General features: G+C 44.4%; 2 protein-coding genes, 1 non-coding gene and 1 pseudogene across 4 annotated transcripts; 1 reads left to right on the top strand and 3 right to left on the bottom strand.

Annotated features, from left to right (window-relative positions):
• Window positions 1-61,951: 61,951 nt before the first annotated feature.
• INSC (INSC spindle orientation adaptor protein) lies at window positions 61,952-180,965 on the bottom strand. 2 transcript variants are annotated; one of them, XM_036259182.1, is made up of 13 exons: window positions 180,870-180,965; window positions 149,112-149,212; window positions 125,257-125,602; window positions 123,910-123,962; window positions 122,729-122,852; window positions 108,415-108,528; window positions 102,282-102,407; window positions 84,672-84,843; window positions 80,156-80,334; window positions 71,503-71,569; window positions 69,171-69,326; window positions 67,668-67,744; window positions 62,012-62,140 (listed from the first exon to the last, which is right to left on the bottom strand). In XM_036259182.1, the coding sequence occupies exons 1-13, from the start codon at window positions 180,963-180,965 to the stop codon at window positions 62,012-62,014; spliced, it is 1,740 nt and encodes a 579-aa protein (XP_036115075.1). The 2 variants fall into 2 exon arrangements, with proteins under 2 accessions (XP_036115076.1, XP_036115075.1); XM_036259183.1 differs by lacking the exons at window positions 102,282-102,407; window positions 180,870-180,965 and having other exon boundaries at window positions 61,952-62,140; window positions 149,112-149,228.
• On the bottom strand, window positions 119,637-119,741 carry LOC118629125. Its single transcript, XR_004959372.1, has one exon. It is a non-coding gene; the product is annotated as a U6 spliceosomal RNA (small nuclear RNA).
• A 16,787-nt stretch (window positions 180,966-197,752) lies between the features above and the next one.
• On the bottom strand, window positions 197,753-201,852 carry LOC118628898 (calcitonin gene-related peptide 2-like). The gene is given in 5 exon segments (XM_036259892.1): window positions 197,753-197,912; window positions 200,103-200,255; window positions 200,512-200,606; window positions 201,669-201,785; window positions 201,787-201,852. Coding segments are annotated over 5 exon segments (591 nt in total).
• Window positions 201,853-220,320: 18,468 nt separating this feature from the next.
• LOC118628628 lies at window positions 220,321-221,846 on the top strand (annotated as a pseudogene).
• The last annotated feature ends 66,512 nt before the right edge of the window (window positions 221,847-288,358 follow it).

Here is a 288,358-nt window from a genome sequence, read left to right as displayed (position 1 = left end):
TGGTTTTTGAGGAAACTCTAGGAAACCCAACGCAAGCACCACCTCCCTCCAAAATGTTTCCATCGGCAGCTGCCTCTACTTACCTCACCTTGCTGGGAACCCACACGATGCTAAGCACCTGCAGCTCAAGATTCTGATGCCTTCGGATGTCATCATGTGTCACACCAGTTGCTTGAAGCCCCTGGAAGAAACATTTAAGTCACTGGAGGGCCAGGCTGACATCTTTCCCCGCTCATATCCCCAGAGCACCTGGTATACAGTGAGGCACATAATGGGCAATTCCTCCTTCTGGTGAGGACTTCATCTGAAATCTAAAGAAGGGAAGGGAGGGACCACAGAAAAGATCGAGGCAGTCTCTGTGCCCCACACTCACCCTTTGTCCATGCTCCAGGGATCCCGTTAGTGAGACAGAACCTTGTCATTTGACAGCCACAGCAAAACTCACAGAGCAGCAGAGACAATGTCATCCTCAGAGCAATGTCGGATGACAAAGAGCAGAGTCAGGAGGCATCTCTGAGGCAAGTTTCATGGTCATTTTATTGACGGACTCACCAAACTAGTACATTCTTATGTGACTTCAACTGAATCTAATAATAGTCTTGTCCAAGTGTCTTACAACCGCCTGGCCACTGCCATTACCTTCATCCCCATTCTCGGGAATTCTTCTAAGTTGTCTCCCTATCTTCCTTCATGACCCCTCCCCCTTACATCCTGTCTATGGCAAAAGCAAAAAGCTCTTGAATCACCAAATTCATTTTCTTTTCTTTCTGGGCCCTTAGATAGATAACATTGTGGGCTTTGGCATTAGTTGGGGCTGTATGACTGGGCTCTGACCAATGAAATGTACACCAACATCATCATGTCACTTCCAGGGTGGCCCATAAAATCCCCCACTTGTGATCTTTCGTTCTCCTCCCATTTCACAGTGCCCATATATTGATGTTGAAAATGGGAGCGTAAAATGAAACAGCCCAGGTTCCCAAGTTAACACTTGGCAAAGAGCTGCCTGACCCTCACTGAACTGTGAAGAGAGAAAAAATAGAATGTTTATTGGATCATGTCACTGGTTTTTTGTTGGTTACAGCAGTTGGTGGCTGCTTACTCTCTCCATGATGGCAGGTAGTCAACCGCAAGCGGAGCGCCAATCGTATTATTTCCGGAAATCGCCAGAAATGTTCTATCCCACATAGGAGAGCCTTCTGGCCAGGAGCCATGACTAGTTTAGCTCTAAATCCACAGTGCTCATTACATCCCACAACCCAGGGAAGCCAACCAGTAAACCTCTCTATTTAGTAAATATTTGAAACTGCCTACTATGTATCTGATATTCTCCCTGGCACTAAGCAGACCAGGTGAACCATGCAAACTACCTGATTTACCAGCGTTTATATTCTAGTAGGGGACACAGGCCACAACATACCATCAAAAATATTTTAATTTAATTTTACATATGTGTAAGTACTATGAAGGACATAAAATGAAGCAATGGTATAGAGATCAACTTGGAATGCAGGCCTGTTGTCCATAAGTTAGTCAGAAAGAGTCTTGTCCAAGGATACAGCATTTAAACTACGACTTAAATGTATTTATCCATATATTCATTTAGCAAATAAGTTGAGCATTTAATATGTGTTACTCACTATGCAAGGAACTAAAAATTTATAGATGTTTGAGGAATGTATTAATGGATAAGCTTAACGTGAAATCCAATTCTTTAATTTGGAATTCTTTAATTTGGCATTCATGACCTGGCTTCAACTCACTTTCAACAAAGAAAGAGGATCAAGGCAGTAAGAAGGGATAAAAAGACAAGGACAAAAGGTCAGAGTCAGAGACAGAAAAGGGAAACAGGAGAGGGGACACAGAATGGGGGTAGTTTGACCCTGTGTCGTTTCTTTCTCTTCGATCTACAGCCTTTGCAGCCCCAGGCAACAGGTGCCTCCAGAGAGACCCAGAGGATTCCATCCTGGATTGTCCCATTCAACTCAGTGAGGGCACCTGGGATCCCCTTCCTAATGACCCCCTACCTGCTAGAACAGCATTCTCAGCAAAGGGTTCCCTAGGCCCTTCCTACTCTTGGGGTCCAAATGGGCCCCTTTATCTGGACCTGCATTCCCCAGGTTTCTTCTGAAGACTGGCTGCTTCTGGATCCATCTTAGGCATTCCCAGAACTCAGGCTCATGCCCACTACACAGGAAAGCTCCCAACAACCCTTTCTGAGGAAATAGAATTCAACATTACCTTAGAGAAATTCTCAATCCTCCAGACAATGTTCAGGCTATGACCTCGAAATAAGTCAAATATAGAAAGTCTGCTGATTGAAATTTTCTGTTACAATGAACACCTGACCCAGAGCTCCAGCAGGAGCTGGGTGCCAAGGGTGTTCATACCAGAGCTAGTGCCTAGTGCCAAGGGTGTTCATACCAGAGCTTTCTCTATGCCCCATGGGGTCCTGCTGGCAGTTATGGGCAGTAACTCTGGAGGATATGACTTCCAGATATCCCAGTGACACATGATCTATTTCTCAAGCAATTAAAATATCTTAAAACCACTCTTCTGTGAGAGTCTAAGCACCCTAGCCTCCTTTTTTACTCTGAGAGTTCAATATTCCTTTCGGACCATATATTGCTATTACTCTGTCCTACTCTTACTCTTCTCTGCCCAATGCCTTATGTTCTCACTGCATTAATACTCCCAGAGCAATACTAGTCTTCTCCCTCTCCTTCTTCTTTTCTCCCCTCCCCCTCCTGACTCTTGTGTTGCTTTCTTGCACTCTTTCCATTTTCCAGGTTTTAAATATGTTGCTCCTCTTCCATTCTTTATCCAGTTAATTTCTCATCTTTATGGATCTAAGTCAATATCTGTTCTTTTGAGAAATTTTATATGATCCCTCTAGATCAGGGTTTCTTAGTAGCAGCACTATTAACGTTTTGAGCCACATAACCCTTTGTTGTTATGGGAGGTGTGTCTGTATGTGATAGAATGTTAGGTAGCTCCCACAGCCTCCACCCTCAAGATGCCAGTAGTAAGCCCTCACCTCAATTGTGACACCAAACATTTCGAAATGTCCCCTGGGGAACAAAATTACCTCCATTTGAGAACCGCTGCTCTGGTTGGAGAAGGATAGTCCTTCCCAATATTCCCATAACATAGGGAGCTGCTGTGACACCCCTTCCTTATCTTAGCATTCATTATACTGAGTTGTAATGGTAATTTTCCCCTAATTTTATTGTGAAAACACGGGGTGGAGGGCGGATCTACTCCAGCACAGTGCCTATGCCTTGCACATAGCAGACCTTCAATAAATGGATGGATGGATGGATGGATGGATGGATGGATGGATGGATGGATGGACGAATGAATGAATGCACAAACCAGAGTTAGACCTTCAGGAATAGAGTCAATGCATGTCATCACCTCCCCATATTTCCCTTCTGATCTAGCCCAAGTTGACTCCATTCTTCCTGAACCAGCTTTTCTCTCTGCTGGACTGTCTGAGAAACTGAACTTCTGTTCCAGTTCAGACCCTTGTCTTCTATCAGTATCCCAATCACCAAGACAGTCAAGTTTTTTAGGGTCATTATAGGATCTACTGTCAAATTTTAGTTCATGCTTAAAACTTTGGTGAGCCCCCTTCCCAACCCCATAATGTCATAGTGCCACTCCTGAAACCTCAGTTCCTTGAAGGAGTTGCCCTGTTTTATTCACTTATTTACTTTTCTACCCACACCCAATTGCCCAGCACTGTCCCCTGTGGGTACAGATGCATGTGGGAGGTGAGCAGGGCAATATTTGCTGAGTATGTGACAAGCACATGCCACTTTAAATTCTGTGAAGATGCCCAGCACATAAAATGAATGCATGCATGCATGAATCAATCAATCAATCAATCAATCAATCAATGGGTGATTGGTTTGATGAAGCACTGTTTTAAGTTTCACATAGTGGTTTCATTTCATCTTCATGGGAAACCCATGAGTCAGGTATGATTCCCTTTGTAAATCAGATGAGAAGAAATGGAGCTCAGAGTGATCACTTGATAGTAAATTAGACAACTAAGAAATGATAGACCCAGATTCCAAAATTAGGTCCACTGAACTCTAAAATTCATGCTTTCAATCTTTAAATGTATGTCAAATGAGTTGAATTAAACTGCATTGAACCTTCCAGGACTGGTGGCAACTGATCAGTTTGACTGGATTCGAGGTCCCCAGAGACTTCAGGGACTCTTCTTCACAAAGATTGCACTGGGTTTAGAAGTGTTTGAGGGACACAGGTGGGTCATAATGAGTCTCTCTTGCAGTGTATTTTTATCTCTGCCTGCAGCTGAGCTCTCACCACCCCTATGAGAGAGGGAAGAGTGAAGAATTGGGAGCCATCCTTGAAGAGAGAAATCAACGAGCTTGATCTGTCTGAGGAAGACAAGATAGAGAGGGGTCTTGGAATGAGGTCAGAGGAGGAAGGGTTAAAGCTAAAGGGTCTGGAGAAGATGCCATTCTTGGGGGGGGGGGTTCACACCTCTGAGTTCACACCTCTGTGGAGTGGTCCCACCGAAGAAGGTTTAGGCTTGTTTTTTATTGACCCAAGAAAATAACACAGAACAAAAGACACAAGTTGAAGGTAAGTAATAATAAAGAGCTCTTTATAGTTAGCACTGAGGGAGGGTGAAGGGAAGTGGGGGTTTTGAGGGTGAGAAGGGGAAAGAGGACAGGATGAAGGGAGAGAAGAAGGGGGGGAAAAGAAGGGAGAAGGGAGGAAAGGAGGGGAGAGGGAGATAATTTGGGTGAGTCTCTATTCCATGTAACCTATTAAGCTTGACTAGAACAACTTCCTCTGATGCTGGTAGGAGCTCAACGTAGTAGCTATTATTATAGTCATGTCATTACAATTAATATTCATAGAGAGAATTTGAGCATGGGGTGGGGTTGGGCCAGCTGATCTTCAAAGTTCCTTCAAGCCCCAGGAGCCCCTGGTTCTCACTCAGAAAGCCCCCAAGTGTGATGCTTCCCTTCTTTGTAGCAATATCGCCGTCTGGCCTCCTCTGCCCTTCACTGCTATCTCTTCGATATTTCCACCTCACCAACTCAAAATATGTTCCTAACACATGACAATAGTGCAAATAGCAAAAATCAAGTCCCAAGGTTTTGTCAAACTACCTAATCATAAAATTGACAAAGTCAAATCTAGAAGATCTGCTGATTAAAATTCTCTGTTACAATGAGCACCTGACCCAGAGCTCCAGCAGGGGCGGGTGTAACACTGGCCATCCCGACTCTGCACCTCCGTGATGCTTCCAGAAATGCCTCCTGAAACCCTGGCCTTTCCTGGGCCTGCACAGTGGCTGTCCCCGCACCACCATAGACCAGCTAGGTGGTCCCAGGCTGTTTTACTCCCTTTCAAATAATCAAGGCAGGATGAAGTACAGCCACAAAGAAACCCAAGGGACAACGGTGATGCAATGTGTAAACCTTTTGAAAGGAATGGAAGTATGAGAGGATTCCCCACCCAGAGTTCAAATACAGCCAGAAGTTGTCCCAGCAGAACACCACCATGTATAACCAACTCCTCTTGCTCACATTATTTTAAGTTACTAGTTGTGCAAAAAAAAAAAAAATGCACACATTCTGTTGTAATACAGTATACTTAGTTTAAAAATATTTATTGAACACTTACTATGTGCCAGACAAATCCAGGCACATGCATGTATACCATAAACACATCACTACATAGGATTACCAGGACACATACCAATACACAAGAATATATGGACACATAGTCCACAAATGTCGACATATACATGAAAGCACACAAATATACAAGCAAACACATAGCAGTGCAATGTACTCGTGTATATAGTCAATCACACAAAATCATACATATTACATTAGAGTCTTGGTGCAAGTGACAGAAACCCAACTCACATTGGCTTTCGTTAGAAGGGAATGCATTATTAATCAAGATGAGATGGGACAAGGAAGATGGGTGCAGAGAAAGGATGCAACTGGGTCTCGGGAACAAGTGAACTCAGAACTGTGGATTTTATCAATTTTATAACCAGCTTGAGCTCTATGTCTCTCTGTGCTGGCTTCACACAAAAAGCATGTATGTGGCCACATGTGGGAACTGTGACATTTACCCAGGTATGGCAATCATGGCCACACATTTCCTGACCTCTAGGCACAGATCACAGAGATAGAAATTATGGTAAATGCATTCTGATTTCAAGATGAAAAGTCCATGGGATGGGTCAGTTGATCCCAGTGCCCATTTATTTTAGTCAGCTTAAGATAGGTTATGCTACAGTAACAACAACCCAGAAAAGCCCCAAACACTCCATGGTTTACTCCCACAAGGTTTATTTCTTACTTGTTTTACATATTTACATACATATGTGCGGCTTTGGCTCTGGGACCGAGGGTGACAAAACAGCCTTTATCTAAATAAGACAAGTCTCGTGGCAGAGGGAAAAGAGAAGAGGTAGCCAGCCATGCAAGGGTGCTTAGAACATCTGCTCAAGAGTGCCATATGTCACCTGGGCTCTCTTTCCATTGGCCAAAGGAAGTCATTCAGCCATTCTTGCCATCAATAAGGGAAAGGAGACAATAAAAGTTTTGAATAGCAATCCAATCTACCACATCATCTCATGACTGTTCATGACCAGGTGAGTGTACTAGAATGACTCATCCCTTGAAAAATAGATTGGGCAGGAAGCAGGACCAGCTACTCTGGTGGTTTTAGCAGCAATGCCCCACATGGGGATAACATCATTGTATTATGGATAAACTAATTTGCAGACATGTGCTCAGTCCAACAAACCACATGGTGTACACATGTAGATGCAGGCACACTTCTGAACCTGTAGCAGTGCTTGTGCATGCACACATACATGTACCGTGTACATGTTGGGGTCCAGTCTATCTTCATTTACATGTCAACCCACAGCCATATGCCACCCTCAAGCACACATGTACACTCCAGCTCAGCAGGGAGTGGCTGCTTCTGCTGCTGGAGAGATCAAAGGCAGCTGCGCCCTCTGCATATTTAAGGGCCCCCTGCTGCTCGCCTGTAGCTCTTAGCTGAGCCCCCTGCCTAACCAAAGCCCCACTCTGGGAAATGTAGCCTATCCCCCAACTCCACCCCAGGGGAAGAGGGTTGGAATCCAATCACTTATTTCTTCAAGCCTTTTCGGAAGGGCCCCATAACTTAGAGAAGCAGCCTGGCCCCAGAAGCTCCAGAGCCCACCGTTTTGGTCAAAATGAACAGTCCCCCTGAGACAGCCAAGCTCAGTGCCAGGGAAGGAGGACTGGCTTTGCCCATTCACTGAGAACTTGTATTTCCTCTTGGGGAACACTCATGCTGCCTACAGACTTGATGTTGGGTTTGAGTCTTTGTGGAACAAGTCCCAAACAGGGAGTGGAGACCAAGGTCACAGTCCTGGCTTTGCCATAAGCTCATTTGGGTCAGTCACCTCCCGCTCGGGGCCTCCAGAAACTGTCCCATCCAAGAATGACAGTGATTCATTAAAGTAGACTCAAAAGAAAACCTATCACCAGCCCTGATCTATTCCCAGGACTTGACTGAAGCAATACAGAAAATGAGGTCCAGAAGAGGAAGAGGTCTTCTAACCTCCCAGAGGTAAATTAGGAGGTTGAAATAAATGAACTCTCAACACCCCCACCTCTGCCCAACCTAGCATTGACCCACCCAAAAGACTCAAATGGGTTTCATTTAGTTTGCAACCTCTGATCGATTGACAAGAGCTGCAAGAAACACTGAAAAAAAAGTACAAGTAAACATACAGAAGAAAATAATTAATATTCCTAATCTCCTCACCAGAGGTAGCCATTGTTACTGCTTTAGTACATAACCTTCCAGAATTTTCCTGTATGTACTTTGTTTACATGAATTCATGCTGCAATATTATTTTTATAACCTGCCTTTTTTACTTCATGATCTTATGTTAGTCATCTACTGCATCATTTTAACTCACTGGTTAACAGTACCTTGTGTGAATGTGTCCTGTTTTATTTAGCCTATTATTGGACATTTCAGTTATTTTCAATTAAATGTCATTGTCATTAAAGAATAATGTAACTAAGTCTTTGCACATCTTTATGGCAGATAATTCTCTTAGAATACATTCCTAGAATTTGAGGGTAAAATGTCACCTACTGCAAACTGCCTTCCAGGAAAATTTACATCCATTCACAGATTCTACCAGCTTCTCCAGATCTTTGCCAATACTGGACATTTCAGTTTTAAACCTTTGCCCACTTCTTAGCACTTGTGAACATGAAAACAGAGTGATGTACCTTGGAGGGGTCTCATGGAGAACCCATGGGTCACACAGGTGTTGACTGTGACAAAGGACATGTTGATTTATTTAAGTTGACAGGTGTCAGCATCACTTAAAAAGGAGGCGCTACAACAGATCACTTGACGACACTCCACTACACAACAGCATTGCATAGACCCCGATGTCCCACGCTGCAGAGTGCTACCTGTCCAGCCAGAGAGCAGGCTCTGTGAGGGCGGGGACTACACCATATTATCTCTGCAATCTGAGAAGGCCTGGAGCAGGGCCCTACGCACAGGTAGTATCTCTGAATCAGTTGTCTTCATCTCTGTCCGTGAGGAGATCACTGAGGGTTAAGCATCCAGCCGGAGGTCCCACTAGGAAAGCAGGAAACAGAGATGCCTGACTCAGGAGAGCCGGTGTGGGGTTTGAATTCGGGGATTCTGAGCTCACGTCCTGGCTCTCCTGCTTACTTTGGGCAAATTCCTTAGCATCTCTGAATCAAATTGCCTCGTCTAGAGAAAAGGACATCATAAGGCTAGGTTAATGAATTAATGAGATCATGCAAGTGAAAAAGCCTTGCAAATAGTATGGTATTGATGCTCCTTAGACTATCCTCATAGCAAACACTTGGCGTTGTTTTATGGATGTCTCTCACCAGGGAAAAATGCAAATTCAGAATCAATTACTCCTAACTTTTCTCCTCCTTTAAAGATTCTAATAAATGATCAGGGTTGGGGTATTCAGGTAGATAGACCTGAGTTTGAATCCTGGCCACTCGCTAGCTCTGTGATCTTGGGCTAGCAACCAAAACATTCTGAATCTCAAGTCTCTTTGACACTACAATGAGAATAAAAGAAAATAATAAATCTAGGGTAAGGACCAAAGGTGATATTATATCATACCAGCCTGGAGAGATAGCAGGAATACAGAAATATGCCCTTCTCTCTAACAGCTATAAGTAGGACTCTCTGTCAATCAACCTCAGCCTTCTATCTGTCATTTTTGTTGTATAATATATCACCCCAAAGTTATTGATGTGAAATAACAGCCACGCAGTTAGCTCAGAATTCTGTGGATCAGCCACTGAGCTGGAGTCTGCTGGCCGGTCCTTCTGCTGGCCTCTGCGGGGCACATCCATGTGCCTTCAGTCAGCTGGCAGTGAGTGGCCTCACTCACATGTCTGGCAAATGGCTGAGTACCAGCAGGAGCAGAGAATGTAGCTGGGTCATGGGTCTCATCATCCAGCAGGCTACTGGGGGATGGTCCACACGATGCTAAGTGCAGATTTCCAAAAACAGCAACAGAGCAAGTCTCTGTGCAAAGTTTGCTAATGCTCCTCTGGCCAAAGCCAGACACATGGCCAATTCCAGATTCAAAAGGTGGAGAAAGAGATTCCTTGTCTGGTGGGAGGAGCTCCAATATCACATGACACAGGAGTATACATAGTGGGGTAGGAAGTATCGTGGCCATTTTTACAATTTACCTCCAAGGTAAGTGCTTCTCCCAGGGCTGTCTGCTCCCTATGGCCCAGCCACTCACACAGAAAGTAGATCTCCTCCATGCATGTCAGGAAAGTCTTCCATAACTTTCCCAGCGTTCTGGCAAATTAGTGCCAAAATAGTGCCACGATCTCCAGCCTAGAAGCCTGCGAGCAGGAGTCAGAGACAAAGGAACAAATGCTTAAATTATCTGATGAATGTCAGATACATTAAACTAATTTATGTAATAATGTAAGCACAGTGATGGGAAGGTAATGTGAGAGACATAAATTATACATTATTATTGTCAGCTCTAGCACTTATCTTAGTAGTGTGTCAAAATACATCCTGATACGTTAACATTTATAGAAATGAACAAGTGCTTGTGTTCAGGAATATAGCAGTGAGAAACTAGATGTTATTTGCGTGCATGCACCAAGCCATCGTTGTCTCTCCTGGGAATGACAAGGTAATGACAAGCAGTGCCCGGTGTGCTTAGCTTCCCCAGACAGCCCTGGGTTCTAATCCCCCTGGCCTGGGTCCCAGGGTGTGGTCAGTATGGGAAGCCAGGAAAAAGCGTGGTCTTGGGGTCAGACTGGCAACTTACTAACCCAAGTCATTTCGCCTCTCCAAACCTCAGTTTTCACATCTGTGAAGTGGGGACAATAAACCTATGGGATTCTTTGAAAGAATCCCATAAAGATAAAATAAAATTATTTTGTTATTTTTCTCATGGAGGCACCTCCTGGGTAGTGGCAAGAGGAGATATATCTCAGGCGATGTTAAACATGGGAAGGCTGTTCAGCTGATCTCAAGCACAGTTAGCAACTTCCTGACTATGGTTTGTTTATTCACCCCCATTCTATCCACGAGACACTGCCTGATGTTCCCCTGCCGCTGCTGTGTTGTGGCTAGCCTGTGATTCTCAGGCCAGACTATAGCACCAGAGTGTTAAACTAATAGCAATCTCCCAGGGTGCACAGAGGTCTGCAGGGGACTGTGGGTGGATGTTGGACACTTCCAGGGCCTGACCTCTGAGGCAGGTGAAACTCAGTGTCCGAGAGGCTCAGAAGTCTCCGGACAGCAGAGGAACCTGTAAGTAGGGCTTCTCCCACTGGAAGACAAGGCCCTGGGAGGAGAGTCCAGCCTACAGGGCCAAGCATGTGGGCAGCCATCCCCAGGAGGGATGACCCAAGGATGACAGCCCATCCCAAGGGAGCCAAGCGTGGGCCTGCAGCAAACCACAGCCGAGTCCTCAGCGTAAACATCCCCAGGAGGGAGACCGTGCACCGTCCCCAGAAGCTCACTGCGTTCAGCAAGGCTGGAGGTGAGCCAGTGTGTACCCGTTGGTCCGGACACATGGGCAGGCTGAACCTACAGCGGAGCACTGTGGGGACTGCGTCCAGAAGTGGGGCGCTAGAGAAGCAGAAGCCAGAGGTGGAGGGGGCAGCGACACCCCTGGGTATAGAGGCCAGACCCCTGGAATCTTTCCTCTTTTCCCCTTCTTTCTTTAAGACCCCACCTCATGAGCCCATTATTTTTTCCATGACTTCAACTCAGGCAAGTCCAGATCCCCTTCTAGACTTTAGTCTAGAACAGGACTTCTGAACAAGAGAGAAAAGGCCTTGCCACTGAAACCATGCCCCTTCTGGACCAGCCTCCTCCCCAGGGCTGGGAGAGGGTGAGGCAGGAGCGGAGCCGAGAGGGGACATATCAGGAGGCACCCTCTCAGAATTGGGCCAGGGCAGGCCCAGGACCTAAGAGAGAATGGCTCCTTCAGCATTGCACCCTGCTTGCCTCCCTTGCTCACCCCCGTCTGGGCCTGAGCCTCTACCCCCAAAGCCCATGTGCATGGTGGAGTTTCCAGGGCAATCCTCAAGGCCACACCATGCTCCGCCCTAGCAGGCTGCCCTGGGAAGAGGAGAGCCGCTCAGATCCCTGCCTGGACAGACACACTTTCTCTTGGTCCCCTGTGGTCCCTGAGCAGAGATACCAGTGCTTAAATCCTGCCCTGCCCCTCCCCGTCTAGGAGGTCTCTATGGCAACCCCATCACCCACAGAATGACAACCTTACCTTGGGTTCAGGCCACTGTTCCTACCAGCTTTTAGCACACTTTGTTGTGACCACTTACCGTGTGACTGCACTGGACAGCGGGGCTCTCCAGGGCAAGCAGTGCCCCATCCGGGTGCCTGGCTCAGAGACACCTGCTGCGGTGCCGGGCGCCTGCTCTGTGCACCCCACAGAAACCACCACAGGCTGAGCCCCTGCCTTCATGGAACTGACACTCCAGTTGGGAGTCACAACAAAATGCAAATTAAATACATCATGCACCACATGACAAATGTGCTAAGAAGATAAAGCGTGGCAAAGGGACAGGGAGACAGAGTGGGGGGGCTGTTTCAGATACAGTGCTCAAGGAAGGCCTCTCTGAGGAGCTGTTCTGTAAGCAGAGCTACAGGAATCAAGGGGAAGGCCATGAGAGCATCGGTGGGGAGATCATGTCCCGAGTGGGAACAGCAGTGTGAAGACCCCTGGTGGTGTGAAAGGAGCAAAGGCATGCCTTCCCTCACAGTCCCTCACACTCCCTCACACTCCCCCACACTCCTCATACTCCTCACAACCCCTCAGCCCCCTCACACCCGCTCACACACCTCACACTCCCTCACACTCCCCCACACTCCTCACAACCCCTCAGCCCCCTCACACCCGCTCACACACCTCACACTCCCTCACACTCCCCCACACTCCTCACAACCCCTCAGCCCCCTCACACCCGCTCACACACCTCACACTCCCTCACACTCCCCCACACTCCTCACAACCCCTCAGCCCCCTCACACCCGCTCACACACCTCACACTCCCTCACACTCCCCCACACTTCTCACAACCCCTCAGCCCCCTCACACCCGCTCACACACCTCACACTCCCTCACACTCCCCCACACTCCTCACAACCCCTCAGCCCCCTCACACCCGCTCACACACCTCACACTCCCTCACACTCCCCCACACTTCTCACAATCCCTCAATCACCTCACATTCCTTCATACTCCCTCACACTCCCCCCACATTTCTCACAACCCCTCAACACCCTCACACCCTTTCAACCCCCTCAACCCCCTCACATTCCCTCATAATCCCCACACTTCTCACAACCCCTCAGTCACCTCACATTCCTTCATACTCCCTCACACTCCTGACAACCCCTCAACACCCTCACACCCCCTCATACTCCTCACAACCCCTCAGCCCCCTCACACCCCCTCACCCTCCTCACACTCCTCACAACCCCTCAATCACCTCACACCCCTCCAACCACCTCAGCCTCCTCACACTCCCTCACACTCCCCCACATTTTTACAACCCTTCAAGCACCTCACACCCTTTCAACCCCCCTCACATTCCCTCACACTTCCCCACACTCCTCACAACCCCTCAATCACTTCACACCCTTTCAACCCCCTCAACCCCCTCATATTCCCTCACATGACCAGTCACTCCCTCACATTTCCTCACACTCCACACTACCAGTCACTCTCTCACACTCCCTCACACTCCTACACACTCCCACACACTCCCTCATACCCTTTCACACTCCCACACACTCCCTCACATTCTCACAAACTCTGTCACACTTCCTCACACCCCCTCACACTCCCACACACTTTCCTGCTTCAACCACATCAAAAGCAATTTTTAATCCTTGAACATTGCACCTGCTGCTCCCTCTACTTGACATGCATTTTACCCTCTTTTCTCTGCCTGGCAAACTCCCATTCATTCTTCAAAACCCATCTGAAAATCACTCACTTGTAGGCTTCCTTGACAGGCAGATAAAATTGCCTTCTTCCTCTCCTGAGTTCTCACAGTATTTTGCACATCCTCAATTACAGCAGTTTAATAAGTCTGCCTCCTTGCCCTGGCCAATTTGGCTCAGCGGTTAGAGCGTCCGCCTGCGGTCCGGAGAGACCCGGGTTCGGTTCCCGCTAAGGGCATGTACCTCGGTTGCAGTTTGTCCCCGGCCCTGGTTGGTCGTGCGGGTGGCAGCCATTCGATGTGTCCCTTTCACATCGATGTTTCCCTCTCTCTCTCTTCCTCTCTCTCCCTCCCACTCTGTCTATACAAAAAATGGAAAAGTGTCCTCGAATGAGGATAAAAAAATAAATAAATAATAATAATAAGTCTGCCTCCTCTGTAGACTATGAGCTCTCCAAGGGCAGAAACCCCGTGGCTCCAACACTGAGCCTTCTTTATAGGTATTCCTATCAATACTACCTAACTGACCTTGGTGACTGCTCCCTTGTTTCTAAGCAAATTCCATGTCTTTCTCTTCTATGGTCTGCTTTGCAGGGTGATAACAAAGGTCAGTAAAAATAGTAATAAGAGAACAGCTGGTGTGGCTCAGTGGTTGAGTATCGACCCATGCACCAAGAGGTCGCCGGTTCGATTCCAAGTCAGGGCACAGGCTCAGGCTGTGGGCCGGATCCCCAGTGGGGGACATGCAGGTGGCAGCCAATCGATGTTCTCTCTCATCAATCTCTCTCTCTCTCTCTCTCTCTCTCTCTCTCTCTCTCTCAAATCAATTAAAAATTTTTAATAAAATACAATTTAAAAAATAGTAATAAGAAATGCCTTCCTTCTACAGATGCATTTATAAGTTAATCCTGGGCCCAACTTTATAAAAACCAGGTCTCTATAGATTAATCATCTAATTCAACAAGCCAAAATAAATAAATCCTAGCACTATAATAGCAGATTCCAAAGAAAGAGCTTCACCATTCAAATGTAACCTCCTTGAGGTCAGGATACCTTTTTTTTTTTAATCATCTGTGAATTTGTCCAGCAATGCCTAGTGCCTCAGACAAAAGTCAGAGAAGTTTTTGATGAATCAGAAGTTGTGGGTCCTTCTTAGGAGAAAACTGGTAGAGAAGAGTTTCCCTTTTTTTTTTTAAATCCTCACCCGAGGTTATTTTTCTATTTATCTTCGTATACAGTAGGAGAGAGGAGAGAGAGAAAAACATCAATGTGAGAGAGACATATCAATCACTTGCCTCCTGCACAACTCTGACCAGGGTTGGGGATCAAACCGCCACCAAGGTTCCTTGACTGGAACCGAACCTGCGACTCTTCGGTCCACATGCTGACGCTCCAACTGAGGAGCCAAACCTGCCAGGGCGAGAGACTCCCTTTTGTTGAATGTATCCTGGCTGGCATGGCCAGATCAACATGTGGCATTCACTAGAGCAGGGTCAGCAAACCAGGACCCTAGGACAAGGATGGCCCCCGACTCCTGTTTCAGTAAAGTTTTATTGGACCACAGCAACTCCCACTTGTTGACCTGTTTCCTATGACTGCTTTCCATTACATGGCAGAGTTGGGCAGTTGTGACATTGACTGAATGGCAGGGCCTTCACAGAAAAAGTTTGCAGAACTGGAGAGCCACGGAATATAATGCATAGGCAAGTGCAGACTGCCGTTGAACAGACCTTACTGCTCTGCTAAGTACTTTCTCCCTGTCATTTCCTTTCCTACAATAGATAGTGCCTCCCTCGACTCAGTTTTTCTAGGCACTGTGTTGGTGTGATAATCACAGCTCCCTCACCACCTGAAGGGGCAAGAGGGTGGCGGTGCCCCCCGAAAGCAAGCTTCAGCTGGAAGTGATGCAAATCCTCTTGTCATCTGATCGACAACCCCCATGACACCCAACCAGCGATATCATTTCCCCCATCTCCTTGCAAAGCCAGGCAACTTTGCCCACCCATTTGCCATTCGACAAAGTCTTTTAAACAGATGACTTTTAATAAGTTAATCCATTCATTGTCTGGAGCTCTGAAAACTGACATAAAAGCACAATGACGCCTAATTAAACTTGTTCTGTGAAAACTAATTTGTCAAACCCAGAAGCACAGTTCATAGATAAATGCTAATATTTGAAAGTCAAATTAAAGTTGAAAAGGTTTGTAATAACAGTTAATTAACTCTTGTTTTGTTTTCCTTCACTGCAAACTGAAACCAACTGCATCGCGGGCGCCTCTTTAACATTTTGGACCACAAAGATAAAATTCAAAGCTTTGAGATAAGCCTTTGATGTTGGTATTCTCTGCAGATTCGATATTATTTTAAGTCTCTTTGTTTAAAAATTCATTTTTATTATCCCTGCATGAAATGCATGGCAATTCCCCAAATAACGAGCCATCAGTGCAATTAACATCGTCGATCGACACCAGCGTCCCGATAATTAATACAGACGCTCTGCCTCCCCAGCGAGAACTGTGAGGCTTGATTTTTCAGAGCAACTGTTCATTTACAGACTCAGCTTCAACCTAATGAAAATGGATTGTGAAACTTTAATGAACAAGACTTTGCTGTCATAATAATAAAGACTTTGAAACAACGCGGAGGCCTCCACAGCAAGTGTCTGGCGCTGTGCTTGTTGCTACGGTACATCAAACCAATTAAGCCATATGATGAATATTTACACCGGGGTTTTTTTCAACTTTATGACATAAGATAAACTTGTAAAAGTGAGCATTAATTCTGCATCAACAGTTTCTGACATTACATCCTAGCAAAAACGCACCCACCGAGCCAAAGGGCTGTGTCTGCCCACCTCTGTTTTGTCTGAATAAATGTCAACAAAGGATTAGAACATTCTGAAAATCTAATTTGCATGCACAGGTTGTCAGTACAAGTACACGGAAATACCTACCCTGAGGCACATGTGTGTGTGTGCATGTATGTGTGTGTGTGTGTATGTGTTGCTGTGGATATGTGTATGGTGGGCCTGATTTGTAGGTTTGCATATCTGTGCCTGAGTGTGTGCACACGGATCTGGAGAGGGGGGTGATAATAGGGTAACGGTGGGTAAACTCATATCTCTCTCATGTATCATATTTGTGTATACATTTATATCACTGATAATGTGTGTATGTGAGTGTCTTTATGGGTTTGTTTGAATTTGTATAACTATTTCTTGTATCCATTCAACAATATTTATTGAGCACCTATTATGTACTAGACAATGTGGAGTTACAATGGTTATAAAATTTTTAAAAGCATCTCTACTCAAGGAACAAATGTCTAGTGGGGGACTCTATACATCAATTAATATTCAATCAGAGTAAAGCATGCAAGTGCTAAAATGGGAAAAAGAGACAGTATTTTTGGTGTGCATAAAAGGAACATAGAATGTAAATGAAGAGAAATTAGTGAAGACTTCTCAGAAGAAGCGTGATGTAAGCTGAGGCCTAAAGATCAGGAGGAGTTAGCCTGCAAAGAAAGGGAGCCAGGTGACGAAAATGCACCTAGATGCCGTTGTGTGCAGACATGTACTGTGCACATGGCAGATGGATTTAGTCTAGAGTCTGTGTGGGTGCCTTTGTGTGTTCTTTGAGCAACACATGGGTACACGCACCTTTGTATACCCAGACCGCAGTGTGTAAGAATCAACGCAGCTCCTAGCAGGAGAGACTATCTCAGAACCAGACACTATCTCTCTGGATGTCAATGTTGCAAGTAGAGGGCAAAGGGCCATGACTTTGGAAGGCTTAGTGCAGCAAATCAAGCTTTCATGTACCCGTGATTGCCTGAGGTTCTTATTTACAGAGGCATAGAACTTCCCAGAGGTTAATGGAAGATAGATTTACCCTCTGATTTTGAGCACAAAGGTAGTAGCTTAGGAATTTGCAAAACAGGGATTTCCACACAATCTTCTCCTTCCACGAAGAGTGCCAGACAAGTCACCCAAACTACAGTCACTTCTGAATCTAGCTGTATCTTGGCCATATACAATTGTGCACATGTGCATGAACTCAGAAGACTAAGTCCTAATTTTAGGTTGTTTTTTAATCAAGGAGTTAGCATTGCTCTCAGAGAACCATCAGAGAGCAGTGCAAAATTCCACCATTTGTTTTCCAGCTGGAGGCTAGGTCATAACTTACACTGTATGTGTCCAGAGCACATCCAGGTACAGAGAGGAAACAATCCAGATGGGACCAGCCAAGAGCGCTGTCACAAACCCACGTACGTTATCCACGGGAGCCCTTCGGGCATTTGGAAACTCATTTTACTCACAAAATTCTTGGATGTTCTTTTTCCAGCATACAGAAGAGAAGAGGCAATTAATTCAATTTGTAGAGAAAGCTACTATTTGCAGATACATCAGCCGGAGTGAGGAGGCAGAAGTTAGTTCTGGGACCATTTAGCATGGAGGCACACAACCCTACCCACCTTTCCCAGGGTCTCTCTGAGCCGTGTTTGATGTTCATAATGACAACCCTGAGTCCCTAAAAGAAGGTTAAATCAGACTCAATTATCTCTGGTGAAAAAAGCTATCTTTATAGCTTTTATTAGAGCAAAATACTTTTTTAAAGATTTAAATGTTTAAAGGGTTAGCCCCTGGCTATCCAGAAAGTTCAACTATCCAGGTTCATGTTCACAAGCATATACTCAGCACCAACTAGGCCTTGGGCTGGATATTTCCACCAGTCATCTTATAGAATCCCTATCAAAATCCTGAGAAATAGAATTTATTAGCCCCATTTCAGAGATGAGAAAATCAAAGCAGAGAGAATTTGGGTAGTAAAGAGCAAGGATACTTTTTTTGCTTCTCACTCTTTCTACTTCTACCTCTTCTTTTAAAATATTTATTGATTTTAAAGAGAGGAAGGGAGAGGGAGAGAGAGGTAGAAACATCAATGAGAGAGAAACATCGATTAGCTGCCTCCTGCAGGCCCCCTACTAGGGACCGAGCCCATAACCCGGGCATGTGTCCTGATCGGGAATCGAATCGGGACCTCTCAGTCCATCGGATGATGCTCAGTCTACTTAGCCACACTGGTTGGCTACATCTTCTTTTAGAACAAAAAATTGCCTCATGGTTCCAAAGACCTGAGGTCTTACAGAAGATGCTTAAAATTTTCCCACACATCAATCAGCAGGCAATGTCATTGCTAATTGAGAAACTCTCAATCGTTCGCATTTTTCCAAATATTCTGACAGTGTAGTTCTGGGTTGTCCTCCTCATCAGCATCAGCAGAAATGGGGACCTCTGAAAGCAGAGCTTGAAGAAAGACGACCTGGGAATACTTAGAGTGAAGCATCAGAGGTTGCAGCCACCCCTTGGCATGCCAAAAGGGCTTGGGGAAAGGACAGTTACATTTATGCTCTCTCACTTGGTCTGCACAACCACCTTGTAAATATGTACATCTGTAATGGGCAAAGTACATAAAGGTGCATTAGAGAATGCACCAAGGCTGTGCCAGACACTGTGCAAGCTGTACAGTATCTCTACGCTGTACGATGCAGCACGTGGATAACGTGACTCCAAGGAATCTGACGTACACAGACGTTTAGCAAATTGCCCAAAGTCACAGAACTATGAATGGCAGTGCTGTCTGACTCTAAGTCCAGTGTTCTTTCCATTACTTTATGCTGCCTCTGGAGTAAGTCCTCAGGCCCCCAAAAGACTAAACCTATCACATCTAGGAAGGTCTTTCTAGTTTGGGGTTCAAGGGACAGAAAAAGGGGTTGACTGTATCTTATCACTGGCTACTAGGAATGCCTAGCTCCCTGAACGAGGTCTCTTGAGTCTTCAAGGGTGTGGGGAGAAGACCTAGTTCTGTGCTTCTGAAAAGCAAGAGAGTTTTGTCACCCAGCCTGGAGACTTAGAACAGAGACTCCCATGAAGCGACGGACCTCAAGTATCATTTTGTCTGACCTCTTTGCAGCATGCCAGAGGCCCCTGTTGAAAACTTGAGTGTATGGAGCTCGTCCCATAAACCAAAAAGTTGCAGGTTTAATTCCCAGTCGGGACACATAACTAGGTTACAGGTTTAATCCCTGGTTGGGGTATGTATGGAAGGCAACCGATTGATGTTTCTCTCTCACATTGATGTTTCTCTCTTTCTCCCTTCCTCTTTCCCTAAAATTAATAAACATGTCCTCAGGTGAGAATAAAAAAAAAGAAAGAAAGAAAAAGCTCTTAGTAGCTGTGAATTCATCTCAATGAGATACATTCTGTCTCTACGGAGAGTTCTTGTTCTACAGAATTAAACTAGAGGTAAAATATGTCTCTCTATAGGTTCCACTCACTGGCCCAACACAGGGCCCTTGTTCCACGGAACCCCATTTCCACTAAGAGGGTGGCAGCAGCGAGGCTACAGGTTTCCTCAGGATGCACACCTGGGGTCTGTTGGTGGTCTCCATTCTCCTCGATGAGCTTCCGTGGGTCTCAGACCTGCAGACCATGAGGCAATCAGAACAGCGTGAACTCGGTGATGATCTGACTGATCCTCTCTACACTGGGCTGAAGGGAGGCCATGTGCTGCTCAGACTGGAGCCTCTGCAGCCTCTGCTGGTCAGACTCTCTGAGAAGACCCTATCCCACCAGACAGCACCTCCTCTTCATTCTAAACATTGGGGTCCAGGACCTTCATGAATCACTAACTCAAGAAGCCTAAAGAACAAAGTACCTGGAAAGAAATGTCCACTGTCTATATGGTATTATCATTATTATTATTGTTGTTGTTATTATCTGGCAATAGTATCTCAGAGGGTTAGTTGGAGGGAGGAACTAAGGCTCACCAAAGACCCCACACTGTTTTTGATTAACGTAAGTTGTGCTAATAAAGAAGTCTGGATTTTAATTGCAATTCCACCATTAAAGATGAGGAGGAGGAAGAGGAGGAAGAGGAGATTTTGATGATAAGGGACACAGAGTAATCCCATTTCTACCATGCTTATAAATACCAAGTGCACTGAATTGAATGCTTACAACAACGCTGTAAAGTGGATAATTTTATTTAGCCCCATTTTACAGATGAGAAAACTGAGGCTTACAGAGGTTAAGTAACTCACCAAGGTCACATAACTGGCAATGATGGTATTAGAATCTTGGTGGTCCAAGAATCCCTGAGCCCCTACTATTAACCACTATGTGCTATTTCCTATTAGTAACTTGCTGTGTGAGTTTTGGCAAGATATTTCCCCTCCCTGGGTCTCAATTCCCCATCACCCAGGGTGTTCGCAGCTCCAGTAGCCCATAGTATTGACCTGAGAGAGATCTGGAGGTCCTGGAGAAGCTGAATCTCCCCCCCTGGGCACCCCACCCTCCACCTTCCTGCATATGAATTCCCTCCTGGCTGGGGCAGCTCTCAGGCTCATCTGAACATGCAAATCAAGATTAATTATTCAAAACTGGGCTACTTTGCATACCAATTCTATTTTCTTCTGTGTGGGAAGGTTCTCACCCCTTTTAACAGTTTAGAATAATGTGTATCAGACCTCAAAAAATGAAAACAAAAGTTAAAATAAAATTAAAAAAAAAACAGAGGATGAAGGGATAAGCTGGTTTCTTTTGCTGGTTGTCCCCCCCGGCCAGGCTGTGTTGGGCCGGGCTGGGCTGGAGCTGTGTTGGGCTGGGCTGGGCCGGGCCTGGGCTGGAGCTGTGTTGGGCTGGGCCGGGCCGGGCCGGGCTGGGCCGGGCCGGGCACCAGAAGAGCAGGGGCTCCTGCAGGCCGGACGGTCCCCCACTGATGGTGGCCAAGGGGCTCTCAAATTCCAGGGTCATGGATGGATACCTTTGAGAACCTCATGAAAGCTACGGGGTCTCTCTTCCATAAAAATTGCAAATCTACAAGATGTGGCAAACAGCTATGGAGTATTTCCTGAGAACCCGAAGTTCAGCCCTGGACCCCTGATAAAAAAGCCAGGAATGGCTCAACTCAGAAGCACTGTGGGGACAAAGGCCCATCAGGTCCTGGGCTCGGGTGTGTCCATGAGAGTTCAGGTAGATGCAGTGGCCCCCAGCCTGGTCGAGTAAAATTTACCTGAGACACCTAAAGACCCCTGTGTCCTTCACTGAGACAAAGGGGGACAAGGGCTCACCTGATTGGCTCACCTAAGAGTATGCGCTTAAAGGAAGATATCTTCAACCACACTCCTGCAGAAGATGTAAAAATGCTACTTATAGCCCTGGCCAGTTTGGCTCAGCGGTTAGAGCGTCGGCCTGCGGTCCGGAGAGACCCGGGTTCAGTTCCCGCTAAGGGCATGTACTTCGGTTGCAGTTTGTCCCCGGCCCTGGTTGGTCATGCGGGTGGCAGCCACTCGATGTGTCCCTTTCACATTGATGTTTCTCACTCTCTCTCCCTTCCTCTCTCTCCCTCCCACTCTATCTGTACAAAAAATGGAAAAATATCTTCGGGTGAGGATAAAAAAAAAAAAAATGCTACTTATAAATTATACTATTTTATACGGCCACAACTATAAGCATAATCACACAGAAACAAAGATGAGAGAAAAAAACAAAATTTTCACGGACAGTACCGTTGAGTGTGAGAATAGGTCATTTTTCTTTTAGCTGATTTTCTATATTTCTTTCCAGTTTTACGTTATGATGAAAAAAATACATGTTTACATTAAAATTTTCAAAGATGGGGTGGGGGACATGATTAGCCTTTGAGCACAGAGACAAAAAATATCTATCATGATATTTTTAAAAATAAATAAAAGTTGGGTTAACATGTAGGGATGGTTGTGATGACCTGAATGCAAGAACAGAAAAGAAAACCGGCCAGAGGAGAAACAGAATGGAGCGTGCTCAGACACAGGCAGAGAGCAGGGCCTGGCCGCCACCCCTCCCTGGAAAAGAGGGAGAAGCCACACCTGGCTCCTGACTCCCCCAGGAAACCTGGCCGAGTTTCGTGACCCAGCTTTAATCTTCCCAACGAATCCTCTCTCTGCCTACGTCGGTTTGAGTGGGCTTGGTCTCATGTAACCAAAGAACACCAAGGACAGTGTGAAGCCAAACAGAACGAGTGTGTGATTGAGTGTCTGCGACATCTGAATGAGTGTGGGTGACATCTGCGAAATTATGTGTAACATCTGCATGGGTGTGTTTGTGTAACAGGCTGAGTGTGTGTAACATCCAAGCATTTGTGACATCTTGAGAGAGTGTGTGTGTGAGATCAAAGTCCCTGTATGTAGCACTGGAATAAGTATGCATAGTTAGCTGGAGTCAATAAATGTTTAAACCTGTGACCTGTCAGTTGTAATTTCTATCAATTTTCTCTCCACAATCTGGTCCTATACTTAGCCCAAGGCTCCCATCTTTGCAAATCTCAGCTGGGGTCAGGGCAGACTTTCTCTGGACACTTCTATGCCCAGCTCCCTGTGCATCCCCTCCCTGCTCTTCAGGCCACGTCAGCTGGTTTTAAGCAAACCCTTTGGAAAACTCAAGCTCAGGGCCAAGGGGCAGCTCCCACTTACAGCAACTTTGGGTGTCATTAGGCCAAAGATAACTATTCCCGTGTCACAGATAAATAAAACTGAGGAACATCATGATGAAACACTAGTCCAGGTCATGTGGGTTAGGAGCAGCTGGGATTTGAACACAGTTCTCTTGGCTCTAGAGCTGTGTCCTTCCCAGTATGTCACACCTCTCACAACCAGACTCTGCAGATGTCATGGTCTGTTTTTCTCATCTCCAATCTGGTCTCAATTCACTTCCAGTTTCCCATCAAGAGCTCCCACATGGGCATCCATGGCAACACTGAGCCCCTGGCAGCAGGAGTGACTACAGACCCTGCTAGCTGATGGCTTTCAGCCCACTGGCACGGGGTTTGACATGGGGATGAAGAGCACCGAGCCTGCACACTGTACAGGCCCACGCCTGAGTGGTGCTGGGAAGGCAAGTCCATTCTGCTGCTTTCTAGGGATGGATTTTATTTGGAGAACTGAGGAGTAGAGATTGCTGCATGACAAAGCCCTGCTAAGAGCATTTCATCCAGGCTAACGCGGAATCCAGAGAGCTCAGGAGATGCAGCCCGGTTGCGCGTTGTAGCAGGTGTGCATGTTTCCCAAGCTCTGTCGGAAAAGTGGGGAGATTTCGGTAACATCCCTTGGGTGCCAGGAAGGCATCTGACTTGTCTGAGACCTAGAAGAAGATGTACTGTTTCTCCAGGTGCTGAGGACCATGGGGCATGTGGCATTGGGTGCTGATTTATGTGATTTCCTTCCCTGTGGGTTGAATGAGACATGTCCAGCCCACGGGACCATCTGCAGTGACCAGTAAATTGTGTGGGTAACTCCTATTGCATTAACCAAACTGTGCTTGTCTTTCCTAGAAGTGAATTCCTACAACTGGGCTCGAAATTCCCACAGGATTTGCTCTATTAAAGGGAACCCTTTGGCTCCAACCCCACCCCCACCTAGGAATCATACAGAACAAGATCCTTCCTTGACTCCTCACTGTGAATAAATCCATCAGAGCCTTTCCCGAAAGCAGGATTTTTTAGAAAGACGTGGGGAGCATAGAAGGAACCTGGATAAGGTTGGGGAGAGGTGGAGAATGTGGAAACGTAAAGACAGCAAGCTGAAAGCTTAGAAGACAGACCGTACCACCAGCTCAATGTGCAGAAGGCTGTCCACTCACGTTCAAAGTGGAGATCCTTGTGGCTGAGCACTGATGAAATTATTTCTGCATGTTGGGCACAGTTGTAAGCACTTCATGTCCATTAACTCTCTTAATCTCTTTTCTCTCCAGCTCTTGGGCTCACTCCTTTGCACTGATAAAGTAATTCATGGGCTAAAAAATTACCCAAACGACTGAGATGAATAGTGTGATAGTGAGACGGTAAGAAGAAGGAACATGGCCTGAGAGGTATCTCTTCTGTATCACTGACATTAGTCTTGAAGACATTTTCCTGCCCGTATTCTCCCTAAACTATTTTCAGTGGGTCTTTTTTATCCTGGCTGTCTTTTTCTCACTTGGCTAGGAAACCACTGAATGAAAAATGGTAGATTTCTATTAGAAATAGAAAGAGAAATCACAAGCCCTACTATTAATGAGGTGATTTAAAAATATATATATTCAATCAAGAGTAATTGGGGCTGAGCATAGTAAGTCATGGAAAATTATAAGCTCTGCCCACTCTAGGGCATGACTGACTATTAAAATCTTTTTCACACCATTGCCTACAGAAGGCAGCTGGGCACCATGCCACCAGGGATGTGGCCGTAGAATGGCCTCATTCCCTAAACAGGCTTGCAACCAGAGGACAGTCCGTCGGATTGCTGAATCAAACTTAACCCTTTTAGGCCATGCTAAGTGGATTTGTCACAAAGAACAATCAAGGGTTGACTCCTCAACAGCAAACCATGGGGCCTTATTCATTCGAAAAACATTTACTGACTACCCACTGTGCACTTCTACATCAGGTATCCCATGTTCTTTCATTCTCAGACAAATACATAGCCCGTTTTACTCACCCTGTTCATAAAGGCAGAAACTGGCCTCGAGAGAAGCCCCAGGGATCTGGCCAAGGCCCCACAGGGGATCTGGCCGAGCTGCGGTGGATGTTTTGATTCCACCTGAGCTCTTCTCAGGTCCCCACAGACACCTGGTTTGCTTGTTGGGCACCCCCCAGCCTTGGTTCGATAAGGACCAACAACCTCAGTGAACCAGAATGCCTGGCACCTGGGGTTTTCTTTAATACGCCTCCCTGTTTCATTCATAGTTCAAGAGAAACCCCTTCTGTTTCCATCGTGGTCGCTGGGAAGTGTGGAGCAAAGTCCAGACGTGTTTTCTGTGCTGGCCCATGCAGAGAGCACGGTGAGTCAGTCTTTCTAGGAAGGAACTCCTCACAGAAATGGTCTCTGTGAGCACATTCTCACTGTTCACCCAGGGGTGGCGGGAATCCCAGAATCTCTGCACGTCCAAGTTCTCTCGTCTGACTCCCTCTTCCTGCCACCCCTAACTTTATCCCTGCTGCCACCATATCAGAGATCGCGACCCCAGAATAGTCAGGGACTTGGCAGACTTAGATGTGGGCTAATCCTCGCATATATGTTGTCTTTCATACTAATAAATCCCTAATATAAGGCTGTTTATTGTGTGATACCCCACTTTTTAAAAAAGCAGAGGGAAAATAAAATCCTATTTCAGTAAAGTATTTGTTTAGCTAGAATTTACTTTGTTAAGGTGAGAAGCCATGATAAAAAAGAACTCCAAATCAAGCTTTTGTTTACAAGAGTTCTCGTCTGAAATTCACTGTCTCTTACAGTTGTGACCATGGGGCACTAATTTAGTCTCTGTGGGTATCAATTTCTTCAACCTCAGGTGGAACTAATGATACTTACCTACTTCACAAGATGGTTGTGAAGACCCAGTAATACAATGAGTATGAAAATATTTGGAACATGTAGAAGTGCCGTCAAAGTTGTGTATGTCGTGTGCTTGTGACTTGGCCCAACAGCATCCCAACCTCTGATACATGTAATTTAAGCGTGACCAGGACCATAAATGGAGTAGCATGAAAGAGTACATTGGGATTAGATTGGTGCTGGTTCAAATGCTGAACCCATCCCTTGCTAGTTGAGTGCCCTTGAACAAATTAATTATGTTTGCTGAGTCTCGGTTTTTTCATCTAAGCAGTTCTCAACCTGTGGGTCATGACCCCTTTGGAGGTCGGACGACCCTTTCACAGGGATCGCCTAAGACATAACAGTAGCAGAATTACAGTTAGGAAGTAGCAACAAAAATAATTTTATGGTTGGGGGTCACCACAACATGAGGAACTGTATTAAAGGGTCGCGGCATTAGGAAGGTTGAGAACCACTTTATTAAAGTGAAAATAGCAATACCTTTGCTACTGCGTGAGGAGAGGACTGCAGCAGTGTGCTGGGGGACGTTTAACCACCAGCTTCCCGAACTACAGGGAAGCCCTGGCTCGCGGCGTGTGCCGGGTCCTGCGGCGTAAATGCTCTCACTCCGCCGGCACTGGGTTACCAGCGCGGCACCGCTGAATGCTGCACTCGGCCTCGTACACACTTGGCTTTGAAACCCAGCCTGAGCCAGCAATGCCAGCCCACCTCGCAGATTAGACGAGTTAATGAATGGAAAGCCCCAGGACAAGTTTCCCATTACCAGGAAATCGATCTATGTACATTGATTTTCTTTTGCTTGGGCCCTGTCCTCCGAGGCTCAGAATATGAGGCAGACACTGAGGCAACTTGGGGAAGGAAGAGGAGGGTCTGGAAGGCGCATTCCTGGGGTAAGGTAAAAGGAAGGGCATCTTGGTGCTGCGTGGGGACCAGATAACTAAAGGAAGATCACTAGCAGAGAAAGGAGGGCTCCTTCCCCCAAGCCCTGGAAACAGTGAAGGCCTGGACCCTAACTGGTCATGGTATCATCCAGATGCTTTTTGGTCCACCATCACCTAGGTAACTGGGGCAATGTGGGATTAGCTGCCTGGCAACAATGCCCACCTCTCTACTCCCGTATACACCCATGTGCCTGACCTCCAAGGTCATTGTCTCCCTTCAGGCCACATGTCTCTCTACTACATCCCCAGCCCCTGGGTAAGTCAAGCCCCTGGCTTATTTGACCAGAGGACACCTGCCCGGAAAACCACGGTCAGCCTGCTCTCGTGGAAGAAAAGCACCAAAGGCAAAGAGCCCAGGTCAGGAGTCAGGAGCCTTCGAGTCTAGTCTTAGCTCCACACAGGACCAGCTGCTGTGGGACCTTGGGCAGGTTGCTCGACTTCTCTGAGGTTTGGGGTTTTTATCTCCCAGAGAGTTCCCTCTCATCTGTGCAATGGGGGTTTTCTTTCATCTGCAAAATGGAGACGGGGAGGTTATGATACCTTCTGGGCCAACACACAGAGCGGTCCCGGGCTCCACATGTGTGGAGAGTCCCCTGCCGCACATCAAGCGCAAGGGGAAGGAGGGGACGCTTCCAGTCACCAGCAGTCCTGGCGGCGGAGGCTTCCAGCCTCTCCGGACTTCCCCAGCGCTCACCTGAGGCCTGGCACCAAGAAACCGAGACAAGTGAGGCCGAAACTCTTCCAGGACAAAGCAGGTGACACTCTTGCGGATTCGGAAGAGTTGCGCCCCTGCCCTTAGCCATCGAAGAGCCTAGTACAGGCAGCCGGCGTCCTGCCCGGCAGCTCTCTCCCGGAAGAAAACTGCTCTGGGAAGTGAGCAGTGCTCAGGTTGGACTTGATTAGGGACCAATTTGGGACTGTTAGCCGAGCCTCCAGTATCGTCTCCGCCAATTACTGGCCCAGCCTGGCCCGCAGCTCGCTGATCCCTTCCAAGTTGGACACTTTCACTTCCAGCAGAAGTCTCCCTGCACCTGAGGCAAGAGACCAGGGTGGCTGTGGCCCATTAAAAAGATGGAGAGAGAAATAACTCACTCAGTAAGGTAATGGTGTGGGTGGGGATCGAGCTGGAGCTTTAATTAAAAAAAAAAGTTCTCAATAAACAGTCGTATGCCTTGCGCGTAATAAGTATGGGAATTTATAAACTCTCCCCAGCTACGGGGCTCTGATGACTATTAAACTTCACATCTGGCAGAGGAATTTAGGCCTTATGGGCGAACTGTGCTATTCCACCTCTGCCAAGGCAAACAGGTTGGCAACCCAGGAGGGAGTCCAGGGAAACTGTACTGAGACCCCCCCCTTCCCCACCTTTCAAGAGCTCCTGGGGTCAGGCTATCCCCCCAAACAGCACTGGCTCTTAGTTAGACCAGTATCAGCCAAAAGACTCCTTCCGGCTCCTTTGCTGGCCCTGCGGGAACCTGGCACTCACTTCTGCCTCCCTCCAGGCAAAGCTTTGCTTGCAGGAATGCAAGGGAGAAGGGTCAAATCTCCGAATAATGTGTTACCTCTTCCCCAGGGGCTGGTGTTGCCTTGTATATTTAACAGCCCTCACTTGTCAGCATGGCAGTCAAAGCCCCCCACCAGCTGGCCCTTCTTACCTAATTTCTTGACACTCTGCTTCCCGTCTAGCCCTCTGTGCACTCTTCATGCACTGTCTTGCTTTGGGCTTCGCTGCTCCCTCTGCCTCGGTGCCCGTTCCCTTATATTCTAGCCCAAAGTAAAACAGTTGTCAAGTGCACGAACTCCAAGGCCCACCTCGAGTTTGAATCCCAGCTCACCAGTTATTTGGCTTTGAGCAATTTAACCTGTTAATACCTCCGACTTCTTCACAATAAATTGGAAGTTATGATACCTACATCATAGGTTACTGTGAGGATTAAATGAGTATAGTCTGTGCACATGTAGTGTGTATGTGTGCATTATATTTGGCACACATTATATAGCTATCTGTTGTTATTATCCTTTACTATAAATGTCAGCAAACAAGCGAAATCCATCTTGTTTTCTTTTCCTTTTTTTGCTAAATCTTACTTGTTTTCATAAACACAGATTTATAACTGGAGCACAGCCACACCCATTGTTTGTTATTATCTGTGACCGCTTCCCTGTTACAATGGTAAAGCTGAGCCGTTGTGACAGAGGCTGTACAGCCCCCAAAGCCTAAACCATTTACTATCTGCCTCTTCACGGAACAGTTGTATTGACCCCTACTTGAAGAGTCAGTTAAAGATGTTGATTTTGACATCCCCAACCCCAAGCTGAACTAGGCATCATTCTTTCTGTCCCCATGACCGCTTCCCATTCTTTCCCTTTTGCGCACTCATCATGGCACTGCAGTGGTCTGCTGGAATGTCTGCTTTCTCCATTGGACCATGAGCCTCCAAGGGGAGGAACCACGTTTCCTCCATTGGACCATGAGCCTCCAAGGGAAGGAACCACGTTTCTCCACTGGACTGTGAGCCTCCAAGGGAAGGAACCACGTTTCCTTCATTGGACCATGAGCCTCCAAGGGAAGGAACCACATTTTCTCCATTTGTTTTTCTCCCATAGTTCATAGCAAATAAATTATAAATAACAGATGAACTAGGAAGGGATCATAGTTGACCCCTGAACCACAAAGACTCACATATAAACCTATAAGCTGGCCATGTGCCCGTTAGGGATGGGGCAGACCCAGATCTGAGTGGCAGCTCCTGTGGCATTTACAGGACACTCCTCAACCTTGCCTGATTCTTGTCTGTTCTTCCCAAGACGGGGCCATTTCAGATTGAAATGACATCAAAAATATGAGTTAGTGGGGGAGAAGAAAGAATAACCTGTTATCCACACACACACACACACACACACACACACACTTTTATTATTATTAGTTCAGTGTTTCAAAGTCTCACTTGTCCATCATCTTTCCCTGGCCTTAGAGCCATGCTCAGAGGCGGCTCACCGAGCTCTTCACGTGAGGCCGTGGGTGGTGATGAGGCGAGAATGGGGATGGGGATCCAAGAAACACAACAAGGAATAACATTCCCAAGTCATAGGGAGGCTGAGCAAATAGAACGGTGGCCAAGTCCGAAGTTTCTCTAGAACTATCTACCTAGCCTTTAGACAAAAAAAGAAGGACATCTAAGCTGGAAGATAAAAGTAGCAGAAGAAAGGATGCTATAACCCTTATGAACACCGAATGTCACATTCATGGAAACAGGAGCTAGTAACTCACAGTCTTGAGATAAATGACTGTCTTGGTAGCAGGTATGAAAAGTCCTCCATGTGCCACAGAAGGAAGGGGGAGGTTTAGGGATGGGCAGGTGAACAGGCGCAGATGGGAAAGGAACCCCCGTCCCTGCCTTCAGGGAGTCCACCATCTAGTGAGAGGTTAAAACCAGTAGGACTGTAATTATCCTTGTAAACCTGAGTGAAAACCCAACCAACAATGTGCACAATGAACCCCAGAGACTAAATCAGTTCCTATTACTGTGAAATCTCAGTTTAACCAAAGATTCCCAGCCAGTGACGCACTGACTGTAAGCAATATTTGAAACAATAAAACCTCCTGTAACAGGGAAAGAATTCAAAGAAGCCCTTGGGGTCTTTGTAAAAAGGCTTGGCCTATATAAACACTTGCTGTGTAATTGAGTACCCAAGAACACCGGGCAAAGGAGGAGGTGGCATGTAACTTTGACAAAGTTACCAAGAGGACCCAAGGCAGCCGAATCCCAGAACTGGGAGACAAACGCCAGCTCAGCATTTTCTGAGTGTGTTCTTGAGATGCTTCTAGATATTTCACTTCAGAATTAAGCAAGTATCTTTATAGTAGAACCTTTAACATGTTTTTGTGTATCATGGCTCTAAGAATGGGATAGCATATATGGCGTCTCTGAAGTATCTTACATGTATTTGATCAGGAAACATATTTTCTATAGAGTATCACCCAGTTCTCATGTCCTGCAGAGCACAATTAGGAACATGATAAAGGTATTGGTAATATTGTGAGCACTTTGAGGAAAGTGTGACTTGCCTTTTTGGTATTGCCAGTGCCCAGGTCAGAAACTGGCACAGAGTGCTTAGAAAATGTTAGTGGAATGACACTTACCTCGAGTAAGAAGCTGACATCCTGAGCTTAAATCACAGTACACAATAGCCTCAGTCCTGTAGAGACTTTCCATAGCACAGAGAAGGTAGAGAGAAGTTCAATGAGGACACGTCCCCAGTCTCCAGACTCCAAGTAAACTCAATTCCATCTGACATTAGCAGGTATCCCTGGCTGCCAACATCTCAGAGAATATGTTAGAGAAGTACCCGACCTGATATAAATACATTTCTAATCTCATGAACAAAATTCTGCAACACCTTTGCTGTGCCCTTACATACACTATGAAAATTCCTGAAAGTTATAGAAATAATTCTATTGGCTACATTAATTTCCTCTTGAAATATCTCAACATATCAACTCAAAATTAAGCCTCAGAATCCTGCAGTTGCATTTAAATATGTTAATAATCACAGGTAAACAAACCCAAGGCTGAAACTGTCTACAAAAGATAGAGGGCAACTTGTAGGATAAATAAATATAGGCAAATACAACCTTAGAAACATGCAGAAAATTTACAAAGACCCATTACTCACAAAAAAGAAAAACATTGAATCAAATGAGAGAGTTATCTAGTAAATGGTTAAAAAACTTGACAGAAATTCCTTTGATCGTATTATTTTGATTTGATTAGTTGTACTATTTTTACATCTTTGGTAAACAGAGTTTAATTATACTTTTTCTGCAGAAAAACTACAAAACTGCTTGTGGCAAAGAACAAAATGTAGAAGGAAGATTTAAAAAACATTTTAGTCCGGCCGGTGTGGCTCAGTGGTTGAGCGTCGACCCAGGCACCAAGAGGTCACTGGTTTGATTCCTCGTCAGGACCCATTCCCAGGTTATGGGCCAGTCCCGGGGGTGGCTTGCAGGAGGCGGCCAATCGATGTTCTCTCTCATCGATGTTTCTATCTCTTCTCTCCCTCTCATTCTTCTCTCTCTAATATCAATAAAGAGAAAAAAATAAAATAAAATAAAAAACATTTTAAAAATGACGACTCTCCCTCCATCTCCTCCTTGTCTTCTAGTGGCATTAGTTTGCTAGGGCTGCCACAACACAACACCCGAGATGCGCTGACTTAAACAACAGAAACTTACTTTCTCATAAGTCAAATCAGAGTGTCGGCAGGTTGGTTTCTCCTTGGCTTGTAGATGTCTATCTTCTTCCTGTGTTTTCAAGGGGACTTCCCTCTGTCTCCACCTGTGTCCAATTTTTCTCTTCTTATAAGGATAGCAGTCATATCGAATTAGGGCCCACCCCAGCGACCTCATTTTAACTTAATTACCTCCTTGAAAACCTCGCTGCAAATGTGGTCACATTCTACAAGAGTGGGGGTTAAGGTTTCAACATATGAATTTGGGGAGTACACAATTAAGCGCAGTCGACACTAATCTTCTCTTCCTCCACTTTTGAAAGAAGAGACTATCGCTGCCTTAAAGTTTTCCTCTTAAAAATTTCCATTTCTGCTCCCTAACTCTGTCACTCAGATCAAATTATCAAATTACAAATGTGTCTACTGATTTTTATCTCCTAGATTTCTCCCTCATTTCTCTTCCTGAATTCCTCATCATCCTTCACCGGGAGTCTGGCAGCAACGTTTTCCTCGACTCCTCCCAACATCCAGAAGCCAGAGTGACATTTCCACCTAGAAGCATTGTAGCTGCTTCTCTGCATTTTTGTTTGTTTGTTTGTTTGTTTTTTCTGGATATGTAAAATATCTAAAATTCTAAGACTTATCCAAAGGAAAGAATCAGAAAACGTTACAAGTATGTACTTGCAAAGGTTTTTGTTACAGAATTGTTTACAAAGGAGAAAATTGAAAATCGTCCAAATCCCCAATAAGGGAAGACTAGATCAATGAGATTTAGGTGTGCTTCTGTGCAATAAAATACCGTGTGGTCATGAGAAGGGTGATAATGAACAAAACGCCTGTCCTCTATTCATATTTTTAAAAAAAGCTAAACAGGTAAAGGTGTATATAATATGGTCTTATTTAAAATATAGATGGATGAAAGATGAATAGATTGAGAGATGAAAGAAAGAAAGAAAGAAAGAAAGAAAGAAAGAAAGAAAGAAAGAAAGAAAGAAAGAAAGAAAGATTTCTGGACAGACATAGATCAAATTTTTACCAGTGGTTATCTTTGGTGGTATCACAAGTGTTTTTGTGTTGTTGTTGTTTTTAATTATCTGTATTCCCTAATTCTTCAAAAAATAAATATATATTGGTCATGTAAGAAATAAAGTTTAAAAAGCAAAACTCTGCTAATTCCCTCTTTTTCACAGATACAAGTTTAAGCTTCTTATCTTGATATCCAAAGATCGTAACCCTGCAACTGGACTACATTTCCAGGTGCACCTCCTGTTACCCCAGCTTGCCACCCCCCCCCTTCTCCACTCCATCACTTCCTCCTCTTCAAGCATGTGACGCTATCTCCTATCTCTCTGCCATTTGGTATGTTTTTCTCTCCAATGAATTGCCTTCCCCCACACTTTTTGACTGACAAACTCCTATTCATCCTTCAAATCGCATATCAAATATCACCTACTTCCTATAACATGATTGCTTCTCTTCTGGATCCCCACAGTTCTTGTTTATGTTTCTATCACAGTATGTACCTTCTTCCATCTTGATCATTGTTCATGTTCCTTTCACTACTGTGTAGGAATGTCAAAGATGTATCAGGGTCTTCGGAGCTAAGCACCCATGAGAAGTTGGCCCCCAGTGCTGATGTAGTATCCTTGTTGTAACAGAGTGGGGGGACTAAAGGAAGTCTTTAGAACCCAGATTCAGTCCCTTCCTTAGGGAAAACTTTTCCTGCCCACCTCTAATCTGCCTCAGGCTAGATCGGGTCCCCATATTCTTTGTTCCCTCCACTGATTGCTTTGTTCCCTCGGGGCAGGATCCATGCAAGCTCACTGTGCTTCCCATTAATCCCCAGAGCTCATCACTGTAGGCAAGCAGATATTTCCTGAATAAGTAAGGAAAGTGCCCAGCCTAGTGCCTGGCCCACAGTAGCCTCTAGGCAATGTGTTCTCCTCCGCTGGCCTTCCCCTGGTATTATGACTTCTGAATAGCCTGTTCTCTGTTCTGTGCCTAAGAAATGTCCACCCTCTACAGGACACCCTAGAGGAAGCTGCACTGCTGTTCTTTTTCAGAATGAGTTTGAAATATTTCCAACAGAGATGGTCTTTTGAGCCTGGAAGAAACTCTGGCTCATGCTTCATAATGGTCTCTGACATTTCTCTGAGTTTTCTTTATGGCTTTTCCAGGAAGGATCCCATTTAGAACCATTAAGAAAAATGTGGACAAGGATATTTGCACTTCAAAAAAAAAAAGAAGAAGAAGAACCAGAAAGAAATATAATAAAATGCTAACCAGGGCTTTCTCAGGGTGGTGAGACAGTGAGAGATCTCTTTCTCCATACTTTTCTGTAACTTTTAGATCATCTATATTGAACATGCATTGTGTTTATAATAATAAAACAACATTGTTTTAAGGGAAACAATAGTCCTGGTGTGTCTGCAGTGACACATGAGTAGAACTCAAGTTGCATTTCATCGTTGATAAACACAGATATAATCCCACGCTTTGGGAGTAGTCCCTTATTGGACAGCCAAGTGGGAGGCGGAGGGAGAGCAAATGACCTTGGCCAATCTTCTCAGACTCCGGGCTACCTGCGTGTCTGGAGACAGGGCGGAAAGCTGGGCCAAATAAGCCAGGTATGGTCCCTCCGCCCAAGAAAGCTCCATGGGTCTCACGGAGGAGAAGGACATAGAGCCTCCAGGCACAGAGACAGGTCTCAGAGCCTCTGCAAATATTCAACACTTTTCCTGGCCTCCACTCCCAGCTTGTTTTATTCGGTTCTGTTCTGTTTTGCCAGACTAAACCCCTCACTGGGGTCTACTGTTCTCCTAGGACCTATTTCCATCACTCTGGTCACCTTCGTTTGGGGCAGTTCCCAATATTAACTATCTCTCTTAAAATTTGCCTCCAGACCTGTCTTGACTGTGGGAAGCTGTATTAGGGACATCACCTCCCTTGCTTGGAGCACTGCACGAGAGAGGTCATCTGGAACCCATCTGCTTGGTTCAAACCCCAGGTCTGTCACTAAGTGTGACAGCGACCAAGCTCTCTGACATCCCCGTACCTCAGATACAATGGTGAAATTACAGTGCAAACCTCAGAGTAGCTGGGAAGGGTGTACAGCATTTTGAACAGTGCCTGTTACGAGGAGGGTACCGCAAGGATTAGCTGTTATTACCGTGACCAAAACGGCACTGCTTTTCATTTGGGTTTTTCTGGTTTGTTTTGTGGGGAGAGAGGAGTTGGCTGCTAACACTGTCCACTGACTGATGTTGAGAGGGAAGTCCAGCCCCCTCAGGTTTTGGACTTTCCCCGTATCGGAATTGGGTGATTTTTGAACCTAGAGGCAAAAATTTGAATTTGCCTTCTTCCCAAAGAAATGTCAGAGAGCAAATGAGAGGGGGCGCCGAGAAAGGGTAATGACAGAGAGAGACGATGACAGAAGAGATGGAAACTGCGAGGCTGGCATCAGGAATACGGGTCTGGAAAAAGCTGTTCATTTTCCAGCCGCTTTTCCTCTCTCTCTCTCTCTCTTTTTTTTTTTTTGGTTCTTTCCTCTGTTTCATTTGTGTTCATACTCCCCCCTCTTGTGGCTCATCAGAAAACTACAGATGCTCCCAGCCTGTCTGTGGATTTCAGAAGTGGTGAACACCAAAGTCTGGCAGCTCTGGCCAAGGTCGCTGGGCCACACTCAGAGAGGGGTGGTGGCCAGGCTGTGTGGGGACCACAGCATCACCTGCTTCTTACCCAAGGGCCACAGAAGAGAAAGAACCTGCTGTTCTCTTGCATCATTTAGGGGGTGGGGTGGGGGAGGCTCCAGGAAAGAGTGCCAGTTCCTCTCAGGAATGCCCCCCAAAGGCTGTTTTGGAGAGAAGGCACACTCATGTGGGGACAGAGCAGTAGGAGAGAAAAATATACAAACAATCCCAGTGGAGAACTGCCTCCTTCATTGCCCCTCCGTACCCTGCTCCAAACTGTCTCCTGTAACCTACACGAGGTGCCCATCATGCAAGAACTAGCGTAAATGTCACCCTCGCATGATATGTCTTCCAAATCCTGCCCAGACCTTTAAGCCCAGTAGAAGTGTTTTCTCCCTCCCTACAGCGCCGTATTGAGGGCTCTAATGTGGCACTGCGGCAGTTATGTGTCCTTGTCTTCCCATTCCATGTGACAGTGATGGGGACAAAAAAGAGGCTGGGTTTCACTTGTCTTCAAAGACCCAGCCTCCAGCATAGGGAACACTGCCTAGGAGGTGCTTAGGTGACAGTCAGCGAATGCTCTTTGGTCATGCACTTGGATGTGGCCTCACCCGTAAGCAGAGTGTCTCCATCCCGTGGCAGAGGGGCCTGTGAGCTGGGTCTGAGGGTACAGTAGTCTCAGAGCACATTTGTTTCTTTCCATGAGGACTTCCCAGAGAGAGGCAGTTCTAGCTACCTATGGCTCCATTTCAAATGTATGGCCCACCTGCATTCGAGTATTTCAATGATCTCCGCAACTTATTTGCAAATGATTCAGAAGAAAAGAATGGGAGGGAGGGAAAGAGGAGTCAGGAGAAGGAGGAAGAGATGAAGATGAAGAAGAGAAGGAGAAGAGAAAGAAGGAGAGGCACAGAACAGAGAAGATAGCAAATGTCACAGCTGGTGGCTAGTGCAGGGTATACAGACAATTACAGTACCTTTCTTCCCATTTTTCTGTAGTTTTGAAATTTTTCAAAACAAAAAGAAGGGAAGCACACAAAGGTCTTTAAAATGTTTTGCAAGTTTAAAAGCAAAGTAAATGGCAGAGTAAGAAATAAAATCAAGACATAAGAATTACTGTCTCTCAAGCTAGGCACCATGAATGGGCTTTAGGTATTACACACCTCAGGAAATTTAAGTACAAATTCTATGTTAGTGCATTTTTCTAGGGAGAAAGTTTGTATCTTTCCTCAGAATCTCAAGGAGTTTGTAACTCCTCATGACCCTCAAAAAAAAATGTTCAAAGAGTAACCTAAAGGGACCCGAACACCTCTCCAAAGAGGATATACAAATGGCTAAGAGACATATGAAGAAATGCTCAACATCACTAATCATCAGAGAGATGCAAATTAAAACAACAATGAGGTATCACCTCACACCTGTCAGAATGGCCGCCATCAATAAATCATCAAACAACAAGTGTTGGCGAGGGTGTGGAGAAAAGGGGACTCTAATACACTGCTGGTGGGAATGCAGACTGGTGCAGCCACTGTGGAAAACAATATGGTGTTACCTCAAAAAATGAAAAACTGAACTTCCATTTGACCTATTGATCTTGCTTCTAGGAATATACCCAAGAAGCCTGAAACACCAATCAGAAAGAATATATGTACCCCCATGTTCGCAGCAGCACTATTTACAATAGCTAAGATCTGGAAACAGCTCAAGTGTCCATCAGTAGAAGAATGGATAAAAAAGCAGTGGTACATATACACAATGGAGTACTATGCAGCTATAAGAAAGAAAGATCTCTTATCCTTTGAGACTACATAGAGGGACCTGGCAAGTATCATCCTAAGTGAAACAAGCCAAACAGAGAAAGACAAGTATCATATGATCTCACTTATTTGTACAATATAATGAACATAACAGTCTGAGGAATGGGGTGGTCCCAGAGACGTGGAAGTGGGGTACAGACTGACAATCCCCAGAAGAGGGGGTGGTGGGGGAGAGATAAACCACAGAGCTTATATGCATACATGCATGAACAATGGACATGGACAACAAAGCTGGGGACAGGGCAGGGAGGGAGGGGGAGGGGGGAATCAGTGGGGGGGAAAAGGAGAAATATCTGTAACAAAAATTAATTAATAAAAAAAATAAATAATAAAGGGACCCGAGAGAATCACTATTCCCAGACACAGGAGAATCAGCCCCCATAGAATGACAGACTGAAGTCATCACATTTCAGAAACAAGAAACACCTCAGAGCACGGAGACCAGCCTCTACGCCCAGATAGGGAAACTACGTCCAAAGAAAGGTCAGTGAGTTCGACCCCAACAAATTTAACATGTTTCACTGGCTCATAACTGATGGCCCATAATGCTCCCCTTATGCCATGGGGATTTTTTTTTCCCTGAGAAAAGCCATCCAGAAAAACATTACCAGACAATGGCCATTTGTCGGCCCTCCTAGACAAGGACGTGCACCTTTGTTCTGAACCAGATGACCGCATTCTAACAGGGCTGATTGCAGAGGAAGCTTTGTCGAGGGGGTTATGGGCGTCTCAGTGGGACCTGGGCCACTCTCCGCTGTAGGGCGGAAGGAGCGGGCCACTAACTAAGATTGATTGATGGCGCAGCGCTGGCAGGCCAAACACAATGCAGGGACGGCCAAGTTGGGGAACAAAATTAGTTTGCAAGATTAGAACATATTAACACAAGTCAGACAACTGTCATGTCACAGCTCTTCGCCGTAATGCTGATTGACAGGCAAGCATTTCTGATTCTGATGGCCACGGAGGCGAGGCGTCTGCAATCTGTCTCGCATGACATCCACCGGCTGGCAAATCCCCCCTGCTGGAGAAGTCAGCTTTTCTTAGAAAACTCTGTCCCCTGGGTCTTGTTTGGCAGGCCTCCAGGCCAAAGGTGTGGGGTTAGGGTTCGAGAAGGCAGGGAGCATGAGGCAGCTGTCAAGAATTTCAGCTCAAGAGGAAGGTAGGCCACCTGAGCTCAACGCAACAAGTACTTCTGGGTCACTGGCAGGCCTGGAACAAGGATGGGGATGACAGGGAGACGCAAGAGGCACCCTAACCCCTGCCTTAAGGAATGTTCAGCTTCACTGTGGAGCCCAGACCTCGCTTGCGGCCAAGTTCAATAATGATGCAAAGCAGGGCAGAAGCAGCGAGCTGGGCCCAGGCCAGGCCCATCCAGCTGGTTCTAGTGCGTGCCCGCTCTCTCTTCTCTGGACCTAGCCAGAGGTCAGAAGTTCAGCATATCCATTTCTGTTACTATTCTAAATTCAAAGAATTTGGATACATTTATGGTGACTTCCACCACGCCTTAGGTGGTGCTTTTTCTTTATTTTATTACATTATTTGAATTTTTTAATATGGGCCTTCTAAAATGACTTTATTAAATACTGAGTAAACACAGAAGAACATATATAAAATATGTACATGAGTCCACGTAGCTGGGTTACACTGTAGTGACAAACAACCCTACAATGCCAGTGGCCTAGCACAACAAGCGTGGATTTCTTACCTCTGCAAAACCCACTGTTGATCCAGACGCCGCTCTGGAGTAAGTCTTGATGGGAATGAAACTCAGTGGTCCAGGCTGCTTTGATCTTGTGTCTCCTTCATCTCAACATGAAGTCATGGAAGAAAGGGAGTCAGCTGGAGGTCGCACACCAACCTTCCGCTTTGGTACACAAATATCTCTCTCTGTGTGTGAGCAAACACCTTTGTCCTCATCAGCCAACTTAGGAACAATGTTATATGTGCCTCGCATGCCCTTCTCAGATGCCAGCCCTTTCCTTCCCCCTCAGAGGTAACTGTCATCCTGAATTTTGTATATATTATGTTCTTGTTTTCCTTTATAGTCTTACCACCTATGATTATATCCTTAAACAACCTAGTTTTCAATTATGCACCTTTGAAACTTTGCATAAATGGAGGCAGGTATTTTGCAACTTGACTTCTTTGGCTCAACATTATTTTACTAATATTTATTCCTTTCTCTGCACACTTGGAGTTCATTCATTTTTCACTGTTTTATAGATTTCCACTAAAGGAATATAACAAATTATGTATCCGTTGTATTGTTGAATGGACATTTAAGTTGTCTCCGGTTTGGGATTTATAGAGAGTGCTGCTATAGACACTCGTGTACTTGTCTCCTGATAGTCTTGGGCAAAACATTCTCTACAAAAAGCTATCCAAGATGAAATGCCTGAGATGCCAGTAGGAATGATGAAAGTAAATCTAAACAAAGTTTAACTATATGAAATAATATAATAATATTTTATGGGTTAAAAAATAATAAGAATAGCCCTGGCCGCGAGCTCAGTGGTTAGAGCATCAACCAAGCACAGAGGTCATAGGTTTGATTCCCGGTCAAGCACACATATCTGGGTTGCAGTTTCGATCCCCGGCCCCATTTGGGGCTCATGTGGGAGGCAACCAATCGCTGTGTCCCTCTCAGATCTATATTTCTCTCTCTCTTCCTCTCTTTCTCTCTTCCTCTCTCTTTCTCTTTCTCTCTCCCCCCTTCCACTCTCTCTGAAAATCAATAAAAAAAAATATCCTTGGGTGAGGATTAACAACAACAAAAATTAAAATTAAAAATAAATAAATAAGGATAAATGTACTAACAACATTAACAACCTTCTGGCAAGAACTGGTTGAAGTTCAGGTCCTTGTCATGTTTGGGAGGGTAGTAAACACAGGGTTCACTTTTTCACTTTGACATCTCACTGATGCATATACATTTCTAGGGTAACCCCTAAACAAAGAGAAATAAATAAAGCTGAAAAATATAAAAAGGGGGAAAATACTCAATTCCAAAAAAGGGGTAGAGGGGTTGGCAAGAAGAAAGAGAAAAAGAAAGGAAAGGTAAAATACATCGAAAACACAAAATAAGGTGATAAAAATGAATAGTTACAACAGATGTAAATAAACCAGGTCTTTTTAAACACAAATATTGTCAGACTTAATTTTTTAAAAAAAATCAAACACTGTCTCTGACCAGGAGGTGCCATCAACAGCTGCACAGGTCCCCACACAGGGCTCTCTGGAACTGAGGTAGGACCCTACATGGAATATATACCCTCAGGCTGTGGGTTAAAGGCTCTAAGGATAGAGTTTGTATTAATGCTATCTTGATTTTTTTTTTTTTTAATGATTGCGACCTTTCTATGTTTGTATCTGGACTAGAATAGTTTCAGCACTTACTTTTTCTTTAAGTGTTAGCTCAAAGTCAGCTCTCAAATCATCTGTTTTGGATGTGATTTATATAGTTTTCTCCTGGAAGCAGTAAGGAAACATCATGCTCAGATGAACCAAGATGGATGTTCAAATGGAAGTTGGAGTTAAGCAGACCTGCTGTTAAACTTGCTAGGGATTGTGAGAAAAAGGAAGAATCAGATACCAAAGCCTTTCAGCCTGAGCACCTGGAACAATGATTTGTCACCGTCTATGATGAAGGTGACTACGGAGCACAGGAAAACACTCTTGGATATGAAAAAGCATCCAGGCCATGTGAAATAAAGACTTTCATCTCATGAAAGCATATATATATATATATATATATATATATATATATATATATATATATATCTTTAGTGAAAGATTTCGAAAAAATGAAAAAAAAATATGAAAATCCAGATCACCCTTCTTGAAGAAGACCTCAAGATTGATTAATTATACAAAAATAGCCATAATGATTTGCAAAAATATATGCATATAGACAGTCAACAATTTGGCCGTGGGGAATTTGAGGATAACTTGGCCCAAGGACACAGTGTAGGATAACCTTAAGGTGCACAATTTAGCTATGCTAACATGAACAGTGGCCCCCAGGAACTGTGCAATGTGGCCCTGCTTTAACCAGTCTAATTCTACGTGGAAGAGGTGTGGGGATAGACAGAAGAGTGAAACTCTGCAGGTGGTCCTTGTAAGGAAAAGCTTCCTTGGTGAAAGTGAACTGTCGTGTACTGGAACTTGCCATAGAATCAAGTCTGGGGTTGGCAGAGGAAGCCAATCCAATCCATAATGAGGAACCAGTGCTTTCTGATTCCTGGAAAAACCATAAATCTTAGCTATATAGGCAGAACTTGGATTCCCATGGTGCTAAACAATGAAGACTTGAACAAAAGAGAAAGAGAAGGTGTCATGTGGATGCGATTCAAAAGATGGTCTATTTTATCCATTGGAAACACTTCTTTTCACAGTAGGATCTTCCTCACCAATGCTAATGAAGGAACGTACACGAGAGGTTTGAAGAAGAAAAACAAAATCCTCAAGACACCAGGATTCCAAACAGCTACGGATGGAAAAACGAAGCATCACCTCACAGCTGAGAAAGAAGAAAAAGGCCGTCAGAGAATTGAGAAGCCAAAAGCATTAGGCTGCAAAGGTCTAAATGCAGTTGGGAGACTTTGACCATTGGATGACAGATTAGAAAAAGAAACATTAGTGCCTCAGATGAAGACTCTGAGCATGTAGGAAAAGCCATGAAGTCTCATAAGTGTGGCTAATTGAATATTCAATAGGTTACTTTAATATATAATAGACAAAGATTTAATCAAGGTACCCATTCCTAAAGGATGAGTAGTTGCTAATGTTTGAGCACCTGGAAGGGAAAAGCATTACTATATTGATATAATAATAACTGCAAATGAAGTAGCTATACCTTTGAAGACAAAATTGTTGACATACTGAGTAGAGAATCATTGTTTCACAAGCAGTGACTGTTAGTTAATTGGGATATTTTATCACAAGGAATTCAGATTCAAATGAATGCAAAAATGTAAAAATTGCAGATTACCCTGCATTGCTCTATGATTAACAGATGTTACATTTTCTGTACCAATTTGAAGTTAGTAATATAGGTATTTAGGGTAATTCTCACTTTCAAATAGCATTTTTTCCCCAAGAAACTAAAGCTGTAGGAAAAACCACCACAGGGTATGTGCCATCCATATAATCATACATTTCAGTTTCTGTGACCACTGCTCAGAGGGTTCGGTTGACGTCCCAAGACAGTTCCAAAAACACTGTGACGGAGTATAGAAAGGTCCTATTTCATAATGAGTCATTCTCAAACTGCCCATTTACTGTGTGTGCTGGGCATCCCATTGCTCACTAATCATGGCACCTCTGACAGTGGACTCTTACACCAAAAGGATGTGAATATAAGTTGGACATGGGGTTTTTATATTGTCTGCAATAGCAACCAAGGTAAGTAGGAAATAGTACTATAATGGTCATTTTCTAGGCCTTAGTTCCACTCATTTCTGAAACCTTCTACTTCACTCACTCCTTATAAAATGTAATGATCCATTCCTTACAGATTATAGAGACAACTCTAATTAAAGACATGTAACAATAAATGATCTGAAAATTGCTAACAGACCCCTGTGAAGGCCAGTGCAGTTCCTGAAGCATCTGTAAAAGTTTCTGCTCTATGTCTGTTCCTGACATTTGAATCTTGAATAATGTGCAAAGGAGTTCTTTGAGATTATATCATGTCATTCATTGCTTGAATTCTATTCTGGCCAAAAGTGAACACAAATATGACATATTCCTCCAATCTGTCATTTAAAATGTGGGTCAAGAAATGATCTGGAAAATCAAGACTGCCTTTACTCCTTCCCAAGGAACATCTAAAGTATATGATTTCACAGACACCTTTGTCTATATCAATGCCATTGTCCACATACCTTATTTGGCATACTCCCTGTGAATGAGCATTGTATCTCTCATTGAAGCAGGAGCATCTCTAAACTTTTGTTCTAATATATATGTTCCCCAAATAAAAGCTAGACACAGGCTTCCTTTTATTTTAATGAAGACTTTAAAAATAATTCTTTTATCTAGACTCTATCTAGTCTTATCTAGGTGTAGTCTCATTAATGAGGAATGATCAATATTCTTTTTAAGAGCACTTACCCTACAGTATTCCAAAATTGCATATCATTGATGTAAAAACTATGAAGTCTCCCTCTTCTCTTGATTGGAAAAATAAATCCACACACTATGTGGATCTTCTCTTGGCTAATGGAGATATCCAAACTATCCCCTAAGCATCTTACTTTGATGAAAGCCCTGATGATGTCTCTTTGATGAACAGTTGGCAGGATGTTGCTTTTGGCCTTGGTTCAGTCTCATACATGGAAAAGCTGTGATATTTTTCTCTCCTGTTAATAATATAAACGTACCCGGAAATGCTTGTATATAGCCTTCAAAATATCAAAGTAAGCCTTGAAGAACATCAGACAATGTTTCATTGAAGAACAGTGTTCCTGATATCCTTTTTATCCCTTCCTCTGTTAGTATTGGAGTATCTCATCCCCTTACAAACGATGTGTGGAAGTGTGACATTTCTCTTTTCCTGTGACTCAAAGGGGCATCCCTTACATTTACCATGAGACTATGGACTCCACCTTTTTATAGACAAATAACTTTAGAACCTATCTTTATCTCATTCTAGAAAGGTCATAATTTTAGCCTATTTTATTCCCTTCACCAAAAAGACAAATAATATGCTTCTTAGGATAAAATTAACTTTTGGGTAGATTCTTATTTTTTGTCCACATCTAAGAAGCATTTTGAGACTTTATTCTCATAATTGGGTGGATCATCGCTATTCCTGAAAATCAAACATCTGCCTGTGGTTTCAGGCCTGTGGATGTTGTTCCTGAGTACCTGCAGAAACTTCTAGCCTGAGAGAATCACAAGCCTCTTGGAAATTTTTATTTAGATACAGGCTATTATGCACTTCTAAATTTTAAATAAATTTTACTATGATGACTTAAAAAAAGACATCTGTAATAATGTCAACAATTAAAAAGGGAAATATTAAAATAAACTCTTTGGGCTATAAAGTATTAAAAATACTATTGCTAAAATATAAGGACACAGAAAGATGTAAAGTTAAAGAAAAACAAAAATAAATACCTTACATATATCATAAGAATATTTTAATAAAATATAAAATAAACATAAAATTGAGAGAATACACAAAACTATGGATTAGTTCTTTGAACAAACTAATAAAATTTATAAACTTCTGGAAAGTTTGAGCAATACAAATAAATACAAGCTCAAAATACTATAAATGAAGAATGGGACATAACTCAGATTCAGTAGAACTTGAAAGATAATAATAAGATACTCTGAAATTGCTATGCCAATAAACATCCAAAACATGAATTACAAAATCCTCTAACAATACAATTGACTCTAGAAAAAAACATTAAAAAGATGAACTGTCCAATAATATTTAAATAAATTTGTACTTTAAAAAAATCTTTCCATAAAGAATCCTAGATGGTCTTAGTTTTACCGATTATTCAAAATATTCTTATTCTAAAAATTATTGCAGAAAGAAACCTATATCACTTTTATTAAGAAAATAGCATAACCTTAATTTCAAAACCTAATCTTATAAAACAAGAAAGATATTTAATTGATAACAAAGAGACCCTACAGAGGTTTTCTGCTTGAAGTCATCCTTCACAGTATGTCATTTACATTCAAAGAACACGTACAAAAACTTTAGAATATTCCTGCCACCTAACTTACACATTGCTGTTGACAGATATTTTAATTTAACTTCAGTTTGCTTAATCCACAAAACATTCTTGCTATTACTTTATACAATGTTCACTAAAATGTACCCATATTTTAATACTTCAGTTTTTAAATTCATCCCTCACACCTTCTATGATCACATTTCTGCTGCTTAAAATACATTCTTTAGAATTTCATTTAGTGAGGACTGTTTGATGACAAATTCTCATATTGTTTGTTTATCTGAAAGTGTCATTCTCTCTTTATTCTTGAAAAGGATTTCCAAATAGTTATTTTCTCTAAGTATGTGGTAAGCAGAGTAATGTCCCCTCCCCAAAGATGCCCATGCTCTAATGCCTGGAACCTGGGAACAGATTACATTACACAGCAAAAGGGAGTTTGCAGATATAATTAAGGCTATTGATGTTTACATAGGAAGAGTAACCTGGACCATGCAGGTGAGACCAATCTAACCACAAGAGCCTTTAAAAGCAGAGCACTTACTCTCCTGAAATCAGAGATATGCAGCAGGAGAGAAAGAAAAGAGATATGGAAAGGGGAAGACAGAAAAATTCCAAGCATGAGAATTTGAGGCTCTGTTGATGGCTCTGGGATACAGAAACCCATGCACAAGGAGAGTGGGCCCTGGGATCTGAGGGTAGCCCCCAACTGATAGCCAGCAAAGAATCAGGAACCTCTCTGTCCTACAGCTATTAAAAACTGGATGATAGAAACAACCTCAATGAGCTTGGGAATGGATTCTTCCCTGGGTCTCTCAATAAGAGGCTGACAGCTTGGTTTCAGCTTCATAAAACTCAGAGCAGAGAAATGCACTGAGTCACCCTGGACTTCTGACCCACAGAACTATGGAAGGATACATTGATATTGTTTTAAGCTACTAAATTTGTGGTCATTAGTTATGACACCAATAGAAAACTAATACTCAGGACCTTAACAATATCACTTATAGCTTTCATTTATGCTGTTGAGAAACCAGCAAAAACGTAATTTGTAATTTTTCTCTCTGCCTACCTTTGAGATCTTGTCTTTGTCTTTGATGTTCTGTGGTTTCACTTTTATATGTCTATATAAAATATGTGTATCTCTTTTTATTTGTCCTGCTGGAATATATTGTAGTTTCTGAATGAAGGAGTGCTGTATTTTATCAGTGCTGGAAATTTTTGAGCCTTGACATCTTTAAATATGATCATTGCCCTGTTCTCTTTCCTCCTCTTCTGGAATCCCAGTTAACATATATTGAACCTATTGACACTGTATCTATCTTTTCTTAACCTCCTCTTTATACTGTCCATTAGAGACTCTCAGATGTACACTTTTTTTTTCAGAAATATCTTCCAGTTTATCAGTTTACTATTCAGCTTCTTCTAATCTGCTTTGAAAACCATCTATTGAATTATTGTTTTAATGACTTTATTTTTTAGAAGTTTTATTGTTTTTATTTTAAATCCATTTGGTCATTCATAGTATTCTTGCTCTTTTCAAATATTGTGAATCCCCTGTATTTTTCTAAAAATTAAATAATTTTATTTATAGTCTTTATTTGATTATTAAACTCTCTATATTCAATGTATGTCTAGTTCTTCTTTTTTTTTCTGGCCTTTCTTGGAATGCTTTATTTCTATTTGTTTAACATGCTTTTTTCCCCCTGAATTTATATATTTTGGAATTTTATCTGTGGAAATGCTTAGAGGACTTTGAAATCATTTCTTCCAGAGAGAACTGTGTTTTTATCTTATTAAATGACCACTGTAATTAAAACCATTGTCCTGGAGATTTTTTTTAATCTTCCAAATAACATGAATTCAGGCTGCCAGTTCATGTGAAAGCCAACTTGTAGCACAAATTTCCCTCTGGATTGGTGCCAAGAATCAAGGCAAGCAGTCTTTCTTTCCACCTGCAGGGGAGCTTCGGGCTTATTTCTGGCTCACCCTGAGCCTGACAATGCAATCCATTAGAGCGCCAACATTTTGCTGGCAGGTCTCTCTGCAGACTCCACTTCAGGCAGGCTCTGGACTTAGTTTTAATTCAGCAATACCGTGCAAGGTTCGGAAAGCTATAGTTCCTTTTCATCAGGTTTAGCAAATGCCCTCCTGGTGAAAGCCTGCCTCTTGGGTTTCAACTTTCCCTTGGTTCTCATTCTCTTGCCAGCTCATTAGAACCGTTAGTAAGATATTGTCTGTTATGTATTCACTGTTTTCAGTGAGGGCCAATCGAGGAACCTCATATCTGGCACACGGCTAGAAATGGAAGTCTCAACATCTCTTCCCTTCTGCAAGATGAATTCTCCAAGGGGAAGACAAGCTTCTCTCTCTCTCTCTCTCTCTCTCTCTCTCTCTCTCTCTCCTTCTAAGGCACTAGGACCCAGCAAGATAGGAGTCCCATTCTACACTCCAGTAATTAAGACAGTCTTCCTTGTTCACTTCACCCTGTTGGTCCTACCTGTCCCCTCCACTGAGGCCCAGTCCCACTGTTCTCACTATGCCTGATGTTCCTGCCATGCCCGCTTGGCAGTTCTGACCCTTCCTCACCCCAGCTCCCATTCTACTGACCCAAATCATTCTAGCCTGATTCCCAGACCTGGCACAGAACAGGGGCTGGACGATAGTGCCTGGCTGCACTCGATCTTTAACTGCTCCTTTCTTTTTGGGGAACTCCACCCAATTTTCTGCTAATTTCCTCATCTCTCCCAATATTCCTTGGGATGAACACTGCAGAGCTCTGCATCCCAACCAAGTGCTGGCAATAGTAGGGGCCAGAATGCAGCGTGCAAAGCACAAACTTTAGAGCCAAAAATATAATGTTTACATCTCAGACCTTCCACCTATAAGTGAATTACCACTTATATTCTCTAAGCCTCCATTTCCTTATGTGTACATATATCTTTGTCAGATTATTGGAAGTATCGGAGATGATGTATATAAAGTGTCTAATACAAAATCGATGCTTGATAAGATACCAAATGGCTGGAAGAATACAAGCAAAGGTAGGGGGTTTCAGTGGTGGAGACTGTGTTAGTCTGTATGCTGAAGACTGGACTTTGAGCAATTGCAGAAAGAATAGGAAGTCTGCTGTTAGATATACATTCTGATATAGGAAAGTGGTATCAACTAGCTGAGGCCAAAATAGAATGTGGACTAGTATGGGGTGTAGAAAGGACTGACAACCAAAAAAAACAAAATTAAAACCCAAACTCAGAATAAGGCAGAAGAGGACATAGATCAGAACTAGCGAACAATGCCATAGGAACACTTGCCATTTCTTACACTATTGTTTCCTCTGTCACCACCGGCAGGGATTAGTAGTTAATGCTGATGAAAATAATCATGATAATAGCTAAACTGGTTACTGTTCTAAGCTCTTTACTGAATTAATTCATTTAATCCAAACAACAGCTCCACGATGCAGGTATTGCTATTGTCAACATTTTGTACATGAAGACACTAAAGTACAAAGTTAAGAAACCTGGCCAGATTAAGCAAGCAACAGAGAGCCTGGCTCCAGAACCCAAGCCCTGCGCCACTTTGATACACTGCCTCCACCAGAACAGACCGCCCCCTCTTCTCCAAGTTCCCACTGACAGAGCCACGCAGGAAGCCACGGTCAGTTCTCAGAGCTGACCCAGGAACCGAAATTAATTCTCTTCTTTGGCCCAGTGATGCCTGGCTTACGGCTTTACCCTCTTGCGGTGCATTGATGGAGGCACTAGCCCTCCAATGTCTTTAACCCTCTGTTATTTGTCACTTTCTACATTCAGTTATCTTTACATTAACTAATAGTCAACCACACCAGGTGCTTCCAAGCCCTGTGCCTTGACCTTTACCTCTGTCATGGGACCTGCCCCATCCTATCATCCTTACGAGTTCATGTGTCTGGTCCCATTCTAGATATGCACTTTTTAAAGGCAGGAGAAGTTCCCTGTTCTTCTATTTTTCTATCCCCAAGCCGATCACAGGCTCCATTGCATCAATATAACACAACACAATAACAATTTTAAATATACAAATAAAATAGTAATAATAACTAGTATTTTTATTTGTACCTTCTAAGTCCTAGGTCCTATGATAGACACATTTCATATTATTTTTAATTCTTCCAACAACCTTGGAGCCTGTTGTTATTCTCATGTTATAGATGAGGTGCAGAGATATTAAATTATAGTCTTAGATTAAATAGTGAGTGGCTGAGGCAGAATTTATAGATGGATCTAGATGACCCTCGTACCTGCATTCTGTCCTATGACATCAAAAAGAGAACTAAATAAACATTGGTAAGATTGATTAATTAGATCCCACAGTTTATTATGAGTATGTTTCTCAGCTGCATTCTGTTGCTGTCTTAAATTACCTGGTCAGAAGCATGGTGGGTAGATGGATCCAGGTGACACGTATAGTCCCTTCCCTGTGTTTCAGGAGATTAGACCATGTCACAAACTTGCCTCTGGCATCCAAGAGAATAGAGGCTGAGCAGGACTCAGGTTTGGGGAGTGAGGGTCAGGTTTCCGCAGGGAGGCTGGGCTGGGAAGGGTCCTCCCCACTGTCTCATGCCTCTTGGATCCCCGCCTCCCTTGGTTGTAAAACTAAAGCTCCACTGTGTTGCCTTCACTTCTTACTCAGTGATCGCGATGCCATCTTTGCCTTCTGCTTCTCTCCCATGATGGAGCACAGAGCAGAGGTTCAATTCTGAACACTGGAATCACAGACAGTTTCAATTGCCTACATACGCAAAACAGACCTACGGAGAATCAGGTAATTTGCATCCAGAACTTATCATAGAAAGTAAACAGTGGGATACGAGGGAAAGAAAGTGGGCTTTCCAGTCAGACAAAACAGGGTTCCTATCCCGGATCTGCTACTCACTAGTCATGAAATGTGGGGTAAAATACTTAACTTCTTTGAGACAACGTTTCTCATCTGTAAAATGGGCATGATAATGTCTGTTAAGAATGATATCCAAGCCCGGCCAGTGTGGCTCACTGGTTGAGCATCAACCCATGCACTAAGGGGTCACAGGTTCGAGTCCCAGTCAGGGCACATGCCCAGGTTGTGGGCCTGATCCCCAGTGTGGGGCCGTGCAGGAGGCAGGCAATCGATGTTCTCTCTCATCGATGTTTCTATCTCTCTCTCCCTTCCTCTCTCTCTAAAAAAATCAATAAAGAAAAAAAAATTATCTGAAAAAAAAGAATAATATTCAAGAAGGCATGCAAAGTGTCTACTACTTTAATAAATGTTTATCTCCTTCCTTAATCCTGTCTCCTAAACAGAAAACATCTGAGAACTGACTTTTATCCCACAGTAGACAAATATGAGTGAAATTTGCCTAAAAAATCAATTTCAACTCTAATCATGTACCTCTTTCTTATATTGGGAAAACACAGGATGGAAAAGATAAAAACTTAGTTATTTGTTATAAGCAATAGTTCTTCTTCAAGAGGAACTATTGACCAATAGCAACTCTTCCGGACAAGTTGCCAGCGTAGGTAAACAGGGTACCGCTTCCTCCCACAACCACATCAAAATTACAACTAAACTACAGAACAACCATCATTCAGAACCGCCTGACATGGAGCTGAATGGAAGACCTACAACTACAAAGTTAAAGAAGCAGCCACATGGAGATTGGTATGAGGGTGGAGGTGCAGACTGGCTGGCCCCACACCCACGTGTGGTGGATAAAAATGAGGAGGACACCTCGGCTATGAAGGTCCTCCCTGAAAAGTGAGGGGTCCCTATTCCACACCAGGTGCCCAGCTCAAGGTTCTAGTGCCAGGAAGAGAATCCCCATCACCTCTAACTGGAAAAACCAGCGGAACCTGAGGCTCAGGGAGGCTGAGGCTGTGGGAGTTCCAGGCAGCTCCTCTTAAAGAGCCCGCACACGGACTTACTCGAACTTGCTCCTTCTGAGCTCAGAAAAGAGGCAGTTTGAGGGGTGCCACAGACATAAAGGAAAGAACTGAGTTGTTTGGCCTTGGGTTGAGGGCTGGAGGTGCAAGTTTCTCCTGCACAGAGGTACTGATGGAAGCTGATGTTCTTTTGGTGAGCCCTTCCCTGGGGCAGGCGGACAGCTGCCATATCTGGGACTCCAGCAACCTGGCTCACACTGTTTGCCCCGCCCTGGTGATTCCCTGAGGCTCCGCCCCACCCAACTTTCAGGCCCACCCAAGCTGTTTCCAAAGGTTTTACCATAGGATTTGCCTGTCTTGGATTCTGCTTTGGAGTTTCCTAAAATCTCTCAAACAGCAGCATATGTCTCAGTGAGCCCCATACCTCTCATTAAGTCACCCCAGGCCTGGCACTAGAAGCAGCCAACCTTGGTTCATAACTTGGCTTTTCCTGGACACCTAAGCCCAGCACAAGAAGCAGTCATCTGCAGATCACTTTGTAACTTATGCTGGGTGTCCCTGGATAAAAGACAGGCAGTGGCTGACCTTGCCCCAGAGCCAGCATACCCAGTGGACAGCTTCAGACCACATCGAAACACCACCACCCAACCACCTCCACAAGTGACACACTCAATGAGTGGACTCAGTGGGAACCAGAGCCCTGATGAAGTAAGCCTTGCTCTGTGTGGTGGGCCCCTACGCAGCTGATCCTCCAAGGGAGTCAGAGGCCAGTGGTTAGTGGGCACAGCCAGTCCTTGCAGCTGATCAACCTGAGTAAATCCTTCCCATTGATGTGCCAACAGCAATCAAGACTCAGTTACAACAGAATGATGTATAGTTCACACTATGAGTGCACCTTGAGCGTCCAACTGGGGTGACCAGAGAGACCATGCCACTGGATCCTACAGGACACCTACAATAATAGGCCACCCTACGAAGCCTAGGAGAAATAGCAACTTTACCTAATACATAGAAACAATCACAAGGAAGCAGCCAAAATGAGGAGATAAAGAAACATGTCCCAAATGAAAAAACAGAACAAAAGTCAAGGACAAGAACTAAACAAAATGGAGATAAGCAATCAATCAGATGCAGAGTTCAAAACACAGGTTATAAGGTTACTCAAGGAATTTGGTGAGACATTCAAGGGACTTAGTGAGACCTCCAAGGAGCTTAGTGAGAACATGAACAACATAAAAAAAGATGAGTCCGAAATGAAGGATGCACTAACTTAAATAAAGAATAATTTACAGGGAATCAACAGTACAATAGGTAAAGCCAAGAAACAAACCATCAATTTGGAATATAAGAAAACATAAAACACCCAATCAGAACAGCAAAAAGAAAAAGGAATAAAAAAAAAATGAGGATAGTATAAGGAGCCTCTGGGACAACTTCAAGCATGCCAACATTCACATTACAAGGGTGCCAGAAGGAAAAGAGAGCAAGAAATTGAAAACCTATTTGAAAAAATAAAGACAGAAAACTTTCCTATCTTGGTGAAGGAAGCAAACATACAAGTCCAGGAAGCCCAGAAAGTCCCAAACAAGTTGAACTCAAAGAGGTCCACACCAAGACACATCATCATCAAAATGTCAAAGGTTAAATACAAAGAGAAAATCTTAAAAGCAGAAAGAGAAAAACAGTTTGTTACCTACAAAAAAGCTCCCATAAGACTGTCAGCTGATTTCTCAAAAGAAACTTTGCAGGCCAGAAAGGAGTGGCAAGAGATATTCAAGGTGATGAAAAGCAACGACCTACAATCAAGATTACTCTATCTTCTAAAGCTATCATTTAGAATCTATGGACATATCAAGAGTTTCCCAGATAAGAAAAAGCTAAAGGAGTTCATTACCACCAAACCAGTATTATATGACATATTGAAGGGTCTTCTTGAAGGAGAAGAACAAAAATATGAACAATAAAATGGCAAATAATACATATCTATCAACAAACAAATCTTTGTTTGTTTGAATCTACAAACAAAATGAGCAAGCAGAACAGAAACAGACTCATAGATACAGAGAACTTTTTGTTGCTTGCCAGATGGACGGGAGCTAGGGGGATGGGTGAAAAAGATGAAGGAATTAAGAAGTACAAATTGGTTGTTAGACTGATGAACCTCAAAAGGAAGAGAGGAGGGAGGGCGGGATGAGATATGGACACCGACAATAGTGTGGGGAAGGCAGGAGGTGGGCAGGATTGGGGAGGAGGGGGTCAATGGGGAAAAGGGGAGGGGGCATTAACTGACATGTATCAGCCTGCCCTGAGCAAAGGCACTTTATGCCTTAAGTCTTTGAATGGCCTCTTTTTGGTTCATGGATCTCCATTTATATCTTTGCTGACTCCCCTAAGGATCCATGGAACCCAGCTGGACTGGAATTTGATTCTGGAGAGATGTCTGGACAGTGAACTTACATTTAGAGCCCAGTTGACCAGAATCTGACAGCTTTTCTTTCCTGCTGCACAAGGACAGAGCAATTGTTGAATTGAGCCCTGAAAACAAGGACTTTATTTTGTATGGTTACCACATGGCCCCTTCCTCTCTGGAATGTGACAAGCAAATTGGCATTTGTGTTGCTGAGACTGTCATAGAATAGTGATTGTGAATTACACCCTAGATGCCCTGCCTCATTCTGCCATGATGTGTTTTGCTGAGTGTGTGCAGTGAGCAGAAGATCTTCCATTCGATTTCAAGCTGCGTATCTCAGCGTGCTGCCAGCCCACCCAGGGCGAGAACTCCGAAAGCGGCTTTTGGGAGTTCTGCTCCAGAATTCTGGTTCTAACTTAGACCAAGAAGTATTCAAAGAGTCCAGCAGATGTCAGTATGAATTCTTGAGTCTCTGCAGGTTGAGTATTAACACATCAAATTGCATTACCCCCTGCCCTGGAGAGATGTCTTTAAACAGGAGGTGATATTTTTTATAAGGATTAAAGACAATAATTTTCCTAAGGATCGATTCCTCTAATTGGTAAAATTCTGATCTTACCTCTCAACACCAGAGCGGGATGAATGATGCAATCTCAATGATAAAGAACCTATAACGGCTGAACAAGTGAATAAAGTAGCTGCTTCTAAAATAATCTAGTCCAGGCCAGCTGCCTGGTGTTCTCTGCATAGCTCATCGGGATGGATTCTCAGCATCTTCTGTCTCTGACTCAGCTGGCTCCCCCTTTGTCACCAAAAGTTGAAGCTGTGCTTTAGGGTTATTACGGCTTTAGAATCAGCAGCCAGAGCAAACATACCATGCTTGTCTTAGGTGTGCTGAAACACTCTTCTGAATATCTTTGTGACTCGTTTTGGAATCCTTTACATATTAAGAAAAGTACAGAGAATAATCTACAAGTGCCATATGTTTGCTACCCAGATTTAACAACTGGCAACATTTTACCAGGTACACTGCAGATCTTTTCTTATTAATGAAACAAAGGTCTCATCTAACCCTGCTCAATCCCATTCCCTTCCCTCCCTCCCTAGAGATAAGCATTATCTTAAGGTTCATGTGTATCTTTTCCACCTGTGTTAGTCTCCTGGGGTTGCCGTAATAAAGTGCCGCACATTGAATACTTTAAGCAGCAGTACCGTATTGTCTCACAGGTCTGGAGGCTGGATGTTAGAGACCAAGGTGTGGATGGAGTCATGCTCCCGCAGCATCTCCCCCAAGACTGTCCCCCAGCTTCCTAGCTCCTCAGCTTGCGGCAGCACATGGCACTCTCCCTGTCTCTGTGTGCGTCTCTGTGTCCTAGGTGTGCTTTTGATAAGGACGCCAGTCATATTGGATTAGGGCCCCATCCTACTCCAATGTGAACCAATCTTAACAAATTACATCTGCAAACACTTCACTTCCAAATAAGGTTGTATTCTGAGGTACTGGGGGGTTAGGATTTGAACCTACGAATTTGGAAGGACAAAAATTCAACCCATAACACCACCCGTGTATTAATACTTTTACTATATTTGGTTTTTCCATGAACATACATATTATTTTGTGTATATAAACTTTTATATAAATGGTATTATACTGTATGTAACCTTCGTAACTTTTTTTTAGAATTTTTTTTCTTTATTGATTTTAGAGAGAGAGGAAGGGAGAGGGAGAGGGAGATAGAAACATCAATGAGAGAGAACATCGATTGGCTGCCTCCTGCATGCTCCCCACTGGGGATTGGGCTCACAATCTGAGCCTGCGCCCTGACTGGGAATTGAACCAGCAACCTCTTGGTGCATGGGTCAATGCTCAACCACTGAGCCATACTGGCCGGGCCTTTGCAACTTTTTTATCCAGTAAACTATTTTTTAGATGTATCAATGTGACAAATTTATACTAGTTCACTTATAGTACTTCACTGTACGAATGTACACTATCCTCTCTACACTAAAATTAAAAATATCTACAAGATTCAAATTGTCATTAGTTCAGTAAATAACAACAGAGACCTGAGTCTTGGTTTTAGGCTCCATGTGCTCTCCAGTTCCAGTTCTTGCCAAGATCACGTGGATCTTTAATTCCATGGTGTGATCCTGCAATCTTATAACTTCAGGCCTCAGCGGCAGCAGGAGAGCCACTTAACTGTCGGGAATATCACTAAGCAACAAAGAAGAGAAAGGAGATGTTTGAATGGACGACTAAGTCTTCGAAGTTGGAGTTTGGTTTGAGAGAGCTCTGGGATGACCGCTGGGTGTCTCCCACCTGCGAGATATGCCTGTAGGAGGAAGGTAAGGTTGGAGACTTTCGGACTCTCCTGAACTGGCCTTTGGGGCAGGAGACTGACCCCGCTGTCTTTGGAGCAGAAGTCCCAGTGAGCTGCCAACCCTGCAAAGGGGAGTTAAACAGTAGCCTTAAGTTATAGAAAGGCTCCCAGACATTCTTGCAAGTGCACAGCCCGGAACCTCCCGTGCTTATCTGGGATCTCCCTTGTCCAGGGTTTCAGCCATGGCTGACCTGAGATTCCGTAAAGTGAAGAAAGTCTTGATCTTAAAGGCAGAAGATACAGCCCGGTTGAGGTGGCCTCATGTGGCCAGCCGTGGGGAGGAGAGGAAGGCCACCAGCATGTGCAGGTACCCCCAGGCTGTCACACTCAGGTGCCAAGAGGTAGACAAGGAGATGGCCATCCTGGGTAAGTTCTTAGGGGACGGGAGGGGTCCACTGGTCGCTGGACTCAGCCGCCAGCATGGATGGAGTGATGGGAGCCTTCCTGCGGAGCAGCTTCAGAGGAAGAGATATTGACTGCCTCTTCCCATTTGACGGTGTGCCATCTGGCATCAGTGAGCACCTGCTCCTGTCCCTCCACCTCTGTTACTCTCTGAAGAAGCCCTGTGGGAGAGCTCCCTGCCACTGCCCAATACCAGACCCTTGAAGGAAATTCTGGCAAACCAGATGGGATGTGTCTTCTGGAGGTGGGAAATGAGGTTGGGTATAAGTTTTAAGGGAAGCTCTCCACTTTGTTGTCTGTCACATCAGTCTTCGCAATGTCACGTTCAAATGTTGTCAATTCTCTCCAAGGACCTCCATAAGGCAAACGCCAACCTACGTGCGGCAGGAATGCCCTCAGACGGGTCATAAGAAGCATTTCTCATAACAAAGCACCCAAACGAAATTTCCCACATGAACTTTTAACTTTAGAAGTACTTCAGAGGTGTAGGTAAGTTTGTTATTAAATTTTAACATGTTTGAGGTCTAACGAATAAATGTTTCAAGGACTGTTTAAAAGGAGCCTGCAAGTCCTACCTCAGGGCAGGCATGGATCCAGCAGAAAGCACGAAGCAGCCTGAAATGGAGTTGAAAGTGCCCTGGGAGCTGCCTCTCCCCTGCGGGCAGAACCCAGGGAGCCAGACTCCCCGTCCCAGCTGTCATCCATGTCACCCTGGCTTGCACGAGCGAGAGATGATTCTGCGCCCAAGTATGGTGGCGAGAAAAGTCTGCAGTCAGACTGATTCAGCCTCAGAGTGCAGGAGAGAGGGGTCGTTGCATTGACTTTCTGTTAATGCTATGTAAATGCTATAGGTAAACTGACAAGATTCTTGTTTCTATATGATGCCAAAATTTGAGAATATACAAATAGCCCTTGATGGATTCATCTAAGGATTATTTAGATTCCATGGTTTCCCCTGAGGACCTCAAATTTGAGACACACACACACACACACACACACACAAGTATATAAATGTCCTGTAATTTCTGCTATCAGTCATCTATAGCTCCAAAAGTAGTATGATAAACCACAAATAAAAGTCACAGGGAAGGCCCTGGCCAGTTTGGCTCAGCCATTAGAGTCGTGGGTTCAATTCCCAGTCAAAGGCACATACCTCGGTTGCGGATTCAATCCCTGGCCTCAGTTGGGGCCGTGCGGAAGGCAACCAATCAATGTGTTCCTCTCACGTCAATGTTTCTCTCTCTCTCCCTTTCTCCCACTCTATCTGAAAAAATTAATGGAAAAATATCCTCGGGTGAGGATTTTAAAAAGGGAAAAAAATCATGGGGAAGGATGCTATAAGATTGTGGTCATAAATGGAATCTCTACAAAGGGATCATCAGAAATTTCCAACAAAAAGAAATTTTAAAACAACTGTTTCTAAAGGCTGGCCTTGCTTTCAAAGTGGAGCTGATAACATTCAACATTTGTTTTGATTTATCTTTGAGGCTTTACTCTGAAACTAGACTAAAGAGTAGCTATTGTAGAGATTTCCATGGTATGTTTATAAACCACACAGGATTTCTATTTTGATTACTTATGTTATATTTCATTGTTTCTTCCAATTCTCTTTCTCCCTGAAATACTCTTCATATTTAGTACTGCAGTTTTAACAAATAAGTAACTAAACACTGTGTATCAGTACTTAAAATTATTTAATTAAAAGTGTAACTTTTTTTTTCAAATAAAAAGGAAGTTCAGAATTTGCCAAAGTGCTTTGCTACACTTTTAAGCTCGAAGAGTGTTTGGTGTTTGGGCTTATATATACATGAACATGCATATAAAATGTGTGTGTACCAAAGAGGAAAGAACATGGACTTGGGTGTCAAATCCAGGTCTCCCATTACCCGTTACAAGATGTGTGGGCAAGATGGAGAGTCCCTCTGATCCTCACTTTTCTTATTTATGAAAACAGATTAATAATAACTTAGCACTGTCGTTTTGGAAGTTTAATGAAGCAGTGTATGTTACAGCTCCTGGCATGGAGCAGGTGCTCAAAAAAATGGCAGCTATGGTAGTAGTAGTTATTTCTTGGATCCCAATCTCAGCCTTTTCATTAATTTCCTGTGTAATTGTAGGCAAGACTCGTTATTCCCAATTGCAAAGTGTAGAGATTAAATGGGATGGTCTCTCCATCTCTCGCAGAATAAAAGTCTCTGTTTCCAATATGAAATGGGTCTACATTGGAGGCATCATTGCAACGTAAATAGATGCAAAGGTGGAATTTGGTTGACTTTGTAGCCACATTCATTGTGCATTTGTCATTAGGCATTATTCTAAGTCTTTCCCATGTATTAACACACTTTATTATGTTCTCATAACTCTATGATTAAAGCAGTATCATTAATCCCATCTTACAGATGAGAAAACTGAGACATAGAGTGGTTATGTACCTGCCCTAAGTGACACAGTTAGTAAGTGAAGCGCCAATATTCAAACCAAGATAGGCTACAGAGCTCATATTTGTTTTAACAATTTTGCTTTACAAATTTTCTATGGGGATTGGCTTGCTGACAACTAACCCTCCAGTCTAAATTCAAGACTAATCCCAGCACTTTCTCATGATCATTTTTCTTTCCTTTGGGTAAATACCAAGGAGCTTAACTGCTGGATCATATGGTAAGAGTATGTTTAGTTTTATAAGAAACTGCCAGACTGTCTCCTAAAGTGGTGGGTACCAACTGCGCTCCCACCAGCAATGAGTAAGAGTTCCTCTTGTTCCTAATCCTTGTCAGCATTTGGTGTTGTCAGTGCTCCAGATTTTGGCTATTTTACTAAGTACATAGTGCCTTGTTTAAATTTGTATTTCTCTGATAATATATGATATGGAGCAAATAAGCATATGCTTATTGGCCAGCTGTATATCTTCTTTGATGAGGTGTCTGTTAAAGTCTTTGTTTTCTTTGTTGAGTTTTAAGAGTTCTTTGTGTATTTTGGAGAACAGGTCTTTACCAGATGTGTCTTTTGCAAATGTTTTCTCCCAGTCTGTGGTTTGTCTTCTCATTCTCATGACATTGTCTTTTGCACACCAGATGTTTTTAATTTTAATAAAGTCCAGCTCATCAATTATCTCTATCATGGGTCATGCTTTAAGGAGTCATCACCATACCCCAGTCATCTACGTTTTCTTCTATGTTATCTTCTAGGAGTTTTATAGTTTTGCATTTTACATTTAGGCCTGTGGTCTATTTGAATTACTTTTTGTAAAGGGTGTAAAGGTCTTTGTCTAGGTTCATTTTTTTGACACATGGATCTCTGGTTGTTCTAGAACCATTTGTTGAAGAGACAATCTTTGTTCCATTGTATTTCCTTTGTCAAAGATCAGTAGACTATACTTATGAGAGTCTATTTCTGGGCTATTTTGTTCCATTTATGTATTTCTCTATTTTTTCACCAATACAACACTGTTTTGATTACTTTAAAGGAAGTTTTGAAGTCAGGTAGTGTCAGTCTTCCAACTTTGTCCTTCTCCTTCAATATTGTGTTTATTTGGAGTATTTTGCCTCTCCATATAATCAGTTTGTTGATGTCGCCAAAATAATTCACTGGGATGTTGATTGAGATTGCATTGAATCTATAGATGAAGTTGGGAAGAACTGACATCTTGACAACATTGAGTCTTCCTATCCATGAACATGGAATATTTCTCCATTTATTTATTTCTTTGAATTAATTCATCCGAGTTTTATAGTTTTCCTCATGTAGATCTTGTACATTTTTATTAGATTTCTACATAAGTATTTCATTTTGGGGTGCTAATGTAAACTGTATTGTGTTTTTAATTTCAAATTCCACTTTATTATTGGTATATATATAAAAAAATGATTGACTTTTATATACTAACCTTGTATCTGGAACTTTGTTGTAATTTCTTGTAAGTTCCAGGAGTTTTGTTGTTGATTCTTTCAGATTTTCTTCATAAACAGTCATGTCATCTAAGAACATAAACAGTTTTGTCTTCCTTCCTGATCTGTATACCTTTTATTTCCTTTCTTCGTTGTATTGCATTCGCTAGAATCTCCACTATGATATTGAAAAGGAGTAATGAAAAGAGACACCCTTGCTTTGTACCTGATCTTTTAGAAAAAATTCTAGTTTCTTAGTGGGAAAGCTTCGAGTATAATGTTAGCTGTAGGTATTTTATAGCCATTCCTATCAAATTGAGGAAATTTGCTGGGAATTGTTTATCAGAAATGGGTGTTATATTTTGTCAAGTATTTTTGATGCATCAATTGATATGATTGTGTGATTTTCTTTTCTAGCCTCTTGATGTAATAGAATTCAAGAAAGATTTCTTGAATTGAATAAAATCATATCACAATATGATAATATCAGATCTTTCAGGATTCACAGATTGTTTTGTTTTGTTTTGTTTTAACTTTCAAGCAATGGAATTGGTAAACAAGCTGTCTGGGGAAAAAATATGGCTTGCCTGGCCCAAAAGTCTCAGTTGGTTGAGTGTCATCCTATGAACCAAAAGGCCGCTGGTTTGATTCCTGGTCAGAGCATACACCTGTGTTGTGGGTTTGATCCCAAGTTGGGGAACTTATGGAAAGCAACCAACTGATGTTCCTCTCTCACATCAATGTGTTTTGTTTCTCTCTCTCTCTCTCACTCTCCTCCCCTTTCCTCTCTCTAAGCATGTCCTTGGGTCAGAATATTTTTTTAAAAAATAGCTCTGTTTTGTAGCATCTGTCCATTTCTATGATGTAAATATTCTCACTGCCAATTTCAAGTTACCAACATGAGGTCACTGAGTGTGGAATTAAGAAGAAATCCTCACACCACAACTTTCAAGTATACTTTTGAAGAGGTATTATTCACTAAAATCTAATCTGATGAAGCTATTCTCCATGAGGTTACACAAAAGTGGAGAAGCCAAGGGTAACTGACTTTCTGGAGACTTTGTAAACATTTTTTATTTATCACTAAATTACTCATAACTTGACTCATTTGTGTACCTATGAAAACAATACAACTCTCTAACCAGTTTTAACAGTTGAAAATTTTTGTGACATAAAACCTTGGGAAGCAAGAAATTAGTCTAAATCATAATTTAATCAGAAAAATCCAAGATAAATTTAGTATAATTTCATTTATTAAAGAATAAAAGTTTCTTTCTAGTATATTCTGTCCAACTAGGAATTTCATTTATATCTTTTAGAAAGAGCAGATCCACTTAAAAAAAAAAAAACTTCTGGGTAGTTATAATACTTTGGTTCACAAGTATGTTTTAAAATGAGGCAAGATTATATAGTGAGAGTAGAGAAAGCAAGATGAAGTGAAATCACACATGACAATCTGTCATATTAGACATTGTGCATTTCAACATCTGCAACTGAAAAGTCACAGAAGTCAAAAAATAAGAACAAAAAGACTTCCAAGGAACATAGACTGCCTGATGATGTTGCTAGAATATTTAGCCCTATGTCCATTTCATGTAAAAAATAAATTAAGTATAAATAAGGAGGTGAGGAAGCTGGTGAGCCCTCAGGTACGTTCACAGGTGTGCACTCAGAGGGGCATGAGAATGGGCCCAAATGCCTTTCCTCTCCCACACTTGCTACACAAAACTCTCCTCCATGTTGCTACAGAGTAAGAAAGAGTCCACAAGGCGGGGCTGGACCAGTTGCTGGAAGTCGGAGTCCTGGAGGCCTTCAGGGCAGACCCCGGCCAATCTACGCAGAGCAGCCTGGGAAGAAAACAGAAGAGATGACACAGGTCAGACTGGGCTCTGCTCAGGTGCATGTATTTCTTTCAACTGCTGGAGAGACGCATTTCAGGAAGTGGCTTGTTTACCAGATAATTTGAGCTGATTCTCATCTTGATACCTTCGTCATTTGGTCCTTTTGGTCACCTGATTATCATAGCAATTTTATCATTTGGTCACCAGGTTTCATTTGTACATTGGTCACTGGGTGGATATTATCTGAAAATCTTCATGATCTTAATAACGGTCTTGCCATCTTGGCTTTTCAGTCAGCCTAGGAACCTGGTTGTTTCAACACCTGCCATTTTAAGGATCTGATCAAATTAATGAGATATAGGACCATCCTGGAGACTAGAACTGCCAGAAGTATCAGTAGAATTATACTCCTGCTTCCAGGTCCTTAAAGGAAGCTTAGAATGGCAAGGACTATTTATTTATCCATAAATTCAGCTATGTTCTGAACAAAGAATTATGAGATAGGAAGGAGAGGAGAGAGAGAGGAAGGAAGGTCATGAAGTTTAAGTAAGTGGAGATTCTGCCTGCAAGATGGGGATGAACAGGGAAGAGAGGTGCATGCAGAATGAAACCACTGCCCAGATCGTCAGGCACTGAGCGGTTCACTCTCTCTTGAGGATGCTATCCTGTTTCGTGAACATGTGCCCTTGCTCAGCTCTTCTCCGTAACATGAAGCACCTCTCCACTCCTTTCCAGCCAGCAGTTGCATTCATCCTTCAAGGCCTGTCCCACTGTCGCCTCCTCTAAGAAGCCTTCCCTGATTCCTTGAAGCAGAGACTGTTTCTCCCTTCCCTCTGCACCCACAGTTCCTGTGCTGACCTTAACCTTCTCATACTTGACTGCAATTGTCTTTTAGGTGTTTGTCTCCCACCCTACACTCTGAGCTCCTCAAGCATAGAGACTCTGCTTTATATTTTTTTCTTTTTCTACAGCAGGTAGAACAGGGGTTGGCACAGGACTCAATAAATGTTTTCTGGGGGGAAAATTGATCAAATAAAGTGCTTTAAAATTGAATCTACTGCTACAGCTACCTGAAGCTGCAAATGCGAGCTGTGCATCCATATAGACCTCTTTACCAGTGAGCTGAAGCAATGCATACTAAATGCTCAATAAATATTAATTCCTTCCCTCTTCTAGAACCTGTACATCAGGAAACAAGGTGGGAGCTTAGGATGCCCTTCCCCTAAGAAACAAAGACAGGGGGCAATATCTGGAATAGCAGAAGAAGCAAAGAAGGAGGGATGCCAACATAGTGTTTCATGTAATCCTTACAGGATGCGGCAAGGTAAGTATCGTGATCCCCAGAATGGAAATAAGGACACTAAGGCTCAGAGAGAGAAAGTGGACTTCTTGAGATCACACACCAGTTCAACTCCAGGGCCCTCAGACCTATGCACACAGCAGGATGCTGCAAACCCAGGACACTCATTTATATTGGGTATAAGGCACGTATAGAACTCATTACCTACACATAAGAAGTAACCTACTGCTGAGAAATTTTCAAGTCAGTGAAAAGAGAGGATGGCTTTAGTTGGTTGTTGGATTAAAAGGCTCTGCCATGTCCAATGGATCAAGAAGGGAAATGTGTCTCTGTGCACATGGGGCAGAATCTGAGACACTCGTGGCAAGAAATAGACACCAGGAGACTCTTATTAGTGTGTCCTATTTCCCCTGAGGTATGATTTCCCCAAGGGCCAACGAGGCTGACTCCATAGCACCTTCCTAATGCTCTTGATCCAGCTGGGAAAAATACCCCCATTACCCTTGAGTCGTCGCAGTGAAAACAAGCCAGGATCTTCAGCAGAGGGGGATATTAGGTCATCAGTGTATTTTACATCAACAGGGATAAAAGTAAAGCAAGAGGGAGGGAAGAAGACAGACAAAGAAAGAGAGATAATATAGACCTATAAAGAGAGAAAATAAGATAGAAGAAAGTAGCAGAGACAGAGAAAAGAAAACAGCAGAAAAACAAAACACAAAGGAAATATCAAAACAGAGAGACTGAGATGAACTGGTGAAAAAATGAGACCAAGCATGAAAGGGAGATGGAAAGAGGAAGAGATGACAACAGAGAAAAAGCGAGCACACCCCGGGGCAGGAGAAGCATGGGAGAGAGGTCAGAGGAGATGAGGAGTCAGGAAGAGAGGAGACAAAGGGCTGGGGGGGATACAAAGAAGTGCAAAGAAGGAGAGAGAGGAATCCCTAAGAAAGAATGCAACCTCTAAAAGGAGAGAAAAGCTAAAACAAAAGACAAGAGGGAGAACTAGAAACAGACCTGAAAAAACACAAAGGCAAATAGACACCCAGGGTCTTCGGAAAGTCTGCAGGGTATAAACTCTGACCATGGTGGAGCACCCTCTCCTCAGGGTCCAGGGGCTCAGAGGAGCCTCCACCCTCCTGAAGCCCTTCCCTCGGCCTCCGCTCTCTTCGGGGAGTTAACAGCCATGCCAGGATCTCATTCCCAGATAGTCTGAAAACACCGAAGTATTTAACAAGCCCAGCCGCCCACTGACAGCGCTTCGTTAAGGAAAAATCAATCCTGTTTGCAGGAGGCAATCTGTGCTGCCACTTTCCCAGAGCAGGGATGATGATTGAAATGTCTTCCATCCACCTGAAAGAGCCTTTGAAACTGGAAAGAACGCCTTGAGGGCGGGCAGGAGAAGTTGCCTCCAACTCCATCCACCAGACCAGGCTCCTAGTGGCCCCCCTCTCCCCAGCCAGAGGGCTGCACTCAATCAAACACAGAGGCCCTCTGGCAGCCAAACCACAAACCCACAGGGGAGCTGAGGGTAGGAGACAAGTCTGTCAGTCCCTCATCCAGGCCAGAATCGGTTGCCAAACCCAAGGTTCTATGGGGAAACAAAGAGCTGGAAAAGGATCCCAACCATAGGAAGGTGCCAGACTAGAGGGGGAGAAATTCAATTACCCCCATGAGCCAAGGTAACCAGAACAGGGCAATGAGACTTGGGGGAGACAGCCTGGCTAGAAACAAGACAGTCTGGTCAAAATTCAAGCATCAGGCAGGCCTGTGTTTGAATTCCAAGAGCTTCCCTTTATATCATCTAGAACACTGGGTAACACAACCTGCCTCCTACTGGGGAAAACAACAGCTGAGCAGGCAGGCCCCGGTGCATGCTGGGTGCTCCATCTCTGAGCGTGTGATCTAAGCGTTGAAGGAGGTGCGGGCAGAGCTGTAGAAAGGGCATGTGCTTGGGACAGAGGCCAAGGGCAGTGTTGGAGTGGCTCACAGCACACTGGCCTGGCTGGAAGGACGGGGCCTGGAGGCAGAGGGAGGCCTGCAGACCCTAAGGGTGGGTCAGAGTCCAGCTGTGAAGGGCTGGACCACATGGACAGTAGGCTGTAGATAATGGGGACCATGGAAGTGCCGGTCATGGAAGTGCCACGGTTGTAAACTGTTGAGGAAAATTAGCCCAGTAGCCAGACAGAGGGTGAATTAGGGATCCAGCAACTCATCCACCAGGAGAAAGTTAATCCCCTTTTCCACTAGGAAGTACTCTAGATTGAAAATAGTGGCCAAGCCTTTTTGTGTGCCCTTCTTCAAACGAATGATACAAATGAAAAAGGAATCACAACAAACCCACATATCTGAGGGGAAGATTATAGTTTCCCAACATTTCCTCGGGGCCTGGTTAGTGTCAAACAGTTGCTAGCTGCCCAGGGTGTGAAGATAATGGTAGTTGGGGCCAAGTGTTATGTGTTTGCCAGGTATTAACCTTCTCCATTTGACTCACTAGACCAGACAGAATTAAGAAGCTCTGTGAACTTGAATAAAGACATTATATCTTTACATGCACTAAACTCTAACTGACACTTAGCCTTTCCTTCAGTTGTGAATATAGCAGCAAACCATGAAGCCCCAGCAATCCCTGACACTTGTTCACCAGAAGAAATTCAGATACTTTCATATCTCATGACCATGGTAGGTAGCTTCAGATATCATCGACTCTCAACGCCAGTCAGGTTACAATGCTTGTTAGACTTGCTGCTCAATCTTATTTAATTTATTCATTAAAAAGTACACATTCTGCTCTGGCCGGTTCGGCCCACGGACCAAAGAGTCTCGGGTTCAATTCTGGTCAAGAGCATGTACCTTGGTTGTGGTTCAGTCCCTGGCCCTGGTCAGGGTCATGCAGGAGACAACTGGTTGATGTGTCTCTCTCACATGGATGTTTTTCTCTCCCTCTCTCTCACCCTCCCACTCTATCTGAAGATATCTGGAAAAATATCCTCAGATGAGGATTTTTAAAAAATAAAATAAAGTACATATTCTAACATACCACATGTTTAAATACTCTATACTTATTTTAATATAATGGTTTCCTTTTTAATCTATATATTTTATTGTATACATTTAAAACATTAGTCTGAGAGGAGTCCATAAACTTCACCCCATCACCAAAGGCACAAGAAAGGTTAAGGTTATTCTGCATGTACCAGAATAAAAGCCGCATGAAAGCGGAGACTTGTCTTTGTTTCTTTTGTTCCACAGCTATATCCCCCTAGCTTAGATGAGTACATTATAGATATAATTACTCAGTAAATATTTATTGAATAAAATTTGTAGCATTCAGTGACCTACCCAGCTCATTAATGGCAAAACCAAGTCAGATGTCTGACAGTAACGCCCTGCTTCTACCACAGTGCCCACAGGTGCTTCCAGAAATGAGGTGAACTCAACTACAACAAGATGGGCGAGAAGGGGGCTTTACTGTGAAACAGCCTGAAGGATCTCTGAACCCATCACTTTTCCCATGTGTTCTTTGAGGACCCATCAAGGACCTGGAAGTTAAACAGCCTATTTATCCAATGGCTTCCCTGCTCCTCCATGCTTCCTACTGGAAGCTGCTCTCCTTTGGGATCTGCCCCAGCCCCGCAGGGAGAAGTACAGAGACAAAGCATGCAGTCCCCATCTGGTGCTACTGGATGAATTAACGAGCAACCCAAGCAGTCTGGAGACCTTGGGTGGGGACCTCCCAGGATGCACTTGGTTCAGGGTGAAGATCCCAGAGGCTGGCCGAATAATATTCTCTGTCCCATCCTGTTGCCTCCTGTCCTATTCTGCAAAGGAGAGAAGGAAGCCACAGCTTCCTTGCGAGGAGGAAGGGAGGCTTCCTCACGATGTCCCGTCTGAAACAGGCAGGAGACTTTCATACTCCAGCTGCCACGTACTTCAAGCCCCATGACATCGCTAACGCCATCTAGCGTCCAACCGCCGGCCACTCTGGTCCTGATCATTGTTCAGAGTCCCTAGAACCTAAAAGTGTGTGGTTCCCCAGCCTCCCATCTTTTACATATATGACCTCATATAATTTTCTTCACAATTTTATGAACTAAGTGAACAGTATTACTCTTATCACTATTTTAAAGAAAAAAAAAAATTGAAGCCCAAGAAGTTTCATGGCCATGCAAGCCAACCATGGCATAGCCCACTGTCCTGACCAGGGAGAGAGACGGGGGCGGACTGAGAACCTACCAGGCAGGCCACGAGCACGGCATCGCTGCTGTTCCTCTCGGAAGGTGATCGGCACAGCTCAATGAGGCGGGACATACCTGCGTGAGACACACGGAGAAGCTCAAGCCCTGGATGGGGACCAGAGATGCACCCCTCTCTCACACACATGGCTCTCTGCGTGGGGCCTCTGGCTCCCAGGGCCCCTGTCAGCCTGCCACCCGGCTGGGAAAGGAGAGGGAACCCAGCTGGAGAGCTTGTGGTGGGACCTGCTGCCCTAGGTGTGCACAGACCCTGTCAGGGCCCGGATGAGCTGCAGCATCAAACCCAGACCCCTAAGTGCCGGACCACTGGCCAGGACTGAACTTAGAAGAACTGCAGCGACGGTGGCTCGGGCCTCTCTGAAAGAGCTACTTCTGTGGAGACACTTCTGACTGTACCAGAGTTAGTTTAGCGTGTATATCTGTATCAGTGGAACTGCCGATACCTTGTATTTCCCAATTACCCATCAGTCGAAAATACATGGTCACTGAAACTACAGCAAACTACACATGGAGTAGGTTCATGTTGCCTAGCCCTTTACAGAAGAAAGGTTAAATAAATGACTTTACTTTTCACTGAAAATGGACTTTCTTCAAACTTACAAAAAACACCACCACCCTCAGTATAAGAGAGTGATAAAAGATGCGCAGACACATTCTGTTTGTTTATCCTGCGTAAAGTTATGGAGCTGGAACCCTCTGCTGCCCCAAGGTCACCGCTTGCCATCCCTGCTGTACCTGGACGACAGGTGACACTGCCAGGCTTACTCTCAGGCCTCTCCCTGGAGAGCCCTTTCTCTGCCCTCACTGCAGAATAGCTCCTTAAACTACAGGGAAGGCACCTCCTTGCTAAATGCACTTTGACCCAGCTCGATGAAGGTGGGCTACTTCCCTGGTGCAGCAAACATGCCGTAGACGTGCTCTGAGCATTGCTCTGTGATGTTCAATTGCATGCGCGTCTGTTCACACTCGCCACCCCATTAGGTCTGTAAGTCCCTGTGGTCGGGACAATGTTCCAGACGTTATACGCCCAGCACTCAGAACAGAGGCTAGCACAGAGTGGGTATCTGAAAACACTGGCTGGGTAAACAAGTGATTGAATGAGTGAATGAATAAATGAGTTAATGGTAAATAAGTGATGTAATCAACGTGCTAAGGAATGAATGAGCCAAAGGATGAATTAATGGGTGGACGAATGAGTGAGCGAAATAAATGAGTAAATAAAAGAATGGAGTTCTAATTAGCAGGAAGTCTGTGGGTGAGTCATTGTCCAGCTAACCAAAACCTCTCTAGGCCCTTCCTCTCTCTTGCTGCAGCCCCAGATTACAAGCTAGACTAGTGGTTGCACCCTGGGCCTCCACCCCAGCATTTCCCAGCACCCCGAGAGCGGGGCTCACTCTGAGTCCTCTGTTACCACCATGAACTTGAGGCTGCTTCCATCCCCAAGCACCCCCACTCCACCCCGGCCACAGCCAGCGCCACTTACAGCTCAACCGCACGGCCTCCCGAGCCACGTCTGGGTCCCGGCTGAGACGGGCCAGGGTCACGGCCGCCTTCTGCTGGACTCGCTCGCAGGCCGCCACCTCAGCAGGAGTCCCAGACCTTGGCTTCTCGGACAGCATGCCCATGATAAGCTGTACCCCTGGGCAGGAGGCAGTGAGTAGTTGGCACCGATTCCAGTGGGGAGACTTCCCCTTGGGGCCAGCAGGATGGGGAGCTGCAGGGCTCGAGGAAAGGCTGTCGGAATGACTTCGGGTCTCAAACACAGGACAGAAGCTAGCCAAGGCCACCTCTTCTACTCCTTCTGCCTGGGTGTCTCTGAGTCCATGTACCAAGTCACCATACGTGGAAGGGACATCTGGAGGACACCCCTTTTTATGTTTTATTGCTATGACTGAGCTTTTTCATGGCATGCCTGGCACTGTGCTAATGCATGATCCCCTAAGAGCTCCCAATAGCCTCACGAACTGGTACAGTTCAGAGAGGTGAAGGATCTTCTCAGGGTCATGCAGTTAGGGTCTGGGGAGCCGCTATCAGAACTCAGATAAGCTGGCTATTCCCCATCACCCATCCAAGTCAGGTCCGCGGATGTTGGGGCTCCCTGGGGGGAGTTAACCTAAACCAAGGCTGGATCGGCAGTAAATCAAATGTTTTTAGAAGTGATTTAAACACTGGAGGAAGCCTCAATTTGGCTGGCTGAGAAGCCTTCCCACCCTCCCCTGAAACCAGACCTGCCTTCTGATTGTCCTACGAACACACACTCACATCCACCGCCACCTCGTGCCTTTGCCCACCCAATTCTTCCCGCAGAGAATGTCCTGTTCCCTCCCACTCTCTATCTAACGGTTCCCCTCTGCAGGTGGTAGTGAAATGCCACCTGCTGCGGAAGGTGCACCCCAGTCCCCACTCCCCTTTCCTGTACCCAGTGGTACTAGGAGTTTGGAAACTTAAACCAGACATGGACCACAGATGTATTTTGTTTTGTTGCTCCACACAGTATCTAATATTGTTATTAAATCTTGGGTAATATGAACATTGGGAGATTTCCACCTTCTAAAAAATTACCTCCTCATCTGACAACACTGGGTCCACACTACTTCAGGACAATTTGTTGAAACTTACGAGAAGCTTGCTCCTTTAAATGAGATTGATCCAGGCCCTGCTGAGCCCTCATCGCCCTTTTATACTACGTCTGGGTCTGTAGGCATCTAAGTTTGTAACCTCTGACTTAGACCACGGACCAAGGGCCCTCAGAGTTCTTCCAGTCCAAGCCCTCCCTCTCCCCCACTTCACAGATGAGCACCTGAGGTCTAGAGAGAGGAAGTGACTTCCCAAGTCCACACAGGAGTCAATTCCAGTCCAGTGCCTTGGACACCTGCACCTCTGAACCCTACTTGAACCAGATGCAATTTCTAACTCTCCTAGATCCCCAGGCACAGGGGCCGTGCGTCCCTTAGTTATGAACCCTAAGACTATTCAGTCCTATGGAGGGGCCATTTCTCTCTCTGGTGAGCTTTGTAAGTACCCCATTTCTCCCTCCTGTGGGCACAAGGGACTCTGAAGGTCCTGCCTTTCTTGGCCCCTAACTTTACCACCACATACTCAACCCTTGGGGAAAGGTGCTTCTCCCCCACACCCTCTGCCGTGCCACTGAACAGAACTGGTCTTCAGGCTCCGTGTGCCCACCTGTCCCTAAGACAAGGATATGGCTATCAATGCCCTATGATATGAATGTTATGGCCTGGGGAGACATGAACTGGGGGCATCAATGTGTGGGAGCAGCAGAGAAAGTATTGACGAGATGCTCTCAGGGGAGCGGGCAAGGGATCCGCTTGCCCTGACCTGCTCGCTCACGCCTCGGGCTCGTCAGCTTTCTACTGAGGCGAGAACCAAATCGGATCGGAATGATTTAACATTGGAATGCCTCCTCTTATAGAAATACATTTCTACTTCTTGGGTCATCATGAAATCTCTGTCTTCTCTTTACCAACCTAGTGAAAATGGCAACTGCCACCCTCCTACCTTGGGTCTGCCTGACCCCTTCCCTGCTTTACCTTCTGAAGGGCACTACCGCCTTTGCCCTTCTCTGTCCCCTTGTTCACTGTGTCCTGCTACCATGGAAGCCCCAGGAAGGCAAGCCAACATTTACACATTGGCCCAGCTGCACCCATACGCACACATATACATGCTCATGCAATGGTGGAGACCGACGCGCACACATGTACCTGCCTCCACGCAGACCTTCACATAAACACAAACGCACACGGTTCTGTTTGGCCACATAACCCATACTCCATGCACACTGCGAGAAGACATACCATTCTCCTGAATGATATCAGAGGCGCACTGCTCCAGGACAGACATGTTTGCCAAGATCGTCACAATCTGCAAGAGAGAATCGAGAAGCTAAGAAAGTGGGCACACTGGAGCCAAAAGGCGTCTCTCCAGATGGTTGAGCCAAGAGCTACACAGCTTTCTTTCAGCCTGTGCCTCCTTACTGTACACCGGGCCCCTCCTTCCCTTGTATTTTCTTTTCTCCTCTAGGCTCCTGCCACACAAATGTGTTTCTCCAGTGACTTGATGCCCATCCATCAGCATGTAGCCCTGGACTGGAACCCAGGACTCCACTGGAAAGGACAATGTCACCTGAATGAAGATGGGGCTCCCCTCTTCCCACAGGGTCCTCCTGGTCCCGGGCCCTAAAATGCAGACAGAACTGGCAGGTTCCTGGCTAGGCCCCGCCCTGGATTGCGTCCCTCCATTTTGTCCTGATATCAAACCCCACTTACGTTCAACCTGAAATGAACAGAGACGAAGGTCAGGTTAGAGGACATGAGTGGGATAGGAGGGCAGCATTACACCCCCAGTATCAGGTATCATGTGGAACCTGATGAGAAAGTTTGTGCTCAGCTGTACTTTACAAGTCTGTGGCCTGCAGGCCTTGCTTGTTGGCCATGGCTGCAGGGCTCTGCCTACGGTAAAGGGATGCTGATGCCAGGTGGACAGTGAGCCGTGGCTACAACCTCACGGGCCGGGCAGCAGCAACCCACCCCATCCCCACCCCCGGCCTGGTCAAGGCGGCAGAGAGAACTCACAACGCAAAACTGCATTAAGGAATGGACCACCCAGGGACCCACTGCAGAACCCCAAACTGTACAGTGTGCCAAAATACCACTGGAAAACGTTGAAAACCTGGCACCTGTTTACCCAGGTACCACCCAGGACACTGCTCCTGACATAAAGAGCAAAATGACTATCCAACCGCTTCCATGGAAACAGACAACACTCTCACGTGGCAATTACAGTAAGTAATAAAATAAAATGAAGTAACTCTTCTGGTTGGTGCAGGCCTGTCTCTGTCGAAAGACCCCTCCAAAGCTTGAGGCACAGTGTAACCTCTGAGGGGGCAGAGGGCAGTTTAGGCAGCTTAGATTCTGAATCTGGATAATTACTGGATAGGCATGTGACATTTACCAAGAAAGAGTGTTAGCAAGAGTTTAATTGGTTCAATATTGGCATATTACGCTGGATAACAAATGCACGTCACAAATCTCTTTTCAATGGGAAGAAGAAAGTTTGCCATATTAAAAGAGTGTCTATCTCCCCACTTCCCCACCAAACGGATGTGGAAACGGGACACATGGCAGGCTGCTGTGTGCATGCCCTTCCAGCTCAGACCTGGGCAGGGGCCCGCTGGGTAAGCATGGCTACCGGGGTGGGTAGCCAGGGGAGAGACAGGAGAATCCCCCAAGGCAAGTCTGCCCCACCAGATGTGTTAGGGAGGGAGTGACAAGCTTTGCATTTTAGAAAGATAATGAGACCAAAGGAGGGTTAGTCCTTGGAAGCCCCCCCCCCCTTAAATTGTGAGTGCTTGTGGGCTGAGTGGACGGAGTTGGAGGAAAAACATGGGTTGAAGATGGAGTTAAAAGTGGAAGGGTCCCCGAGAGGCAGAGTGCAGTCTTCTGAGGAAGGAGACGCAAGGCCAAGTCCGAGTCAGGGTCCGTGCATTTGGCTTTTCCTGAGCTGTGGGCCCAGCAGGGGCGTGACCTCTGCTCCCACAGCACAGGGCCCTGCACCCCCACCATCGCCAGCCAGCCCTCTGAATAGACATGTGTTTGACATACAGACCCCAAGGGAAGGGAGGGAGGGGGGGAAGGAGGAAATGAGGGAGGGAGGGAAGAAAGGAGGAAGTGAGGGAGGGAGGGAGGACAAAATGTAAAAAAAAGAAAAAGCAACCTTTGTCTGCAGCGCCAGGTTCATTGCATGGGGATCATTAGCTGTGTCACAGACACAGGTAAGTCTTTGTGTCAGACTAATTTAAATCCCGTTAATGAAAATTACTTCCTCTTTACAGAGCGTGCACCCCATGTGGTTTTCTGAGGTGCAGATGAAGGATTCAATTAAGCACAATTTGAATAAATGCCAATTAGGCCCCGTTTCGAGTCTCCTGTCTGAAACATCCTCACGTGCATCGCGATGTAGCTGGAAAGGGGATCAGTTTCCTCTCACCGCCAAGCCCAGGGCTGGGATTTCAGGGACAACTGGTTTATCTCACTGGGCACAGGATGGCCAGGGGACACAGCGCGGGCGCCAGGCAGATGGCTTTCCCCTGGCCCAGGCTCATTCGACCCTGTCTGATGATTTTCAGAGAAGCTCTGTTCCTCCTGAGCGAAAAGATACTGTTTCCGGGGCAGCTTTTCGGCAAATGGAGAAGACACCAGCCTCCAGAGCAGCCCGGGAGAGCATGGAGCACAGCGGCTAAGCACACCCTCGGCCTGGTTCCAATCCTGGCTCTGTCGCTCACTGTTCGTGAGGTCTTGGCCGCCTCACTTAACCTCTGTGCCTTGGTAAGTGAAGGTGGATTAGATTCTATTGCTGCTGTAACGAATTACCACTAAGTTAGTGACTTACAACAACACCATTTATCCCGCAGTTCTGAGGTCAGAAGTGGAGGGAAACTAAAGGGGTGGACTGGACGGAGCTGCGTTCCTTCTGGAGGCTCTAGGGGACGATGTCCGTCCTTGTCTTTTCTGGGCCCCAGAGGCTGCGTGCATTCCTCGGCTTCCGGGACCACATCGCTCTGCCCTCTGCTTCCTCAGTCATGGCTCAGTCCCTGGCTCCCATCCTCCCGCTCCTTCTTACAAGAACCCTTACAGCCCTGGCCGGTTTGGCTCAGCGGTTAGAGCGTCGGCCTGCGGTCCGGAGAGATCCGGGTTCGGTTCCCGCTAAGGGCATGTACCTCGGTTGCAGTTTGTCCCCGGCCCTGGTTGGTCGTGCGGGTGGCAGCCACTCGATGTGTCCCTTCACGTCGATGTTTCTCTCTCTCTCTCTCTCCCTCTCTATCTGAACAAAAAATGGAAAAATGTCCTCGGGTGAGGATAAAAATAAAAAATAAATAAATAAATAAAAAAACACTTACAGTTACACTGGACCCATAGGGACAGTCCAGGATACTGTTCCTGTATCAAGATCCTTAATGTAATCACATCTGCAGAGTCCCTTTGGCCATGTAAAGTATCTTATTCACAGACTGGGGGATTAGGAGGTGGACATCTCTGGGGGTTGCATTATTTGCTCAGTACGAGATCATTGATAAGACGGTTGCGAGCATTACATGAGTTACCGTTTTGTTAAGCACCCAGCAGATTCATTAAACCAGATGAGTATAACGTGCCTGAGCGGAATGACCTGCCAGTACCCAGTCCCTGAACGACGGTGTCCGGGAGTACGAACCAGCACAGTGCCCGGTGCCGCCACGTGTTCTGCGGATGTGAGATCACTCCCAAGGAGGCAAGGTCCCAGGGCGGACGAGCCCTGCCCAGCGGAGAACCCAGCAAACTTTGTGCTCATGACTCTCCGCCACATTTTGAAATCGTTTTCCCCTTGGCATCCCAGAGACTGACTGACCACCTTAGGAAAATTGAGGTGAGGATTAAACTGAACCAGAATAGCAGGGGACCTCCCGTGGCCCTGCGTGGCAAGAAGGAGGTTGGCAAAGCCTTTTGACGTCAGCACACACGCGGAGGGAAAGGTTTGCTCTGAGCTGGCCCAGGGCAGGTCCGGGAACACCTGTCTCATCCTTACCGATGTCTGCCCGTGATCACACACGGATGTGCCTCTGTCCCTTTCGTAAACTAACACTGAAGACCGTACCACATCAAAACAAGTGAGGATTACCCAGGATGCCCAGAGGCAGGTGCTCTGATCTAACAGAACTTACAACACAGAATCTCTGACACGCCTTTAGCAAAAAGCTATGATTGCTTTTATGCTGTGCAGTAATGAGGACAAAAAGGCCGATAGTTCATATGGCTGTAATTAGAATGACTCTTTAATTGCTAGATGGAATATTTAGATTTCTGTTATCACTGTGTTAACTCTCTAAAAGCTACATCAAGTAATGTCAACTGCCGCTCTGAGACCAGCCAGCAAAATCCCTTCCACCCTCCAGGGAAAAGCCCACTGTTCCTCTCTGTCCTGCTCCTTCCTCCACACCACTTCCTCCACCAGAGAGCAGAGGGGATCAAGACAGGGACATTGGTCTGAAGGATGGAGGGGTCTGAGAGAAGAAGGGTGTGGTCTCTTCGAATCCACTGTGTCCAGTATTTTAAGTGGCGTATAGTCTTTATCATACACACACACCCACGCACAGACTGAAACCACACATTGCCTCCTACCAGCAGACACTCAGCACCACATTACCCACGTTTCCTGGCCCTACCTTCCTGCTCCAAAGCTGACCTTCCCTCGCTCAGACCCATCCCAGCTCCTGTTTCTATCACAGACCCCTGCCCTGCTCACGTTTGAGCATCCACTCTGGCGCTAACCACTTTATGAGCAGTATGCCATCTGACCATAATAATGACACGGGAGGAAGAAAAGCATCATCCCCACTACCCAGATGAGGCAAGGGTGACAGAGCGCTCAGGTGATTTATCTAAGGTCACACAGCTAGGAAATGGCAGAGGCGGGTCTGTCTGAACCCAAAGTCTGTGCTATTTCTATTATGTCATATATGAATATGACAGGACTTTATAGACTATGGAGGTCTTCTTCAACATGAGTCAAAATGATGATCCCTAGCAATTGGCATTTCTGATAAAAGGCTCCTGATAACGGCAGTCACAGTGAGGTCTCAGAAATGCTGCAAAATCCAGACATTAAACTGCCAAGCAGATGACGTGTGTTTCTGGGAGGTGTGTACCCGCCACCTCTATGAAAGCGATTAACTTCGGAAGGCCACCCGAGGTCCTGCTCAGGGGAAGTCTCTGTCGTGGGCTAGATAACAGGGTCTCCCACCTAGGTTATCACTGCTGGACAGGCAGGGCAGCGGTGAGCCAGAGCCTTCCCATGGCCCGTGTCACACCTGTGGCTGGACTCCCTGGGCAGCACGACCCCTAGAAAATACCTCCTGGGGGTTAAAATGCAGGCCACACAGATGGACTGTTGCAGGGAGGTCTTCCAGATGCCTGACCATAATGGCCCCCCTAGATTAGCAGAGGGGGAGGAAGCACCAGACTCATCGCTGCTCTCAGCCCTGTCCACACGCCAAGGGTGGGTACAGGGCAGGCACGGCCGTCGAGGCTTCTGTTGCCCAGAGGACGTGGACTCCGCTCGCTCAGATGATGGAGAGGCTCTCATCGAGACGTCCACGTGGAGGTGGACCGAGCGTGGATCCAAGACCCAGAGGCTCCACACAGCGTTGGCGTCACTGGCAGATGCATTACCGGAAACCTCACGGGCATTTAATCTCCTAAGTGTTTCAGGGGGCGGCGAGCACTTCGGAGTCTAATTCATCTTCTTTGTCTTCATTACACAGAGCTCTCTGATCACCTTAATCCTCCCGCTGCCACGGGAAAGAGCCATTTGTTTCTTTAATGGGTGCACTCTCACTAGCTAAGTGGCTGTTCTGAGTCAGAGCAGAAGGTGAAGCCACCCTGAGGACCGAGGGAGCCGTGTCTGGCTCGGACTGGAAGGGTGGGGGGAAAGGGGAAGAAGGAAGATGGGGAAGATGAAATGGAGGGGATAGGGTGGGTGGGGGGTGAGGCAGAAAAACTGACAGCAGATTCAGAAAGAGGGGCCATCTGCATAGAACTTGACCACATGCTCTCCCACCCTGGCCCTCCTCCTGCCCAGGAATCAATGAGCTTTCAAGAGGAGCCAGCCACTCCTCGTGATGAAACAGGGTCTCTGCCCAGAGCATGGGGGATGTCTGAGCTGGAAGAGATTGTGCCCATTTTACAGGTGAGAAAATTCCACTCCGGAGGTGCCCCACTCAGGGCTGTGTGCCACATTCAAGGGCCAACAGTAATAATAACATTGGTAGGAGCTTCCATTTATTTAATGGTTTCTTTGTGCCAGAAATGTGTGCCAAGAGTTTATATTCATTCATTTCTTTAATTCTTATTTTAACTTTGTGAAGTAGATTTTATTCAGCCACATCTACAGATGAGAAAGGGAGGCTTGGAGGGAAATGTCTAAAGTTATATGATTATCATAGCAGAGGAGCTTTGAACCCAGGTCATCTGACCCTCAAATTCCTGTTCTGATTGTTTTACATGAAATGACCAGAGTTGGCCACAGAGGGGCACTTGAAGGTAAAGGGACCTAATTACTTTGTCAGGTAGATGAGAGACCCAGAGGCTGGAGGTGTCCAGCTGACGAACTGAAGAGAAAGAGCAGGCACATCACACAGGGGGGCTCTCCAGCCTCATTCCCCGCAGCCAAGGGGGACGTCAGTGGACACTGCACATGTCCCCGCAGAAACCGAGCAGCCCCCTGGCCAGCCGGTGGGCCTTCCCTCTTTATCTGTCTGCACTATCACACCTCGCTCCTGCAGGGAGCTTGTCCAGCTCTGAGAAGTGAGAGGTTTGACTGGAAAAGAAGTCAGGAACCATACACGCATGCCAAGTTGAGGACTTGGTATAATTCATTATTCATAGTCTTCCTTGGAGCATCAAGTTTAAAAAACAATACTATTTATTATTTATTAAGGACTTAGAAAGGCTAAGCATTGTATCAGTTTCTTCACATATATTATCTCACTCACCTTCACAATAACCCTGCAAGGGAGACATCCATGTCCCAATTAATAGACGAGAACACCAACGCCCAAGAGGCTGTGACTCGCCCAAATCACCCAATGGACAAATGGCCAGAATCGATGCCCAGTCTCTCTGACTCCACAGCTACCCCACGTTCACTTCATTTCCAAAGATGACAGCAGGTGCCGGGCACAGCCCAAAGTCTGCCAGGCCAGGATAAATGCTGGCTGCTACTTGCCAAGCCTGTGATTAGGAGGACATCCTTTTGAGCCTCAACACTCTTATCTATAAAATGGAGCAAATATTACCAGCCTCACAGAATTAGTAGAGCCCTCACAGGCAAGTGATTATGTACTAGAAAATTCTCTCTGAATGTGAGTTTCTGTGGTCGGTGGTTCTAAGGAAAAGAAAGAACTAAAGAAGTGCCACCCTGCTTCTTCCTTTGTATGCCCTAAAGAAGCCTTCATAGACCTTCACCATGGGGCCAGCTTTGGGCGGAGGCCTTAAGAAATCCTGGGAGCCCAGCTGCTGTGCCCCATGCACCAAGAGGTCACCAGTTCGATTCCCGGTCAGGGCACATACCCAGGTTGTGGGCCAAACCCCCAGTGGGCACATGCAGGAGGTGATCAGTAGATGTTCTCTCTCATTGATGTTTCGATCTCTCTCTCCCTCTCCTTCCTCTCTCTCTAAAATCAATAAAGAAAAAAAAATTTTTTAAGAAATCCTGGGAGAATATAAACATGGACCGTGCCCTGGGGGCACAGGGGACTGACATGAAATAACTAGGAAGGACGGAGTATCTTTAGAAAAGTCAACACTGCATCGTGAGGTGTGGCCTCCAAGGAAAGGGGGCCATTCCAGAGACCTGGAGCCACCAGGGAAGGTTTGCAGGGCTTGCTAGGCAGGAGCTGGGGTGAGCAGCTGTGGCAGCTTTACTGGGCCATGAGGCTGGAAGAAAGAGGCAGGAACTGGAGGCTGCGGTGCAGACAGGGATGCGCGGTGTCGGGGGTTAGAGATCGTCTAACTCAGAGTCAGGCACCTGGTGGAATTACAGAGACCTGAACCCCACGTGATGCACCCCCAGCCTTCGGTAGGGCCACGGGAGGCTGACTTTGGCAGAGGAGAGACAGGACAGAATAGCATAACCTCTGAGCTCAAGGCCCTGTAAACTCCCTCATTTAGTGTTTTCTAACACATTAAGCAGTAAAATCCTTTTTTCCCAACAAAACTTTACATGGAGCTCAAATCTGCAAAAACACGGAGACAGATACAGGGGCTGAGGCCCAGAATCAGGGCTCTGCTCCAAGCTTATTTTATTTTATTTTTTTTAAATCTTCACCCAAGGATACTTTTCCATTTATCTTCAGATAGAGGGGAAGGAGAAAGGGAGAGAGAGAAACATCGATGGGAGAGAGACCCATCAAATGGTTGCCTCCCACACTATCCCGAGCAGGACCAGGGACCAAACTGAAACCCAGGTACATGCCTTTGACTGGAATTGAACCCGTGACTCTTTGGTCCGAGGGCTGATGATCTAACCAATGAGCCAAACTGGCCAGGGCACCAAGCCCGTTTTTATGGAGGCAGAGAAGAGACAAATCTCACTGCAGGATACAGTGTCAGGTGCCAAAAAGAGTGGGACCCAGACTTTCAGAGGAGGTCCGGCGACCTTCCCACGATGTCTCAGACTCCAGGGATGGGCGGGTGTGATCGGAGGGGAAAGGCCTGTAGTGGTTGGGACGGGGAAGAGGGGAGGAGGTCGGCTCATGGAGGTGCTCCGCTGGCAAGGAGGCACGCTGAAACTTTGTCCTTCACCTCCCTACGGAGGTGACTGCCAGGCCCTGCTGTCTCCCCCAGGGCCTCGCCCTGACCGCCTGACCCTGTCTTCATGGTGATGGGCTCTGCGCCTGGTGCCCGCGCTTCTCACCTGGTCCCGGGTGTAGGGCGTGTCCACTCTCTGCTTGTCTCCGCAGGCTTCCAGGAGCACGCGGATGGCGTTCAGCTGCAGGAGCGTCTCGCAGGCCATCGTGTCGAAGAAGGTGATGTTGGCAAGGGCCGCAGAGGCCAGCAGGAAGACTTCCCCAGACGAGGCCTCTTGGCACAGTTCTGGATGGCGAAGAGGGAGAAAATAGCTTCACTGAAAAGTGCTTTCCCTTCAGTGTTCTCGTTTGGTTCCCACAATAGCTCTGGGAGAAAATGTAGGCAAGTGTTACAGCACCCACGTTGCGGACCAAGAGAGTGGTTACTGAAGAGGGAAATGTATCTGTCCGTGTAAGTGGCAGGGCTGGGATTGGAATCCTGCTATGTGACCCCTGTTCACGTCTTCATCCAACAAGCATTTACTACCGAGTGAATACTGTGTACCAGGTACTGCCGGTGTTGTGGGAAGATGAGGTGAACCAAGCAGATCAGGTCTCTGTCCTTCTGCAGTTCACATCCTAGTAAATTCTAATAAATGTGAGAGAGAAAATAAACAAATGCTAAGACAGAGAAGAACTAGAAGCCCAATGGGGTCCACAGGAAGGTCTCCTTAAGAACGTGACAGCTGCCCTGGCCAGAGTCTCCGTTGGTTGGAGTGTCATCCCATGCACTGAAAGGTCATGGGTTCAATTCCTGGTCAGGTCACATACCCAGATTGTGGGTTCAAGCACTGGTTAGGGCATGTGTGGGAGGCAACTGATCAATGTTTCTCTCTTTCTTCCTCTCTCTAAAATCAATAAAACCATATTCTCAGGTGAGAGTTTTAAGAGAATGTGACATCTTAGCCCTTAAGGGGAAAATGCGGCAATCATGAGAATATTTGGCTAAAGGAACAGCATGTACAGAGGCCCTGAGGCAGGAAAGAGCTCCTAGTCCATTTACACCTCCAGTAATGTCCACTAGACTGTTGCTGCATTTGCCTTGAGAAAAAGGCTGAAGTTAAATTATAAAGATTCTACCTCACCAGCTGCCATCAGCAGAGCTTCAGTATTTCCTTTTGGTCCCAGAATAAGCCCTACACCATGACCCTGAATGTGAGGTTCTTTATCCCTGATCTTAGAGATCATAACCCAGACCTAACTAGATTCTCCTACTTAACCATCTATGATAGTACTGATAAGTATGGTGGTTCTCTGAGACAGAGGACCTTCCCCAAGCCCTGTATTCCTCCACCACCCAACACATTCCCCCATGGGCTCCACCTGACCTGGAATGGACCCCTGCCTTAGGAGAAGGCATGGAAGGCTCTGTCCATGGTGCTGCCCACCCATCCCACTGCATCTGACTTCTGACTCTCAGCTCCAGTTTAACCATCAATCAAGGTGCTTCCTGGGCCCAGGCCCTCTCCTACTGATAGCACCTCTGTGAAAACACAGGCAGAGGAGCCACACTTCAGGAAAAGGGTCCCAGGAGAGAAATAACGTTTCGAAACAGACTGAACTGTGTTTTATCCCGATCCCTGGTTCTTGCTTCCAGACAGAGTCTGTACTTCTAGGTTCTGACATTGAAACTGGAGCCTTCTGGCACCTTCCAGGGCCTGGTCCCTACCTATAAAGGGACAGAGAATAGCATTAGTTGAACCCCTGCACTGTGCCTGGCACTTCTCGGTGAAATTCTCAGCAACCTTAAAGTAGAAAATGGTTGCCTCGTGTGCAGGTGTGGACGCCGAGGCTCCGAGAAGCTCGGCCGCAGCCGCCGTTCATCCCAAGGTCTGCTCCGCACCAGGCACTGCTGCACTGCTTGCCTCGTTATGTCATTTCATCCTCACAACACACAAGTGTTTTTAAGTAAAGCCTTTTAAATGTTTTTCCTTACTGATTTTAGAGAGAAGACGGGAGAGGGAGAGGGAGAGAGAGAAACATCGATGAGAGAGAACATCGATGAGAGAGAACATCGATGAGAGAGAACATCCACTGGCCGCCTCCTGCATGCCCCCCACTGGGGATCAGGCCCACAACCTGGGCACGTGCCCTGACCAGGACTTGAACCGGCGACCTCTTGGTGCATGGGTCAACGCTCAACCACTGAGCCACACTAGCTGGGCTTTTACCACAATCTTATAGATGAAGGAACTGAGCATTCAAATGCTATGTGATTTTCCAAAATTTGTGAAATTGAGGATTTTTTGTTATTGCTGAAACCTAGAATCAAAAGTAAGGCTGAGTGACTCCAAAGGCCCTGTCCTCTCTGTACTGCAGGACACCTCTTGTCTCTAGGCCTCTTTGACTCCTTCCCAGTAATGTTCCTGTAGATCAGGAGTTCAGTTCTATCAAGGGGGTGATGTCAGCCTCTGGGTGTCCCTGCTCCCCACAGCCCAGGTGTGTTCACTAAACAACCCAGAATCTTGATCTAGCCTCCCACGGTTGAGACCATGGATAAGCCAAGGAACTGAAAACTCTGTAATTCCCCTTTTCCAAGGACTGCCCTATCCTCTGCTTTGGGGGGAACCACTGAGGACCACCAACCCCTTCCAGGCCACCTCCCTACATCCAGGGTTCAGGGGCCCTCTCTGCTTCCAGACCTCTCCTGGGTCTGAACATCCACCCTCATCCCAACACCATCACTACTGCTGCTGACCCAGCAGTGAACACCACCGCCTAAGTGCCTTTTAACTTGGGTGCACATTTATTTGGTGCACAACTTACAGTCCAAGTCACCTGAGATATGTTAGGAAGATTAAACTGAGGATTCCAGTGACTCATTTATACATGTTTCCAGTGGATGGCAAGAAGGTGGAGGGCTATTTCCCACCGAAGAACAGAGCCCTGGCGTCCTGCCTGGCAGAGCGATCCCGCTGCTGGCCCTCGGGGCAGACTCCACAACACGTCTTCATCAGAGGAAGATGCCCAGGGAGACGACTCTCCTTCGGGGAAATCCAGCCGGGCCAAGGAGGAGGGAGGACATGAGGCAGTAGGGAAAGCTCATCTGGACTAGACACATGTTATGATTTTTAAAAATAATTTTCTATCATTGACAAATTGGTAGGTTTTCTATAAAACTTGGGATCTTTGTCTTATCTTTCAAAATAAGCCTTTGCCACGTGGCAAAAGTCCACTGGAGTTGATCAGGGACGGTCCCCAGCAGTCACTTCCCATGCTTTTCAGGTCAGTACAGGACTCAAATCTCCTTATTTTCTCCTCCATCTGGACTCTTCGACTCGTTTATGTTTCCTGCCTGGCTCCCGGCGGAAGTAAATCCTACCTGTTATGGGGCCTTGAGAAAGTCCCTCCCCCTTTCTGGGCCTGGGTTCCTTCTCCTATCAAGTGGGCATTCACGTCCGTGATCTCTTGAGCTCCCTCCAGCCAAGATTTTCAACAACTGGATTCTGCCTTTTCCCAACTTTGAATCAATGTTGGCAAATTGACGTCTCCCAGCCTGGCCTGTGGGGCCTGCTGCCCCAGCAACGAAGTCAGCCGTAAAGTCAACGGAACAGAGGCCCCTCTGTGCAAAATCATTGTAGAGCTAGAACAACCTTGAAGAGAAGTGGGTCTCAACCCCTCGTTTCTGTCCTAGGAGAGTGGTAACGTGAGCTTTGCAGTGTGACGTGGCCGGGGAGGCAGGGTCTCACACGGCGCCCGCACAGGGCTGCTGGTCAGTGGGATCCGTGGAATGGATCAATGAAAAGGCAGAAATCCAAACCCGAGTGTTCGGACTCCAAGTCCAGTGTTCTGCGTTGCCCCTAAATTGGTGCTGTTCCAGATATTCCCAGGCCCGGTGCTAATCCTACATGTCCTGACAAAATTAGTTTGTATTCAGTTTCATTACGATGCAGATCTAGACACAGAGAGAGACACAGGGCTAGAAGCAGAAACACAGATCATCGCCAGCCTTAGGAAGGAAAGAATGCGGTTTGCAAAGCGAATGTCCTGCGGATTGCTGTCCAGGTGAGCTCTGGGTTCTGCCGTTGCGCACAGGACGCCGGGGGAAGAGCACGTTCTCGGTGTCAGGCTGTGAGTCTCCTGCCTGGAGGGCCTGCGTCTGAGTGGGGAACCAAGGAGGGTCAGGGCCTCAGGGCTCAGGACTGGGGATGAGTGGTGGGACTGCAGGCAGCAGGTGGGTGAGAGGCTGTTGTCCCCAGTCGTTGCTGTCACATTCACTGGGTACAACAGTTCGAGATTTCAAGAACAAAGCCCATCAGAGTCTCTCTGGTCAAGTATCTGAACCTCAGGATTTGAGGTCCCCTTCTGCCCTAGGACTAGTCCTGTCTCTGGTCTGAAAGGCCAGTTCATCCCAGTGTGACCTCGAGTCCAGGGGCTTCCAGAGGGCAGCATGCATTCTAACAGAAGACGTGGCAACCGCGCTATTTCAAGCCTGACTCGGACGCTTTGGCGCTGGGATTTCGGCGACAGTGATCATGGGTGCCGAAGACACGTTCCGCGCGGTGAGATCTTCCTGTCCCTTCCTGAAGACGACTGCGAGAAGGCCCCCCACTCAGCGGCTCCCACCCACCCAGGGTGACTCACTGATGAGAGCTGTCACGATCTCCTCCATGCTCTCCAGGAAGCTGCTGAGGTGCTGAGTGAAAGGCAGGTGCGGGGAAGTGACCTGGGCGACCACGGCCGCAGCCTCAGCCCGTGTGGCCTCGGGGTGGCTGTCGTCAGTCAGGATGTCAGCCAAGCACAGAACGCCATCCACCTGCAGATGGAGAGAGGACGCCCTGTGCATCATGATGGTCATGAGACAGAACCACGGCCCCCACGTGGCCCAGCCCTGGATCCCCAGCGACTCTGGAAGCCTATCCTTTGGCTCCAGCAGAAATCAGTGACCTCCCATGGGTTTCTTAGCGAGCAGGCATCCAGCCAAGCATCCAGGGGATAGGCCCTGGTCATCCACCACAGCTAACTGTCGTAGAAAACAGCCACTTAGAACTCCCACATCCAGAGCGCCCGTCCTGGCTCCTTCTTTCATGCATTGTAGGACTGGGCATTAATCGCTTCGTTTTTCTGAGGCTGTTTCCTTATCCACCCACAGGGTGTTTGGGGGTTAAGAAGATGAAGCAGGGGATGCCGGGTCCAGAGAGATGCTTGTCACATGTTGGCTCTCTCCCCGCCCTCTCGGGTTAGCAGCAAGCTGAGCTCCACCTCTCTGCTCCCCTCTCTTCCTCCACCATCCTCCCCCAGAGAAAGAGGGTTGCTTCCCAGAGACCCAGCTTTCTGTCCAGCCCAAGAAGCACAAACGTGGGCACGGTGGGACATGAATGCCTGATAAAGACTTCACTCCCCAGTTCTGCCCAGTCACGCCTCTTGGCATAATACCAGCTTCTGTTGATGAATGCTCAGTGTGTGCCAACTACCACTCTAAGTGCAGGGTACAAGTTGGCACACTGTCTGATCCTTGCAATAACCCTCTGAGCTCAGTATTATTATCCCCATTTTACAGATGAAGAAACTGAGACAGATGGTTCACCGACTTGCCCCAGATCGTAAACCTTAAAAAGAGTTGGTTTGAGATTTGGACCCAAGTGGTCTAGCTTCAAGGTCCGTGGTTGTGAACAGGACATTATACGGCCTTCTGAGGAGTGCCACCGGAGCTCGGACCCTCTGCCTCCACCAAGGGTCAGTAGATGAGACATTTGGGAGAAAGGGGACAGCAACTGTCGAGGTTAGCTCAGCAGAGCTCCTGCCGCTTCTCAGACACCCCAGGACACCAGCCTGCCCGGGGCTCCTGCAGTCAAGAACCAAGGAGACCTTCCCTGTTGGGTAGCAGGGTAGGGTGAGGCAGGGGAAGAGCCAGGGAGAGGTGGCTTGAGGAGAGGCTCCCACACCTGCCGCAGGCCTGAGGCTCCTGCCCTCCATCCTGACTTCCTGCCTCTCGGCCCCCAGGTCTCCAGAGGGCTGCGTTTTGTTGGACTAATCACCACCACGGAGTTCTGAGCCTCCCTTAAATGGCTCTTGGGAGCTGTAAGGTCCATTAGCTCTGAAAGCCTTTGGCAATCTCAGACTCAAAAGAGGCAAATACGGAAACAAGAGCCCAGGGATCTGTCCTCAATAAAACTCACCTGGATGTGCTTAATAAAAGAACAAACAGCCGCCAGGCTGCCCTGGCAGGATGGACTCCCGCCAGGTGTTGACTAACAGGCCCTCAGAGACAGGGCTCACTTGGGCCTAGAAATAGGAAACAGCCCTATTATTGCCAACAAAAGAAACCTCTTAGGCCTGTCTGGCCTTCATCCCTTTCCTCCCTCCAGCACCGTCCAAGGCTGTAGCTAAGAAGACCCAGGGTCTCCAGCGGGGGGATGTGTCAGTCATCCAGTGGAGACCCAGGGTCTCCAGCGGGGGAATGTGTCAATCATCCAGTGGAGACCCAGGATCTCCAGCAGGGGGATGTGTCAGTCATCCAGTGGAGACCTAGGATCTCCAGCGGGGGAATGTGTCAGTCATCCAGTGGAGACCCAGGGTCTCCAGCGGGGGGATGTGTCAGTCATCCAGTGGAGACCCAGGGTCTCCAGCGGGGGAATGTGTCAGTCATCCAGTGGAGACCCAGGGTCTCCAGCGGGGGAATGTGTCAATCATCCAGTGGAGACCCAGGATCTCCAGCAGGGGGATGTGTCAATCATCCAGTGGAGACCCAGGGTCTCCAGCGGGGGGATGTGTCAGTCATCCAGTGGAGACCCAGGGTCTCCAGGGGGGGGGGTGTCAGTCATCTAGTGGAGACCCAGGGTCTCCAGGGGGGGGATGTGTCAGTCATCCAGTGGAGACCCAGGGTCTCCAGCGGGGGGATGTGTCAATCATACAGTTTCCCCAATCTCACCTTGATGCCAATGGAGTTACAACCCTGACCCAGTTGGGAACACTGGTCAGACCCAAAGCTAGTCCCTGACACATGCTTGGAGATAAGCCAATCAGAACAGAGGCCAAGAAGTTGATGGTCCCCACGGGCCTGGTGCCACCCAGTGCCTGGATGCCAGGCCAGCTCCCCAACCCAGAATGCTGCTTGGCAAACCCACTGAGCACAACTTCCCTGAGCACGTCCTGGGTGCCAGCCCTTGTGCTGGGGCAGAGGGGCAGTGGGGCATCCACCAGTAGCCGTTATGGAACATGACTCCCGAGGAGGAAGGGCGGCCTCCCACACGCCGCTCTGACTTAACGCCCACACCCCAGCGGGAGAAGGTGCCCTCCTGGCATTTCCCACGCAGCAGGTCCTCTGTCATCACAGCATTTATCACACTGGCTGGCCCTGTTTCTCCAAGGGGGGGTCTGTGGTCCAGGTGCACCACTGAGGGTCTCTTCAGAGCACAATCCTGGGCCCCCCAGACTTATTCAGCCGGGCTCAGGGGAGACCTGGAATCTGCCTTTTCACAAGGTCTGCAGCAAACTTGAAGCACCAGCAATTTGGAGAAGCCCCCCTGTAATCTGATTCTCTTCTCTTGTCGTCTGTCTGTCTGTCTCAATGTTCCCCAGGGAGCTCTGCAAGCCTGGGGACCACGCCGTTCACGTGTGGCATTCGGTAAACGTGGAATCAATTCAAGAGAGTCCAGCCTGACGGACGACGCGAGGACACGCCTCAGACAGGCGCAGGCAGAGGAACGGCAGCGCAGATGGAGTGCAGGTGGCCAGCAAAGGCCGCTACAGGGAAGCACAGCTTTGGAGCAACAACCAGCTTAGAAATGTGATTCTTCAGATTCCTGGCCCCCCGAGAGGGACCCTAACCCCGCCCCGATGTAGACGCTGAGCTCTTCCCCGCCCTGAGGTTTCCCACAGAGCAGGATCTGGCGCCCTGTCTCTGCCACTGCCCACTGTCTCGCTTTCCTTCTAACTTATTTTATATGCTTCAGATCATTTTCGGTCATTTGTAATAATGAGACGTGCCATCCCTTCAAAAGAGAGAATATAGCCCTGGCAAGTTCATCTCAGGTGTTAGAGCGTCATCCGCACACCTAGGGTTGCAGGTTCGATCCCCAGCCCGGGTCAGCGTGTATGTGGGAGGCAACCAATCAATGTGTCTCTCTCACAATGATGTTTCTCTCTCTCTCTCAGCCTCTCCCTCCTGCCTACTCTCTCCAAATAGCAACGGAAAAAATATCCCCGGGTGAGTATTAACGACAACAAAAAGGCATTAAAAATAAAAATAAACACCTATACTATATGTATGTGTATATGTCTAATATCTGGAAATCCTAATCTTAGGAATAAAGTACCATCAGAACCCCCCCGTACACCATCCTTGATCTCATACCTCTGCTTTTCTCCGCTGGGGGGGCCAACTCCCCTGAAGTGTGTGCTTGTTACTCCTTGTTTTCTTTAGAGATGTACGCTTATATGGTATTGTGTATATGTGTGTGTATATGTGTATATGTCACATTGTATATGGAAATTTGCTTTCTTCCCCAGTCAGCATTATGTTTGGGAAAGTCCTTCCTGTTGTTGCATGTGGCTGAGGTCACCGCTGTGTGGTATTTCATTGTATAAATCAATTGCAATTGAATACAGAATTCATTTATGCATTCTCCTGTCAGTGGCCATTTGAGTCATTTCCCAGTTTTTGCTCTAATGTACAATGCTGCCATAAATATTCTTCTAAATGTTTTCTGGTGTGCACACGCCTGTTTCTCTGGTGGGCTCAGTCTAGGCGTGGGTTACAGCTCAGAGAGTCTACACACCTTTCATTTTACTGGGGTTGCCAAATTGTTCTGCAGAACAGCTGTAGCAATTTATAGTCCCCCTAGCAATGTATTAACTCATTTAACTCCATATTCTTGCCAACTTTTGGTACTGTCAGATTTTAAATGTCTGCCCTCTGGGTGGGTGTGTAAAACTTTTATTCTGATGTGCATGTCTCCACTTACTAAACGAAGCTAAGAGTCTCTTCCTATGGTCACGTTTTGTTTTGCTTTGCTGTGGTTTTTGACATTTGGATTTCCTCTTCTATGAAGTGTCTTTCATGCATTTTGCTTATTTTTCTTTTTGGTGCATTGTCCTATGGGTCTATTTCCCAGGCCTTCGGCTCTGATGGTATTGAGCTGCCACTGATTAGCCTGCTGATCTCTGTATCCATCACCCTCTCAGCAGCTCCAACTCAGCCGGCTCATCGCAGCGGGTCACCCTGAGGGGCCCCACACCACTGGGCTCAGGCTCCCTGGCGCTTCAGCCAATTCTTGTAGCATCAGAACATGCACAGGCTCTGGAGTCACACCTACCTGGGTGTGAATCCTGCCCCTGTATCTTACTAGCTAGACATTTGTGTAGCTACTTTGAGCCTTTATCTATAAAATGGGGATAAAAATACCAACCTCCAAGGACATCGCAAGGTAACCAAGATAATGCATGTACAATTCCTGCCACAAGGTGGCACCATCATTCCACCTCATTCCCATCTGGTGGCTGCAGTCACCTCCTCTAGACTAGGTGCACTGTCCTATGGTACTGGGACCCCAGCGAGAGCCTCAGCCCTTGGGGCTGGGGCCCACAGTTTACCCACTTGTCAGGACATCCTCAGATCATGCAGCCTAGAACTAGAATGTTCAAAAGAGGAGTAACTTGTTCTAATTCTGGACCAGGACCGAGAAGATGAATAATTCCAATCCCTCAGAAGGGAAGAGAGAAAAGTAATCCTATCCCAGCATCTCCTCATAGTTCGACAAACATTGATGGAACACTTACCTGTGCTAGACGCTGACCTCAGCACTGAAACAGAGGAGTCAGGAAGAAGTAAGAGACGGAAAAACAAAGACACACAGACACATCGAGAAACAAAGAAATCAAGAGAGAGAGAGAGAGACAGACACATCACATGCTTAATAAAAGGACTTGGGGATCTGTCCGGTGGGGAGCCCAGCCTCGTGGTCTCATTGGCCTCTCTGTGACACCCCCTCCTGCTGAGAACGCTCTCCTCTCGGCTTCCTTTCCTTCCTGGGACTCCCTGGTCCCTCACTTTTGGGGCTCAGCTCCTCCCTAGCTCATTCTTAATTACTGTTCTCTCTTTCAGCCGCTCTTCCTCCGCATCCATTGCAGGTGGCTCACACCAAGTCTGCTGCCGGCCAACTTCATCCCGTCTCCGTCAATAGCACCCAAACCCCAGTGGCCTCAGCGACTCACCTTGATGACCCCACACGCCTGACCCTCCATCCCTGACTCTCTTTCCTAAGATTCACATCTGCATTTCAGACCCGCTACTGGGTCTCTTTAATTCCAAAATTAATTTACCTAGACATTCCACAGGCACCTCGAACCCAGGGCACTTCACCCCGAAGTGCTCACCTTTCCAATCTTCCCTTCTCACTCCCCTCAAGCCCAGGTGAGCAGCCACTTCCTCTGGAAACATGCGCCTGCCTCCCCCAGACAGAGGGCCCGGTCCTCCTGCTGCCACAGCCCGTGGTGGGACCCCAACTGCAGCACTGTGTTGGACTGTCCCTGCCAGGTGGCATGCTCGCCCCTGCGCCGGGTTTGAGCTGCTCGGGGCAGCTCCCGTCAGAGGGGCTTTCTGGTCCCCAGCACCCAGCTGATGCCTGACACACAGCAGTGCACTTGTCAGGTGTGGGCTGAATGATGAGGAAGCCGAGGCCAGGGAGGGGAATAGGTTGCCTAAGCCACACAGCAAGTTAACGCCAGGGCTGGGACTTATCCTGGTGCCCCTCCTGGCCTGTGTCCACCAGGGGGCGCCTTTGGGAAAGGCAATGAGGGGAGGAGGTGGGGGCGGGCGGGTTGGTGGCACTGCTCAGCTCAGCTCCAGCGTGGGCCCTGGAGAAACCCAGCCTGAGGCCAGCTTCCTCAGACACGGGTCCCCTCTCCGGGATGTCTCCATCCCCACACCACCCACTACCCATCCCGTCATAAACTTAATGATGCCAAGGGAACAATCTAATCAAAGCACTTTCACGTCCTAAAAAAACTGCTGCTGGAAGCCCTTAGAGGTCACTAGTCTTTACAGGGAGTGGGACGGGCCTGAGGCCAAGCGTCCCTGGTGGGAGGACAGCGTGGTGAGGAGGTGGCCTGGCTGGTCCTCACCTGGGCAGCAGGGCCGCGCACCTGGAGCGCAGACACCGAGGGTGTCCAGTGCCGAGCTGGGGAGCGCTGAGATTCCCCTTGAGCAGTGGAGAAGGGGCACCCAAAAGACACAGGAAACAGCCCAGAGATTTACGAGGGGTTATCCCGCTGACTCCCGCACTGGCCGCAGGGGTGGCTTGTGTGCAAATATCCAAGGCACACGGGCTAGTGCGCAAAGACCCGCCTTATCACTGCGCTGCTCCGCTCGGACCCAGTTCCTCCTGACGTGTTCAGTTTGAGAGACAGGCAGAGGAACTGGTGGCTGGGTTGTAACAGTTCAACAGAATCATGCAAATGCAGGGGAAGGAGCGTGACCTACAGACCCCAAAGGTCCTCCTTTCTGCCCACTCAGTCACCTAAATTCTGCATAAGAATATTAAGAAAACAAGTGGGAACCACAAAGCAATTGGACTCCTGCTCATGGGTCCAGGCAGGACGGATCCGTTTGCGCAGGGACTAGCCAGAGGGAAATCCGACCATAGAGGGGACAAGGGCCCAGGGAAGCAAAGACACTTCAGCGAAGGGGCAGGGCGAAGAATTTATGTAAAATAAATGGACCTGTGGACCAGAAGCAGGACCTGAATGTAAACCCGATCGGGGCAAAGCTCAGGACAGTCCGTGAACACGGTAAGGGATTCAACGTGCCTCACAGACGGGGTGTTTGTTTTAAGGAGTGCGGGGGAGAAACGACTCAGCAAAGCTATGGAAAGTAAACGGGTCTTCTCCTCCTCCCAGACCCCTCTCAACCTCTTCTGCTCTTTCAAACAAGAACCTTTGATTCAACCATAAGTGCCAACATGGATAAATACAAATATTAATATGTAATAAGGAATGGGACAATGGATGAGAGAGATTATATAAACTGTTTGGCAAGCGAGTCAGGGAGGTAGAGAAAGCTGAGTGGTTGAGCTGGAAAGAAATCAAGAATTAAAACACTTAAGAGTATAAATAGAAGATAATTTCCCCCTCAAGCAGATGATTTTCCTTATAGCAGATTATCACACAGGTGCTCTGAAGGCATTTGGGGGTCAGAGGAGTGAGTTCATGAGGAGGCTTCAAAGGGTCATTAAGAACAAGTTCATTCCCCTTTGGGCTAGAATTGTTAGGCATGCACTGAAGTAAAAATATCACGTTTGCAGCAAAACACTCCTGGGTACAGCTGGGATATGAATTGTGCCAAAAGTGCTCTCGATCAGTGGTTCTTAGCCTAGTTCTCAGATGTTTAGAATCTTCCAGGGAAGTTTTAAAATGCGAACGTATTTTACCACTAGAAATTCTGATTTAATTGGTCTGAGGTGGAGTCTTGGTATCAGAATTTTTAAAAATCCCTTAAGTGACTCTAATGGAGATCCTGGGTTGAACACCACCCTTCTGGAGGTACTTGTGGTCAGTGGGAGCTACACGATCTTAGGAGAGAGAAAAGCCTGGGTTCACGACTCAGCGGTGCTACTTGCTGACCTGGTGACACGAGCAAGTTGCTGACATTCTCCGTGCCTCTGTTTTCTAACTCTTAAAATGATAGTGATGTCTCACTTAATAATGAAATAGTGAATAAACTATCAAAATCATTCCCTCTGAAATCAGTAACAAAACAGAGATATCACGTTTCACCATTCCTATTCAACATTTACAGTGGCCCTAGCCAATGCAATATGACAAGGAGAAGAAATGAAAAGGGTATAATGATTGGAAAAAAGGAAGCAAACTGCCATAACTTACAGATCTCAAATTATGTACCTCTTACACAATCCAAATCTGTATAAAATCCAAAAGAATCTACACACCATTAAAATTAATAAATGACTTTAGCAAGCTAATGAGATACAATATTCAAAACTGTATGTTCTATGATTCACAACAAACAATTTGGAAATAAACATTTTTAAATAACACATTAGCATAAAAATATAGCTAGAAATAAGTCTGAAATAGATGTGTAAAATATCGACCTAAAAACTCAAAACATTGCTGAGAGAAATTAAAGGCAGTTTATATAAGTATAGACGTATACCACATTTATTAATTGAAACTCCCTATATTGTTTAAGATGTCAATTATCCCAAAATGTCTTTATAAATTTAAAGAAGTCCCAATCAAAATCTCAAGAAGTGTTTTTTTGTGAAATTAACAAGCTTATTCTAAAATGTACATAGAAATGCAAAAATTTTAGAATTACCAAGATAATCTTAAAGAAGAACAAAATTGTAGGACTTATACTACTACATAACAAAATTTATTGTTTTGTTATTTAGTTATTCAGGAACTCAAACAGTGCATATTGGCAAAAGGATGGCCAAAAAGACTAATGAAACAGAAAACGTCCAAAAATAAACTCATATGTATGTCATCACTTTACTTAGAACAAATCCACCACTTTAATTCAGTGATGGAAAGAAGGTATTTTTGATAAATGGTGCTGGTTAAATTGGATATTATAGGAAAACACTCAACCTTGAACACCATTGGAAAAACTTTAATTTAAATGGATTATATACCTCAATGTGAAAGGTAAAAAAATAAAGCTCCTAGAAGAAAAAAACAGAAGACCACCTTCATGATTTTGGGGAAAAAAACAAATTACTTTTTTTATATTTTTCAATTAAAGTTTACATTCAATATTATTTTGCATTGGTTTCAGGTATACAGTATAGTGGTTAGACAATCATACACTTTACAAAGTGTTCCCCCCAGTATTTCCACCACTCACCTGGCACCATACATAGTTACCACTATGTTATTGACTATATTCCCTATGCTGTACTTTACATCCTGGTGACTGTTCTGTAACTACCAATATGTACTTCTTCATTCCTTCCCCCTTTTCACCCAACCCACCAATCCCCCTCCCCTCTGGCAACCATCATTCTGTTCTCTGTATCAATGAGCCAGTGAAAACAAACATTTCTTAAAAGGACACAGGAAGCACTAACTACAAAAAAATATATATCAATAAATTGGACTTTATGAAAGTTAAGAATTTCTATTCATCAGAAGACACCATTAAGAAAATGAAAAAGAAAACCTCTGGCTGAAAATATATATTCTCAATACATATATCTGACAAAGGACTCACATATAGAATATATATTTTTTAAGTTTATAATTCAATAAGAAAAAGACAAGCAACTTAATTTTTTGAAATGGGCAAAAATCTCAGATCGACATTTCACTAAAGACAATAACCAAATGGCCAATAAGAATATGGGAAAAGGCTCAAAATCATTACTCGTCAGGAAAAAGAACATTAAAATCATCATGAGAAATTACTAGCCACCCAAGCAGGTCACAGTCGGGGCACTACATGTCCACCTACCACAAAGATGCAAACTGCTTATCTGAGCTTTTGAAGCAGCCCAGAGGAGAATGAGGGTGTGTGTTCATGATCTGTGTGTGCGTGTCCTCCCATCTACCCCTACCCCACTTTCTATCACCCTTCCCGCTCCCCGTCAGGGTTTATCACACCACTTACATAGATGAGTGCAAGGTCAGCACAGAGTGAGTGAGTGGCGTGGCTGGGCATGGCAGCCAGGCCTGCTTACCAAAGGGGCAGTGTGCTGGAGGCAGCCACTCTTAGGGCACCCTCAGCATCAGGCTGAGGGGTCTGGATTTTTTCCAGTGAGAAGTGGGGGACTTAGGCTAGAGGTTCTGTTCCAAAAAGGCACAGGACAGACTTTCTGGGGGAAGCCAAGTTGGAGACCTATTACATTAGAAGATGTATCCACATCCTCCTCCTGGAAGAGACTGGCTCAGTAGGAAGAATCCCTGGTTGCCTTAAATTTGTAATTCTTCTCCTCAACATGCATGACACACACAGGACACACTGGCCATGACTTTGGTTCCTGACCCAGAGCCCACAGCCTGCCAACTTCAGGATAAAACAGCCCCAAGCACCATGGCAGGGCTGCCACTGCCGCTTTCATCCACTAGAGGCCGCTGTTGCACAGTACATGGGGGCAGAGAGGCCCTGGCGGAGCAGAGCCTTCGCCTGCAGCTGCACGTCAGACTCAAGCCGCAAGGTGGCCCCATGCCGTCTGCAAACTCAGGTTGCACCTTGTGCCTGAGGTGCAGCCCAGAGGCAGCTGGGCCTTCCTTCAGTGTGGACAAAACTGGCCCGTAATCTCGGCGTGAATCTTCGAGGGGGCAAGCGGGTTATTTTATTCTCACTTCTTCACATCCTGGCCTCCTTCTAGTCCTACCCCCACCCCTCTACACCCCGGCCCCTCAAGAAAGACGGATGAGGTGGGAGTCTTGGCAGTGGAGAAGCGAATGAGCCACACTCCCTGTAGAAAACCCCACTAGCAGGGCCGGGGAAGGCGACGGGGGCAGTCCCCACTCCAGTCGCCTTTTGGCCAGTCACAGCATCAACAGCTGCCCTGGCGCCCTGGGTTCTCTGTACATTCCTAGCCCATTTCCGGGCAGCTGAAGGCCTGTGCCATGGGTGTGAGGGGCAGGAGGAGCTGATAACCCTTGGTGAGCTAAGCCCCAAAGAGGGGTGCGGAGGCAGCTGGGATCTCCAGTCCAAGGAATTCTTTTCTCCCTCTCTGTCACTCCTAGGTCAAGAAGGAATCAAGTCAAATTAAGCAAATATTTCTTGCCTGGCATCCATAGAGCCTGGCACCCTAGCCAGCCTCATTTACATGCGAGAACTGACTCACTGGAGATGCAGCAGCTGTCTTGTTCGGGGTCTGCAGAGGGTACCTCTTTCAGCTGGGGAGGGGTGCTTAAGCAAACTGAGCCTCTGGCTGGGAGCAAAAGCACAGGGTTCACAGCCCAGCCCGTACCTTTCTCAGGGTCTCTCGGCCTCACTTTCCCTTCTATAAATGGCCATGACCACTCTCCCTGCCTTCCTTGCAAAATGACTGTGAGAATCAAATAAGCAAATGGATAAGAAAAACTGGTTAACTGTTTTGATGTTTTTTGTCTAGTTTTATTTTTTTGTTTTTGTTTGTTTTTCTTCTTTGCAACTATTACCTATTTCTGACCATCTGCAACCCGACAGGGAGCAGACACTGGGGCGTCGGAGCCTCTCCAGCATGCCCCTTGCGTCCCTTTCCCTCTGCCCAGGGCCTCTGTGATTTCCGTGGCCAGGCCCAGGCTCCCCTGTCTCCAGCCTGGCCATGCAGATGTCAGGCATCTTATTCCCAAGAAGCTGCCCCAGGAAACGAGGGAGGGGCAGGGAGGGAGCCGCATGGAGACAGACAGCCGTTTTCGCATCCCTCTCCACTAATGATTGTCTCCTCAGACTTCAGATGCAGCTCTCCTCTCCTGCCCCCTGCTCATCTTTAATTTCTCCATCGATTTTCATTAAACTCTCCCCTTGGCTCCAGCACAGGATGAACTCCTTATTTGAAAAACTAAAACAGGAGGGAGGGGGTAAGAATAAAAGGAAGCTCTGCTGAAAGCAAGATGGTGTTCGGTCTCAGGCTGGAAGAAGCAATTCCTAGAACTCCCTGGAGGCGTCTGAGGCTGACTGAGCATCGGGCTTTGAGAGCCCCCCACCCGTATGGCCCTAGAGCTGTAAGTTCCTGCCCCTCAGATCCCCAGCCTCCCACATGGACCAGAGCCCCCAGTCCTACACTAGTCCCCAGTCCCCTCCAATCCCATCTTGGCCCCTGCCCTGTCCAACCGCAGCTCCTGCACCAACAATATTCCGGCTGTCCCATTAGCCATTAAGAATACCCAGAACTCTGCCAGAGCTGCTGCAAAATTCCCAGGACACAGGCTCTTTGAGGGTATGCAGGGTGACCCGGACCAACCTGAAAAGGGGAGACAAAGGGGCCAGGGGAAGGGGAGGGAAGCGGACACAGGCTGGGCGCCTCCTCCATACAGGCAGCACGCTGCGCCCCGCCCACATTGTGCCATGCCTGGTCATGGCAGCCCCACAAAGGAGGTGTCATCCCCATTTTACAAACAGGAAACCAACGTTCAGAGAGAAGAGATGTGTTCCCTAGCCCCCTTCCAGCCTCCCCCGAACCCCGCAGCTCTCCGCCTGGGTGATGCCTGTTCACCTTCCGGCTCTCGTCCTCCAGGGAGACTGCCCTGGTCAGTCCAGGCAGAGCTGGTCCATCCGCGCTCACCAGCTGTGTGGTTCTGGGGCCTTACTTCCCCCTTGGCCCTGACTGTCTTCCTCACCAACGTGTAGTTCAGAGAACACTGCCTCCTTTTCTGGGCTCCCCCAACTCACTGAACACAGAGCTCCTGAAAGACTTAGAGTCCCTCCAGCTGTGGGAGCCCCTCTGCCTCTGCTGAGGTCACCTTCCCTTGACCTGCTGGCAAGCTCCCCCTGGACCCTCTGGGCCCGCTCCACTGCCTCATGGGTGCTGCCTTCACCAGCACCCCAAGCAGAGGTGGTGCCGCTGGCCTGCGGCCTCTGATGGCCATGGGACAGCCCTTCCCACTGTCTGCACTGCTGGGCCTCTCGCCACTCAGCCACCGGAGGCAGGGAACACAGCTGTCTGTCTGTCCTCCCAGAGCCCAGCATGGGGACTGGGGAATGAGGGGTGCTTGTCCACCAGGGACACGGGGAAGGTAGGACAGACTTCCCGAAACTTGCTGTTGCAGGGGAATATAATGGAGGGAATCTGTGGCCAGGACAAACCAGGCCTCTGCAAAGAAAGAATGGAAGACCCTTCTGACCCTTCTGGAGAGGCCTTTGCTGGATCTGACATCTCATCCCCCAGCCCTGCTCTGCAAGTCTCCATCTCTGCCCCCTGGCCAGGCCAACCCTCAGAGCCTGGCTCTGGGGAGCCCTCGCCCCGCAGTGCCCACCTCAGGAGGGCCAGCTCTTCCAGGGTCACGTGGTGTAAGAACACAGGCTTTAGGACCAGCCAGGGGTGGGTTTGACGCCAAGCTCCTCCACATGCATGAGCTGTGGGGACAGTCTCTGAGTCTCAGTTTCCTCGTCTGTAAAATGGAAAAGTTGTGAGGGCTCAGGCTTCGCCACACTGTGCCCTGGGCAGTGTGTTTGGCCACACTAGCCCCTCCTGCTGGCATTGCAAAATGCTCCCTTCTCCGCCAGACCGTGATCTGCCCAAGGCCAGATTTTTTTAACCCCAGCAATTAGCATCGTACCTGCCGCAGTCACCATGGCTACCATTCATCTGTGCCTGGAGTGCACCACTCATCACGTTACTGCGTATCTACCCTTCTGTGGCAGGCCTGGAGCAGAGCTCGTCCAGCTCATTCACGCATAAAGAGACCACACCTCTGGGAAGTGAAGTAAGTTGCCCAGGATAACACATTCGCGTTCATAGGCGGAGAAGCCTGGCTCCCAAGGCCTCGGTTTCCCCACTGCGTCGGGCTGCTTCACAAGAGTGTGAAGGAAGAATGGACAGGTGGCCTGATTAGATGGTGATGTGCTGGGTAAGCGAGTAAGCAAGTGAGAGAGTTAAAAGTGACTGACCGGATGACAGAAAGAATAAAGAAGCAGATGACTAAGTGACTTGATGTGAGTGAATGAAATTACAGCGGAATCTATGACCGTGCAAGTGCCCCAGCCCGGCTAGCTCAGGCATCACGTGCAGGGCTGGGATGGATGGGGGTGTCTGGCGACCTGAATAACCCACACCTCCACCACCAAGGGCTGTGCATGATTTAATGAACCTCTTCAAGGTTGGGGGGGAGGGGGAGCGGCACGACAGAGATGAACTTCACCAAATCCAGCACAATTTCTCACTGCCAATTAATTAATTGAGCTTCATTGAGGAGGCCAGGCCAGTAAATCAGGGAAGGCTAGGACTTTGACATTATCTAATTAGGGCACAAACGGTGCCTGGTGAGTGGGGGGCTGGCAAGAGCCCCTGGGCACCCCACTCCCCCACCCTGCCTTCACTCCACATGTCCTGCTGTGGTTGCTACCTTCCAGCCTGGCCTTGGATTTCACCTTCCACCCTACTGACAAGAGCCAACCTCACGGAACCTCTGAGGCCTGCGTCAGCAGCCCAGGTCACAAAGGGGTCAGGTATTGGCAGGGCCTGGGGGAGGGGCAGAGCCCCAGGCCCTTCCCAGGTGTCTCTAGAACTTCTCCCAGCTTTGGGAGCAGTGTGATGTGGGGAAGGAGTGTGGACACGGGCCTCACCACACGGGGCTCGCGTCCTGTCCGGGTGGTGGGTCCCGGCCCGGGCTGGCTCCGGCTCAGCAGATCTGGGATGAAATCTCTGCCCAGCCTCTTATCAGCTGTGTGTTCTTGAGCGAGGTGCTCAGTTTCCTGAGCCTCCCTATCTTCTAACAGCACCAGTGGACTAACAATTAAACGACACGACGAAAGGAGGGCTTAGCGAGCGCTGGTCCAAAGCAGGTGTTCCGCATGTTCATTACTGTCCTTCTCACATCATCAGGACACCCTCCGTCCCTGATAAACCGGCTCGATAGTCATTTCCTACAGGGCCCGACGGAAACACGCTTCCCTCTGCAGGCCACACGGCCTCTCGCCATCCCGCCATCCGGCTGCCAGGGGGAAGACCGACGAGGACGACACCCAAACCTCACGGCTGTGTGCCCGCGAAACCTGACAACTAAAATCTGGATTTCACGGAATTTTCATGTGACACACGATGTTATTCTTCTTCTGATTTTTTTTTCAACCATTTAAAACTGGAAATATATATATATTCTTAGCTCATGGGATATATATTCCAAACAAGAAGTAGGCTGACTGGCCGACATCCATCTCTGGCCACCCCCTGCTGTAGAATGTAAGTTCTATGAGGACCAGGGGTTCTGTCTGCTGTGTTCACTGTGACTCTCCCAGCGCCTAAAACAGTGCCTGGCTAATAGCAGCTGGTCACAAAATATTTGCTGGACAAATGGATTGCAAGCTGTGTGATTTTTGTGCAGCAGGTCACTTAACCTCTCTAGGCCTTGGCTTCTTCGTCTGCACCACGGGGATGTTTGCACATTGAGGTAAATACCAAAGGGGAGCCCCCTTTCAAGCTCTACAGGGTCGTAGAGTGTAGTTGCGCTTTCTGACCACACGATGGCTCTTCTCAGGCAACTCACTGCCACTAACTGACACTCCTGAAGCATCCCTCCTGCCAGGCACAGTTGGAATGAGAGTTGCCTGTACATGGGGAGATATCTGACCTGGAGAGGAGAATGCCCAGATAGGGAAACCTTCTCAGCTTGGGGTGGGGGGTAGGACATGGGCCAGGAGCACCCAGGTGGTCCGGGGTTTTGCTACAGGGACTTTTCCGGCGCACTGTGTATCAGCAGTGAGGTAGCCTGGGTACTAGACTCAGGCCGACCGGGTCCCAAGTCTGGCTCCCACACTTACTGTGTGGTTTTAGACAAGTCATTCAAGCTGACCGAGACTCCGTTTCCTTGTCTTTAGGATGGAGACATGAATATTGCTCACCTCACAAGGTCCTAGTGAGTTAATGCAGGTGTGTGTGTGCGCGCGTGTGTGTGCGCTCAGTAAGCCCACAGACCGGAGTGGCCCCTGTGTCCCCCGCTCTGCAGAGCAGGGTCTGACTCCCAAGCAGGCGGCCCGTCTGGCTGGCAAAGACGCAGTCTGGCTGTGGGCAGCATCGGGAAGGGAGCACAGAAACACTGCCTCCAGCTTCCAGCCTGCTTGCACAGGTTTTCGACTCCAAACGAAAGCGCTGTGCTGTTTTTCTTCCCCAGACTGAACCTTTCCTGCTGCTTTGCAAACTCTCTCTAGCCAAGAAATCCATGGCTTTGAGAGAACTGATGCTTCTAGTCCATTCTATTTTCTCTTCTCATCCTGGCAACCAGCATGAAAGAAGATGAGAAACTGACCCCGTTTGGCCATTTTTCCCCTGTTCGAGGTAAGACTATAAAAGAAGAGGAATGTTCAGCACATGAAGCTGGAGACTCTTGATGCATTTATTCCATGGATTCTGTCTGTCTGCCTTTCTCACCACCACCCCCTGTGCCATCTGGCCATCTGAGCAAGCACACACGCAAAGGCTTCCGGCCCTCTGTCCAGAGGGCTGGCACTGGTTCCTCCACCACTTTGCTGTGTGACCTCAGACAAATTACTTCCCCGTTCTGAGCCACAGCCTTCTCCTCTGTAAAACGAGCAGATTCCCCATCTCCCTCCACCCTCACCTAAGAGCACCTCTGAGCCCATGATCCTGGGACCCTGTCCCATAAGCTGAGTACATTTGGAAAGAAGCAGGATGATCTGTTTAGGTGTCCAGACCAAATTTTGGAAGCTGGGGGAGAATGCAGGTTTTCTGGGCAGCCTGAACCAGACTGTGGGACATGAGGAGAGAAAAGGGAGCAGTGTGCTTGCCCCATGCCCAGCCAGACCAGCCACGGGCACAGACTCAAGACACCTACCCCCAGCCCTGCAAGGACCACAGTTGTCACCAGGACATGCCAGCCTCTCTACCTCTCTTCCCCAAACATTTCAGCATCTTTCCTTGAAACTTGCCCCCAAAGTCGGCCCTGGCCTCCTCGATCCTCCTGGCTGAGAGTCCCCGAGACCCACCTGCAGGCTCAGACCCACTCCGATACCGGTGAAGGAAGGGTCTCAGCCCTTCAGTCTGGGGTGGGTGCCATGGCTGGGACTGGTCACATGGCCTAGGTCGGTCTGCAGCTGAGGCATCTGGACCTATCAAATCACAACCTTCACTCTAACTCTGCCCAGCCCTGTGCCCTGCTGACCCGGCGTATGCCTGGACGTAAGCTTCACTTCTTCTTACCCAAACCGTCGAGTCTCTAGTCTTGGTGGAGCCCCACCTGCTTACCAAGGCACCCAGAGCCCACCTTGCTCCTGCCCATCCTGCCCCCTGAGGAGCTGGGTCCTCCTTCGCTTCTGGAGTCAACCATGAGTGAAGAACCAGCCGCCCTGAGTGTGGACCCCACTCCCACCGCCTGCCCCACTCACTGCCGCTGTTGGCCACTCCACCAGGAAGTGCTCAGTGCGCCTCTGGGCCCCGCCTTTTCCGGTCCAGCTCCTCAGTCCCTGTTCCCTTCACATCTTCCCCAGCCCCATGGTCAAGATCCCAGCAGCCCCATCTGAATGATGCCTCAGAAAAGGAGGCCCAGATGGCCACCAGGAGGTCTTTCCCCCGCTCCCCACCTGGCTCAGCGACCTCAGGCCCACCCAGCCAGCTGCACACTTACCTTCTCCAGCTGGTGGACACCCTCCTCCACGCAGCAGATGGAGGCCAGCGTGCGGAGCGCCTGGGGGTACAAACACCGGAAACTGTCCTGCCGGCAGACCTTGAAGAGGGCTACAACCCCACCCTCCTGCCAACAAAACAAAAACAGTCACATGAGCTCACTGTGTGGTTTTTCCTGGGGCTGACTCAGAAATAACTGACACTCTTCACTCAGCAGGGACACTTTGGGGTCCGTAGGGTGGCAGAATATCACACCCCAAAAGATGCCACTTTGGCATAAGGATTACTTTGAACTGAAGGCAATTGGGAAGAAGCAGATACAAGATCTCTGCTGTCCTTCCATTTACCTAAGAGCAGAACATACATTTATGAAGTTACCCCCTGTCTCCTCTCTTCTAGGAAGGACCAAGTCCATCACCAGAGACAGCTTTAGACCTGCATTGGCCAGGAAAGGGCATCAGAGGGAACTGTACGACCATCGGGGCTGCCAGCCTTCATCTGCTTTTGGTTTCCCATCTATTTGCCTTCCTGCAAGTGGCTGCCCCAGAGACCCAAGGGCCTTTCCCTCCGCCTTGCCACTTCTCTGAAGATGTATTGTTCCTCGGCTCAGGTGTCACGTGAGCCGAAGTTCTAACAACTCCAGAGCTGAGCGTGTCCTTTTCCTTCGGTGAGCGCGGTTATGTAAACACCTTGGACTCGTGGAGACTTCCCACACACTCATCGGAGTGAGTCATCCCACATCATCCGATCCCGGCACCCCACAAAGACAGCTCCGGGGACCTTTTCGTCCTCAGAGTCTGCAGCTCATCACTGCAGGGAGCAAGACGAGAGTGTCTGACTCTGGGGGAGCTTGTAATTCCTGGCATTTCATAATCAACTCGGAGTGATCTTTAACTTTTACCTTCCGACTTCCTTCTGAGGTAGTTCATTTGTTGGGAAAGGGACTGGCAAATTCATCCCAGCAGCCAAAAATGTTAATGGTGTGTTACGTGCTCAGTCCTTGTCCACACTGAACCCACAGTCTGATGGCCGGTGAGTCATGGGAGGCAGACAGTTTTCAGGGTGGGAAGAAATCTGAGTAAAGGTGCAGTGAGGTGGGGGTCCAAGGTAAAGGGCACTCCTGACAAGCCGAGGGAGCTGTGGGAAGGTCAGAGAGGAGAACTCCCATTTCAGACACGCCATCACGCTGATAAAACCTGCTCTGGTATGGGACAAGACACCCCTCCAGTTCCTTGCTCCACAACCCTTCACCCCTGCCTTCCTGCTTTGGACATCTAGTGAGGGTGCCACACTAAGGCCTTACTCTGAAAGGCCCTGACATAAAGTCAAAGTACTCTTTAAAATGGGAAAAAAAGAAACAGCAGGTTCTACTGCTCATTAATGACCTCCCTCCAGATGTCTTTATGTATATGTGTTTACATAGGTATGTCTCCATTTATACTTAATCATATATATTATATAAATATTACTTTGGCCCTGGCCAGTTTGGCTCAGCGGTTGGAGCATCGGCCTGTGGTCCAGAGAGACCCGGGTTCGGTTCCCGCTTGAGGCATGTACCTTGGTTGCAGTTTGTCCCCAGCCCTGGTTGGGTCGTGCGGGTGACAACCACTTGAAGTGTCCCTTTCATGTCAATGTTTCTCTCTCTCTCTCTCCCTCCCCACTCTACCTGAACAAAAAATGGAAAAATGTCCTCGAATGAGGATAAAAATATATATATATTACTTTGTACATAATAGATAGAGATAGATGATAGATGGATAGATAATTATAGATAAATTACAGATTGATTGATAATCATACATTAGATAAATGATGTTAGATAGAGATATATAGATAGATGATAGACAGATGAGATAGATAGATGATAGAGATAGATAGATAGATAGACAGATGATAGATAGATAGATAGATAGATAGATAGATAATAGATAGATAAATAGATAATAGATAGATAGATAATAGATGATAGATAGATAGATAATAGATGATAGATAGATAGATAATAGATGATAGATAGATAAATAGATAATAGATAGATAGATAATAGATGATAGATAGATAGATAGATAATAGATAGATAGATAGATAGATAGATAGATGATATAGATAGTAGATAGATAGATGAGTAGATAGATAGATAGATAGAATACGATAGATAGATGCAATAGATATGATGATAGATAGATAATAGATGTAGATAGATAGATAGATAGATAATAGATGATAGAGATAGATAGATATAGATAGATAGATAATAGATGATAGATAGATAGATAATAGTCGATAGATAAATAGATAGATAGATAGATAGATAGATAATGATAATAGATGATAGATAGATAGATGATAGATAGATAGATAGATAATAGATAGATAGATAGATAGATAGATAATAGATATAGATAGATAGATAGATAGATCATAGATAGATAGATAATAGATGATAGTAGATAGATAGATAGATACAGATATAGGATAGATAGATAGATAGATAGATAGATAGATAGATAGATAGATAGATAGATAGATAGATAGATAGATGATAGATAGATAGATGATATAGATATAGATATAGATAGATAGATAGATAGATAGATAGATAGATAGATAGATAGATAATAGATAGATGATAGATGGATGGATGGGTGGATGGTATTGATCTGTTCTGGGAGAGCAGTGAAGGAGGGTGCCCGAATGCAGGCGGAGAGCCAGGATCGATGTGCAGCGTCCTTTGGCTCAGGAAGCACTGAGCCCAGCACAACTACACTGAAGCCTCTGTACCATTTGCATTCGATTCTCATTACACCCTTTCCCAGGTCTGTGAAAAATGGCCTTCTTAGCATTTTTAGTTACTGGGAGAAGAAGGGGGGCAATTCTGAACCCAAACTGAGGGGATTCTGCTTCAAATCCTGGTTCTGCTGCTGATTAACTTTGGTCAGAAAATGGGGTCATGAAAGCTACATGATGGAGCCGTGGGGTGTAACTGCGTTCATGTATATGAAAGGGCCTAGCACCCAGTTCTGGACAGCCAGTGACGGCCCGGCTACGGAAGGATTCCTGCTTAGAAAAGTGTCTCTTACCCTCATGAAAGGTGATGCCTCAAGGGCTGGAACATGCGGGAGGGTGAGGAGGAAGGAGACAGTGAGGGAGTGAGGTGCCTCAGTGGCATGGACCACCCTGAAGTCCCCACCGAGGACGCAAGAGCAGTGCTCATCTTAGCGGAGGGCCGGGAATCACCTGAGCTAGCAGAATCGGACTGTTGGCTGGAGCTTATTTAATTTTATAGAAAGCTCCGGGCTCAGAGCCCAGTTGTATATAGTATGCATTATTCAAACAGACCTGGGATAAGCCGTCAAAGCTGTGGGGTGCGTGGGCTAGTGCTGGAAAGAATCATAGAAGAGCTGGGGTGCCGGGTAATTTCAACAGAGCACAGGGGAGTTTTCTGCACTCTGTACTCAGGAAGAGATGGGGTTTGCTACCATCATCATAGAGAAGACTGGGCTTGATCCTCAGCCTGCAGAGGAACCTAAGCAGCTGAGATGCTGGACCTCAGACAGGCTGTCAAATCATTTCCCAGAGGCGGCTCAGATGGATGGAAGATCCAAAGACAGACCATACTGGACCCCCAAGAGGTGGATGGAGAAGCCCAGTGGGGGGGCTGCCCCACCTTTGCTGCAATGTTGGGCACATTTCCTGAACTTGGACAGTGAGGATGCTGTGCAGAGCATACCCGGTATTCAACGGCTCCAGGTATTCAACCACTGTGAGCCCTGGCATCCTTTTTTGTAAAACAGCATCACCGATACCATCTCAGAGGGATGTGTGTAGACAATATATAACTGTGTCGATAGTGCCCACACTCAAAGGACCATCCCAGTCTTTAAACAACTACTGATCGAGTTCTTGAGAGCCCAGAGCTGGTTTTTGGGTTGAGGGTAGTTATACAGCTGAGGAGCAGGTCCCAACTGAGGCCTTTCCCCACTGCTTTCTTAGCACTGGAAATGTTTGGGATGGACATTTAACCAGTAGTAAACCCTGGTCTCGAGGAGACTAAGGACGCCCTCAGCTCAGATCCCCTCTATTTTCGGGAAGTGGAGCACAAACGCAGGCAGGCAGTGGGAGCCATCTGCAGTCATGGGGACAGAGCTCAGGGTGCCCAGCCTGGAACAGAACAAGAGCTTCAGCAAACTTCCCTTCCCAGAAAAAATGTAAGGCCTGTTCTTTCCAAAGCATAAAAACATTTCAGGCCCCATGGTGCCATTCAGGAGAGTGCCTTGCCCCTTCCACACCTCATCTATACCTGGAGCCCAACCCAGCCACTATTTGCAACTTGATGTTGAAAGGAGAAAACAGTCCTCATTCCAAAAGAGAATCAGCTAATTTCTGTTTAAAGGTAATCAAGGAGCTGACATTGAGTCAGTTCCAGCCCCAGGTTGGAGCAGTGCTCTGTCCCCACGGCACTGGGCAGACCTCTGCAGAGTCAACACTCCTGACCAAGCTGAATGAGTCACAGAACCTTGGAGAGGACAGACCTGAGGCTACCCTCTCTGTCCCCTTGGCCCAAAACACCACAAACCTTCCAAGTAAAATCACACCTAAATCACCCTCTAAGAGATGGTCCCCAACCCAAGCACATTAGGGTCAAGCAGAGTGCTATAATAGCCACCCCAGATCCCATCTGGACCAATTAAATCTGAATCAGAACATTCTTAAAGCTCCCCCAGTGATTCTAACATGTAGAGGGGAGAACTTCTAAGTCACCCTCTGACCCAAGAACCTGAAAGGCCAAAGATTGAACCAGAACTTACCACTGTGGGCTTTAGGACCATGAACTCTAAATTAAAGAGACTTGTGTTCTAATTCTGACTCCATTCTTCACCAGTTGTGGGACTCTGAACAAGTCCCTCAAACCATTTCTTCAACTACAGATGGGAACAGCATACCTACTTCATAGGATGGTTTTGTGACCAAAAAGAAATAATGTAAGTAAGGCATTCAGCACGGTGGACAGCAATACTCAAATGGCAGCTATTGCTGTTATGGAGAATTTACTTCTCTCCTGACCAAGGTTAACAAGCATTTACCCTGCTCTTCTAGATTTTCTTAAGGGCTTAGACCAGTGATTCCAAGAGTCTGGCCATGGCTCAGAGGCACCTGTAGAGCTTGTTAAAATGTAGATCCCCAGCCTGACCGGTGTGGCTCAGTGGTTGAGCGTCAACCCATGCACCAAGTTTGATTCCCAGTCAGGGCACATGCCCAGGTTGCGGACCTGATCCTCAGTGGGGGGGCATGCAGGAGGCGGCCAATCGATGTTCTCTCTCACCGATGTTTCTATCTCCCTCTCCCCCTCACTTCCTCTCTCTATAAAATCAATAAAGGAAAAAAAATTTTTAAATGTAGATTCCCAGTCTTACCCTAGGACCTCAGTAAAGTTGGGGTGGGGCAAAAGGAGCTGTGTTTTCTAAAACTTCATGAAGCAGAGTTGGGACCGGGAACCCCTGAGCCAGAGCATCTTCTTGTGACTCGTATCTACTGAAGGACAGGACCTCACTTCTAATTCGACCACTGGTTCTGTTCCCAATGTGATATCATTTCTCAAGTCAAAAATTAAACATGAAACAGACCCTCGCAAGGTCCTAAGGTTACCAATTGCCTATATTTTCCCCAAATATTTGGACCTCAAGTGCAGGAGCAAATTGATCATCAAGCGAATGAATGATAACTCCCATTATAATTGCTTGAAACCACTGTCTTTTCTACTGTGTCTTCCCCTTGGCTGCAGACATTTTGGGGATCCAGCCAACAACTTGAGTTAGGGTATATGTTCGGTTTGGGTTTGATGGGACATGTGAAGATGAGGAAAGAGGGTTGATATTTATAACAGACATCTTACATGAAGAAAGATGGTAGAGGGTCTGAGGACACCAAGACATCAAGTCGGGAATGGATCAGAGAGACAAGCCACTATTAAAGATAGAGGGACCAAGCCCCCAGGAGGGGAGGTGACTCTTCCAAGGTCACCGCAAGCCAATGCTAGAGGCAGGACAACTGTCTGAGCCAGTTATGTCCACCAAACCAGCTCCCTCACACTCTCCCCAGGCCTGTCAATGCTGGCCCCTAACCAGGAACCTCACCTTGGCTATTATGCGGCACAAGGGAGCCCCCTCCTGGGTCAGGCTAAACAGGTTCCCCGTGGTGGATTCCGTGGTATAGATATTGTCCGAGGCATCAATTTTTCTCACCAGAGCCTGAGAAAAGAGAGCAAAGTTTGATGGTCATCTTCCTTAACAAAATATCAGCGGATCCGTGCTCTGAAGAGCCCCCTGGAATCTATAATCCTGTCCCATCCACCATCCTACTAGGGGGGTGATGAGGTTCTAACTTTGGGAAAGACATGAGTCAGCACGGAGTCAGAGCTACATTTCAGAAATATGGGATCATTTCAAACCCCTGGGGCAAGACAACAAATGTGCCCTGCTCCAGGAGATCAGAAAATCAGCTCTCAACATGGATGGTCTCAGCAAGTACCATTTTGTTTTGCTACTGACTCCTAAGAGAACAGAAACCATTAGTTAAATAAACAAACCATTAAGTTGACACAGAGCTACAGCTGTGACCTTCATATATATATATTTTTTTTAATTTATCTTTATTGTTGAAACTATTACAGATGTCCCCCCTTTATTTCCCCATTGACCCCCTGCACCCTACTCCCCCCCATACCCCAGGCCTTCACCACACTGAAGCTTCTTATTTTGGATGGCTATTAACCAGCAGAGAACCCCAGCTGGGTAATGGTTAAGGGGTTGAGTCAAAAGAAGCCCTTTACTCTACAGTAGCTTACTTCCTGGGGCGGGGGGGGGGGGGGGCGGGCGCATTGGCACTGGGTCTCTAGCCAGCCCCAAATATCAACACTGGAGTCCTGTCCAAAGGTGGGTGAATTCCGTGAGGGATGTCACACTGATCAAGGCTGAGGAATCCAAGGCTAGCGGTGGGAGGGCGGGGACTACTGAACATAGGACCCAGGGAGGCCTGGGAGGGATTGAAATGGGAAATTTACCAAGAAGGTAAGAACATGATTCCTAGAAGAGTTTAGCTCATTTCTGAGAAAAACCTTTCTGTGTATCTTGAAAACACTTCATAATCAGCCATTTGCTTTGAAGCATGTTACTCGTTGATTAAACAATTTCTACCTACTAATTAATGCTAGCTTTTCCTGAGAAGGGTAGAGATGGGCTGGGGACAGTGGCCCGGGGGCGCTCCTAGTGGCCACTGGGCACTTTCAGTCACCATGTGTATTTTGACACAGTGACTGAATTTGTTTTTCATGAACTCTGGTATTATGGAAAAGATACTTAAATGGAAATGAGGAGATCTGAGTTCCAGTCCCAGCGAGCCTTTTTTAACACACCGTGTCCAGGAGGAAGTGTGTATATGGAAGAGCGTGGACTTCAGAGCCAAGCCGCCTGGCTTCAGACCCTGGCTCGGCCACCTCCATGCATGTGCCCGAGAGCAAGTAACTTGGCGCCATGGGCCTCAGTTTCCTCATCTGCAAAGTGGTGGGAAGAACTGTGTGGATCTCTTAGGACGGTGATTGTACCCATCTCTTAAGGTTGTCAATACACAGAAAGGACTTTTGAAGATTCCTGGCACTGAGAAGCAAAATAAAAAGGTTAGCAGGTACTACTTTGTGATCTTGGGCAATTGAGATAATAAGTTCCCTAGGCCTCAGTTTCCCCATTTGTAAAATGATAAAATTAAGGGGGTTTGAGGCTCCAGATAAATGGCTCCCTTTTTTCTTAGTTATTTAAGCTCATAAGATTCTTCACACTAAGATTAAGTGTGTATTTAATCAAATTATATTAAATACAGAAATTATTCCCTGAGCTATGATAGATGATTTTTGTAAGATATTCAACAAAAGATAAAATTAATAATCAAGATTTGCCACTACAAATCTCTATAATGAACGCATTTCTTAGAATGTTCCCTATCGTTACCGTAAGCAGCTACGTAAGTGATACTAATGCGCACAGGAAAATGCAGATTTCAGATATTGGGGTCTTGTACCAAATGATAATTACCTAATGTTCCTGATTAGTGTTTGCACTTGAAGCAAATTAGCATTACATTAAACAAGTCAAACCCAATGTCTTTGCAATCACTTGATGCTATTAGACAATTTATGTCTAAGAATAATTTATTTTAATGTCTATATGCATATTACTGTAATTACCCCCCAGATATGCCTCCGTGAATCAGCTCTCTGACAATGAAAAGTGGTTAGCATCATGTGCACAGGTATAACTTTGAGAAGACAGGAGCTCAAAGGCTCCTTTGAAACCGTCAAGGCCCTATGTATCCTAAGACTTCAGAGCTGGAGGGGTCTTCAAAAATCTTGTCCCAACTTCATTACACAGTTGAGGAAATGGAGACACAGAAATCTGACGCGTGGTACATAGTGAAGTTGGACTTTAACCGTGTGAATCTGACTCCCTGTTTTCAAAAGTCAGTAAATGCTTCTCCTTCAGGGTCCAAGGGACCTCAGCTGGGCCAGTAGAGATGGAAGTAGCGGGGCAAGGAGGCTATCCAGCCTCGTTAGTAGCTGTCACCAACTTGCAGAGCGGTCCTCCACCCTGGCTTCCCTAAGCATCTACAACGCTCTGGCCTCTGGTGGCCAGGGCTCCTGTTGCAGGGGTGGAGTTGACAGTCCCAGCTGCTGCCCTCAGGATCCAGCACAGTGCTCTTGCCAAGCTCACACTTCCCCTGAGCTACTCCTGGCTGTGACTGACCACAGTCAGACCCATGACTGGAGGGCAAGAGACTCCGCTAATGGGTGACTTTGACTTGAAATTCCAAGTCTTTTTCTACTCAATTCTTCCTTCCTCCTTCTCTTTCTCAGTTGTCAGAACAGCAATTTTCTACCCCGATCCGCTCCCTTCCCTTTATCCTTCACAGGCATTTCTTATCCACCAACTTGGTGTCAGCTTTAAACTCACACAGCCTCTCAAGTCAAGTCGTTTCAGGAAATCAATGAGGAATTGGATACATTTCAAAAATGTGCTTCACCCTATGTCATGAGAAGAGTGTTGAAAATGGAAACAAAATAAGGGAAAATAAATTGATTAGGCGGAATGACCTATTTTCCTAAAAGACAGACTACGCAGACAGGACATACAATGGTGAGAAGTAAGAAGGAGACAGGGATACACAAGAGTTAAAGAGAGGCATGCCATTTAATGGCTCCGAATAAGAAATTAGAAAGGGAGGATTGGTTTTATTTGGATTTTGATCAGAAAGAACGACTGCAGCTCAGTGATGTTTATCAAGAGAGGTGAACTCTCAAACAACAGCCTGGAATGAGTGTCTCAGAGGGAGCCAGGAAAATATTATGAAGCCCCTTCCTAAAGCTTCAGGTAGAGAATCCACAGTTAGACATAGTTAAGGCAGCCCGGCTATGCAAAAGGATTGCATGCATGTGGGCTGATTTGACAGGGTGCAGTAGGTTAAAGATGGTCACAAATGCTTTGCTATTCCTCTCATAGAGACGTGGGTTCTAATTTCCCCCTTTTTGCATCTGGAATGGCCTCCATGGCCAACAGAAGCCAGCACTTGGCAGAAGTGATGTTCTAGGGCGTCCAAGACCAGCTCATAAGAAACCTTGAAGCTGCCACTGAGACTTTTTGGAATATTCTTTTCAAGTCTCGAGCCACCATGTAAGAAGTTTGATAACCCTGAGACTGCCCTGCTGGAGTAGCCACGTGCAGGATTCCTGATCAATACTCTCAGCTAAGACCAGCTTTCAGCCATTGCCTCCAAGACACCACACCTGTCATGAAACTTTCTGACTCTCCAAACCATCTGCCTGCCGAATAGGATGGAAGAATCACTCTGCCAATCCCTGCCCAAATTCTTGACCCTTAAAATTATAAGATATGATAAAAAAGGTTGTTGTTGGGGTTGTTTGTTATGCATTAAAAGAGTTCTGGGGTGGGGGGGGGAAGATCAGCATGAAATATTCAAAGGATTACTAGATAAGTTTCCAGGTGAAATGTTTTGAAAATGTGGCTACAGAGTTGCCTCTGTCCTAAGAGAGTACACTGGAGAAATGCATGAATTACGGCTCTGAAGGAAGACACAGAAAAATTGGGCATACTCAGCAGGAGACAGACAAAATAATAACTCAGTCCAGGCTTAGATTAGCTGTTGCTTTGATGGGGAAATAGCTCTTGGGTGAGAATATCCAATTTAGGGAGGCAAATGTGGGTCAGATCTGTTAAAACTGGAGATTTGGGGCAGACCTAGCCCTTAACTGATTTCATTTCTCTCAGTAAGGCAAATTCCAAAATCTAGAAGAATTATTTTGATTAAAAAAAAAAATGTGCCAGAAAAAAAGAGAAGTCAAAGTGGAAAGCCAATCAGATCCAACAACTAGTGCTCATTCTATGAATTAGAGAAAACATGCACATGAGATGCAAGGTACACTTAGAAATTCAGCAAGAGTCTCCCCGAAAAAAATAGGGGAGTAACAGAAGGCAAGAGAATGCTGGAGGCAGAATTCATTTCTGGAAAGAAAAAAAAAATGCTACTCAAGGTTAAAATATTTAAAAGAAATGGAAAGATGATATTCTGAAAAGCACATGACAAAGGGATTCACTGGGCCCATAAGGGGCCAGACTGCAGGAATATCACAAGGGAACACCCTCCCTAGAAGACTGAGTCTCAAGGTCTAAGCCCTTCTCCAGCAAGGGGCAGGGGCAACAGCTCTCACAGCAAGGAACAGAGTGCCTGTGTATCCTAGTCAAGAGTTTTCCTCATCAAGCCCTAAAAGAATTTTTAAAAATATAGGACCCCTTGCACATTTTTAATTTGACAGGTAAAATTCTTCATCATAAGTTTAAAAAACAAAGTTGGAAAAGATGTAATTTCCCACAGGTTGTAAATATTGACATAAAATATAACCATTGTATCACTCTCGCAGATGTATCCAAAGATATCTAAATATAAAACAACCTGAGACCATCATCATCCATTTAAAAATACATGAATCTCTTTAACATTTGAACAATTTGCACTTTTTCTTCTCATCCTTATATTAATATGCCCATTCCAATTCTCCCTCAGATCTTTATTTTACTGTTATATATTTAAGTTTTGAAGTGTTTTATTGATCACTCTTACCATACTTAACATTTAATTTGATATTTTATTTCCCCTGATTATAAGGCTCTAAGTGTTTAAAAATAATCTCTTCTTGGTTGAGTTACCATTGCAATTGTTATCAGTGCAACTGGTCAAAACATATAGATTACAAGTTTAATAAATAATTATAAATCATAAAAGTTTAAGTGTTATAAGTAGATCTTTTAATGAGATGAATGAGGTTTTTTATTCTTTTAAGACTTTCTCATTCATCCACATAACCATGATTGAATATTGACTTAATGCTATATTTTTAGATGTAAACCCTGAAAAATCTTGCTCCCATAAATCTATGGAGAGGATTGGGAGTTATATGGCCAAGTTATTCAGCCCTTTGAGCACATTCTGAGTTATGTAATCACATAGTGATTTATCATCAGACACTATTTTTAATGATCTGCCAGTTGACAGCTCCTCTAAATTGGTCCTCGTTTACATTGGTAAAAGCAAAGAATTGGAAACCATTTGACTTGCAAAAGAATTTGTTACCCAATCATTAAAGTCATTCATTCACTATCTCAATTTCTGGGAAGAATTCCAAAAGTACTTTACCAAGGCTTATCAAGTAACTATTAATTATACCCACTACTCTTTCACTTAGAGAACCTTGAGTTACCCAAATTATTCAGAAAGGATTGGGAAAGTCAAAATATTTTTAATTTTATTGCCAATACAATTTTTTAAATAAAATATTTTTGTATGTTTCAAATATGTTTTACCAAAGCCTTGAAGCCATAGCTTTTGCTTATTTAGTTTGTGGAAAATACCCACCCTATAAACTAACTGGCAAAGACAGTTTTTTGTCAACCGATCAGCCAAATCAACTTAACTTTCTCTCAATAAAGACCTGACTTCATTTTTAATTAAAAATGTTTTGATATATGTTTTTAAAAAATGCTAAAAAAAACACTGACAATAGTTCATGGAAATCATTCTCTAAGGAAAAATGCTAAAAACTGTCAATATTAAAATAATGTAGACCAAAAATAAATTTTGATTTATTAGTATATTATAAAACCAAAATAAAACAATTTACTAAAATTTCAATAATGCAAAGTAATAGGTGGCTAACACTGTAAGTTAATTATAAATCTAGAAATATGGTAAAAACATTGTATTCTGCTGTAAATAAGTGTGTATATGTATTTACCTCTGGTGTTCATTTTACAGAACAATTAAACAAGATCTGAGAAAAAAAATCAGAAGGCATTCGATTATATTTAGCTCTCATGATCAAACTCCATGTATTTAAAGAAGGAAAAAAATATTTACCGCTGAAACTAATTAGTTCAGCTGCCAGCAATTAATTTCATCTTTTGTTAACAGGAAGTAGAATTACTGTAAATATTTCACAAAATGTTTTAACAAAATAGGCGTTAACTGCTTTCTTAAATAATGTGCACCAAATCTGAAAAAAAAAAAAAACCATATAAAACTTGTCTCTGTGAATTTTAACCACTGTATCTTTAAGCACTTGGTTGTTCTCAAAAATATCCCAATTACGTCGGGAAGAGTCGGTCTCATTAACCTTTAGAGTCTTTGGGTTTCAAAGACTTTTCTTTACAGTTAATGACATAGGCTGAGTATGAAATATAGCTGAAAAGATTGCCTGCATCTAATTATGATCTCCATAAAAAAAAAAAAAAAAAAAACATTTTTAAGGTTCAATGTGTTTTACCAGTGCTCTCTTTTCAAGAGCCAAGCACAATTTGAGATGAAATGAGATAGGGGGATAAGATAAATTGGAAACTTTTGTAACCTCCCCTCCAACTCTCTTTCCCCCATATATCTGCATTTAACAAATCTATACACTGGAAAAAGACACAATTTCTAGTGCCTTTCTCAACAGAAATATGTGTAAGACAATTCATGGAGGCCTAAGGGTTTATGGCTCATAAATGACGGTTCTCCTTTGTTTGATCTCCCCACCCCCATTCCGAGTCCTCTGCACAGCCAGGCCATGCACTGCAAGATTTGGGGTGAGTGATGAGGATGCCTTTCTTTTGGAAAACGATAGGACTGTTATAAACTCTGTGTAGTGTTGGGAGGATCGTTTTAGGAGAAAACAAAACAAAACAAATGAAAATTGAAGATCTGGAAATGAATTTTCTTAAGACTATATGTGCTCTCATGTCTCCTGGGAAATCTCTGGGTACCTGGAGAATTCAGTACATTTGAAGTGGTTTGAAGACCACTGGCCTAAATCACTTCAAGGAGCCCAAATCAATGCAGCCTGGGGTGGCAGAAACACAGCATTTACAGGGGAGCTAGAAATTAAGAAATGTTGCCCAGCTGGTGTGGCTCAGTGGCTTGAGCATCGTCCCATGGACTGAGAGGTCCCGGATCAATTCCCCATCAGGGAACATGCCCAGGTTATGGGCTCGATCCCCAGTAAGTAAGAGGCATGCAGGAGACAGCCAATAAATGTATCTCTCACATCAATGTTTCTCTCTCTCTCTCTCTTTCTCTCTCTCCCTCCCTTCCTCTCTCTCAAAAAATCGATAAATTATCAAGTGCCCTCGAAGAGAAAGGAGGCATTTTTTCTCCCATATATGGTGAGCATCGTACCACAATTAACCTATGATGGATGCTTCCCCAGTGAATGGATGTTGATAAATCCTTGTGGACTATGGACAAGTGAAATAAACTGGGTGACAACCTGCTGCAGCTGCAACCCAGATGGTATGGCTACCACCCTTTTCCTCCCAGGGACAGATGGATTTCTGAAAGGACTTTGGCTCAAGGATGGAGTCCTGGGACAACATGCTGCCTGGAGTCCCTGCTCTAGAAATGGAGGATTCGCCGGTTTGAACACTGTGACTGCAGGGGTACTGCTGCAGTGAGAGTGTGTATCCACTGTCCTTACTCTCGGGCCCTTTCCCAGATGTTGGGGAAAGATAAACTGAGAAGCCCATTGCTGGAGAGACGGCCCGGGCTGTACCCGCCCGAGGAAACACGATTCCCCACACACACTGGGATGAGATGAGCAGAATAAGCAAATTGAAAAGAATTGTATTAACCTAAGAATTTGGGACTTTGAATTATTCTTAAGGGTGATGGAGTGCCATTTTTTCTCTTTTACTTTCTTTTCTCTAAGGAAACTTTAAAATGAGATAGGAGACTATATTAAATTTTTGGACATCTTTATATTTCTCATCTGGCAATTATGTTTAGATTATCTTTGTGTTGTCATTTAATCACATTGCAGCCTCTAATTACCTATTTTAGACAACATAGCTGAGCTAAATCTGAGAGCAGGGAATGAAACAGGAAAGCAATTTTGAGCTTTAGTTACAAAGCCTCCTTAGAGTTAATTTAATGAACGTAATATTGTGAGTCATTTCCGAGCCTGCTGGGAGCAAAGTCGAAATTGCCCACTGTGATTCCAAAAGAATCTACAGAAGAGTAGGAGTTGTTATTCGGGAAAATGGCTTCCAAAAGGTGGAAAAGGATTGCTCCGCGGGCAGCCAACCTTCTCCTCCAGGGGGCTCAGCCACACTCCTATCTCAGCATAGCCTAATGGATAAAGCCAATAAGGTAACAAGAACTGTGAACTACTAAGGGGCAGTACTTGGTCCTCACTTCTCCTGTTCCCCTAGGTTGGGATTTCGGCATCACTATCTCCGTTGGCTTGACTCTCTACCTCTCCTTGTTGCCACACGGAGAGGGTAGGAATAAGGTGAGTGAGTTTGAAAGAAGGAATTATGTTCAGCTTGTTGCCTGTCCCTCTTCACTTAGAAAATGTCCTTGTGGTTTGACCTTTGTCACAGGATAGGTGTTTGTCCCTCAGGTGAGGCCTGAGGCTGTCCAGCTCTGCCTGGGCCATAAAGGGGAAATTTAACTGTGTGATGAAGTTTTAACAAGCTCACTTAGCCACAGAGCCAGAAATACATTCCCCAGTCCGTTTTATTAGTATCGTGTGCTACTTTAAACTAAAAGAAGAATGGATTGATGGACTGGAAGGGTGCATACACACGACACCTAGCCACATGAAGCTGAGCCAGGGGCTCCATGGAGAGTGCCCGAGAAGCCATCTTCAGGTAAATCTGTCCTTGTGAGTCCCAGCTTCTCCTTTTACCTCCCACGTGGCTAAGTATTGATGCTCATTAATTTCCCGCTGGTGACTCCTAACATTTAAGCCTTAAATTTTTCTATGATTACCAAGTAGTTAAATTATTTTAATAAACAATGAGGCAGGTGATTACGAGTTCTTTTAGCAAAGCTTGCTGTTGGTTTCTAGTGACTAAGTTTGTTGACACATTCAGAAAAGTGCCACCAAATACCCATGTGTTGTCTCATTTAACCCTAACAACCACCCAGTGTGGAGATGAGGACACTGAGGATCAGAGAAAGCAAGTAACTTTCCCAGGTTTGCATATCCAGTAAGTAGCATGGACAGAATTTGAACCCTGGTGTGCCTCCAAACCCCATGCTCAGACAACTCCCCAATGCCCACCTTCACAGACTTGCATACTACCAAGATTGGAAGAACCCTTGCAGGTCACTCAGTCTAACCTCCATCCAGTGCCGATGTCCTCCCAGACACGACTTGCCCATCTCAGTGATGGGGAGTTCCGAAGGTTCCCCTTCTATTGTGGGGCAGCCCTATTGCTTCCTAAACTCATTTTTACACAGACCGTCTTGGAACTTGGCTCCACTGGCCTAGGGTCCTTCTTCCTAGGAAGCACAGAACTTTGGAGCTAACAGAGTGTCCAGCCTTAGAGTAAACAGTCCCCGCTCCTCCAGAGCATCAGCCCTACCCCACCCTCTGAGCACTGTCATTGCCAATGACACATTTGGGGTCTGGTAACATTCCAGGATGGACTAGGCAGTGCAGACAAGTGCTAGATTACCTCTGCCCTTGTTGTAAGCACCATTCTACCATGTATAATTCCGGGGCGGGGGGGGGGGGGAGGTAAGAGCAATATTCTCTGTTCAAGCTCCTACTGTATGCCAGGTACTATTCTAGTCACTAGATATGTATATATCCATGAAAATATATCCGTGGAAACCCACCAAAATCCCTGTCTATGAAAGACTACGAATGTGTGAAGACCTTTTAGAAGAAGTTAGATACATAGTCCAAAAGGCCCCAAGTAGGCTTTTTGCACCCCAGGGAGCTTTTCCCAGGATTCAGTGATCTACAGCATCAAAAGGACACCCTGCCCTTTGCCCCCTGGTAAAAGCTGATGACTACTTCCAAACCCAGCTGGCTTCTGTTTACCATCCAACAGAATTCTTCATTCCAGGCCTTTTTGTTGAACCTGGAAGTTCCAGGCAAGAGATAGCAAACATGGCATAAAAAGCGTCTGTGACACCTGTGCCCCTGCTCGAAAATTCTTCCAGGCGCCCCTCCGCCCCGCCACTGACGTGCCCTCCACCCCGCCACTGACGTCCCCTCCACCTCACCACTGACGTGCCCTCCACCCCGCCACTGACATCCCCTCCACCCCGCCACTGACGTCCAGATCCTCACTCATCACTCCCTCAGTCTCTTCACCCATGTTGGCCCGCATGTTCTACTGGGTCCCTCTGGAACTCAATGGATCAGTTTGGGACATTGGCCCCAGCTTGAACCACTGTCTGCCCCTACGTGTGACTGTCAGCATTTGCTCATCGGCTCTAAGTGCCAGCCCCAGCACCCCAGCCCTGGCCCTCTCTTACCCTTGTCCCAGACTCTCAAGACAGGGAGAGTGACCTTCACAGAAGCTTCTGGGTCGGGAGGGTGAACATGCATGGGGCCAGCTGCACTGACCAGCAGGGGGGCCAGGCCAGAAGGGCGTGCCCCAGGCAAGACGAGCCAGACAGGAGAAAGACAGAAAGCAAAGTCCGGCCTTGGTAGAGAGGCTGAGTTTGGAGGAAAGCCAACATGGAAAGAGATTTGTTATTGGTGGAAGGCTTTTATTTGGTGGTGGGAAAAGAATGGAAAATATGTAACACAATATTTCTGTAACTATAAATAACATGTAAATACCTTTCATAATGAAAACCTTATGGAATTTGCTTTTCTGGAAGACTTTGAAAATAGAAAAAGGCAAGGGAGAGGAATACTATGTATTTAACCCGGGCTACGTGCTAAGCATTTTCCATATGTTGTTTGCTTAGTCCTCTCACTTTCCTTCTGGGGGAGAGTTGCACTTCATTTATTTATTTTCTAAATAAGGAACACTTTGTGAATTTGTGTCTCATCCTTGTGCAGGGGCTGTGCTAATCTGCTCTGTGTCGTCCAGGTTTCGGCATGTGTGCTGCGGAAGAAGACATAGGGTGGCACTTCACAGGTGAGGAAATGAGGCCAAGAAACTGAGGAACATGACTAAGGCCTCAGGAGGAATAAGAGGTTGCAAGTAGATCCGGCAGGCTCCAGACCCTCACTCGCTCTGGAACCCAACTTGAGCCTGCCTAGAGGCTGGGTTCTACTATATGCTCTTTCCAGATTCTTCTTTATTGCCAGGATTTCCAGCATCAGCTTGTTTTCTTCAGGTACCTTAAGTCTTTCAGGATGATCAAAATCCAGTGTGTGTATTCAATGGGCAAAAACTAAAAGCATTTCCCTTAAGAACTGAAACAAGACAAGGATGCCAACTTTCTCCACTCTTATTTAACATATTACTAGAAGTCTTAGCCACAGCAATCAGACAGGAAGAAAAATTTAAAGGGATCCAAATTGGAAAGGAGCAAGTGAAACTGTCCTTATTTGCAGATGACATGATACTATACATAGAAAACCCCAAAGACTCCATCAAAAATTTACTAGACTTAATAAATGAATTTGGCAAAGTAGCAGGATACAAAATTAACGTCGAGAAATTGATGGCATTCTTATACACCAATGATGAACTCACAGAAAGAGAAATTTTAAAAAATCCCATTTACCATCGCAGCAAAAAAAAATGAAGATACCTAGAAATAAACTTAACCAAAGAAATAAGGGACCTATTCACAGAAAACTACAGGTCATTTAAAAAAAAAAACAGAGGAAGATATAAAAAAGTGGAAGCACATACCTTGCTCATGGATTGGAAGAATTAACATCATTAAAATGTTCATACTACCCAAAGCAATCTATAGATTCAATGCAATCCCCATCAAAATACCAACGACATACTTCACAGAACTAGAACAAATACTTCAAAAGTTCAGATGGAACCAAAAAAAGACCCCAAATAGCCACAGAAATCTTGACAAAAAAAAATAAAGTTGAAGGGATCACATTACCAGATTTCAGGTTATACTACAAAGCCATTGTAATCAAAACAGCCTGGTACTGGCACAAGAACAGGCAGATAGATCAATGGAACAGAATAGAAAACCCAGAAATGGACTCAAGACAATATGCTCAATTGATATTTGACAAAGGGGCAAGAGCATACAGTGGAGTAAAAACAGCCTCTTTAAAAGATGGTGTTGGGAAAATTGGACAGCCACATGCAAAAAAAAAAAAGAAACTAGACCATCAACTTACACCATACACAAGAATAAACTCAAAAAGGATAAAAGACTTAAATGTGACTCATGCATCCATAAAAATTCTAGAAGAAAATGTAGGCAACAAAATTTCAGACATCATACGCAGCCGAATTTTCACTGCTACATCACCTAAAGCAACAGAAACAAAGGGAAAAATGAATACATGGGACTACTCAAAAGCTTCTGCACAACAAAAGAAACAACCACCAAAATGGAAAGGCAACCCACTCTATGGGAGAGCATAATTGCCAATGATACATCAGATAAAGGGTTAATTTCCAAAATATATACAGTCTCATACAACTCAACAAAAGGAAGACAAAGAATCCAATTAAAAAATGAGCAGAGGAGCCCTGGCCGGTTTGGTTCAGCGGTTAGAGCATCGGCCTGCGGTCCTGAGAGACCCGGGTTCGGTTCCTGCTAAGGGCACGTACCTCGGTTGCAGTTTGTCCCCGGCCCTGGTTGGTCGTGCGGGTGGCAGCCACTCGATGTGTCCCTTTCACATCGATGTTTCTCTCTCTCTCTCTTCCTCTCTCTCCCTCCCACTCTATCTGAACAAAAAAAAAAAAAAAAAAATGAGCAGAGGAACTAAATAGACACCTCTCCAAACAGGACATACAAATGGCTAAGAGACATATGAAGAAATGCTCAACATCACTAGTCATCAGAGAGATGCAAATTAAAACAATGAGGTATCACCTCACACCTGTCAGAATGGCTGCCATCAACAAATCATCAAACAACAAGTGTTGGCGAGGGTGTGGAGTAAAGGGAACTCTAGTACACTGCTGGTGGGAATGCAGACTGGTGCAGCCACTATGGACAATGTGGTGTTACCTCAAAAAATTCAAAATTGAACTTCCATTTGACCCAGTGATCCCACTTCTAGGAATATACCCTAAGAAGCCTGAAACACCAATCAGAAAGAATATATGTACCCCCATGTTCATAACAGCACTATTTACAATAGCTAAGATCTGGAAACAGCCCAAGTGTCCATCAGTAGAGGAATGGATAAAAAAGCTGTGGTACATATACACAATGGAGTACTATGCAGGGATAAGAAAGAAAGATCTCTTATCCTTTGAGACTACATGGAGGGACCTGGAAAGTATCATTCTAAGTGAAACAAGCCAAACAGAGAAAGACAAGTATCATATGATCTCACTTATTTGTGCAATATATTGAACATAACAGTCTGAGGAACGGGGTAGTCCCAGAGACGTGGAAGTGGGGTACAGACTGACAATCCCCAGAAGAGAGGGTCAGGGGAGAGATAAACCACAGAACTTATATGCATGTGTGTATGAACAGTGGACATGGACAACAAAGCTGGGGACAGGGCGGGGAGGGAGGAGAGGGGGAATCAGTGGGGGGAAAAGGAGAAACATCTGTAACAAAAATTAATTAATTAATTTTTTTTTTTAAATCCAGTGTGTGCACTGTGAACAGGAATTCAACAGAGAAGATGTCGGGTGGTGGGAGTGATCCCGAAAGTGAAACTGAGCGTATCAGGCTCTGCCCCCCCCCCCTTGCTGTGTGACTTTGGATAAGTCTCTTCTCTCTCTAGGCTGCAGTGTTTGCTCTGCAAAGTGCAGGCTTGAGCTAACTGCTTGAGAAGTCTCTGCTCAGCCCTGACAGTCCTGTCTCTCAGGTGCTGGCGTTCATTTGGGTGGTCTAAGGAGGATGTCCCCCAAGGAAGGCCACTCCGTAGCTTCCCCCAGCTCGGCCCAGTTTCTCTGCCCTCCTCTCCCTCCCTGCAGCCCAGCCTTCACTGACCTGCACCTCCCGGGTCAGGGCCAGCTCCAGCAGCTGGCCGAAGTGCTGGCCCAGCGTGCTCAGGGTCTCACTCACACAGGCCTTCATGGACTTCAGGACATGCTCATTCTCAACTTGGAGGCACCTGGAGAAAATAAAACGTGGGGTGGGCCACTGGAAGGGGCAGGCGGTCGACCCGGAGCATTGCAAGGGTAGATGTGGGCCTGCGCAGGCCCGGTGATGGCACAAGTGGCCGGAGGGGAACACAGCGATTCCTGGGGAGTCGAAGATGGAGCCTCTCACAGGTGGCTCATCCCTTGGCTTCCTACTGTTCAGATAAGTGCCGGCCCGAGATGGGAGTTAGCAGTCCACGCCACCAGGAAGAAAGGCCTGCAGAAAGCAGCCAAATCCTACCTCTGGGCTTCTCCCTGGAGGATCGCAGCTTGGGTCTGGGGAGTGGGGGGGGGGGGCTGCAGAAGAGGGGTGCTGGATGCCAGCTTGGCTGGTGCTCGCTCTGAGGTGTATGGCAGTGCCCTCTTAGGAATGGCTGCCTACGGTGTGCAGAAGGAAGCCTTGAGGATTTTCACCCAGACAGGCAAAACTTCTGGGAATCAGGCCCAAATGCATCCCTGTGGCCTGAGAATGTTCCACACTGGAAGGCCAAAGACCCCACGGGGGGGCCTAGGGGCTGCCAAGTTCCAGGTTTTTCTTCCAGGACAGGGAGGCTGGAAGGGGTGAGGGAGAGGCCAACATATAACTGGGTACGTGTACATGTGAGGTTGAGCGTGTGTCCGAGTGTAAACGAGGTATGTGTATGTGTGTGAGATACAGAGAAGAGGGTGTGAGTGTGTTTCTGTGAGTGCACCAGTGTGTGTTTACATATCTGCGTATGAGCAAGTGAGTGTCTGTGAAATCTGTGTCTGTGTGTATGTGAGGGTAAGGGTGTGAGTGTCTGCTTTCACCTTGCCTTGACTCTGGGGGTCAGGGGGGCTTCCCAAAGCTATGGGAAACTTATTCCTTGTGCTCAACCTCAAGGGCCCTTTCTTCCCATGCCCAGGCCCCTCTGCCTTTTATATTCTCCCTAGGGCCTGAAAACGGGACAGAAAATCCCAAGGGAGTTTTTCAATTGCTGCTGATAAAGTCAGTAAAAGGAAATTCACCACCACCCGCCAGCCCCTTCCACTGCCAGCATCCAGATGTACCTCTCTGTGACTGCTGAGAGCTCGGAGCATTTCTCCATTAGCAGCTTCTCCACCTGTAGAAAAATAGATCGATTTTGTTCGATTCAGTAAGCATTGGTTGAGGACCGAGTGCTGCGCTGGGCCCTCTGAGGCATAAGATGAAGAATCATATCACCTGATTGGGGAAACAGACACAGAAACTATCACACAGTGTGATGTGACGAAAGAGATCAGCAGCAGCTGTTTGGGGAGCTCAAAAAAAGAAAACTGAGCCATTAGCTATGCCTGGGAATCTGGGAAGCTTCAGAGAGGAAGGAGCATTTGAGCTGGGCTTTGAAGCATGAATAGAAGTTTACTATCTGCAAAGTGAAGCAAGGAAAAGGGTAAAGCACTAAAGTGGAAAGTAACTGCCAGAGGAAACAAAAATAATAGGGGGAGGGGGTCTCAATGGTTCACTTTGGGCTTGGAGAAGAGTATTCAAAGTGTTGGGTTCTGGAATCAGAAAGGCTTAGGTTGAATCCTGCTTACACCATTTACCGCATAAATTTGGACAAGTTACTTGGGCTCTCTGTGTTTCTGTTTCCTCATCTATAAAATGAGAATAAGCCCTGGCCGTTTTTCTCAGTGGTGAGAGTGTCGGCCTGTGGTCCAGAAAGACCCGGGTTTCGTTCCTGCTAAGGGAATGTATCTCAGTTGCAGTTTGTCTCTGGCCCTGGTTGGGTCGTGCAGGTGGCAACCACTCGATGTGTCCCTTTCACGTCAATGCTTCTCTCTCTCTCTCTCTCTCTCTCTCTCTCTCTCTCTCTCTCTCTCCCCCCTCCCCCCCTCTCTCCCCCCCCCTCCCTCCCTCCCACTCTATCTGAACAAAAAATGGAAAAATGTCCTCGGGTGAGGATAAAAAAAAAAATGAGAATAATACTAGCTAATACTTTTAATCAACTGTTTTTAATGTTTTACATGTAATAACTCAGTCCTCACATAGTTCTATGAAATAAATAATATTATTATACCCATTAGGATAATAGAACTGGGCACAGAGAAGTTAAGTAACTTGCCAATGTCACACAGCAGAGCTGACATTTGAACCCAGGCAGTCTGGCAGTAAAGTAGATGCACTTGACCAATTGCACAGCTTCTCATGGTGGTTATATCTGCTTCAGAGGTTGTGCAGGTTAAATGAGATGTGTGTAAAAAGGCCTAGCACAATTTCTAGCACACAGCACATACTCAATAAATGTCCTCACTGTCTTCCCTGCTTTACTGGAAGAGGAAGGAGGTCCCTGGGGCAGAAAGAGTTCAGATACCACACAATTTAGACCCATTCATCTAGAAGGCATGCCCACCCACACCCAACTCAGAGCAACTGACCTGGCCCATCTCCTGTGAGGAGCTCCTGCTGACGGCACTGTACTCGCTGACCATGGAGCGGGCGTGGCAGGTCAGACGCACGCTCATGCTATGGACGCGCGCCCAGCGGTCCTGGGCCAGCTTCTGCCCGATCCTGCGCAGCTCGGTGCTGATGACCCAGCCCCGCTTCAGCAGCAGCTGCAGGGGGTCTCCAGGGCCAGGGCCGCCTGCCAGGATGAGGTCACCTTGTGCGTCTTCCTCCAGGCTGATGGGCTTCGCCTGCAGGACACACATGCACTCGCACTCGGTCATGAGCTTCAGGTCGTCCATCCAGCGCTGGACGGAGTCCACCTGCATCAGGTGCAGCCTGCAGCCAGGGAACAGCGCCATGACGGCTGTATCAACACTCCACATTTTCCAAAGGTTTCAGTTCCAAACCACCTGATGTTTACTGAGCACCCATGTGCTCATCACTGTGTCTTGCATTCACTTACCTTAGTCCTCTGCTCATTATGTCCATCTTACAGATAATAAGACAAGCACAGAAGTTTTGGGGGCAGATGACCAGACAAACAACAGGCAATAAGTCTACAGAGTAGCACATGATTTTTGCAATACAAAGAAATTAGACATAGTGCAAACATCAAATATCAGTTATGTTAAATAAGCTACAGTACAGCTAGTTTGTTAAATAATTTGCACTTATTTAACATAGTGCTTTCCAAAAGTTTAGAGAAAAGAACAATGTGTGCACTAATAAAATGAGGCAAGTAGTATGTAAGACTAAACAAACAATTATTATAATTATGTTTTTAAAAAAATACGTCTGGAAAATTTATTTAAAGAACAAATTAAAATGCTAGTGGTTCTTCGTGAGTGCTGGAACTAAGGCTTTTATTTTTTTCAACTTTCCCTTAATCTCTCAATTTGCTACGTGAGCATGTATACTACTTTTTAATAGAACAAAATTAACTGTATTTAGTACAACAGCATGAGAATACAGATTAGGTCCCAAGATCTTGATTGAATATAATTCACTCTGAAATTCACTTAGTCAAATAAAGTTCAGTAATAACATCATTAATGAAGCATTGAACATTTGTCGAGTGTCTCATATTAATATCATATAAACGCCAGGCCCTGGGGGGAAATGGAGATGAACATGCCAAACCTGTACTCTCAAGGAGCTTTTGATCTGCCTAAAGAATCAAGACAAAGTAGTGAGCAATTTTAAAATGACAGATTTCAGCATCATTTGAAGATTACGACAGAGTGAACATGCACAATCCATTGTTAAGGCTGGGCTCAAGTCCCTTTGTCTTTGGCTTGTAAGAGTCCTCTAACTAGTATTCCTGTCACTAACCTTGCCTGCCTCAAGCCATCCCCCACCTGCCTCCTGCTGTCACTCATCCTAACACATGTGTTTGGCGTCAACTGTGTGCCAAGTACAGTTCAGAACCCTGAGCTGGAACAGCAAACCAGTAGGAAAATCACTTCCCTCGGGTAAGTTACATTCAAGTGAGATGACAGTCAACTTTCAAAGTAACTTTCAAAAGAAATACAGTGAATGTCATATGTTGCAGGTGGTAAGTGCTCAGAAAAACAAAAGAACAGGAAAGAAAGGTACAGAGTGCTAGGAGCGGAAGCGGCAGCAGGGATTGCGATTTAAAATAAGTGGATCAGAGAAGGCTCACTGAGAAAGGAACCAAGACTTGAAAGATATGAGGAAATAAGCCACATGGATAACTGGAGGCGAATTGTTTTATGGAAAGAGAACAGCAGGTGCAAAGGCTCTGGGGCACGAGTGCCCTGGAGATGTGTGAGGAATAGCAAAGATGCCAGAGTCAGCCTGGAAGAGAGAGGGGTGGAGACATGAGGTGAGAAAGGTGGAAGTGGTGGGGGCTGGAGACAGTTCCTGGAAGGCTGTGGAGGACATGGTGAGGACGTGGAGTTTATTCTGAGTTGGGACAGCGCCCGAGGGGCAGTGGTGAGCCCAGCTGGGTAAGGCAAATGTACCAGGCAGAACTAAAATTATCGAGGCATGCTCCAATTATCGTGGTGAAAATCATGCCTTCATATGTACTATTATTTATTGCAAATGAGCAGGATTTTCTGAGTGATGTAACTGTTTGACTATTAGATTTTAAATGCAACTTTTAACAACAAAGCTTATGTTTAACCATGGAGATTGTACGCGTGGTTTCTTATAGCAAATTGCCTTTTAGGCTGTTAAAAACAAAAACTCACCAATGACTTTCTCTCTTGCTCTCCCTTTGTAAAAATAGCTATTGTAAACATATGTATAAAATGAGAGAGAGATCTGAAGTCAGGGTGCCCTGCTGCCCATTCTATCTTTATGAACTCATATTTAAATGAACGTAAGTGGGAATATATATGCAGTTATTCCTTGTGTGGCCCCAACCATTGTTCCTTGCATAAGTAAAAACTCGTGAGGCTTGGATCGGAGCTTTCAAGATCTGACCCCAACCTCTCTTCTCACACCTCTCCCTGTTCCGTGTTCCTCATGTCTCAGCACCCTTGCCGAACACACACTGCACTCCAGGCACCAACGCCCCTGTTTCCCAACCAGGCCACTCTCTTTTACAAAGCCCCGTGGCCTTGCACAGACAGTTCTCCCCATCGGGAATCCCTTTTCCTTCCTTTCTACCTGGCAAGCTCCTACTCACCCTGCAAGGCCCAGCTCTAATGATAATTTCTTTGAAAAGCCTCAATCAGAGCTTCTCAGCTGCTCCCCACGGCCCCCATACCTCTTCATGCACCCTCCATTGGAGCACTAATGACATTCTTTAGCAGTTGGAGTGTTTGTCTGAAACTCTCCGAGTCCTATGACGGACAGTCCCTCATATCTGGCTTGTTGCCAGCGCCCCACATGCACCAGGTACTCAGTAAGTGTGCGCCATTGAATGAGGGGCAGAGCCAGGCTCTCCCCCTGCAGAAGACTCCCTGTGCCTCCGCCACTCGGGCTACCCAGAGTGGCCCAAGACCACAAGATTGGAAAAGGGTCATAGAAAATAGAAAAACATATGATCATCATGTTCTAGAGATAGAGACTGGGAAACAAACTGATCTTGGGGTTTGAAAAGGCAACAAATGAACGAGTCACTCGCTCACTGACTCATTCACTCCATAAACACTTCGCAGTGGACATCTGTTGTTTTTGGCTTCCCGTCATCCTTCCTCCTTCTTCTGTCAATAGCAAAAACAAGTCACATTTAGCTGCCTCCTGGGGTGGCAACCTGGGCTTCAGCTTTTCCCTTCTCTTTGGGAAAGGTCTCTCCTTCCACATATAGGAACGGTCCCCCTGTGACCATGTCTGTGCTGTGAAGATGTCTCCAGCCATCGTTGCTGGTTGATCCACAGGTGGGCTCCTGAACCAGGACGCTGCCCTCAGCTAATTCCCTCTCCCCAGACTGTGAAACCTAGAACCAAGAGTTATGGGACTGAAGTCACGGCACGTGGGTCACTGTGATGACAGCAGCCTCAATTAGGAACTAAAGAATAAGTCCAAGAGTTCCTTTCTATTGCTTGCACTGAAAAGAACTTTTTCTAAAACACAAGTACACAAATAACTGAGCAGAGTTGAGTCAGTGCCATCCCAGAGAAAAGGTTGTCTGGAAATGCAAAGAAGGGAGCTGCCCCTACCAGTTGGAGGACAGGGTGAGGTGCTTGGAGAAGGTGGCATCAGAGCTGGGTAGGGTTTGGACACATGGAGACAGTGGGAGCATATTCTGGGGAGGGGGGCAGACAACAGGACAGTGAGCAGGTCAGCTGGGCTGAGTGAGACATTCTGGAAAAGAGGGAACATGGAGGAAAAAGGAAAGGTAGCCAGGACCCTGATCTTGAGAAGAGTTGAGGTTTGTGCTGCAAGTTCTGAGATGTTATTGAAGGGGGACAGGGAAAGACAACAGAGGTGGAGAATGGTGTAGCCGAAAGACTGCTGGTCACAGCACCTGGTACAAAGGAAAACCTCTTCTCCTTGTGGAAGGGCGCTGGGACCCTCAGGTAGGACACATTCCTGCCCCTTCCTTCTGGCCTGGATGAAAAGGGGCCATGGGAGAGCCAGGAATCGAGAAAAGGGGAGACAGAGCCACCAGAGGCCTGAGGAGATCCAAACACATTTTTGTCACCCTCTCCACTCCCAACTCCACATGGAGGCATGCTTGGTTCTCGCTCTTTAAGATCTTTAATAATTAGAAAGAAAGTGGGATTTCAGATGCTGTGTTAATTAAAATCCTAACTGACTTATCACTCTGCTGGTAATGACAAAAGTACTGATTTCTCCAGTATCTGAGGATTTGTTTGTTTGCAGATATGAACGCATCTGGGCATCTGTCTAGATTACCTGCGTGCCTGAGTCTGGGTGTCTGGAATGAGTTTGTGTATATCTACCCGCGCAGATACTCAGATGAGTATGTATTTAGAGGTCTCGCATGGGGAAATGCCATTAAAAATAGAATGAGAAACATCTGTAACAAAAATAAACTAATTACAAAATTAAAAAATAAATAAATAGATAGTATGGGGCTTGAGTGTGAGCTGTACTTAGTGACTCGATTCTAAAGGAAAGAGTTCATCCCCGGTCAGTTTGGCTCAGCGGTTGGAACATCGGCCTACGGACCAGAGTCCTGGGTTTGGTTCCCGCTAGGGGCACGTACCAAAAAAAAAAAAAGAAAAGAAAAGAAATGAGTTCAGAAAGTGGAGGGAAAAGTACCTTAGCCATGGAGAAACCTGGCACCACCTTAACCCAATGAGCGAAGTGAACCCCACCACTTGATAAGCTGTGCCGACAGCATGTCCCCCTGACGTGATGTGTTCAGAAGACACTTTGTTTCTATGCCATTCTTCCCCAAAATATGTAACCTCAGTCCCATCACGGAAAAGGCATCAGGGACCCAAACTGAGGGACATTCTACAGAATACCTGACTAGGGCTCCTCAAGGTTGTCAGGGTCACCGAAACAAGGGAAGAATGAGACACTGTCATAGACCAGAGGGCATGACGGAGGGTAACCGGATATCGGGATGGAGTCCTGAAAGGGAAAAGGACGCTCGTGGGAAATGAGTGGAGTCTGAATAACTCTGGCATTAAGTGAACAGTCACGGACCAGTGATGGTCCTCGGTTGTGACAAATGTGCCCACGGAAGACGTGAACCACCAGGGCACCTGGGTGTGGGGTGCAGGGCAGCACTGAGCCATGTTTGCAACTTTCTGTAAATCTACACTACTTTCAATATTTTTTTATAAGTTTCTTTTAAAAATACAGGGTTCGGGGAAGGAGGGGGAGTCTAGATGGCAGGCCTGAGGACTTTTCACCCCTTTCCCCCAGAAAGAATTGCACTTCCCTTGCTTGTCCCCAACCAGACGCAGAGGCCGAGACCAGCTGTCTCTCTGGCTTCCTGGCCCGTGCCCCGCGGAAGGGAGACCGAGAGGGACCCAGCGCCCGCGGCGGGTGGGTGGAACTGGGCTACAGAGCCAGGAGTGGGGGCGTCCTCCAGGAACCTGAAAGAGGAAGGAAAGGGGTCCCCAGGTAGGCTAGGGGGTGGACGTTGTTCTCTCGGGGGGAAGAATCCTGGCAAACCTCGCTGGGTCTGCTTCCAGCCGCCCCATGGTCTGCCCTGGAGCTCACCATGGCTGACTCCCAGGCAAGCCTCTCGGACCCGCGCCTTCAGCGCTTAGCTTCCCCAGGGAGGCCCCCCTCCGGCAGTCAGGCCCTCGGACCTGCTCAGGACGAGCCTGCTGCTCTTTAATTGCCTGAACAGGCCTTGAACCAGAGCTTCCTTGGGACGGGACAGCCCCCCGTGAGAGGGCTGGAGCCCTGGAGGAGCTTTGGCAGGTCACAGCTTCCGTCAGCACGCGGGCGGGGGGCGGGGGGGGCTGGCTGTGCTCCCCGTAATGTGTGACCAGAGGCAGCCTGCTGCTGCTACTGCTGCTGCCATTTATTTGTTCCTGTTTCTGAAATTTTTATTGAAACAACATATGCACATAAAAAGGAACAAATCATAATATCGAGTTGCAGCTCAATGGATTTTCATGAGATCAACATACCCATGTGTCCAGGAGCCGGATAACGGGACAGAATACACCAGCATCCCAGAAGTCTCCCTCCGCTCCCTTCCGGCCACTCCCCACCCAGGACAGCCAGCATGCTGACTGTTACAACATGACAACATACATTAGTTTTTCGAGTAAGTTTCTTAACCTCTCTGAGGCTCGATTTCCCCATCTGTAAAAGAGCAAGCACAGAAGAACCTTCCACAGCAGGTTGATGGAAGAATTCAATGAAATAGTGAATGTGAAGGGCCTAGGACATTGCCTGGCACAGAGGAGATGCTCAAAAACGTGAGTTCTCTTTGCTGCCCCTTCCCGCATGTAACCCCCCCGCACCTGTCCTTGTCCGTGACGGGCTAGCACTGGGTCAGCACACTCCTCGGCGCCTCACCACAATGCTTTGATTTACTTCTCAGGACAATGAGTGAGGTCCCATTGTTATCCCCGTTTTTACAGATGAGGAAGCTGAGATGCAGAAAAGTAGAATCACCAGGTAGAAAGTAGTAGCACTGAGATTGAAACCCTGGTGTCTCTGACTGAGTCTACTCTTAACCTCTAAGCTTTACTGCTGCCCCCTCTGCCCACCCCTCAGAAGAAAAACTATAGAGGAGCAGAGAGCAAGGCGAGGCTGCCTCACAGGACACAGGACAGACCATTTCCAAGCAAGCCCTCGGGGCAGCCCACGAGCAATGAGAAGCCAAAAGGAAGCTGTGAGCCCCTGGCTCTGCCGGAACGGAACCGCCACGCGCTGGGCAGACCAGGACCCGGCCCCAGAGATGTGATCACGGCTTTCGGCCACGCCCACTCCTGGCGGGCCAGGGGCAGGAGGCACTTCCAGGGTGACACCTCAGAAATGAGGACGGACAGCGGCGCCGGTGGGGAAAGAGAATCTGGTTTTCTTGAAGAGTGAGCTTAAAATAACTTCTATTTAAAGAGCTTGTTTAAACAGATGCCTTCTCTCCTTCTCCCCAAGAAGCAACCAAACGCACGGAGAAGACCAAACCAAGCAGATAAGTAGAACCATGGATCTCTGCCTGCTCTTAAGCCCATTCCGTGGCCGTCCCCAGCTCCTGTCAAGCAGGCACATCCCACCTAGGTCCAAGGCCAACTCTGACCAAGACATGCGAGGGCATCAGGGGCTGGTTCACCAGCAGCTAGAGGGCAAAATGGATCAGCTGCTCAAGGCATCTACATACCTCTCATCCAGCCTGACTTCTCCCAGCAGATTTTGCTCCCAAACTGCTCAAGTTACAACCAAACCATTAAGATAATAACATACTTGTGTTTAGCTTAAAAAATAACAATAATAATGGAGAATAGGATGAAAAAGGAGTTCTGAAGTCATAGGAAAAGGGAAAGTAAGTAGACAATAATAATAACTGTCACTGGACGCATACAGTACCCCTAAGCCTGTGCACTTATCATGCATCATTTTATTCTCACTATAACCTGATGACGTGCACACCATTATTTTCTCTATTTCACAAATGAAAGCGTGGAGGTACGGAGGACTTACATGTCTTAAAAGAGCCAGAATTCCATGCAAACAGTCTGATCCCAAAGACTGGGTTCCTACTGACCACACCATACAGTTTCTTCACCCGTCTCCCTCCTCCAACAGACTTTGAGACATCCTCAACGACAGGCACTGTCTGATTTATCTCGGCATCACCAGCACTCGGCACGGAGCCTGACAAGTAGTGGGCAGCAATAAATATTTAATTGAATCAAGAAAACCAGGGACTGCCTAGAAACATCAAACATCATTGCAAGCCCTACTACACCAGCAGCATGTTCTGAACTTGCAGAGTATCACTAAAGACGAGCATGCATGCCCTGGCCTGGCAGGAGGAACCCTTGACCTCACTTCCTCCTGTTGTCGAACTCCATTTCAGGATTTGCAGATACTGTCTTTGGATGGCATCTCAGGCAAAATATAGGTGAGTTTCCTGCACTGTGGTAACATTTTTGACAGTCGGGTAAGTAACTAGATCCCACAAAAAACAATTAATAAAAAGTTTTGGCCCCGGTCAGTTTTGCTCAGTGGTTAGAGCGTCGGCCCATGGACCGAAGGATCTTGGGTTTGATTCGCTGTCAAGGGCATGTACCTGGGTTGCAGGTTCAATCCCCCACCCCAGTCGGGGTCATGAGGGAGGCAACCAATCATTGTGTCTCTCTCACATTGATGTTTGTCTTTCTTTCTCTCCCTCCCTTCCACTCTATCTAAAAATTAATGGGAAAATAGCCTCGGGTGGGGATTAACAAACATTTTTAAAGAGTTTAGTTTTCAATAGAAATGCTTAAAGCAGGTTTCAGTAGAACCAGAGATACTGTTTATATAAGTAATTTTGCAAACATTCCTACACTTCATTAAAGCAGAGCTCTGGCTGGGTAGAGCTTGGACCATCAGCAACCCTTGTCCCAACTCTCAGAACTTACAGGTAAATGGTTTTCCAGTGAGGTGTGGGAATATTTACTCAAGCCCCGGGGAAGTGGCTGGAGGGAGATCTGAGCTCTTCGGGAAAGTGTCTGACCCCACATGATACCAGCAGCAGACATAAGATGTTCTCAACCAGTCCAATAAGGTTTAAAACATTCAGCAGTGTCTCTCAGTCAATCCCTAATCGACCTGATTGTATGAAACACGTCTGATGCAAATCACATGCCAGGACGTGTGCTGGTGACCACTGCCTGCCCTTAGACAGCTCCCACTGTCTAGTCGAAGAGACAGACATAAACAAATGTCACTCTCATCCCAAAATGATGTGCCATGAGTCTCAAGTATTTCTAGGAGTTCCCAGAGTTCATCTCATATCTATCAACCCCCTTCCCCAAAAAAAGGTCAGCTCAGGCAACCACAAGGTGTCATTGGATGATTCTGTCATCCTTTCTTCCTCTGGCACCGTACCCTGGGTATCCCTCTAGCTGCCAGGACCTGCCAGGCCCATCCCGCACAACCACTTTCTTTCTGGGCAATGTCATCTGTCTGGACTCCACTAGACAACTCAGGCTGTCAGCCACTCTGTCTCTTACATATACTCTGCTTAGAATAATCATTCCTGACAGGCAGGATTATACGTGTGCGTGATTATTCAAGTCAGCTTTAGTTAAGGAAGCTGTATCCTCAGAACTTAGGTACTTAAAAGTAAGAGAAACAATATACATTCTAGAAAGGTGGCAGCATAGTTTTTTAATCTCTCCAAATCCCCACATGAAAACTGATGGAGCAATTAGAAAACAAAACCAAAACCCCATGGGTGATATTTACAACCAAGCTAGAGGGTCAAATATTTCCACTAACCTCAAAATACAGGCAGGTAGGGACAAGGCCCCTACAGCTACAAGACCTGCTGGGTGGGTGTCATCTGCAGGAGGGAAGAAGAAGGAAGCAATAGGTGGATCTGGTGAACATGAGAAAGGAGTATCCCCTAGTAGCCACCGGGTATTTACTGGAAAGCCCAGTGGCATGATTTGAGAGGAGTAACTGACACGGAGCAGAGCTGCCTCTCCGATATCAGTGAGTGCGAAGCATCAACGATGAACTCTCAGAGCTGGTCCAACGGGAATCTCTTCTACCACAAAGGGCCCCACAGAGAATAAACTTCCAGGGGTAGAATCGGAACTGAGCAGGGCAGGGACAACAGAGACAGAGGATGTTCTTAGCATCCATGTGAGGGGTGGGGACAGCTCTGAGAACTCTCGGGACTCCGAGCATCATATTTTTTAATCCTACGCAAAAACAAACGATGATGAAGCTCTGGGTACTTAGAACAGCCTTCCTGAATCCTGCCTCCCCCCAATGTTCACAGTGATTGCAATGACACTGGAGAATAATTATTCCAGAATAATTAAAAAGATAAAATCAACAGGACTCAGAAACAGACTCATATGGGTGATGAATAACTGAAAGTAATCAAAGATGTGACACAGATTTTTTTACTTGAGGAGCTGAGTGAATTAGGGGAAATAAGTTCAGCAAGTTGAGTTTAGTTTACGACATATTCAGTCTGATGGACTGACTGTCTCTTCTTTTGAAGATGCCCAGTTCCTCTTGCAGGCTGGACCTCCCAAGAAAACTGCATTCCAGAAACTTCCGGGCACTCCCAGCATCCATGAAGAATGTACAGCCTCCGTGCTCTCACAGGTCCCACCCCGAATAATCATTCATTCATTCATTCACTCATTCACTCACTCACTCAATAAATATTTCCTTAGTCCTACTATGTGCTAGAAACCATTCTAGCTACTTGGGATACCTTAGTGAACAAACAAACAACAAAAACCTCCGCCCCTGTGAAAGGTACATTATAGCAAGAGGAAACAGACTATAATGAATGTAAAACTAGACAGTATGTTACAAGCCGATAATTTCCATTGAAAAGTAGACCCGGAATAAGTGGGGACAAGATCGTCCACGTGGGAGGCAGAGCGGTAACTGCCGGTTTAAATAAGTGGTCAGGGCGGGGCTCTTGGAAACGGAAGCCCTGGGCAAACACTTCAAAGAGGTTAGAGAATCAACCCAGCTGCAATGCGGGCGCTGGGCATTCCGAGAAGAGGGCTCAGACATGCAAAGGCCCCGGTGGGGTAGGCCAGCTTGTCGGAGAAACAGGGCAGAGATGGGTGGGTAGAGCGCAGAGCAAGGAAACAGTAGGAACGTGAACTCCGAGAAGAAACTCGGGCTGGATCATGTAGGACCTTGGACGCCATGGCCAGCTCCGGGTTTCACTCTGAATAAACAGGAGAATCCTCTCCGAGTTGCCTGAGGAATTCTGTCCCCTGGTCAGCTGGGTCCATCTTGCCCTACACCTCTCTTCAAGCCCACCTGGAAGACTCTCTCAACAAGGGCTTTAGGAAAACGACACATGGATTAATTCAGAATGCCTTAACCTCTGTGATGCAGTGGATCGTAAACTGTTTACTAAACAGTTAATTGAAGCACAATTATTTATGCAACAAGCTACAAATAATTTACAGTGTGGTTCGGGGATGACCTTCCAGCCCCTCCGCATGAAGGCACTGGTATAGCCCAGCCAGCTGTGACGGAAGGAAATGTTGCTTCTCCGATCTTGTTCAACTTTCCCCATGTTTTCATCACCTGCTCTGATCTCTTCGGAGTCCCATGCTGAGCTTCAGCACAGGCCCTTCTGTGCACCGGGGCTTTGTATAAGGAGCACAATTCTCCATCCCCGAGTCCAAGTTCACCCTGGAAGAGTGGAGCCTTCACAGTGTGTAGGGGGGTGGACAGCTCACAGCCGACCCCTCTGTGCAAGGCCGGACCCAGGAAGGAGGCTTTCTCTCCTTCAGTGCCTCCTGCACCCACTGTTACCCGGGGTCAGCCTCTTTCCCTCTGTGATCCTGTGTTCTCTGCTGTCTTCTGCACTGACCCTCTGCTCCAAGCTGTAGCACTGGAACGAGTTTTCAGATTGTTACCCAGAAATCCCCACCTAACATGGTAGGAGGTTGATCCTGCATTTCACATATCCTCGGGGATGCTGGGGAAGGGGCAACAGGGCCCCACCGTACACCTCGGAGCTAATAACTGGGAGTCATTTGGGAAGGGGCATGGATAATGTCACTTTGCCCCACCTGTTTCTCCAGGTTGTGGCCTTGCAACCATCTATAGAAGGGTTTGAAGGTAGGGAAGAGGTTTGACTACTCTGAAAATTCAGCTTAAAAAATCTAGCATAGTTCTAAGCATGCCATGAAGGAAACGTGACTAAGCACTTTCTGCGTGCCAGGCACAGATCAGGTGCTTGCATACCCGATATCTATCTTGTATTCACAGCAAGAGTATTTATCATTCGCTTTACAGAGGAGGAAAAACAGGATCAGAGAGGTGCCTGCTAGTCAATGGCAGCACAGAGACTTCAATCCAGGTCTGCCTGACCCCAAAGCCCTGGCCCAGTCTGCACAGCACCTTGAAACAGCAGGTTGTTGTTTGTTTCAGAAACCAAGGAACATGGATTTGGCTCCAGGTAACTGTTTCCAATCCAATGAGCCAGTGTGCGCATTTGACAACTGCCTCCTCTCTATGACTCAGAGCTCATTATCTTCACTCTGTCAAGTACTGGCATTTTAGATGCCCTTAGAGAGCGGGGGCACTGTGAACGTTTCCCGGCCTATATTAACTCAGGCACGACTCATTTCTAACCTCTAGAAAGGATACATGTGCGCATTTGCATTGCCAATGTACGTGTGAGAGCCAGCATGACGACACCAACAGCGAGGACACCTGAGCCGGAAGCACCATCTGCATTCTCCTCCCACTCCTTTCCCCTAATAGCTGTGTGCTCCTCTACACGATGCTTGCCCTCTCTGAGCTGCACTCCCCGACCTGCCTTCTCCCTTATTTCCAACCGCTGTCCCAGGCACACCTGCAGTCCCGCTGCTGTGACACCTCACCTCCCAGACTTTGCACATCTCTTCACCTTGCCGATGCCTGTGCATCCTTGGAATCCCAGCCTAAAGGTCTCTTCTGAAACAGGTTTCTCTGGCTCCTAGATGAACATAAGTCTCATGGTCCCCACATGTCTGCAACACCCTGTCCTTCCCCCAGCGAGACACCAGTCTCAAATGTTTGACTCTTAATTAATATCTACTTTATCCACTGGACTATAAACAGAGGAGGGCTCGTGTCTGCCTTGTCTTCCCTACATGCCCCCCCCCCAGCACTGTATGTGGTGCATTGAAGATGCCTAGTATATGTTTATAAGATGGAATTGAGTATTAAATGGAAATGACAATCATCTGTACTATTGTACTGTCTGTCTCTCTGGATTGTTGTAAGTGTCAAGGGAGAAAAAAAATTCGTAATCTAAATTGCTAATATTTGTTGAGGCTGGGCCCTGTGTCAACTATCGTGTGGTCGGCTTCACATGTATCATCGCGTTTTCACAATGACCCTATGGGGAGGGTCCTCTTTTATCTTAGTTTTGCAGATGATGAAACTGAAGATTGGAGATCACCCAGCTTGTTAGTGGCAACGCTTGGCTCTGACCCAGCCCATTGGACTCTGGACCCCACGTTCTTAATGCTACTCCAAGTGCTTCCTAAAAGCTGTGCTCTGCCCAGATGACATGTTAGCACTGCAGGTGAAATGATAACTGCATCCTCACGGGCGCTAACTCAGCGTCGGCTGCCCTCAACCTGCATGGCTAAGATGGGACCTGATGTGTACACTGTAAAGGGTTTGCCTTTATCTTTCCATTCAGTGCTCCTCCTTACTTTAAAAGGAAGATTTTTGTTTTTCATTTGCCAAAGTGAAATGTTTAGGAGAATTCACAGATCTAATATGTGAGCTGTCATCCTGATACCTCCTTGTGGTTCTGGAAAATGTGGGTGAGAGTACAGAAGTCACCACCAGAGGGCTGCCGAGAGCCGGTCTATCCAGTCTGCAGGGCTGCGTGGACTCCCAACAGACTTCAGACCCCACCACTCGGACTCCTCTCCTCCACCACATGCTCTCCCCATCCCAAGTCTCAGGCTCTGACCAAGGGTTCTCTATCTCCAGTTGTGGGCACACTCCAGGGCTGCATGGACTGCTCTCCAAAAGAATCCCCAGAGACCAAGGCCAGGAGAGGTTGCCTGTCCCACCAGGTCCCATAGCCGGTGCATACCGGGGCCAGGGTGTTTTCTGTGCACCTGCTTACGAGCCAGTTCTAGAGCTGAGGACAAAGCTGATCAGGAGAATCCCCCGGTTCAGTCAAAACCTCGATCAGGCAGAAAAGCACCAGGAATCCAATCTGGCGATGATATAATAGTTGCTCATGCGTTGAGTTCCAGCAAAGCGCTAGGCGGTGTTCTAAGCCCTCCCTCTGTGTGATCTCCTTTAGTCCTCCCCACAACTCTGAGAAAGACTATTATTACCCCACTTACAGACGAGGAAACTTCTGTCGGGAGAGGTCACGTGGAGATAAGTGGTGGGGCCCTTCCTCAAACTCAGTCTCCAGAGTCCAGCATCTCTGCTCTGCTCAACTCACCACCATTCAGCGGTTGCAGAGCTACGAGCAGGAGCCTAGGACCACAGGAGACAGGGCCTCGCTTGGGAATATGTACACCAAGGAAATGACATTTGCCCAGTTCTTTGAGGAGGAGCTGGCCAGGATGACCAGAGCAAAGGGATTTCCACATAAATGTAAAAAGGCCTTGAGGTATAAAAATAGCAATATGACCAGGAGTTTCATTGGACTCAAGCAAGCTTCGGGGCCTATGAGGGGCGGGGGGGGGGGGGGCAGGAAGGGGCCTAAAGGGAGACAGGAACCAGTGGATCAAAGACCTTGACATGATTTGAATTTGAATTTAATCCTGAAGGCAGTTTGGAGTCACTGAAAACATCTCAGAGCAGGGCAGTGACATGACTGTGCGGAGAGTTAGTAGAGAATGAACCAGAGCGGGGTCAGACACTGGACAGGAGGGTGGCCTGGGAGGTGATGGTCATAGAACACGGGGAGGACAAACGCCTGAACAAGGGCAGTGACATGGGACAGGAAGACGTGGATGACCTGGGATGGAGAGGAGAAAATGGGCGAGTGGAGCAGAGGGAAAGAGCGAGGCTGACTCTTGGGTTTCTTGTCTGGGCGATGGTACCGCCCTGGCTGAAGCCCATCCAGGAAGGGGCGGGAGCTTCACTTGGTTTCAGAGTGGGGCACGTGACAAGTGGGATACACAAGGTCATGGCCGAAGGGGCCAGGTCCTGCAAAGAGGCCCCAAACTTTCCCAGGGAGGGGCCCAGACTCGGTGAACCCCGCATGGCCCCAACACTCGCCAGTCCCGTCCACTCCCAGGCTCGGTCACTGTGCCGCCACGTAATGAGCTGCTCTTCTCAACTTTGGAGTCTAGGAACTGCAGCTCATTAAGGCTTGGCCTGTGTTCGCGCTGAGCATCCCATAATTGCATAGCTTGCCTGATTCTCTGTCATTAGCTTCCTGGTCCTCTGGGTTCCACCTTTCCTATTGGATTTGTTGATTAACCCTAATATACAAAGTCTGGTTAAACTGGGCAGCTCTCGCTGTGCAGAGCAGGCGGCTTCTTGCTGTCCCTGCACCTCACAACTCCCAGGAGTTCAACTGTCCTCAGCAATGAACTTCAAGCCGCCATCCCACTATGCGTGAAACCTTTCCGTTGCAAGTACAGATGACTGCTTTCTTGCACAGAGGAAGGAAATTGAAAACGGAGGTCAAAGCAGATGGATTGGCAATGAATCACATTTCCTTTGTGGAGCCAGTAGGGTCTCTAGCCAAGGATCTGGAGGGGCCAGGGGCCAGGACCGGGGTTGGATTTCCTCTGTCTCCACAGTGAACTAGAATCTGAGCCTGCTGCTATAAACATTGCCCCTATGCCTAGGGGGCAGGGAGGGCATCCCAGACAGTGAGGGAAGCTCTCAGGAGCCCTGCCCAGTTCTCAGCAGAGCCCCAGAGAGGAGCAGATGCCTACTCCCTGAGTAACCCCACTCCTTGCTCTCTGATGGCAGTATTCCTGGAACATCTGGAAGGAGGTGACCAAGCCACAAAATCTGGGCTTTCAGGACTCTGGCAGATTCCAAACACAAAGCCAGATGTAACCACAATCATCCCCACATACCAGGCTACTGGTCAGATGAATTTTTTTTTAAGCTGGAATATTCAGGGTGGAGTTGGTGTAGGAGACAGGAATAGCAGAGTATCAGATGAAGAAATTACAGTATGAAACAATGGGCTCCCTAAAATATTTCTACAGTCAGAGGGAATGAACTACCCACACAGCAAGCAGGGAGGGTTATCAACAACAGAGCACCTCTGTGTACCACACGCTCTTCTCCTTTGGCCCTTACAGTGGTTAGATGGTTGGAGATTACCATCCCATTTTACAGATGCAGAAGTCGAGGCTTAGAGGCATTACATAAGTTGTCTAAAACTTGCTGCTAATAGTGATAATAAGACTAAAATTATTGAGTGTTTATTAAGCACTGTGTTAAGGGCTTGATTCCGTTGTGTTGCACAATTTAAATGGGTGAATTACATCTCAATAAAGCTGTTAAAAAAAACTTAAGGGGGGGGGGGCTTGATTCAATCTTAGTTACTCACTTAACCTGCAAAGCAATTTCACAAGGCTCACATAACTGAGATTTAGTAGGTTAAGTGACTTGACCAAGGTCATTCAGTGGATAAGCAGAAATAAGAACCTAGGCAGTCTGAGACCAGAGCCTTGCTCTTGACTATTATACTAGGCCCTCTGATTTCTTTAGCAATTTAGCTGACATCCAAACCCTCAGATCCATAGCCAGGGCTCTTTCCACTAAGCTAGAGACATATCAATGCCCTTGTACAGCTTGTGACCATACAACATGTCTAGTCATTTTTCAAACTCCTCCCTCATTTCTTTCTGGGAGAGAATTGGTTATATGTTCTTAAAAGTCAGGACAGAATTGCTGACCTGCTGGCCCCAAGGTCATAGATGTCTGACGAGCTTGTACCAGAAGTGCTGCCCGAGCAGGGGAGCCTGGAAGACCATGCACGCAGGAGAGAGTGACCCTCTCAGGACTCCAGCAGCATAGAGGTCTACTACCCCTCACTGGCCTCGCTCCACCTCTGCTTCTGCCCCAAGAATGTCCCCTCTGCTCATCAAAGCCCATCACTGGGGGAAGGTACAATGCCTCACCCTTAAGATGCCAAAGTGAACAATGTTCTCCAGCTCAGCAGATCATACCCAGGTCCCAGCTGCTGGTACCAGTTCCTCATACCCAGCTATTCCTGCTGGCCTGGCATCCAGTGTTCCCCAAATGCTGGGGGTCAATAGTTTATGGAAACCTATGCCGACACTCTTATTGGTTCATTTTCATCTTTTTTTCACTTGGAATGAACAATTGTTCCTTCTAAGTCTAGAATTTGGATGTCTCTGCCTTACACTACTCCACCTGCTGTATGAAGGGGTGAATTTTTTATGAAGGAAAAGTTTACTATGCTGAGAACACTGTGTAATGGTCCCCAAACCTTACTGGGCACCGCAGTGTGTCAGGTACAGGGCTACGTGCCAGGACTACAGAGGGCAGATGATGGGAACATGTCCTCCAAGAGGGCAGGACCTTGTATTGCACAGTGACATGTTCCCTCCACCGAGCACAGCTGGTATATCATAGGCACTCCATGAACATTTACTGAATGAATAAATGGATGACCGCAAATAAGCAATCATGGTTCACTGTGCTCCATATGGCATGTGGACGTAAGCATCAGGAATTTCGGAAGCACAGAGAAGGGAGGCTTGGTCCAAGCTAGACTCTCTGAGAAAGATCCCCAGGCCATCACTTGGATGCCTTCAAGCTCTCCAGCAGAAGAAGCAGAGGGTTACAGACAGAAGAACAGCATGTGCAAAGGAGTGAAGGCATCGGACCACATGCTGAGAAAATGGCAAGTTGCTAAGTATAGCTGGAGAGGTGATGGTGAAGTCAAAACAAGGACTTCAGATCATGAAGCATGTGGGATTTATGGATGTATCTGTATCATATCCCATCGAAGGAGAGCCACCTATTCACCCCCATAGAATACTTCTCCTGGATCTACCAACGGCTTCCCTAAACCTGAACAGGGCACAGCCTCCGAAGCTGGAAGGGCTCCCAAGCTGATATGTCTTACAATTTCCAGCCCAGCCACAGGCAAACACTAGACCTCTGTGCATGTCATAGGAAGGAATAGAAGACCTTGTTTTGGTCCATGGAATTGCTTTCCCAGCCCCGAGGCACTAAAGTGGGATTTTCTTCCCAGAAATGGGAATATACTATCCAAAACTCAGTCAAAGATTTCTAGAATAGTAAATAGTAAAGCTGGAAGGGTCCCTGGGGAAACTTTTCCCCTCCTCATCCTCACATGAGGAAACTAAAGCTTAGAGAGGGAAGGAAATTACCTGACGACACACAGCAGGTTAGTGAAAGGCAGGGCTGAGAAGAGAGAGAGGGAGGGAGGGAGGGAGGGAGGGAGGGAGGGAGGGAGGGAGGGAGGGAGGGAGGGAGGACCAGCCTTTGGTTCCTAGTCAGTGTTCCCCACTGCATTCTGCTCTCCATTCTGATTTAATGACAAAACTGCAGACTTTTTTCCAGTGAATTTAAAACTAAAGACTAAAAATATTTCTGAATTACTATTCTTTAGAAGAAAAAAAATAATGTCCCTCCAGCTCTCTGACTCCAACAACCAATTAAACCTTGGCTTTCACTCAGAAAGAGTATTTAAATTAATGAAGATAAAACTGCAGCTTACTCTTTCCCTCTAAGCAGCAGATTTCTACCAAACAGAATGAGAAAATCTTGCTGGAAATAGGTGTCTTTTGAGAAAGAAACAAAATCCAAGCTATTTAATTCTCACAGTCAGCTGAGACTCCTCAGCCATTTGGCATTCATTCATCAAACATTTATTAAACACTTATTTATTCAACCACTTATTGAGCTCCAACTGTGTGCATTCTAATCACAGGAGCACAGATATAAATCAGAAATGAATTCAGCCCTCGGGACATGTATCACTGATTAGGGAAGATGATATTTACATAAATCATTATTGTACTACCCAGGGCCTGCCCCAAGTTAGTTCTTAGTCCAAAGTAAATCTCATTCGAATGAAGGAGTGAATGAATGAAATGATGTCTATTACAGAGCACTGTTAATGAGAATTACACCAGGGCTTGGACACAGAGCTTCTAGGACTTCCTGGAGGCTGGGTGGGAGAATGAGCTTAAGAAACACAGCCCAGGGAAGGCAGGACTCCACAATGGGCAGGAGGTGGCCTGAAGAGCATTTTGGCAGCTCCATTCCCTTCTCTGGGCCTCAGTTTCCCCATCTTATCATGAAGGAATGACACACATGGGCTCCAACAAACCATCCAGCAACATTCCATGTTTCTAGATCCCAGTGCCCAGCACTATGTGGGAAGTTAAGTCTAACCTTTCTTCTTAAAAATAACTGTTGAATCATTGTCCTTCTGCCTTCACAAGGTCACACCCTTTGTTTCTGTGGATTTCTCTTGGGAGATGTTGAGAAGGGAGGGAATTTGATTCTAACTTTGACTGGCTTTCCTTTTGGTTTAAACAACAGAAAAATATCCAATTATCCCATTGACAATTACAGTCTGCACATTTCACCGCCGGCACAGGAATCAGCCCAGCAGCAGAAAACCAGCCGCAGACCAGGGGCACACACATGCAAGCTATTATCTGCTTGGAGACAGGCTGGCCTGCGACGCACGCCCCTGGCTCAGGGAGGCTGGACAACTCTTTGCCAGCTCCGGGGTGACCCAGGGGGCTGCGGCCACGGGTGGCAGTTACACCCAGTCCCGCCTCATCTCAGACTCCAGGGTGAACAGAAACCACATGAGAAAGTGATTCACTCACAGTGAGAGGTCCCAAATGAAAGACCCCGGTTGTAAACCTGCTGCAGATCCAGGCCTGATCAGGTCAAGAGATAAATCAGTGAGTTCCATGAGGGTATAGACGGTGCCCTCTTCGGTTACCAATATCAGCAACGTACAAGGCATATGATCTGCACTTAATACATTCTGTGTAGAAACATTTTGTTGAAGGCTAACGAACAAACAAGAACCTGAATAACTGAGTGAACGATCTGTTTGTGTAGGGCTCCCAGGAATACTGTAGAGAAGGCAGACTGGATAGCGTATAGGACAGTGCTCAGGGTCAAGCATCATCTGGGAATGTGTCTCAAGCTCCGCTCCTTACCAGCTCGACCCCTGGGAAGTCACTGAACCTCTTCCAGCCTCAGTTTCCTCGTGGGATGAATGTTGTGTGTGCCGCTCAGATCCCCCTTTAAGGCTGGGTACTGTCCCCGGGACGGCCTGCTGACGTGTGGGCTGTGCACTGCCCATCATCCTGGCCCCTAGAGAGACCTCCCTTCTTGAATGCCAGTACTTACACAAGCTTTTCAAACAACGATCACTGTAGAAGAGAAAACTGGTACTTAGACGGGTAAGGGCCAGCTGAGGGCACACAGCGGGTAGGAAGTGCAGCTGGGATTTGAGCCCAAGTCCAATTCCGAGGCTTATAAGCTTTCACCCCTTAGGCCCACATTAAAGTTTCCAAGAGCGGATTTTGGACTTTGGCTTGCTTATTTTATTACTTTTAAACACAAACACTTCCTAAGAGCTTCGGATGCAGTCAGAGTGGCAAACCCTGTCACATCCACTCCGGACACCCACGCCAGTTCTGCGTGGGATCCCAGCCCTGGCCTGGGGGGCTGTTGTTCTGTGCCCTTTCGTCTCGCCCGGGAGCCTGCACCTAGAAAAGCCCTTCTGATGCTATTTACTCTTAAGCGTCTCAAACGCCAAAGGCCTAACTCCTATGATTCATCCGGGCTGCAGGAGGGTCCCACGCAACTTGACAGCATTAATTTATTTTGTGTTTTGAGGTGAACAATGGCACCACAGAGTGAAATTGAGTTTCAGTGGAACACAACAGAAAGAAGTCAATTATCTGGCATTAATTATTTATCTGGGCACAATAACCATGGTGTTATTCCCCACGAGCGAGGCCTCCACAGCCTGGAACAAGAGAAAAGAAGAGGTGGCCGCTATTATCTGGCCGTAACGCAGCCTCAGATTGGGTAAATTAACCCTTCCAACATCCTGTAAATACGTAAGAGTTTTCTCAGCAAATAAGGCCCAAGCGCAGGCCCCCAGAACACACACAGTTAATAGGTTGGTAGGCCCGGGGATTATATTTCCCCAATGTTCTGGGAAAGCCTGCCAATGCCAGACTGGGGCTGTACTAAAGAAAACACCACCTTCTCTTTGCAGCCCACCCTGCAAGGATGCAGACATTCTAAACACACATTTTGCAATGTTTGCGGCCAGCCAGAACTCCTGGAGTCCTGTCAGTCAAGGGTTTTCCCGTCGAGGTATCTGCTGTACACTATGAACTAGAAACCCTATCCTGCCTCCAGAAGAACACAGTCCCCCCTCCCTTATCTGTGGGGGATACATTCCAAGACCCACAGCAGATGCCTGAAGCCACAAACAACAGCACCAAACCCCAGGTCTGCTGTGTTTTCCTGTGCATACATACCTATGACAAAGTTTGATGTCTAAATTGGGCACAGTAAGAGATTAGCAATAGTAAGTAATGATGAAATAGAACAAGTATAACAGTATACTGCTATAAAAGTTATGTGAACGGGGTCTCTCGGGACATCTTATTGTGCTGTGCTCACGCTCCCTTCTGTGATGTGACACGATGAAATGCCTGCGTGACGAGACGAACCAGGTGAGTGAGCGGCGTAGGCATTGACACAGCCTCAGGCTAATATTAACCTTCTGATGATACATAACAAGCACTTCATGACTTCTCTTTGGCACATTGAAATTGCCAGCATCTCTACTCTTGCACTTGAAAAATCACTTTTAAAGTAACTTTTAAAATAAAAGTTGTTGGAACACGAGCAGCACAACGGTCGGTCTGGTAGCTGAGACGGCTCCTCAGTGACTAATAGGCAGGTAGCGTCTGCAGCGTGGGTGTGCTGGACAAAGGGATGACTCATGTCCCAGGCGAGACAGAGGAAGACGGCACAAGATTTAATCATGATACTCGGAACATCACACAATTTAAAACTTATGAATTGTTTATTTCTGGAATTTTCCATTTAATATTTCAGACCTCGAATGACCACGGGTAAATGAAATCTAATTTCCAAATCATTTTTTTTGTGTGATTTAATTTCCTTTTATCCTTATAACTTCTGAGGAAGTTAGAAGTAAAAGAGAGATATCAGTGGTTCCCAGAGGCTTGAAAGAGCGCCAGGAACTGATCTACCTTGGCCCCTGGCTGCTCCCGGAACCTATTCTTCATCTGAAGGAGTTGACATTGATGGAGCAGTTCCTCTGTCAGACAGATGCTTGATGCAAATGACCCTAAACTCTCATAACAACCCGGTGACGTAAGCATAACTATCTCTGCTTCGTAGATGAAGAAACTAAAGCCCAAGGTTGTAGCCAATAAGTAACAGAACCAAGAATCAAGTTGAGGCGGTCCCAACTTCTAACCACTGTCCTAAACTTCACTCTGCACATCAATGCTATAAAGTGGGTACAGTTATCCCCCTCGTCTGACACAGGAGGGAACCGGGGAGCTGGGGGGTTGAGGAACTGCGCAAGGCCACACAGCCTGGAAGAGGCAGAGTCTGGCATTAAGCCCAGCAGTGTGTTCAAAGCTTAGGAAGCTCATCTCCTAAAAGGCCATCAGCCACTCCAAGCCACGTCCCCATCTCTGAGAACGCACACACAGGCTGGCAGGTTTGCGTCTCATGATCTGACCCCTACTTCAGACACACTGCGTGGAAATGTATTTGGCCCCCAACAGGTGCCTTATTCTCAGCCTCAGGCTACACAGAAAATCCTTCACTACTTTTCTGCCAGTGTTCTCAGGAATATGCATGAGTTGTATTTTGTAGTCTTAAAACGTCTTTATAATAATGACTTTGGGGTTAGGGGTTGGAGGTGGAAGAGGGCATAGAGGTGACAGAGAGTGATGGAAAAAAAACAATAAAAGAAAATAAAAAGAAAAAAATAATAATGACTTTGGGGAAGCAGACAGACACCCTCATAGAAGTTAACCCAGTTCTAGTAGACTTTTAGCAAATATTTAATCATTTTTCTGATTTTAAAAGCAACACGCATTTTTAAGAAGTACTCAAAAATCCAACACAACATGAAAATGAATGGGATAATAAGTTGAAATGCCTTGTGATTCAGATGGGGGGGGCAAGAGATAAAGGTAAGATGTCAGGGATGCAGACAATGTGTAAAACAAGACCAAACAATGACTTTACAGACTTGCAAGGGCTACTGGGATTCTCTTGCCCCATCAGAATATCTCCAGAAAAAAAAAAAAAAATTGCATCAAGGCAGAGGCCCTGAGCACTCAGGTTGTAAAGTTCCTTCATAGACCAAACCTGCATTAGTGTGAAAAATCTTTTTTTTTTTTTTCAAAATTTTTTTTCTTTATTGATTCGAGAGAGAGAGAGAAAGGAAGAGAGAGAGATAGAAACATGGATGAGAGGGAATATCGATCAGCCGCCTCCTGCATGCCCCCCATTGGGGATCTGGCCCACAACCTGGGCATGTGTCCTGACTGGGAATCGAACTAGCAACCTCTTGGTACATGGGTCGATGCTCAACCACTGAGCCACACCGTCCAGGTTAGTGTGAACAATCTTCCCAGTTTTCCCAGAATGGAGGAATTTCCAAGGACACAGAATTGTCATTGGCAAAATCAAGGTAGTCCTGGACAAACCAGGACAGTTGGTTCAGGTCTCCTCTATCGGCTGTGTGAAGGCACCTCTGGGGCCCCCGAGTCTCTCCTTTTCCCAATCTCATCAGCTGGGCTTCACCGGTTCAGTGTATTCCTCCCTCACCCCCTGGTCCCCCTACGGCCTGACCCAGGGCAGTAGTTACTTCCCAAGGATCAGCTCTGAGCTGTTCTCTCCTTGGTGCTCTGGGGAAGGAGAAGACACCTAAGGGTAGACTGACCCTTCTGAAACGCTCAGAGAGGACCTTCACTAATGCCGAGGGCCCCAGGGACTCCAGCCTCATGGCCTAGGCAGGATCAGGAGCCTCCTCTGGGCTCCCCTATCTCAACAGCACACCCCACTCAATCCGTTGCTTCACTGTCTGCCTGGATCTTAGACTTGCCCCAGGGCCCAGTCCCCTGCGTATTTGCACAGTGATCCTGGCATTCCTAATACCTTGCCCTACGCTTCCTCCCAGGACAGTGCATAGAGAAGGGACCACCGGCAGTCTCAGGACCCAGGCCCGGCCCTGAGAGACAGCTGTGGGACTCACCGCTGACCCGGGAGGGCGATGGAGTCCACGTGGCGGCCTCCGGGCAGTGCCATCATGTTGATGCCGATCTGCAGCAAAGCCTGCCCGCAGCGGTCGGGACCCTGGAGAGAGAGGGCAGGGTGGGGTCAACGAGGTGGCACATTCACTTTCTCTACCAGATCCTGGCCACAAGAGCCTAGGTTGGTGTGGAGAAAAAGCCCCCGAGCTTTTTGAACCGGTTTACACTCCACTGTCCTCACACAAGTCATGCAAGACTCCGATCTGAGCTTGGTGCTAAGTCCCTAGCCCACCAGGAACTCCCACAATCCTTTATCTCCCACTGTCAAATATTTGCCTGACCCATTTCGCTTTGTACCTAATGTTGGAACACAGGGCCCAGCAAACATAGCATGTGGGAAAGACTTATTCTTAAGTCTATGGTTTATCTGAAATTCACATTTAACTGGGCATCCTATATTATTTGCTAAATCTGGCAACTCTACATGCTAATTCCCTAACTGTGTAGCATCCCAGTGCTGGGTTATTCACTTTGATTATGCCTGGAAAATGTGACTCCGTCATGGGCATGGTGGTTGCTTCCCCAATCCCGTTCCACTTCAGATGACATAATTTCACCCAAACTGCCAGTAATTGTTTCAGGAATACGCATTGACTCAATTCAGACCCATGAGCCAATAAAGGGTGCTTCTAGGAAAAATGTTCTCTTAACTGGGAGCCACAAGATAAGACTGTCTCAGCGCTTGAACCTGAACAAGGAAGAATGTCATTTCACGGCTGCTAGAAACCATCTGGCCATCGAGAGAGGACCCAGCCGGGGAAGAAAGCCCTGGGTCCTTGGTCACTGAACCACTGAATCCACTGACCCCGGAGCTGGGCCCACCTCTAGGCTTCCTGTTATGTGATACAATGAAGTCCTCGTTGTTTAAGTGGGGATTTGGGTTCTCTGCAGACAAAAGCAAGCTAACTGATGAAGGTGAACCAGGTTCCAGGGGCTCCAGTCCCTGCACCAAGGACCGACTTGGCCTGTGCTTCACAGGTTAGATCAAGACAAGAGCGTCCTTCCTCCTCCATAAAACAAGCTGCCCGCCTGTTTCTCTCCTCCTGCCTCGCCTTGTCCCTTCCCCATTCCTCCCTCCCTCTCTGCAAACACCTTCTCCAAGCAATAAAGAAGCCCTCCCTGTGGAAAATGGAGATCCTGTCACCGTTGCCTGGGTAAAGTAATAAAAGCGAGGGTTGATTGTCACCTGCCATGCCCTAAGCTTGAGGGCAGCCGATTTCAAGACATTCAGAGAAAACACAAGTATGAAGTGGTGGAAAGACACAGAGGAGGTGGGGGAGATAAGCCCAGAAACATTACTCTTACTCTGTGATTACAAGTGAACCTTATAAGGAGAGAACGGAAGAGGACTTTATTTAATAGTCATGTAGCTGGACAGAAAGTACCCCTTACGATGCATGAAATAAAAAATGAATGTGTCCATCCAAAAAGGATGGGGTGGCAGGAGCCCAGAATGAACTAGGGCTTCCGATCATTCCCGAGACTCACGGCCACTATGGGCCCCACAGACTGTGAGCCCCTTCAGGGCGAGAACCACTTGTGGCCTCGCTCCGAGCAAAGAGCCAGACACTTAGCAGGCACACTCTCTGTGCCTGTTGAAAGAAATGAGCGGAATGGATTTTTAATACCTTTATGTTGAGCCCTAATTCTTTATCTATAACTGAGACTAATATCTATTTTACAGAACTCTATCACAATGACATGAGATAAGAAATAGAGATGGGAGCTAAATAAATAGAAGCTGTTATTATTCTCATGTCCTGAGAGTCTGCTGTGTGCTCAGCCCCGTGATCAGATAAAGGCGATGCCGAGGACGAGATGAAGTGTGGGAAGCAGCCAGCACAATAACAGTGCACGTCACTACTTCCAGCATCGTTATTTCCATCATTATCATCATTATTGAGAAAATGTATTTTGGGAACCCAGTGAGTCACCAGCCTGAAAGTATGACACAAAAGAAAAAGCTAGAAATAACAAAATGAGGTATGCATTCCCCTTTTCGTGTGTCTGACTAAGGAACCACAAAGGCTAATACCAACTTCTCCGAGTGAAAGTTATGATGTGATCAGAACGCATGGAGAAGCAAACCTGATTTTACCGCCATCGTTGTCACGGAGGGGGGGGGCGGGGGGGACTGTTGAAGAGGGAATTAAAGCTCAAAGCAGGTGAGGCAGCGGAGACAATAAGGAAGTTTAAGGTCCTTCGAAGTGTGGCCCAGTCAGGAGCCTGTGCCTAGGGGACGCACACCCTGGAACACTGGAGGTTCCTCTGGATCTGACCGAGTCATATCTGAGGGCCCCAGAGGGAGAGCTGCCATGAGCAGGAGCTGGATGCACGCAGGTGTTCTGACTTTCTGAGAGGCACATTCCAGGAACACAGCTTGGTGACCACAGCATTCTAGAACACGTTCCTAATCACTGCTCTGGGAGCCTTTCGGACACAAGCAGTGAGCACCAGAAGCCAGCAGGAGCACAGTAGGAGCAAGTCACGCCCAGACCGTCTATTTCCCTTTCCCTGGGGACCACGAGGCTCTTAGCTGGGGGAATGCGATAAATCGAATATAGCTGGATTTTGTGAACGCAACCTCGTGAGATATCCTTGTTCACCCATTTCATTCATAGTTTCCCAGCTGTTATGCCGGTGGAGGCTGCCAGCCAACAAAACCTTGGTCCATGTGATCACACGTGTTCCCAGAGGCTGGGGGGCCTCTAGGGAACATCTGGACTGTGTATGAATCACTGCCCCGTTCTCAGACTGCGTTATTTATGCCTGTTTCCTCTCCCCAGTGGGACAAGATTCCTTGATGTCTGAACCTACATTTTTCTCAATGTGGGACTAGGCACAGAATTCTACACAATGAACTGCCCAGTCAAAGCCAGGATTATGATTCAGATTCGACCAAGGAGAAGCTACAGCTCTTATTCACTGGGAATAAGAAACAGGTGAGAGAGAATGTCTACGAGGTGACACAGGAAATGTCAAAGACTTTACCCCAAATGATGTTCATGAAGTGCCTGTAATAATAAAAACAACAGCTAATATTTGTTGACTGTGTACTATGTGCATGGCCCTGTTCTAAATGGTTCATAGAGTGTTAACACATTTAATATTATCATCATCCTTTTGTTGACCCATGAGACCTCTGAAATCCAGTGGAATCATGTCCATTACCCAAAATCACACAACTAGTAGGTGACGGAGGACTAGTATCCAAGTTTTATGATTGGAGGGGAGGTGCTGAAGCAGGTGAAGATGATAAGAGCAATAAACAGGTGATATGTGTCCAACATTTGCTCACGGGCAGCCTGACTCCATTCCATGGTGGTGACACCCAGCCCAACCCTTCACAGCCAAGCCCTCTTCTCTCTCCCCAGTACCTCCCAGTACTCCCACCTCCCAGACTGCGAGTCCTCCAGCTTTACCTCCAGCTGGCCAGAGGACAGAACAGTTCTCAAAAAAATTATACAGTTCAGCTGGTGTGGCTCAGTGGTTGAGCGTCAACCCACACACCAACAGGTCGCCGGTTCGATTCCCAGTCAGCACATATGCCCAGGCTGTGGGCCCAATCCCCAGTGTGGGACATGGAGGAGGCAGCCAGCCAATCGATGTTCTCGCTCACCAATATTTCTCTCTCTCTCTCCTTCTCCCTTCCTCTCTCTCTAAAATCAATAAAGGAAGAAAATGAAACAAATCACAAAAATTGCACCCTAATGGTGGAAGAGGGGTGCAGACCATGGGGCCATCTCCTCTGTTCCTCATTTGTTGGTTCCTTTCGTGACAGTCACACAGACAGAGTTATAGGCACTAAAGGGATCTGGGAGGGGACACCACAGTCCCAGCTAAGCCTGAAGTGTCACTAGCCTTATAGAGAGACCTATTTCAAGGATACAGCCCTCAGAAACGCCCCCATGGCCTGCTGCCCTTGTAGCCACCCCTTCCCACCACCCCACACCGACTGAGCAGGGACTTAGAGTAGAAGCCCTCCAACGCTACACAGCGTGTCAGGAAGCTAAGAATAAATGCAAGGTATCCCCTTTACCCCTTGCTATCTGTCCTCACTGGTGTTGCAACACAGACTTAAATTTGGGAGTCTGACAGCTCTGGATTCAAATCCTGACTCTGTGCCTCATGAGTACATGGCCATGGGAAAATCATCAACCCCCAAGAAGGTGTTTTCTTCAATTATACCTGCGTCTCAGGAGCTTCATAAGGATTAAATGAGACCACACACAAAAGTTCCTAATGATATCATATCATTATCATATCATATCATATCATATCATATCGTACCATGTGCTTGGCATACGGTAGCCCCAAAGAGGGAGTGTGCTTCCTTACAGAAGTGGAAGTTGAGACATATATCTCAGAGCAGAGGTGCTACCTTGCCTACAGAAGAGGTGAGAAGGACACATGTAGGAGTGAGCAGGAAAGAGGAAACTCCATCACCTCTTCCCCCACCCCGAGGGCCACCCTAATTCATTGGAAATATTGCCCTGGAACCGCAGCCTTGGTTCTGCAGGGCTCTGGGCTATGCCTCCTTCACTGGGAAGGGCTAGTTCACAAAAAAAGATTTGAAGCTTTAAGGTTCACTGATTTAATTCAATGCCTGCTGGGACAACCGCTCATTTGGACAGCTCATTGCTCTCCTGCATCCCATTAGAGGCAGCCCTTGCTCACCTCCATTTGGCTAACAAGCCAGCCTGGGCTCTGGAGGAAAGGGAGGCTATTTACAGTAAATTATTCAATTAGAACCAGGAGCAAGGGCGGCTTCTGCCGTTGTCTAATGGCCCAATCCAAGTACAGCTCACGGCATGGCTAGGATTGTTTAATCTGCAGAATCCATTAGGGCTGTCAACGGGAGCAGGACAGTAAATATTGTGAAAAGCAGTTAAGCTCCAGCTGAAACGCTAGGTGGGAGGAGGCAGCCCGGTGGGGGTGCGGTTGGGAGTGAAAGAGGAATGAGACCTGGGGATGCAGTCAAGTTCCCTCTTTACTTCTCATCCCATAGAATCTATCACAAGTGTAATTAAACAGCCCGCTGTGAAATTAGTAGTTTAACATCTTTCTGCGCTGAGGGCCCCAGGGACAGGGACTAGAGGTCTGTCCTGCTCACTGCTACATCCCCCGTCCCCCTTCCTGACGCAGCGCCTCGTGCATAATGATCAGATCGATAAACATTTGCTGACTGACTGGGTGGCTTCCTGTTGAAGGAACTCAGCTTCCTCCCTGGTCACGGAGGATGAAGGTACCTGTCTCGGCGCGTGTTATGAGTACTCAGAGAAACAGTTGTGGGAAGGTCTTTTGCGGCTACACGTGCTCCCTGGAAAGGGCTCTGCATCCTAATACCCACGGAGACAGAGCCCCTTGTCCCTCCTGAGTTCTAACAGTCCACACCGTCTGGCCATACCCCGCAGAGCAGCCTCCCTCCTCACCCCCAGCTCTGTGTTTATCATGTTCTCCAGACAGACAGACCAGATGGGCCAACAGACCGTCCCAATGCTGCATGAAAACCACGGCTGCAAGTAATCCAGAGAACACTAAGGGAGGTCCAGAGGGCTGCCAAGCAGTACTAGGTGAGAACGGAAGGTGGGGAGAAAGGGTCAGGGAAGGTTTCTCGGGACATGACCCCAAGGCTGGCCCTTGAAAGAACATGAAAATGAAGAAGGAGAAGGGGCGGAAGGAAGAGAGTGCACGTGGAAGAAAGAGCGCATGGAAGGCACAGGATGGTGAGCGTGGAAGTTTCTAGAAGGCTGGATGGAGCATGCTGGGCTAGTGGTGGAATTTAGAGGAAACCAGCCCAGTGGCACAGAAATGCAGAAAAAGGAGTGGTCACTTTCAGCTGGAAGACTAGGGCAGACTTCTTAGAGGAGGTGACATCTGGGTCTCAAATGCAGGGTGGGACTTTGCCAGGTGAAAATGGGACCAGGACATTCAGTGCCAGGAGACCAGAAATTGGAGCAGGTATTCAGAGACCCAGACAGCTCCCAAGGGCTAGAGAGAAGATGCCTCTATGTCCGCGCATGGGAAAGGAATTGGTTCTTTGGACTCTATGCTGCAGGTGGTAGGGAGCCACTGAAGGTGTTTGAGAAGGGGGGTGAAGTTATCAGAGTCTAATTTCAGCTCCCATGGTGGCCAGTGGAGTGGATGGACTCCAGGGCCTGAGACCAGCAAGTTTATTTAAGAGAAAGCCCAAGCTCCCAGGGGGACCTCAGAAGCCTGCATCTGAAGAGTTGGACACCCGGAGGGAAAGGAGGGCTGCCGTGAGCTTTGGGAGGAACTGACAATAAGCCTCCCTCCTCACCCCCCTACCCCTCTGTTTGACCTGCAGGAGGGTGACAACAGTCGTCAGAGGTATTTCAGTATCGCTAGGTATGGTGTCCAGCATCCTGCAGCAATCAGATACTCTAAGAACTCTCATTCCCAGGGGAGGCACAAGCTGTCACCCAGCCCTGCTGAATGGACTGAGCCTCATGAAATATAGAGAGCTCGGTCTCCCTTGAGGAAGCCCCAAAGGCCCCTCACAGATGCCAGGCGACAGAACCCGGCAAGTAGGCAGAGCAGAGCTCAGAGAGCCAGGGCTTGTCCCCTCAGGCACTGAAAACCCTGGTTGGACAGCCCAAAAGGACTGTGCATCAGGTAGAAAGGGCCCACCCAGACCTCAGTCCTGCTCAAGTTCAAGAGGAATTTTAAAGGATTGATCAACGATAAAATGGGAAGAATGGTTTCTTCCTCACAGGACTCTGTGCAGACCAGTGAGATCACACCTGTGAAGTACCTGCCACAGGGGTGCTGGATTAAAGACGGGTTCCGTTTCTCTTCTGCTGAGCACAGTGCCTGGTAATAGGGAGGCGACCAGAAGGAGGCCCTTCTGAACTATGTCCAGCTAGGCAACTGCTTTTTACTCTTCAGCTTTTTAATTATCCCTTTTTACTTTCTAACTTTTCCTGATGTGAATGTTAGCCAACTGTTCGAATGTTCCTCAGCTTTGATTTGCAAAAGTGAGAGCCCTCTCTCATTGGGCCCCGGTCCCAGGGTGCTAAAATTAACAATAAGTATACTTTAAGCTAATGACTTACTGGTTGTGGCTGCCATGAGTAGACATAATTCTCAGATAAGGGCCATTAGAGAAAATTGAATAGCTCCAACGTGGTAAAAATTTGGATATATCCTGTTTCATAAATCATTATCAGAGGTCATACTGGACAAGCTATTTCACTCTCTAAGTCATGATGAGGACCCAGGTTGAGAGGGTCTATATACCCTTGGGAAAGCAAACACCAGAGAGCGAACTGTGCATTGTTTTGCAGTTTCACAAATATAATTTTCTCTTATTTCTAAAGCCATAAGCAGATGACAGTGCTACATCAACAACCATAATAATCCAACTTTCTTCTCTGATTTTATTTCCTTCTCAAATCCTCCAAACTGCACTTTGCTCAATAACATTTGGAAAGTCACATGATAAGATCATGGAAATACAAAATTCAGGATTGATATTCCAATCCCAGTTCTATTTCTTTCTAGGTTTCTCTTACCCTGAGCCTCTTTATTTATAACATGGGAATAGGACCTATTCTCAGGGTTGTTGTTAGAATCATTAAGATCATGAATCCTGCATGATACTTATAGAGTAAGTCAAATTATAATAAAATAAGCTACTTTGACTCAGGAGGCTAGTTAATGGTGCTACACAGGAAATCTCATGATATTCATCTTTGTGCCCAAGTAAAATATCCATTTCCTACCCAGACCTCAGGCCCAAAAAGCTACTACCCACTAGGGGACTAAAAAGCAAAATATATATGCCTGCCCAGTGTGGCTCAGTGGTTGAGCATCAACCCATGCACCAAGAGGTCTCTGGTTCGATTCCCAGTCAGGGCACATGCCCAGGTTGTGGGCCAAATCCTCAGTGGGGGGCATGTATGAGGTGGCCAATCGATGTTCTCTCTCATCGATGTTTCTATCTCTTTCTCCCTTCCTCTCTCTCTAAAATCAATAAAGAAAAAAAATTTTTTAAGCTAAATATATTAGGAAAAAGAAAGCCTTCCATAGGTGAGATGTGATAAAGACCACACTGAATAGTCACAAACAATAACAACTAAAACATTTTCTGTGACTGAAACATTGGCCCTGAAGAAATAATTAACATCCCACTCATCCCCTCTGTGACCTAAGTAGTATGGGGCATTCAAAGGAAAATCCAGACAGAACCAGAACTTTGGCTCAGCCACAATGACTAAAGATTCTCAGCAGCTCATTAATAAAAGGAACCAAAGACAGAGAAGCAGAACACACTCTAGGGTCACTGTACATAAACAGAATAACCTCAAGTGAGCACAAGGCAACCAATCTTAACAAATCCTACTGTCAGTGTCATAACACCCTCAGATAAATAATTCTTTATGTTGGAGCATGGTGTCAGATACGTGGGCCACATGGGCCACATAGAACCATTTGAGTTCATTAATTGGGGCACAGAATGAGTCAAACATGGAAAACAGCCCTTTCACAGAGCACTATCTTATCAAGGCTCATTTATGTTTAGTGTGACACACGTCACAGTGGCATCTGAACAGTGCATTATATGGTATCCAGCACAAAGTAGGAGCTCAATAAATGATCATCATTCCCCAAAAGAGTATTCCATGGTTCTTCAAAAACACCTTGCTCTTCCATAATTCTAAGCATTAGTCATGGCACCCCAACACATCTAGACTAAAATCACCTCGATCCTCTTTTTCTATCTTCAGGTAACACCAGTGTGTCAGGACTCAGCTCTAATCCTACCTCATCTGGGAGGCCTGCTCCAATCACCCTAATCTATAGTAATTTCTTCCTCCAAAAAATGTTACCTAGGAGTAAATAAAACTGTGAGTTCTTGCACAGTTTTGAATTATATTATAAGGGAAGGTATGCTTTCTCCCTAGTCCCTCTCTCTCTTCCCCTTTCTGCCTACTGAGGAATGCCAGAGCAACTGGAAAGTCATAGTACGGCAAGGCCAAAGGTAGAAGAAGATGGGTCCTGAATCACAGTCTGGAGGAGAGCCACCCAACTCACAACAGACTGTGGGGTAAGCAAGAAATGAATGGAATGTGCTAAGTTACTAATACTTGGGGGGTGGTTTGTTACAGCAACTAATCTTCATTAACCTAATTATAAGAATTAAAGTAAATGCTATATCTGAAAAATTGATACATTGGTCTCTTAATAACTATAATTTTCTTTTCTCTTCTTCCTCAGTGTTGGAGAAGAGGGTGGACTGTTGTTTTTGACTACTGACAATTACTGGACACTGTCCAGTCTGCTGGACACTAACTCTAGTTCATGCACAATACAGCCAGGGTCCAGAAGTTAATGAGGTGAGGATGGGGTAAAATAAATACCTGAAAACACTTAAAGTCCTATCGCTTCTGAGACTAAGATTCTGTTTCTCTGCCTGTGCCTTCTCTGCTCCTGTGCATCCATTCATAATAACAGCTGAAATTTACTACAGTCAGGTGGTTTTAAGAAGCATTTTTTTCCTATTTTAACATCTGAAATTGGAATGTATGTTCCAGTCGATGACATCTTGGCATTGTGTCATAGTTTAATTGGAAGCATATTTTCTTTTTATGCAGTAACAGGGCAGCTTACAATCTATGGCAGTTTAAATTCAGTGAAGTGTGGTATTGGGTACTATGTACCGAGCCCTTTTCTGAATGTTTCTTATAAAGAAATTCTTTTATTTCTCAAAAACTCAAAATAATTAATACTACTGTTATCCCATTTTAAAGACCTGAAAATAAAGATGCTGAAAGATTCAATAATTTACTAAGGTACACAGCTAGTAAGTTGAGTGAGAAAAAAGACTGTACCCTCTCTTTAAGGAACCCCAAGCCATGCCACTACTTTGTAGCACCTGATTGGTACTTGATAATTGATTCCTTTTCCTATACAGAAAGCTCACACACATATTCTATATTCAGCAATATGTAGACCATCATTCAAAAATACTTCTCCACAAGAAGAATTTTAAGTAATTGATAAAGATGTTCTTAATGTGTGTGTAGGGGGGTAGGGGGTTGGTTTATTTGTTTGTTGATGCATCACTGAGCTGGTGAATGAAATCTAGAGAGGCTGAAAGGAAAGCAAAAGCAGGAACAAGGGTCAATAAGCAAGAGCTGAGGCGAGTTTTCTCGCTGAGAACATCTGCTGAATGTTGTATTCCCTAAGCTTCTGTTTCATGTGTACGTGGGCAGGACAAACAAGGGACAAAGTCTAGGGACTAGGGAAAGAATCAAATAGGAGTCCAGATGACCAGAAACTCAGTATAAGGGTAAATGAGAAATAAATCTTCAATACAGAGGGTACAAAAGTTGTTTGTCCCAACTTGGATGCTAGCTTAAGGGAAGTAAAATCTCTCTTAAGAATCAATTATCACAATATGACCTTCACATTGGTTTGTGGCTTGAACACACATTATGTGGGAGGGGGAATAAAAACTCAAAGACTTTCATTTTAAGAAATAAAAGAGAATTTTGGAAACATTTTCCAGGAACAAAGGCTATAAAATACAGTCAAGAAGATTTGAGAAAGAACCCAATTAAATTCTATAAATTATAAATGTAATAATTCAAATGAAAAACTCATTGGACAGATTGGTCACGGCTAAAGAATGGATTGGTGTATTAAAAGATGGAACAAAAGAAATTATCCAAGCAACTCAGAGAGACAGAGAGAAAATATGGGAGAACTAAAGCGAAAGAATAGAGAGTAAAGTAGTCTAACAAGTATTTAATCAGATTTCCAAAGGGAAATAAAAGATAGAATAGGGGGGAAAGTGATACTCAAAGAAATAGTGGCTGAAAATTTTTCCAGGAGTTTTAAAAGACAAAACAACTTTCATATACAGAATAACATGAATCCTAAGCAGAAAAAATACAATAGATATTCACACTTTAGACAAGCCACAAGACTAAATAACCAAAAGAGAAATTAGATTAACAAGTGACTACTTAATAGCAAAGATGAAAGTCAGTGAACAATGAAAAAATACTTCATTATAGAAATGATTATCCTAAAATTCTATACTGAGAGAAACTCTCAAGAATAAGGATGAGCCCTGACCAGTTTTGCTCAGCAGTTAGAGTGTTGGCCTGCGGTCTAGAGGGACCCGGGTTCGGTTCCCGCTAAGGGCACGTACCTTGATTGCGCCCTTGGTTTGTCCCCTGCCCTGGTTGGTCGTGTGGGGTGCAGCCACTCGATGTGTCCCTTTCACATCGATGTTTCTCTCTCTCTCTCTCTCTCTCTCTCTCTCTCTCTCTCTCTCTCTCTCTCTTCCTCTCTCTCCCTCCCATTCTACCTGAACAAAAAATGGAAAAATGTCTTCGGGTGAGGATAAAAAAAAAAAGAAGAAGAAGGATGAAATAAAGGTCTCTTCAAACAAGTACAAATCCCACATTAAAAGGAATTCTAAAGGATTTATATCAGGCAGAAAGAGCAGATGGAAAGCTTGAGATATAAGAAAGAATGACAAGCAAACTTACACGTAACTATGAGAGTCAATTCAAACCAATCTTGACTATAAGAAACAACTATAATACCTCATTTGTGAGATAAGGAAATAAAATAAATCTAAAATATTGTAAGTAAATTCTGAAGAGGATGACTAAAGTAAATTAAAGTGTTCTAAGTTTCTTTTACTTAGGAAGGAGGAAAATGAAGATGTAAATTAACTTTAGCCTTCTTAGGTTCCTTTTTTTTTTCAGATTTTCTTATTGATTTTTAGAAAGAGAAGAAAGGAGAAGGAGAGAGAAAGAGAAACACTGCTGGGCTGCCCCCTGCATGCTCCCTAGCTGGGATAGAGACGAAAACCCTGGCACATGCCCTGACCAGGAATTTAACCACCAGCCTTTCAGTGCACAGAATGACGCCCAACCAATGAGCCACACCGGCCAGGGCCTTAGCTTATTTTTCAAGTTGGAATATCTAGGGAAACCAACGAAAAGAATACACATAAAGAAGGAATAGGTACTACCCTTCAAATAGATAGGGGTGGGGGAGAAATAAATGAGTAATAAAGAAAAGAGTGTGGAGAAAGGAGTGTCCATGTGTAACAGTATCACAACTAGCCCAACCAAGTGTGGGCAAAGCACACACTACAGAGAGACAGACAGACAGACAGACAGAAACAGACAGAAGAGGAAAAGTGTTATGCACTAGCTACAAGAAATATCTGTAAAATAAAAGACACAAAGAAAAATAGCTTAAAGTTAAATATTATAAAAGATATACCATAGAAATATTTACCTCAAGGATTCTGGTGCTAATGTATTCTTCAAATATAAGACAAACTTTAAGACAATAAGATAAAAAGTTCAGCCCTGGCCGGTTTGGCTCAGCGGTTAGAGCGTTGGCCTGCGGTCCCAAGAGACCCGGGTTCAGTTCCCGCTAAGGGCACGTACCTCAGTTGCAGTTTGTCCCCGGCCCTGGTTGGTCGTGTGGGTGGCAGCCACTCAATGTGTCCCTTTCACATAGATGTTTCTCTCTCTCTCTCTCTGTTCCTCTCTCTCCCTCCCACTCTACCTGAACAAAAAATGAAAAAATGTCCTCAGGTGAGGATAAAAAAAAAATGAAAAAAATAAAAAGTTCAGCCCATCAAAAAGATATAATAATGAGGATCTACCTGATAACAATAAACATAGTCTTAAGCTATACAAAATAAAAACTGATAAAATTTCAAGAAGAAATGAACAAATCCAGAATCACAGATGGATATTCCAACACATTCTGTCATTAATTAATAGGTTAAGGAGGAAAATTATTAGTAAGAATATAGATTTGAATGGCACAATTAAGTTAGATTTGCTGTTTACGAGTAGAACACTGCCTTCAACTTACCGGGAATACACACTTTTCAAAGATTAATGAATCTTTTTTTTTTTTTTTTTCAATGACTAGTGTCTAGATACTAAAGCAAGCTTCAGCAAATTCCAAATGATTGGTTTCCTACAGACTGCAATTTCTACCCCAATATAAATACCCCCAGATTTGGATATTTTAAACATAAAAATAATTGGTCAAAGGAGAAATTAGAAATTATCAATTAGAAATTAGAAATCAATTAGAAATTAGAAAACAAATCTGAATAGCTAAGAAAATACACATAAAAAATCATATAGTATACAGATGAATATAATTTACAGCAAAAATTACAGCCTTAATTTGGCAAATCTGAAAACTGAAAGAATGTCTAACTTCTAACAATATAAGACATTAAAAAAAAAAAAAGAAGAAGAGAATAATTCCAAAGAAAGTAGCAGAAGACAAATACTAAGGAGCAAACATTAAGCAAAACACAACAGAACCACAAACAAAATGAAAACACAAATGAAATGATCAATAGAGTTAAACTTCATTTTTGAAAACACACATAAAACAAATTTCTCCTAAGAGCAGGAAAAAGGAAAGGAAACACAAATAATCTTAACAATAAAAGGGAATTATTACTACATAAACAGCAGAGATAATATTATGCAATATCATTGAAATCATAAATAAACTAGATAAATTCCTGGAAAAACACAATTTGCCACAGTTGGCTAAAGAAGAAATAGATCTATAGCCAGTGACTAAATTAATCAGTAGTTTAAAATCTTCCCATAAGGAAAACACCAGGCACAAAGATGTTCACAGGTGAGTTTCTATCATTCAAAGGAAAGATAAACTTACCCAAACTCTTCCAGAGAAAAGATAAAACACCTCCATTCATTTTATGAGAGACATAATTTTGATACTTAAACTAAACAAGAACACAAGAAAGAAAATTTATAGGCCATCTCATGTATGAACATAGATGAAAATATATTAAAATATTAGTAAACAAAATCCAGCTATATATGAAATGGATAATACAGGATGGCCAAGTTGGGTTTAACCTAAAAATACCTGGCTGTTTTAACATTAGAAAAATAGATGAATGAAACATCCTCATTAATAGGCCAGAGAGTAAAACACTTACGATCATCTCAATAAATGAAGAAAAGTAATTTCATAAAATTCAACAGCCATGTATCACAAAACCTTTTAGCTAACTAGGAATACAAGAGACCTTAAACTGACTAAAGGACATTTACAAAAAAAGAAAAGCAAGAACAAGAACAACATACTTAATGACATGTTGAAAGCATTTCCTGTGAGATCAGAAATACAATTAAAATGCCCGGCTCCCAACTTCTATTCATTATTGTGTTACAGATCTTAGCTAAGGTAGTGTAGAAAGAAATAAAGTGTATACAAATGGAAAGAAAAAAAAATGTCCGGATTTGCGGTTGGTGTGATGTCCCATAGGGCTGCCTGTGCACAGCAGCTCACAACCAAGGAACTGAGTGGAGCTGTGCCCACCCACCCACACCCCTTCCCAGGGCTGAGTCCACCAGACACAAAAACAGCAGCCCACGTGGCAAGCCAAGTCTCCATGGGTCTATGTCTTCCCAGACATGGCTTCTTTCCCTAATTCTTATAAAAATGTAGCATGACCTAGCAGGTCATGCTCATTATCAATGTAGAAAACCGAAAAGTACCCACAGATAAGTCATTTGAGTTGATAAAAGGCTTAGAAAGTTGGCTAGAAATGAATATACAAAAGCAGGTACTGGGTAGTACTAGACACCAATGCAGACCTAAGGTGAAATTTAGGAGAGGACATAAGAGCAAAATCTATAAAAAAAAGTACAGAAAAATGAATCTTAAAATGTGCAAGTTGCTCATTGAGAAAATTATAAAATCTTATTAAATGAGAAGTACTTCATGTATTTAGACAGAAAAATATTAATTCACCATAAACTCATCTGCAGATTCAATACAATCCCAGTCAAATCCTCACAGGATTTTTTCCTGCAACCTGATGTGTTGACTCTAAAATGTATAAACAAATTATTCCTCAAAAAGGAAAAGAAATTTAGGGGGACTTTCCTGCTAGGTAATGACTTGTTTTCAAATAGCAAACACGATGTGATATTGATTCTGGAACAAACTTAGAGAATTAAATAGCGAGCCCCAAAATAGACCAGAGAAAATGGGGGCACATGATTAATGACAGAGGAGGGGGAAAGAGAGGGAGATGGAATCAGAGCCCACAGGCACATCCCAAACCAGAAGAAGAAGGTGAATTAGGAAGGGGTGGGGGTGATGCCCACTGTTGATCCTGCCTGGCATGTGAGGGGAGAGCTCCTTCTTGCCCACAGACTCCTGTCCCTGAGGCTACCTCGTGCCCCAGGGCAAAGATCTAGCTGGTGTGAGCTGGACAGAAACAGCTAAGAGGATTGATTGCTCTAAGGGCCCCTTCTACAGACAGAAACGTCCAGCCCATCTCCAGACAAGCACATGAAAGGCTTCTGAAAATGAGAGATGGGGGGTTAATTAAGAAAACCTGGTATTTAATCTTTTTAATGCGCTGTTTTGAATTTGCTTTGAATGATCAAGTGGGATTTGTCCCTGGGATGCAAGGATGGTTCACGCGCAAACTGGAGACAACATAGCTTTGATTACCTGGCACAGTTGTCGTAAAGACTGAAATATAATAATGGAGATGACACTGCTTTGAATTCCTACATGAGGTTATCAAAATAAGAGGAATTTTGTTAAGGAACATCATCTATGGAAATAAGAGTCTCCTAAAAGACCCAAAGAAATGAATCTATAAAGGTGGAAATTGCAGGCAAAGTGAAAAATGAGCCCTTAGCCAAAATAGAAACCTGGAAGTGAAGGTCCTAAGCAAAATTCCCGTCAGCACAATGCAAGAAGTCTAGGATGTTATAGGAGGACAGAGAAGAGGTCCTCAGGAATTTCTTTCCCAATCCTGTGGTTTATGACAGAGCAAATTAAGGCCCAGAGAGGGAAATGACTTGCCCAAGTCACAGAGCAAGCTTGTGGATGAACTCAAACTAGAACCCAATCTTCCTTCCCTCTCTCTCAGGTTCTGTCCACAACCAGGCCTAGGCCATAATGCTATATAACACCACTGCCTTCCCCAGCACCCTCACTGAGGGATGCTGAACTTGGGGGCACTTACTTTTCTGTGTTACAGATTCAGTTTGCTCACCAGTATACCTCACCCTCCTCCTTGTGGAAATCCCTCTGCCAAATCCAAAGCACAAGACAAACAGAGAGTGTTGACAAAGAGTTTAAGAAGCAATTACCCATCCAGTACTGACACGGTCCCAGGAGCCTGGGCCGGGCAGGAGCTACAGCCCAAATCCCTCTGACTTTTCAGGAAAATGTCTCCAGTTCAGCCCTCCCCACCAGGATCCTGAATGCAAGGATGGGGGTGTGACAAAGGACAATTTCATCGGAAACCCTGCCATTAAGTCATAGACCACTGCATGCTGTGGGAAGAGAACAGGACCTGTTCTTAAAGCAGCAGCCTTCAGCTCCGTGGGCCTGCAGGGGAGCAAATACATGAGTCTGGTGCAGTCCCTGGAGGGCAAGCCTCAGGCCAAACCAAGCACTGGACTTAAGCCCAAAATATGCACCCCAAGTGCTCATCTGGAAGCTATACAACCCCCTGGGGGCTGCTCCTTTCTCAAGCTGGGCAGGGACTTTTTCTCTTGCAGCGGCCTCAGGTACAGAACATGGTCGACCTTAACCACACCTGTGTCCTCTCCCTCTGTCCTCCCTCTCCCTCTGAGCAGGCACCTTTGTGACAGCACCTGCTTTTACTCGCTCGTTTTCACAGCCCCCAGGGAGCCGCTGCCAAGGGCTGTGAGTAAAACTGAGATAGAATGCTCACAGGTCAGGCCATATGCATGCATGATGAATCAGGAGCCAGGCTCTACCCCCACCCCACGCAGCTCTTTCTGATCCCACCTCTGGCCACTCTGAGACCTGTCTCACATCAGCCTTGGTCGGGGTCAGCAGGGCATCTGCTCTGCATCAGGCCCCAGCTAGATGACAGAAAAGTAGATGAATAAAACAATTTTCTTCGTAAAATTTCCTCTTCCATTGAAAGAGATATGTAAATGCATAATTAAATAAAACAGTAATTTCTCCAACATGAGTGCACATGATGCTTATCCTTTCTCTGCCACAAGGGCTCTATATGGCCTTGGACAATTTATGCCCTTTTGCTGGGCTTCCAATTTCCCCACTGTAAAAGGAGAAGGCTGGATTAGATGAGCTCCTACTCAGACTCTAGTATCCCTACCATTCAATGATCCCTCCCCAGAAGATTCTAAAGGAGTCATTCCAGTTCCAACTCATTTCTGCTCCACCCAGAACCCAGGCTGCTGGGTGTTCTTTGCTCAAAGACAGCTTCAGGTCATAAGAGACATCTGGGGCTTGTCCCAATGACAGCCACTCTTATCACCTGCTGCCTGTGTTAGCCATTACAGCTCCCACATCATTGCAGCAAGGCCCACTGTGCATCTGGGAGCCACCCCAACAGTCCCCACAACCTCAGGGTCCCTGTGGCCACTAGGCCAAGAAGGCTTACATGAGCGATTGTCTTCTTGTTGGCCTCCCGGCTCCCCGCCTACCCTCTTCATGCTGATGTTAGTTTCAGCCTCTTATCACACAGCTCTCATTGTAACATCTTGAACACCTACTATGTTTCCCCAGTGTCTCTCAGCTCAGGTCTGAACTCCTTAGCCATGTGCTAAGACCCTGTTTCCAGCCCACCCCACTTCTTCCGGCATTACCATACTATAGTCCCCAACATGTCCCTTATGTTCAAGCTTCAAGGCAAGTTTCCCGCCATTCTTCAAGACTGACTTGCTGTCCCCACTCATCAAGATTCAGCTTAAATGTGGCCTCCTCCTGGAAGCTTACTCTGACCCCAGACCACAGGGCACCTAGAATCCTGAAGTGCTGACACCATTGTGTTTGCCAGGGCCTCCTCGGGTCTGTAACTGACTGGCAACCTCCTGTGGGTGCATCTTGTCTCCCCTCCTAGGGCCTAAGTCCCAGGAGAATATGCCCATATCAACCATCACCTGTCATAATGCTCTACATGTCGCAGGTAAAGGCTTGTTCAAAAGCAGTAAAGATAGTTGGACAGATCCCTGAAGGACAGAGGAAATGGATCGATGGTGATGTCCTACATAGGCAGTGTTGCAGAGACAGGAGTAGAATAAAGAGTAAACAGATGGATAAATGAATAATAAGTTAACTTTGGTTCCAGCCACTACCATCTCTCACCTACATTATGGTAATAGGCTCCTAACTTATCTTTCTCTCCTCCCCCACAACAATCTATTATCTTCAGAGCAGCCAGAGCATTTTTTATGAAAATAAACTTTATTACATCAAGTAACAAGAGCATACAAAGATGGAGACAGTTTTAGTCATTTTCTTTCAGATGTTTGGATCCATTTACAGAAATGGCTGAACTGAAATCCACATCATCTGAGGTGAAATTTCAGGGGTCCTTGTTACATTAGGTTTAGTAAGTTGCTCTTCTGTGTTTATAACTTGGGGATTTTTCAATGGACTTTAAAGCACTAATAGTCATGCAAATGCTTAAGCAATAAAAAAAAAGCTACATTAAGCAAATCCTTCCAATGTCCACCCATATTACTCAAATTAAAGGTCCAAGTTTTCCAAATAGCCTGTAAGAGCCTTCATGATCTGGCCCCCATTTTTACACTGACCTCAACTTGTTTTACTCTCACTCTAGTCAGGCATATTGACCTTCATGCTCTTCCTCAAACCTTCTTCAGGACTTTTATTGCCTTTACTCTTTTATTTTATTCTTCCCCCTCCCCAAATACCCACATAGATGGCCCTTTCACTTCCTCCTGGTCTCTGTTTAAATGTCTGCATGTCAGAGAGAAGCTCCTGACCCTGGATAAATGGACAAACTCTCTCCCACCCTTGGAAGTCCCTTACCATTCTTTCTATGTCTCTATAGCACTCAGCACCATACTGTCTATCAACCTGTTTGCTGTCTGTTTTCCCCCACCAGAAAACAAATTCTGCAAGGGCACATGTTTTGCTCACTGCTTTATCTCCAGTGCCGAGAACACTGCATGGCACAGAGTAGGTGCTAAGTAGACAGTTGTTGAATGAATGAGGGAGGGAGGGAACTAGTGAATGAGTCTGTAACTTAGATCCTTAGCACCTTTGGGCATTTTTCCAAGATGCTTTTATCTGATGTGGATGCCATTGTCTTATGTCTGTTCAGTTCCAGCCTGCCCAATGTCATGACAGATGGACAGCATGCATTCTGGGGGGCTCTTTGTAAATGACAAACCTTCTGGAGGGATGAGGCCAGGATTAGTCAACTGCCTGGTTTCTAAATGCCACATTTTAAATCCCATTCTCCTACCCTCCTCCCAACCTCTCTGCAAATTCCACAGGGTAAAAAGTATAACCCTGGTAGAAAATGAAAACAAAAGCGTCCTCTTTTCCATGGTGGGGCTCATGGGGAGTAGTGTTTCTCTTTGCTCTTTGGACCTGTGCCCCAAACCCCTCTGCAGAGCCAACTACCACCTTGTGTCTATCTGATCAAGGAGCCTAATTCCTAAGCGCTCATCACCACTAAAAGAGGGAACGGGAGGTTAGAAAAGCAGAAGGCAAGATAAGAGGAGCAATCAGTGTGGCAGCTTCCAGTCACCCTCTCTTCCTGTTGACACCCTGCAATCACACATGGCCCAGCACTCAATCAGCATGGTGACATCTCCCCACCTCAACGGTCCCTTCACCTGGGTTCTGGGCTAGGAGGACCATATGAAAGAGGGATGAATGAGAGGAGTATGAGGGTGACTCAGCCTTGAGTCTTGCTCTAAGTCCAACACAAACTCCTGTTTGTGGATGAAAAGGTGTGTGCTAGATGGGTAGATGGGTGAAAGACTGAGTGGAGGCAATATGGGTAATTGGATGAGTGAGTGAGGAATATAAGAATGAATGAGCCAGAGGGACTGAATAGGATTTCTGTCTCACTGTTAATGGGGTTTTTGCAAGGATGGCTCACTGGGCTTAGTTAGACCCTCTCTCTGAATTATCTTTGAGGCCTTTGTCTAGTGATGGAGATTGAGTGGGGGTGGGGAATAGATTGGCAACTACTGACTGATATGAATTATGTAATGCAGGTAACTCTCAAGTTCCAAGGAGCCTTCATAAAGATTTGTAAAGATCCTTCATATAACCAGCCAAGGAGCCAATTCAAAACCACTGAAGGCTCCTCAGATTTCCTATATCCTCTGCAAATCAGACAGGGTGGTTGATGAAGAAGCCACAGGTCAGGGATGCCATGTGACTTTGCTATCTTCTCCAAGGAAGTTCCTTAGAATTGTCCAGGAATTAGATGTTACTCATCACCAGACCCCCAAAACTCCTTAATGACAGTTTGCCCAGAAGGTGGTAAGCACTTTGGGTGACAGACATGTGGCTGGCAGGCACCTTAAATGTAACATGTCCTAAAATGAATTATCTTCCTGCCCAAATCTACTGCTCCCTTAGAATTTTTATTCTACTGAATGGCACCACCATCTATCTGGTTGATCAGCTGATAAAACTTCATTCATTCATGTATCCAATAAATCTGTGGCATGTGTCAGTAACATGCTGCCTGCTAGGACAAAGAAATGAGCATAACCAGATATGGTCTCAGAACTCATGGAGTTCATTATGAAATAAGAAAGACAAGCATTAACTATCACATAATAATTGTAAACAAATGTAAAATTGCAACTACAATAAAGCCTTGAAGGAGGTATGTGGTATTTTAAAGCCCTTATAAAATAAGATTTGACCTAATTATGGAGGTCGTGGAAGTGACCATTGAGCTGTGATCTGAGAGATAAGCAAGAACTCAGAAGCAAAGACATAAAAGCAGAGTGTTGTAGGCAAAGAAACAATAAATGCAAAAGCCTGTGGTAAGAGGGAGCATTGTAAACACAAGGGCCTGAGACAAGGTCATTGTGGAAGAAGAGAGATCAAGGGGAGAGCTGGTCAGGATGATGACAGCAGGGGTGGGACACACTTGCAGGATTTACTAAAGAGTTAGTCTTTATCTTGCCCTGGCCAGTTTGGCTCAGTGGTTAGAGTGTTGGCCTGCGGTCCGGAGAGACCCGGGTTCGGTTCCCTCTAAGGGCATGTACCTCGGTTGCAGTTTGTCCCCGGCCCTGGTTGGTCGTGTGGGTGGCAGCCACTCGATGTCCCTTTCACGTCGATGTTTCTCTCTCTCTCTCTCTTCCTCTCTCTCCCTCCCACTCTCTCTGTACAAAAAATGGAAAAATGTCCTCGGGTGAGGATAAAAAAAAAAGAGTTAGTCTTTATCTTGAGACCAATAAGAAGTACATGAAGCATTTCAAGGAGGAAAATGACATGATCGAATTGTGTTTTGAAATGCACTCTGACTGCGGAGTGAAGAACAAATTGGAAGGAGCCGTGTGGGTACAGGTGAACCACTTAGGAGGCTTTTGTGGTACCCCAGAAAGATGCAAATGGGGCCTTGAACTAGAGTGATGCTGATGAAGATGGAGACATGATGGATTTGAGGAGATTTACAACAGAACATCAACTGGTACTAGACAGTATCGGGGGGGAATCACTTCATAAATTATATAAATGTTTAACCACCATGCTGTGCACCTGGAACTAACATAAGATGATATTGTCAACTGTAATTTAAAAAAAATTTTAAAAGAGGAAGATTAACCAGATTTGACGATGGATTGTATGAGCTTTTGAGGGAGAGAGGTGTTCAGGATGATCACCATCTCTCTTGGACTTGGGCAGCTACGTAAATGAAGGAGACATTCAATGGAAATGAAATACTTGAAGAGGGCCATGTACGAGGACAGCGCCGAGGAAGATTGCAGAAGTTCTTTTTGGATGTGCTGAGTTTGAGAGGCCTCTGAAATGTCAATCTGGGAGTCCCCTTGACTCCATTGTCTCCCTGACTTTCTATATTCAATAAGTCACCTGATTCCACCTCCTCTCTATCCTGCCTTGATTCAGGTCCTTACAATTATCTCCTGGGTAATTAAAACAATCTCCAGGCTCTTTCTCCTTCCAGCCCTTCCATTCCACACTGTAGGTCTTTCTAAATGTCGCCTCCTCAAAGAAGCCCTTCCTGATCACCCAGTCTAAAGTACCCCTACCCTATTATTCTCTATCTCAGTCACTCAGGGTTTTTATTTTCTAAAAACATATAATAATGTGTTATATTTTTATTATAAAAATAAATATGTACATATACATTCCTTCCAGTTCCATTTGCTAAGAGGGCACACCTGTATGGGGCAAGGAGCACCTGTAGCCCCATCGCTTGGTTTCTAAGTATCATTCTCCACTAAAAAAACCCAGGGTTCCTTGGAGATATGGCCAATTTCAGGGCTGGAGCAAGGAAAGAATAAAATGAGCCTGGAACATCCTGCTACAGCAGATAGTAAGCATGTGCTCAAAGGATCATGGGGACAAGTCAAAAGAAACAAAGGCCAGTTTGCAGAGCCTCCCACTATCAAATCTGGGATAATTTGAATGTCAAAATAAAATATATTAATTGATTATAACATGCTGAATACATAAATTAAGAATACATGAGTCCATGGGAAGAAAGCAAGGAGAAAAAGGGGAAGGAGGAAGGGAGGAAGGGAAGAAGGAAGGAAGGGAGGGAGGGAGGGAGGGAGGGAGGAGGAAGGGAGGGAGGGAGGAGGAAGGGAGGGAGGGAGGGAGGGAGGAGGAAGGGAGGGAGGGAGGAGGAAGGGAGGGAGGGAGGGAAAGTCCTTTCTTACAATACAAAAGAAATTATGGATCCAAAAGTATTAATAATGATAAAAATTAGTGAGTAAAAATTGGATGAGGAACAGGATATTTCCATAATCTCAAAGTATCTCTCCACAAATTATGTATTAAATACAAAGGGAAAAACAGTAATTTCACAGTGGAGAAACTAGTGAACATCAGCCTAAGCAAGTGATGAAGGCTTCTATCATCAGCGTCGGGATGATCCCCACATCCTGTGCTTTGGAAGTGATAACCTCACTTCATTGGTATTCCTGCCCAAAATGCATAGCTTGAATCTAATCTTGCAGAACCACCAGATCAACCCAAATTGAGGGATACGCAACATAATAACTGGCCTGTACTATTCAAAAGCATAAAGGTCATGAAGGATAAAGCAGAGGAATTTCTCTGGATTAAAGGGGACTGAAGAGACATAGCAACTAAATGCAATGTGTCGGTTGGGTCCTGAATGGGCGAGGGAGATGCAAGAGCTACAAAGACACTGTTGGGACAGAATTGTACTGTGGTAAAGATATAAGCTTTTAAGGAAATATATACTGAGTATTTAGGGGTGAAGAGGAATCACATCTCCAATTGACTCTTCAATTAATTGGAAATATGAATATTTTATAGGTATTTAGACATACACATAAATAAAATAGTAAATATAATAATAAATGAATAATAACTATAAATTATATAGGCAATTAAAATATCCATAAATAATAAGAATAATATTTTTATATAATCGGAGAGAAAGGCCATGAAAGCAATAAAGTAAATGGAACATTCTATCAGTGATTAAGGGATATGGACAAAGAGGAGTTTCTTTTACCAGTCTTGCAAATTTTCACCTATTTGAAATGCTATTAAAATTAAACAAAACAGAAAAAGGGTTTATGTTTATGTTTGCTGAATGAATGATGGAGCCCATTTCCAACCACGACCTGCTTCAAACACCTCAGTGGCTGCTCATAGCAATCACGACAAAAATCCAAACACCTCAGTACAGCCTTCAAGGCCCAGCATCCACCAGCAGGCTTTGAAACGTCTCCTGTCTCACTTTTCATCACTTCTGACCACCCACACTACATGCTCCATTCATACTGCTTAAAGCCCCCCAGCTCACCACACCAGGCAACATCCTGTGCCTTAGCGCGAGCTGGCCTCTCAGCCTAGAATGACCTTCTCTTATCTTCCTGGCAACTCCCTATTATGTTTCAAGATCCAGACCAAGAATTTTCACTTCTAGGAAGGCTTCTCTGATTACCCCAGGTGGAGAGGACACTACCACCAGCACCTGCCATGACCATGTCCACAGACAGGCCTGCCACTCTGTTCACAAGCCTGACTTGCCACATAGTCTGCTTGCTGCTTGGGGACAGGGATATTCCCACTCACCTGTATGCCCAGTGCTTTGCACATGTCCTGGCACATCACAGGATCTCAATTAATATTTGCAGCATGAATAATAGTGTCTGAACTTTCTGCATCTTCCAAGGGAGCCCCTGACTTCAGTCTCCTTCATTGCCCTCAAAAAATACAGGAGAGTGAAGGAAATTAGTTCCTCCCTTGTTTTACACACAAGGAAAGTGGGGTACGGAGAGGATAAGATAATAACGTACCCAGAGCTGAGCTGCAGCTGGAGTCCAGATCTCTTGCCTGTCAAGTCTTCCCCAAAAGGTAGGTGGTGGGACAAAAAGGAAGGATATGCCATTTGTAGTTCGCCTAGACTGTCAGACTCTCTGCTTTAAATAAACTTGCTGGTTCTGGCATCACCGTTGCATTATACGGAACCCCGTTTTACAGAAAAGGAAACTGAGGCTCCAGGTCAGATCTGCCTGCCTGCAGAGCCCACGCTCTTTCCTCTGCACACTGCCACACGCCGGCCCACCCCTGACCCTCCATCAGAGGACAGAGAGGCCAGAGTCGATCACCCCATCCCTCAACAGTATCTTCTAACCAGCACCACACACAGGCCCACAACACAGCCCACACCCCCAGACCACAGGCTTCATTTCACAGGGTTTCCAAACCCAGGATATTTGGGTTGTAAGACAAAACCTCCATTTCTCCAGCAGAAAGTGAACGCTATACACAGTTCTCCAGCCAAACTGCTGACGCTCACAGACGCTGCATCACACCAATACGGGGTCTGGTCTGCCCAGAGATGTCTTCAGAGGACCCAGGACTCCCCCAGGGCTTGGCACTGGGGGGACCCTGGAGCTGGGGGAGGGGAGGCCTGGCTGGCTGAATCACAGAGTCTGGGTGACGGCTCCATTCCCAGAACAGAGTTTGCTCCAGAGGAGAAGTGAAGCCACAAAAGCCCAGTACTGGCCACCCCTAGGGTTTGGGGGGATCGCTGCCAGCCCAGGAGGCCTTCCCCACCCCACCCCCACTTCCCACAGAAGAGCAGTCTCTGCCTCAGGCTGGTAAGGCCAGTGATGCTGATGACATTCAGATCCAGGGGCCAGAGGAGCCAGGCCTTTAGACCTTCTCCAAGGTGGCCCAAAGGGGTGGATTCTCCTGCTTTCAAGGCCTTTGAACTGGGGCAGTGGTCAGTGGACATTCAGACCTAGGATGGAATCATTGCTGGCTCTGACCTTGAGCAAATCATTTAACCATGTGCTTCAGTTCCCTGTCTTTAAAAGGAGCACCTGTCCAAGAGGCAGCCGATTCATGTTTCTCTCTCACATGGATGTTCCTATCTCTCTCTCTCTCTCTCTAAAAAAATAAATTAAAAAAGAAAAAAAGCAGCACCTGTCTCACAGGGTTCATCCAGAGGTTTCATAAAACAAAAGGTGCAAATAACCTAATAAAAAGATTGGCCTTAATAGATGCTAAATAAATGTGAGTAACCATGAAGGAGCCTTCCCCCAAAGAAGTTTTGACCATCCCACCCAACATGCTCTCACTGGATTTTAAACCTGTCTTCCTTTATTAAGATTAAAACCCAGGAAACAACCAGAATCCTCAGAAGAGATGCAATCAGTCTTAGTTTTACCTTTTTTTTTTATCCTCACCCAAGGACATTTTTGTATTTCTCTTCAGATAGAGCAGGAGGGAGAGAGGGAGGAAGAGAGAGAAAAAAACATCGATTCGAGAAAGACATGTCAAGTGGCTGCCACCCACACGACCCCAACCGGGGCCAGAGACAAACTGCAACAGAGGCATGTGCCCTCAGCAGGAACCGAACCCGGGACTCTCTGGTCCGTGGGCCGACACTCTAACCACTGAGCCAGACTGGCCAGGGCCTTAGTCTTACCTTTTTTACATGACATTTACCAAAGAAGGAACAAACACCTCCTCCACACCAATCCACCAGCATGTCACCCAGCGCGGGGCATTTCCCAGAGCCTCTCAGGCCAATGAGTCCTCCTTCCAACTTTGTAACCAAATGCTTTTGGAAGGATTAGTCTTGAACAGGGGCAACAGCCACCAGTGTGGAGTGACCTACTGCTTCCTGAGAAGTAGCATCTCGACACAATGCCTAAACACCCACCACCAGGGTCCTTCTAAACATTCTTTAGCCAAGCATTGCCCCCCACCCCCCACCCCCCGCTCCCCTTTCCGAGCATTAACAGCCTTGGGCTGGGTGAGATAATCAGTCTTGGCGTGAGTGAGTTAGAAGCTTCCCCAGCTTTGCAATGTGGTTAGAGCCCTGCCGTGCATTCAGATGTCCCTGGGAACCCACATCTCTTCCAGGTGAGAGTTGACAAATGACTCCCTAACCACTTGGCAGACTTGAGACCCCCTCATGAGGAAGGAGAAAGGAGTGACCACTAGCCTATGGCCTCACCGATCCAGGAGAGGGGGCAGGAAAGCCCCTCAAGTGTTCCTTATTGTTCCAAAGCTTCGGCTCCAGAAGGGCCATCCAGGATCAGACACCACGTGGCCCAGGGAGAGGCAGAGCTGAGGTCCAAGAGACACAGACTGCCCAGCAGAACCCTGGGCCCAAGTGCAGTCACATGAGGAAGGGGTGGCCGTGGGGCCAGAGCCAGGTTCAGGGCAGGGGTCAGACTCCTTCAGGAACCCAGACACTCGTGCTTTTGAGTCAGGGGAGAGCTGGTAGCTGAAGCACTCGGGGGTGGGGGGGCACTCATCAATGGCCCAATTCATTCTCAACAACCCCATTGTCTGAGCCAGCACAGAGATGGGCATTATCTCCCAGAGCCTCTAGAAAGAAAAGCTCTAAGCATTGGTCATGAATCAGAGTCCAAAGATACAGAAGCCAAAACTGAGACATACGGTTTGAAAACCAGATAAAATATTTGAAATTGGATATGTTCCCAAAAAAATCTATGGTATATGGTTCCCATTCTCAGAGACCAAGAGAATGCTCAATTGCTGGTTGTTCGTCCACTTATTCTAATCTCTCTCTACAAAAGATGTGGGAGTCTACAGTTAAAGATGTGAATACTATAAAGCTGTTTGAGCGGAAATCAAAATTTGAAGCCAATGTTCCAATGAACACTGTTACTAGAATGAAGCAATATGATAGACTAAGAGCTTCCTAGCAGCCAGAGTCAAAAGGGAAATACACAGATTATGTTAACAGCCTAGGAGTCACACAAACCTATAGAAATCCCTTGAGCTTTCCACGTCTTAATTTCCTTGTGCGAAAAAAAGGATAGGGGTGGGGAGGGGAAAACTGACCTAACCAAGCTGTGAAAAGTAAATGAAATAAAGCATATATTAAAGGTTCAACAAATGGTGGTGGTTATTATGATCGTGACTCTGGTGTCTGATTTCTCTTCTTTAAACTGGAACTATGTTAACTTAGTGGGGTTGCCCTTGATGCTCTGGGGTTCCTTGTGTTGCTCTGAAATTCACACTGGCAGATACATGCATCTGATTAGTAAAGAATGGGGAACAGCCTAAGGCTGAGTCACCATGGCTCCTCCAGTTTTCCAGAGCCTTTCTGAAGTCCTAAGATTATTGGGAACCCCCACAAAGGAGAAGACTAGGGAATTCCTCCTCCCATCCGCCACCTTTACTCCGCAGGAAGACTGCCAGGCTGACCACAGCCTGCCTATCAACCATCCCCAAGAGTCAGCCAGGGCCCAGGCCAGGTGAAGGTAGACCCCAGCCCTCCCTCGGGAAATGGCTGAAGCCCATCTGCTCCCTGCATTAGGGGAGTTGACGGAGTGAACGCTCAGGCATTCCTCCAACCAAACCATGAGCACTAAGGAAGAGAATGCCAATGTCATCTTCCTAACTGCCCCACTCAAGGAGCACAGTCAGTCTGGCCACCTCTCTGCCAACCAAACCATGAGCACTAAGGAAGAGAATGCCAATGTCATCTTCCTAACTGCCCCACTCAAGGAGCACAGTCAGTCTGGCCACCTCTCTGAAGCTTGCCCAGAGGAGAATGACCAGGATGGGAGAGGTCTAGAAGCAATAATAACAACAACAACCAGCTGATATTTGAGGACGCCTACTCTTTCCAGCACTGTTTCGTGTGTCCCCAGGAGTCCCCAGGGAAAGGAGGTCAGAGAGAACAAGATTCTGTCAGGGTGCGAGAGGGAGGAGGAGAGGAGCAAAGCACAGGCCAGCTCTCCAGCCTCACCTGCAGGTCGGAGACACCAAATAGCTTTGATTAAAACCAAAGAAGAGAAGGAATCAGCCCAGCTCAAGGCCCTGCTCCTCCCTGTCACACGGCTGCTCAGGCCCTGGTCATAAACAGAAAGATCACTGCTCTTCTGCCTCAGGGGGAACCCAGAGTATAAACTAGAGCCTGGAGAGAATGACAGGTGTGAGCTCCGCCTCAGCCCTGCAAGACTGGCCGTATCACTTGTAACCGGGCAAAATTTGCTTCTAAGGCCCAGACCCTGAGACTCCAGTCTCCATGGGCGGCCTCAGTTTTGGATCAAATGGGACACCCCAAAAGCACTGTGTCACCATCTGCCCTAATGCCCAGCGAAAGCCCCCTGCTTAAGATATTCCCTACTCGGCTAGTTTCCTGGACTCATTGTCAAAGGTGCCATATGTAGGCTAAAGGGGACCTAAAACGGGGGCTGGAGGCTGAGAGTGGGTCAAACCAGGGGTGCGTATTTGCACATATGCATATTTTACACGTTTAGGTGCCCCTTGCTTATAAGTCATCGTCTGCAGTTGTACACGTTGGAAGTACGTGAGTCTGTACGGATGTCCTGAGAGGAAGTGCAAGGCTGGCGTGTGCGAGCAGGAATGTCTGTGCACATGAGCCGCTGTGAGTATGTGGTGCGGGTGCCTGTGAGTGTTTCTGGGTGGGCACTTCGGTGTTCTCATCCCCTCTCAATTTCCTCCTGACAGTGGGGTCCCCCCAGTCTATCTCCTCACCCTGGCCAGTTGGCTGGAGTCACTCAAGTGTTGGGTGAAGGCTCTGAACTCGTGCCCTGCTTAGTCCTGAGACACCAAAGCCGCATGACCCACAGAGAAGACACCCCCGGTGGGGACAAGTCGGGTCACCCAGACAGTCTGAGTTCAGATAACACTCCTGATGCCCCAGCCTCTGCCATCATGGGCTCACTCCACACATCTGTCCGCCTCCAGATGTGCTCTCTCAGCCCACGTGCAGCCGTCCTACCACACATGTGAACCCACCTCTGGGGAGCAGAGCCTGTCCACACAGGCTGCCCAGGCCACAAACACAGGCCACCTGTGGGCACACTCCAGCCCCACCTACATGTAACTCCCCCCACACACTGACAACTCTCCCACCCACGCTCACACCGCAGGACACGTGCTAGAAAGATCCACATGCTAACACATCCGCCCAGACACACTCCCGCGCATTGCCACTCAGTGACACACTTAGACCTACTATCCAAAGGGTCACAGCATGCTCTGTACCCAACTAGGCTGGCGATCAGGCCCCTGAATCCAGCAGGCAGTGCGTCTACTTACTCTGAGCAAGCCGGCGGGCTGGAGGGGTGCGTGCAGCGGCCAGCGGTGGCAGGGCGCAGCTGGGGCTCCCGAGGCCGCGCGCAAGTGGCTGCGCTCGCCCGGCCCAGCCCGAGGGGCCGCCCGCTGCCCCGCGCCCCCGCCCGCTCTGCCCCCGCCCGCCGGCTGTCCCGGCCCCTGCAGGACCTTCAACAACAGCGCGCTCCCTGCCAAGCCTCCGTCCCGCGTCAGCCTCCGCTGCCTGTAGTCTCAGCCCCCCTGCAGGCTATTTCGGTGTCCCGGGCAGTGGAAACCATCGCTCTCTGTGGGGAGTGCTGGAATGGGGACGCGGTCAAGTCTAATTAGAGACCTGGCTTGCCCTGGACGGGGCTGGAGTCACCGCGGGTAAGCACTTGGGAGCCTCAGGGCCGGCCAGGCGGGGGTGCCCACATGCACCCCTCATGCCAACATCTGGAGAAGGAAGGGGGTGCACTGTGATGGTTCCGTTGGAGTTGAAACAAAATAAGGAGGGGGTTGGGTGCGGTTCACATGCTGTGCGGAGGGAGCCGCCAAACTTTGAGCAGTCCCCAAATGCCCGGAATGCAACTTGGTTTAGTCACCACAGGTGCTTCCCTTTGGAACCTAGATCCCACATCGATCACTGACCTCCAGATCACTGACCTGCCAAAAACGACAGAGACTCCTTCTAACTTGGGGCACATCAGACTTCCCCTCGGGACTTCTTTGTGTCAGATGGCTAAGTCTGGAGAAAGGGCTGATTCCTACCCAAAAACTCAGGAATGTTGCACTCTCCAACTGAAAGGAAGCTTCAAGGTCATTCCATCCAACTCCTTCCGCCCTGCCAAGAATGGGGGGAAGATGAGCTGGAGGGCCGCTACCCTCTTAGGAATGACCAAGGAAAGGCAGCCCCTAGCGTCCCTTGGGCCTTCTTCCCAAATTTGAACCTTTGCATTGGCAGGAAGTTCTCCTTAGCATCTAACCTATATCCTTCATGTGTAAACTATGTCAGTACATCCACACTATGTGTTCAGGGAGAGGGAGGCTGGTTCCATCTCCATGACACAATGACCACTCCAAGGTCCCATCTCAGCCTTCTCTTCTCTTCAGGTGGTTAAAAATGACTATTGATCCCTCACTCTGGACACATTACAGCTCCTGATATTAATTCAATAGCCTCAGGTCTCTGGGGACTCCCAGGCTCTGTGGGTGCCCAAGTCATTAGCCCCAGACAAGCCAACTTTGACTCTAGCCCCCATCTATCTGGGGATAGACTGATTCTATCCCCCAGGCTGTCTCAGAGCCTGGGGACAGAGTTTGGGCCCCAGTCACCCACATGGCTGGGCACTAACACTGGAGTTTGTGGAATCTTTTCTCTGAGTCTGTTTCTGGTAGGTCAGCGAATGTAATAAAAGTAGTCTGGTCTGGTTGGTGCAGCTCAGTGGTTGAGCATCAACCCATGCACCAAGAAGTCACCGGTTCGATTCCTGGTCAGGACAGATGCCCAGGTTGTGGGCCAAATCCCCAGTGGTGGGCATGCAGGAGGTGGCCAATCGATGTTCTCTCTCATCAGTGTTTCTATCTCTCTCTCCTTCTCACTTCCTCGTACTCTAAAATCAATAAAGAAATAAAAATTTTAAAGTAGTCTGGACTTTGTCCTCAAAGACACCTGACTTTGCATCCTGCCTCTACTACTTTCTAGCTGTGTGTCCTTGGACAAGTCACTTAACCTCTCTGAAACTCAGTTTTCTCATATTTACATTGGCAATCATAACAGTTCATGGGTTGTTGAAAGGATGAGATGAGATCAGGAATGTAAAAGTACCTAGAAAGCTAAGATATTTTTTAGTGTGCTAGAAATAGAATGAGGCCTAGACCATAAACAAAATAAATATTAGCAAAAAGCCTAAGAGATATTTTATTTCCAGGACCAAATTCTGTGCCTGGGTTTCAGAGCAAGAGAAAAACAGACTTGGTTTGCTAGATGTTCCCTTAGGACACTTGGTATGAATGCCCCCCACCTGCACCCCACAATGTGTGCGTGCACACACACATGCACACACACACACATGCACACACACACACACACATCCACTTTCCCAGATACGTACTGCACAGCCCAGCCTCCTTGGTTCCTGTCGGCCCCATAGGCCCCAGCCGCCTATACCCTCGCTGGCCGCCTCTCCATTCTCGGGAGGCCGCCTCATGGCTCCAGTCTTGGCCACAGCAACTCCAAGTTTCCCTACCAAGGCCCATGGGGGCAGCTCCTCTCTCCTTGCCCATCCTTCTGGGCCATGGCCCCGGCAAGGCCTGAAACTCAAAGCAAAGGTGGCAGAGGCCTTCTCTGAGACCGTCCAGAACTGAGGCCACCTGAGAAAGCTCAGAGTTGGAGCATCGTTCCCCTCCATCCCCTCCCCTCAGCCTGCCTGGCTTCGTAGTGCTGTCCTGCTTAATTCTTAATGGAAATTCCATCCCTGGCGCCAGCCCTGGCTGGCTCACAGAGTCCAGGCTTGGGCCAACAGCAAACTCCACCCAGAGACAGGAGGCCTGCCTGGTCTATAAACACAGATCCACACATATACAAACACGTACATACACACACAAGCAGAGACATTCACAAACTCAGAGATTTTTACCCGGACACATCCGTACACAGAAAGATAATAAGCATCATGAACACTAATATTTATTGCATGGTAATCAGTACAATATCAACTTCCCTAATTCTCACAACACTAGGTTCTGGTGTTACCCTCAGTTTACACAGGAGGAAACCGATGCCCGAGGAGGCTAAGGTAACTTGCACGAGGCACCTAGTGGTAATCGCCTAACACATGAGCACCAGGAACTGTGCTAAGGAGCTTATTGTTTCATTTCACCACCACAGCAACTCTTTGTGGAAGTCGTTATTATCCCCATTATACAGACTAGGAAAATAGAGTTTGAATGGTTTCACTTGCCTGCCTGTGGCCTCTCGGCTTGTGAGATGAAGGGAGACTGCACACACATACTTTCGTGGGAATCCTCACAGATACACAAGGAGGCACACAGGTAGAGAGTCACAGGCACATTCACGCTCAGAGGCACAACCAAAGTTTCTTCTACCCAAGGAGAAGCCTCAGCAATAGTCCCGAGCTCCACCTGGAAAAGACGCAGCCTGACGCCATGTTCTTCTCTCCTAACAGCTGATCCCAGTTCCACCAACTTCCCAAGTTACTTCACAAAGGACAAGTTTAGACCTAAATGAAGGGAAGATTTCAGGTTTACAGTTCAGCCAGCCAGGTCAATAGTCAACGCCCCGCCTCAGCTCCAAATCCAGTTTGCCCAGCAGACCCTACATGGTCAGTGGAAGGAGGCTCAGGTGGACTCATGTAGGGGCCCCTCAGGGACTCTGGGCATTGTCCAGGGGCTGGCCAAGGAGGGTTCCGGCCTCCAGAGGAGGCTGGACAGGGCCCACAGAAGAAAGCCCGAGCCGCAGTAGGCAGAGCGCGTGCTGCCCCAGGGAGCTGGAGCCACGCTGCAGAGGTGGCAAGGCCCCAGTGGGAGGTGAAGAAGAGGAGAGGATGGAGCGGGGCAGTGATGGAGGACAAGGAGCAAAATCCAGAGCCAGAACAGTTAAGAGAACGGCAGAAGAAGAGAGGAGAAGAGTTTAGCAGCCCAGGAACTTGTCTACTGCCTGAAGTTTCCGCACTAAGCAGGACATCTCCAAGCAGAGGCTGTGATGGCCCCGGCCCTCCCCCAAGCAGCCCCACTAGAGAGCACCCAGAAAGGCCTGTCCTGTCCAGAGCAATCTCTTTTGTCTCTTGTGTCTTCCCACACCCACCCCATCCCAGAATTCCCGATCTTTTCTGCTGTCACAGCCCATCCACTCTGTAGCCTAAGGACAGCTCAGCATGGCAGCCCTGTGGGGCATTTGGACTAAAAGAGGGGTTTCATGAGAGAGGACTGCTTAACCCCCCATGAGTGAGCCCGGAATCCTGTTTTCAGGCAATGCCTCTAAGAGGGCAGGGGGGACATTCTGAGTCTAGAACTTTGCATTTCTAAAAAGTTCCCAGATGATGCAGATGCTACTAGTCTGGGGGTCACACTTTGAGAACCTCTATTTTAGCGCACAAGGGGACTCAGAGATCAGTCCAGCTCAAAGCTAAATGTGCAACCTAACTTCAGGCGCAGATGGTTTCTTCTGAAAGGTCCTTAAAGAAAGAATTCGCAGTCCTGTCAGTAGCTCCTACTTTCCCGCCCCAACCACCATGGCCCAGCTTCTGCTCCAGCCCTGCTGCCTGTTGGTGGGTCTCCCGTGGGCTCTGCGAGGGCTCTTTCTGCCTCCGCACATCTCCAGTAAGAGATGTTGCCCTCCACTCTGTCCTCCACCTGCTCAGAGAAGGTTATCAAGATGAGAAACCTGCATAAAAATAGCGATGGCCAGGCAGGCACTCTGTTCCGGGTCGGCGATATCAGATCAGAAGTTCATGACGATAGCGGCTGAAAGACCAGCCCACCCAGAGAGAGGAGAGATGGGCCAGGATCCCAGTGCCCGCAGCTGCCACCTCACGCCCCGTAGTCCCCTCCTGCATCCCGGAGACCTGCACTCTGAGATGCTGCTGCTCTGCTCCGGGAGTAATGGCAGGACAGGGCACTCACAGGGGACAGGCTGGCCCCAGGGTACCAGACAGGCTGGTGCAGACACACCATTGACTCATTTGGGCCCATCCATCTCTCCATTCCTTCCTATACATTGCTGTCAAAAGAGAAAAAATTCAACTCCCAGAACCATTGTGAGAACTTATATTTAGAATGAGGCAATGTAAGGACTGCAAAGGCCCTCAGAGATCTCTGGGTACAGGGATCCCACCAGAATACCTGTGGGTGGAATGCAGATTCCCAGGCCCCTCGGAGGCTCTGATCCGCCAGGCGGGTGATGAGCTGGATGGAGCTGACACAGCTCTCTTCCTAGCTCCTTATTCAGTGACTCCACTTTGCCAGCTTTAAACTGGCCAGAGGGGGAGAATTCATTTACACCCTGGAAATCCAGCCAACACTACAGTCAGGGCATTTTGTTTTGTTACTTTGCTCTGTTTTGGAATACCTGTCGTGGGCCATTTGGCAGCACAGCGTGGAGAACATGGGCCTCTGTCTTTAAGCAACCCAAGCTGTTTGATATTTTTGAGAAAAAAACAGTGATCCCATGATGAGGTTCTAACCCCAAACCCTCATTCTACAGATCGAGAAACTGAGGCCCAATGAGACAAAGAATCTTGGTCAGGGTCACCTTAATAGGCTCCTTGTGGCATCACAGCTGCTCAGGTCAAGGCAGTAGGGACGGGGGCAGCCCTGCCTGTTTTCTGGACCCTCTCCTGCGTCCTCTCCACCACACACTTGCTGTGGCTTATGGACTAATAAGGGCAGGCCAATCAGATTGCCTCTCATCAGTCTTGGGAATTGGAATAGGATGGACTAGAGGTTAGAAGTGGTCAGATCACCTGGCTGGAGGGCCCTGGATGGCAGGCACGTGAATTCCGGCTGCCCTGCTCTAACCAAGCCCTAACTGTTCAACTCCTCACTGAATTCTGAGAGATTCCCAAACCCCAACAAATTCCCTGTCTTACTTAAAGTAACCAGCTGTTATCCATCACTCACAACCAAAACCACATCCAGAAATGCAGCCACAGAGCAACTTAGTCGACGTAAGAACTCAAGGTTCCTGCACCTTTGTCCGGCCCCTACATCAGCCCTCAGACAGGATGCAAAAGAGTGGGTGTGCAAATATCTCGTTTCCCAGGGTAGTGGTTTTCCAAGAGTGGCCCTAGACCAGCAGCACCTGCAACCACGGGGATCGTATAGGAAATGCAAATTCTCAGGCCTCCCCTCCGAACCACTGACCCAAAAACTCTCTGGCTAGGGTCCAGCAAGCTGTGTTTTAACAAGCCTTGCAGGTGATTCTGATGCCTGCTAAACTTGCAGGAGCACTGCCTAGTGAGAGAAGCCATAGCCTCTGCCTCCCCAACCATGAATCAGAGGCCATTCAGCTCAGGAGGAAAGGCCGTGTGGGTGCCAGGCCTGTCACACTCCTTCCTGGTCAGCCCCGCAGCCCCCGCTCCCGGGGCATCTGGGGAGTCTTAACAATGGCCATGCACCCTGAGCCAGGACAGAGCCCTCTTTCTAAAGCCTAAGGGGCAATACCTTTCCAAAAACAGCAGGACCACCGCAGCAGCGATGTGCCAGGAAAATGCAACTGTCTTGGTGCCTAATTGAGGGGGTATCTCGGTGGACATTCTCTGGCCACTTGTATCCTCAGGGCCTTGCTCTGCTTGGCCTGGAGATGGCTTCAGGTGTCCTTGAAGCCACTTTGGCCTCTCCAGCGTGAGTCTGTCATTTTCTCTGCTTCTTGGGCAGAGTTTCAGGGAAAAAGATGAAGTCTGAGGATAATTGGAAAAGTGAGCTTTGGGGAAGAGGCACAAAAGAATAATAGAAATAACTATTGCTACACTAACAGGTATTGACTTTGTCCTGTCCACCCGCCCTGTTGTACTAAGCATTTTCTGTTCCTTCCTTGACTCCTAAAGGGCCTACCCCGACTCCTGGCCCTGTATTCACCCCAGGTCACCGGCCTCCAGCTTCAGAAAAGGACCCCACTACCTCTCCTCCCTCATTCTATCTAAGCGGTACCTGGACTCCCCTCAGATGCAGGTGCGCTCCCTCCTGCCCCAGGTGAACCTCTGCAGGTGTTCTTGTGCACCTGTGGCACTCCTGGGGCTAGACTCAGACAGGCTTGGGTTTGACTCTTCGATCTTCCACTCATTGGCTGTGTGATCTTGGGAGAGCTACTTAACCTTTCTCAGCCCCCTCTCCTTACCTCTAAAGCAGGGGTAGTAATAGCTACATCATTAGATTGCGGAGAGACATACATGAAGTAAACCATGGGAAGTACCCCCTCCCTGTATCTCCTCAAAAGGCAACACCAAGACAAGGCCCAGCAGTTCACGGGAATCGCACAGCGCAGAGGATAAGGATCTGAGGCTGGTCTCTGACCTCTGTGGCCCTGAGTGTCGTTCCTTCTCTGAGTAACAGCATCCATAGCACCTGAGATCTAGTCCAAATGTCCTCTCAGGTGCATCTGACAAAGTCTCTGATCCCATAAAGTAAGGATAGGGGTCATCTTCAGAGAGAATGTATATTCTGCACAATTTCATATCCAGGCAGGTCTCAGCAAGAAAAGAAGTCCACTCAGATGGGATTTGGAAGACAATTTAAAGAAGAGCAATATAGTCAGCGGGAAGAGAATAACAACAGGTTTGAGACACCCAGGGGCAGACAACGGGGAATCTGTTACCACCTCTAAGTCTAGAGGGGCAGGGGAGAAATGGCTGTGGTGTTCTGGTGGAACCATCCAGGAGGTCATCTCAAAACCACGGCACCAAAGCCGGGAAGAGATCCCTGCTCCTCCTGATCTCCAGCGGAGCCTCGGCTGGCGCAACCGGCCGAGCCCAGGCGATGTGACCGGAGGCCCAGCTCCTTGGAACGCAAAGCAGAGCAGAGAAGAATAGAAAAGCTACTGGGAGGGTGGCCAGTCCAAGTGGGAAATAACCAGAACCCAGAGAAAAGCCAAGAGCTATAAACTCTCTAACTACCCACAACTTCCCTCTCATCTAAATCTCTACAGGTGCGCTGAACCCTCCAGAAAGCCGCTGAGTTGCCATAAGCGTTGCCCAGATTCACACCCTCTGGCGAAGGGCCTGCCGAAGACAAAGGCGGGAGTGCAGCTACGCTAGCCAGGCGCTGCCAGAGCGCCCAGAAAGTTCTCCAGGGGACGAGAACTCTGGCGATCTGAATCACCGAAAAGCCTTAATGCCAGTGCCCAGATACATTATTAAGGATGGATGGGTAATTACCCAGAAAGGGTTCTTCTAGTAGAAACTATGCCCAACCTTGGACTTTGTAGGAAAGAAAAAATTGAGCTACTTTAAATTCTCTGCAGTTAATACCCAACGATGGTTTAAAAGTCCTGGCTTCAGCCCTGGCCAGTTTGGCTTGGCAGTTGGAGCATCAGCCTGTGGACCAGAGAGTCCCGGGTTCGGTTCCCGCTAGGGACATGTACCAAAAAATAAATAACTAAAAATAAAATAATAAAATGAAAGTTCTGGCTTCAAACACACTCGTTCTTCATGGAGGGAAGTTCTCCGGAACCTTTCCATGCCCAGACTACACTAAGAAAGCTGGGGGTAGGACAGGTTTTAAGTCAGAAAAGTAAGACCCTTCTAAGAGTTAGAGTATTCCCAAATAAAGAATGAGCTACTTCAGAACATAGCAACCTCACAATTGCTGGAGGAACTTTAGGTCAGAAAACAATGAATGCAGGCCAGTCTGTGCCTGGCACTGTGCACATCGGTTGGGGTACAGCCATGATCAAGGTGGTCTCTGACCTTGGGATAGTCACTGTCTCATAGTAGAGAAAGATATAAATACACTATCCCCATACTAGGAGATAAGGAGAGAGGTGTGTTGAAATGTCTCACTATAATGGTGGATTTACACTTATATATATATTTTGAGACTACCTTATTAAATGCATATGTATTTAGAATTCTTACACCCTGTCAGCAAATTTTAATTTTTATTATTATAAGATAGCTTTCAAGATCTCTCTGATCCTTTTTACCTTAAAGTCCATTTATTCCAAATTAATATATCACTGTCATTATTTTGGTTACTGTTTTCATGGTAAAGTGTTCATTCTTTTACTTTTTCCCTTTGGGTATTATGTTTTAGATGCCTCTTGTGAAAAACCTATAGTTAGCCCTGGCCAGTTTGGCTCAGCAGTTAGAGTGTCGGCCGGTGGACCAGAGAGACCCGGGTTCGGTTCCTTTAAGGGCATGTACCTCGGTTGCAGTTTGTCCCCGGCCCCGGTTGGGGTTGTGTGGGTGGCAGCCACTCGATGTGTCTGTCTCACATCGATGTTTCTCTCTCTCTTCCTCCCTCTCTCCCTCCTGCTCTATCTGAAGATAAATGCAAAAAAAAAATGTCCTCAGGTGAGAATAAAAAAAGCCTATAGTTAGATTGTTGGTTTTTTAGTGCAGTAGTGTAAATGGAGGTAAAGGAGTTCTGTGCTATGCGTTCAACTCTGAGAAGAGCTTTCCAAGAAAAGAAAACAAAGGAAAGGCTCTAAGGCAGTGGTTCGCAGCCTCCCTAACCCCGCGACCCTTTAACACAGCTCCTCCTGTTGTGGTGACCCTCCCCAACCACAAAATTATTTTCGTTGCTACCTCATAACTGTAATTTTGCTACTGTTATGTCTTAGGTGACCCCTGTGAAAGGGTCGTTGGACCCCCAAAGGGGTCGCCACCCACACACAGGTTGAGAACCACTTAGAGTCTAAGGCAGGAGTGTGCCTGGTGTCTTTGAGCAAGAGCAAGGAGACTAGTGAGGTGGAAGAGGACAAAAATAGAGGACAGCCCGTGAGTACTGCAAAGGGGTGGGATTCTGTGCACAAATGGAAGAAAGGCTTTAGCTAGGAGCATGGGCGGCCCTCTGCGGCTACTCGTGGGAGAAGCGTACCTGCGAGCAGATGCTCGTAGTGTACAGGGGTTGGGTGGAGTCTGCGGAGACTCTCTTCTGATTGATGCCATTTCATCAATGAAGTCGGAAGCGAGGTCTGGAGCTGAGAGTAAGGATGGTGGAGGAGTGCTGGGGTTTTGAGGAGAAAGTGTGAATAATAATCTAAAAGTAAATGAGACAGCGAATGTGCTAAGGACACATGATATCCTGGCACAACAGGGCCTAATTAAGATTCATGGTCTTAGTTCACGGCAATCAATCAATATGGTTGTGTGTTTTTGTCCAGGTCTTAAAGGTCCTTGGTCCGGATGCAAAGTTGCTGAAACCATCTGTACCACATCCTGCTGAATGGTTACTCGGCCTCTCCTTGAACAACTCCAGTTACAGGAAGCCTGTCACTTTCTGAGAAGCTCGTGCTATCATAAAACAACTCTGACCAGCAGAAAGTGTTTTCCAACATCGGGCTGGTATTTCTCTTCCTATTTGTTGCCACTGTTGCTTGTGTTGATTGATCTCCCCCGATGTCTGGTGTCTGGTCATGTAGAATTTTTTTTTAATCCTCACCTAAGGATGTTTATTGATTTCTTTTTTTTAGAGGGACATCGATGTGATTGGTTGCCTCTCATACACACCCCAACCAGGGACCAAATCTGCAACCTGGGTATGTGCCCTGACCTGGAATCGAACTCATGAGCTTTCAGTGTATAGGATGATGCTCCAACCAACTGAGCCACACCAGCCAGGGCTGGCCATGTAGAAATTTGACAGTGTATCCAGTTGCTGAGGCTGATGGTAAAAAGAATTTTTACATATGGTTAGTGAGCATGGAAAATGCTATATTGCCTCTATCTAGCAAAATTACATATGCATTTGCTCTTTGACTCTTACAATCACACTTTTTAAAATAATTAAAAAATGGTATGATATTAGACTAAAATGAGATTAAGGTGATGGCAGGTTGTATCCATGCATAAGGAAGTAAATATAAAGCTTTCCAAAATTTAGCTCCAAAGATGATTATTACAGCATTTTTACAATAAGAAAAATCTGGAAATAATTTGCGTTTATATAAGGAAGTGATTAAGTAAACTGACACATTTTTCAATGGGATGTGAAATGGACATAAGTTACGCAATAGAAGAACAAGAAATGACATAGAAAATGTATACTGAAAAAAGGCAGTTTCAAAGTAGTTAGTTTTATATTTTTATAAATATGTGCATAACATATAAAAGAGACAGTACTCCAAAATATTACTGGTGGCTTGCCAGAATGGCTCAGTTGGTTGGAGTATCATCCTGTACACCGAAAGGTTGTCAGTTCAATTCCTGGTCAGGTCACATACCTGGGTGGCAGGTTTGATTCCCAGCCGAGACACGTACAGAAGGCAACTAATATCTCTCTCTCTCTTTCTTTCTCTTTCTCTCCCCTTCTCTTTCCCTTCTTCTCTCTACGTATGTACTGGGGTGAAGATTTTAAAAATAATAATAATAAATAAAAACTTAATATTTAGAAAATATATACACTGCCCTGGCTAGTTTGGCTCAGCGGTTAGAACATTGGCCTGTGGACAGAAGGTTCTCAGGTTCCATTCCTGGTTAAGGGCGCATACCTGGTTTTCAAGTTCGATCCCTGGCCTGGTCAGGGTTGTGTGGGAGTCAACTAATGATGCGTCTCTCTCACATCAATGTTTCTCTCTCTCTCTTCCCCTCCCTCCCTTCCACTCTAAAAATCAATGGAAAAATGTACTCGGGTGAGGATTAGCTATATATATACGTGTGTGTATATATATATACTATACATATAGTATATATATACACATATATATATATTACTGGTGCATTTCTAGGGATGATGAAGTAACTAAGAAACACACTGCCCCCCCCTTGGGTTTGGGGGTTTCCTGTATCTTCTATAGCGAGTATTTTTATTTTATAATTAGAAAAAGAAGTTATTTAATTTTTTTAACTTAAAAAAACCTACCAGCCCTTTGACACTAGATTCCGGATTAACTCCTCCATAAAGCTTTCCTAACTTTGTCTTCATTCCCCCACCAACTTCAACCAGGAAGTCTCTAAGCCTCCTGAGCTCGGACAGCATTTTGAAATAATAAATCTTAGTGAGAAAAGACAAGCTTGGGAAGAAGAGCAGTCCTATGTCAAAATGTGAAATCCCTCGTCATGCGCTTAGAGGGTCCCCACTCCCACCATCTCTCCCTCTCTGCCCCAGCCTTTGTCCTTTGAGGGAAATCCAGAATGCGACAGAATGAGTCTTACTACGTATGGCTGCCCTTTTCTCAGACCCCAAGTGTCTCAGTGAAGGTCCCTAAGACAAAAGGAACTTTCCAGCTTCCCTCCTCCCTAAGGACTACCATCTACTACCATCTGCCCCCAGCATCCTAAGTGCCTTTGGCGGGACATTGGTTCACTTGTGTGAAGGAGGCTTCATTATCCCAAATTTACCAGCCAGCAAACCAAGACTCAGAGAGAGGGAAGAGTGAGAGTTGAATCTGGGACCAAGTGGGAAGAGAGGATCCTGGCAAAGCTTAAGTGCCTGCTTAGTGCGCCCTCTGGTGGAAAAGGGGCTGCTTCGCACCCAGAGGGCCGGGCGCGGGAGAGAGGGTATTTGAAAAGCTGCCACGCCCTTACTTTTATTTTTGACGTTCTCACCTCACATCATAGTAAAATGTACCCATACTTACGTTAAATATTAATTATATACAATTAAATAAGAGTTGAGTTGGAGTAGACCAGTTGACATGCAGATATTTAAATAAACATATTTTTATCTGTTTTACTATTTTTGTATTTTGAAGTCAAGAACATAATTTGGAAACTCAAATATTTTCATGAGCCCTTAAAAAGTTTTTAGACCCTTAGCTCATTGTTCTGGGAGCTAAGAGACAAGAATGAGAATTCATCTGTAAATCCAACAGGTCCATGTTGTCATTGTTGATAAGATTTTACAAAACGGATTCAATATATTATACTTATAAAATTATTCAGGATTCCCATTCCTACTCGAGTGAGTTCTAATAAGTGTTATATCTGCCAGGAATTTTTCCATTTAATCTACATTATAAAAATGATGGGCATTAAGATATCTGCAGTGTTCTTTACCATCACTTTATCTCTGCTGTGTATACAGGTATGTTCTCTTTTTTATTCTTAATATTATTTATAGCTGCTCTTTTATTTATTTTTTCTGCTCAATCTCACTAGAGGTTTTTAATTTTGTTAGCCTTTTCAAAAAATAAACTTTGGCTTCATTGATCCTCCTTGTTATATCTTCACTCTTACAGTTAATTTCTGTTTTTAATCTTTATTATCTCCTTTCCACATTCTTTGGGTTTTCTCTATTTTTCTTTAATAATTTCTCAAATTAAACACCTCAATTTAGGTGGTCAGTTTAAAATTTAGCCCACTGCATTTTACACATTTTTCTTCTTTAAAATTATTTGGATTATAATTTTCTAAAGTTACCACTTTTACCACACCTCCAAATTCTGATGTGAGGTGTTTCCATTATGATTGCTCTTTGAGTCGTGACTTGCTTACACTCTTACATAATTTCAGGTATTAAAACTATCTTTATTGTCTTATAGTCGATAAATGTGCAGACCAAGGTGAAGCAAGCACTCCATGACCAGTCTCACACACTGATATCCACCAAAACCTCCAGACAAAGTGCAGAAAGGATCTGCTTGAGGACTCCTAAACGTGAGCAAGAGCCAGGTGCGCCGAGGGAAGGGAAGAAATGATCAAGCTTCCTTGGTGTTTTCTTTTCCTCTTTTATCTTCTACATCTAACCCAAGGGTGGTCTCAGTCATGGAGCTGACAGTGGGCACAGACAACATAATCCTGAGAGAATTGCCTCTTTCTAGCCAGAGGAACAAAAAGAGGGGCCCCTTCATTCCGGAATAGCCATTGTTGATTCTTTCTTTCCCTCCTGGTGTTCTCGTGCCAGCCCAGGGTCGCAGAGATGGCAGCCATGCGGGCCACTAACACCTGTATCTCTGACAAAAGGTGCTGTAAAGGGGGCTCTTTGGGTGGCAAAGAGTGTGAGAAAGTGTTTTGTCACTCTCATCTTTTGATGTTTCATCCAAGGGTAACTTAAATTCCACAAATTCAAACCCAGGAACAGCATATTCAATGAGGTAATAGTGAATACTCTTTAAATTAATAAAGAAATAGCACTTGTTGACAGAGAAATAAAAACTATAAAAAAGAACAAAACATCCCTGGCCGGTTTGGTTCAGCGGTTAGAGCGTCGGCCTGTGGTCCAGAGAGACCCGGGTTCGGTTCCCGCTAAGGGCGCGTACCTCGGTTGCAGTTTGTCCCCGGCCCTGGTCGGTTGTGCGGGTGGCAGCCACTCGATGTGTTCCTTTCACATCGATGTTTCTCTCTCTCTCTCTCTCTCTCTCTCTCTCTCTCTCTCTCTCTCTGTTCCTCTCTCTCCCTCCCACTCTACCTGAACAAAAAATGGAAAAATGTCCTCGGGTAAGGATTAAAACAAAAACAAAAAAACAGAAATTTTAAAATTGAAAAATATTATATCCAAGACAAAAAATTTCACTGAGTGGAATCAATAAAAGAATGTTGATGACAAAAAACAATCATTAAACTTACAGATAAATCAATAAAAATTATATAATCTGAGGAACACAGAGAAGCAAAACATTAAAATTGAACAGAATAAAGTTGTGGGACAATATTAAAAGGCCTAACATTTGTCACTGGAGACCCAAAAAAGAAAGGAAAATATTGACACACCAAAATGAATGGCTAACGACTTCTCAAAGTTAATGGAAAGCATAGATTTACAGATTCAAACTCAGAGAATCTGAACAGAAAAAAAAAAAGAAAATCATACCTGGAGACACACTAATTGAACAGTATAAAATAAAACTTAAAGAAAAAATTTTTGAAATCAGCCAAAGAAAAACAGTGTATTACATGTAGAGGAACAAATGTTCTAATGAAGCCCTGGCCAGTTTTGCTCAGTGGTTAGAGCGTCGTCCTGCGGTCCGGAGAGACCCGGGTTCGGTTCCCGCTAAGGGCACGTACTTCGGTTGCAGTTTGTCCCCGGCCCTGGTTGGTCGTGCGGGTGGCAGCCACTCGATGTGTCCCTTCACGTCGATGTTTCTCTCTCCCCCCCACTCTATCTGTACAAAAAAAATGGAAAAATATCCTCGGGTGAGGAAAAAAAAAAAAAGAAAAAAATTTTGAAATCAGCCAAAGAAAAACAGTGTATTACATGTAGAGGAACAAATGTTCTAATGAATGCAAATTTCCACTAAGAAACTAGAGAGACCAGAAGAGAATGATACAACATCTTTAAAATGCTAAAAGAAAAAACTATCAACCCATAGTCTTATATCCAGTGAAAATATCCATCATGAATGAAGGCAAAAATACTTTTGTCAGTGAAAATAGTGGAGTAATGGTCTTCAAAAATTTCCTCCTCCTCCATAAAGGCAATAAAAGAAGTAACAGAAATTGTCAAAATTTTACTTTTTCAAAACTGAACAATTAACCAAAGGCTTATAGCAATTCAAAAAGCAATTGTTCAACAGAACCAGCTGAATTCCAGAAAGAATGGTGAGCTTTGTGGTATTTTATTTATTGGTGTTAGAGAAAAAGGAAGGGAGAGAGAGAAAAAAACATCAACTTGTTCCATTGTACCAATTAATCCATTGGTAGATTCTTATATGTGCCCTGCCCTGGGATTAAACCAGCAACCTTGGCATATCGGGATGACACTCTAACCAACTGGAATACCAGTGCCTGTGGTATTTTAGCTTGCTTCAGTCTCATGCCCCGCTCTCCAACTGTTTGGTAACTTTGAATACTAACAGCCAAACTTAATGATAAAAACCATCAATCTAGCAAATGAGGGTGACCCTCCTTCAAAGCCTCATTCCCAGAGTTTTATCATTATTTGATCTCTCTGGTCATTCCTTGGAAGACCCCATTTGCAATGCTTTCTTTCATTGATCTGACACGGAGCTTACCCAGTGCAAAAAGTCTTTTCTTTGAGAGCATTTGTTGAAAACAACCATAGGCACTTACTTAAACTCACAAATGCCTGAACTAGTGGATAATACATGGAGTAAATAATAGACTAACCAAAAACGTTTAAAGGAAAATCTTGAGAATGTGACGTCTATAAGTACTTTGAAGAAGCTCTAACATATTTCTGGGAATCTAGAAGGCCACATATATTACATATATAGAGCATGGAGCTACATGCATGCTCAGGAAAAAGCTGAGAAAGCCCTGAGCTCTCACTTCTCACTGACCTTGAGGCTGTTTGCAAGCAGAAAGTCAAAACTATGGCAAGTTGCCCACTACTTGGTTGAGTGTTGAAGGCATGTCCTAACATGCACACCGAGCCCCTTGGTAATGACTGAGAGACTTAATCATTCTAGATTGTAAGAAAATGTTTGTTCAGTCATTTATTGACCACTAAGCTAACCAAGCAGAGGCTCCGTGGCTACACGACAAAGAATACTTTTTAAAACTTTAGTTCAGAAAAGTCACTAAGCAAACAAGCAACAACAACTACAGCAAAAATCAACCATTATAAATCCTAGGGTGGGAGGTAGGCAGGGAATATGATTTCCAAGGTCCCCACACTATATTATTTAAGATGTCCAGTTTTTAAAAAATAATTAAGGGGCCTGCAAAGAAACAAGAAAGAATAGTCTATATACACAAGAAAAGCAGTTTATAGAAGCTGATCCTTAGGAAGCACAGATATTGAACTCATTAGACCAAAAATTTTAAATCAGCTATTCTATATATATTTAAGTAACTAAAGGAAATAATATCTAAAGAACTAAAGAAAAGCATGAGAATGCTGTCCCACCAAATATAGACTATCAGTAAGATAGAAAGCCAGTCTTGCCTATGCCCTACAGTCCCCCAGGCTTGGTCCCCCCATTACTTCTCTGAGCTCATCTCCCCCTTCTCTTTCCCTCACTCACTAGAGATCTGACACATAAGAAAAACAGAAGGTAAAGAAACATCTTATAGACTTCACCACAGGGATGTAGTCATCAAAATTCAGAATGTGAGAAGCTCTATTGGACAAATGACTTAGTTTCTCCAACAAACAAATTGCAAGAGCGGGGAGGGGGAGATGGATGGGGAGCCTCTAGATGAGAAGAGTCTTAAATCATATCAACCAGAGCAATGTGAAGACCTAATCTGAACTCTGATCTTATGCATACATATATGTACATATAGATATATTTTATATAATATATATGCATGTATGTGATAATGGAGGAATTTAAACCATAACTACATGTGTTACATTAAACAACAAAGAGATTACTGTTCATTTATTTTAGTTGTTAAATGGGGTTGTGGTTACTTTTAAAGAGGACTTTCCATTTAGAGATACATGGGGAAATGGTCATGGATATATTGATGTAATAACACACGGGTGGGGGGATAGATGGTGCATAGCGGTAATGGCATTGCCCATAAATAGATCATTGCAGCCAAGTACGTGTCTTAGTCCATTTGGGCTGCTATAACAAAATGCCACAGACTGGATGGATTATAAACAAGCATTTATTTCTCACAGCTCTGGAGGCTCGGAAGTCTAAGATCAAGGCACCAGCGGGTCAGGGTCTGGCAGGCGCCCACTTCTTCATTCAGGACAGTCTCCTCCCTGACCCCGCACACAGCAGTGGAAGGAGCAAGGGAATCCTCTCCGGCCTCATTCCTAAGGGCACTAATCACCTTGGTGAGGGAACTGCCCTTATGAGCTACTAGCCTCCCAATGGCCACACCTCCTAATACCATCACTTTGGTGTTAGGTTTCAACATATAAATTTTGGTGTGAGGTGGTGAGGACACAAACATTCAACCTGTAGCACAAAGTAATGGGTAGAAGGGATCCATTTTATTAGATAAAGTTTAGGTTGTCTATATGTGCACGTTTCCATTTGTCTTCAGAATCTGCCGGTGTGAGGCAGCTGGGTCAGAGGGCACCTCACAGGCTTGGAGAGCATCGGGACCCACTGCGGAGCATACAGTGCAGGGGGTTCAGCCCTTAGCTCTGGGAACCACCCCCTGAGTCCTGTCCTCAGTGCCTCTGTTTCCTCAGGTGCAGAGTGAAAATGATAATGGTATCTACCTCCTAAAGTTGTCGTGAAGATTAAATGCATTCATAGGCATAAAGTACTTGTCTTAGAGCATTGTCTGGTCTATAATGGGCGCTCAAAAAAAATGTCAGTGAGTACTATTACATAGAAAAACATGTTGAAATAAAGCACCAGAGTCTTGAAACACATGTATCCAAAATATGTTTTTAATCTTGATGAAGTTCACAAATGGCACAATATTGACATTTCCTTAAACAAATTATATAATCAGGCTCTTAGACATCAAGGCATAGCATCACCATTACAACAAAGCGTAGCATCACCCCAGAGGCCACAAGAGGCAGTGATTTCATGTCCCCCAGTGGTTTGGCAAAGCTGCCATGATCCACAGGATAGCTCTCAAAGAACCAGTCGGCTACCTGAAAAGCTGATGAGAGATGCCATCACGCTTACTGCATGTGGAATCATATAGAAAAAGGATGCACAACAAATACAGAATTAGCTTATTTTGCATTCAAGTTCATTCCTTTTGAGTAACAGGGTGTTTTGTTGTGGTTTTTTTTTTTTGGTTTGGTTTGGTTTGGTTTGGTTTGGGTATCTATTAGGATGCAAACATGTATATCTTCCATGGGGCCTTCCCACCAAGTTCTTGTCAAAAGAAATGAATAGAAGTGGTGAGTTCAGCTTCATGGTAACCTGAGATGAAAAAAATTAAAAGAAGGGAAAGAAGAAGGAGGAGAAAGAGGATAAGAAGAATGAGAACTAGGAGAATAAGAAGGACAAGAAGGGAATAAACATAATTATTACTGAAAAGGACATGAATTTACAGAAGTGCTTCTTTAAATAGTATTTACAAATTATGGATATGAGATGTAAGCAAGCTTTTAAAACAGCTGGTAGTATAAACAATCCAACAGTACTATGACCATTAACAGTAGTATTATGATTACAGCCCTCTGGATGGAACTTGTGAACACTGACCAAGGGTTGAGGGCTTTCTGAACCGGGGTTCATCAATGAGGAGTGGCCTGGCTAAGGTTTGCAGGGCCCCCCCCTTTCTGAATTCACCAAGCATTTTCCTGTTCATTTCTCTCCTCAGAAAGATGAAATTGCATCTCTGCAGCCTGCCCTAGTGCTCGGATTTCAAGCTTAGTTGTAGAAGGAACCCACTACCTCAGGAGAAAGAATGCAGTTGGAGAGAAGGATCTGAAGAACCTACCAGGTCCAGTGAGTTTCAGAATGTGGATATTAACTTCCGGATCCCTTCCCCTCCCATCCATCAGTACAGGGGCAGTCACCTTCTTCCTGGAGCCTTTTAGCAGCTCAGGCCCGAAGGTCCCTACGACGACGACCAAAGGCATCGGAGCCCACATTGGTGGGCACGAAGTCGCTCTTCACCACACCCCCAGATCTGTTCAGCAAGTCTGCCAGTCGATGGGTCACACAGGTGGCAGTGTTGCAGGCTCTCTTCTGGGCAGTGACACTGATTTGCAGGATGGAGAAAGGAGAGAAAGACTGTTAAGGAGGCTGGCATCGGGAGCCTACCCCATGGGACCTTCTCAAAGACAACTGTAGCTCTTCAACACACCACTTAAGAATAAGTGTTTCTCCTAAATGTAATTATCAAAGCTGTTAGAGCAAATGGCCTGGCAGCCTAATGCTAGGAGCCCTTCATGAAAAAACCCAGTCCCTAACCATGGGACATGCTGAAACCCTGCACTTATCGTCCTGTACATGTAATCCCTTTGGGACCGGGAAGGAGTGCTCAGCAAAGACCCAGCTCCACCCCAGGACACACATGGAGCATACCCAGCCATGAGCACCAACAACGCTACTTTCCATGGGAAAATGAAATTCCCTGAAGTCTTACCTGGAAGAGGCTCAGAGAACAGGGCTTGCAGGACCCTCTCCCAGAAGTACTTACCTGTTCCTCAGCACACCTGTTCTTGATGCTGGAGCTGGTTTCCAAGGACCACTCACCAATCCCTGTATCTAGCTACCCTGAGGCTAAAATTACTTTTTTAAATATGTTTGTATTGACTTTTCTAGAGAGAGAGAGAGATAGAAACATCTATGTGAGAGAGAAACATCCATCGGCTGCCTCCTGCACGCCCCCCGCTGGGGATCGAGCCTGCAACCCAGGCATGTGCCCTGACCCGGAATCAAATCAGGACCTCTCAGTCCATGGGACAACATTCAAACCACTGAGCCACACCAGCCAGGCCTAAATTTACTTTTAAACATAGGCTCTGGGCACTCTCAAGCCTTGGACATGGACCAGAGACCATGACCAGAACAGTGTAAATCCTTTTAGAAAATAAATTTATTCACCAAGGCTGATGCATGAAGGATAAAACAGGAATTGGACGGCTCTGCCATGATATCCTCCAGGATCTCAAGGGGCTTCCCTCACTCTCTCTTATCTCTAAACTGGTGCACGAGTCCTGCTCTCTTTTCTTCCATCCTGATGTCCTCAATATTCTCTGCCATAAGCAAAGTTACCAATACCAGCTTGAAGAGCAATGAGAGTGAAATCTGCATGCATTTAGTTCATCAGTGGGAGCAAGAAAGGAAATCAGGAGGGAGCGGAAGGATTTCCCTTGGAATTCTGAGGCATCCCAAAGTTGGGGTAGCAGTCCTTCTCCAAGCCGCTGGCTCTGTCCCTTTCCTTGCCGGGTGTTTCAGCCCTGAAGCTGATGCCAGAGAACGTGTGAAAGTTGTTCAGGTACTTCAGGTGTGTGCCCACCACACGGGTACTCAAGATTACTGCACAGCTTAGTTCTGGAGCTATCCAGGCTGCAGGGAAAAGACATGCCAGACAATACCATGCACTTGGTTGGCCCCAGGGGGGCAGTCATGCAGAAGATTAAACCAGGGGCAGGAGGGGCAGGCAGTGGGGCAGCTCCCAGGTCTTCCATTAGGAGAACTCGTACATTTGCTGAGTCAGCGCAATGCTAGGAATGGCTGCGGCGGGGAAGGGGTGATCTTTTCTGCTCAGGCCTTCATGCTCTGCAGAGAGGTTCTCAGAGCAAATGCAGGTGCAATCTGTGCCTCTGCCCGGACCTTGCCAGGGCCAGAGCAGGGGCTGATGTGTGCTCCAAGCTCAGGGTGCACAGGGAAGTGGGGCTGGGGAAGGGTGCTCTCCCCAGCCCTGTGCCAACATGCACATCTCCACAGAGCCTACACATGTGAAGGCTCCAGACCTACCTTAGACACTGCTCTGCCTGACCCCACCCTCTCTGCAAGGCCTTTCACTTCACCTTGCAAATGTGCAATGAAGACACCTTGCAGGTGTGAGAGAACAATGCACACAGGTTAAATTTCTAAAATATCCTGAGATATCCTGGATCCATCTGCTGGCTTCAAACTTACCAGTCTTAATTCATCCAATGCAGAGAAGCGTCCTCAAAGGGCAAGACCAATTCCCAGAGAAAGTGATTCCACACCTCCACATTTCATTCCCTAACAGCTTTCAGGAATGGATCTTTTAAATGTGTCTAACCATAATCCCTCCAGCTGCCCCTGAACCTCTGTCTTCCATGGGGCATGACAATGGCTGGGCTCCAGGGCCTGGTGAACAATGACAGGCTGCTGCACTCCTGGCCAGGTGCTATGCTTCCTACCTGTCAGGAATATTCCTCCATGATATGCCAAGGTGGGTGGGGAGCCTTACCTGGAGTCCTCTGTCTCCTGCTCCTGCTCCTCTTGCTCCAGCTCGTTAGTCTTCCTCTGTACATAGGCCTTCACCAGTGCAGCCAGTAGGAGGCGCCCTTCCTTCTCAGTGAGTGCAGCCAGGTCCGGTTGTTGAAGGCTCTCCAAGGCTGACCTGGGGAGGGGAAGCAAACCCCAATACAGGCTCTGAGTCCCTGTCTGGCCTCTCCCCAGGAAAAGCAGCCGGGCTTCCTGCTCACTGTGAGTTGCCCTGAAAATGTGCCCTTCTTCCCCACTCCTAGCCCACAGGGCTTGAGGCCAGTGTTCTAGGAGGGTGTTGATTCATTCACAAGAAGCCTCACTGTTGTGACTTCGGAGGCACAGAATTGCCTGATCCAGGGGCAGTGGCTAGAAGCTTCAGGCTGGCTCACCTGAGTGGTGCTGTCTGGAGGCCGCCTGCCTGGCACAGGACCAAGATGCTGAAAGCCAAGAAGGGGGAGGACTTCCCGAAGCCCATGATGCCTCTCTGTAAAAGGAGAATAACGTTACCACTGCATGAAGAGCAAGCATGGCCTGGAGCCTACAGATCTAGGTTCCAGTCTTGCCTCGGCCACAACTGCCTTGTGTCCTAAGGCAGGTTACCCCACCTCTTTATGCCTTGGTTCTGTTCATTTGCCAGGTGGGCTGCTGTGAATCTCCTAGTGAATCTCAACGGCTTGATAGAGCAGAAACAAGTGTTCTGGGACAGGATGGGAGAATTCTGGTTCTGTTCTGCAGGAAGCCAGAGAGAAGCCGCAAGCGTGGGCACGCACACAAACCCACACCTTTTGCCCCATGTAGAGATCAGGTGCGAACACACCCTGCTGTAGACTTAATCTCATGTCTTCCCAGGGACTGAGAAATCTAGGAGCACCGTCCCCTGGGCTGAACTTCCCACTAACTGCTAACTCAGGGGGAGAGGAAAACGGGAAGGGTAAACTGGAAGAGTGCTGTGGTTTGGATTTGGGGAAAATTTTTAACGTGCCAGTTACTGGTGTCTCGGGACTGCACTGGAGAGCAGTTTAGGAGCAAATCCTTGGTGCCAACACCCCGAGCTGAGCCCACTGTTGTGGTTCGCTAACTGCACTGCCTCAGGTCCAAGCCAATGCCCCAAAGACCCTCGCGGACGGCAGGCGCCTCAGGACAGCTCAAGGTTCCAAGTCCCTGGAACTAAATGTGGTCCCTGAGGACATGCTGGGCAGGGCACTCCCAGCCCAAACTCCGGCAGGAGCCTGCTCGCCCGACGGACACCAACGCGGGGGCGAGACCCGCCTATCTGGGCTCGCCCAGCTTCAGCGGCCCAGGCGAAGCCCTGGGGATGCTTGGGGTTCCATTGGTGGGAATTAGAAGAAAATGCCCTGCCGTCCCCAACCTCCCGCCTTCTCCGGAGAGGAACAGACAGCTAGGAGCAGTTATGGTGTCTCAGGGCCGAGGTGGTCCCGAGAGGCAGAGGAAAGGCAGGCAGGCAGGCAGGCAGGCAGGCAGATCTAGCAAACTGGAGGAACTAATCCAGAAGCAGGTTATTAGAGTGGAGTGGAAAGTTCCTCACCTGACGACTTGAGTTGCAGGAGAGTGCAAGTTGCTGGTCCCCCTGGATGGACACAACGCCTGCTGTGGGCGGCTTCCCCGCGGAGCTCTTGGCTCTTATTCCAGTGATAGTGGGAGGGGGTTCCCCACGAGCCCGCGCGGCCAATCCAAAGTGGCCAGGACCGACCCAGCTCCGATTGCGTCATTGCTCCCGCTCCCCGCTCCGGTCCACTGGGGAGGGGAGCCATCCGCTCAGACTGTCTTTTGCAATGAGGTCATTGCTTGGAGAGCTTGAGGGCTGGGAGAGGTTGGAGAGCTTTCGACGTCCAGAAAGTAGGGACAAATCGGGTAGTTTGGCGTCACCAGAGGTGAGGAGCCAGAGCTTCTCTCACTTTCTTGGCGCCTGAACTCTGGCCTCTCACCCACCTCTTGCCACACCAGTACGGCCCGCAGTACGGCCCGCAGCCCGGCCACCTGGACCCCAGGAGGCTGAACAGTACTCCTGTGTTCTACACGGAGCTCAGCTGCAATAGCCCAGCACAAGGAAGGGGGCTAGTGGGGGAGAGGGGCCTTGAAAGCTTGATCTCTTTGAACCACTTAGTGTCCTCCAATGACATCCTCGGTTTCCTTTCCTCCCTCCTCCACGCCCCTAGGGTACCTACCTCACCCCCGCGCACCCTGTGCCCTGCAAAAAAAAGTTTTATTTCCAGTCTAGAAGCCAAGTCTCCTTCACCCCACTTCTCTGGGACGGGCAGAAGTGGATGAGAGGACTGGGGAAGGGGCTAAGCTGGCACTGCTCAGAGTCTAGGCATCCCTTTCTAGCCGCCTAATCTTCAAATGGGAGGTTAGCATCCCCTCACCCGGGACCCTCCACTGCAGCGCCCGGCGTTGCTTTACACAGCTGCCCCGCACCTCTGGCTTGTGTGCCAAACTGCTGGGCGGGACAAGCTGCGCTCAGGTCGCTGCCAGTCTCGCCCACGCCCGCTTCACTGCTACGCGGGCAGGCGTCCAGCGCTGACCTACCAAGGAGAGTGGGTGCTGCAAGCCCAAAGGTGCCCTTCGGACCTTCACACACTCAGCGACAGACGGGTGGGTGCATGCTCTCGCGCTTTCCGCGGGGCTCAAGTCCCGCGCTCACAAACTTGGACCCCAGCCACACGCTCAGCCTGTCGCAGTCACACACCAGCTCCCCCCACGTGAGCCAGCACTCACCAGCTGTTTGCAGATGAGCGCTCGCACCCACCCCAACCAACTTCACCGGGACCGAAAGCCACCCAGCGAGTTTCTGCTTTGGGAAACAGGCACGTTTTATAGGCACAGGGGCACACATTGTCCCCCACGCTGGCACATAGACACAAGCACATCCACGCGCACGGACCAAGCCTTCCCCTTTTTCTTGAGGCGAGCCTGGTTCTCGTGTCCACGCGGTTGGCGCCCGCGGCACAGGCACCGGGAGCAGATTCCAGCTCCGGCGTGATTGGGCTGGGAGGTCAAGGCAATGCGAAATAAGTGAGGGGGTGCCACCAATCATCTGGACCTCTGGTTAGCCCTGCAGGACGCGGTGGCTGTGCCCCCAAATGCGCCCTCCCGTCCCTCCAGAGCTCGGGAAGCCTAGCCCAAAGGTGAAGGGAAGGGACAGAGGAGCCACAGGCTCGTGGGATCCCCTTATCTCTTGTGAGGGTCAGAAAGGAGTTCCGAGGGTGTCTGGCTAGGCCCTCCTGGACTCATTTTCTGTGGCAGGCCGAGTGCTCAGAGGCTGCGTGGGCCGGAGTCGCCCCTGCCCCCGGAACGCCCTTCCACACCTCAACGTGGCTGAGGGCTGTAGCGGCGGGAAGCAGGGCAGGAGGACTCCCAGGACCTCGCTAATCCCCTACCGGAAAGCGCTGCTTCCTACCGGCTTCCTTTCTAGTAGTGGGGAGAGCTCTCTGCGCCAAGTGTTGAACTCGCTTTTGGGTGCAACCAGAGACACCGAAGCGACCTTTACTAGGAAGCCCTCCTCCTAAAGCCCTGCAAATACGAGGCCCTTCTGGGCCCTTTCCCCATTCCGACCCGGGAAAGGGGCTGCTGAGTGACAAGGCGCAGCTGGGAGGCACTACCTGACTGACGCCTCTGCCCACTGCACCGACGCGTCCAGGACCTCTGCCACCATCTCGAGGTCTGGCAGAGCCTGCGGCCAGCCTCAGCGGCTCCGGGCCGCAGCACGCTCCACGGGGCTCTGGGGGCACTGAGAAAGAGCTGGGCAGCTTGGAGTGTGGGGGAGGGCGGGGTAGGAATAAAGGTCCGGAAGGCCCCAGACCCTAGAGCCTCAAGCTCCTTAGCCTCCACGAAGACCTCAGGCGCGCTCTGAGTCCAGGAGAAGCCTTCGGGGAGTGCAGGGAGGGTCACGTTGGGGTTTGGCCTCCCAGGGGCCCACAAATAGGAATTTGGGAGGAACTCGGAACCCTTGAAGCTGAGCGCGGGAGAGCTGGCAGCCTTTCCAGAGACTCTAAGTCACTAGGACTTTTCTAACGTTTTGGAACCGACAGCCCTGGGGACAGAATCCCTGGCTGTGCCCCGCTGGGTGGCCCACAACCCTGAGACGAGCTCCTGTTTGGAGAAAAGTAGACTGAAGTTTCTATAAAGGTCACCGAGACTAGGAACTCTTGTCTGCCCTCTGACAAGACAGCGTGCACCCCCAACCTGGAGACCCCTCTGAACGCAAATACATCTAGTTCTGTGCTTCGACTATCTTCTTGGGTGCTTGAATTGCACCCAGAATTATTTGACCTAATCTTCTTTCACTAGTGCCTTTGCAGTGTTTAGCGCATAGTAGGTGCTCAGCAAATGTTCAGAGAGAGGAGATGAATGAATGAACAGTTCCATGGGTTCATTACAGGAAGAGTCAGCAGTAAATTTGCAGCCAAGGTGAGTTGAGCTGCAGACCCAATTTTGATCCATTAGATGAAAAAGCAAGTCGTTGATCCAAAAATGCAGCTTTTTATTATTATTATTTAATAAAAGGAATTCGTGTCCTGGTGAAAACTTTCTGGAATTTAATATGAGAGGAAGTACCGAGAGCTTCTTTTCCCTTCTCTAGCAACTTGAAAAGCAAAACAACGCAATTTTCCTCAACCCATCCTTGTATTATATTAGTGAGTGATGGAAGACAAAGTCAATAAAATAATTTTCTTTCTAACCCGAGAAAATTACATTTTGATTTCTTTGGAACTGTTCTGAGCTTCAAGGCGTCCCCAATCAAACTAGCATAAGAATTTACAGAGAATACTTTCCCAAGAATATCTTTCACTTTTGAATAATCTCAAATATTTTGATAGTTTATTTAAAATAATTATTTTTACTTTTTAAAAATGGTAGTCCTAAATTTTTGGAGAAAAACAGATTCCTGATACTATAGCTTTTGAAGTTTATTTTTACTTACTTTAACCTACTGTGTTTTCTTTACAAATTTCCTAGGAGAAATGTTCCTTAGGGGAAACATTCGTTTATTCAAACAAATATTTATTGAGGACCTACTATGTACCAAGCATCGTTCTAGGCACTAGCAGATCACAGTAAACAAAACAAAGCCCGCCCCCCATGCTTATATTACAATAATGTCTTTAACAAGAGTCCTTTTGTATCACCCTCTACCCAAATAAAACACATTTCTACCCTATTCTCATCCTCTCATTATAGAAATATCATCTGTTTGTTTGCCAAATAGATATTCAGGGTTTACATTAATTTTTTCCATCACCCTTTATCCACCCATGCCCTCCTCTACCTCCCCCACCCCTGAAATCACCACACTGTTGTGCACATCTATGCACTTTCTCTTTTTTATTTTCTCTTTTGCTCAATCCCTCCTCCTCCCAGCCCCTCCAGCCTCCAACCCAAGCTGTCAGCCTGCTCTCTATCTATAAGTCTGTCTCTATTTTGCTTGTTAGTTCAGTTTGTTCATTAGATTCCACATATGAGTGAGATTATATGGTACTTTTCTTTCTCTGACTGGTTTATTTCACTTGGCATAATGTGCTTTATTTTTTCATGTTTTTAAAATAGTTTATATGGATCTCACTTATTTATGGAATATAATGAACAAGGTGAGCTGATGAATGAAATAGACCCAGAGACATAGAAAGAAGTATGGTTCAGACTGACAAACCTGAGAGTAGGGGGGCAGGGGGGATGGATGAGATGAACCAAAGAACTTATATGCATGTTATATGCATAACTGATGGACATAGACAACAATGCTGGGGTGGTGGGGGCTCAGGGCGGGGAGGAGGGTGTCTAGGGGGCAAAAGGAGAAACATCTGTAACAAAAGTAAATTAATAAAAATAAAATAAAATAGTTTATATGGTAAAAATACAGCAAAAATACTTTTTCTTCAAAGAGGAAAAAAGGGTAAGATTTTCTTCTTTTTTACAGCCAAGAAGTATTCCATAGCTGTTTTATCCACTCATCTACTGATGGACACTTGGGCTGCTTCCAAATCTTGGCTATTGTAAATAACACTACAATGAACATAGGGGTGCACATATTCTTTTGAATGTGTTTCAGGTTTCTTCAGATAAACTCCCAGAAGTGGAATCGCTTGGTCATAAGGCAGTTCCATTTTTAATTTTTTGAGGTATCTCTATACTTCTTTCCACAGAGGCTGCACCATCTACATTCTCACCAACAGTGCACGAGGGTTCCCTTTTCTCCACCTCCTCAATAACACTTGTTTTTTATTGATTGATGCTAGCCATTCTTACAGGCATGAGGTGATATCTCATTGTGATTTGTATTTGCATTTCTCTGATGATTAGTGATGTTGAGCATCTTTTCATGTATCTATTGGCCATCTGTATATCCTCTTTGGAGAAGTGTCTATTCAGGTCCTTTTCCCATTTAAAAAAAAAAATTATTGAATTTATTGGAGTGCTATTGGTTAATAAAATTATATAGGTTTTGGGTGTACAACTCTATAATACGTCATCTGTATATCGTATTGTGTGTTCACCAGCTCAAGTCAGTTCTCCTTCCATCACCATTTATCCCCCCATGCTCTCTTCTACCTCCCCCACCACTCCCCTTCATTGCCTTTTTTAATTTTTAATTTTTTTATTGATGTTAGAGAGACAGAGGAAGGGAGAGAGAAATAGAAACATCGATGAGAGAGAACATTGATTGGCCGCCTCCTGCTTGCCCGCCACTGGGGACTGGGCCCACAACCTGGGCATGTGCCCTGACCCGGAATCAAACCGGTGACCCCTTGTTGCAGGTTCAATGATCAACCACTGAGCCACACCAGCTGGGCCATTGCCCGTTTCTAAAATTGAATTGTTTGGGGTTTTTTGGTTTCAAGTTTTATAAATTCTTTATAAATTTTGGATATTAATCCCTTATCAGATGTATCATTGGTGAATATATTCTCCCAATTCAGTGGGTTGTCTCTTCATTTTGTTAATGGTTTCCTTTACTGTGCAACGACTTTTTAGTTTGATGTAGTCCCATTTGTTCAGGGTTTACATTATTAAGACCATGTAAATATTATCCCCAGCTGAGCCACAAAGTATAATTTGATTACATTTTCTTAGACGTTTATTTCATTTTTTGTTAGTAATTCCCTCTTTTTTCATTTGTTTTCTTTTCTTTCTGCCCATCACTGGTTTATTCATTTTCCTAGATTTTATTTGTTCTTCATTCTTGGTTTATTCTCTCACTTCACCACTGTATGACAAATAGATTTCTGGAAATAAAATTCTTGGTTGGAAATCATTTTCACTCTGGATTTTGCAAGTATTATCCATTGTCTTCTATTTCCAGTGTGACTGTTGAAAAATACATTTCTTTTTATTCTTTATTTGGTATAGGAGCTCTGTTAGTCTCTCTCCCTTTCCTTCTCTTTCAGAATCTTCTCACCAATGTTGTAAAATATCATGATGAGGTACTTGGTGTGGACTATTTTTATCTATTGTTCTGAGTACTGACAGAACACTTGAAATCTGAACATTCATATCCTTCAGGGAAATGTCTTGTCTTATTTTTTTGACAATTTATTCTCTCTCTCTCTCATTCAACTTTCTGGGAGGTGAGTTGTGGGTGGGTTTTTTTTTTGTTGTTTGTTTGTTTGTTTCAGTTTTACATGTTTTTAAATTTTTCATCATATTTTTAATTTCCAAGAGGTTTTTTAAAATTCTGTATTACTTTTTATGGACGTCTGTTTTTATTTAATGGATACACTATCTTCTCCTAGCTCTCTGAAGCTGTTAGATTATTTGTTTTGTTCTCATATTAGAGGCTATCCTCACATTTTTAGTTCTCCTTGGCTATATGTTTATGTTTAAGAGGAAGATAACAGAATGCTAACTGGAAGATGGGGATGGCAGAGTTGTCCATCAGTGAGCCTGAATATAGAGTGATTAGATGAGAAACAACCTCACCATTTTCTTAGGGGGGCCCCAATTATGAGTAATATAAGCCTTTACTCTGGGCTTCTCATTTGCCCTAAGAGGAGTCCTTCCATCTCCAGTGTGGGTCAGCAGGGTGGGGGTGGGGTGGAGCATAAGCCAATGATTAAGGAAAGAGGCTGTCAGTTTTACCATTCATTATGGTAATCCTCCAGTCTTTTCTGGGACCCAGGAGGGACAGTCATCTAACTATAGGACTTAAAAGGAAAGATTGGGTTTAACTACTCCTTTTAAAGGCTTGCAATCACTCCAGTCTTCAGCCTATCCTGTAACTTCACCAACAGAGGCAACCAATTGCTCAAAGCCCTGGGCTTGTCTAGGGTCCTTGCTTCTTGATGGCTTTCCCTGCCCTATTAGAGTTTGTACTAGAAATGCATTCCTTTACCCTGCTTTCTCTTCTGCTAAACCAGTTAAGAAGACTGGCTTGAAGGTCTGAGATTCAAAGCCTCTTTACAGAGCCCTCAAATTAGACTTAAACTAATGGGCACTTGACTTCAGCTGATTCTAAGTTCCACTCCCCTTCACGGGCCACCTATCTGTAGAATTCTTTCCCCAAACCCCAGAGAAATAGAGATGCCAACATCTAACCCTCAGAAGTCCCTTCTAGAGAATATTTTTAGAGTTGTCTTTGCCTGCCAGAGAATGAGCAAAGTGTGGTGGCCCAGACCCAAGCTGGTCACTCTGAAAGATGGACAGACTTAGTGAATGACGTCAAGGAATTACTCAGGTTGGGTTCCTCTGAGATGATTAAAATTCTCTCTTGGCTCAGACTCCCAAGACCCAAATTGACTCTCCTCTCTGTCTGAGAGCATTGTTCCACACTGTAAGGGAAGTAAACTTTCTTGTAAAGCTAATTAGAGTAAAATCCCCTGCATTCAATAGTCTCAGAAAAATAAGTTTTTAGTAAGGTAAATTTCCAGGTAACTGAAACAAAGTTTATATGGAAAACACACCTGTTTTAAAGCCACTTTGGATGGAAACCCTTTTAAAACGCATGACCTTCTCCTCTTAACCTTTTCTGGATGACTCACAACCATCATCTAAAGAACATCAGTCATATTGCTGCACTCTGAGTAAGGGCCTGAGTTAGCAGAGCCATTCACCTCCACACCTGCTGACCTCCAACTGCTGTGCTTTGAGCTCTTGGTCCATCATTTTCAGTTATTCCATATTCAAATCAGCATATTAGTTATTCATATTCAGTTGGCTATAATATCCTCATAAGTCAGGATTGCAGGATCATGTTTTTGGTTTTTGATGGTTTCTTCTGGTCACTATTCATCTATCTGCCTGTAGCCTGAGGTTCAGTTTACCTAAATTTTCACCTGCTAATTCAGTGTCATCAGGAAAACAATAGCAGCATGGTCAATCAAACTGGCTGGAGCAAATCAGAAGCAAGGAGAGTTAAGGGAAAGATCTGAGCTTCTCTCACGAGTAATACTAAAGAGCCCTAACACATTTTCCTAGCTGTTCTGGCCCTCAACTGTGTCTTATACAAAGAATGTTTCTGGGTGAGAGTTTCTATGGGGTTAATGAAGTTTGAATTAGACCATTAAGTAGGTTAAAAGAGGGTCTTACATACCTGTCCAATAGAACTTACTACAATAATGGAAAAGTTCCATATTGTCCTGTCTAATACAATAGCCACTAACTACATGTGGCTCTTGAGTAAGTCAAACATAATTAGTGCAAACAAAGAGCTGAATGTTTAATTTAATTTAGTTTTAATATAAATGTCAATAGCCACATTTAGTTAGTGCCTATTGTATTAGACATCATAGTCAGTGTATAGTGTAGTAGTTAAATGCATAGATTCTGGAGCCAGACTGCCTGTTGTTCAAATTCTGGCTCACATACTTATTAGTGTGTGATCATAGACAGATCACTTGAACTTTCTGAGGCTCAGCATCCTCCTTTTTAAAATAGGGACAATAATATTACTTATTTCATAGGGCTGCTGTAAGGATTAAATATGAAATACTTAGAACAATGTATGGCAACTAGTAAGTGGTACCTAAATGTTAACCGTTTTCTTACATTGTGTCCCTCCAGAAGCAGAACCTAAGACAAGAATTTGGATACAAACCATATATTTGGGAGTGACAGCAGTAAGGGCACAGGGAAGTGAGACAGGGAAGGAAAGGTAACCATTACAAGTATGAGAGAAGCAAGCAACTGGGGCCTTATCGTCCTGGAGACCCTCTGGGATGTTGAAGAGAGAGAATTGTTTCACACAATGAATAAGTTATTTATCCACTATCACCAGTTGAGGGAGTGCTCCCAGGGGTACTGACTCCTCTGTACATCAAGCCAGTCCTGCATGGCCAAGCTTCTGTGACCAGAGAAAAGTCCCAGGCAGAGAGTCATAGGTACTTGGCAGTAGGAAGTTCTAGGTGCAGGTGGGAATGGTAAACACTGATGGGGCACTAAGTCTGCTGTAGCCCGTATTATTATGAGAAAGAGTCTACCTCTGCTTAATGACCCTCTCTAGAATTAGGAGGGAATAAGGTTCCCTCCTGGAATGTGTTGTGAGAGATTAGAAAACAGGCTGCAACATGCTGATGTCACCTCATTGCTTCCCTCACCCATCAGATTCTTAAGGTCTTTTCTAGAAAGCCCTTGGGTGGTCCTTGAATCCTAAAGCCAGTTATTCTAAGTGCCCCCTTTATCAGTGGGCAAATACAAAAATATCAGCGCCCTCTAGTCTCCTGCAGCAATAAATCAAACCTACACAGAAGCCCTCCATTCAAAGGCAAATATAAAAAACTTGCTACCAAAGACTCATTAATGCTGGATGAAGGTCAGTGTGGGGGGAGGGCTTCCCAATCCTGATTTACTAGTTTTCAAACCTAGCATCTTAGAAATTTCCTTGGCAAGGAAATTACTGGAGACTGTCTTCTGTTGGTTGTTGAAAAGAATTTTATTTATTTATTTATTTAGATATGGATGTTTTCAGCTCTCCACCTTAATGGGTTAAAACTAAATTTTATATTCCTGAAAGGATGGAGGGTATGGGCAATGGCAGAATGACTCTTAGCAATAATGCTAATTGTTGCCTGGCTGTTGTGCTCAGTAGATTGAGCTTCCGCCCCGTGGACTGAGAGGTCCTGGTTCGATTCCCCTTCAGGGCACACGCCCCAGTTGCAGGCTCATCCCCAGTTGAGGGGGTGGGTGCAGGGGGTGGCCAATGAATGTTTCTCTTACATCGATGTTTCTATCTCTCCCTTTCTCTCTCTCTAAAAAAATCAATAAAAACATATTTTAAAAAATAATGCTAATTGTTAACATTTGACATTATATTCATCAGGGTGCTTAGTTTCATATAACAGAACCCTCTAATTTAAACAAGACAGTATTTGTTACAGCTGCTGAGTAGCTTATAGAATGTCTTTAACAAACAGGGAATCCGGTCTGCATGCCACACGGCCAGGAATGGCAGTCAGGAGGAATCCGTTAAATCACAGCAATGATCTGATAGAAAGCCCGCTGCTGTTCCTCTACAGTAGTTTTGACTCCAGGTGACTACTCCATGGAAGCCCCAGAATATCCGGTCTCTTTTCATACAGCTGACACCTCAAAATGCTCACTTTTGCCTGCTGAGTGTTCGTGAATGCCTTTGATTGTCAGAACCTAGATTTTGTGTGGAACTCAAGCAAGAGGGCCTGAGAAGACATGTTTTTAATTTTCAAACTTCTAGAGGAAGGCTTGAAGGAAGGAGTTTGGCTGGGTTTGGGTGGGGTTTGGATGGGTATTGAGTAAGTCACATGCAGCTTTACTTCGATGTCTAATAATCCTCTCTAAATCCATGTCCATAAAAAGGAATTTTGGAGGATTTTTGTTTCTTAATTCAAATCGCTTCCTCCTCTACATTTATCCATAATAGTAAATGGCAGGGCCAATAACTCAGAATAACTCAATACCTCAAAATGTAGGTATCATCCTTAATTCCTTCCTTTTCTTCATCTATATCTAATCTATCATTAAATCCTGTGAACTCTACTCCCCCCACCCAAACACACCTCAGATGCATCCATTTCCATCTCCATTAGTGTTTTAGTCCATTCCAGCTGCTATAACAAAATATCACAGACTAGGTAGCTTAGAAGCAATAGAAACTACTTCTCACCATTCTGGAAGCTCAAGATCAAGGTGCCAACATGGTCATGGGAGAGCCCTCTTCTGAGATGCAGACTTCTTATTGTATCTTCACATAGCAGAAGGAGGCAAGGGAGCTCTCTGAGGTCTCTTTCACACGGCCATTAATCTCATTCATAAAGGCTCTGCCCTCATGACCTGACCATCTTCCAAAGGCCCCATTTTGTAACACCATCACACTGGGTATTAGGATTTCAACATATAAACTGGGGAGGGGACACAAATATTTAGACCATAGTAACTAGCGACCCTGGTTCAAGTCCCCATCATCTCTTACCCATACAATTCCAATAGTCTCCTAACTAATCTCCTGGATTTAACTATTGCCTCTGTAATCCCTAATCCACATAACTCTCAGAGTGCCCTTTTATAAAGGCATAGATTGTATTAGTCACTCCTCTTCGTACAACTACAGTTAGGACAAAAAAATGTAAATAGTTTTCCATAGATTCTAAGACAGACATGGTCTAGCTCCTATCTATCTCTCCACTGCCCTCTAATGCCAGCCTCCCTCACCCATATACCCAGATTGACCTTTTGAAAAGTCCAAGAACTAACACACCAAGACCTTTCCCACCCCAGAGCCTTTGCACTAGCTGGCTCCTCTGCCTAGTAACATCTTTCTTATCTGTCATCCATGTCCTTCTATGATACTGCCGCACCCAACACTCACATACCCCATCACTCTTTTGGTGTCTAGCTCCTTATAACTCTTCAGTTTTAAACTGAAAAATAAAATCTGACCTACTTTTAAGAGACATTTTCTATCTAAAGAAGTTCATTCAGTCTTTCTATGACATTAACCTGTTTTACTTCCTTTACAGAACTTATCACTCTCTGAATTATCTCTACAATATGCGTGTTTGTATATTGTGTGTCTTCTTTCACTACAATGCAAGCTCCTTGAGAGCAGTCTCTTTGAATATCTTGTTCACTACTATACCTTCAGTACCTGGAATCATGTTCAGCACAAAGATTGAGCTTAATAAACATCTGAAGAATCATAGAAGCATATGAATGCTTACTCTGCAACACTTAGCAGTATACTGAGGGTTCTATTTAGGTCATTTTACATAATTCAACACATTCATCTGAGTTCTCCAGACAAACAGAATCAATGGAAGAAAAAATATGTAATATATTTTATGAATATACATAAATATTTATATATACATATATAAGTATATGTACATAAATACATATAAATATTTATATATACACATATATAAATGAGTAATTATGTATATATATGTGTGTGTGTGTATATATCCATATATATAAATATATTTGGCTCACATAATTATAGAGTCTGAGAAGTCCAAGATCCGTAGTTCACAGGCTGGAGATCTGGGAGAGCAGAAAATATAGTTTCAGTCCAAGTCCAGAGGCAGAAGACTGATACTTTAGTGCAAAGACAGTCAGGCAGAGAAGAAGAATCCTTTCTTTCTCAGCCTTTTGTTCTATTCAGGCTCAGTGGCCCCACACAGGGGAAGATCATCTGCTTTACTCAGTCTAGCAATTTAAATGTTAATCTTATCCAGAAACACCCTCACAGACACACCTGGAAATAATGTATCACAGATATGTGGGTACCCTGTGGCCTAGTCAAGTTAACACATGAAATTAACCATCACATCTCACCACCTGTCTAGTAGATACTGTTATCCTTCCTTTTTAATTGAAAAAAAACAAGGATAGAAAAGTACTAGCCCAGTGTCACATAGGTTTTAAGCATTAGCAGCCTTACTCCAGAGCCCACACTTTAATATTTATACTTATTTGCTTCTCTCATAGCAATTGTAGATAGTTAAGGAGAAGCAGAAAGCTTTTGATAAATGGTCACCTAAGTCCAACCATGTCAAGTAGGCATGGAGAATAGAGCAAACTTTAGGCAGCCCCAAGCATAGTCTTTTCTATTTTTTAAGTTTTTTTTTTCTTTATTGATTTGAGAGAAAGTGAGAGGGAGAGAGAGATAGAAACATCGATGAGAGAGAACATCAACTGGCCGCCTCCTGCATGCCCCCCGCTGAGGATTTGGTCCACATCCTGGGCATGTGCCCTGACCGGGAATCAAACTGGCGACGTCTTGGTACATGGGTCGATGCTCAACCACTGAGCCACACCAGCTGGACACCCCAACCATAGTCTTATAGAGAATCTTAGAGGACCAAATCAGTTCCTTATGGACCATCATATGATCATTTCTTTTCATCTCTTTGGTATATTTGAAATCATGGCAACACCCTAGAACTTTCAGAGCAGTAACCTTTAGTCCCACAACCAGACAGAGCCCTGGGTTCACCACTCCTACACAGTGGGTAGATGGCATGGGTCAGAAACAATGCTTATCTTACAGAATTGAATGAATGAATGGACTATTTGGTACAAGAGTCAGAATTAACCAAAGGTCTTGGCCCAAGGGCAACAAAGGTAATGTTCCAGTTGAAACCAAGTCCCAATCCTGAGATGGTAAAGGTACTATGCCAATTTCTGCCAAGGGCTGTATAGATGGACAGTTCTTAGAACAGTGTCTGGCACATAGTAACCACCCAGCAAATATTTGTTAAATGAATAGTAGTGGTCTAACAACTTTTTTTTTTTTTGCTTGTCTGTTTGCTTTGGTTATTTATCATCACTGCTGATAAACCTCATGTCATTATTGAAAAATCTTCAGGTTATTGCATCAGCCTCCTTGTTGGGTCTTTGATGGGTTTGAATATCCAAGTTTGTGATCTGAAGTTAGGATAATTGCATTGTTCTGCATAATAGAGGGATAGCAAATTGAAGTCCCCCTAGGGCAGCCTGGAAGGGATGAATGAAAGGAGAAAGAGGAGGCAACTGGAGCCACAGAACTCACAGGGATGAAGAGCAAGTGAGATACTCTTCTTGGTAGTTAGAGGAAGAGGAGAGGAGGGAAAAATTAAAAAGAATAGAATGCTAATATGAATATTTAGTATATTTACCTGGAAAATTGTGATATGATTTCTCCCTTTACCTCCATATCTTTAATAAAATTTATTATATATATTTTTTTCTCTTTTGGATATGTTTGAGAAAATCAAGGCAGGGGTTGAGTTTGATCTTAAAGTCTACAAAATCAAAGTCAGCACACAAAAAACTGGAACCTAGAGGCTAAAAGACATGAAATAAGTGTTTGAGCTTACTCTATATTATAACAGGTTGTAAGAAGTTGACAGAAATCAGCTCATATCTAGGCTATATCAACATCAAGACAGACACTTAGTGAAGAGATTTCTCAAGGTTATTGCCTTCCATTCTGTAGAAATGGGAGTCATCCCCTACCCTACTCCTCTGTGAGGTCTCACTGGGAGTTGTTTATTGAAAAATCTTCATGTCATTGCATCAGCCTCCTTGAACCCTCCATGCCTGCCCCCAGCTCAGCTGTGATTCACAAGTACCTTTAGCAAAAAAAATCCTGTAGGGGGCAAAGCCATCACCTTCCTTATTAAGAACTTCTATGTTTTCATGTGTCATTTGGTAACTAAAACTGGCAATTAGTTGCCTCATCTCTAGCCCTCATGTTGCACTCTTCCAACTAAACTCAACCTTCAGGCTACACAATGGAAGTCAACAAAATGAGGTAACAGCTTTCTATGTGAGTCACTGGGCAACTCTGTTTCAGAGAGCACTGTGGGATGAGCAGCCAGAGTCCAGGCAAGTATTTCAGCCGTCCAAGAACTGGCATGCAGCCCAAGAAACACTCTCACCTGATGAAGAGCTAGTGGGATGAGTCTTGGAGGAAATAGTTCCCAACAGCCAGAGAAAGAGTCTCTTGGCTCACGCACAGCAATGCTCTTCTCGATTAAAAACATTGTCATCATTCACACTGCAATGAAAAATCCTTTTACACTGCACTCACATTTCTACATTCTCCAATCTACTCTGCATATTAAAGACAGAACCCTTCCATGAAAGGGTGACATCCTAAGTTACTGTTCTGACCAAACAGCCCTACATAATGGACAGAGAAAGTGGTTTGCTGGCCTGCAAAGGGCAAATGCAAAGAGGGACATTTCCGTGATATTTCTCTTTGCTGAGCACTCAGAGGGAAATTTTAAGTGGTTGGAAGAAGGCTTTGTTTTCTAAAAGACTTTTAGTTATTCCCGAGAAATCCCTCTGCTTATTCCCGGAGAGAGGTCATCTCTTAGATGCTGTCAGTCAGACAGGCATCAGCAGCCAAGGAGAGGTGCTCAGAGAGATTTCTAACTAATGTAGCCAGAGGAAAACTGCCAAAAAAGCAGGGCTCCTTAGGATAAATAAATTGAAGGATATTTGGGGGATAAAAATAAATCCTTTTTGAAAATGAAAGATGAAGGGATGCTGTATATACAAATTGCTCTGTGCATCAAATTCTGAACAATGATGTGGCCAGGGCTGGCCCTGCAGACCAATGACGCAAACAAAGATCTTCTCAGACATGCTTGCTGGCCCTTTCCTCCAAAGTATCTATCCTGTTTCCATCTCATTTTCATAAGCCTTGCTATAGGGTGCTCATAAAGTTTTCCCTTTGGTCATAAGCCTGCTGGACCTGAGCTGGGACCTTCAGGATGGGGAACTATACCCTAAATGCAATGACTGGCAGAAGAAAGCTAAGTTTTTCAACCTAGTACTTTCTAAGAGGACACTACCTCCGATTTTAAATTCCAGAAGCAATCAGCACCGAGTGTCAGAAACTCAGTGATGAGGAATCCACAAGAGAAGAAGCAACCAAGAGTCTAAAATATTTCAAGTGATAGAGTATGGACCTCACCCCAACACCCAACCAGAAAATTGGGGGAACTGGGAGCCAAAGTTCCCCCTCCCACTGTGAACTAGCCCTCCCACTGTGAAGGTGCTGAAATGGAATAGAGAGCTAGGCAGATGATTTGTGGGAACCAACACAGGAGTTCAGTACTAAGTGTTGGGTCATAAGAGAAGTAAGGAGAGTATTTATTCAGAATTAGATGAGAATCCTGAAACCCTGGTTCCTAATTATAACTACTAACAACAACGACAACAAAAAATTGGTGATATGCAGAGAGAAAATCTAACAGGATCCCACCAGGACCTGAACAGCTGACATGTGGTCTGAGGAGCATGACAATTCCAGGCCCTGTAAGGTGGCAGGACAGACACTATTAAGATAAATTCTGCCACAGTAAGACTATCCTACCATGGAGGATTCATACTTAAAATAGGCAGGCAGGAGATACAAGACAGAAGCCGACAATGTTGTTTGTTGGAATTCTTAAAGAATTCAAAGAACAGCCCAGCCAGTGTTCTTTGAGCTCAAGCTTGAATTTTAGATAGCTAAACAGGCAGTCAGAAGTTTTTGTGAGTTTTGGAAGTCTTGCCCACTCTTCCTTGTTCCACCCCCAATCTCAGTTATTCTGTCTACCAGAAATGCACCTTGGGCTTAGCAAAGCAACTTGTGTGTGTTCAGTACAAAACAGGTAGCTCAACAGCAACGTGTGAAGACAGCCTGACGTAGTTACTTCCCAGGCCATGTAGTTCCCTTGTGGTAGGGCCACTTATAAATAATGAGGGCAGCAATAGAAGACAACATTTATTTGACAATTTTACACATCTAAATGAAGTGCTAGCATTTGTTATCTATTTTATTAATCTTCACAATAGCCTGATGAGATATGCCCCATTACTAGTCCCATTTTACAGATGAGAAAACTGAGGCTAAGAAAGATTAAGCAATTTTCCCAAGGTCACATGGCTAAGAACTGGATGTGACATATAAAGAAAACTGACTCATTCATCACTGACTCCGACTCCTTTCTGGAATAACACCCAGAATGATAGAGGCTGGAAAATTAGAAACATTACACAGACCCCCTTGAAACTGGGATCTTTGTGCAGTCAAGGTTTTCACAACAGTAGCTGGAGACATAAGTGACAGGTGGAGCCTCTCTGCACAGAGACTGTTCCTGGTTGAGGCACGTCTCCTCTGTGGCACCTGTATGGAAGATCAGTTCTTGGTCCCCAGTGTCACAGGTGCAGCAGCAGTGGGGTCACTGGGCATCCCCTACAGTAGTCCTGTGATGTGCTTGAGCGTTTCCAAGCTGTTGTGTTCTTAGCTGCGTAGTAACCAGATGTGGTTCCTTGGCCTTTGTAGTTTCTTCTTTTTAATCCTCACCCGAGGATATTTTCCTATTTATCTTCAGATCAGTGGGAGAAAGAGAAAGGGAGAGAGAGAAAAACATCAATGTGAGAGCGACACATCAACTGGTTGCCAGGCACATGACGCTGACCAGGGCCAGGGACAAACCACAACTGAGGTACATGCCCTTGGCAGAAATCAAACCGGCAACTCATTGGTCTTCGGGCTGATGCTCTACCGCTGAGCCAAACTGGTCAGGGTGACTTTGCAGTTTCTTTAATCTATCTAATCTCTTATAACACTTCTCTGCTTAAGTGAGTTAGTGAATTTTGTTATCTACAACTGAAAACTCTGAATAATCACTGTGAGATCTAGATTTCAAACGCAAGCTTATCTAAAAAATAAATTAAAATTAAGAAAAAATTTTTTCTGTCCCCATGTTCTTTTTCTTAAACTGTTCTACATTTTTACTTTTTGCATAATACCACTCTCTAACATACCATATAATTTACTTATTTATAATGCTTAGTGTTTATTGTCTGTCCCCTCTTCTACCTATGGCGGCATAGGTAACCGCGGCCTCTTCCCACAACCACATCAAAACTATAACTAAAGATCTCCAGGCAAGAATCTTTGCCTGTGTTTCCAAAGTAAACCAAGTTACTAAACAGTGCCTGGCATATAGAAAGCACCTAATAAATAGTTGCTGATTTTGGATGTACTGATTGATTTTTATGTGAATGACTTAAGAAAGAAAAGAAAAAAACAGGCTCGTATGACTTGGAGGCCAGTACTTCACCGGGCGTTTATTGAGAGACAAGGACAATCTAAATAAAGGGGATTCTTTCAGGCAACACTGAACCTAATTTTGTTAATCAATTCAGTCTCTGAGAACTATAAAATGGTCCACATCGAGCTAATCTCTACACATTCTTCCTTCACATATCACGTGTCCTCCTGCAAGGAAACCCGTTGTGATTGACCTCTTCTTTTATTTAACCCAAGGCACTCGATGGATCCCCTATTCCAACATTCACTGCTATAACTGCTTATCCCATTGTCCATAACATCTATTAAAGTCTAAGGTCTGGGAGAGCAGGGCCCAGGGGCATCTCACTCCATTTTGTATTCTCAGCGCCTATCACAACCCCAAAGTGGGCACTTGATAAATACTGGTTGAATAGATGAACTGTGAAAACAACCCCCACAGTGGTGGCAAAGGGCACATGTCAGACATTCTGATGGAAGTATATCCAAAGCCTCATTTCCTAGGCTGCATAAATTTGTCAATAATGCTCCGCATCACAGATGGAACAACAGGTAACTGCAGACAAACAGGCTGAGAGTCCTTAGTAAAAGCAGACTAGCAGAAGTATCAAGAAGCAGACAACTGAAGGACACCTAAGTCACAGAACATGGGCTGGAGATTCCTAACCTGAAGAAGAAATGGAAACTTCGGTCAAGATGGTGGCGTAAGTAACCGCGGTATCGCCTCCTCCCACAATCACATCAAAGTTACAACTAAGCTGCAGAACAACCATCATTCAGAATCACCTGAAATCGAGCTGAATGAAAGTCCTACAACTACAGAATTAAAGCAGCAGCCACATAGAGACTGGTAAGAGGGGCGAAGGTGGAGGGGCTGGTCCCACACCCACGTGTGGCAGATAAAAATCAGGAGCACACCTTGGCTGGGAAGGTCCTCCCTGAGGACTGAGGGGTCCCCGTCCCACACCAGGCACCCAGCTTGGGGTCCCAGTGCCAGGAAGAGAAGTCCCCATCACTTCTGGCTGGAAAAACCAGCGGAAATTAAGCTGAGGGAGACTGAAGCTTCTGGAGTCCCAGGCAGTTCCTCTTATAGGGCCCATGCACAGACTTACTCAGACTCGCACCCTCCAGACTCCAGCATGAGAAAGGCAGCTTGAAAGACAGTAGAGACATACCAACAACAACTGAGTTGTTTGGAATCATGGCGAGAGCTAGAGAAGCAGCCTTCTCCAGGGACAGACGTGATGGTAGAGGCCATTGCTGCTTTGGTGAACCCTTCCCCCACAAGGCTGACAGACGAGGCACCATATCTGGGACTCCAGCAACTTGGCTCATACTATCTTCCGGTCCCTGGTGATTCCCTGAGGCCCCAACCCACCCAACTTTCAGGCCCACCCAAGCTTTTTCCCAAGGCTTCACCATAGTATTGTCCTGTCTTGGCTCCTGCTTCAGATTTTTCTAAATTCTCTCAAACAAGCAGCATCTGGCCTCAGCAGACCCCATACTTCTCACTAAGTGGCCCCAGGCCTGGCACTAGAAGCAGCCAGCTTTGGTTCACAATTTGGCTTTGCCTGGGCATCTCCAAGCCCAGCCCAAGAAGCAGCCATCTGCAGATCGCTTTATAGCTATGCCTGGTGGCCTTGGGTAGAACACAGGCAATGGCTGACCTTTCCCCAGAGCCAGCACACCCAGTGGACAGCTTCAGACCATGTCAAAGCACCACCTCCACAAGCAACAAACTCAAGGAGTGGACTCAGTGGGTACTAGAGCCCTGATGAAGTAAGTCTTGCTCTGTGTGGTGGGCCCCTACACAGCTAATCCTCCAAGGTAGTCAGAGATCAGTGATCAGCAGGCATACCCAGTCCTTGCAGCTGATCAGCCTGAGTAAATTCATCCCATTGACATTCCAACAGCAATCAAGACTCAATTACAACAGAAGGGTGTATAGTCCACACGAAGGGTACACCTCGAGGGCCCATCTGGGAGACCAGGAGGCTGTGCCACTGGACCCTACAGGACACCCACTACAACAGGCCACCCTAGGAAGCTCAGCAACTCTATCTAATACATAGAAACAAACACAGGGAGGCAGCCAAAATGAGGAAACAAAGAAACATGTCCCAAATGAAAAAAGTGGAACAAAACTCTTGGAAAGAACTAAAAAAAAATGAAGATAAGCAATCAATCAGATGCAGAGTTCAAAACACTGGTTATCAGGATGCTCAATGAGGTGAGCGGGATGACTGCCTGGAGATCACAATCGGTACTCCGCGTTCTGGTTCGTGTGGCACCATGCACTACAACAGAAGGAGCTGCAGGCGCTGTCCTGGCAGCCAGCTGAGCTGCCAGCGGAGCTGAGTATGTAGAGCCCAAAGAAGGGCAATGTGGTGAAATGGCGGCTGGTGAAGCTGGTAGTCAATTTCCTTTTCTACTTCCAGACCAACGAGGCCAAGCCCATAAGAGCTCTACTGCTGGAGCACTGCAAAGTCAACCAGGAAGAGCCCAGCGGCTTCTCCATCAGCTTCATTGAGGACCCAGACAGGAAGTATTACTTTGAGTGCTGCAGCGAGAAGCCTGGGAGCTCTTTGCAGAGCCAGCTACAAGTTCAAGCACAGCAACCTCATCTTCTGTCAGAATGAGATCCAGAAGATGACTGGCAAGGACCCACTGGAACAGTTCGGCATATCAGAGGAGAACCGGTTCCAGCTGAGTGGCTTGAAGGCATGAATCTGGGGTTGAACTTGGGCTCCTTGGCTTGACTCACTGGGGCTCAAAGGAGCCCTTCTCACCCTCACTGGGTCCTAGATTTCCTAGCCAAGCCTGGATTTTCCAAGTGAGGTGTTTTGGCTTAAAGACTTAAGTAGCCCAAGACTGGTGAGGGTAAGCAGAGGTTGTACCTTGGGACTCATCAGACTAATACAGATCCTCTTGGTGCCACATGCTGCTGAGAGGGGATGTGTCCACTCCCAGGAGTTGTGCCTGGCCCCATCTAGGGCCTGGCAGACACCTGCGGCTGGTGCAGCTCTCTTGCTCTGTGCCAGCTGAATGTACAAAGCTAGATAATGCTGTGAAGGACTTGGGGTCCGTGCCTTCTGGAATGCTGTGAATTCTGCTGAGGGCTAGGGCCTGGCCAACACCTCTGGGCAGAGCTGAAAGCACTTGCCTTTGGGCTGGTGTGCTTGTTCTGTTCAAATAAAGGTACCTCTTTTCCACACACACACACACAAAAAGGATGCTCAATGAACTTAGTGAGAGCCTCAAGAGTATAAAAAATGGACCAGTCAGAAATGAAGGATGCACTAACTGAAATAAAGAATAATTTATAGGAAATCAATAGTAGAGTAGGTAAAGCCAAGAAGCAAACCATTGATTTGGACTATAAGGAAGCAAAAAAACACCCAATCAGATGAGCAAAAAGAAAAAAGAATCCAAAAATATGAGGATAGTGTAAGGAGCCTCTGGGACAACTTCAAGTATACCAACATTCGTATCATGGGGGTGCCAGAAGAAGAGAGAGAGCAAGAAATTGAAAACCTATTTGAAAAAATAATGACAGAAAACTCTCCTAACTTGGTGAAGGAATTAGACATACAAGTTCAGGAAGCACAGAGAGTCCCAAATAAGATGAACTCAAAGAGGCCCACACCAAGACACATCATAATCAAAATGAAAAAAGTTAAAGACAAAGAGAGAATCTTAAAAGCAGCAAGAGAAAAGCAGTTAGTTACTTGCAAAGGAGTTTTCATAAGACTGTCAGCTGATTTCTTAAAAGAAACTTTGTAGGCCAGAAGGAGTGGCAAGAAATATTCAAAGTGATGAAAAACAATGACCTACAACCAAGATTACTCTATTTTGCAAAGCTATCATTTAGAGTCAGTGGACATATAAAGAGTTTCCCAGACAGCCCTGGCCAGTTTGGCTCAGTGGTTAGAGCATTGGCCTGTGGACCGGAGAGTCCCAGGTTCATTTCTCCCCAAGGGATGTACCTCAGCTGCAGTTTGTCCCTGGACCCAGTTGGGGTCGTGTGGGTGGCAATCACTCGATGTGTGTCTCTCACATCAATGTTTCTCTGTCTCTCTTCCCCCCTTTTTCCCTCCTGCTCTATCTGAAGTTAAATGCAAAAATGTCCTCGGGTGAGGATAAAACATATAGAAAAGAGTTTTCCAGACAAGAAAAAACTAAAGGAGTTCATCACCACCAAACCAGTATTATATGAAATGTTAAAGGGTCTTCTTGAAGAAAAAGATGAAAATATGAACAATAAAATGGCAATAAATACATATATATTAACAACTGAATCTACAAACAAACAAGCAGACCAGAAATGGACTCACAGATACAGAGAACATTTTGTTGGTTGCCAGATGGGAGGGAGGTGGGGGAGTGTGAAAAATATGAAGGGATTAAAAAAAATTGGTTGTTAGACTGACAAATCTTAAAGGGAAGGGGTGAGGGGTGTGAGAAGAGATAAGCTAAATATCTTATACGCATATATGCATAACCAATGGACACAGACAATAGTATAGGGAAGGCAGGAAGGGGGCAGGAGTAGGGAGGAGGGGGTCAATAGGGGGAAAGGGGGGACATCTGTAATACATTCAACAACAAAGATGAGTTTAAAAAAATAAAATAAAAGACCCAATGGGGAGGAAAAGTAAAATAATAATAAATAAACAAATAAAGATATGAATTACTCAAATCTGTTTAGTTTGTAATTTGCCATGGTTAGTGTTAACATGGGTAGAACATGTTCTGGTTTATTTTTCATGGATTTCAAGAACTAAGACGTCTGCAGATGGGATAACACCAAAGGGCAAGTACTATACTAAGATTATAAATTTTTATTTGTAAGATATGTAACCTTGATATATATAAATGATAAAACCTTAAAATAAATATTATTATATTACTTCAAATACTTTCAGAAAGTTTGATATAATATTTTGCCAGGAAGTTTGATAAATGTATTAATTTAGGTCTACCTAAGAAGTATAAGATAAGACAAAAATTTAAAGTGATTTCTGTTTCCTTTTTTTTTTTTAATCCATTGCTTTTTCTTTAAAAGTTATATGTAAAGGCTTTCCTTAGTTAATAAAAGTGGACTGTTTCGAAAATCTTTTTTTTTTTTTAAAGAGTAATACAAAAGGTCCAGAGAAGGATCAGAAAGAACCTGCAATTTTTACAATTCTAATTCCAATGCCCTTGTGAGAACTTATTGATAATTAGCTCCAATACACACTGTAGGAATGCCTCAATAGTATGTGTCATGTAAGACAATATTGAAAATATATGTTATTTATAATGTAAATTACATATAGTATATGTTATAAAGCATATATATGTAATAAACACATAAGAAAATTCTAAATAGCTCCCATTTTCATATACTTCAACCTTGCCAAATAAAATTTTGTTATTCTTGTTAAAAAATATTTTCAAATGGTGTTAGGAAGCAATATCTGAATGAAGTAGGACAGAGACCTCAGTTCCTGCGCCAGAGTTCTCATTGAGTAGAGTAGGCAGGCGTCCCCTTACATATTCATGTAGATCTTCACCTCAGAAAGAACAGTGAAGATCTTTATCTAATAGGAATTACTGCAGGTGACTGACACTTTTAACTAAACCATTCCAATGATTGATTGTGTTTGTTATATTGATATGTGCATTTTTGAAGGATATAACAGCTGGTGTGGGGTGAATTTCACAAACTGATAGTTTAAGCACCTGAAATATTGATTGAGAACATTAATTTATCAATGCTGCTAAATGATCTTAATGTCTTTATTAATTGTAGTAGAGAATTCTCTGGTTTTCAAAACGATAGAATAAAAAAACAAGAACAAAAACCCGTCTTCTGTCATTTCCAACTAGGGATCAATATATCTCTAGTCTTTGGATTCCTTCTTACCTTTTACCCCCACCCCAACCCCATTCATCCCCAAAAACTGAACATAAAATGTACCTACTACATGTATAATCTGACTACTATATATTCCTGCTTGCTTTAAGTTCAAACTTAAATAGCTTTGAATTATAAAAAGGCATAAAAATTCAAATGTCCTATCCTAACTAGGAAAAATCTGGTTTAAATGCCTGTGTGTTCAAAGAAAACGGATAACAAAGGTTTTCAAAAAGGATAAAAATTATTTTCAGTAGGTTGAGATTTAAGTTATAGAACTGAACCTGGTAATTAAGTTAACTATCAGAAACAGGGTTTTTGTTCCATTTTTTGTTTGTTTGTTTTTTACTTTCTTGCCTAATATGTATCTTTTGTGAGAAACTAATTCCATAGACCAGTAAGATAATTTGTCTGTTGGGTCCATCAGACACTGGAGATGGCTTTGTAAGAACTATGAGGCTTCTAAAACCAAATTGCCCAGAGCCTTTTATGTGGCAGGCACTTTTGCTGGGTGCCTTAGGGAAAACAAGAAATATAAATGTTTTATGAGAATTCATGCTGGAAATATATTCTTGATTACTCCTGTGGAATTTTCCAGACAGAGTCTAGTGGGATATAGATCTGGGGCAAATCACTATTTTCTGAACACACCTATATCAGACAGTTTATGCACTACCCCAGATTCTTCTGACCACACCTACTTTGAATTTTTTGTGCTCACCTCTATCCCCAACCAAGTAGCCTTAACATAGTCCCTATGGTCACAGAACAGGTCACTGAAGCTGCCCCACCACACACAGAGATCACATGGACCCAGGCATAGGGCTGAGTGAGAAGAAGGGACCAGCAGAAGCTCTACTTTCCCAACAGCTGCCTGGAGAGATGAGGTAACACAACCCAGACCAATAGGAGAAGACAGTGGAAGCAAATAAATGTATCTTCCTTTCCCTCTTTCTCCCCCCACCTCCCACCAGTCCCCACACCATGGATTGTTTCAAAGGTGCAATAAGAGCCTTTGGCCTCTCTGAAGACATCTATGAGGCCAAGCAAATGGCTGAGCTTGTTACCTACGAGGTGGTGGACAGCTCAGTAACACACCCTCCTGTATTTGCCCTCCCTCCTTCCCTTGCCTCGCTTTCCATTTTCCCTCGCTTCTACTTTCCTGGGATTTAAACTCTCCTCTAAAATGTTAGGATGTAAGTTTCTGCCTCAGATTCTGTTTCCTAGGAAACACATGCTAAGACAGTCTCAGCCATGGCTCTGGGAAGGCAGACTTCACAGTGGGATTTAGTGTTGAATTATTCACTATCTCAGAGCAACGGGGACTCCATGGAGGTGGTTAGCAGGGTGATGTTGACCCCTCACATGCAGGCTATCACCGTTACTGAGGCTTTCTTCTGCCTGTGTTTAACTGAGATGCAGAACAGTGGGAAGTTGGGTACTGAGATTATCAAGTGGCTGCTCCACTTTAGTGGTATAATCTTACGGGATTAACTTGTTTTAGGATCCACAGAGGGTAGTCATTTGTTCTTACTCCACATACCCTCGAGAGGCTAGTTATTTGTCCTTACTGCCATTGATACACACTATGGATATGTGTTTGCCTTCCCCGCTCAGCACCACTTCTCATGGACTCCAGAATGCCTGACCCACTGATATTGTGTTGCACACAACATTGCCTGGGATCCAGCTATTCGAGTTACCTCAAAGAGAGTGCAGCAACTGGCTTTCCACATCCCCATCCCCAGAAGTATCCAATTTATGGACTGGTAGAATGATTTAGTAAAGACTCAGATAAGGTACTATCTCAGGGACATCCTGCCCAGGTGGGTGCTATCTCTGGGGATGCAACATACATAGTAAACAGCAATTTATATGTTTTGCTATGCCCTCATTAGCTAGGAAATGCAGCTAAGAGGTGGAAATAAGATTGGCACCTCTCACCATTACTACCGGTAACCTGCTTGTAGAATGTGTGCTTCCTGTCTCCACAACCTTAGGTTCTGCTGTAGATCTCAGGAACTCCTGGAAACCAACAAGAAATATTTGGACTGTCAGAAGGACAACTGGTTTAAAACCAAAGGGTATGGCTTGACTTGATATCAAGCTAGAGAGAAATTTGTAGTGATGTGTTGTGAAGGCTACAGGAACTTTTGGATCAATTATTTGGATATACAACTGAACAACTTCTTCTGCAGAAATAGTAAGTATTCAGAGGACTCTAGTTCTCAAAGGAATGGGCATTTATCACCAGATATCAAATGGCATTAGCACCAGAATAAACTTTAGCTTGGCATTTTGAGGAGAGTGCATAGAGCAACCTGAGATCTGTCAGCATGCTTATATTGAAAGGTGTTTTGGGCACCCCAATCTTTACCTATTTAAAAAACGGTTCTTGAATTTTGTCTTTTTGTGCTTTAAACACTTCACTATTCCATTATTTGAGGAATTATTGGTTTTGTAAAGTTATTTTATGTTATAATATATACACAGGACATCACTGACAACTCTACTTAGAGAAAACTTATGGGTGTTACACCTATAAATTCCTAGCATACATGCAAGGAAGCCTCCGGCAAGAGTTTAAAAAATACACAAATCCAGTAACAAAGAAGAACGAGTGAAGTTGTTTAAAATAAAAAGAGAATTGGAAAAGTGTTACTAGTACACATTCACTAATAAAATATTTATGTTTTTAAAACAAAATCCAATTTTTAATGACATTTATTATTATTTATTTTTGTTACAGATGTTTCTCTTTCTTACCCCATTGACACCCTCCTCCCCATGCTCCCCATCGCCAGCTTTGTTGTCCATGTCCATCAGTTATGTGTACATGCATATAAGTTCTGTGGTTTATCTCTTCCCTCCCCACCTCCCCTTCTCCGAGGGTTATCAGTCTGTACCCTACTTCCACATCTCTGGGTCTACTCTGTTCTTCAGACTGTTATGTTAATTATATTCCACAAATAAGTGAGATCATGTGGTATTTGTCTTTCTCTGCTTGGCTTGTTTCACTTACGTTAATACTCTCCAGGTCCCTCCATGTCGTCTCAAAGGATAAGAGATCTTTCTTTCTTACAGCTGCATAATACTCCCTGGTGTATTATGTACCACAGCGTTTTTATCCATTCCTCTACAGACATTTGGGCTGTTTCTAGATCTTAGCGATTGTAAATAGTGCTACTAAGAACATGGGGATACATATATTCTTTCTGATTGGTGTTCCAGGCTACTTAGGGTATAGTCCTAGAAGTGGGATCACTGGGTCAAATGGCAATTAAATTTTTTTATTAATTAATTTTTGTTACAGATGTTTCTCCCTTCTCCCCCACTGATTCCCTCCTCCCCCTACCTCCCTGCCTTGTCCCCAGCGTTATTGTCCATGTCCATTGTTCATGCATGTATGCATATAAGTTATGTGGTTTATCTCTCCTCCACCACCCCCTTTTCTGGGGATTGTCAGTCTGTACCCCACTTCCACGTCTCTGAGACTACCCCATTCCTCATACTGTTATGTTCATTATATTCCACAAATAAGTGAGATCATGTGATCCTTGTCTTTCTCTGTTTGGCTTGTTTCACTTAGGATGATACTTTCCAGGTCCCTCCATGTAGTCTCAAAGGATAAGAGATCTTTTTTTCTAACAGCTGCATAGTACTCCATTGTGTATATGTACCACCGCTTTTTTATCCATTCGTCTACTGATGGACACTTGGGCTGTTTCCAGATCTTAGCTATTGTAAATAGTGCTGCTACAAACATGGGGGTACATATATTCTTTCTGATTGGTGTTTCAGGCTTCTTAGCGTGTATTCCTAGAAGTGGGATCACTGGGTCAAATGGAAGTTCAATTTTTAATTTTTTGAGGTAACACCATATTGTTTTCCATAGTGGCTGCACCAGTCTGCATTCTCACCAGCAGTGTACTAGAGTCCCCTTTTCTCCACACCCTCTCCAACACTTCTTGTTTTATGATTTGTTGATGGTAGCCATTCTGACAGGTGTGAGGTGATACCTCATTGTTGTTTTAGTTTGCATCTCTCTGATGATTAGTGATGTTGAGCATTTCTTCATATGTCTCTTAGCCATTTGTATGTCCTGTTTAGAGAGGTGTCTATTTAGTTCCTCTGCCCATTTCTAATTGGGTTCTTCGTCTTCCTTGTGTTGAGTTGTATGAGCACTCTATATATTTTGGAAATTAACCCCTTATCTGATGTATCATTGGCAATTATGTTCTCCCATACAGTGGGTTGCCTTTCCATTTTGGTGATTGTTTCTTTTGCTGTGCAGAAGCTTTTGAGTTTGATGTAGTCCCATGTGTTCATTTTTTCCTTTGTTTCTGTTGCATTAGGTGATGTATTAGTGAACATTCTGCTGTGTATGATGTCTGAAATATGATGCCTACATATTCTTCTAGGATTTTTATGGACTCATGAGTCACATTTAATTCTTTTATTCATTTTGAGTTTATTCTTGTATATGGTGTAAGTTGATGGTCTAGTTTTATTTTTTTGCATTTAGCTGTCCAATTTTCCCAACACCATTTATTAAAGAGGCTGTCTTTACTCCATTGTATGCTCTTGCCACCTTTGTCAAATATTCATTGAGCATTATGTCTTGGGTCAATTTCCGGGTTCTTTGTCTGTTCCACTGGTCTATATGCCTGTTCTTGTGCCAGTACCAGGCTGTTTTAAGTAGCTTTGTAGTATAACCTGATATTCAGTATTGTGATCCCACCTACTTTGTCCTTCTTTTTCAAGATTGCTGTGGCTTTAGGGTCTTTTTTAGTTCCATATGAACTTTTGAAGTACTTGTTCTAGTTCTGTGAAATGTGCCATTGGTATTTTGATGGTGATTGCATTGAATCTATAGATTGCTTTGGGTAGTATGGACATTTTAATGATGTTAATTCTTCCAATCCATGAACAAGGTATGTGCTTCCACTTTTTTATATTTTCCTCTATTTCTTTTCCAAATGCCATCTTGTTTTCTGCAAATATGTCCTTTACTTCTTTGGTTAAGTTTATTCCTAGGTATCTTAATCTTTTTGCTGCAATAGTAAATGGGTTTTTTTTTTTTTTAGTTTCTCTTTTTGTGAGTTCATCATTGGTGTATAAGAATGCCATCTATTTCTTGATATTAATTGTGGATCCTGCTACTTTGCCAAATTCATTTATTAAGTCTAGTAGAGTTTTAATAGATTTTTTAGGGTTTTCTATGTATAATATCATGTCATCTGCAAATCATGACAGTTTCACTTTCTCCTTTCCAATTTGGATCCCTTTTATTTTTTCTTCATGTATGACTGCTATGGGTAAGACTTCCAGTACTATGTGAAATAAGAGTGGCAGAAGTGGGCATCCCTCTCTTTTTCCTCGTCTTAAGGGAAATGCTTTTGATTTTTGTCCATGGAGTATGGTGTTGGCTGTAGGTCTTTCATATCCTTTATTATGTTAAGATATGATCCCTCTATTCCCACATTGCTGAGCGTTTTTATCAGAAATGGGTGCTGGATTTTGTTGAATGCTTTTTCAGCATCTATTGATATGATCATGTGGTTTTTACCTTTCATTTTGTTTATGTGCTGTATCACATTTATTGTTTTGCGAATATTGTACCAGCCTTGCATCCCTGGGATGAATCCCATTTGGTCATGGTGAATAATTTTTTTTGATGTATTGCTGGATCCGATTTGCTAGTATTTTGTTAAAAATTTTGGCATCTATGTTCATCAGGGATATTGGTCTGTAGTTTTCTTTCTTTGTAGTGTCTTTTTCTGGTTTTGGAATTATAATTATGCTGGCCTCATAAAACAAGTTTGGAAGTCTTCCTTCTTCTTGAATTCTTTAAAATAGTTTGAAAAGAATGGGTGTTAGTTCTTCTGTGAATGTTTGGTAAAACTCCCCCATGAAGCCGTCCGGACCTGGGCTTTTGTTTGCTTGGATAGTCTTGATTACATCTTCAATTCCCTAGTTGTTATAGGTCTATTCAAGTTCTCTATCTCTTCCTGATCCAGTTTTGGGAAACTGTGTTTTTAGAAATTTGTCCATTTCTCATAAATTGTCAAATTCGTTGCCATATAATTGTTCATAGTATTTGGTAATGATCCTATGGATTTCTGTGGTGTCAGTTATTACTTTTCCTCTTTCATTTCTGATTTTGTGTATTTGGGTTCTCTCTCTTTGTTTCTTGGTGAGTCTAGCTAAGGGTCCATCAATCTTGTTTAGCTTTTCGAAAAACCAGCTCTTTGTTTCATTGATCCTTTGAATTGTGTTTTTGGTTTCTATGTCATTTATTCCTGCTCTGATCTTTACTATTTCCTTACTTTTACTTGCTCTGGGGTTTTCTTTTTGTTTGCTCTCTAGTTCTTTAAGTTGTGAGATTAGATAGTGTATTAGAAATTTTTCTTGCTTCTTGAGGTCGGCCTGTAGTGATATAAATTTCCCTCTCAGAACTGCTTTCTCTGCATCCCACAGATTTTGTGTTGTTGTGTGTTCATTTTCACTGGTTTCTAGGAAGATTTTAATTTCTTCCTTGATCTCCTTGGTAACCCATTCATTGTTTAATAACATGCTATTTAGCCTCCATGTGTTCAAATGTCTTTGCATGTTCTTGTTGCAATTGATTTCTAGTTTCATGCCATTGTGATCTGAGAAGATGCTTGATATGATTTCAATCTTCTTGAATTTGTAGAGATTTAGTTTGTGTCCTATCATGTGGTCTATCTTTGAGAATGTCCCATGTGCACTTGAGAACAATGTGAATTCTGTAGTTTTGGTGTGTAATTCTCTGTAGATATCTATTAAATCCATTTGGTCTAGTGCTTCATTTAGAGTCTCTGTTTCCTTGCTGATTTTTTGTCTAGAGGATCTAACCAGTGATGTCAACAGGGTGTTGAAGTCCCCTGCTATGATTGCAATGCTGTCGATTTCTCCTTTGAAGTTCTCCAGAAGATTTTTAATATATTTTGGTGCTCCTATATAGGGTGCATATATATTTACCACGGTTATATCTTCCTGTTGGATAGATCCTTTCAATATTATGTAGTGGCCTTCTTTGTCTCTAGTTATGGCCTTCATTTTGAAATCTATTTGATCAGATATGAATATTGCTACCCCAGCTTTTTTTTCCTTTCCGTTTGCTTGGAAATTTTTTTTCCATCCACTCATTTTCAACCTATGTGAGTCTTTTGTTGTGAGGTGGTCTCTTGTAAACAACACATAGATGAGTCATGCTTTCTTATCCAATCAGCCACTCTGTCTTTTTATCAGAGCAGTCAATCTACTTACATTTAAGGTGATTATTGATATGTATTTATTTATTGCCATTTTTGTTTAGTGTGGTTATATACTTCTTCCTATTTCTTCTACTAATTACAGCAGTCCTTTAAACATTTCTTGCAGTGCTGGTTTGGTGCTAATGTATTTCCTTAGCCTTTTTTTTTTTTTTTTTTTTTTTTTTTTTTTTTGGTCTGGGAAGCTCTTTATGTGATCTTATTTTGAATGATAGCCTTGCTGGATAGAGGAGTCTTGGATTTCGATCCTTGTTTACTTCCATTCCCTTCTGGCCTGTAGTGTTTCTGTTGAGAAGTCAGCTGATAGACTTATGGGGGTTCCTTTCTTGGTAACCTGTTGCTTATCTCTTGCTGCCTTTAGGATTCTCTCTTTGTCTTTATTTTTTGTCATTTTAATTACTATGTGTCTTGGTGTGGGCCTGTTTGGGTTCTTCTTACTTGGGGCTCTATGTGCTTCTTGAGCTTGAATGCCTTCTGCCTTCATTAAATTAGGGACTTTTCTGTCACTATTTCTTCAAATATATTCTCTAACCCTTGCTCATTTCTTCTTCTTCAGGGACTCCTATGTTGCAAATATTGTTATGTTTCCAGTTGTCCCACAGTTCTCTTAAGTAACTTTCTGTTTTTTAAATTGTGTTTTCCTTTTGTTTTCTGATTGGTTGATTTTTTTTCTACTCTGTCTTCTAATTCACTGATCCAGTCCTCAGCTTTCTCTACTCTGCTGTTTAGTCCTTCCAGTGTGTTCTTTATTTCTGCTATGTCATTCTTCATTCTTTCTTGGTGGTTTTTCATTTCCAGTTGGTTGATTTTCAATGTTTCTATGTCTTTACTCATGGTGTTGATGTCCTTACTCGTGGTGTTGAGCTTCCTCAAGATCATGGCTCTGAATTTTACCTCTGATAACTTGCTTAACTGCATTTCACTTATCTCATCTTTGGTAAAGGTCTCTTGTTCTTTCATTTGGGATTTATTTCTTTGTTTCACAATTTTGGCTATCTCAGTGAGGTTTGGAGCCTGCCAAATTTTCCCTGTGGGTGTTGGTGTTCTGCTGTTTGTGGCTCTCTCTACTGGGTTTGGTTGAGCGTGGGAGGAACCACATTAAACACCACTGACAAGTCTCACTTTCCTGGGTAGATTTGCAAGCCCAGAAACGGTTCAGTCATCCTCTCGCTTTTTGCCTGGAGGCTATTAGTCATGGTTACTTTAAGAGCCTTGGTTTCTCAGTTGAATCACTAATAAAATATTTATAAAGACAGCTGTTCTAAGGACAAAGTTCTGTCTGAAGTTAAAGGATTATATGAATGCATGCAGTTCAATAAAACTTGTGCCCTAAAGGATTACAGAAATTATATCTATAGCAAGATTCTGTTAAGAGAATTAGAAAAAAAAACAAAAAACAAAAAAGAGTGAATCAACAGCATCCATATTAAATGGTTTAGTGGCCTGAAAACTACCAAGATGTCTAATCTGAAATATGAATGAATGAAAACACCTTCTACTAAACTTGCTGCAAAGTTTTCAGCCAGTCTTCTCCCAGAACACATTTTCTAACTTCAAGTGCTAGCAACAGTGACTGGAGAGACAGGCCCTGTTGGACTCAGTGTTGTAACTCTATTGTGTATCACTCAAAGGAGGAAAACATAACTGTCTTCAAACATTTTTACAGCTTCCAAAAACATCCACTGATTCTTGGTATAAAATGTGTCCCCTTAAAATTAGGTTGTTTTGCAGACTCTTTGGGGAGGTGGGGTGTTGCATATGAAGAACTTATCAGAGATCTTGAAAATATAATTCTATTTTATGTCCTATGGCATTCTGGCACAGTCACTGTATGTGCTGCAAAGTATTCTGTTCATGTAGCAGAGCTGTTCTGTGAGCTTGGAGAGGGGAGATCATTCCCTGGGTATATGAAGGTAACACAAAAGCTGGCAGATGACACCTGGCATGTCATTCAGACTTGTCAAGTGAGCGGGTCTAAGAGACATACATACACTGACGATTCAAGCTAGGTCTCACTATGTCAGAATCTTGGTGTGGTCTCTATATCTAGGCTCTGATTCTAAGATTTAAAGTCGAAAAACTCAAATTTTTTTTCAGTGTATCCAGAGTTGACCAGGTTTGGGGAACAGACCTCCATCCCTCATTAATAGAATTCACCAAAGGCTGATGTATGTACTTTACAATGAAAGACATGCCTTCTTTCTAAGGACCAGAATTTTTTCTTTTAATTTAAGTATACTTGTCACTTTCTGGAGCTCACTGTTCCTCATTAAGACCTGAGGAACTAAATTACTTGTCAGGATCTTTCTTAGTGAACAGAAATATTGAGGCGCAAGAAATTTGATGGCCTATGGGGATTTTTTTTTTTTTTTAATCACTAGCCAAGTCTGGTCAAATCCTGCCCTACAAAAAAAGTTACTTCTTCAATGATCAGAATTCTCTTTTAGATACAATCTTTGTTCCCCTTGAATAATGCTGAACAAATACTGACAAATGATCTTCCCATTTTCCTTTTTATAGACTTTTTGTGGGAATAATCTTACAAAACACAACTTCAAACAGATTGCAAAATTTGTTTACTTATGCAAATATTAACTTTTTGAAAAATTTTTTCTTTACCCCCAAAACAGGGTAATATTGTCAGTCAAAATCATAATAGTTAGTGATGAGTAAGTCATGGTTGAGTAGTAGGTGAACGCTAAAATAATTCTCTGGCTACAAGACAGAACAGGTTTTAAAGTTGCTTAGGTAGGTGAGGAGAGGGGCAAGATGACTTGATGAAATAATTAGTTTTTAAGTGGAGGGATGAACGGTCAGATTCAAGAGGTTATGTGCCTTTTGGATTTGTGGCCATATTTTCTCATATCTTTTGACACTCAAAATGCTATCAAGACTGAATGTTTGGCCCTGGATGGTTTCGTTCAGTGGTTAAAGTGTCAGCTCGAGGACCAAAGGGTCACAGGTTTAATTCCCGGTCAAGGGCATATACCTTAGTTGCAGGTTCAATCCCTGGCCCAAGGCAGGTTATGTGGTAGGCAACCAATCGATGTGTCTCTCCCACATTGATGTTCCTCTCTCTCTCTCTCTCCCCTTCCCTCCCTTCTACTCTATCTAAAAATCAATGAAAATATATCCTCAGGTGAGAATTAACCAAAAAAAAAAAAAAGACAATGCTTGTGTTCTCTGTTGAAGCTTTAACCCCTAATATGATGGTATTTGGAGGTGAGGACTTTGGGAGACAATTAGGTTTAGATAATGTCATGAGGGTGCGGCCCCATGATAGGATTAATGTCCCTATTAGAAGAGCGACCAATGCCTTTGCTATCTGCACACTAAGAAGAGGTCATGTGAGCATACAGCAAGATGCTGGCTGCCTATAAGCCAAGAGAGAGGCTTCAGAATGAAAGCTTAGACTCCCCAGACCTCAAGCACTATGAGAAATAAACTATTATTGTTTAAGCCACCCAACCTTTGGCATTTTGTTACATCAGCCCGAACAGACTCAGACAAATGGCATCTGCAATAAGATCTCACACACTGTGACATCCACCTTCCCAGAGTAGTTTCTGCAGTATTTTTTGCGGGCCCATCTGGAATAAGAGGATCAATTCTTAACCACTATACCTTGGCATGGTGAGTCATGGGAGGGTAATGCTTAAATTCACCAATAAGTAACTGTAAGTCTTTTTAATGGCATCTTGGAACTCTTCCAAGAAGAAGTATAAATGCCCTGGGTTCATTTATAGGTCATAATTTGTAATTTGACTCCAGGGTTTTTAAAAAGAACTATGTATTTATATTCAGATTGATGGTCCAGCATCTTTAACCCTGACTAAATAGGTTTAGAACAATGTACAGGCAACTGAAATTCCTGTGGTGGATATATTTCCTGAAAGCCTTTTTGAGCTCACCACTCTTGGGGGTTTCATGTAGTAAATCAATGGCCCTATGGAAATTCACCAAAAAGACCAGTGCACAGATACATCTGTGGGAACCCATGCTACCAGTGAAGCTTGAGACTATTATTTCTATGACCCCATGACAGGTTTGGCCCATGTTTGTTTCCCAGACTGTGCCAGGCACTTGGCAGGTTTCTCTACCTACTTTAATATTTGAAGCAAGCCTACTTTACAGCTTGGAATATCCAGGCTGAAAGACATAAACTAACTTTCCAAAGATATGCACCTAGTATGTTGTAAAGCCAAGAAGAGAACTCTTATCTTTCCATTCCATTTCTATGCTGTTTTCACCAAATCCAGATGTTTCTTTTTTTTTTTTAATCCTCACCCGAGGACATTTTTGCATTTATCTTCAGATAGTGCAGAAAGGAGAGAGGGAGGAAGAGAGAGAGAGAGACATCGATGTGAGAGAGACACATCGACTGGTTGCCACCCACACGACCCAACCAGGGCCGGGGACAAACTGCAACAGAGATACGTGCCCTTAGCGGAAACCGAACCCGGGACTCTCCAGTCCACAGGCCGACTCTCTAACTGCTGAGCCAAACCGGCCAGGGCCAGATGCTTCTTAAATCAACCAAAGGTTTAAAACATTATGGAAATAACTAACTGGATATGTACTAAAAATGACCCATTAAATCCATGAGCACGACTAATTAACAGAAAATCTTCCCAGAAAATAAGCTTCTTTCCTTCACCTGCTGACCTGGAACTGCTTGAAAAGACCATTATAAAAAGAGTGGAGGACATTTTGGTGGGGAAGTGGGTCAATTTCAGTGCCCAAGTAAGCCCTGCAAATAGTGCTAGACAGAGGTGCTTGAATCTGTAATTGTTCCTAGAAAGAGATTGCAGTAGTTCTCTACGTCTGCCTCAAAAGACCACTCTTTACATTTTTTTAAATTCCTGAAGTTTTTAAATTTATTCCAAGGCTTTCTGCATGGTATAGCATATGATATAGCGCATGCTGTTGACATCCTTTTTGGAGATTAAATTGTGGTTGCTAGCTTTCTGCATGCCCGTCAGTGGTTCAGCTCTCTAAGAAGCCCTCCATCCCATCTTTATCTCAACAGCAGTAGCACATGGTAGTTGTTTTGGGCAATTTTTCACATGTGTGGCAATGTTTTGGCCTATAGACAATTCGTGGGAAAACTGTTAAGGATAAACCAATACACCAAACTAAAAGTTTAAAACTTTTTATTGCTGTGTAACATTCATTCATAAAAATTCATAAATCTGACATTTAAATTCAATCTGAATACACCATTTCTCTGCTCCTCCTCTCTCCAGCTCTCCTCCACATTCCCTTGTTCTCTTCCCCCACTGACTTGTCCCTCTCCACCTGAGAAATCAGTTTCCATCTCTCCAAACAGCAGTGTATAGAATATAAAAGATACTGCACAAGATAGGTGAACCGTAAAAATGAAACCTAAACCCTGGCTAATTTGGCTCAGCAGTTAGAGCAACAGCCTGCGGACTGGGTTGCAGGTTCAATTCCCAGTCAAGGGCACATACCTGGGTTGCAGGTTCAATCCCCTGTCCCATGTCTCTCTCATATCAATGTCTCTCTCTTTCTCTCTCTCTCTCTCTCTCTCTCACTCTCTCTCACTCTCCCTACTTCCCTTCCACTCTATCAAAAAAAAAAAGAATGAAAAAAATATCCTCAGGTGAGGATTAATAAATAAAGAAAAAAGAAACCTGACACAAATCAATTCCCTTGCTATACAATGTCTGACTTTGAATTCCCACTCTGATTTTCATTTATGATTTCACCCATGTAATCCATGCTTCACAGGCTCTTTATCTGCTGATGGACAACTTTCCTTACCTCCAACAATATTCGCTCTGAGCATGGTCTTGATGGGACTCTGGAGTGGAAGGTTCTCATGATTGTTTACAAATAAGATCTACTAGTTACCACAGGGCATCTCCCACCACTTCCTTGTGGTGCCCACTTGGTGATATCTACGGCTGCAGACAGTGCACACAGTGAGCCTCGTCCAGTAAGAACCATCACCCCTATCTGACCGACAGCTTTTTGAAGAATCACCTCCGCTCTATTTTCAGTTTATATATGGTTTGGAGAATTGACCTCACGTCTTGGTTATAGGATAGGCATAGAACTCAGGCCTGACCAGTAGGAATTTCCATCCCTCTTTAAAAAGCGATTGCTTCAGAGATGGACATGTGGCTGAAGCCATGACAATGAGAGCCACACCTGGGAGTTGGCCTGGAGACACTGGGAACATATTGTTCGTTTTCTTTGGGGATCATTAGCTGAAAGGAAAATGTATGCCTGTGACTACTGACATACATCCTTGGCACCACACTGGAAAAATATTGCTAAGAAAAGAGCTGACATGGAGGAGAGCAGAGTCAAGTAGAAAGATAGAGTCCATCCAAGGACATTGCTTCAAATCGGGATCCAGCCATTCATGGAGACAAGCATGCTTTCCACTTCCCAGTTATCAACAAATGACATTTCCCCTTTCTTATTACTCTGTCACTTATAACGAAAAGACTCCTGACTAGCGCACTTAAATAGTTGTTGCCTACGTTTTGTTTGTAAAGCCTGAAACCTAATACAAAACATAAACTTTTCTAATGCCTACAACTCTATTAGAAATAAAATTTATTCTTTTTTTAAGTTCAAAATAACTCTCTTAAGTGTCTCGTTCACCCAAATAGTTATCTTGTACTTGAGAATCTGCTCTAGATTAACAATGATCCCTTCTATTACACTTGGATTTGTTAAATTGCTTTGAGACAGAAATCTCAGGACACTGAGTAAAAAAAAAAAAAAAAAAAAAAAAAACGGGCAGAGGGTTTTACGCGCCCTTTTATTCCATATTAAGTATAATGTCCAGTAATCCTTTTGTATCACCTTTAGCATTCAGCACACAGCCTGGAGGCAGAATGTCAATTATTCAGGCAGCCTGAGCCTGAAGCTGGATACTTCATTCATGTTGGGGACAAATAACATTGGTGGAGCGTCTGAAGCCTACAGCTGAGCCTCTATAGAAAATTTCTGAGTCATTTCTACAGCCCGGTAAAAGAGGTGTCCTGACCTTTCACTACATTGCCTGAAATTGAGAGCAGAAGATGAATTCTACCCATAAACTCCCCTGAATTTAATCCCATCAAAACCTTGTTTGGTTGAGGTCCTCGTTAGGGGAATCCAATTTGATCTGACACAAAGGGACACATTTCCTCTAAATAAATTAAGGCAGCCATTCCTAGTCTTTCTCAGAATCACCTAGGGCATGCTGCTGTTGTTTGTAGCACTGTCAAAATTTATTTGTCAAATTGATAACTTTTTGAGGAAGGAGAAGATTCCTTTGATTTTTGTTAGTTTGTTTGGGGGTGGGTGTTTTTATTTTTAAATAATTCTAAACCTATAAGAAATTTCCCCTGTACTCTTCACCAGCTTCCCCCAAGACCAAGCCAGGAAGTTGACATCAGCACAATACTATTAACTAAGCTACAGACCTTTTTCAACTTTACCGGCAGTTACATGTACTCATTTCACCCAGGGCATTTTTTAAAAACATTGATGTCTGCTCCCACCTCAGATGCTGATTCAGTGGTGTGGAGAGGAGCCTGGGCATGAATATTTTACAAAGATTTCCCCAGGTGACTCTGCAACCAGGGTTGGTGACCCTGCATTAGAGAGACATTTGTACAATAAGGTGAGCTAGTAATATTCCTAACCAAAGGAATGGAATTAGGATATGTTATTTATTCTCTCTCAGAAAAATTAGATATTTTATAATGTGTGCAGTGGCATTTGTCCTATGACTTTAGGCCCTTCATAATCTAAGAACCATGATAGTAAATTAATGACCTGCCTCCCCTTCAGAAGGAAAAAATTACTTTGTGGCAAAGCAATACGATATTTAAACCTCCAAGGTGAAGACATTCTCAAGGGTTCTCCTGTCATATCACCAAGGTCAAAGTGAATTGGACTAAAAGTCAACAGTAAATTGGACTCTCTCCTAAGAATCTTAAAAAGTGCAAAGAAGTGACTGTATTTTTTTAAAGCAAAGCTCAGGATCTATGGTGTGGTCATTTTAGCCATAAGGACTGGACACCAGGATCAGGCACATGGAGGAGAGAAGCTGCCTGCATTTCTACATTCCAGCTTCTGGCCCTGCCTTCCTGGGTCCCAGCTACACTCTTCTCCTTGAGTTTCATTCGTCATCCTACATCTTTTTAAGGAAAACGTTGTAGAGTTTGATCAAGTTGGTACCTAATGCTTCAGCCAAAGAGCACTGACTAATACACAGAATTTTCCAAATGCTGAATTGATCACCAGCTCTCAAACACAATCCACTTCACTCTTCTGTGCCTTTTCTTTGCCCAAGCTCTTTCCTCCGGGCTGAAATTCAGCTATTCAAGGGGGAGGGGCCATGTTCATTCATCTCTGATTTACTAGAGCCCAGTTTAGTGTCAGAAACAAAACAGGGGCTCACATACTATGGTAGGCAGAATAAGGGCCGCCCAAAGATGTCCACATATAATCTCCAGAACTTGTGAATATGTTACCTTGCTTGGCAATAAGGACTTTGCAGGTGTGATTAAATTAAGAATCTTGAGGTAGGGAGGACATCCTCGGTTACCTGTGTGGGCCCAATATTATAAAAGGAAGGCAAGATGTTGATGAAAACTGAGAAAAAAGGAGATGTGACCACACAACCAGCTGTGGGAGTGATGTGCTTTGAAGGTGGAGAAAGGCCACGCACCAAAGAACGCAGTTGACCTCTAGAAGCTAGAAAAGGCCAGGAAACATGTTCTTCCCCGAAGCCTCTGGAAGAAATGCAGCCCTTCCAACACCTTAATTTTAGACTTCTGACCACCAAAATTATACAATAATAAATTTGTATTGTTTTAAGACATTAGTTTGTGATCATTTGTTGCAACTGGGAAACTGATATGCTACTAGTCACTGACTGGTTGATTGAATGGTTGAATGAATGAATGAATGAATGAATGAATGAATGAATGAACGAACGAACGAACGAACTAACGCACATGCAGTGCTTTCTGTAGAGTGTTTCCCTGCTTTTATGCCTGATATAAACTGAGCCACCAAAGTGTACAGAACAACTAGACCTACTGGCTTCCCATTGAGGTCTCAGTGGCTGGAGACTCACAAAATTCAAAGAAGCCTTCACCACCTGCAAAGAGCCAGTGGGCTCCCCTTTGGAGTAGGAAAGTGGAGCACTTCCTTTGGCCAGCTGAGAAATACTATCAGCTCTTCTCTTGAGCCACAGGATAGAAAGAAGTCCAATTGTGGTTATCTCTGTGAGGTGAGATTTCAGGTCTTTTTTATTTTTATATCATGCTTCTCTGTTTTTATAACTTTTTACACTAAATGCATATTTCTATGAGAAAAATAAATAGTAAGATAATTTTCACTCCAGAAAAAAATCCTGTTACCTGGGCTTTCAACATGCAATTCCACATTCAGTGATGGTTTTATTTCTGGAACACATGTCAACAATTTACAGGAACCATCTTGTTTTCAAAGGGAATGCATTTTAAGATAAGAAGTTATATGGAATTAGGCTGAATTTTTTTCTCTGACTGTCTCCTCTGATTGCAGTCAGCATCCACCATCAAATGACAGATCTGCATATTTTAAGTAGAGCAACAAACAGACCCTGACAAGGTGATGCAGAACTTCAGCCTGACCAAGGATACCTGTGGCGTTATTTGCTTATTAGTTATTTCAGGGATTGGCAGACGTTTTCTGCAAAGAGAAGATCGTGAATATTTTAGGCTCTGCAGGCTTTACAATCTCTGTCATGACTACGCACCTCTGTCATTGTGGTATGAAGGCACCCATCTACAACATGTAAACAGTGTGGCTGTGTTTCAATAAAACTTTATCTAGACACTGTAATTTGCATTACACATAATTTTCATGTGTCACAAAATAGCATTCATTTTTTTATTGCTTTTTTTTAACAATTTAAAAATGAAAAGGAGCCCTGGCCGGTTTGGCTCAGCGGTTAGAGAGTTGGCCTGCGGTCCGGAGAGACCCGGGTTCAGTTCCCGCTAAGGGCACATACCTTGGTTGCAGTTTGTCCCCGGCCCTGGTTGGGTCGTGTGGGTGGCAGCCACTTGATGTGTCACTTTCACGTCGATGTTTCTCTCTCTCTCTCTCTCTCCCTCTCACTCTATCTGAACAAAATATCGAAAAATGTCCTCAGGTGAGGATAAAAAAAAAAAAAATGAAAAGGAATTCTTTGCTCACGGACCAGAGAGAAACAGGCAGTAAATAGGTGGCTTCGGCCCATAAACTATACTTTATATAATATTTTAATAAAAATTTCAAAAGTCCATTTTTACTCTCAATTAACTATGTAATATGAATTTTTCCTTATAAAAATATAGCTCCATTATTTTTAGAAATACACATTCAAGCTATTGCTTTAAGTTGTTATTGCACATATTACTACGATTAAACCTAAATATTTGGAATCCTTACCTGATTTAAAGTTATCGATTGCTACTTCCGCTTTCTGGCTCGGCATATAAGGAGCTTGTAATTTGCCACTCCACCCTAACAAGTAAAAATCTAAACAGACCGATTTCTAGGACTCATAGGACTAGTGAGAACACGGGGTGCTGCTACCTCCGACGGAAGAGAGAGACAGGTGAATACAGGGAGTGACTGCTCACCAGAGGAGATGCGAAAGGGGAAACCTTGGGAACCAGTGCCAGGCAGAGAACAGTCTGAGCTGTAATTGACTAACTGCTGGAGGCTCCCTGTGGACACCTTTAAGAGTCAAAACTAAATTATTCTGTTTTTCTTTACAAAGACTGCTTTCAGGAAAAACTGGTTAACCGGAGCCTAATCTGCTCGGGTATTAATGAACCTAACTAACTAGAGCAGCAGTTCTCAACCTGTGGGTCGCGACCCCTTTGGGGATCGAACGACCCTTTCACAGGGGTCACCTAAGACATAACAGTAGCAAAATTACAGTTATGAAGTAGCAACAAAAATAATTTTATGGTTGGGGGTCACCACAACATGAGGAACTGTATTAAAGGGTCGCGGCATTAGGAAGGTTGAGAACCACTGAACTAGAAGAAGGGAACCTCCCAACTACAGTCAGCTGTAGTCTTCTCACTATAGCCCTCCTCCCACCTAAGGGATGGGAAAACAAAACAAATCAAAAAAAAAAGAAAACAGAGAAACACTTGTGAAGTTCACAGTTCAATCCAGGGCCACGGGCTCACTAAAAGATTCAGACCTAATTAGGCCGATAAAAATTTTGCTTCCTCCACACTCACCACCACATTACTCAAGGCCTATTTACAGCAGTTCTTTTTACGCAGTACATCATGTTCAGCTACCAAGAAAAAAATTGCAAGGCGTACGAAAGTGCAAAAAACACAATATGAATAGACACAGGAAGCATCAGAAGGAGACATGGGGGGATCTCGGAATTATCAGACTAGAAATTTTAAATACTGTGATTGCTATGCTAAGGGGTGTAATGGATAAAGTAGACAGCATGCAAGAACAGATGTGCAATGCAAGCAGAGAGATGGAAATCCTAAGAAAAAAACAAAAGAAATGCTAGAGATAAAAAACTGTTAACAAAATGAAGAATGCCTTTAATGAACTTGTCACTAGACTGGACATGGCTGAGAAAAGAATCTCAAAGCTCAAGGACATGTCAACAGAAACTTCCAAAACTACAAAGCAAAGAGACAGAACAAAGACTGGAAAAAAGCAAAAGTGAATATTCAAGGACTGTGGGATAGCTACAAAAATGTATAAGAGGTGCATGCTGAGAATACCAAAAGGAGAAGAGAGAAAGGAACAGAATCAATATTTGAAACAATAATGGTTGAGAATTTTTCCAAATTAATGGAAAAATTTCCAAATTAATGGACATCAAACCACAGATTCAGAAATCTCAGAGAACACTAAAAGCAGAATAAATACAAAAACAAAACAAAATAAATAAAATTTACACCTAAGCATATCCTTTTTAAACTACAGAAAAACAAAGATTAAAAAAAAAAAAAAAAATGTTATGAGCCTGGCTGGTGTGACTCAGTGTTTGAGCATCAACCCATGCACCAAGAGGTTGCTGGTTCGATTCCTGGTCAGGGCACATGCCCAGGTTGTGGGCCCAATCCCCAGTGGGAGGCATGCAGGAGGTGGCCAATCGATGTTCTCTCTCTCCTTCTTCTTTCTTCTCTCTCTAAAAAAAAAAAAAAAAAAAAAAAATCAATAAAGAAATTTAAAATTTATGAAAGAAGCCATAGGAAAAAACACCTTACCTATAGAGCAGTGGTTCTCAACCTTCCTAATGCTGTGACCCTTTAATACAGTTCCTTATGTTGTCTGTGGGCCTATCTTCATATGGGCAGACCCGCCTGGAGATGGATAGAGGAGCGGTGTCTCGGTTCCTAAGATCATCGAAAATATGTGTTTTCTGATGGTGTTAGACGACCCCTGTGAAAGGGTCGTTCAACCCCCAAAGGAGTTGTGACCCACAGGTTGAGAACAGCTGCTATAGAGGAACAAAGAATGACATTTGACTTTTCCTCAGACAGCATGCAAGCAAAAAGAGAGTAGAATTAAATATTTAAAGTGTTGAGAGGAAAAAAAATAAAGCTTCAGCCACCTAGAATTTTGTACCCTGCAAAATTATCCTCCAAAGTGAAGAAGAAATACTTTCTCAGAAAAACAAAAACTGAGGAAATTTATTGCCAATGAACCTACCTTATAAAAAATGTTCAGCCCTGGCCTGTTTGGCTCAGTGGTTGGAGCATCAGCCCACGGACCAGAGAGTCCCGAGTTTGGTTCCCACCAAGGGCATGTAAGCCCCGGTTGGGGTTGTGTGGGTGGCAACCAGTCGATGTGTCTTTCTCACATCAATGTTTCTCTCTCTCTCTTCCCCCCTCCCACTCTATCTGAAGATAAATGCAAAAAATGTCCTCGGGTGAGAATAAAAAAAAAATGTTCAAAGAAGTTCTCTAAAGAGAAGAAAAATAATATAGGTAGGTCATACATAAAGAAATAAAGTATGGGCAATGTAAGAAATAAACAAAGAAATTTCTCTACATAAAGAAATAAAGAACATCAAAAAAAGAATAAGTGAAGATAAAATATAAGTTACCAATTACCAAAAATTTTTCTAAATTATTAAAATATCATATGTTATCTAATAAGATCCTAGATAAGAATCTTATACATATTTGTTAGAAATAATATATACTGCATGTCATGAGTGAGACGTGACTAAATTCAAAGGTTTGATCTGCCATTTAGCTATGCAACTATTGTCCACATAAGAACGGGCAAGAAATGGTAAAACAAGAATGCCCCCAAGTGGCAACAGCCAGGGGAGATGGAATCTCAACCAGGAATCGGCTCTCCCCACTGAAGCAGGCAGAACTGAATCCCTGCATTGCTGCTGCAAGGCAGAATGCTGATCAGCCAGATACACAAGACAGAGTGCTCAAATTAGAGGACAGCAACCACAGGACTTGGCAAATAGAGATAGGTCATTTCAAGGGCAATTAGAAATTATACTTTGCAAAGTAATTGGTGGTAACAATACTTCTTAGAGGTAAAATTGACAAATACCAGACTCTAAAGTGAACTTGGAACAGGCTCATAAACAAATTAAGAATGGATGCCCTAACATAAGGAAGGAAAAACCCAGGGAAATAATACCCAGAGCTAACATGTTCTGGACATTCTGAGAGTCCAGAATGCATGGACTCTGGATCCAGACAGCTGAAATTAAACCTCAACTCTGCCACCTGCCAACTGTGTAACTTAACCTTCCATGCCACCGGCATGCCATTTCGAGGTAATAGTATCTGCCTTCTAGGGTTTTGTGAGTGATAAAATGAGGTACAATGTACAAAGTTTGTAAAGCATACCTGGCATAAAGCTATAGATGTGTTAGCTACTGCTAGTATGACTTTTTGAAATTTTTGATTTGAATACTTACTCTATGTCAGGCACACTGCCAAGATCATGAGAGGGATGAACTCATTTCATTCTCAAAACAATGCTATGAGATACGCAATTATTTCCTGTTTTACTGATGACAAAATTGAGCCATAGAGAAGTTAAATAATTGTCCAAGAGCACAGAACTAGTGAGTCTTGGAGCCAGACTTGAGCCCAGGTCATCAAACTATAGACACAATGCTCTTCACTGCCTCCCAGTAAGAAAGAATAGCTTAAGATAATCATAACCTGAGAAGGAAAAATCCATACCAACTTTTCTTTTTTAAATATATATAGTTAATTTTATTTCTTTATTTATTTAATTTATTTTTGTTACAGATGTTTATCCTTTCCCACCACTGATCCCCCATCCACCACCCTCCCTGTGCTGTCCCCAGATTTGTTGTCCATGTTCATTGTTCATGCATACATGCATATAAGCTCTGTGGTTTATCTCTCCCTCACCACCCCCTCTTCTGGGGATTGTCAGTCTATACCCCACTTTCACGTCTCTGGGACTACCCCATTCCTCAGACTGTTATGTTCATTATATTCCACAAATTAGTGAGATCATGTGATACTTGTCTTTCTCTGTTTGGCTTGTTTTGCTTGGGATGATACTTTCCAGGTCCCTCCATGTCGTGTCAAAGGATAAGAGATCTTTCTTTCTTACAGCTGCATAGTACTCCATTGTGTATATGTACCACTGCTTTTTTATCCATTCATCTACTGATGGACATTTGGGCTGTTTCCAGATCTTACCTATTGTAAATAGTGCTGCTACAAACATGGGGTACATATATTCTTTCTAATTGTTGTTTCAGGCTTCTTAGAATATATTCCTAGAAGTGGGATCACTGTTACAAGTGGAAGTTCAATTTTTAATTTTTTGAGGTAACACCATATTGTTTTCCATAGTGGCTGTACCAGTCTGCATTCCCACCATCAGTGTACTTGAGTCCCCTTTTCTCCACATCCTCTCCAACAATTCTTGTTTTATGATTTTTTGATGGTGGCCATTCTGACAGGTGTGAGGTGATACCTCATTGTTGTTTTAATTTGCATCTCTCTGATGATTAGTGATGATGAGCATTTCTTCATATGTTTCATAGCCATTTGTATGTCCTGTTTGGAGAGGTGTCTATTTAGTTCCTCTGCCCATTTTTTAATTGGGTGCTTTGTCTTCCTTTTGTTGAGTTGTATGAGCACTCTATACATATTGGAAATTAACCCCTTATCTGATATATCATTGGCAATTCTGTTCTCCCATACAGTGGGTTGCCTTTCCATTTTGATGATTATATCTTTTGCTGTGCAAAAGCTTTTGAGTTTGATGTGGTCCCATGTGTTCATTTTCTCCTTTGTTTCTGTTGCCTTAGATGATGTATCAGTGAAAAAATTCTGCTGCGTATGATGTCTGAAATTTTGTTGCCTACATTTTCTTCTAGGATTTTTATGGATTCATGAGTCACATTTAAGTCTTTTATCCATTTTGAGTTTATTCTTGTGAGGGTGTAAGCTGATGGTCTAGTTTCATTTTTCTGCATGTAGCTGTCCAATTTTCCCAACACCATTTATTAAAGAGGCTGTCTTTACTCCACTGTATGCTCTTGCCAACTTTGTCAAATATTAATTGAGCGTATTGCCTTGGGTCCATTTCTGGGTTCTCTGTTCTGTTCCACTGGTCTATATGCCTGTTCAGTGCCAGTACCATGCTGTTTTGAGTACAGTGGCTTTGTAGTATAACCTGAAATCTGGTAATGTGATCCCTCCTACTTGTTCTTCTTTTTCAAGATTGCTGTGGCTATTCGAGGTCTTTTTTGGTTCCATATGAACTTTTGAAGTATTTGTTCTAGTTCTGTAAAGTATGTCATTGGTATTTTGATGAGGATTGCATTGAATCTATAGATTGCTTTGGGTAGCATGGACATTTTAATGATGTTAATTCTTCCAATCCATGAACAAGGTATATGCTTCCACTATTTTACATCTTCCTCTATTTCTTTTTTCAATGACTGGTTATTTTCTGCAAATAGGTCCTTTATTTCTTTGGTTAAGTTTATTCCTAGGTATCTTAATTTTTTGCTGTGATTGTAAATGGGATTGTTTTCTTAGTTTCTCTTTCTGTGAGTTCATCATTGGTGTATAAGAATGCCATCTATTTTTTTACGTTAATTTTGTATCCGGCTACTTTCCCAAATTCATTTACTAAGTCTAGTAGATTTTTGATGGAGTCTTTGGTGTTTTCTACGTATAGTATCATGTCATCTGCGAATAATGACAGTTTTACTTCCTCCTTTCCAATTTGGATCCCTTTTATTTTTTCTTCATGTCTGATTTCTGTGGCTAAGACTTCCACTACTATGTTAAATAAGAGTGGTGAAAGTGGGCATCCTTGTCTTGTTCCTGTTCTTAAGAGAAATGCTTTTAGTTTTTGCCCATTGAGTATGATGTTTGCTGTAGGTCTTTCATATATGGCCTTTATTATGTCTAGATATGATTTCCCTATTCCCACATTGCTGAGTGTTTTTATCAGAAATAGATGCTGGATTTTGTCAAAGACTTTTTCAGCATCTATTGATATGATCATGTGGTTTTTATACTTCATTTTATTTATGTAGTGCATCTTATTTATTGATATGCGAATATTGTACCATCCTTGCACCCCTGGGATGAATCCCACTTGGTCATGGTGAATAATTTTTTTGATGTATTGCTGGATTTGATTTGCTAGTATTTTGTTCAGGATTTTGGCGTCCATGTTCATCAGGGATTTGGCCTGTAGTTTTCTTTCTTTGTAATGTCTTTTTCTGGTTTTGGAATTAGAATTGTGCTGGCCTCATAGAATGAGTTTGGAAGTCTTCCTTCTTCTTGAACATTTTGAAATAGTTTGAGGAGAATGGATGTTAGTTCTTTTTTGAATGTTTGCTAAAACTCCCCCGTGAAGCCATCCGGGCCGGGGCTTTTGTTTGCTGGAAGAGTCTTGATTACCTCTTCAATTTCTTCTGTTGTTATTGGTCTGTTCAAGTTTTCTATCTCTTCCTGGTCCAGTTTTGGGAGACTATGTGCTTCTAGAAATTTGTCCGTTTCGCTTAGATTGTTGAATTTGTTGCCATATAATTGTTCATAGTAGTTGTTAACGATCTTTTGTATTTCCTTGGTGTCAATTGTTAATTCTCCTGTTTCATTTCTGATTTTGTGTATTTGGGTTCTCTCTCTTTGTTCCTTGGTGAGTCTAGCTAAGGGTCCATCAATCTTGTTTATCTTTTCAAAAAACCAGCTCTTTGTTTCATTGATCCTTTGAATTGTGTTTTTGGGCTCTATGTCATTTATTTCTGCTCTGATCTTTACTATTTCCTTCCTTCTACTTGATCTGGGGTTTTCTTTTGGTTTGCTCTCTAGTTCTTTAAGTTGTGAGGTTAGATAGTCTATTAGAGATTTTTCTTGTTTCTTGAGGTAGGTCTGTAGTGCTATAAACTTCCCTCTCAAAACTGCTTTCACTGCATCCCACAAATTTTGTGTTGTTGTGTGTTCATTTCCATTGGTTTCCAGGAAGTTTTTAATTTCTTCCTTCATCTCCTCAGTAACCCATTCATTGTTTAATAACATGCTATTTAGCCTCCATGTGTTCAAATGTCTTTGCATGTTCTTGTTGCAATTGATTTCTAGTTTCATGCTATTGTGATCTGAGAAGATGCTTGATATGATTTCAATCTTCTTGAACTTGTAGAGACTTAGTTTGTGTCCTAACATGTGGTCTATCTTTGAGAATTTCCCATGTGCAGTTGAGAAGAATGTAAATTCTGTAGTTTTGGTGTGTAATTCTCTGTAGATATCTATTAAATCCATTTGGTCTAGTGCTTCATTTAGAGTCTCTGTTTCCTTGCTGATTTTTTGTCTAGAGGATCTATCCAGTGATGTCAACAGGGTGTTGAAGTCCCCTGCTATGATTGTTTTGCTATCAATTTCTTCTTTGAAGTCTTTCAGAAGATTTTTAATATATTTTGGTGCTCCTATATTGGGTGCATATATGTTTATCAAGGTTATATCTTCCTGTTGGATAGATCCTTTCAATATTATGTAGTGGCCTTCTTTGTCTCTAGTTATAGCCTTCATTTTGAAATCTATTTGATCAGATATGAATATTGCTACCCCAGCTTTTTTTTTCCTTTTCCATTTGCTTGGAAGAATTTTCCCATCCCTTCACTTTCAACCTATGTGAGTCTTTTGCTCTGAGGTGGGTCTCTTGTAAATAACATATGGATGAGACATGCTTTCTTATCCAATCAGCTACTCTGTATCTTTTTATCATAGCACTCAATCCATTTACATTAAAGGTGATTATTGATATGTACTTATTTATTGCCATTTTTGTTTAGTGTGGTTCTATTTTTCTTTTTATTTCTCCTGCTAATTACAGAAGTCCTTTTAACATTACTTGCAGTGCTGGTTTGGTGCTAATGTATTCCCTTAGCCTTTTTTTGTCTGAGAAGCTCTTTATTTGACCTTCTATTTGGAATGATAGCCTTGCTGGGTAGAGTAGTCTTGGATTCAGATTCTTGTTTTCATGACCTTGATTACCTCATGTCATTCCCTTCTGGCCTGCAGTTTTTCTGTTGAGAAGTCAGCTGAGAGCCTTATGGTGGTTCCTTTGTAGGTAACCTGTTCCTTATCTTTTGTTGCTTTTATAATTCTCTCTTTGTCTTTAATTTTTGGCATTTTAATTACTATGCCTTGGCGTGGGCCTCTTTGGATTATTCTTACTTGGGGCTCTCTGTGCTTCTTGAACTTGAATGCCTTCTTCCTTCACCAAATTAGGGGAGTTTTCTGTCACTATTTCTTCAAATATATTCTCTAACCCTTGTTCATTTTCTTCTTTGGGGACTCCTATGATGCGAATATTATTACGTTTCCAGTTGTCCCACAGTTCTCTTTAGCTTTCTTCCTGTTTTTTAATAGTTTCTTTTTTTATTTTGGTTTTCTGATTGGTTGATTTTTCTACCCTGTCTTCTATTTCATTGATCCAGTCCTCAGCTTCCTCTACTCTGCTGTTTAGACCTTCCAATGTGTTCTTTATTTCTGATATGTCATTCTTCATTTCTTCTTGGTGGTTTTTAATTTCCAACTGGTTAATTTTCAACATTTCTATGTCTTTACTCATGGTGCTCATGTCCTTACACATGCTGTTGAGCTTCCTCAAGATCATGGCTCTAAATCTAGTTCTGTTAACTTGCTTAACTGACTCTCATTCATCTCATCTTTGGTAGAGGTCTCTTGTTCTTTCATTTGGCTTTTGTTTCAGTTTTTCACCATTTTGGCTATCACAGTGGGCTTTGGAGCTTGCCAAATTTTCTCTTGGGTGTTGTTGTTCTGCTGTTTGTGGCTCCCTCTCCTGGGTTTAGATGAGGCAGGGAGGTCCCATGTTAAACACCACTGTCAAGTCTTACTTTTCTGGTTAGAGTTGCTAGCCCAGGAATGGTACAGTTATTCTCTAGCTTTTTGCCTGGAAGCTATCAGTAAAGGTTACTTGAAGAGCCTTGGCTTCTCAGTTGAATGAAAACTCCCTCAACATAAGGGGATTTCCTGAGGGTGGGGCAGATGCTGGTTGTCAATGGGCCTCAAGTTGCATTTCAGTGGTCACTGGTTGGGGTTGAATCTCCAAGGGAGGGGCCACTGCCTCTCCCCTGAGCCCTGGGAAGGAGTAAGATGACCACAGCCCTGTGTGGCTGCAACTCAGCTAAAGCTCTGAGCTCACTCCAAATCCTGCCTGAGTGTACCCACACAGTTCCAGTCCAGTCTGCCCTCCCTCTGCCAGAGCCCAAGGTGAGTGGCTGTGGCTATTTTAGCGTCTGTCCCAGCTCTGTGCTGTGAAGGCACTTGGGAGTTTAACCCGAGGGTGCTGCTCACAGCTAAGGCTGCTGCTGTCTGTGGGCTCGCAGCCCCCCTCTCGCACCTCCGCAAGCCTACCAGCATCAATTTGTGTCCCTGGTTATATGTCCTTGAGGCTGCTTTTCTGTTGCTTTTTCCTGACGACTTGTCTTTATTTTTGTTGTATTTCCAGTTTGGTTCTGGGTGATGGTCTGTGTAGCTTCCATTCACTCCACTGCCATTTTGGAATTCCCCTGTGCCAACTTTTCTATCTTAACTTCAGATGGCCCCCTCAAAATCTCTACATGGATGTGTCTAGTAGGCCTTGCCAACTAAACAGGTTCAAAGTGAACTCCCAAAAGTTGCCCCAAACCTGCTGTTTCATGGTCCATCTCATCTTAGTTAATGGCTACTCCATCTTTCCTGTTGTTCAGCCAGAAAACCTTGGAGTCATTCTTAAATCTCCTTCCTCTCATACCACATATCTAATCTATCAACTAATTCTGATTGTCTCTGCATTCTGCATACGTGCAGAATCTCCTTCCCACCACTTCCACCACTACTACCCAATTCACCACCCCCACCCCTACTCTCACCACCCCCTGCCTTGATGACTGCAACAACCTCTAAGTTGTCTCCCTGCACCTACTCTCACACCCTCTTCAGGGCCCCCCAACAGTCTGGTCTCAATGTTGCAGCCAGAATGCCCTCTTTCCCTGCCTTATTCTTTCTTAATAGCACTTAACCACCTTTTATTCTATCGATTGTATTTATTTTGTTATTGTCTGCCTCCTCTACGAGACTATGTTTCACAAGGGCAGGAATTCTGTCTGTTCTGTGCACTGTTAGCATGTAGGACATATCATCACTCAAAACACTCCAAAGTCTCCCCTTGTACTCACAGCGTCAAAGTCCTTACCAACCGTACAGACCATCTCCTCACACTCCCAGCTTTGGCCCATGCATATCATGCCATTCCACCTGGGATCCTTCCCCCAGGTAGCCTCAGCCCTTGCTCTTTCTTTTCCTTCAGTCCTTTATCATTGCAGTGACTTCTTCCCTGGCCACTCAATCCAAAACTGCACCCCATCCTACTCACAACACTTCCTAACCCTTTTTTTTTTATTTTTTTTTCTTAGCACCATTTATCACTACCTATTTTTATACACTTCTGTGTTTTATTTATTGATATTGTTTAGGGTTTGACTTTCCTAATAAAATATAAGTTTCATGGAGGCAGGGTATTTAGTCTGTTTTTGCACTTTGTAGCTACAGTGCCTACTAGAATCCCAGGCACACAATAGGAACTCCATATATATTGAGTAATAAGTATCCACAATGAATGTATGAATGAATGAGTGGGTGAAGAAATGAATCAATGATCAATGAATGGCAAAAGAAATGGAAATGAATATCAGAATCTCATTCTACAATAATTATGTTATAGATTAGATAAGTCAAAATATCAATCGGCTTTTTTAAAAGATTGGAGAACATGGTTTAGACCAGAGGCCAAAATGAACCTTTCTCCTAAGTTGGAGATGAAGGATTAATCTGACTCAGCTGTCAAGGCACATATGCAGAAGCCAAAACCCGGAGAGCAGAAACCTGATCTGCCTTCCTTGGGCAAGTCTCAGCATCCTTTCCACAAGCTGACTCCTCATCAGCATGTAGCCCAAGAGAGGAAGAGAGGCAGACTACTTTGTATCGCCCTGATCCTGCCCCTATTAAAGTGACTGCTGTCAATAATTATCCCAAGTACATCTGTCAGATCATTTACTTCTCCTGCTGTGAGGAGTAAGTAGAAAAGAGGAAAGAGAGAGCTCAAGGCTCCGTCCTTCCTGAGAAGATACATGAGTAATAATACATTTCACTTAAAATAATAAAAATAAATTATCCTGAAGTCATCCATAGTAACTAAACTCACTCCAGTTACCCTTTCCATAATGTGGGTTCAGATATTCTCAGTTTGGTTTTTTTTTTATTATTTTATACTTCTGAGTTTAAAAATGCTACCACACATTATTATAAATAGATTTCTGGACTGGCTGGACCCAAATAACAACTGCAGTCAAGATTCTGATTCCTAAAATGAGTCATAAGAAGAAGAAAAATATCATATACATTAATTAAACATATACCAGTCAGCATTCTAAAATCTTTATAAATTGAATCATTTAAACCTTACTTGGACTTGGAAAGTTAGGAACTTATTCAAAGTAACAAATAATGGAACATGAATTCAAGCCAATTCTGTCTGATGCCAAGGTTTGTATCAGATCATTAGACTTTAAAAACCTCACCAATGTGGCAAGCCCTGGATGTTTATCGAGTTGTATCTCCCACCCTGGAGTGCATATGTCTTACATGGGCATATGGCACATTTACTCTTTCCTGCTCATCAGGGCCAAATAACATGATGTCATCAAGCTATCAAACCAATATGATGTCCTGAAGAATGTCCAGATAATCAAAGCCCCTTCAGACTACCAGATTGTGACAGAGGGCAGGCACAGACCATAGCATAACTTCATCAGTTTGAACTATTGCTCATCCCAAATGAATGAAAACTGCTTCTGATGGTTCTTACTTATGGGTATTGAAAAGAATATATTTGCTAAATCAATAGCCACATAACAAATATCAGAACTGCCGCTCTTAATTCTTGAGAATCTATATAAAATTTATTCCGAAGAAAAATTCCACAGCTTTAAAAATGTTTAAAAATCACTATATTTGCCCAGCTGGTGTGGCTCAGTGGTTGATCATCAACCCATGCACCAAGAGATTGCCAGTTCAATTCCCTGTCAGGGCACATGCCCAGGCTGTGGGCCAAATCCCCGGTGAGGGACATGCAGGAGGCGGCCAATCAATGTTCTATCTCTATCTCCTTCTCCCTTCCTCTCTCTCTAAAATCAATAAAGGAAAAAATAAATAAATTAAAAATAAATAAATAAAAATTACTATATTAGATTAAGCTTATTAAGTATATGATTAGGATCTGTGGACTTTTCTTATTTTTGTAATCTGTCAAGGACTAAGACATGTTGAAGTCTCTCGCTACTATTGTGCTGTCAACTTCTATCATTTTCTTAGAGACTCTAATTAAAAATATAAGTGAAAATCTAGATTTTTTTATTCTTAAATAGCTCCCTCCATAGTTCTAAGGATTACTCTTTACCTCTATACCACACAACTATGGGGAAAATTGATTCATTCATTCAACAAATATTTTTTGAGTACCTGCTATATCCCAGTGTTCTAGTCATATTGCTTATCATTCATGTACATGTTAACAACTTACATAAACAGTATATCAAAAACAGAAAATTGCCTGTCCCGGTGGCTCAATTGGTTGAAGCATCATTTCATACACTAGAAGGTTTCAGGTTCAATTCCTGGTCAGGGCACATACCCAGGTTTCGGGTTTCATCCCCAGAGGCAACTGATGGATGTTTCTCTTTCACATTTCTCTCTCTCTCCCTCTCCCTCTCCCTCTCCCTCTCCCTCTCCCTCTCCCTCTCCCTCTCCCTCTCCCTCTCCCTCTCCCTCTCCCTCTCCCTCTCCTTTCCTCTGTCTCTAAAAAATCAATAAAAACAGTCCTGGCCAGTTTGGCTCAGCGATTAGAACACTGGCCCACAGACCAGAGAGACCAGGGTTCGGTTCCTGCTAAGGGCATGTGCCTCAGTTGTATTTTGTCCCGCCCAGGTTGGGGTCGTGTGGGTGGCAGCCAGTCAATGTGTCTCTCTCACATCGATGTTTCTCTCTCTCTCTTCCTCCCTTTCTCCCTCCCGCTCTGTCTAAAGATAAATGAAAAAAAATAAAAATAAAAATAAAAAACATATCCTTGGATGAGGCTTTAAAAAAAAAAAGAAACAGGAAATTAACATTGGTATAATATTATTTATGTCTAGAAGGTGATCTTTTTCTTCCTTTTTTTTTTTTATCTTAGGGGTTTGTTTAATTTTTTTTTTTTTTTAATCCTCACCAGAGGATATGCTTACTGATTTGAGAGAGAGAAAGAAACGAGAGAAACATTGATCAGTTACCTCCTGGATGTGCTCCCTCTGGGATCAAACCCAAAACCTAGGTATGTGACCTGACCAGAACTGAACCCGCAGTCTTTGGTACATGGGACAACGAATCTCCAATCAACTGAGCCACCTGGTCAGGACTTCCCTCCGTTTTCTTTTTTTCCCATCACCATGTATCCCCTTTATACCCTCTTCCACCTCCCCCCGCTTTTTCATTTCACTCTTTTGTAAAATCTCCTGCTTGAATCCACTCTTAATTTCCTTGAAAGCACAAAATGGTTACAGTTAAAATTCTTTGTTTCCTAGAGTAAATGTTCCAAAATGTTATTTTCATCCATCTGTTGAATAAAATGTCCCTTTATTCCGTTTTGCTGTGAAATGTTTCTTTGCATGCTGGTGCTTTCCTGCACATTTGTCTCATAAATGTAAGCCTAATATCTGTCCTAGATTAGTATGGATAGCCTCCGCAAGCATATTTACCCAAGCATTATCATCATCTTTCTATGAGCACTAAAGCAAAAGGGATTGATATTACAGTAAATATTTTTTCTTCTACTACTTAGCTGTTTGAGGTAGAGGTGAGTGGGTGGGTAGGGAGCTGTATCTATGTACAACTATAGTCTGGAAGATTTGACTCTGAATTTTCTTTCTGCATTTACTAAACATCTTGCATTGTCATCTGTTTTGTGCTATTCCCCATTCCATGGAGGGCGGGGGCACCCCTTAAATTTGCTCTTACTTTACCACTTCTGATATAGAATTTATTTCAACACTGAGACTTCTCTTTAAAGGATTAGTTTTGTGAGTCAATATTATTATTTCTGGTCCACAGCTTCGATGAAGTTCATCTGTAGATCTCTAGTGATTAGGAAGTTAAGTCAGAGAAACAGAATGGTGCTATTTAGCCACACAGTTTCTCTTTCAGCATTTCCCTCCACTCCAAAAAAGATGTGCCATCCTTCGGGCAGCCCATTTATAACCAGTATCTGCCCCTCTAGTTGAGAAGTACCATGGGGATGCTCCTGCTCTATCTCTGCCTACTCTCCACAACCCAGCCCACTGTGCTCATGAGTAGGGGAATCATGTGCGTGCCCTTGGCATCCTTTATCCAGACTTTGTGTTAGAAGATGAAGACTGCTCTAGTTTCAGTATTAATGAAGTTTTCTTTTTGTTTGTTGGTTCTTTTGCTTCCTTTCAGTAAATGTTAGGCACAGATAAATGTGTACTTATACCACTATCTTTCCCATCAATCCCATTACTTCTATAATCAGAAACAAACAAAAAGCCTTTTTCATTTTTTGAAAATGAAATCCATTAAAGAAAAGATATTTGACAATAATTTCAATTCCAGGAAATGAGTTTTTCTATTGAACAATATGGTTTTCTTCTGAGTGCGCAATCAGTGGGTTATTATCGTTTTTTTTTTTCCCCATCTAGATATAGTGAGGTACCTAAAGCGTCTTGCTTTTCTATCTGAAGCTTCTTATAAAATTCTTGATATAATTTTTTTCTGCCTTTAGCCTTCTCTCATGTCATAGACCAAGCATTCAATAAAAAGAATGCCCCAAGCATCTTAGTCTGTGCAATCCACCCTGTAATGAACTCCTCATCCTGTGTATTAACAGTTTAAAATTAAAAGTTATTTACAGATGTATCATTTAGTCCAACATTTTCTGTCATAGCTAAAGTTTAGTTTAATCTGTTATAATTATACAACTTAAAGCCAGATTTCCAGCCCAGTTAAGCCTGAGAAAGAGCTTTAAAACATGTTGACTCATTGTTTCTAATTGCTTCTAATTCCCCTCATTCAAACCCTCACAGTATCAACAAAGTTCTTAAAGTTCACTAAAGATAAATGTTTGAAATCTGGGAGCTCTCAATTGGCATCCATAAGACAGAAATTCAATTCTCCTCTATGAGATGCATATTATATTGAATCAACTATGCAAAGATAGATAACAGTTTGGGAACTGAATTTTCATAGGTGGACTGAGGATAAAACCATATATCTGGACAGAGGGATTTTTTTGTTTGTTTGTTTTGATTTTGGCAAGCAACCAAGAGAAACTACTTTTCCACTCTTCCAGTGATCTGATTTAAGTTTAGGTCAAAGGACCACTTTGAAAGTGGGCAGGAAACAATTTACTTGGGGTTAAGAACTGGTTGTCTAGGCAGAGTCTCATGAGAGAGCATCATTGTCCAAAATTGTGGTCTCCTTTTCTGATTTGATTTTATCCATCAATTCAAGTTGGTGGACCTCAAATTCCTGATAAATAGTATATAAACCAGAAGATCAAATTTCCTAATTTAAAGGAAAAAACCATAGCTATGAGGCACTGATCAGATCTTCCAACCCCATGAAAATATATTAATTTACCATGAGGGATATACCTCCATCACTAATAGTATACACGTGTCTACTTCTTGGCAACTAGTTAATCAAGAGGTAAATTTAGAAATTAAAAATGACTTGGCAAGAGCAGAAACTGTATGAACCAAAGAGAGATTTCATTCAAGTCATGATAAACCTAATAAAAAAATTTCCATCCCACAATAGAAATATAAGTAATGACCATTTTGGTGTTTCTCCAGTTTCAGTGTTTCTCCCGCGGATTCCGTCTCTCTCCATTCCTTAGACAACCCTGGATAAATGGTGCCCACATCTTCCTCTTTGACCTCATGTTTACTATATTTCATTCTTATGATACATCCTTCTTTTAAGTATATTAATACTGTCAAAGCCTTCTTTATTTGTTCACAGCCTAGAAGACATTCTGTCTTTTAACATGACCTGCATAGCTATTATCTATTAGATATTAATTTTAGCAGTGTAACTGGGAATTCTGGGAGAAGGCATTGTTATTATGTCCACTCTATAGCACTCAGATAGCACCATTCGTGAGTTTCAACTACCTTATTTTAAAAATACAACTTAGCTAATGGGGTCTCTGTAGTCTCGCCCTCACATATTAGCACTGTGTAAAGGAAGGGGCAAAGAATAGGGCTCAATCTTTCCTTTTCTCATGCTGATCCTGTATGTTCTAGGATTCTGGGGTCTTCTGAGATTATTAGCAACCCCAGAATTCCAAGGACAGGTGACTGAAACTTTTTTTTAATCCTCACCCAAGGATATGTTTCTATTTATCTTCAGAAAGAGTGGAAGGGAGAGAAAGAAAGAGAGAGAAACACTGATGCCAGAGAGGCACATCTACTGCTCACCTCCCTCACGACCCCGACCAGAGCTAAGGACCGAACCGCAACCAAGGTATGTGCCCTTGATCAGAATCAAACCCAGGACTCTGGTCCTCCAGCCGACACCTAAGCTCTGAGCCAAACTGGCCAGGGAGTGACAAACTTTTAGTCTTCCTCTTGTGGTCTGTTCATATATCACTATCATGGAACAGACATCTCATTATTTTTAAATAGGTCTGTTTCATTTTAAATTAACTGCCATAAAAAAAGAAGAAGAAGAAATTATTATTGTGTGAACATAGCAAAATAATATGGCTTTAGTCAAATTAATCTTTATTCACAACCACAGTTCAGAATAAAATCCTTACATTTTTTAATTGTCCTTGATCACATAGCTTGTAGAGTAGCATTAATATCCTAATAATGTATATATTAAGATTGCATTTGAAAGCCCAGACTGCCCCCTCACCAAAAAAAAAGTCAACAGAATTACAGATTTACCATCTGTTCTTCTGATGAGAGCGTACAGTGATTAAAACCATGTTGCAAGTAGCATAAAGCAGTGATTTCCACTCTTTCCAAATATTTTTTGTTCTCTTCCCCTTCCCCAGTCCCAGTTCTTAGAACAGTCCCTGAGAATTCTGGGTGTGACATCATATATATTGAACGGATGAACGCTTAAATAAGTGAAAATTTCAATGGCTACTTATATGGTGGTAGTGCCAATAATACTTATGCAATTTTAAAACCATTATTGAAGTACATAGGGATTCCTGGACTCTCTGAAATAATACCTTGTATTTCCTTGGGTTCCGCAGCCCAAAGATTGAAAACCACTGATATCAAGTGGTTTTATTATATGAGATTATATTCTCATATAATCTCAGAACTGGAAAGTGATCTAACTGTATCTAAATAACGACTCTCATTCATAGCTGGCCATTTTCAAACTCAAATAAATCAGATATTCCCACAGCTTCTTTCTGTTGGTCCCAGAGAGAATTTCCTGAATTCTCTAAAGATGAAATGTTTCAAGGGGTACTTACATTCTCAATGGAACTCTAGTTATCATGAAAGCAGAGACAAATCTCTCCTCATTGCTAAAACAAGCTTCTAGAAGAGAGGTTAGCACATAGCAGGTACACAGGGCTATTTGTTGTATAATTGATGAATGCCTGGATGTGTCAAGACTATGTCAGATGTCTACTACACAGGTATTCCAAAGAGGAGATGTAAGCATGGAAATCATGTTAAACTTTCAATAACCCGAAGGTCCTTTGAAATAGTATAAAATAAATCTAATAGCCATATATCAGACTATCATTGTCGCAGTGACGTCTCCTATTCCCTTTACTATCCAGAATCAATACAATGCAACAGTTTAGAATAAAATGAATATCACTTGTCTTGTCCTAAATACTTATAATAATAATATGGTAGACTAAGATTGCACTCGTTCCTTTGACGACAACATTTGGTCTCAACTCTGGTTACAACTGATGGAAAGCCAGCTGAAATAAACTTAAGCCAAAAGAAATTATTGAAAAATTAAAGGACTTTTAAGGATGAAGAGTATGCCCTGACTGGTTTGGCTCAGTGGTTAGAGCATTGACCTGCAGACCATAAAGTCCTGGGTTTGATTTCCGGACAAGTGCACCTACCTCAGTTACAGGTTCAAGGCTGTGCGGGAGGCAAGCAATCGAGGAGTCTGTCTCTCTCTCTCTCTTCCTTCCTTCCTCCCACTCTATCTAAAAATCAATGGAAATAATATCCTCAGGTGAGGATTTAAAAAAAAAGAGTAAATAAAAGGATTTCAAAAGATGTTTGCACAGAGGACAATAACTGGGATTTAAAATCTTATTTAACCCTACAGAAAGGGCAAAACATCCTGCAGGGCAAATAGAACAAAAACTAGTTATTTCCAGACTGAATCTTTCCAGGACTCTAGACCCATGAAATACAGAGAGTAATAGATGCCACCTCTCACATCTCATTAACTGAAACTACTAAGTTTTTTTTTTTTTTTTATTAATTAATTTTTGTTACAGATGTTTCTCCTTTTTCCCCCACTGATTCCCCCCTCCTCCTCCCTCCCTGCCCTGTTGTCCATGTCCATTGTTCATGCATACATGCATATAAGTTCTGTGGTTTATCTCTCCCCCACCACACCCTCTTCTGGGGATTGTCAATCTGTACCCCACTTCAATGTCTCTGGGACTACCCCATTCCTCAGATTGTTATGTTCATTATATTCCACAAATAAGTGAGATCATATGATACTTGTCTTTCTCTGCTTGGCTTGTTTCGCTTAGCATAATACTTTCCAGGTCCCTCCATGTAGTCTCAAAGGATAAAAGATTTTTCTTTCTTACAGCTGCATAGTACTCCATTGTGTATATGTACCACTGCTTTTTTTTATCCATTCGTCTACTGATGGACACTTGGGCTGTTTCCAGATCTTAGCTATTGTAAATAGTGCTGCTACAAACATGGGGGTACATATATTCTTTCTAATTGTTGTTTCAGGCTTCTTAGAATATATTCCTAGAAGTGGGATCACTGCTACAAGTGGAAGTTCAATTTTTAATTTTTTGAGGTAACACCATATTGTTTTCCACAGTGGCTCCACCATTCTGCATTCCCACCAGCAGTGTACTGGAGTCCCCTTTTCTCCTCACCCTTGCCAACACGTGTTGTTTGATGATTTGTTGATGGCCATTCTGACAGGTGTGAGGTGATACTCATTGTTGTTTTAATTTGCATCTCTCTGATGATTAGTGATGTGGAGCATTTCTTCATATGTCTCTTAGTCACTTGTATGTCCTGTCTGGAGAGGTGTCTATTTAGTTCCTCTGCCCATTTTTTAATTGGGTTCTTTGTCTTCCTTTTGTTGAGTTGTGTGAGCACTCTATATATATTGGAAATTAACCCTTTATCTGATATATCATTGGCAATTATGCTCTCCCATACAGTGGGTAGCCTTTTTGTTTTGATGATTGTATCTTTCGCTGTGCAGAAGCTTTTGAATTTGATGTAGTCCCATGTGTTCATTTTCTCCTTTGCTTCTATTGCCATAGGTGATGTAACTGAAAATTCTGCTGCGTATGATATCTGAAATTTTGTTGCCTACATTTTCTTCTAGGATTTTTATGGATTCATGAGTCACATTTAAGTCTTTTATCCATTTTGAGTTTATTCTTGTGTAGGGTGTAAGTTGATGGTCTAGTTTCATTTTTTTGCATATAGCTGTCCAATTTTCCCAACACCATTTATTAAAGAGGCTGTCTTTACTGCATTGTATGCTCTTGCCACCTTTGTCAAGTATTAATTGAGCATATTGCCTTGGGTCCATTTCTGGGTTCTCTGTTCTGTTCCACTGGTCTATGTGCTTGTTCTTGTGCCAGTACATGCTGTTTCGAGTACAGTGGCTTTGTAGTATAACCTGAAATCTGGTAATGTGATCCCTCCTACTTTGTTCTTCTTTTTCAAGATTGCTGTGGCTATTTGAGGTCTTTTTTGGTTCCATACGAACTTTTGAAGTACTTGTTCTAATTCTGTGAAGTATGCCATTGGTATTTTGATGAGGATTGCATTGAATCTATAGATTGCTTTGGGTAGTATGGACATTTTAATGATGTTAATTTTTCCAATCCATGAACAAGGTGTGTGCTTTCACTTTTTTACATCTTCCTCTATTTCTTTTTTCAATGACCTGTAGTTTTCTGCGAATAGGTCCATTATTTCTTTGGTTAAGTTTATTCCTAGGTATCTTAATTTTTTTGCCGCAATGGTAAATGGAATTGTTTTCTTAGTTTCTCTTTCTGTGAGTTCATCATTGGTTTATAAGAATGCCCTCAATTTCTTGACGTTAATTTTGTATCCTGCTACTTTTCCAAATTCATTTATTAACTTTAGTAAATTTTTGATGGAGTCTTTGGGGTTTTCTACATATAGCATCATGTCATCTGTGAATAATGACAGTTTCACTTCCTCCTTTCCAGTTTGGATCCCTTTTATTTTTCTTCCTGTCTGATTTCTGTGGCTAAGACTTCTAGTACTATGTTAAATAAGAGTGGTGAAAGTGGGCATGTTTGCCTTGTTCCTGTTCTTAAGGGAAATGCTTTTAGTTTTTGCCCATTGAGTATGATGTTTGCTGTAGGTCTTTCATATATGGCCTTTATTATGTGTAGATATGATCCCTCTATTCCCACATTGCTGAGTGTTTTTATCAGAAATGGATGCTGGATTTTGTTGAAGGCTTTTTCAGCATCTATTGATATGATCATGCTGTTTTTATTCTTCATTTTATTTATGTGGTGTATCATGTTTATTGATTTGCAAATATTGCACCAGCCTTGCATCCCTGGGATGAATCCCACGTGGTCATGGTGGATAATTTTTTTGGTGTATTGCTGGATCCAATTTGCTAGCATTTTGTTCAGGATTTTGGCGTTTGTGTTCATCAGGGATATTGATCTGTAGTTTTCTTTCTTTATACTGTCTTTTTCTGGTTTTGGAATTAGAATTATGCTGGCCTCATAAAATGAGTTTGGAAGTCTTCCTTCTTCTTGAATTTTTTGAAATAGTTTGAGGAGAATGGGTGTTAGTTCTTTTTTGAATGTTTGGTAAAACTCCCCCTGTGAAGCCATCTGGGCCTCGGCTTTTGCTTGCTGGAAGAGTCTTGATTACATCTTCAATTTCTTCTGTTGTTATTAGTCTGTTCAAGTTTTCTATCTCTTCATGGTCCAGTTTTGGAAGACTATGTGCTTCTAGAAATTTGTCCATTTCGCTTAGATTGTCGAATTTGTTGCCATATAATTGTTCATAGTAGTTGTTAACGATCTTTTGTATTTCTGTGGTGTCAGTTGTTAGTTCTCCTCTTTCATTTCTGATTTTGTGTATTTGGGTTCTCTCTCTTTGTTTCTTGGTGAGTCTAGCTAAGAGTCCATCAATCTTGTTTATCTTTTCGAAAAAAACAGCTCTTTGTTTCATTGATCCTTTGAATTGTGATTTTGGACTCTATGTCATTTATTTCTGCTCTGATCTTTACTATTTCCTTACTTCTACTTGCTCTGGGGTTTTCTTTTTGTTTGCTCTCTAGTTCTTTAAGTTGTGAGGTTAGATAGTCTATTAGAGATTTTTCTTGTTTTTTCGAGGTTGGCCTATAGTGCTATGAACTTGCCTCTCAGAACTGCTTTCACTGCATCCCATAGATTTTGTGTTGTTGTGTGTTCATTTCATTTAATTTCTTCCTTGATCTCCTCAGTAACCTATTCATTGTTTAATAACATGCTGTTTAGCCTCCATGTGTTCAAATGTCTTTGCATGTTCTTGTTGCAATTGATTTCTAGTTTCATGCCATGTGATCTGAGAAGATGCTTGATATGATTTTAGTCTTCTTGAACTTGTAGAGACTTATTTTGTGTGCTAACATGTGGTCTATCTTTGAGAATGTCCCATGTTCACTTGAGAAGAATGTGAATTCTGTAGTTTTGGGGTGTAATTCTCTGTAGATGTTTATTAAATCCATTTGGTCTAGTGCTTCATTTAGAGTCTCTGTTTCCTTGCTAATTTTTTTTTTTTTAATCCTCAACCGAGGACATTTTTCCATTTTTTGTTCAGATAGAGCGGGAGGGAGAGAGAGGAAGAGATAGAAAGAGAAACATTGATGTGAAGGGACACATCGAGTGGCTGCCACCCGCACGACCAACCAGGGCTGGGGACAAACTGCAACCAAGGTACGTGCCCTTAGCGGGAACCGAACCTGGGTCTCTCTGTACCACAGGCCAATGCTCCAACCGCTGAGCCAAACCGGCCAGGGCTCCTTGCTAATTTTTTGTCTAGAGGATCTATCCAGTGATGTCAGCGGCGTGTTGAAGTCCCCTGCTATGATTTTCTTTGTATGAATTTCTCCTTTGAAGTCTTCCAAAAGATTTTTAATATATTTTGGTGCTCCTATATTGGGTGCATATATGTTTATCAAGGTTATATCTTCCTGTTGGATAGATCCTTTCAATATTATGTAGTGGCCTTCTTTGTCTCTAGTTATGGCCTTCATTTTGAAATCTGTTTTTTCAGATATAAGTATTGTTACCCCAGCTTTTTTTTCCTTTCCATTTGCTCAGAAGATTTTTTTCCATCCCTTCCCTTTCAACCTATGTGAGTCTTTTGTTGTGAGGTGGGTCTTTTGTAAACAACATATAGATGAGTCATGCTTTCTTATCCAATCAGCTACTCTGTGTCTTTTAATGGGAGCATTCAATCCATTTACATTTAAGGTGATTATTGATATGTATTTATTTATTGCCATTTTTGTTTAGTATGGTTCTATTTTTCTTCCTATTTCTCCTGCTAATTACAGCCATCCTTTTAACATCTCTTGCAGTGTTGGTTTGGTGCTAATGTATTCCCTTACCCTTTTTTTGTCTGGGAAGCTCTTTATTTGACCTTCTTTTGAATGATAGCCTTGCTGGGTACAGTAGTCTTGGATTCAGACTCTTGTTTTTCATGACCTTGATTATCTCATGCCATTCCCTTCTGGCCTGTAGTGTTTCTGTTAAGAAGTCAGCTGAGAGCCTTATAGGGTTTCCTTTGTAGGTAACCTGTTGTTTCTCTCTTGCTGCTTTTAGGATTCTCTCTTTGTCTTGAATTTTTGGCACTTTGATTACTATGTGTCTTGGTGTGAGCTTGTTTGGGTTCTTCTTACTTGGGGCTCTCTGTGCTTCTTGAACTTGAATACCGTCTTCCTTCACCAAATTAGGGGAGTTTTCTGTTACTATTTCTTCAAATATATTCTCTAACCCTTGCTCATTTTCTTCTTCTTCAGGGACTCCTATGATGCAAATGTTACTACGTTTCTAGTTGTCCCACAGTTCTCTTAAGCTGTTTTCCTGGTTTTAAATTATTTTTTCCTTTTGGTTTTCTGATTGGTTGATTTTTTCTACCCTATCTTCTAATTCACTAATCTGGTCCTCAGCTTCCTCTACTCTGCTATTTAGACTTTCCAATGTGTTTTTTATTTCTGATATGTCATTCTTCATTTCTTCTTGTTGGTTTTTAATTTCCTACTGGTTGATTGTCATCATTTCTATGTCTTTACTCTTGGTGCTCATGTCCTTACACATACTGTTGAGCTTCCTCAAGATCATGGCTCTGAATTCTAGTTAACTTCCTTAACTGTCCCTCATTTATCTCAGCTTTGGTAGAGGTCTCTTGTTCTTTCATTTGGCTTTTGTGTCAGTTTTTCACCATTTTGGCTATCACAATGGGTTTTGGAGTCTGCCAAATTTTCCCCGTGGGTGTTGTTATTCTGCTGTTTGTGGCTCCCTCTCCTGGGTTTGGATGAGGTAGGAAGGACCCACTTTAAACACCACTGTCAAGTCTTAACTTTCCTGGTTAGAGTTGCTAGCCCAGGGAATGGTAGTTAAAATCCAGCTTTTTTGCCTGGAGGCTATTAGTAGTGGTCACCTGAAGAACCTTGGTTTCTGAGTTGACTGAAAATCTTCCTCAGGTGCTCAGTGTAGGAAGATTTCCAGAGGGTGGGGCAGATGCTGGTTGTTAGTGGGCCTCAATTAGCATTTCAATGGCCACCTGGTGGGGTTGAATCTCTGAGGGAGGGGCCGCCACCTCTCCCCAGGTCCCTGGGATGGAGTAAGACGACCACAGTCTTGGGTGGCTGCACTTAACAAAAGCTCTGAGCACTGTCTAAATCCCGAGTATCCCCACACAGTTCTAGTCCAGTCTTCCCTTCCTCTGCCAGGGCCCAAGGTGAGTGGATGCTGCCAATTTAGCCTCTGTCCAGGCTCTGCGCCGTGGAGCCACCTGAGACTTTAACCCGAGGGCACTGCTCCCAGCTAAGGGCGGCGGAGGCTGCGGCAGCTCCCAGCCGAGGGCATAGCACCCAGCTGAGGTGGCAGGACCCAGCCTAGGCGGCTGCATGTCCCAGCTGAGGCAGCTGCTGGTCCTAGCCGAGGCCACAGGACCCAGCCGAGGGCGCAGCCTCTAGCCGAGGCCACTGGTTCCAGCTGAGGCCACAGCAGGTCCCAGCCTAGGCTGCTGCAGACCGTGGTCTCCTGGCCCCCTCTCGCATCCTCACCAGCCTACCAGGATTGAGTCAGTGTCCCTGGTTATGTGGTCCTCCAAGCAGTCTTTCAGTTGCCCCTTCCTGACGATTTGTCTTTATTTTCGTTGTAATTTCAGTTTGGTCCTGGGAGATGGTCTGTGTAGTTTCCATTCACTCCGCCACCATTTTTTCTCCTCCCGAAACTACTAAGTCTTTTCTAATAGTTGTGGGGGACAAATCCTGGAAACAGACTCGTTGGCCAGTCTTTATCAGGTGCCACCAGGGCCAATTGGCTGCAGGTAATTTATTTCTGACATGACCAACGTAGGTCGAACCCAATGTATTATTGTTTTTCCCAGAAAGAAGAGAGAATAGTCAGATAGTCACCCTAACTGATACCTACTGCACTGTCACATTGGCAAAATATCTTAAAATCAAGAGTAATTAAAACTACTAAATATTTTTCACAAATGCATCTGTGGAGCCCTGTCACTCTGAACCTTTCTGTACTTATGAGCAGTTAGCTTTTGGAGACCAAATGGAAAAGTGTTGCATTTATTGGTCTTATGTTTGATATATTAAGAGGTAACTTTTCTCTCAATCCTCTATTCATATTCATTTTCCCTAAGGTTTGACCAAGAAATACCAGTTCTCAAAGTGCTGGTTGAGAGGAAATAAATCACATTAAAATAGGAGGAAATTGTTAGGTGAATGAATATTTAGAGAAAAGGCATTTTGTAAAAGATTCTGTATGTAATATATGTAATGATGTGGCTATGTGTTGTTGGGAATATTCTGCATGCTGTGTTTTATAAGAGAAATAGAATGAATTGACTCAGTAGCAAGAGGTAATTTAATTTAAGCATGAAAAATACAGGGTGTGGCAAAAGTAGGTTTACAATTGTGAGTACAAGAAACAGAGTTTATTCTTATATTCTTATTTATTAATTACTGTTATTTTCCATACAAACAGCTGTAAACCTACTCTTGCCCCACCCTGCATGTCTCAGTCAATGAAACACTTGAAGGCAAAAGCATTAGGAAAAGAGACCACACTTTTAATATGTCTTATTTCAAGACAAGGAAGATTTTAGGTTGATTTTAGAAGTATATACAAAGGTACACTGGTGACTGGGATTTTAAAGAGAATAGTTACAATGGTAGATAAAAGAGGATTTTAATTTTTTTTTTCAACTGGCTTGGTCAGCATAAATAAGATAAATATTTGTGAATCTTCAGTGGCTTTCTTATGCTACTACTTAGTTTTTGCGCAGGGGAAATGCCATGGATTGTATATGACAAAACACACTTTCCAAATAGCTTTAGTGAATAATTTGGATTCCTAGAACTAATAAAAGACAGAAACCTCAGCAAAGCTTCCTACTCCTTTCTGTCATTGAGGAAAATAGAACCCAAACAGAAAGGGATAAACACAGAAAGCTAAAAATATAATAGTACTTCAAGCCAAAATTCTCTTTAAAATTGTTTGATATCATTTAGTGAGAGCATAATTTGTGTTCTAGTAAAAAAAAAAAAAAAAAAGTATGTCTATTTATGCTAAAAACCACACTTGTAATATTTTGCTTATTTAAAGCTAAAATGTTTGAAATGGAAACTGACTACTTCTTGGAGGTATTTTAAAGAGACAAAAAATTAGACAACAAAGTAAATCACTTATTCCTGGTAAAAAGCACAATGCCATGTATTGTAGTGTATTGGAAATTTCAGTTGACTTAAGGCCTGTCACCTGGCTGGCCCAGGGTTAGCAGCACAGCTAATAATATGTTATGTCCAATGATGAAAATGTTCTGTATCTATGCTATCCAGTACAGTAGCCATTAGCCACATGTGGCTATTGAGCACCTCAAACATGGCTGTTAAAAGTGATAAATAGAATTTTAAATTGTATTTAATTTATTAGGAATTAAAATAAAGTAGCTACAAGTGGCTAGTGGAGAATACAGTAAGTCAACACCAGCAAGACAGGTATTTTTCATTTCCACTAGGGGGCACTATCTACTTCAGCAGAAGTAGGAACCATGCACATTTCACCATTTTCTATTTGGTAGTGGAAAACAGAATAAACAGGCACCATATTTCCAATTGTTGATTAATGTCTTAGCCTCCTTATAGATTGGTGCTCCAATCAACTGTCCACACCCATTAAAAAACCACCTCTTTGCTAAATGTGGTCCTAAGGGCCTCATGAACTCTGAGCCACACTGTTTTTCAAAGCTAAAAGTTGAAGCCGTAGATGTGTGGTCTAAACCCTGCACACTCCGGGGAAAACTGGGATTTGGGGGTTCCCTTCCAATTGTGAGGTGTTGTGCCAGCGGTGGGATTTATGGCAGGAGTGTGTCTCAACTTTTCCCACCCATTTGGATGTGGTATCTTCTGTCACCCTATGTGTAGGAGTCAGTCAACTAGTTTTCAGGTTTCTCTCAGAGGAAAATTATCTTTGTGTAGCTGTATATTCGGTGCATCCGTGGGAGGAAAGAAAGTCAGGAGCCTACTATTTCAACATCTTATTGATGTCATTCTGCTAATGTGCAGTGCTTTTAGGCAGATGTCACTAAGGACATAGAAATGATGTGTGCCTGAAGAACAGAAATTCGCAAGCTAATATGATGTGGAAAATGTTTAAAGATGGGGGGAAAAAAAGTACTCTGCACAAGTTTACCATCCCTTAAACAACATTTAATATTACAATTTCGATTAGACGTTTTCAGTGTTTTTAATATACTAATGTTGTCGTGAATTTCCAAGAAAAGTTTTAATATTTAGATTTTTTTTTCCACACTTAATTGACTACAGAATCTTTATTCATGGAATACAGATTAACATCTACCTGATCCAGTGTTTTCCACAAAGTAGAGTCAGAAAAGCATTAAAATGAATTTTTCTAAGATGAAACTGATTTATTATTATCCTTCAAAGGTGCTCATTGAAGACTGCTCTTTATCCACATTTTTGTTGTTGTACCCATCCCATACATCTCTGCTTGGTTCATAAAAGCAATTTACTTTTCCCTTGAATTATTTTTTATATTTATTGATACATTCAATTCAATTGACCCATGTATTGAACACCTTCTATATACCAGACACTATCTTAGGTGCTGAGTATATCCTAGTAAACAGAGCACACAATGATTTCTACTACCTTACATTCCAGTAGGGGCAGATACATAAGGAAGTAAAACGTATGGGCTGTCAGATATTATGAGTATGATGAAAAAAATAAAGGAGGAAATAGAAATGCACTTGCAATTTAAATGTAGTGGATTAGGGAAGGTCTCACTGGAAAGGCTTTATTTCAGCAAATGAAGGAAAGGGGAGGAGAGCTATTTGGAGGAAATGCTTTCCAGGCAGAGGGAAGGATAACGGCAAAGGCCTCGAAGTGGGAGTATGCCTTCCATGCTTGAGAAACTTCTAGATGGCTGAGCAGAGTAAGCAAGTGAGTGGGTCCTGGGACAAGAAGTTAGAGATATCAGGGGTCATATCATCTAGAGCCTGCAAGTTCTTTTAAGGATTTGACTTTCATTCTGGGGGATATAGAAAGTCACTCAGCCCTGGCCAGTTTGGCTCAGCGGTTAGAGCGTCGGCCTGCGGTCTGGAGAGACCCGGGTTCGGTTCCCGCTAAGGGCACGTACTTCGGTTGCAGTCTGTCCCCGGCCCTGGTTGGTCGTGCGGGTGGCAGCCACTCGATGTGTCCCTTCACGTCGATGTTTCTCTCTCTCTCTCCCTTCCTCTCTCTCCCTCCCACTCTATCTGTACAAAAAATGGAAAAATATCCTCGGGTGAGGATAAAAAAAAAAAGAAAGTCACTCAACGATTTTAAATAGAAGAACAACATGATCTGATTTATGTTTTTATAGGATCACTCAGTGTTGCAAATAGACTCTGTGGGTTGGGGATAGATTACTGGGAGCAGGAAACCCAGTTAGGAGGCTATTGTCATTATTCAGGGAGACACTGAGGTGGCTCAGGCCAGGGTGGTACCAGAGGAGGTGAAAAGAAGTGAGCCCAGATTTATTTTGGAATTTAGAGCTCCCAGAACTGCTGATTGATTGCACAGAGTATCTTTTCTGCCTTGCTCTAGTTTTATTTCTGTTTCAGATGTTATGAACATATTTTTCTAGAATTTATTGATTATCTTTTCACCCATACTCCATCTTAAAAAAAAGATATAATCTACATTTTTTTCCCTTTCTCCTCTCCAGTCTAAAGTCAAATTTCCTAGAATCAGAGCCTGAGGCAGGGAATCATGGAGACTAATCTCATGGTCCTCCTTTATGCGGCCTTCTCAGGAAGGAGCATATAGAACAGAAACTAATAACATGATATGAATATGGGCAGGACTGGATTTAGAGACAAATATGCCCGGATTTGATCGACACATCAGAAACTGACTTCCTGCCTCATCACAGACAAATTACTTAATGTCCCGTAGGGTCTGTTTTTTCATCTGCAATATAGACATAAATTTTTTTAAAAAAATAAACCCATATAGATTTCTTCATAAGATTAAAAATGTAAGGATCAAAATGGGTTTAACACACTGCATCAAACATATAGAAAGTGTCTCAGACACATAGAAAGTATATGAAAGAACGAATAATTGTCCAGTTAGGTCCTGCCACAAACTTTGGCACCCAGATAAGTTCTTTGGTTTTTGTGATTCTGTGCCTGTAACCTACCTCTTTCCCCAGGGCTGCAGACATATGTTTGGCCTCCACAGACCCTCTAATAGAAGCTGGAGTTGGCCACTATCTGTCCTAAGCTGGTCAATTCAACTTGATTTCTTCGCTTGAAAAGTGAGAAGGACCAGAACTAACATTCATTGAAAGTTTATTCTATATATATATAATATATATATAAAATATATATAATAATAATATATAATATATATATAATAATATCTATATATATAATGATTGGACCTTTGCATTTACTATATCATTATATAGAAGTAGCCTATAAATTTGGTATAATTATTTCTTCCTTTTAAGATTAGAAAATTTAAACTATTAAAAGTCCTCATAGTGTAATATAGGAATTTTCAAAAAATTTCACTCACTACTCTCTTTTAAATGATATTTGAATAAACTGACAGAAAAAGAAACTAAAAGAACAATCCCATTTACCATCGCAGCAAAAAAATTAAGATACCTAGGAATAAACTTAACCAAAGAAGTAAAGGACCTATTTGCACAAAACTACACGATATTGAAAAAAGAAACAGAGGAAGATATAAAAAAGTGGAAGCACATACCTTGTTCAGAGATTGAAATAATTAACATCATTAAAATGTCCATATTACCCAAAGCAATCTATAGATTCAGTGCAATCCCCATCAAAATACCAACAAAATATTTCACAGAACTAGAACAAATACTTCAAAAGTGCATATGAAACCAAAAAAGACCCCAAATAGCCACACCAATCTTGAAGAAGAAGGACAAAGTAGGTGGGATCATAATACTGAATATCAGGTTATATTACAAAGTTACTGTAATCAAAACAGCCTGGTACTGACACAAGAATAGGCATATAGATTAGTGGAACAGAACAGAGAATCCGGAAATTAACCCAAGACATTATGTTCAATTAATATTTGACAAAGGTGGCAAGAGCATACAATGAAGTAAAGACAGCCTCTTTAATAAACAGTGTTGGGAAAATTGGACAGCTACATGCAAAAAAATGAAACTAGACCATCAACTTACACCATACACAAGAATAAACTCAAAATAGATAAAAAACTTAAATGTGACTCATGAGTCCATAGAAATCCTAGAAGAAAATGTATGCAACAAAATTTCAAACATCATACGCAGTAGAATTTTCTCTAATACATCATCTAAGGCAACAGAAACAAAGGGAAAAAATGAACACACGGGACTACATCAAACTCAAAAGCTTCTGCACAGCAAAAAAAAAAAAAAAAAACAACAACCATCAAAATAGAAAGGGAACCCACTGTATGGGAGAGCATAATTGCCAATGATACATCAGATAAGAGGTTAATTTCCAAAATATATAGAGTACTCATACAACTCAACAAGACGAAGACAAAGAACCCAATTAAAAAGTGGGCAGAGGAACTAAATAGACACCTCTCCAAACAGGACATACAAATGGCTAAGAGACACTAACTGATTTCCTAAATCTCTGCTCTCAAAGATTGTCAAGTAGCCAGTTAATTTAATAGTAAATATAAAATGCTATTCTCATATTTTCTCAGTAAAAAGTAACTTTTAATGATTTTAATGTAAATGGTTTTAATCTCACAAATTAATTAGGTCCTGTAAATAGCCTATATGATATTTAAAAGCTCTGAACTTTTGTTTGTTTATATTCTTCTGCAAGCTTAATATACTTACCAAAAATTTCCACATTCCACATCATCCATTGTTCACCTTGTCTCAAAAGAAAAAAGAAAAACAATGTAAATGCCAATAGCCAAAATCAACTTTTTCAGCCTCAAAAAAAAAAAAAAAAAAAAAAAAAATGGCTAAGAGACATATGAAGAAATGCTCAACATCACTAATCATCAGAGAGATGCAAATTAAAACAACAATGAGGTATCACCTCACACCTGTCAGAATGGCCTCCACCAACAAATCATCAAACAACAAGTGTTGGTGAGGGTGTGGAGAAAAGGGGACTCTAGTACACTGCTGGTGCAATGCAGACTGGTGCAGCCACTATGGAAAACAATATGGTGTTACCTCAAAAAATTAGAAATTAAACTGCCATTTGACCCAGTGATCCCACTTCTAGGAATATACCCTAAGAACCCTGAAACAGAAAGAATATGTGTACCCCCATGTTCATAGCAGCATTATTTACAATAGCTAAGATCTAGAAATAGCCCAAGTGTCCATCAGTAGACAAATGGATAAAAAAATCTGTGGTACATATACTCAATGAAGTACTATGCAGCTGTAAGAAAGAAAGATCTCTTATCATTTGAGACCACATGGAGGGACCTGGAGAATATTATCCTAAGCGAAACAAGCCAAGCAAAGAAAGACAAATATCATATGATCTCACTTATTTGTGGAATATAATGAACATAACAGTCTGAAGAACAGAGTAGACCCAGAGACATGGAAGTAGGGTACAGACTAATAACCCTCGGAGAAGAGGGGGGGGAGATAAACCACGGAACTTATATGCATGTACGCATAACCGATGGACATGGACAACAAGGCTGGGGCCGGGGTGGTGGGATCGGGAGGAGGGTGTCAATGGGGGAAACGGAGAAACATCTGTAACAAAAATTAATTAATAAAAAATATATATTTAAAACCTTTCTACATTTAAATAGCTGTGAAATACATACTTTTAGTATATTGTAAACATTGACATTTTAAGCTATTAAATTGCTTTTTTAAATATATCCACTGGAATCTAAATATTATAGCAATGCATAATGACATCATCCATTTAAAAAATAAAAGAACAGGCTCTTCTTTAACTGTTAGAAATTTTACATTGTTCTTCTTTCCTTGAATTTTATCATATTGCATTATATTTTATGCCTGAGTGTCTTATATTTGTCCCATTATATTCTTCTCTAAAAAAAGAGATCAATATATATTTTTACTTCCTGTTATCTATAATACTCTCACTATAAAATTTTCTTCTGAAATAAATTGTCATTATAAATATTATAATAGTATTCATTAAATATTATAAATTTGTTACATTTTTAAAAATAATTTTTACTGGAAGTGAATCTCTTAACAAGATGGCTAGGACATTTTTTAATCAGTTTCAGTATTAATGAAAAATTTTAACTTATTACTAAAATGAAAAAATGCTCAATGGTAATTCTATTTCTAATTTTGTAGTTGTTTTAATGGATGTAAAAGCTAAGACATTTCATTCACATTAAAAAAAGATGAGATTGCGACTGGAAGTTTTGTCATAGCAATATCAAATTCTTTGAACTACTTCTGAGTGAAATGCCAGAAAGTACCTAATGATCTAGCTTTAGAAATATTTTTTAATGATCTGTAAGTGGCATCTTTCTTAGATGCTTTTTCAATTTTGTTGAACACAAATAATGGAAACCCTTTAACTTGCCAAAGACTTTTAAAAAAAATTTTTTTTTCTTTATTGGTTTTAGAGAGAGAGGAAGGGAGAGGGAGAGAGAGATGAAAACATCAATGAGAGAGAACATCAATTGGCCACCTCCTATATGCCCCCCACCAGGATTTGGGCCCACAACCTGGGCGTGTGCCCTAACCAGGAATCGAACCAGCAACCTCTTGGTGCATGGGTCAACACTCAACCACTGAGCCGCACCGGCTGGGCTCCAAAGATTTTTTTAACATAGTCTTTAGAGATGTACTTTCTCAATACCAGCACCAAAAATTCCAAATACCACTTTTTATATCCCAAAGATTTTTATGCTCTAAAAGGAATAAACCAGAGTAAATAAAAGATATTCTTGGCTTCCAAAATAATTCTTCTTTTCTTTGGATATGCTGTGCCCTTTTATGATGAGTCAGTTTGGGTAGGTGGTATTTTAAAAAACGTTATGCAGGTGGAGTCAACTAATCACTTTTCTGCCTGATTGAAGCTTGATTTACTTTTTCAAATTCTTTTCAGTTGGCTCTAGAAATATGTTTAAAGGTATTGAAATGTCTTTCCCTCAAGCATGTAAATATTTCTCGTGCTTTATCTGGTCACGACTCAAGTTGTGCAAATGACAGCGAGCACAAAATTAAAACTAGCTATATAGCTGCATAAAGATGTGTTTGTTTTATCCACCCATCTTTGTCCTTTAGATCGTCTTTCTGTGATGCTCTGAGAACACTCTTTAGTTAAGAGGTATTGAGGTGATCATTTAGCACTTGGTAAGAGCTGTAATAAAAAGGATCAAACAAAGTAGCCATGAAAATCAATATACTTCCAATGACCTTTAGACATTTAATCATGCCCCTGTGTAGTCTATAAAGCAGTTACTTTCTCTTTAAGATTATTGGAAAGTTTCACAGTAATTATTTTTAATTCACCAGATAACAAGCTCGTTACAAGGTTGAAACTCCTAATGCTTTACAAATAAATAAATAAACAAAAAAGCACTAATAGACCTTTTGGGGGGAGGGAGAAGTCATTTCAAAACTCTAAGGAGCTTTCTCTTCACAAATCACAAATTCAGGGAAAGACCAGGGTTCCAAAAGAAAGAATATAGTGGAGTTCTAATTCAGACTGGACAAAAGGAGAGGCCTCTTTACGTAAGTAACATCTAGGTCAAGACCCAAGGCATAAATAGGATTCAGAAAGTGATGGAAGGAAATACTTAACGCCTCAATGAGAACAGGAGAGAAAGCAAAACAATTTTCAGATAAAGGAATAGAGGTACCAAGGAGAATTTTCTCGAAGAAAAACACAATCCAGAAAGTAAGCAAGAACTGTCAAAGAACCCATTCTGAATAATAACAGCTTGAAATACAGAACCAAATTATCTGAAAGTGCTGAGTTCTATAGCACTACTTAGTAAACATAAATTCAGTAAAACAGGAATTCTAAAGACTAAATAGAAAATAAAGTAGCAAGATGAAAAGAAAAAGAAAAAATTTAAAGCCAAGGAAATAAAAGGTGATCCAAACAACATTACCTATAAGTGAGAAATTACATGAACAGGATAGATACAGCTAAAACTCAAATATCCCATATTATTTTTGCTTTAAACATTCAATTCTCTTTTTAAGAGTTAAATTTTTAAAAACATATGTAACACAAATTTATATTTCTCCAATAGTCTTCTGAGGGGCCCTGGTAGACTGCAGCAAGCTCCTAGAGGCACCATGGGATATTTAAAATTTTCCAGGCAAACATAATACTCGACATCTGTGGTACGTTGCATGGACTACTAGCTCAAGGTAGTTGATAGTTCTGATCATTAGATCATGCTCTTTTCCTTTCGTTGATGTTATTTCTTAAGAAGCTGGTAGTTTCTGTGATATAAAGTTAAGTATCACACACAAAAATCCCTGTGGAACAGGCAGTGAAGATGGTGGCATCTGATCTAATTCCAAAGTTTAAAAGTTGTGCAATAGCCCAGCTGGTGTGGCTCAGGGGTTGAGCATCGACCCATGCAGCAGCAGGTCGCTGGTTCGATTCCCAGTCAGGGCACGTGCCCAGGTGATTACCTCTTTCCCCTTTTTTAATCATTTTAAGGAACATGAGCATGGATCACACACAAAAAATGAAATAAATACATTTAAACTAAAAAGAAAACTTCTGTTAAAACGACACTTGTGCTCTGGCCCATTTGATTCAGTGGTAGAGCATCAGCCCGCAGACCAATGAGTCTCAGGTTTGATTCCGGTCACGGGTAAGTACTGCGGTTGGTTCCTGGCCCTGGTTGGGGTCGTGTGGGAAGCAACCAATCGATGTTTCCCTCGCATGTTGATGTTTCTCTCTCTCCCTGTCTCTCCCTCTCTACCTGAAGATCAATAGAAAAATATCCTCGGGTGAGGATTAAAAAAAAAAAAAAAAACAACTACACTTGCAGCTATGTAGAGTAGGAGCTTAAGTCATTTTTATTTGAATATTAAATAAAAGAATGACTGTGAGAGGCTGGAGAAGTTTGAGACACATAGTTTACATTTACATTTAAATATATCGATAACAACCAAAGAGAAACAAGCCCCTTTTTAAAGAAGAATTTATGATTGACCAGAAAGGCACAGGTATATGGCAATATTTAAATAATCCTGAGTCACCACATCTACAATGTTTGTGTATGTGTGTGTGTGTGTGTGTGTGTGTGTGTGTGTGTTTTGGTACATGCCCCTAGCGGGAATCGAACCCGGGACTCTCTGGTCCGCAGGTCGACACTCCAACCACTGAGCCAAACCAGCCTGGGCCATCTACAATGTTTGATGGTTCCAAAGGGCAACTCTCTGTGTCAGGAATATTGTTACATCTTCTTCCAAAGTACAGATATTAGAAAAGAAAATAGATAAAATTCTTGTCATATTCTTACATTTTCCCCCTTATTTCTGTAAATAATACCTCACTAGTGAATTTAATCTGCACAAGTAATGTCTCTTAATCTCTCCTGCGTGGGCTTCTCAATATTTTTCATCACTGGACAGGAAATTAAATACTCTGTACTCTCAGTCACTTCAGGACATGGAAGTCCTCTTTTTAACAATACAGAGATATTGCCTGAACTCTGTTTACTTTAAGTTTTAAGCAGCCAGAAGCTTCTGATACATCAGATCTGGTGTCTGAGAAAGGGAAGGGGAATAGGGAAAAAAATACAAACACAAACACTAAATGATGCCATGACCAGCAATGATGATTTATTCTAAGGCCTTATGATCCCTCGGAGGCACATCCACGTACATCATGCCTCATCACTGTGCCCAGCACACGGTAATGCTCAATAAATCTCTTTTGATTAAGTGAATAAATACATCGCTCCCATTGAATATGGAGATTGGTGTATTTTCATTTCCTGTGATTTACTCACTTTTATTAAGAACATATGGTATATCCCCACGGTGCCAAAATGTCCAAGTGAAAAGAACAAAAATAAAATCAGCTGAAAACTTTTGACTGTTTCAGTCAAGCAGCAAAAAAGGGCCAGACCCTGTCCTGTCCAAAACAATTCCCACTAGCCATGTGGCGATTTATATTTAAATTTAATAACATGTACAAATCAGTTGCTCCATTGCCCTAGCCAATGTCAAGCGTTCAATAACTGCATTGGCCAGCGGCATCAGCACAGGTACAGTGCATTTCCATCAACACAGAAAATTCAAAGTCTGCTGGACAGGAAGTCCTAGATGAGTGCCTGAAACTTCTCCATTTCACCTTGATGTTTTTTTGCTTCTGTGAATATACCAGGGATTCAAAACCTTTTTAAAATATATGGTAGAGTCCCTTAAGGGAAATGATTTAGGGAGTCGCATTTTCCTGTAATTTGGGTTTCTGAAAAGCATTCTGAGATTGAGGGCTTGTCAGTCGATACACAGTGAAGTAGATCTAGTATCCCCTGAGGGCAAAATCCTTTTCTTATTCATTTCTCTATTTCCTATAGCTAAGAAATTGCACTTAAAGTCTGAATGATGTTAAAAATGTATGTATCCTAACAAATTACACACTCTCATTCAAATGTTTCACATACTTCTCATATATGACACATTTATTTCAGATGTCAGAGGTGTAATAGGGGCTAAAGAAAGGGCTTGCCACCCGGCCAGTGTGGCTCACAGGTTGAGCATGGACCCACGCACTAAGAGGTCACCAGTTCAATTCCCAATCAGGGCATATACCCAGGTTCTGGGCCCAGTCCCCAGTAGGGGACATGCAGGAGGCAGCCAACTGATGTTTCTCTCTCTTCTCTCTCTCTCTCTCTCTCTCTCTCTCTCTCTCTCCCCTCCCTTCATCTCTCTCTAAAATCAATAAAGAAAAAATATTTAAAAAGAAAGGGCTTAGCTATCAGCAGCTTTATCTTCTTGTGGGATCTGTCTTCCTTTCCCTTTCCACCTCCAGTGCAATCTTTCTTTCCTGTCCTCTCTAGTGCTAGGTCTCATCTGAGTTTATGCTAACTGACCACATGCCTTAGACTGATGATGTATGTTATTAGGCAACAATAGAATTTATTGTCAGCTATGATCTAAAATGTCTATGGTCCCCAATTCATATGTTGAAATCCTAATGCCCGATGTAATGATATTACTAGATGGGGCTTTGGGCATATACTCAAATCATGAGGGTAGAGCCCTCAAGAATGGGATTATTGCCTTATAAAAGAGGCTCCAGAGATCCCAAGCCCCTTCCACCATGTGAAGACAGAGAGAAAAAAGCCATCTATTAACCAGGAAACGAGCCCCAACTCAAGCATGCTGTCACCTTGATCCTGTACTTCCAGACTCCAGAAATGTGAGAAGTAAATTTCTATTGATTATCTTACCCAGTCAGTGGTATTTTGTTATAGCAGCCCAAATGGACTAAGACATTGTCCACACTGATATTCTTCTGAGAGTGAAAGGGGTGGTATTAATAATTCCACTGGGACACTGGGCATAACACGGGATCACCCAACTGGTTTTGTTCTTATCTTCCAGTAGGTCTATGCTGCTGTAAATTGAATGTCTGTCCTCCCTCGCCCCCCGACCCCAAATTCATATGTTTAAACCTAATCCCCAATGTGTTTGCATTTCAAGGTAGAGCTTTTGGGAGATCATTAGGTCATGAGGGTAGAGCTCTCATGAATGGGGTTAATGCCTTATGAAAGAGACACCAGAGAACTCTTTCAACCCCCCCCACCCCCCGCCAGGTGAGAAGACAGCCATCTCTGAACTAACAAGTCTCTCACCAGGTACCAAATCTGCCAATGCCTTGATTTTGGATTTCCCAGCCTCCAGAATGGTGAGAAAATAAATTTCTGTTGTTTATAAGCCGCTGCCTATGATATTCTGTTATGGCAGCCTGGACACATTAAGACATATGCCTGCCTTTGCCTTTAATCTTTTGTTTACTAGGAGATGTCACTTTTCTCAGGTTTTCAAGACTATGGTTTCAGTGAGATTCAGACATCCTCAGCAACATAGCTAGATTTGTAAGCATTCATCATGCTCACTGAACTTGTATCATTCGTGTTCATGGACTTACATAGTCAATGTTTTACAATTGTTTTTGATGAAAATTGATCACAGGGGGTTATATAATAGAGGTCTATACAATAATGCCAAATGAGGATTTCTCCACTTCCTGTCAAGGTGCCTGATATTCCAAGTTAAGGCCCGTTTCAGGACTTTATTAAATGACAAATAACAGCCTAGGTTAAGGTCGTTAGAAAGTTTCCATGAGAACATAATTCAAATTGGACTTTAGGTGAAGAAGGAGAAGACAGGAGGAGGAAGACATCCAAAAAGGATAATCCAGAGGTCATCCTTGCCTGAAATCCATGTCAGTAGACTCTAGTCCAGCCACAGTCATTGATCAGGAGAGGATTAATTTCCAAAAAGATTTCTTTCCATTCTGTAAATAATCTGCAGTTTATTTAAATTAAAGAGCATCATTTCTCTGGCAGTGTTTCTGTGGCTACTTTGGCAAAAGAGAGCTGGAATCCATGACTCAACCAGTCTGACTAAGAGCCCTGATGAGAGGCTTCCTCTCCACCCCATCACCCCTTGGGGGATAATAAGTGGAGGTCCTCAGGAATCATTAAAAGTTTCTCAGAACATAGAGTGTTCCCTATCACCATTTATCACGGTCTCTCAGTAATCAGCAAAGCGAAACATTTCTCTGCATCTGCCCTTAGAGTGACAGAAAACAATCACCGATGTTTGTCTACGGATTTGATCACCACTGGGATGCTTGGTGGAACAGGAAATGAAGGATTTCACTGTTTGATGGCAGGGACCCCATCTTCAGTATGCAGGTGGAAACGGGTGCCTGAAGAAGTGTGAACACCCTGTTCAGGGCTCTGACCAGTCTACGTGCAGAATGGTGACAGTTCTCATGAGAACAGCGCTGCAGTGCTCACGCGAGAGCCTGCTTCTCGCCGGCTGGGAACTGTCCCTCCAGGACTCACACTGAGGGGCTGCCTCAGGTGAAAGTGTCTCCTGGGAGCCCTGCCAGTTTTTTAATCTGAGCATTGAAAGCTCCAAAGACCAACTACATATTTGTCTGGAAATACACTCATGTCCTCAGAGCCCTATTATCTGGGGACACAATCCTCAGAAGATTGCAGCCTGGTTCGCTGAACTCTTCCTCCATCATCATACACTTTGTCTTCACGACGACTGTGTCTCGTGAAAGGAGGGACAAAAACAGCCACTCATCAGGTGTCCTTGCCTGCAGACTTCCCTTAAACCAGACAAGTGACCGAGAAAATAGCCTTTTTCTTTTTTTTTTTTTTTTAAGTAGCCTTTGGATAACTTAAATAGGTGTCACAATTCATTACTGCTATTGTTACCATAACTAAATTCTCTCAATAGCTGTGGCTCTTCATTCACATTTAGCTTTAACTCGTGTGACTCTTTTCTGTGTTTCCCTGAGCACAAGTTAGTTGAAGCTGTTGCTACAAAAGACCCTGAAGTTCCTGATCATGGCTCATAAAGTCTCAGTCTTATCTCCTTACTCTGTGTTTCCACATAATTCTGACAAGCTTTGTTTCTGTTCTCTTAAGTACAGTTTGGTTTAGTAGATCCCAAAGAGACCCCTTTTATTTTATTTTTTTATTTTATTCTTTTGCGAGTACGTTAATTAAAGCTGGAGACAGTGGAACAAGGGCCTAGGACAGAAGCAGCAGCAGGAGAGGCCTCGGCGGGGCTGCCCCGACTCTCTAGAACCCTTACGGGGAAGAAGCCAGCCAAGGCGGGCTGCTGTCAGCTCAACGGAGAGTCAGAGAAAAGGGGCTTTGGGGACAGGTTCAGGGGCTTAGTCCCAGAGGAGCTGCTGCTGCCCATTGCTCCCTTGGTTGCAAGACTTGTGGGGACCCTTACCATTTAGGAGATGCATGCCTGTGGGGGAAGAAGAAGGGACAGGGAAAGGCAGGGCATGCTTCCAGAGGGAGAGCGTGCCCCAAAAGATCCTTTTTATAGTTCTTGACCAGTGTGTACAGGTTTGCACTAATGTCTATAGACAGACTTGTTCCCATACCACTCTGCATGGGATTGGTGGACTGCAAAAGACAGTTACAAAGATGCCAGCGGGACGAAATAGCTGACAATTTAATGTGAAGAAATGAAGCAGAATGGCGATAAAATTATTTAAAATTAGACCTCAAAAGAAAGTGTGATATTATCTAGTTTGGGGGTTACAGGTCCTACATATCTTATAATCATGAGAGCAGCACTGTAGTCATGCCTGCACATTCAGTGATATTTTTCATTCAGTGTCAATTAATCCGCAAAAAGGGATTTAAATTATATTCAGTATATTCTTTCTAAGGAGGTACAGGAGTCAGCGATGCATTTTATCTGGTTTCCTAACAAGTTGATATAATTTCGCACTTGAAGGGGTAAGTAAGCATTTGTTATAATGATAATAATAGCCACCACTCTTGACTGCTTGTTCCACGCCAGGAAATGTGTAGGTGTTTAATATAAATTGTGGCTAATCCTGCTGGGCAATGACGCTGCAACGCGGCCAGGCATAGATCTCAGAGGTTTGAAGGAGGCAGATTCATTCTGTCGTGGCCTTGACAACTGATTTTATTTTGAGAAAGACATAAATTGCCTGCTTCCAAGAAAACGGAGGAATGTGTAATGATTTTATTTAATTTACCGTGCTAAGCTGATGTAATTTGTATCTTGAAGGGATAAGCTTGTGTTATAATAATAAGCTTTTGTTATAATCATATAAACAATCATGGCCACTACTCTTATGTATCTGCTCCGTGCCAAGCAATGTGTCTGGACTTTAACATAAAATATCTTCACTCCGTCCAGGTAGTTATTATTACCCCCATTTTACACGTTGAGGAACTCAGGCTCAGGGGAGTTATTATCTGCTCAAGGACAATAGGTGAGTGACAGATAGATCCAAGACTCAAATCCAGCTGCGTAAGATCCCAAACCCAGACTCTCTCCGATCTCAGGTGGATCCAGTTATAGAGGAATTCCCCTACATGCACCTTACCATTCCCGGGCAGTGCCCTAAGGGGGTCCTCTGTAAGGAGCTATCTGGTAAAGTGGGCAGGTTCCTAGCTCTGCCCCTCTTCCCCATGGCACACTGTTCTCAGCCAGGGAGAGAAGAGGCATTCTGTCTGGATCCTGGGGGGCTGAGCCAGTGGAGAATGGAATCATCTAAGAGGACCCATCCAGAGTCATTCCTTGATGTCACCAGCTGAGCCCGTCCAGTCCAGCTCCCAGAGGGACCACCCTGGCCCCCTTCACCACACTCAGTTCTTTCCCTGGCAGCTGGAAGCGCCCTAGAAATAGCTTCTAGGCTTTGGAAGGAACCTCTCCTGGTGCCCACAGCAAAGAGGGTGCCTGTGGGGTGGGAAGAGCAGGCCTCAGGGCAAGTCAACTCCATCCACTCTGCAGGAAAGCCAGCGAGGTCCGCTCATTTTCCCAAGAATGAGAGGCCAGGAAAACCACAGCTATGAAACCCCTTTGCTTCCTTCTGCCACGTACAAGGCCTTCCTCACTCCCTGTGTAACCTAGGGTCCACTGCCGTGGTGTCCTTGATTCCAGGCTCTAATGGCAGTTGTTTTGTCCCACTGAGGGGTGAGGAATCATGCATCAAAGGTCCACATGCCCTGAAGCCTGAGTGTGGAGAATCATCACATTCTCTTGGGAGCAGAAACACATTAGAAAATCTCCCCAAGTTCGGGTGGTGGAAAGTTCCAGAACTCAAGTGCACTCCCACATGTTTTAACAATTCCCTATTGCCTGCTCAGCCTCAGTGCAGCCTCTAAATACTGGATACAGGTTAAAAAAATAAGCTGGGTTTTTTCAGGTGGGATTTATTCCAGTGCTCACTTAATCAAAAGCCTTGCTGTTTGGATACTGTCAAAGGAGTCCAGCAGGGGTATGTAAGGCCTGGGGCTCAAAGACCAAGCACCAACTTTGGGGTTTAATAGCATCATAATATCCTGTCAAAGCCTGGAGTTGTGATGGCAAAGCTTCCTTTCCCCACCCCTCCTGGAGCTTCACCAAATGGGGCGCCAGTTGGCTCCACAGCTCCGGTTTTCTGTAGCAAACCTGAGCGGGAATATTGAAGGATGCAAAGTAAGTTGGAATTTGGTAAGGGAGAACCATCTACTAGGGATTTCATGATTTCCAGACACAACCTGCCCGAGGAGTGACTGCCGACAGCCATACGGGTCATATTCAGGAGGGCTCCCTTCCCAGCAGAAGAGGCACAGAGGATGGCACCTGATACAAAGAGGAGGTATCCTGCCTCCTCACCCCAGCCCACACCCCACTAGAGGCACACCTTACCAGGGACTCTGTAACTTCCCCCTTTTTAGCCGTTTTCTGGCTCTGACCCACCTTTTCCAGGAGGCTCCCTCAGTGCCCCAGCCTCAGCACTTACCTGCTAGTTAGCCCAGCAATTACTTGTTGTGGGAGGCAGAACATTTATCACCACCTCCTGCCCCACAGATGTCCTCATCCTAATCTTTAGAAACTGTGAATATCTCACTTTACATAGCAAAAGGAACTTTGAAGATGTGATTAAATGGAGGCCCTGGAGATAGAGAGATTTAAAGCACTCTTGTAGAATCGCAGAATTAGCAAGGAATTTCTGAATCGCTCAATCCAATAAATTTGTTTGACAATGTAGAAAAAGAGGACCAGACGATTTTCTCAAAGTCACACCCTCTGTGTTAGGGGTAGGAATTAGAACCCTATGTCTTGACTTTCAAAATTTTTCAACACACACACACACACACACACACCACATTCGCTGACAAAGTACAGTAGAACACTCTACAAAGTCACCACCATTTCAGATAAGGTGAATTAACAAATAATGCAATAATGCGAAATACAAGAAGTTTAGTCATTTGGCTTTGTGTCTATTTAAACACTGAAGTATTTTGAATTTTTATTTTATGAACATGGTTAGGAATAGATTTTGGTTTTACCTTAACTGGCAGCATCAACACGTACTTTCTCGCTGCAAAATTGTCAGTCTTCCAAAAGTTGAGCCAGGAACGTGTAAATGATTCCTGCCTGGTCACTGAGTCACTCACTACAAACTGCATTATCCCTGAAGCAAATGTGCTCCTCTGAGTCAGTGCCAGGGGACCAGGCCTCTTACCAGATGTGGCCGGAGCAATAAGCCATATTCAGGTATCTCAGAGCCTCAATAGCACCTGGAAAATCTGATTTAGTCAAGCAAAATTCTGTTAGTATCTCCTTGTCTATGAAACAAAGATAACACCCATTTTATTAAACTGTTGAGACTATGAGATCCATTGTGCCGAGAGTGCATGGCTCAGGGCTGGAACTCAGTAATGGTAGTTGTGATATGTATATATATATATGTGTGTATATGTGTGTGTGTGTGTGTGTGTGTGTGTATAGCTATGTTTTATACATGACTTTCAATATTAACTGCATACACATCTTTCAGATAATTTTATATCTAGGTTATTAATAAAGAATTGATTTCACCTTCCTCCAATGTTTATAGAGATCCATCCACCAGATTACAGGTCTCTGCAAAATCCCCAGCAGGGTTCACTTCCTGCTTCTTTGGCAGTCAATTCTGTCCTCCCTTCCTCATGGGGGCTTTTGTTAAACTCTAAAGATGTTTTAGGGAAATGATTCAGAAGCTTTGCATCTCTTCCCACGTTCATCAGTAAAATCACTGATGAAAATTTTTGGTTTCTGCCCTTCAATCAAATTTTTAAAGACTTTTTTTCTTAAGAGAAAAATGTAAGGTTACAGCAGCTACAGAAGAAGGTACAGAGCTTTGCGTGTCTCCCTCCGCACTCACACGGGTGCCGCTTCCCCATCAGCCTCACCCACCAGAGGAGTGCATTTGTTACCATCCATGGACCTACCCTGACATCATAATCACCCAAAGGCCATAGTTCACCTTGGGTTCACTCTTGTTGTACATGCTATGGGTTTAGATAAATGTATGACATGTACCCATCACTAGGATATCATAAAGAGTATTTTTGCTGCCTTAAAAATCCTCTTTTCTCTACCTTTTCATCCCTCTTCCTACCTCCAACCTCTGGGAATGACTCATGATTTTTTTTCTCCATTGTTTTGTCTTTTCCTGAATGTCACATAGTTGTGTTTTGATAAATTTGTGTTTTGGCTTCAATTCGTTCAAAATATTTTGAAATTTCTCTTGTGATATCTTCATTGACCCATGTGTCATATAAAAGTGTGTTATTTGGCCCTGGCTGGTTTTGCTCAGCGGTTAGAGCGTCGGCCTGTGGCCCAGAGAGACCCGGGTTCGGTTCCTGCTAAGGGCACGTATCTCAGTTGGAGTTTGTCCCCAGCCCTGGTTGGGTTGTGCAGGTGGCAGCCACTCGAAATGTACCTTTCACGTCGATGTTTCTCTCTCTCTCTCCCTCCCACTCTATCTGAACAAAAAATGGAAAAATGTCCTCCCGTGACGATTAAAAAAAAAAGTGTGTTGTTTGATTTCCACACATTTTGGAGTTTTCTGGTATCCGTGTTACTGATTTATAGTTTAACTCCCTCCCACTCTATCTGAACAAAAAATGGAAAAATGTCCCCAGGTGAGCATTTAAAAAAAAAAAAAGTGTGTTGTTTGATTTCCACACATTTTGGAGTTTTCCACTATCCTTGTTACTGATTTATAGTTTAACTCCATTGTGGTCTGAGAGAAGACACTGCATGATTTCTATTTTTTTAAATGTTTAAGGTGTATTTTATGGCCCAGAATGTGGTCTACCTTGGTGAATGTTCCATGAGAGCTGGAGAAGAACGTGTAATCTGCTGTTGTTGGATGAAGTAGTCTATAGATAACAATTATATTCAGTTGATTAATGCTGTTGTTGAGTTCAGCTGTGTCCTTACTGATTTTCTGCCTGCTGGATCTGTCCATTTCGAGTAGAGGAGTGTTGAAGTCTCCAATTATGATAGTGGATTCATTTATTTCTTTTTTGCAGTTCTATCAGTTTTTGCTTATGTATTTGATACTCTTTTGTTAGGTACATACACATTAAGAAGTATCATATCTTTTTTACAAATGACACCTTCATCATTACATAATGCCCTTCTTTATCCCTGATAACTTTCCTTGCTTTGAAGTCTGCTCTGTCTGAAATTAATATAGTTAGTCCTGCTTTCTTTGTATAGTGATAGCATGGTATATTTTCATATCCATTTACTTTTAATCTATATGTGTCTTTATATTTAAATAGAGTTTCTTGCAAATAATATATAGTTTGGTCTTGATTTTTGATCCACTCTAACAATTTCTGTCTTCTAATTGGTGCATTCAGACCACTGACATT

Source organism: Molossus molossus, unplaced genomic scaffold (assembly GCF_014108415.1).
Source record: "Molossus molossus isolate mMolMol1 unplaced genomic scaffold, mMolMol1.p scaffold_m16_p_13, whole genome shotgun sequence".
In the NCBI taxonomy this organism is placed as follows: Eukaryota; Metazoa; Chordata; class Mammalia; order Chiroptera; family Molossidae; genus Molossus; species Molossus molossus.
Note: the sequence above shows the minus strand (reverse complement) of the source record. Positions and strands in the feature narration are given on the sequence as shown.

Bases quoted from the DNA above. Each gene is read 5' to 3' on its own strand.
- INSC (XM_036259182.1), bottom strand. From the start codon at position 180,965: ATGAGGCGGCCTCCCGAGAATGGAGAGGCGGCCAGCGAGGGTATAGGC. The intron at 69,327-71,502 runs GTATGTCTTCTC...CCTCCTGCCCAG, and splicing joins TGATATCATTCAGGAGAATG to GGGTACAGCTTATCATGGGC. The intron at 67,745-69,170 runs GTAAGTGGCGCT...TGTCTCACGCAG, and splicing joins GGAGGCCGTGCGGTTGAGCT to GTATGTCCCGCCTCATTGAG.